The sequence below is a fragment of the Motacilla alba genome, chromosome 1 (genome assembly GCF_015832195.1).
Source record: "Motacilla alba alba isolate MOTALB_02 chromosome 1, Motacilla_alba_V1.0_pri, whole genome shotgun sequence".
NCBI classification, from domain to species: domain Eukaryota; kingdom Metazoa; phylum Chordata; class Aves; order Passeriformes; family Motacillidae; genus Motacilla; species Motacilla alba.
Window position 1 is genome coordinate 94,725,965 of NC_052016.1, and position 255,899 is coordinate 94,981,863.

The following is a 255,899-nucleotide window of genomic DNA, read 5'->3' on the forward strand; positions in this document are numbered from 1 at the left end:
GCATTGACATATGCAGGAACACATGTGAAAAAGGCTTTGCCACCACACCTTAGCGTTACAGGCAGTGTGTTTTATTGAGAGCCATGAAAAATAAAAGTAGAAAAAAGTGAGGCTTAAAGCAGAGATCTTACACTTAGCACAAAAGAAGCAGGTTTGTAATGTTCGTAGTTTCTAGGGGAGCTCACTGCCCCTAAGAGGAGGTATGCCATTATGGGAAATTCTCTGCCAAGTGAGGAGCAAAGCTGGACATCACAGCCTTCACACAGGAACTTCAGATGAATCTGGGACCCAAACTACTGAGTGCTTTGGAGACAACAGGCTTGGGCTGGAGGAAAACATTAAGAGGGTACTAGTCCTAGTGTGTGCGGGTGAGAAGAAATATTGCAGCCTACTGCACTTGCTGGAATTTCCTGAGAGCTCATGACTTCTCACTCATGTGTGTGACATCACTTTGGTCTAGACAAGAGCTGGCAAAAGCTTGTATAATGGGGAACAGGTCACCATCCGAGGCTGACTCCCACGACCACTAAATGACATTGTTTTTCCAGAGGGTTATCACAAATAACATTTTCTGTTAGAACACATGACAAAAACTCTATTACCTTTTTTGCTCTGCTTTGAAAGAAATCCCCTTTTACAATTCCTGGTCAAATTTGGCTAAAAGATTCTGGAATGGGACTTTTGTGATCAGAATTTTCTGCTGTGAATTGAAAATAAAAGTATCTTCTTCATCAAGGGGGTTTAAAGTTGACACAATCCAAAGTAAAAACATCCACATACTCTAAAATGACCAAGAATATTTGTACAATGTAAAGTTTGATGACAAAAAACCCTTCAGAAAAGTCATATTACCAGACAACAGTAATTCAGAATTGATCACAGATTTTTTTTTCTTTTATTCTAGATGTCAGCATCTCTCATAAATAAACAAATATGTAACTTGCCAGATGAATGATAGAAATCCTTCATGTTCTGAAAATAGATAGTAACTAAATAAAGATTTATTTTTTTTTTAGAAAAGTACAATATTTGACTGACCCTGTGAAATTTACCCCTCTGCTTCAGCCCTCACCTGCACCATCACACTTCAGGTCACTGGCCTCTTGGGTGTGCTATCACATGTGCTTATTGTGATCAGTGCTCTCAGTGAAATGATCTAATTTAGTCCTCAAATGGTGCAAGCAATTGAGCTGGCGCAGAGGAGAAGGCACTAACCTCTAAGGAAGGAATGAGTACAAGCCCTGTGCACTATATAACACGCTGGCCCAGTGCACAAGTGAGACAAGCATTTAGTGGAATTCCCCTTCCTCCTCTGTTAATGAATTAGTGACAGGGACTCTCCCAGCTGCTGGCCCCTGGTGATCAACACACCTCATCTGCTGAAAGGTGCTGGCCTGAGGGTTTGGCCCAGTATGACTAATGCTGTTCCAAGGGATTTAGCAGCTAGCACGATCAAGGCCCTCTTCCCAGTAGATACTGTGCTTAAGAAGTTACGGTGGCTGAACGCAACAGGCAGGGACTAAACTCCAGCTCCTCCATCCCAACAGGCTGAGAATGATCCTGGATGGTGCTCCTTTGTGAGGATGTCTGCCTACATACTTACTCATCCATCTTGTCCATACCACATGATTTGTAAAGACAAAATTATTACCCACTGTCCCTCTGCAAACTGTCTTGGATCACTCTGGAGGGAACACAAAGGCCTCCAGGAACTGCAGAATTGCAGAATCACAGAATAGTTTGAGATGGAAGAGAACTTTAAAGGTCTTCTACTCTAATCCCCTGCAATGAGGCATCTTCAACTAGATCAGGGGCATCTTCAACTAGATCTTCAACTAGACTTTGGTTGCCCAAAGCCTCATCCAACTTTACCTTGAATATTTAAAATCATAGGGCTTCTGCTTCCTCTCTGAACAACCTGTTCCAATGTTTCAGCACCTTAATTGTAAAAATTTTTTTCCTTAAATCTAGTCTAATATACCCTACTTTAGTTTAAAGTCTTGACCTCTTGTCCTATGCAACACGCCCAAAAGGTTTGTCCCCATCTTTCTTGTAGGCCCTCTTTAAGTACTGAAAGGCTGGAATAAGGTCTCACTGAAGCTTTCTCTTCTCCAGGCAACCCAAACTCCCTCATAATTTCTTCATAGGAGAGGTGCTCCAGCCATCTGATCATCTTGGCAGCCCTCCTTTGGACCTATTCCAACAGGTCCATGTCCTCCCTGTGCTGGGACTCCAGAGCTGATGCAGCACTGCAGGGGGGTCTCACCAGAGCGGAGCAGAGGGGCAGGATCCCCTCCCTGGCCCTGCTGCCCACGCTGCTCTGGATGCAGCCCAGGACACAGCTGGCTTTCTGGGCTGTGAGTGGGCATTGCTGAGTCATGTCCAGCCTCTCATCCAGCAGCACACACAGTCCTGCACTGCAGGGTTGCTCTCAAGCCCTTCTCCCCCCAGGCTGTATTGATCCCAGGGATTGCCAAGACCCAGGTGTAGGACTCTCTCAGAGCAAGGGGCTGAGGGCCCTTGCTAGCACTTTGTCCCTCTAACCTTGGTGTGTCATCTCAGGCAAGCCTGGCATTATCCCACTCTCCCTTCAGGTCTGGTTTAAAGCTCTGTCAACAAGCCCCACTAACCTGTGAGCAAAGCCCCCCCCCCCCTTAATAAGGGGGGAAAAAAATCCCCCCCCCCCCCCCCCCCCCCATTATGGGGGAAAAGAATTAAAAAATTAAGGTTTAAATTTGGCCACTCTTCAACATCAGACTGAATTTGACCCACAGCCACTGAATGCCATTGAAAGGAAAGCTGCAAAATAAACAGTTCTGGGGCTGGAAGAAAATTTCTGGGCAATGTTTCTGAATCCTTTTGCTGTAGTACTGTCATCTTTGTTAGCTAATACTTCTTTTAGCAATGAAACCGCTTTGATTTGGGCAGAACTCAGAACTTCTCTGCTTTCTTAGAAAAACAAAATTATGCTGATTTGTATCTTTTCCTTGTGCAGGCTGCATTTGTTTGCACACAAGATGTGAATAATGAAGGAGTCTACAAAATTCAGCTGGTGAAATTCTATCGGAGTTTGCAAGAAACAAAACAAACACAAAAACAGCCCATCAAGTAAAAATGGCTGATAGATGCAAAAGGCAACACAGATGGAGGTAATGGAGTTTCAAAAGAGGAATTAGAGAAGATCTGAATGGGAGCTCGTAAATCTGCAGCAATTCAGCTTTGCCAAGAATTGCAGTGGGAAATCCTCATTATGGAAGATATTTCCATTCTGTACTCACGGATGAGAGCTTTGCTAGGGCAACCACAGGGAAAGCAGGAGACCCAGCCATCAGCATTCCTGAGCCCTGCCAGCCTGCACTGCTGACTCACAAGGCAGCCTTGAGTGAGTCACTCATTGCCAGATGCTTCCACCTGACCTTGTCAAGGTGCTGCAAACAAGGAAGCAAAACAGACTCACCTTTGGCAACTCTGGCAAACAAGTTTGATCATGTTGTATTCCAGCTTCCCCCACATCACCAGTAAGCAGTGTGGCCAAGGAAGAAGGTTTAGGCCAGGCCAAGCCATTTTTGGGACTGGGAGCCATTTCCCTAGCTTGGCAGACACAAAAAGGAGTTGTTTGTAACAGAGGAAGACTTGATTGTTGCAAAGGAAACATGACAACTGGTAGAATGTTCTTTCTACACAGAAAGTGGAGAACCTGGCATAGGCAGCAGAGGAGCCAGTGGCTCAGCAGATCCTGTGGGAAAGATCAGTGAACAAGGAGATGCAGAGTCCCAGGGAGGTAGCCACATAAACATCTGAAACAGCCTCCTACCATGCAAGCTCAGCTGAAGGGCTCAGATAGACCCTGGTCTTAAATCTTCCACCAAATGGGAAAAACATCACTGCTTCTAACAGTGGTCTAGTGAATCCTGGAGGGCTACAAAATCGGGATTTTTCTGTTTTATTCCACCAGTTTCTCACCAGAGGGCATGCCACTAGTCTGGGAAGGACAGTCCTTGGTGTGACAATCTGTCTCAAGGCAATTGCTATGACATGCTCTTTCTCTTCTGTGGAATCAGATGTGGGCAGCCTGATCTATGTTAGAAAAATGTCATCAAAAGTTTCTGAAATAATTCCCTTGGGACTGAGATTTCCTGAGGGTTTTTCCTCTGTAGTGCCTCTCTGTAATATCTCTTGTACCACCACCTTCGACCACGAACACTGGGCTGGACTAACATGACTTGCAAAGCCTAAAAAAAGAGCTGAGACCTGAGTGGTGCATGGTCAGACCTGTAAGCTCAGGGGAAAAGGAGCTATAATCACCCTTATCCTTGCCTAAGCTTCATCTCCTCTTGCCTCCCAGCACTGGCTCTGGATCAAACTTCCCTGTTTCATGACAGGAGACAATGCCATTAATCACATTGCTGCATCCAGTATTTATACATAGAAAAATCAAGCTGTTCCAGGTTATTGAAAATCCCTCCTGAGTGCCAGCAGAGGGTTAGTTTTAGGCTGCAGCTGCCCAGACACCATTACTGGTAAGGACCCTTACCAGTTATACATGTTATAGGGGGAGATTCTTGAGGTGGGGGTGGGGAGACATGAGAGGCTGCCCTGCAGAGCTGTAATCTGGGCTTTAGAGTTATCCCACATCTCCTACAGAGTCATATAAAAGTGCCATTAAAGTCAGTGCAGGAGCTCTCACTGCAGTAGGCAGCTTAGACACCAACACAGGCGACAAGCTGTGTCCTGAGTGCTCCTCTCCACTTTGCCCATTTCGCCCCAGGCTCTGTGAGGACTGTGAAATGCAGGAGGATTTGGGATGGGTCTCAGCTCTGTTGGGCTGATGAATGTCAAGTGATGTGAGTTATATGGTTCCTGTTTTCTGTTACTGTGACCGTTCAGTGACACCTGAAAGCTTCAGGAAATGATTCATAAAAACGCATTCGCAGCAGGTTGGGTGCACTAAGAGAGCTGCAGGAAGAGGTGTCAAGAAACCATCACAGGTATGGGTAAACCCAGCCGTGTACCACCAACAACACAGAAAGCTGTCCTGAGCTGTTGGCACTGACCCAACAAACCAGGCTGTGTCGTAGTAGGTGCACCAGGCTTAGATCCTCCCCAGCACTCCGGCACTCACCCAAGTAAGGGATGGACCTCCCCCTGTGTGAGGTCTCACCCTGACACCACAAATTACTCCACAGGGAGCAAGCCTTTATTCAGAGAGGCAGAACCTCCGAGCAATAAGTGCCTCTCTTGTTTCTGCCCTGTGACTTTGTTAGAAAACCAGGCTAGGGAAATACTCTTACCAATTTTAATCCCTGGATAGCACAGTGAAGCCTCATGTCCTTTGTGCTGCTTCCAGATACAGCATTAGCTTTGCTAAATATATTAAGTAATAGAATTTTTGTACTCTTTTGGTAGAAACAGAGAAAAATAATACTTATGCTGGACCTGACCTGTTTGAACTAGTGAAACACTGAAAACTCCAAGTTGTCTTTGAATAGAAACATTTCAGAGTATTACCTAAATATTTTGGAACAATATTCAAACTATGTTTTCTTTGTGAGATATTTTATATGATGTTTGCAAAATATTTGATGTCTGCAAGCTATTGGATTTGACTCTCAGCTCATGTTGAGAAGTAAGCAACACACTTTTTGGCTGCAGGACTAAAGCTTTCCTCCTGACAACTGGTGACTTGCACACCATTGTCTTTCTTTGCATTTCTTCAGGTAATTTATGCTAAATTAATTAAGCATTTGCAGAATAGCTTCTAATCACCAATAGAAAAACCATTATGCTATCACAGAAGTTGCAATTAATGAAATTATGTGGTTTTACTTGCAGTGCACCTAAATGCTTTATTTGCTCCGTGAAAAGAGCTATAAGCTCTTTTTCTGAAATTCCCTCTTTCTGAAATAAGCTGTTTTTCAAATTTTCTCTTTCTGAAACTATTAATGGGCATATTTTCTGTAGCAGCCACGGCTGCCTATATTACATGACCAGCTGTCTTGGTAAATTCCTTTGAGCAAATCATCATTTAGTACTGCAGGTCCAAATTCTTCTGCAGCCAGTGGGTGTAGCAAGTACCTATCTGAGATCTGCAGTTTTCCTGTTGAATCAAATTGCCCAGATCCTCGGAAGACCAAATGGGACAAGGGAAAAAATGGGAGCCATGAATTGTGGTACTACTAATGGGCTGGGGTGCTGGAAGGATATAGACACGTGTGCTTTTTGGACACATTACCACTTTCCAGTGATGAGAAAATCTGGGGAAAGTGGTAACATTTGAGAGGCTGGGAAAGAGATGTAGCAACTGGAGTGGGAGAGCATGACTGTACCCACTGTCAGAGTTTCAGTGCACCAAAGCCAGGGTGCCTCACCCCATAATGACACAGCTAAATGGAAAGATTTTGTTTCTTTTGTGTCTCCACCCAGTTAGATAAAGATATGGCTAATGAAAGCCAGGTCACACCTGTCTACTGGCACCTTTTCCTCTCTCATTACGCGTGTTACCTCCACAGATAGATTTATCTCGGCGTAGAGATAAAGGGGGTTCTTTTTGTTTGTTTTCTGTTTTCTCTTTAATTTTAGAGGAAGTGTTTCATACCTGAAAGGAACAGATTACAGTTGCTTTTGCTTTCTCTAAACTTAACTTCGGTGGAAAAATGGGAGCTGCTGAATCCGTTGTGTTTGATCCACTAGAGAATAAACATGTAAATAAAAAGTTGGGGCTGCACAGATTATAGTCTCCTGACAATAGCTGATTAAAAGCCATGAAGTAAAACCAAGGATATCTTAAGCGATTTCATTAAATGAAAAGTATTTATGTTTCTGGCTTTAATATTTTGACATATCTTTTTATCTTTTTGCATACTATGATTTAAAGGAATTTTAATTCACCTCAAAATACTTGTTAATTCAATAAACACTTTACTGCCTAGTATAGCTGGTTCTAGACCTGCATCTTTTATCAATACCTTCTCTGAGGAAATCCTATTTATTTCAAACAGACAACCCAAATCAGGATAACAGAGTTTAACCTACAATGAATTAGGAATGCAGACATGGCTCAGCTGAGAAAGCACAGGTTTCACTTAATCGTGGAATTATCTGTCCTGAAGCAAAAACCCTCCTTGAATGTACTGTTCAGACGAGAGAATATTTTTTCAACTTCAACCCTACAGCAGAATAACAAAAGTCCTGGTGTTGAAACTACAGGTGCTTCACGCAACACTGAGTAAGTTACTCCAGAGTGAGTTTGGCTGGGGAGAAGTGACAGTCTTTTATTCATTGCACAAGCACCTCAGTCAGTCTGTCTGCTCAGGTTTCTGGAAACCTCTGTGGTCTGATTCACTATTTCCTTACTGTTTGTTTTGGGACTGGGAGTAACTATGCAAACATGACGTTGATGCAATGTTGTAGGGAGTATCTAGGCTAATCCCTGCATTCAACTTCTCAACATGTTTGTTGAGAGCGAGGGGTTGGATTCCTTGCTGTCTTCTCTCCTGTGCTAAGCCTATGGAGGAATAGGCACCACAGTTTTTACACTTATTTTCTAACTCAATCACCATATGCAAGCCAGTGAAAGAGAGAACTAGTGTACAGTGAAATGTTCTAAGAGTTGGCATAAGGACATAGCTAGCACAAAAAACATATTTTCACACAAAACCTTTTTGCAAATTTGCAGCTTCTAAGAAATCAGCGTTGTCTTCAAAGTCATCTGAGGTAATCAGGCTAACATCTTGGTCTTGGTTTTGGTACTGACGGCTTGATGTTTTCAGGAAAGAATTAGAATTTGCTTCCCTCCAGATTTGTTCAACAATGTCCAAAGATGTAGCATTTCTAGCAGGCCCTGTCTGGTGACTCAGAGTTTAGCTGGAGGGCCGGTATAGGGGCCAGAAACACACTTCTAGAGACCTGTGCCACTTTTTAACATGCATTTCAGGCAGCATCCATCTCAACAGCACCTGTGAGAAACATCTGACCTGTTTTAGAAGTCTGCCTTCTGAAGAAAGGTAGGAAAGCTGCTTCCATAGGTCAGCTGTGAAGGGATCCATTCAGTGCCCTCAGATGTGGAAGCCCGCAGCCACTTTGGCCAGCAGACATCCTACCCTTTGCTGCTGAGGAAGAAGCAGGATTCAAGACAACAAGTATGTTATTTACAGTAGCAGAAAATGTGAAGGAAGAAAAAAACTGCAAAGCTTTCAGACCTGCTTTCCAGTTCCTGATTTTCCAGGGAGTGTTGTGTTGGTTTTGGAGACATTTATGAGGAAGGATTTAAAGTTTCCTTTAAGGACTGCAGAGTTTCTAAAGGTGGGGTGGATGGTGTTTGCAAGTCTTTTTAGGAAAGAAAAGCTTGACTTGTATCTCTCTGCAGACAGTCCCACTTTCAGTTGCGAAGCAGTGGCATGGAGACCAGAAAGGTTTCCTGTTTAATCTCCCAGCCAAAACTACAAATACATGAAATACATGTTCTTCTAGTACTCTAGGAAAACACAGCTAAAAGATTGCACTTCCTGGCACTGGCTGTGGAACATCAAATTATAGATGGCTGTGCTTTGATACTGTAAAATGTACATGGCCTGCAGACAGGCAGGACAGAAGTCCATGGGACTCGGGATGCATCCGAGGGCGCTGAGAGAGACAGCTATGGCTTCCTGCCATCTTTGGAAGGCTGTGGTCATTGGGGAAGGCCTCCAAGGAGGCCTTGCAAATGTCACATCTGAAGTGTGAGAAAGGATCCAAGGAACTGCAGGCTGGTTGGCCTAACCCTTATGAACATATCCCCTGGAAGCTGTGAGTGGACACATGAGGAACAGACAGATAACTTGGAATAGCCAGCACGGGCTTAGCAAGGACAAATCATGCCTGCCCACCCTGCCTGCCTTCTGTGCTGCAATGCTCAGGGGAAAGCAATGCTCAGTAAAAAGATCTTAAGCAGTACTGGCCCCAGCACTGACCTCTGAGGGAGGCCACTAGCAACCAGCTGCCCGTGGAACTTTGTACCTCTGACACAAGTCTTCAAGCTCAGCAATGCAGCCAGCTTTCCACCCACCACGCACTCTGCTCGTTTGGTTCAGCAGTTTGGCTCTAGGGATACTATGAGAAGCTACAATGAAGGTCAAGATCAAATCAAGAGGCAGCTGGCAGAGGTTGCAACAAAAGCAATCCCAATCAGATAAAAAGAAAAACAAACCTCATTGGGGGCAGAGGGGATGGATTCAGGAACCCCTGTCTTTAGAGATGCTGATAACACAGCTATCCAAGGCCCTGAGCAACATGCTCTGAGAGAGCCACGTTCCAGTGAAGGGGTGGCCCAGATGGATGGCACCCAGACAGGTCCTTTCCAAACTGAATTATTCTACAATCTACACTGTGTTATAGTATGTGTTTTTACGTAGGTGTGCAGAAGACTTCCAACACCATCTCTCGCCTTGTGTGGGAGGCTATTTTGTACCTTAATTCAAAACAGTTGTGTCTGGCTTTCTCCAAGAGAAGAGACAACCTTCTGGAAGCTCATGTTTTTGTTTCCACTTCTGTTAGGGAGATGTCAGAATTGTGAACGTTACCGCTGTGTGCAAGACTAATTACTGCCTGTTTGAGAAAAGGAATATGGGGCTGTATTGCCTGCTTACAAGGTCAGGTGTGGAAGCTGTCTGGGCAATGGGAGGAGGTCTGTGCTCTCCTGCAGAGGAAGAGCTGAAGAACAAAGCTGTCAGCCTACTGCTTATCATCCCTAATATACATCTCTGTTTTGTGTGTGAATTGGTATTTGCTCCATGCCTGACCCTGCTCTAAAATTAAAGATAATAATATTTCAATATGTTCTTGCCATGCAGAGATGGCTAAAGAGAATTAACAGCAAGGGTGGACCCATGGGGAACAGCTGTGAGGAGCACTATGTACTTTCCCTGTCCTTCAGACAGGAATCAAAATAACCTTTAAGGGCTCAGCCAACAAATATTTTTGTGACATCATCAGTGTTTAATCTAAACAACTAATGTTGATATTACCTCCAATATCATGATAGAGATAATGCCTGTGAATGGATAGGAAGGCTCCACATTGTGGGGCCACATCCGTGTACATTTTATCTCATCTCTGATGACATAAGCACTCCAATCTGTGCTCATTCTGGATCTCAGAGGTATATCTAGTAGGGTGCTTCTGACCCATTTTACAGCAAACTCACCTGCACTGAGATTCCCTCTGTGGTCAGAGGAGAGTTATAGGTATTTTCAGGGAGTAATTTCTCTCTTTTGATAGTGGATCTTCAGAATAGATTATACAACTTCCTGTTTCTTTCCAGCTACTGGAAAGGAAGTTTGGATGACAAGCTCAAATGCAGGTATCTTCATTGTGAGCATCAAAAGTGCAGATTCATCTCACCCTGATTTTAGGGTGTTAGAGCAATTGCCCTGACTGGCCTCCCACAGAACCCCCAGACATGTACCCTGTACCCCCTGTGGCAGGGGCTGTGTGTGAGCTCAGGCCCTGGTGCCCAGCCCTTGCCCCAGCTATGCTGTAGTTGTACCTGTGCCCTCTGCCCCACCCTCTGCTGATCCAGACTCACTCCCGAGACTCCCCACGTTGACTTCACACCCGACTCCTTGCCTGCTGCTACCCTCTGAAGGGCTTGATCCAATCACCTCAGCTCTAATGCCATTTGGTGTTGGTTATCTCGCTTAGTGGGGAGCTGATGGATGCTCCAGGAGTCTCCCACAGGTCTGGCACCAGCCCCCAGGGATTTCACTACAACCCAGAGGAGTCTGAAAAGGTGTCAGACATCAATGGGCAGGGAGCTGGACTGCACCTCAGGTGTCTAAAGCCCAAGTGTCTGCCTGAAAGCAAGGTGTCTAAGCTCTTGGTGCAGGCAGGAGTTATATATAGTTAGTGGAGTCTGGAGGAGAACAATTTGGCTGAAAAAATGTTGGGACCAACCTGAGGAAGAAAGTATCTTGCTAGGCTCAACCAACTTTATGAGCTTGCTCTTCCTTGTCTACCACTGAAGTTGAAGCTGTATCTCACATTCAGGCACTATAATTTAGGCAAGCTAAATCTCACCCATGGTGACTGAAAGGAGAAGAAATAAATACATTTATGAGAAAAATATTAAAATGATCACTCTTTGTGTTAAAAATTATGATTTTCATCTGAAAGGTATAGAAAGGCAAAAGCTTTGTGGGTATTTAAAGTTGAGTCACTGTGTCTGTACATGCAATCATATACTCCAAGAGTATTACATACACTCTCACAAAACACATCCTTTGTTTACAGTCATATGGATTTACAAACACTCTCTGGAAGAACAGGGACAAACTCATTGTATACAATATATTTTTTGCCTCTGTAAACTGTTAATGTGGAATTATAAGTAATAATTTGGGATAGTTCCCATATGGTTTTCTGCATTCTTTGATTCTATTTCTGTAAGTAAATGAAAATATTGGTAGTGTAAAATAATGATCTCTTTTTGCCCAGTCTCCTCTGCTCAGTTCTACAGAATTGTTATATCCTCCTCTGTTGCCATAGAAATGATTGATATGCCCAACCATCACATTCTTGCCATACCCTTTCCTCTACATATCATGTATTTTGCCCTTTAAACCAGACTCTTGGTTGGGTTTTTGATATTTTGGGTTATGTTCTGCAGAGAAAATAACAATGAAACACACAAAGGAAAGAAAAGAAAAAAGAAAACTTTGGCTTTGAGAAGACTGAAACTAATTCAAAAGTTACCTGTATTAATACTGTGAATATCCACGATTTTACTGTAAACCTTTGACATTTGTTGTTCTTATTAACTCCCAGCTCTGGCAAGCAATGACTTTGTGAGAGTCTTAGCATCTTCTCATGCAAAACAAATATTTGCAGTGTTTAAAGCTTCCTAGCTATGAAACGTTAAACACAAAAGAAATTTAAAGATATGCCTTTTGGGGGGCCCGCTGATTTTAGGGGGAATGAATTATGAATTTTGCAGATTTGGGTTTCCCTCTCAAGAAAGCAGAAGAAAAAAAGAACTAGTCAAGCATGATGAGATGATGCAAAGACTAGCAGTCAGAATGATTAATTTAATTTTGCTTCACATGTTTCAGAACTTACTAATGTAAGCTGCCTACTTCCAGACTCAGATGTCCATTCCACAGCACTTTAGGAAATACCCTGGGGCTGCCTGGGCTTCCTTTTCACTGACTTCCACTTCCCCCCCGGCAGTGCCTGCAGGGATATGGCACCAGACACGCTCCCCCTTCCCTAAGAAAGGTTTTTAGGGAAAGGTCCCCCCGCCCCAGTCCTCTGCTCAGAGGCCCACGAAGGCCCCTACACATTCCCCCGAACATCCTCCGGGCAGGAGAGAGAGCTTCCCGTCCACGCAAGGCACTGGCAGCAGAGCGCGTTCAGCCCGGAGCAGGGGAAGCCAAGGCAGGGCAGGGTTTCGGAGCGGGGGCTGCCCGGCTCTGCGCCCCTGCTGAGCTGCTCGGCATTCGCTCGGCGCCCCAAAGGATGGCGCGGCCAGCACCACAGAGGGCTTTCGGGGCAGCTGCGGCACAGCGTGCTCGAATCGCCCTCTCAATCTCCTGCCTGTTTTGGGGACTTCACATCCCGAAGCTGCCTGTAATACCGATTTCTGCGAAGTGCCACTAGGCGGCCCGAGACTGAACCTCGGCAGGGAACAGCTTTCAGTGGGATGCGTGTGTGTGGGGGGCAGGAATTTGGGAATTATCCTTGGGCGGGGCGCACCACCCTCATCGCTTCTGGGATTTTTAGATCTTGGTTGCAGATGCTGGAGGAGGGAAAGGGGCATCCCAGCAAACCCTCTGAAATGGGAACGAGCTCACTCTAATTTCTCACGTGAAATGAAATACAAAGTTTTTCTCTTGAGAATTGGGACCGGTGATAGCCTGGAGCCTATTTACTACTCCCCAGAATACCAGCCCCGCCGCCGCCCCAAATAAAAATGCCTATTGTTCTTCTCTTAAACTTTTTCAAAGACAATTGTTACCATCATCAGGGGCTTATTTTGACACAGGTTAGCTTTGAGAACTCACCATGGGTGAGACATACTGGAGGAGAAAAGGGCTTTTGGATGCCCAGAAGATGACAAGGGTGATCCACAGGCATCCGTTTTATGCCTGTCATCCTCCTAACCTCTTTCTCAGAGGGGCCCTGAAGTAGTTGATTACTCCCCATTTCTCACTTCCCTCCCTACCAAACCTCTGTGTTTTCAGCCCATTCTTGCTCACTCCCATTCCAGGGTGCTCCATGTCCCTCTGCCTCACTGATACCCATCTGGGCATCAGACCTGCGGTTTGGCAGACACCCCCTGTGGCGGTGGAGAGACATCTCCCACCTGCCTCCCACCCGGAGCTGCCCCGGACCCCTGGGGCGATGTGAGAGGATGCTGCGGGCAAGAGCCGGGAGGAGCAGGGAAGGTGAGATGCACGGCTCAGCGCTGCCTGGAAAACCTCGCCCTGCTCCCTGGGGAGGCCAGGGCTGAGTTTGTCAGGGTGTCAACACCTCAAAGGCAAGGAGGAGGAGGAGGAGGGGGAAAGAGGAGGTAGAGACGTCGTTGAGCAAGAAGGTGCAAGTGGGTGCCATCAGCCGGTTGTTTGAACTATAAACAACTGCAGAGATGCTGGGAGCTGTGGCTATGCTAAACAGTTGGCCCATCCACCTCCTGTGTGGATTCTCCCATTTCACCTTCTCTCATGCACAGTCAACAGGGCTTTGGCCAGCAGGTCTTTCCCTGACATTTTGGATTTGACTGGAAAGCAACGCTATCCTATGACATGCAGGCAGGCGAGCACAGCAATGCTGGCAAGTCAAGCATGTGGTCTCACAGACCCTGACAGCAAGTCAAATATATCCCCCCACACCCTTATAGGCTGTAAAAATTCCTCTTTTAGAGCCAGAGACAGCAAAGGTGAGCAACCCCGGCTCTTTGGGGGTACAGAGTGGGGAAGTTTCATCTGGCTTCCACACAGCAGCTACCAGAGCTCCTGCCAACCATTGACAAATTAGAGGCTTGTTTTAAAGTGTAAAAATACACTTATTCTCAACTTTGCTTTTATTGAGAGAAAAGGGATAAAAACCTATTTCATAAGCCCCACCTAAAGCCTCTTCCCTAGTGTTGGCGTTGGCGTTAGCTCTGGCTCCCTCCCTCCCCACAAACATTACCTACCTTCCCCCCAGAGGGCTCCTCTTGTCTTCCTCGTTTTTAGGGTGGAGACTAATAAGCTCCCCAACCCTGGTAAGTCAGTATTAATTAACCTGCACATCCCTGCAGGCTTCCAACACCTGCTAACAGAGAATGCAGCCAGGCTCTCACGGTGTTTTTTGGTGGTTTTTTTTGTTTTGTTTTTTTTTTTTTTGTTTCACACATCAAGCTTTAGCACTTGGAATAAGGGAAGGTTATAAGCTCTCACTTTGCCTGGGTGGTTTACAGTGAGGTAAAAACAAAGGGGGAAAAAATAATATTTTATAGGGTCTGTTTTCTTCCCTTTTTTCTCGCCTTTTTTTTTTTTTCTTTTAATTTAGACCCGCAACCTCTTTTGCATGGGAGGGGCATCTGCAAGGAAGCAGCTCTGCTGCATGCCATTACCACCTTTCTGGGGCTGGGGGAGGCACTTTTAGCTGAGTTCTGCCTTTCTGCTAATGGGCACCCCTCTCTGCTGGCTGGTGGCTGCCATCTGTGGCAAATGTTGTAGAGCATGTAGTCAATCACTGTGGGATGCAGTTATGTGGTGCAACAGCTCTCTAGGGACTGATTTAGGGCCACTACAGTAAGGCCAGTTGGAGCTAATTGGATCCCCCCCCCCGCCCCAGCCTGGGTCTCCAGATGTGACAGGGCAGCATAGCTTTATTAACCTAACCGTGTTCATCCATGCTCCCTGCTACAGACGAAGAGATTTCTCTTTTTTTGCCTTGGTGTTGAATCACAGCATAGTGGGGGTTGTTTCCTGCCAGTTCCTGAACAAGAGCCAAGTGGCATTCCTTGCCTGCTGGAATTTTACAGCATGCGCTGAGCAGGGGTGCCACCCTGCTGAATGCCGGCAATTTTTATTTCAGTGAGCACTTGTTATCTCCACTTATACACGAGTCATTTTTCAGTGGACTAGGAAAACCAGAAAAAAAATAATCCCTGGCAACATTCTTCCGTGATCCATTCAGGTGGCAAAGGCTTTTACAAACGTCCCCTCACAGCTAAGAGGACACGCTGGTAAATAGTCTGTGTGCAGAAGAAAGGAGATGGTGTTTTGCTGGGTCAAGAGTGTGCAGGCCTCTGCCAGAGAACTGCCACCACCCAGCTCTTCCCTGCCCAGGCTCCACCTTGGTGCCCGCTTTGGTGCTCTCTGGGTCCTCCCCACAGCCACATCACCATTCCAACCACATGGAAACACAGAGCTGTGTCCTGTTAGTGTTTTGCCCCAAGACCAGCTGGGCCGTGAGGGAGGAGAAATGAGCCCACCTGGTTAGGAAGATGTTTGATCACTGTAAAGCAGCAGCCCCAGTTCATCTGACAGCACCACTCACCAGCCACGTGTTCTTTATCACAGTGCCTTTCTGGAAGAGATGAGAAACAAAGGGCCAAGGAGAGCTTAGATGACCTGCTGGAGGTCATAATATAACAAACCCAGCTTTTCTCATAAGTTTTGCTTGTGAGTGTTGTACCAAACTATCAAAAAAATTACTTGTATGCTATATTTGTTTGGATAAACCTGTGCTTTAGATAATGGAAGCTTGGCCCCATATGCACTGTGACCCACTTCCAGGGCAAAGGAATGTGTTTCAGAGAACAGAAATAATGTTCTGCTATGGCTGTTGATCCTTTACATTCTGCAATTGTTCCCTGAGGATCTCCACAAGAGTAAGAGTTTCATTTTTATCTGTCTTGCAGATCTTTAAGAGAGGCTGAAGGTTCCTAGTACTATGCACAATGCAATACAACTCCAGAGCCAGAGTGGAGAACATCCTTCAGATCAGCATGGTAAGTCTCCATTCTTCACAATCCAGGCAAGGGTAGTGGTGGCACCTCCCAATTCAAGTAGCTCCAACAGAATCCTTAAAAGAATGTTTAAAAGGACACTCCATTCACCTTCAATCATGGCAAAGATTTTAGGAAATGTGGTTCTGGAGCAAGAAAGACCACATGCAATTTCATCTGCATAAATGTCAGAGGCTTCATTCTCTTGGAGATCCTGGATATATCTGTTCGTGTCTGACCACTCCTTTCTCCTCACTTCACACTTAACCTCCCTTTTTTTTTTTTTTTTTTTTTTCCAGGGCAAAAATCCTTTTGTATGGAGAGCAGATGCTGCTTCCCTACCAACCCATCACACACAGTGATGGATCTTTTCCATCCTAAATGATTCCATGCTATCATATAGCTCTTCTTTCACTAGCAATGGAAGGCTACTACTGGAATAGTGGTTCTCCCCACAAACTTCCTACCTGCCCTCCCAGACAGTTTCCCTGTGAAGCATCATCCCTAGCATCCTGCACTTGGCTTGCCTGAAGGCTGATGCTCTTTAACTGGAAGACAGGCTTCTGGCATTCCCGGGCAGTGAATTACAGTCATGTTGGCAGCTGCCCTCTGCCCCTGTCTATTGCAATACCTCAAGATGATGCCAGCAGGCCCTGGGCTGCATTAGGAGGAGGGTCACCAGCAGGTCGAGAGAGGTGATTATTCCCATTCAGTTCAGCACTGGTAGACAGACATGGGAGAGGTTCTGGGTCCAGTTCTCAGCTCCCCAGTACAACACAGACAGGAACTTGCTGCAGCAAGTAGTGAAGGGCCGTGAAGATGATGAAAGGACGAGATGCTGAGAGAGTTGGGATTATTCAGCCTGGAAAAGAGAAGGCTCAGGGAGATCTGACCCTTGTGTATGAATACTCAGTGGGGTGACTAAAGAAGATGAAGTCAGACTCTAAGTGGTGTCCAGTTAAAGGACAAAAGGCACTTGGCAGAAATACAAGAAACACCATTTCAACATTAACTGCCCCTCACCCTCCTCTACTTCTCTAGTAAAAGTGTGAGCACTCAGACAGGCTGTGGAGTCTCCATCCTTGGAAATAGTCAAAATCTGACTGTATCCACTCCTGAGCAACCTGCACTAGCTGACTCTGCTCTGACCAGGTGTCAGACTAGACAATTCTCTGAGGCAACTTCCTCCCAGCCTTAACTGTTCTGTGATCCTATTTGCTGATTCTCATGTCTTGCACTCAATCCCACTATCCTTATCCTTAACCATCTTGATGAAGTGTTGTTTGGCACTCCTGGGTGAAGGAACAAATTAGCTCTTCTGCAGCAGATACTCAGAGACATCAGACCAGCAGTCAAACGCACAGCTGATATGGGGAGTAGATGAGAAAAAAGGTCTTTCCACAAGGTATTAACTCCAGACAAGGGAATTCATCCCATCTTACTCTGGATATTTGCAGTGTAACCATTCATGTCTGAATAGTGTATCTAGACTCCCTTTGGAATCAACACAGAGAAACAGGCATTTCTAGAGAGTGACTCATGTGACCTATTTCACATGAGATGAATCATGGCCAAGAGCTGCCCTTCTTTCTTTGCTGACTACTATGAGGAGAGTGAGGAGTGAAGAGGTCAAGTTTGGACTTCTATACTGTAGATATCTTACAACATTTAGGATGATTCTCACCTCTTATACTTGTGCAGAAGTCTGTTATTGCCTAGAGTCAATTTTTACATACCATAAAATGCAGTCAAATTTGATGAATGTCTCTTTGCCTACAAAGAGGACCAAACAAACAGGCAAACCCCAGAGCACTGCAGATTAAAAGTTCATGCAAGTGATCTAGGGGATGGAATCCTGGATTCCTGGATGGAACCGTATCATTTTAGTCCAAGACTGAGTATTTTAGGGGTACAGGTCAAGGGCACTTTGAGTAATGGGCCTTCAACTAGTATATTGGACCAAAGTCAAGGGCCCTAAACCCAACCCTACAGATTCCTTGTGTGGTTGGGCTCCTTAGAGTCCAGGGGAGTCTAGAGAACTGTTTACTTGATCAGTCCATGCTACTGTTTCTGGGATGGACAGAAGAAGGCTGTGGACTTACCAAGATGGCTTGGTAATATCTTAGATAATTCTTTGCAATTTTTGCAGATTTCTTTGCATACAACCATCAACAGGACCTTACCAGGGCAGATCTTTACCTCATCACACTGTTGATTGAATTTTCTTAGTCATAAACTATCCTTGGCCTGCAATGACAAGCAGCAAGGAGGTAATGTGTGTCCTTGGCAGTGACAGGCCCTAGGCTGGGTCAAAGGCTTGAAGGGCATGGTAAGAAGACACAACCTGTCTCGTTTTTTCTTTTGGAATATGATGAGGCAACACAGCATTAAACTATTTTTCCTTTTTGCATTGTCTGGGGCACATCTGGACAGCATCTAGACAGAAGACTGATCAGACTTGGCAGAGGTGGTTTGGCTGTGAAACATGATGCCTCCACGCACTATAGGAGGCCAGATTGCATTAACACGCTGTGGTGGTGCTAAGGGTGCTGGGGTGCAGTGTGGCCATGGGTGCCTCAGATAGCCAGTCTAGGAGCTTGACCCTAATGTAGCACCAAGGGCTCTGGAAAAAGGCAGTGTAGCTCCAGATTTCATCAGGCAAGTGATCCTTGGGCAAGATGCTTAGCCCCAGGATTTTTCAAGGGAAGTCACAACTTCTAGATAGCTGGGTCATTTTGGAATATTAACATTGTAGAAAAAGAAACTGCCAAGAAAAATAACATGCAAAGTGTGAATGAAAATAGTTCATCTCAAATTAGGTACTTCAAATCCCAAATTAATTCCTGGTATAAAAGAACTTGTGACCTCAAATTTCTCAGAACTTTGATAAACACAATAATGTGGGGGTTTTTTTCTGAAGTGCTTGGAGATGTCAGACTACTATATAAGATTTAAGTGTTATTAAGTGTAGATATTAGCTACTGTCCTGTAAAATGCAGTATGCAAACATGCTGGAAACTGCTGTAGGATGCAGGGAAAAGGTTGATATTTAAATATAATTTTACACCTTGACAGTGTAAAATTTCATCATCAAAAAAATCATAAAGTGTTCCTGTCTTATTTTGGTGGTGAGAGGAAAGTGGCTAACTATGACAAAACGCTTAAAATACCTGGTGCTAAGGTTAGTGACCCTTGCTAAAACTCATTAACTTCCCTCATTTGGTATTGCCTTTTCACTAGTATGAAAATACTTTTTTTTTTTTTCCAGCTGAGCCCAGTGAACAGCAAGACAGGACCTTTTTTTTCTCTGCTGCACAAGTGTCCCATCTTGGTGGAGATGCATGATCTCCACCTCTTCTTGCAGGGATGTGAGTCCATGTAGGTCAAGAACAGTCCAGCTCCAGAGATTTTTACCCCCAGTCTTGTCAAAATTTGTGTGCAAGAGAAATCTATTTTGGTGAGCTTACATTCATCCTCAGTGAGATGACCTTCAGATCCCAACATCAGTGTACAGACAGCTTTTCTTTCCTGGAGGAAATCAAGGACTTGATCAGGCAGGAAGCTGCAGGCAGGGTTTGAGTACATCTGGCAGTGTTCTGGGGAACTCTGAAAAGCCTCTTGCCAAGTACTTAGGATCTGATCTGGGGGAACGCCCTTATTCAGAAGTGCACATTTGCATGCCACCCTACCAGCTTTAGTACTTGAGCTGTCTTCTGAACTGGGACTTCCTCCTGTGGTGTATGCCTTCATCTCATCACTTCTCCTATGTATTTACACCTAGTTCAAATAACGGCTCCAGGAAGGGCTTGTGAGAGGAGGGAACAACAATGATCAAAGCAGCAGAAAAGTTTTCAAAGTACTGTTGGGAAATCGTGTGCTGTTTTTCTTTTCTTGGTATAAATTTTCCTGCTTTTTCCATTTCATGGCTAATTGAGCCAAATCCCCTATTCACCACTGCCTAACAACATCCTTGTTTCTGATGATGACTGTGTATAGTAAAAACAGCAGTCTTAAATGGGAAAAGTTGGTTATCAGAGCTTCCAGGCAGTTTCAGAAGAGCTACCCTAACCCACAGCAGTTAAATATCTGTTCCCCTGACTTCACTTTGCTACATAAATGGGTAAATAGTTTCCAAAGCATGCACGACTGCATTGAAAATCTTAAAAAAATTGGCATTGCATGAAAAAGCCTTGCCTGGCTACAAGGAATTCATCACACCAGCCTGAGATGTCTCCAATACAGGCTTCAGCCTCCAAACTAACCATGAATGCTAAGATACCACTCCTCTGTGACACTTCACTGGCCCACATGTTTTATCTGGAGATAACAGCTGTCCACAGACCTTCTATATTCAATGTTTCTGTTATGACCAGAAGACCCTTAAATGTCCACATTTCAAAAGTTATGATGTTGATTAGGAGGTCTTCACTAACAGTTACACTAAGGAACTTTACCAAACTGCTGTGTCACAGCAGCCCTGATATTTGGCTTACTTAAAACCAGATCACAGAAGATAAATGTATCACAAAGAAGAGCCCCCTGTTAAATTAGCAAAATCTAGAAATAGACAGAAAATGCCTCTGAAAGTCAAACTGTAGCTAAAATACTTTGCCTTCTATCAAAACCCAGCAATGGCTCATAACATTCAACATTTTACTGTATTTTGATGACAACATTTTGTTTAAGAAACAACACCTGGAGGATTATCTTGTGTTAATCAGCAGCCCCTTCCATTTCAGCCATTGATTAAGACCAGAAGGTGCCTTTTTAAAAAATTATATCCTCTAAGGTGATATCAGCCTAGAGGCTTTGTCCCTTCCCTTGGTCCTTTCTTTCCTATTTCTATTGACCTGTCAGCAGCAGCCTCATGAGATCTTGGCTTTGTTGTTGGAGGTAACCTGGGAAGTTGCCAATGCCATTTCACCATTTCACTCGTGCCTCTTTGCTGTCACGGCCTTCTTGGTGGTGTCACTGCCAGGCATCAGGACTGATTCATTCTTTCTGGGGAGTGTTATTTCTCAGATGATGTAGGCTTACCCAAGGCAAATCCTTGTTCTGGCAATAGCAGTTGCCCATGGAGAGGTGTGAAGCCAGGTACAGGGCACCAGGGAAGGGAGTAGAGGGAACATTTTAAGTTAGCTTCACTGACAAAGCCAGAGTTTCCTGAAATTATGGCCTCTGTGGACCTCATGCTGTATAAAATGAAAGGGAAACTTAAACCAATTAAACCTGCGTATTAATTGTGGAAATTCTTACGTGGTTCTAAATTTCCTTTAACAGCACTGGGGTTTTAATTTTTCATTTGAAAGGATAGTTAATTCTCACCTAAGCTTTTTTCCCCCTTTCTTCTGCAATTTTGTGCTAATTCACTCTTCATTTTAAAGTTACTTTCCAAACACAACTCTACTCATTGTAAAATATAACACAAAATGAAAATCCCTTCAATGTTTAAATAAAAGTGACTTGGAAACTGAAGAAGAAAGCTTTCAAAGGACAGACTTCAGTAGCTTTAATGTTTGTTTAAAATACATGGTCTACACTTTAATTTCAACTTCTATAATTTACCTCACTAAGTCACAATTCTCAAAGGTGTATGAATTCACAGGGAGCTTGCACAATGCATGAAGTTCAACATGGGGATACATTTTCAGAATTAAAGATGGCTCTACTCAGACCAGGGGCACTGCAGGAATTTATGCTGTCACAGATTTTTTGTAGAAGCCCACTGTTTGTGGAAGGGCATTAGCTTCACTCTGGGGACACGATGACTTCTGTACCAGCTCATGCCATGTTAAAGGCTGGTTATTACCAGACATATAAACTTTTTTGGATCAGCTTGCTCTGCATCAGATGCAGACGCACAACATCATCTTTCCACTCAGCTCAAGTATAGAGAAATATTTCTGTGCTAGCTTTATGCCTTTTTTATCAAGTTTAAGCTGACTTCAGTATCTTCTCCGTTAGATGTTCTGTGACAAAATGACACCCTCAGAATTTTTTGAACACATTTGAATTGACAGAATAAGTTCATAAAGGTTCAGTGATTTGTATCACGTCATCATGGCATTTCTGACTCATTACATGGCACATCAAGACTATGTTCAGGGTGATGCCAAAACAAGGCCCAAGTTCTTGAAAAGTGATCCCCACTGATCTGCTCACGAGCCTGGCAGGCTTGCAGACTCAACCTGAACTCTGTTTATATAAGCTGAAGGGCTCTGAAAGAACAACATAACTACCTCCACACTCACTGCCTTTCTGCTTTCACCACACTGTGGACGCAATAGGGCTGGATAAAACAAAACAAAATCTGAAAACAGGTGTTATTCCTAATAATTATCTGTTTGATCACATGGCTCTTGTAAGGATGATGCAGTGACAGGAGCTAAAGAGCAGGAAGAAAAGCATAGGATACATGTCCATGTGCTTTTTGGGGAAGGCCTGGGAGATCCTTGCACAAGCACTGCCTGTAAATGCCTGCATAGCCACTGCCACCGTCATGTTGGCAAAGCAGCTTTCCTTATTCCAGGGTGCAAATGTGGCATAAGCAGGTTGTCTCTCTCCTGAAGACAGATCCCAGAAACTCTGGGTGAGCATCCCCAGGTGCCCTTTTGTGAGATAAAGCACATAAAGACAAATGTGAGGAGAGACAATATTCCCTGAGGAGTTCTGACTCAGATGTGAAGGAAAAGAGTTTGCTCACAGCCACTACAGATATGGCTCAGGGCCTGTATAAGAGGTGAAATAAGTGTCACACTTGGGTCATGGGAAGATAGCTACAAGCCAGCTTAGCTACAAGCAGAGATAGCCTGTGACAGCCAGTCACACTCAGTAATTGCGTGCTTTGTGTGACAGATAGCAGACCTAGAAACAGCGAGCTTGTTAAAACCCTAGAGCATGGGCAGTGTACAAAAATATACATGGGATCTTCTCAATTAGCCCAAGCATGCAACAGTATTTTTTATGCCAGGTTTTTGCATCGTTGCCTGGTTTAAGTCTATCTGCAGGACTGACAACTGTCTGATATGAAGTACAAGATTCTGGACTGTACCGTGAGTTCAGTCTGGGTAGATCAGTTAGAGATGTGGAGTCAGCGAAAGACTGTGGCAACATGAAATCACCCTTTCTTCTGAGCAGAAGCATTCTCCTTGCAGAGGCTATGGCTCCATGGATGCAAATCCTGTGTGGGCATGCTCAGAGTCAGATTCAAAATGCCCCAGCTAGGTGATGCAAATTTCTAAACTTCACTCTGCTGATTTAGATTTGTTCACAGGTTTCTCTGGAAGTATGACTGGCACACTTCATACCATTTCAGCCATCAGCTTCTCATATCCTATGACTCTAGATGGACCAGGTACCATCTTTCTTCATCAAAACCAGCATAAACAAATGACATAAAAATTGTATGATGTTACTTTCATAAGAAAACTTTCATATGTTCATTTGTAATCTGGATTAAGTTAGAACTTCTGGGTGCTCCAGTACTGCACAAGTGTGATATTAATTATTATAGGACTAAGGTTAACTTTTCCCCTTAGGCTATACTGCGGTGCCATTTGAGGTAACTCTTTGCAAAATTACTTTCAAGACATGGTTTCGTGGTACCTATGATCTCTGTGCAATAACATGAGAAATTCCCACTCTCACATAACTACCTACCACTCATTTAAAGCAGGGTGTTAATGGGAGGTAAAGCCAAACTTGCAAAAAAATAAAGATGGTGTATTCTTTTTTGCTAAGATCAGCCTAGCTACCAAACCACAATACAGGAAAACCATACCAGCACAGCTGAAAAAACAGCACAGATGTGGAGCCTGGCAGGGGATGGAGAAAGGTGGGCACCTCCAAAATGCTGCCAGGGCTGACTGTACTGTGCCTTCCCGCATGGTACCAGGCAGCTGTGGAAAGGGCTCTGACTCACTTTTGCCACTCTTCCTGCACTAGCGGGACTGCTATATTTAGACAGCCCCTGTGTTTCAGGAGTCCTTTCAACCCAGCCCCCAAAATGCTAACAGAGGAGGCCAGCCAGGCTGTGGGCAGTGGGCAGTGATGGCCTCAAAGAGTACAGCTGGTGGAAAGCTGCTCCTTTTTGGCCCTGTGCAACTTCTGTCACCTACATCATCTACGTGTGCGTCCCCAAGCTTGGGTCCAGCTACGTGCCTGAGCCTTGGCTGCATGCTGGAATGAGGGAAACCCATCAGAGTGGGAGGCAGTGCAGTATCCTGAGGAGCGAGAAGCAGCAGGATGTCACCAGCAGCAGTGTGTGTGCAACTGGGCAACCAGAGCTGCAGGACCATGTCCATCCCATACGACATTGTTAAGATGCAGCAGGAGAAAACCTGGGCGTGCTGGCAGCGATCACGCAGAGCAGCTCTCACATGGAGGTGTGAGATAGGGGTGGTGGAAACAGCAGAGGAGGAGAGGAGCCTAAGCTGGAGAGGGGCTGATTGTGTGGCATCCTTTTGTAACTGATCTGCTCCCAGTATGTGTTGTAATAACTAGCATGAGGAGAACAGTCTTCCAGCCTCCTTCTGCTTCATTGGCAGCAGGAGAGCTGGACTATGCAAAGCTTCACTCAGCCCCACTCACTAGCCTGTCCCGTTACTTATCACCCTAGCTTGAGCCTTCCTCAGGGATTTTTTCAGTGAAGGAGAGAACCATTTCCCCAGAGTATGATGGGACACATGTCTAACACTTCACACTATAAAGGAGGTCAAAATCACTCCCATTTTCCACATAGAGAACGGGAGTAGAAGCAGGAAATGAGATGCCCCAAGGCTATGGGATGAATCAGTAGTAGAACAAAATGAAAATTCAGAACTTCCTGTCTCTTTACTCATCTCCTTGAATACTGTTGATGATTAAGCTCATAAAAAGTTAGTGCAGTTGATGACCTCTGCATCTCTGGTCAGTGATTAGGGCCCCGGCATATTAAAAGTGGAAAATTATAGAACAAAGACAATTTCAAAGAACTTAAAAAAAATAGAAGGCAAGGAATTTCTTTTGTGGCTACAACATAAATGTTGGGTTCCCATCATTCCCACAGTGTCTCTTCCAGTAAGGAAGGAAGTTTCTCTAGTTTTACCCCTATGGGTCCACTGAGAGTTGAAATTGGCTTAAACCACAGCCACAACCAAGAGGCAGTGCTATGGTTACACTTCCTGCCCTCCACTTAGTTTCTGACCCCTCTGTTTCCCTTTTGTTAACACAACAGCTCAAGGAGACACGTGATGAACCAGCCCAGGGAACTGATCAATAGTAACATTAGAAGTTATTTTCCTTTTGTGGGCTAGCTTTGCTATGAGTCCTGGCTCACTACACAGCTGTAGGAATGCTCATACCCACACAAGAGATGAGGTGCCATTCAATAGGAAAAAATGACCAGAGGAAGGAAGGGAGGCTCAGCACCCCTTTCTCAGGGATGCTGAAACTGCTCGGGGAGCTACAACTCCTGTGTTCCCTTCACTGTTATGAGCACTTTGAGCAGGAATGGGTGCAACTGTGTCTGAATGGGATGGAAAGCAGCAGACAGACCCCAGCCTTTTCCTGCTTTTCTCCCCAGTGGATGGAGTGGACTCAAATTTCTTGATGCTTCTACTGGAGTTTGTCATTAGAAACACTGTGTGTGCTCTGTGGGGTGATGATCCACAGGGGTGAAAATGCCTTTCCTTGCACTTAGTTGTCATTGTGATTTTTGATGGCTGTCTCACTCCGTCTCACTTCAGGATTGCTGGTTTCACTATGAGGAAGAGTTAAAACAGACTGCTCATATTCTTCCCAGTGGTTTTAGGTTTGGTCTTTCAACCTTTGGAGTTTCAAAGTGGGTAAGAACATGAGCTGGTGAAGAGCATGATGAACATGTGAACAGAGTGGTTTTGGCTGCAGCTGAAGAGGCTTCTTCCTCAAAAAAGCAAGCCTTTCATCCCTCCACTTGAGTAGCAAGGAACAGGAAGGTGAGGCGTCGTGTGCTTCGATCTGGGAACTAGCAGGAAGCTCTCATGTGGCATTTACTGCTTTATGGAAATTATTTTTTCCCTAAAGTTAAAAGATGCCTTACTTTTCAACAATTCACAATCTTGTTGCTAGCACTTTAGCAGTCTTTAGTATAATACTAAAACACACCAAAGAACAGAATTCACTGTAATAAAACAAAAACTTAAAGCAGAGAGGGGACACTGTGGTGGAGCCACATCAGAGATCTGCTGAAATGCTGTGTGCTGGTGAAATTATGAATGGTGAAAATGTGTATATGGGCTCAGATCCTGATCTCTAAAATCCTGGGCGGTACTTTTCAGAGGCACAAGGAAGTTGTTACATCCTGGGCTTGGAAAACTTACAGTTCAGAGCTTGGGCTTGAAAATCTTTCAGCATTCAGAAATACACAGCAACAGTCTCTGAGGTAGTATTAACATTACAGAAGGGGATTCTGGAGTTATAATGGACATGTGCCACAGGAATGTCATATTTATACTCAACAGTAAAGCAAGGATCAGGAGCGGATTAGAAACGAGGACATCACTATGATGCTGCATGGGGAAGCCAGCATGAACATGAGATGGAAATCCGTTTACCCATCTTAAAAAGGAAGGCATTAGAAGCAGAAATGGTAAATATGGAGGGTAATGAAGGGTAAATATGGAATGAGTTCCATTCATGGTATCACTAAAAAGACCAAAATTTGCTAGCTGGCAAAAACCAAGGCAAAAACACACTGGAAGTCTAAAAAATGAACATAATGAAGAAAATGAATAGGAAACGATTGGTGTCTCTTCCAGAACAAGAACCAGCAGGGGTTTTTTTGTTCAGTCTAGCAAAAGGTAGTCTCCACACAACATGCTAGCTCAGCTTTGGAACTCCCTGCCAGAGGACACTGTAAGAGAAACAAGCATGTATGAATCCACAAAGTAAATAGCCAATCTAATGGAAGGAAAACATAATAAAAAATATGAAATGCAGTGACACCAAATGCTGCTAAAGAACTCACTGAGCTGTAGAGAGTTGGTAAGATAAGCCAGCGAAGTATTAATGGATTGTTAAAGTATCCCATTGATCTTCTCTCAACATTACTACTGGCTACATCTGGAGGTGGACACTGGGACAGACGGGCAATGGATTTGACCTACCTAGGCTTCCCTTACACATAAAAAGGCTGAGTTAAATAAGCCATGTAATGCAAAACAGGCCAATGATAATAAATCTTTGTGGAAATCTACTTTTCAAAACCTACTGCACCTCTAGACTTGACCTTATTCCTGTGCATGCACTCGGGCAGACACAGCATCGAATCAATTTGAAATTATTTGCCTTTTCCAGACTATAGGTTCCTGTACAGAGAACAAAGTTTCCTGGTCTAGGCTGGAGTTTCCTTTCTTTGTATCTACACCTAAAGTGAAAATGAAGTATGCCATTAAACTGTTATGGTAATTTATCCTTACACTTTCTGCTCAACAGGTTTGCTTTGTTTCAAAAGTATGTTTCTGTGATACTTATAGCTATGTATATGTAATTTTGTGGTTAAATTAGAAGAGAGAGGAAAACCCAGGTTCCCACAGGAAACATAACTCGACCTCTTGCAAGCAGGTAACACTTTTGCCATATCAGTGTGATAAAGAACTTCAATGAGAAACAAATCCTGCCAAGGTTTACACCTGTGTGCAACTGCCTGATGTATCTTGCTCAAGTGAGGCTAATGAGATTTTTCCACGATTCAAATTCTGCTAGAGGATTCTTCTGGGCGAGAAGGGGGTCTGAGACAGCTCTGTCAGTAAACGATGTGTCAAAATAAAAGAGATGGGTCTGGTTCTGTGGGCCAGGATTTGGGTCTCTTTCTGAAGAAATCTCTTCATGAGACACTAATGTTTTTCCTGCGGGCCTGGGGTGTCGGGGCAGGGGGGAACGGTGACATTTGGTTGGTCATCTCACCGGGGATGGGAAGAGAAGATTATCCCCACCGCACGGTGAATACGAGCCGTGACAGACCGCCACTGTCCGCGCTGCCCCGCAGAGGCCGCGTGCTCGCCCTGGGCGCGGGCAGCGGCGGCGCGGGCGGGTCACGCAGCGGCGGTGCGGCGGCCGAGCGGCCCTGCCACGGACACGCGCGGGGCTCCCGCCGGCGGGGCCCAGCGCCGGGGGCGGCGGGAAAGGGCCGCCCTGGGTCGCCCCCGCCCCGTGGGGCTATTGTTGGGCGGCGGGGCGGGCAGGCGGCGCGGCCGGTTCTCTCCCCGCCCGCGCTCGCTGGCTCCCTCCCTCTCTCTCTTCTTTCTCTCTCCCCGCGAGTTTACCCAGCAGTGCTCTGGTGCGGGCGCGTTTCCGCCGGTTTTTCCTGTTGGAGAAGGGAAGGGGGAGCTGTTCTCTCTCTCTCTCTCTCTCTCCGCTCGCAGTATATTTTTTCTCCTCCTCCTTCTCCTCCTCCTCCTCCTCCTCCTCCTCCTCCCCGGCTATCTTTGTCTGGCTCGCAGCACCCCGCTCCAGCCCCGCGCCCCTGCCCCGCCGCCGCCGGGACGCGCAGCCCGTGCCCGCCGGTGCCCGGCGCCGTTTGATGCGAGGGCAGCGCCGCGGGAAGGGCTCGGAGGCGGCGGGGGCTCCGCCGCGGCGCTGGGCGTGAGCCGCCCCCCCATGCGAGAGCGGGGCCGCGGCTGCCACTGCCGGCTCCCGGCGTGAGCGCCGCCGGCCGGGCCGTGCCGTGCCGTGCCGTGCCATGCCCGGGTGCGGGGCGCATCGTGAGGCTGCCAGAGGCTGCCGGCACCGGCGCCGCTCCTGCCGCCGCCGCGGCGACATGGTGTGAGCCCGCTGCCGCCGGGGACGCGCGGGCACCCACCGACTCACCCGCTCACCCACCGACCGGCCGGCCGGGATCCTCGGGGGGATCCAGCCCCGCACTGCAGAGCGGGGAGACGGACGGACGGACAGACCGCAGCACCCCTTCTTCTTCTTCCTTCCCTTCCTTCACCTCCCTTTCCCTCCTCCTCTTCCCACCATCCATCTATCTATCCATCATCCCCCCCCGCCAACCCCTCCCAATGCTGAAGAGTTTCAACCCGGCGGGGCTGGAGTGAAGAAGGGAAGGAAGGGCGGAAGGGAGGAGAGGAGCGGAGCTCCGCGCAATTCACAGCTGCTCCAGGGAGGGGGGAGCGGCCTCGCTATTATTTAACAGAGAAGAAAAAATATTTAAAGGAAAAAAAAAAAAAAAGAAGAGACGGGAAAATGGCGAACGATTCTCCTGCAAAAAGTCTGGTGGATATCGACCTTTCCTCCCTGCGGGTGAGTGCCGGTGCCGGGGGCCGGGGCGGGGGCCCCCGGGGCCGGCGCGCCCCTGGCCGGGGCTGCGCGGCCGGTGGGGTGGGAGCGGCCGGGCCCGGGCCCGGTGCCGGGGCGCAGGGGGCCGCGGCCGCATGGGGGGAGCCCTCCCGCGGGGGCGGGCGGGGGGACCGCGGCCCTGGGCTGCTTTTCCTTTGTTTGCATGTATTGGCATGTGCGTGGAAAAACAGGGCGCAACAGCTGCACGCCGCCAGCAGCCGGGTTCGCTGGCTGGGCTCTGCCAGCAGCCATCGCCTGAACAAAAATGTAACCCCGCTTCTCTTCTCCCCTTTCCTCCCCCGCCCCTTCTGCCCCTTCCTCCCCCTAGGACCCCGCTGGGATTTTTGAACTGGTGGAAGTGGTTGGCAATGGCACGTACGGGCAAGTCTACAAGGTTTGTGTCAGAATTTCTTCTCTTATTGTTGCCGATTTTCCAGAGGGTACCCGGTGCCTGCGCCGGGCTGAGCACACGGCTAAGGCGAGCCACCCGCATTGGCAACCGGAACAGTGAGGGGTGGTAGAAGTGTTGCCCTTGTCATTGTTGCTGGCCTTGTCAAGTTTGTCAGCCTCTTGGCTTCTGCTTTTTCAGATGGGTACAAATTACTTTCCCAAGTACCCATCCTGTAATGATGAAATACGCCTTTATTGTCCTTATTCTTCTCTGTGCTCCTTCCAGAGAAATGACCAAACCAAGTGCATGCTGTCAGAGCCTGGCTCGGTTATACAAACACGTCCACAGGCTTATTCAGCTTTGCTGCTGGAAATCCTTATCGAAGTTGCTGCTGCTGTGGTGACTTTAGACAAAGACATTGGCCTTAATTAAAATTGTCACCCGGTTTCCTTGTGAGTGTTGAAGCTGTGGAGTTGGGGGCGAGTGCATCTGATGGGCTGTGCAGAGATGAGGGGTGCAGAGTGACAATAACAAGTGACTGAAGCAGAGAAACTTATTTTGTGGAAATCAGAATTCCCAGAATAACCCGTTTGACAAGTGTATGACTTTAAAAAATAGAAATCAGAGAGTGCCCATGTGGGTGTGAAACTAGCCTACTTTTTCCTTTTTTTCTTTTTTTACCCTTTAGTGTGCAGTCAGTGGAACAAACAAATCTTGAGCTTGCATGACTTTGCAGTGAGTGCTAGCTACCAGAATGACTAATTATTTGCACAGACTTAATACTTGGCTAAAGATTGAAGGATCTAGCCTTAAACTATAGAAATGCGAGATGCCTTTGGAGAGAGAAGGAGAGAGATGAAGCTGCTTAGCTGCTTGTTTGGGTTTTTGGGCGCTTTTTTGTTGTTTTGTTTTTGCTTATAAACAAGGGAGTGTAATTGGTCTGAGTTTCCCTGATGGCAAGATACTGCTGCTTGCAGCTCCAGTAACTAAATAAAGCGCTTTGCTGCCTCTTCTGCAAATGAAACACATGTCAGTTTGTTTTGAGGGCGTGAACCTCAGCCTTTCTGATGGAGAATTAGTCTGCCTGCACAGTGTATTAGTTGCTTTTTAAGGCTTGAGCTGGAATAGCCAGGCTGCTGCTGTTGGTATAAAGCTAGAAAAAGGCATGTGGCTCAAAGGGCCACAGGAGAGGGGGAAGATGAGTAAAAAGCTGTACTTTGACATAACCTCAACCATTTAATTTTTTTCTGCCATTTCAAAGGACGCAGTTTTTTTCTGTAATCATTTGCTCCCAGAGGTTGCATCATCTGAACCCTTATTTAAAAAAAATTAATAGGGTGTGAATGTGGGACTTGAAACTCTCCTGTTAATTATTGCAATTTAGTGCATTGTTTCTCAGTGTACTTGTTAATGCTTTTGAGTTAATGAGCAAAGTTCTCCTTTGTTTAACAGTCTTGACAACAAAAATGTTAATTTCATTTTCTTTAAATAAGGTAGAGCTCTCCCAGCATAGTTAGCATTAGACGTGAAACCGGGCACATGCATTTATTGTCTTGGAAGAGTTGAACGAAGATATGATGTCTAAGGGCGTCGGTGTCACCGTGATAACGGGGAGCAACAGGCAGTCTCTTTTCTTACTGTAGAGCCTGCTAGACAGTAATGAATTGACAGGTGTTTAAGTTCGGGTTGGCACTGCTTCTTCTTAGGTATTTGCCCACATTTGTGTACATACACTGAGAATGTGGACACCTAACAGGGCTGTATGTAAACAAATAATACCAAACCAAAAAACTTCCTTGCTGCGATAAACATCTTTCTTTTTAAACTAATGAAGTTATGTTACAAAAAAAAAAAAAAAGCGGTTGTTGCAAAAGTTCTTGCAAAAAACCCCCAACTTCTCTTGGCCACTTCTTTTGCTAGGAGAAATGCTCCAGGGACACCCAAAGATGAGTGTATGTGTATGTTTTGAGGCCTTTCGTAGGAACTGCATAACCGAGGGAAAAATGTGTTTACGCCGTGTTTGCTTGTTGCCTTCCGCTCTCCTTCTACCCAGCAACCACTTCTTGAAATCCCTCTTCCTGGCTGGTTTTATTTCCCTTGTAAGCGGTCTGCCATCCCTAGGGGCTGGGGGGGTGGCGCGTCGCTTGCTTTTGAGGAGCCGAGCTGCGAGATGTAGTTTGATGTACTTCCACATTCGTGTACAGGCATCAGCGATGATGTCACCCGGGAGCGGGATTGGCTGGCTACCTGCCACTGCGGGGAGGACACGGAGGCAGCGGAGAGGGCATGACGTTATCTCTTTGTCTAGCTCATACACCCGCCGATGATGCCGAAGGTCGCTTGCCTGGCCGGGGAGTCAGCTTTCCAGCAGCACTGGGAAGGGGACGGCGCCAACCTGTTGAAAAGCAGAAAATAGCTCTGTTTTCCTCCTCTTTGCCTTAGCTGAGCTGGCTGGAAATAGCTCATCTATCTGGCTGGCGATATTTCTGTAGCTAGTTCTACCTTAGCTATATGTAGGTGTGTAGATGTTTATACATGTATGAAATGTGAGGGCAGCCCTTGGATGTTTGGCACCTAAATGCAAGTGGAGTTACTCCCGCATTTTATGCATTAAATGGGTTGGCTTAGGTGGAATGTTACTGTGGGCCTGGGACCTCTGTGGTGACATGGTAAAAATACTAATTTTCTGTTGCTGTGCTTGAAAAGGGGTAATGGCTTTAAACTGAGAGTAGGTTTAGATTAGGTATTGGGAAGAAATCCTTTACTGTGAGGGTGGTGAGGCACAGGAACGAATTGCCCAGAGAACTTGTGGATGCCCCATCCCTGCAAGTGTTCCCGGCTGGGTTGGACGGGGCTTAAAGTGTTTGTGCCTATGACAAAGGGGTTGGAGCTAGATGATCTTTGAGATCACTTCCAACCCAAACAGTTCTGTGATTCTGAAATCTATAATAGAGTTTTTATTATATTCATCTTCATAACCTTGCTTACACCTCTCCTGTGTGAAGAAGCCTTGTGTGTCAAGAGCAGCTTGTTATGCAGCGGTGAATTAATGGAGGGGCAAAAAAAAAAAAAAAAAAAAAAAAAGAGATTCTCCAGCCCTGGGTATGTAAAAGAAAGGAAGGGGTGTTTTGGGGAAGCCTTTGCCCAGCACAGGGGAAGGGGCAGCGGGGGTTGGCTCATTCGTCTTGGGGCCAAGCAGAGCTCTACTGCTGCTCGGAAATCCTGGGGAACGAGAGTTGTTTTCCCTTTCGTAGTTGGTTCCAAACCCGAGAACGATGGCGTGGAAGTTTCACCACGTAGAGAGAAAGCAAAGGGTTAAACGCTGCCAAGTACGGCCGGCAGCGTTCCCTCCGAGCCGGGGCGGGAAGGACGAGCCGCAGAAACCCCTGGGTCTCTCGTTCTCACACTTTTAAGGAGTCCCAGGCCAGTGCTGGAGTTGGGAGGGGGAAATTTCCCTTGGGTAGGTCGGTATCAGCTGGCGGGAGCCGAGCGGCGTGTGCGGGCCGGCCCGGGCCGCGCCTGTGCCCGCGGCGGGCGGGGAGCCCCGGGCCGCCCCCGGCCGCTGGCAGCGCCGCTGGGCCCCGGCGGGCAGGGCGGGGCGCCGGGCCCGGCTCGGCCCGTGCTGCTGCGGCCGGGCCGCTGCGCGCCGCGCCTGCCGCTGGCACGGCGCACGGATGTGCTGCCCCTCTGCTTCCCTCTTGAGTCAGCCCGGACCCGCTGCCGGGGAACTGGGACTGGAAGCCAGCTCACCGAGTGATCGGCTGCCTTAAGGGCTTTTTTTGATCTTTTGCAAGTAGCGGGAGAAGCATTTTTAGCGTTGCTGCGGTTAGATTTTAGCTTTTCAGGAGTAACCTTAATATGAAGTTTGGCTTGCACCAAATGAGAACGCTCCTAAAATTTGTCTCAAGCTAAGGTCTGAACTGGGTGTTTGCTCCCATTCTGGTTTTTGATATTTTGGGTTTTTTTTTTTATGCAAAAATTACCTGTGACCCAAAGGCAATTAGTTAATACTTTTGAAATTTTAAAATCTCTATCATCTGATCATTCATAGAGGCATAAAGCATTGTAATTTTGCTATTGACACTGAACTTTGTTAACTTGCTTAGTCACTTTCTCTTTTGCTGTGTATGTGTCTGTTTTTAAAGACATCTAACACTTTAACCATTGTGAGTGTGCTGTTACATCTCACAGACCTCGTAATTCTCTTGTGGCACCAATGACATGGGTGGAAGGATGTATTTGTGGGAGTTCTGAGGCATAACAGGAGTGCACCAGAAAGATGAGAATTAGGGGATGATACTCCTAATTGCCCTCAACGCAGGCTGGAGTGACTTTTTCAAAGTCTTGTAATAGTTAATTCATAGTAAAGGCTTCTTTTGTTGATCTATGTTGCAGCCTTCCAAAACTGCATGTAAATGATGTGTATTGTCTAACTGCTGGCTTGTGAAAGGAAGTGATGTAAGACGTGATCGTTTAAATGCTGATTTGAAAGTAAATTAAAACTTTGCAAAATGTTTTCTCATGCTAAGGATACCCTATTTTTGTCTTAATGGACTTTCTCTCTTACAAGGTGACTGTGTTGGGGGGATAGGAAGATAGGACAGTTCTTGGTATTCTCTAGTAACTCAGTTAAGGGTGTTTTTTCCGCTCTCTCTCCCCTTTGTTTCTCTCACTGCTAAAGGGACGACATTGTGGGTTCAAATGATTTTGTTAAACGTGAATACAATCCCAGTCTTATCACTCTAAAGACAAACTGTACTGGGGATCACTGAGGTCACTGTCTTTCAGGAAAAGTCACTGGCTGGTTGAGACCAGCTCTCTTAAGTATGAATTGCACTTCTTCCCTTACTCCTCTTCTGATTTTTTTGTGGATTGTGTTGCAAAGTGAGACCTTGCTGTTTTAGAAATCGTGAAGGAGCAGGCAGCAGCTGGAATGTTGGCATTTTTGGGTCCTTCAGCTAGATGTTTACTCTCCTGTCCTCCCCTAAACTGGCTGAACTTTTGACCAGTTCTCCATCACCCAAATCCTTCTTAATTAAATACACAAAAGCTAGGCAGGTGGCCAGAGGGGATTACTGATATTTATTTTTTATTAAAAAAAAAAAAAAGAAAAAGAGAAAAGAAAAGAAAGCAATGTGCCAGTTGTGGGTAACCACATGTCCCTCTTGTTCTTCCTCCCCCAGCCCCATCTGTCTGTTTGCAAAATGTAGGGGGTTTGCAAACTCTGGGGCAGGGACTCCTAATTCTGAACTAATTAGAAGAGGACCCAGCACTATGGGACTTGGATGTGTGCCGTGCTTCGAGGTGATGGATGTAACAAGATCCAGCCCAGAGTTTTGTGCTGACTCGTAGAAATTTTTTTCAGCTTTCTATCAGAAGATATTTCAACTGGTGTGGATAAAATTTCAGTTGAAATCATCTGGTACTTGCTTTTTGCATGTGTGGGCTCTCTCTCCCTTGGCAGTGGTGGGGGTCGTTGGGCTTGTATGGGTGGATGGTTTTCCCTACCAAGGTCTCTTCTTCTTGCACCAGGCATGAGGAAGGTGAACGTTATCTGTAAGGCCTGGAGTAGGGGTTTTTAGTCATTTTTAGTAGGGGTTTTTAGTCATTTTGGGATAGGAAAGAAAGGAGGAAACCAGGAATGTACAGCTTCCATTCCTTACTTAATTTTTATTCTCTCCTATCAGTGTCATGTAGTTTGGTGACATGTTGTCAACTTCCAAGCACCAGAGCCTTGGCTTGATAGTGTACAGAAATCCTTCTTTTGGTCTCTGTGATGATGGGCGGTATGCACCTCCCACCCAAAGGAATGATGTAGAGGAGCATCCCCAAAGGCAATGCAGCATTATAAGAGGTGCTCACCCTTTGCATTTCCTTGCCTTCAGCATATACATTTTTTAGTATAAATTTTTTGGACGAGAATGCTAGCTAACTTTTCTCATGTGGTCTAGCATGTGTTTGTATATACACATTATGTTCTAATCATCTTTTCAAGTGGTACTTGCTGTTGCAAGAGCGATTTTAGCCCGGCACGTTGTATGCCTACCCTCCTGAGATCTGTTTTCTGTGAAGGAAAGTGGTATTTTTGTTTTTTCCATTTTACATTTCTGACTGTATACTCTGGCTCCACCAGGCTTTGGATGATGCTTTGGATGACGTTGATATTTAAGCTCAATAGCTTTGACTTGCACAATGTGAGCTTGACTGTAGTCAAAGTTACAGTAAGATCCTTATCTGCATCGTTATTTTAGGTCTCAGCCCACAGAAAGTGGTGGAAAGAATTCAGCTTGCTTGAACGAGAGGTGGATTTGGGAGAGGATCTCATAGCTTTGCACAAGAGTTCTCTTATCAAATACTTTATGTTTGCAACATTATGGGTCACTTATTATTTCTCAGGTTAGCACAGGCTCAAGAAAAGATACTGTTGGCTCTAAAATCAGACAGCTATGGGAAGGAGGAGGAAAAAGCCCACCACGCTCTTGGGAACCTCGAGGCAGCTTTGATTGTAGAGGGCTTGAGGATTTTGACATTGCATCTCAATATTATTTCTAAAGTGCATTTTCTGCTTTGGATGCGTTGTGAAACACTTTCACAGAGGCACAAAAAATATGACACTAGTTACAAGCTGTGGTGTACTACTGAATGAACAATATGCTTCTGTGAAGCTCATGATACCTCCATCTAGGCCTCATTCCTGGTCCCCCGTCATATCCTGAGCAAGGCTTGATGTATCTCCTCTAAGGTGGCCATGGGGCCCTGTAGTCCTAACTCGTGTGGTAACTATTTCAGTGTTAGAAAAAGGACAAAACAGCTTTTTGAAGGAGGAGCAAATACTGACTAGAGACTTGATAGTATTGCTGGCAAAGCACTCCCCTGCTCTCCCAGGCTTTGCTGTCCTGTAGCAGAGTGAAATCTGCTGTTCTGAGTGTAGTTATTAATTATAATTTGACCTCAGTGGTGGTTTTAATTTGCTGATGATTGGGAAATCTGTGAAAAGCACCACTAAAGAAGGATGAAATCACAGAGACTGGGGAGTGGAGATGCTCCCCCTTTCAGAGAATTTGCATTTTTTAGGCACATAATCAGACAGAGGTATGGATGGAGTAAGCTTCTCTCCACTTTACTTAGAAATAGCTGCACCTAAGTCCTGTCTCTAGTGCCCTGTGCAGCTCAACTGGGCATTAAGGTTGTTGACAGTCTTCCAAAGGTTCTTCTATGGCCTCCTGTTTGATCTCGCATCATAGTTACAAGTGATGGGTGAAATCTATGGGAAGTTTATTGTTAGGAAGAGATAGGAGGACAGTTCAGAGAGAAGCAGTCTACTGAAGGTGAATTTACAGAGGAATTTAGTAAGATGAAGGAGAAAATGGCTTAAATGTAGAGAGTGAATTAGCAGACTGTTCATAGTTGTGGGCAAGAAAAAGGGTGGAGTCAGGAAAGTGCTTAATATAAGAAAAAGTATGGGACACTTTAGCTGTTAGCAGAAACGTATTAGCACATATAATTTATATTAAAAATATATTTTATGAAAGAGATTAGCTTTTAGCCGTGACAGCTCACAAGTCAGCCAGGCTTTGGGCTTATGCGCACCAAGGGAATGTTCCTTGACACTGTTTTTTGTGCTGATTTCAGCATGGCCCAGGCTGAGGAGACCTCCTTTAGCCCACCTAGCTGTGTTGTGACCATGTGCCAGAATAACGGATTTCTTTTGGGGGAGATTGTTTCACACTCCTGGCAGAATGCTTCTTTCCCACCGGAGCCGCACCTCTGCAGGTTGCTCTGGCACTGTGGCTGTCATTATCGCTGTACAAATAGGACACTGCAAGTGCTAACAGGTCTTGATTGGCCTGTCTAGCAGTAAAACAGCTAACGTGGTAAAACTCCTAACATGGATGCAGTTATACTGGTATTGTAGGGCTTATCTGGTAATGTCTCTGTCACCTCCCTTTGGAGCTGTCCCGTGGCGCATTGATAACAGTTGCTCTCCATGCAGGGATTGCAGTGACTCACGGCTTTGTACCTGTGGCTGAAGGAGCCACATGAACTATAGCCACTCTCTTCCTGGAGCAAGGTAGCACTACCCCTGGAGAAGGTCTGCTGTGGGCTGCGGTCAGGATGTGGCTGCTGGGGCTGTTGGTGGTGTGCCACGGACGTTTGTCTGCTTCCTCCCCTGCCCCCGTGTGCCTTGAGCACCTCAGTAGCTCCCTGGCTCTGGGGCTGCTGGCGAGGTCCACTTGCTTGGTGCTCTTCTCACCACCCTGGTTGAGAAAGTCCTAAAAGATCCCTCTGGGCACCGTGGGTTTGCACCTTTGGAGGTGGGGTCCTGCTCCACTCTGTACCTGGTTTTCCTTCTCGTACCACTCTGCACATGGAAATGCAGGTCCCTACATCCATTTGTGGCATCCCTCTGCTTCTTCTTTGACTACTTACTCTGTGATGTCTTATCCCCCAAAGTGGCTTTTCCTTTCAGTTTGTCTATACATGGGGTTCCCCTTAGTTCACTGGATATTTTAGAGCTCTGAAAGTCGTACTGATTTTATGTGTAAATATTTGGGTAACCATCTTCTGATATTGTACCAGTCCATGGTATGGACTTGTTTGCTGTAGTTCCTGCACTTGGAAACTTCACCAGAGGACAGAGGTGAAATGGGAAAGTGTTACTTAGGTAGGTAAAAGAATGTCAGCAGCTCAAAATAATTGGTTGAATCAAATCTGTTTTATTAACTTCCTGTGGGCTACCAAGGCAATAGTTTTTCTTGCTGGTTTATCTCGTAGCTGATGCACCTTGGAACTGGCACTGTTAAAAATTACCTGAAGTTTTAAAAATATGACAATTTCAGTTAAGCTCTGGCAGTTTTTAAGAGCTTCTTCCCAGGACTGAGAGAGAGTAGCTGTAGGAAATGACAGTGGGCAAGAGTTCATGATTCTAATTTAAACTCTAAGCTCAAAACAAAATCAACTTGTCTCAAAACTTGCTCCCTAAACTTTGAGCTATCTAATGGTATTGGGTTGTTTTGTTTTCAGACGCAGAAGAGCTTAAGGTCTATGGGTCTTAATGTGTTATCGTAAAGTATTCTATGCCCTGCTTGGGTTTATGAGTTTTAGAGTCAGGGACCCCCAATATTATTTTGCTTCATTATTTTTCTTTATTTTTGTGATTCCCAAAGAAAAATCAGTAGAAAACCTAAAAGGAAATGCAGCTATACCCGTCTTACAAGGCTGTTTTCAAGAGGGAGCACATGTAACTGAGTTATAAACCCTTACAGATTGGGGTGCAGAAAGAAAGTCAGCATGCTGGTGAACCCTAGCTGTAATCCACTGTACCATGAGCTACTGCAATAATCAAAATAATTCTTGGGGGAACTGGTGCAGCAGAAATAATGGTGAGGTATTTGCTGACTGGAAGTCCTAATTAAGTTCGTTTTGTGCTTCCCAAAAAACTGATAGTTCTGTGTATCTCCAGTTATGTTATTGTGGCCTGATGGGTGAAAAATTCATTTTTGTAGTGAGAGCTGCTTTTGCACACGGATGCTCAGTAATTTACAGCTTGTTTCTGTGCAGTGGGCCTGGATGGTACTTCTGAAGATGCTTGAGTAGGTGGGCTGCTTACTGTCCTTTTGCTGTCTCATCTGAGCTGTGTGCTCTTGGACTCAGTGGAGAGAAGTAGAACACGGAATGGCCTCTGGAGATAACTACCATAGGATGATATAAATTGCTCTTTACCTGAGTCTTTGTCTGTTAGTTAAAATGGGAACTTTTGATGAGTGTCTCAGTTTTATGTTGTCTGAATATCTAAGATTGGACAGGCTGACCCCACTCTGTACTATGCATGTAGCAACTCTTGAGGTCCCTGTTCTTTGTGGGATATATAGTAAGAGCGAGGATGCCTTTGTAAGTGAATGTATGAAAGTGAGTGACGTGTAAAATCCCACTTGCCCATCATGGCAGGGAAACATCCATGTTCTCAAAAAGCTCATAAGTGACCTGTTTTTGCATGTACCAAGAGGTGAATGTGCTTGCTCCTAGTTAGGATTCTCTGCACTCTTATATGAAGTCTGATAACTTATATGAGACAGTTTTTCTCAATCAGATCCGTCAGAAGTTTTGCAGAAATAAATCTATCAATGTGAAAAGCAGTCAGTGCCTTGTGTCTCCTTTCTGTGCTTCAGCAGTAAGCACTGGGGTCGTTCCTGTTCAGGTACATTATTCATCCACAGAGAACACATTTAACCTAGGTTACTGTTTGTCAGGTGAGAATTATAGAGGTACTGTAGCTTTTTGATGGTCTTGATAAAGATTGCTATTAAGTGCCTGATATTCAAGCTGTTTTTTTCAAATGTGTGCTTCTCTGTAAGGTATCCTTTCCCGTCAAACCTGTTTGGTTTTTTGTTTATTTCTTTTTCCCACCTGTGTTATTGTAATTGCTTCTTCCTGTCTGTAAGCTCAGCTAGTAGACTCTGGTCTGGTTGTGAATCTTGTGTTTAAATCGCAACCTGTTGTAAATCCAAGTATCTTTTCTCTGATTAACACTTGGGTTTTTTTGAGACAATACCCTGGATATTCCTTCAGCAGCTACAGCAGACATTCCTGAAGTTCTTGAAGTTTCAGATTCTGCGCTGTTTGTTAAACTGAACTTTCATTTGCATGGCAATCTCCTGTATAAACACAGAGGGAAGTGGAACTCTCAATGTGCTTCTCTGATACTCAAGTTATCCACTGTGCTTTACTACAGGGTGAGGAGGTAGGAGGGAAGTATGGTGGGGAACTGATGTAGTTTATTCCCAGACACCTGGGAAATACGTGACAGAGGTACAGTCTAAACCTCTGATCACAGATAATTTATGTGTTTTAATCAAGAGAGATCCCTTATTTTGCCTTAGTACTGGCTGGGGTCAGTTTTTGTGCTTACCCATGCCAAAGAGAGGGAAGACTTTGCATGCTGACCCTGTGGTATCTTAAAAACTGCCCTGAGAAAGGGTCTAAATCCTGGGGTGACTGGGTCTCACAGAGTGAGTCTCATGGTACCCCTGCTTGTTTTACTTGTATTTTTGGTGGAGTTATGTGCTGCCATGCAGTTGGTGAGGTTTCTGCTTAATTGTCTTTTGCAGAAGGGCCTGAACTGAATTGCTCACATTTAACTGTATTGCTGTCTGTAACGGAGGTGAGAAAGGTATTAGGTTATTTTACCATGACTAAACAGCAGCTTTAAGGCCTTTAAAATTGGTATATTGACATTTATGAGCAGATATCACATTACAGTGATAGCTTCAGGGGCCTTCTGCTGTATATGAGAGCTCTTGGTTGCTTTAGAAAGCAAATAAATAAAATCTTAAAGGTACCCTAACACAGCTAAGCATGTTAAATCGAAAATGCAAGGTGATGCTATATCCTTAGATTATCCTGTAACTGCTGCTATTTCAGCAGATGAAGTTAATGATGTACTGTTGCGGGAGAAGGAACTGAAGGTGCATCATTGAGAACCACGGGGGAGTCTGGGATGTCCAGAGAGCTTGTCCTGGGGTCTCTTTGGAGTAGTCCCTGTGCTGCAGAGTTGGGATTTGGCAGAGCTGGCATGACTCCAGGCTCCCTTAACTTGTCGCCTTCGCCTGTGTTTCTGGTGTGGTCTTGTGGGGGAAGAAAGAATGTCAGCCTATTAATAGTGACAGCACAGGCTTTCTCATCTTCATGTCTTAAAAATCACTGGAATGCTTTGAATAACAAATAAGTGAAAAATCTTATTTTCTTTTTTGTTTTTCATTTTTGTTTTTAATCCGGGTGTTGTGAAAGGTGTGCTTTGCTCTTCTTTCCTCCATGTGGAACACAATGAAATTCGCTGACCTGACTTGTCCTTGGGGACTGTGGAGAACACTCTGTACAGCTCCCCCTGTGCGTTTTCACCAAGAGTTAACTTCTGGGGTGATGACAAGTGAATATGGAGAAAATGTTTCAAGTCATGTGAAAGAAATGTTACTTGCTGAATAACTGGAGTGTTAAAAGAAGGAATGGGAAAAGCTTTTCTTAGCCTTTTTGCAATCTTATATGGCAAGGAATGAAAATCTTTAATATTGACCTAATTTTATTTGTATTTAAGATCAAAGAGCCTTTGTGAATGAGTTGCTTGTCTTGTCTGTCAGTGGCTTTATGGTCTTCTGAATGGCTTGAGGCACTAAATCAGTTCTGAGTAATGTTACCTTTCCTTAGGTTTCCTCTGAGGTAATGGAGGAGTGCTCTAGTTTCTTCTTCAGGAATAAAGATAGATTCATTTTTGAGAAGTCTTCCTTTGGGCTAATTGCTGAGTTTGGAGGTGCCCCCTCATGGACCAAGTGTTGTGGCAGCGCTTGTGCTGGGCTTTGGGAAAGGATGAGAGAAATGGGCAGTGAAACCACTGCTGTTGACACTGCTACTTTGTTCACAGCTCAGGTCCTTGGCTTTGGAGTGTCCTCATCGGCTGCTGCTCTGCACCTCTGAGCTCTTTGCTAGCAGAGCGTGTAGTCAGTGCGTGCTGGTGTTGTAAGAAAGCATGTTTTGTATACATATGCTATGGTTGTACTGGGCTGTGTGGGAAAGGGGAAGGTTTTATTTTGTGCTCCCCATCAGAAGGATTTCCTGTTGCAGAAAGGAGAAGGGAAGATTAGGCAGACAGATGGAACACCTTGGGTGGTACCTAGTTGCTTTATTCCTGCAGGGAGAGGGATCCTGCTGGCTTATATGATTCAGAGCTGTGCTGAAAGCACTGGGTCTTTGAGATACCTGGGATTGCTGGAGAATCTTTTGGCCCAGTAGCACCATAATGTGGATTTTAATCTTTCTCTATAACTCAAGAGAAGATGGGGAAAAGAAATATGAATAGCATTTCAAATCTATAAAGATGGCATCAAAGTAGTTTGTAGATCCTTGTGAATTTGGACACAAAGCCATTAGACTTGAGTATTAAAGTGTTTTGTTACTGCTAAAATCTGTTCACCCTGTAGGACTCCCATGCTTAGGAAAAGAGAAGATTCTTCTTAAGGGAAGAATCCCAAATCCTCTTCTTTCTTCTTTAAGAATTCTTTTTGTGGGTGCCATTGTCTCAGCTGTTGGCTGTTGTGAAATGGCACATGTGGATGAAAACCCACTGAAGAGGGTATGGGTGGTACAGTACCTCTGGGCTGGTGGTTGTGTCTGCTGAGCCTTGACTGCTTGTGGGTCTTTGTCAGTGGTGGTGGATGCTGCTGACTTGGCAGTGCCTCTTCTCACCTCCTCTGCTCGGAGATGGTGCTCATTTGTGGGAGTGAGAGGTGCCCAATAAACAGGGAATATCACAAAGCCACTTGTGTTGTTGAAATTTACCAAAACCTGTCTTTTTGTTAAGGCTAGCTGAAAAGTTCGGGTTGTGTTTTTCTTGCAAGAGCTCTTGGCTTAAAGCTCCATTAATTGTGTGTCAGTTACTGTATGTGTTATGATAATAATCAAGAGTGCAAAAGACTAGATTTATTTCAGTAAACATTTCACCTAGTAAAATTTTAATAGGTTTGTCTTCAAAGGCCATTCCTTTTTCTGCTGTGCAGATTGTGCACCCAGCAGCAGTACAGAGTGTTTTCCTGAGAGATGTGTTTATAACCTGACCTTGAGATGCTGCTCTTTTCCAAGACGTGGACAGGGTTGTTCCAAAGATGCTCAGTCCTGAGTGTCTTTGCAAGGCAGAGATTGAGTTTGCCTCTGCTGTGCTGGATTTTGTGGGTTTCTTTTAATAGTGACTATGGACAGCTTTGAAAGATGATAAAAACAACATGCTGAAATGACTAGGGACTGAATCACAGCCGTCAGCAAAACCACCGCGTTCCGGGAACGGTTCTGCGTGACGGCAGAAAGTCTTGTGAGCACCCGAGCCAAACTTCTCTTCAACAGATAGGAGATTTCATGGTTTGAATGTTTTGAGGGAAATGTTCTGAACATCTTTGCTGTCTTAGGATTGCACACCTTAACAGATTATGACACCACCTGTATGCTCATGATTTAAGGGGTGTAAATGTCATTTGAGAGATAACAAAGTGTGGTGGAATAAGAGCATGATAGAAGCAATCCTTGGGCAGAGTTGAGGGGTATATTGGTTTAGCTTAGATTACTTTTGTAAATCTAGAAGTACTTTGACTCTCCAGGAACAGACCCTGTCTGCTGAAGTCAGAGGAACTGAACCGAGTGTCAGCCTGGCTCCGGAGCTTGTGGTTAAGCTGTGTGGGCAAAGGCTGGCACATTATTGGTTTGTGACAATGTTGACTTGTCAGACTTGTGAGAAAGAAGTATTCTTTCTAGAAATCACACTTTTCAGAAGTGCCTGAGGCCCTTAACTTCTTTTACTTATTCTTTAATCTTTTATTGTATAATAAATTTTGTAATTTTGCCCTTTCTCTTAGTGATGGCAGGTTTCTCTCCCTTTGTGTGGTTTGTTTTGTCCTTACTGTCTTCCTTCATACTCATCTGATGTGGGTGAATTCCTCCTGCTAGTCTCCCTTCCTCTAAACTCTATACTCATCATCTTTTGCATTTCTTCCTCTAGGCTTGTCTGAGGCTTTATATTTTTGTCTAAAAGTAACTAACAAATAGAAAGGATATGGTTAAATCCACATGACCTCTGGTATATTGGCTGTAGTTCTGTCAAGATGAATGAAGTATATTTGTTTTTACATTGTTGTTCCAGATGCATTCTGTACCTTCTTTAATTTTTTGTGGTCTATTTTTACCCTGGGTTTCTGAAGGAATGAAGCTTTGTCCACTTCATTCTGTCCTCAGCACTTTTTCAACCTCAGGGTGGACTTCAGCTGTGTTTTGATTTGGGTTATGGGTCTGAAATCCTTACAAGTTTCATGAAAAAATAGATGACTAGGTAGATGGGAGTGAGAGAGCCTGTTTGCCCTTCTCCTCCCCCCTCTTCTCTGTTAAACCCCCTCATTATTGCTCACTGGGAAGGTGTGTGCCCAAGCTTCGGGTTGCCCCTGCTTGCAGATCTGTCTTCTGCTCCAGTGGGGTATGTTCCATCCCTCATCAGTCAGAGGAGCTCTGAGGTGAGGGGGGATGCTTCCTGCTCTCTCTCAGGGCTTCTGGCTCCACTGGGATTGAAGATGTGAGATCTGGATACGCTCACTAAAGTGCATTGAAAGTCTTTGTCTAGACAAGGCATGCTGCCCTTGACACATGCTGAGTTGGTGTGGTTTAAAGCCTCGGGTACTTAGCCTGTGCTAACCTCGGGAGGTAAATCCAGGGCTAGACAAGCCCCCTAAGGAGGTGGTGGACAAGGTGGGGATTTCTTTGCATTTGCTGTGACTTCAGCTGGTGCCTGAATGCAAAACTAGTAGTAAACAGTCATAAACAATGGATGCTTTTTCTCTTGTCAGCTCCTGTCTGAATAGGGGCTTTTTCATGACACATGCTTGTTTGCTCATGTTTCTCTTTTAAGGAAAGCAGTTAAACTAGGCAATAACCACCAGTAATTCAGTGCTCTGTTAAGCATGTAATAAACCAAGCCCCAGATCTCTCAGTCTGGAGCCATTTGAGACTGCCACCCTTTGTTTCTCTCTTGGTGGGGAGGAGTGAAGAAATGGGGCACGACTGGCTTCTGGTGTGGGAAGGACAAAAGGGCGCCGAGCAGGGGAGAGGTGCCATGGTGCAGTGCTCCCAGGACAGGCGCCACGGTCCTGCCCCAGGAGTGCAGGGTCAAACCCCAGCCTCTGCTCTCTGCCTGCGGTGGCAAAACATTGTGAAGTCTGCTTCGAATTTGTTCAAAGAGGAGTTGCAGCTCCTTGTGATTGGTGCCAATTCGATGGGTCTCAGCTCATCCTTCTGATGCAGGAACCTTTCCTTGACTACAAGGCTTGCTATCAAAGTCTGACCTTTGTTTAATCCAAGAGCAGCCCACCTGTGGGCTAGCCAGTAGCTGATTCTATTCTGCTCTGCTTGCAGTCATTGCTAAAATACAGCCTTCTACTAAGTTATCAAGTGGACTTCATTAGAATTTTTTTAAAAATAAAACTAGTCCATGTAGGTGTTGGTACAGAGTAGAAACAAAGCAAAGGCTTTAACCAATGTGTGGATACATATTTAGGACATGTGTATTACAGAGTTCTGGGAACCTCTTGCTGTAAAAACCGAAATTGAAGTGCCATCTTATCTCTGAACTGCCCCTTTAAGCCTAAAACACAGCCTCTGAAAATCAGTTTGCTCTTTAACAAAGAGACTGGCTTCATACTCTTTCTCTCCATGATTCTGCAAAAAGCATTTCCAGAGGGTACCTTTCTTATACTTATGCAGAACAAATTTTAGGAAAGCATTTCACTTTCTTCTCTCTTCAGATTTTATGAAAATGAACTCCATCATGACTTTTCAAAGTGTGGGTTTAAGCAGAAACTCTCAAGGCATTTCAGTGCTCGTTCTGTTGCAGCTGTTAGTTTAAGAAATCTCTTTTTAAACTGGAGGTGGCTGTTAATTTTATTCAGGAGAGGAAAATGCAGTGTTGAGCTGGATAAACCATAGTTTAGCTGATACTTATTTTGAGATTGGGTGTGGCAGGTAAAAAGACATTCTATCAGAAACACAAAAGAAGAAAGACTGGTTTCAATTTTGTTACAACGAATTTTTAACAACCTTTTCTAAAATTTTCTCCTGCAAGGCAAATTACCAGCACTGCCATCCAGAGAGCGCCATTACCCCCTGACATACTGATTTGACTTCTTTGTTGCAGCACTTCTGCATTTTCAAAATGTATTGCACTGTTCACTGTAGGACATTTGATATACATGAACTTTTTTATTTTCTTGGTCCTCTAGGTGTAAGGAGGTGCCTAGTGGCTCTGTAAATGCTGAACGGCAGTGTAAAAGACAATAGGTGTTAGGCAACTGTTAAAGAGGAAGTTGGGGAACCGAGGGAGGAAAGTAGGGTTGTCTCTGTGGGTCTGCCTTCATTAGCTTGGCTTGAAGCTTCCACGTGGACCGTCACCACATCCTGTCTCTGGCTCTGTGGGTTAGCCCGTGTGATTGTCCCCTTGGGACTGTGTGGGCATCATGGCCTTAAGAAATGGTCCATTTAATTTGTCTAGATGATAATAGCATTTGATGGGGGAAGCTTTAAATGTGGCTTACTGCCTTTGGAGCCTGGAGCTCAGTCACAGTTTTCCTTGCTGGTTGTGCTTCTCTTCCCCAGATGTGCTTGGGTGATCCACTCCATGCACAGGAGCGATGCTCTCCCCTTGCCCCAGGAACTGCTTTTCCTGTCCTTCCTGGGTGTGGAGTGGATGGGAGAGCAGGGACGCACAGCAAGCTTATTATACTCAGTTTCCCAGCCTGCCAGGTTTACCAGGTGAAGTGAAATTAGTTATCTATTCAGAGTTTTTTCACCTCATGGATGAATTGAGAAGTGTGTCAGGGTGTCTATGGCCTTGTGCCATACAGCGAGCAGTGGAGGATGAAGAAACTGCTGTAGGTCTTGTCTCCAGCCTTCCACATGCTGATTGTTCCTGTATCCCCAGTTCAGTCTTTCAGGTGCTGGACAGTAATGCAGTGGTCTCTCTGGTAGCAGCAGGCAACAAATTATAAAGATCAAAACTCTGTCACTTGGATATCTGCAGTTTTGAATGTACTTACATAGCCCCTTTTCCCCAGGAAAACCATAATTGCATCTATTTTTTAAGATTCCCTCCTCTCTGCCCCCGCCGGTCCCCCCTTGATCTCTAAGGAGGTGACAATTGTGGAAGGATTGAGCCAAGTCTGTTTTTTTCAGGTATTAGGAGGTACTTAGAGCAGTTTCTGCTGAGACTGCCATCTGGACAAAGATTCATTTACTGAGGAGCTGCAGTGGTTCCAGGGGAGGACTGTTCACATGGGGTGTGTGTGTTACCAGCAGGCTGAAAAGGCAGTAAGGGAAGATACAGGCTGCTCTATGGTTACTTTAGGACACTGTGTTTCTTGAAGTTTTTACTGGGTGAAAAAAAGCAAATAGTCATTGCAGATGGGCTTGGTGCTGACCAAGTGATGTACTGGGTAGGCAAAGGACTCTAATCACTGTTAATTGCTCCTGTATGGCAAATTCACTAATAATATTGGTGGTCAGGTACTTGGGAGTCACTTTTTCCTTTCAGTGATCTGGTCCTGTACCTGTCCCATACAGGAATTGCTGACAACAGCTTAGGTTCTTGGGAAGAGTTTAAAATGCAATGTATTTCCAACTTGACCCCTTGAAGTGTCTGGCTCTTGCCCTCGGACATGGATCTTGTTAGTCCTGCTCTGCTGAGTTTAACTGGCTGTGTTTCATGCTCTCTGTGCTGGAATTGATTGAAGATTAGAGCTGTGTGGACACGCCGCACATGTCCCACTCTGGGGGCATTGGACTGGTGGGGCTTCACATTTGGGCACCAGAAGGATTAAAGGGCATGCTTTGGAAAGATACGACTTCAGCATTATGATAAGAGGCATTGAACACACAGGAGGGAGAGGGGGTTAATGCCCCTTTTACCCTGGGTCTGTTTAAAGAAAGGCAGTAATTTAACTAAAATATACATCCACAGTTCGTTTCTGTTTAAATTGAAATTACTGAGTAAAGAAATGAATCCTGGGAACAGATTAAGCTGTATGCTGGGAAAGGAGCACATTTCTCTCAAGCTCAGTTGACAGCAATATGCTTCAGGGTTTTCTGTATTAAATATTTGATACATCTCTAGTAGACTTGAATTCTGTGTGGTTTTAATTACTTTTGATTTTTTAAGTCTGCAGGATTCTGACATCTTTTTTTTTTTTCATCGTGATCCTTCTTCATCATGAAATGAGCTCTTGGTTATAATCTTTCATAGCCACATCCTGGTAATGGGCAGAGCGATCCCTGTGGAGCTGGCCATAAGGCTACATTTTCAACTCTGGGAGGTTCAGAAAGCTCTGGTCTTGAAATTTGTTGCTTCAGAAATATTTGGTTAAATTTGTTGTATTATCATAAGGTTGATTTTATTGCTATTTCCTATACTTTATTAAAAATCTATTATTAAAAGTGCAAACATATGTATTTCCTTGTAATGAACCCTTTCTTTTTCTGCTGTTGGCAGCAATTTGCTATAGGATTGTTAGCAGCCAGTGCTTCCAGGCATGGTGGGATGGGGAGTAAGGAGTGGTGTTCCTCTTTTTTTTTTTTTAATATTTGATTTTATCAGAAAATATTTAGGATTTTCTCGTTTGTTTTGTTTGGTCTTGTTTGCTTGAGAGAGGAGAGCTGGAGAGAGGTCCGTTCTCCCTGTGCATTCTAGAGCAGGATCTTCCTCTCATGTTGAGTTATATTTAGGGCATATTTACCCATCTGTGTGCTTTAAGTATGTAGGTGCCACTGGCCTCTGTGCCTGTTTGCTTTCTTCCCCCCACTCCCAGCTGGACACAGCCCAGACTTTTCACCTGCCCCCTGCATTGCATTCCCAGCCTTTGGATAAACTTGTCTTGTCAGGGAGCCATGGGCACAGATTTCTGCTAGGTGCACCTTCATTGTGTCCCTGTGTTAATTTATATCAGCCAGTGCAGTGGTGTTCTCAAAACACTGAATGGGGAGGAGGGAGGTCAAGGGGAAAAGAACTCAACCAACCAAGCCTTGAGCAGTTGCTTGTAGCTGTTTCAGGCAGTCTATTCTTGCTGCTGCTTTATCACTCATGTGCTTGGGGCCTGCAGACTCTGGACGGCAGAGGATAGGAAAAAAAAATATAAATCCACTCCAGAGAGAACTTGATTTGCTTATTCACAGTACAGATATCTTTCCTAGCAAGAGCACAGATTTTTTTTAAGGGAAAAGTGCTGATTCCGTGTGAGCAATTGTGATATTTCGTTGTGAGTAATGATGAATACATTCCTTTGCAAAGCAGGACTGTTAAAAATTCTTTCACCCAGCTAGGGGTGCAGGTGGTGTTTGGTAGTCTTTCCCCATTTCTCCTTATTTTGACCACGTCTGCAGCTATTTGTCTTTTGAGAGACCCTTTCTGGAGATGTTTTCTGTGACTTAACTTTCCCCCCTCCCCAGTGGTATTTTCTTGGTTTCTCAGTTTGCATTTTCCATCCTTCAGAATATTTAATACTTGAGACATTAATCTTTCTTCAGTCTGTTTTCCGTAAGGTTATAGGTATGTAAGAAATGCTGGAGACAGCTAAAACAAAAGACCTTCCCAGACAAGAAATGTAATACAAGCCACCTGAGTAGCTTGGTCTTGTCTAGCTGCCCGCTAGCAACCCTCCTTTTTTTTTTCCCCTCAGTCTCAGGGCCTCCATAAAGTCTCTCCCCATCAGATTTGCCAAGTGCTTGGTTGCCTGTTAATCACTGTAATAAAAAGCATGTTTGAGATCAGGTGAATGTCTTGGGATTCTTGTCAAGACTCTGTCTCCTCAGTCTCTGCATCTTTTTCCAGCAATGAGCATGGATGGAGTGACTCAGACCCCCAAAATGCAGCTGAGCCTGCAGTTTGCCTGTGGGTAGAGGCTTGGCCATTTCCCTCTTACCCCCTGCTTTGCACAGAGACAGGCATCAGGCAGATCCTCATGTTTCAGGACACATCAGGGGGAGGTTGTGTTGTGTATGGCTGGGTAGAGGATGTTTGGTGTGTGCACAGCACTAGTGAAATTTCTGCTGAAGGGCTGCAGCTCACCCTGCTCACATCTGAGACCAGATGTGTTTTAAGGGGGTTCTGCTACTATGGACAGCCATGGAAAGCTGCTCTCAGCATGGATGTGGGTCATAGGGTCACGGTCACATAGCTGATGAGGGTTGGTGTGTCAGGGCTCGTGCTAGCCATGGATGACCCTCTGGCTTGACTGCAGGTTTGAAAGCTTGAGCTCAGGTGGGAGAGCCTGTTGGTTCTGTCTTCGTCCATCACCTGCCTCGGCCGATGCTCATCAGCACCTTGGTGTTGCCCAATGCCGGTTCAACTCCTTGTCAATTCATCTCTGTTATACAAGTCATTTGCTGACAAAACAAAGATCTGGGTCACTGCTCTTAAAATAGATTCAGCATTAGGCAAATTGCTCAAGCAAGCTCTCCTTTCCTCTGAGAAGACAATGTCAGCTCAACCTCATAAGGATACCCCTAAGAAGCACAGCATCCTGCCACAGAGGCCCTGGCAATTTAGCACACTTGCCTAATACACTTTCAAAATACAATGCCCAGCTGTTAGCTCAACATTTGACTTGTGCCTTAGGGAGTAAGGTTTTTTTCTTTACATTAATGCAGATACGTGTATCAATATGAATTGTTTTGGGTTTTTTGGTTTGGTTTGGTTTTGTGGGTTGTGGTTTTGGTTTTTTTTTTTTTTTTTTTTTTTTTTGGTGGTGGTCCTTGCAAATAATTTCTTTCTTTGTGCTTTTGTGCCTGGAAGTGTGATCGGCATGTTTACCTTTCATCTGTAACAGCCATCATAAATGATAACTGTATAAGGTGATTGTTGCCTTTGCTTATAGGCAGAGTCTGGTGGTGCCACTTTCATCTTGATAACAGTCATCCTGTAACTGCTTTGAGCATGCTGTGCCAAGTTCACGTGTGGGTGCACAACCGGTCAAGGTTGAATTACTCATGAAATAAATTTTAAGGTCACAGCCAGGCTTCTGTGGACTGTGATCCTGAGTTTATAGCACAATTTGCTGTACCACGTGCCTTGCTCCCAGAGTTCTCTGGGCTTCCTGGGCCTGGGCTACAAAACGTGCTGCCTGGCAGTCTCTTCTGCTTGTGCAGGGGATTTCTTCCATTTTGAAGAGGACTGCTGTTCCTGGGAGTGGGACTGGAAAACACTGATCAGAAAAGGGGAACTGGAAAGCAGGGTATTAGTTTGTCTCGCTCATCAGAGTTCACCTCTCTGTGTCTGTTGACGTTAATGTGGGCATGGAAAGCGTAGTAGCCATTGGTTTGAGGAACTGTGAAGTCTAGGTTGGAATTGCCTAACTGAAGAGCTGTGGTGTGAGTGCTCACCAAATACAGGGAATGTTAACAATTCTGTAGTTTCTTAGCAAGAGCATTTGGCAAGTAGGGAGTTGGGATGCAAGCTCTTCTTTGGGATGTGATCTCTTATCTTCTTCCCCTTAGTCCAGCTGCTGTAATGTAGGAAAGTCTTGATAGATTTGATCCTGCTGTCTTTCTGAAGTTTTAATACTCGTGTGAATAAAGTCTGATTGGTTTGGGAAGGAGGGTATGGCTTTGTGTGATACATCATCATGTGGAGTATCTCCTGAAAAGTTCAGTGTCTGCGCATCTAACAAGGCTGAAGTGCTGTTCAGGTGAAGAGAGGATGGTGGGTTGGTTGTTACTGACAGTTCTTCCATTTGGAAGAGGAGAGATGGGGATGCTATTAGCTACTTCAGCCCCCTCCCAACACTGTACTTTCAGGAAAAGCAGAGTGCTTCAGTACTTCTGAGGGGTAGCAGGGGAGGGCAGGCTGCCATGAGGAGTGGCTGTTGGTAGGTACCAGTTTTACCCCCAGTGACGGACTGAGGAACAGAGGGAGTCAAATACTTCTGTAGAAACTGTCCTTGATGGGAGCAGAGAGCTCCCTCCCTTATCAGGCCTGTGGGCCCCAGTGGTTTGTAAATCCAAACTGTCTTTGTTGTGTCAGCTAAGAAAAAACCATTTCTTCTCACAGACTGGGGGAAAAATCAAGGATCACTGTGGCAACTCTTAATTAGGTTTATCAACTTTCCCCTGTGTTGAAATGTTACATTGTTTCTTTTTTCCTTAATGAGAAAGTTGAACTACTGGTCAGTGATTTTAAACAGCCTTCTCCAAAGGATCAGAAATGAACTGCTTATTTTGCAGTGTTGCATTGAGGTTAATCCTGACCTGGAGCCTAGCATTTGCCTTTTCATTTTGGATTCTTCCCACTCCCAAATCACAGATCTAATCAACTTAAACAGAAATGAAAGATGACAAAGTGGGAGAAGGCTTTGTAACTGTTTTCCTGGAGAGGCTGGTGCTTGTCCTGGTGGAGGCTTTTTCTGTGATGCTTTGGTAGCAGAAAATACTTGTTTGCCCCAAATCATTAAGTCAGGAAGATGGACTGAAGGAGGGTCAAAAATTGTTTCAGGTGGTTGTCACTCTTTTTATTTCATCTGTTCTGAAGTTTTGCTGTACTGACCCCAGCACTAAAGCTGAGTGACATTCAGCTGGTGTTATATCTTCATTTGGGAGCTGAGATCTGGACTCGATTTTTTGCTTAAATGTTTTATTCAGAAAGGTGATGACTGGGACAGAGAACTGTTTGCGGGCACATGGGTGTGCTTATGAGATCAGGCCCAGAATCATTCATGTGATAGTACTGAAGTACTGTGATGCACAGAGTGGAATTTTTCAGCAGAGTGATGCTGTGCTGCTGTACACGTCAGATTCTTGCTGTATCTTTAAAAAAATAGTTATCTATCTCTCTATCTTTGTTCAGCAATTCTTTTTTACAAAATTACAGAAATGACCCCAGGAATGGTTGTGTTGCTTTTTATTTTCTTTTTTTTCCTAGGGGTGGCAAATTCACATGGGCTAGAAAAATAGCAAGAAGCAAATAGAATCTTGCTGGAATGGTCTTGGGGCTTGTGTTCTGCTTTTAGGTAATATTTTCTTTGCTGAAAATATTGAGCTGAATCTTAACCAGTGTTTCAGTGTTGAAATCACATGAGGTGCTAATTTTGGCTCAAGAGGTAAGACAACAAAAAGAAGATGAAGAGAAGCATGGACTTAATGCAGAGATGTTGAATAAGTGTGTTAAAGCCACATGCAGAATATTCCTATTCAGGCATTTCATGCAGCTTCTAAGAGCTCTCACTACCATGTTGTTGCTTGATCTCCTCTGTGTCATTACCATGAATTTTTCAGTGTATGAGAGAACTGTATGTGTACTGCACACCAGAATAATATAAATCATGCATGTTAACATACAAAAGGGATAACACTAACTGCTCTGTCAGGCTGATAGTGTCTTTATAATCAGGTCTTCTAAATCAATGTCCTCCCCTCAAAGTATGGAGCTATGACAGCTGTCCCTTGGACATTCGTCTCTGTGTGTTCATTTTTAGTTCCTGTATCAATCACTAGCTTTATGCAAGGCTTGATCAGGTTGATAAAAGACAAAAAAGGATCCATCTAACACAGCTTACAGTGAAAGTGGCACAGTAAGTTCCTCCTGCATGAACATCAGTCCCCTGATATATCAAGGAGACCTGATTATACAACAGGACTAATCAGCTCTGGATGCTGCCATGAATTATGGGTTGGCTTAAGTGCTGTGATACACAGTTCTGCCTTAAATTATGTCAGAATCAAAACAGAAAACCAGAGCAGAAAGCCTAAATGTCGACAAGGCTTATCTTCTTTAGGTCTCTATCAGGGTTAAGGAAGAGGTTTCTTAATGTAATTATAAGCTGTCTCTTCTATCCAGGCTAGCAAAAATAAACCAGGTTATACTGGAGCTTCACTACATAATGTTACGCAACCATGCTTATTTAAACTTAGCTATTTTTGTAATATGCATTGTCCCTTCATGGGAGTCATGGATAAAGTGCATTGACCCCCTGAAACAGCTTAATATAGAGGTACAAGATTTATGGAAGTTACAGTGAACCCAGTATATTTGAACTTAGGGCAGGAAAAAGGTGGAAAATAATGAATGTGTTAAAAAGAAAAAAGTCTACCTGGTGTAACTATATGCTTTTTCATTCTATGGAGAGCAAATGAGTTGTTCCTCCCCCCCCCTTTCTTTCTTTGTCTGTTTTCCATTTTTATTTTGCTCTTTACAGTGGTGTAATTTTGGCACCTTATGCACACAGCCTCCTCAGTTTTTTCATTTCAGACACCTCCAATTAATGTCTAAGGCTTACCTATTTACTCAGACTTAGTTGCATCTGTGGTTGAGAGATGAATAGGTGTTTGCAGATGATTCATCTGACCTGTCTTAGACCCTGATGAAAAGGCAACTAGCTGAAACTGGAAGTTAGGTGCCCTGGATTGGGACAGATGTGTTCCTTCTCTCCACCTCCATGATATCCCCAGCTCAGGTCACTTTGTGAAGAGGATGGGGAGGGTGGCATTGGTCTATTCCTGGTAATTTCCAAACAAGGTCCACAGCTGTTAGGTGAGTTTTGGGGGTAAGTGTGCTTGGGAGGTGGTGATTCTGACCAAGGGGCTTTCAGAAATACAGAATGATGCTGGCTGTGGAGAACTCAGCTGTTTCTTAGATATGCAAATCCACTCCCTCTGATTTGGCTGGGAGAACTGGGTGTCTGTGTCTCCTCATGATGAGATTGTTTGTTTGTTTATCTGTATGGGATTTTCAACATTATAAATTCTAAGTATAATTATAATAATAGATGGTATGGTTATTTTACAAACATGTGCCCTCTGCTGTGATCAGTCACTGGATTCAGGAGCCTCTGTGCCCATCTACAGCTTTGTACCCTCTTGCCATGTCTGTATTCTGGTTGTTCCAGGTTTCCCATCCTCAAGAGCAGCAGCAGTTTCCAAGCATTAAGGAAAAAATAATAAAAGAATTTTTGGGGTTGTCCTGTCCAGAGGCAGGAATTGGACTCAGTGGTTCTTGTGGATCATTTCCAACTCAGAATATTCTGTTTCTGTGATTCTAACATGATTTGGGAAGGAGGAAATTACTGATGGATTGGTAAGAAGCAGCACTCTGTTGCCTTGTTTTTGTGCAGGCTGGGAGTAGTGAGGGACACAGCCCCTGTGACGTGCAAGGTGTGTCTGTGGAGGAAAGCTGGCACCTACCTTGCAAATAATTACAGTCTAAGCAAGCTTGGAAAAGGGGTGGAGCGCAGGGAGAAATTCAATCTGTGAGGGATTTGTTGTACAATGGAGTTGGCTTCTCTTGGTTCTCATTCAGTTTTTCTTCTAGGGTTTCTCACTTGGAGGGTTCAAGTGGCGGAGTGAGGGGATACTGTTAGTCACATGCTTCTCTTTGGAGGAGACTCTCAAAATTGGATTCCCTAAATTAAAACCTGGCTGTTTCTCCAGCATTTCTTTCAGCAGACATGTCAGCTGGGAGAGCTCAGCCCTTCCCCACCACCATCTCTTTGGCCAGGCTGGTACAGCCCTGGCAGCAGCTGAATTTCAGTCCCTGTCCAGCTGCACAAAGTGGCTCCAGGTGGCAGAGCAGTGGGGAGGGAGGAAGAGGAGGAGGGATGCTGGGTTTGGCTGTGCTGTCAAAACAAGAGCTTGTGGTTGAAGGCTGTCAGTTTGTGTAAGCTGGTTTTAGTGCTTTTTAATACTGGATCAGAAGCGTTCTCATCAGATCTGAATCTTTGCTGTGCAAACTCAGCGGGTTCAAATCTGTTAGCATTTATTTATTTATTTTGTTTAAACAGGTTAACTTCCCGCTGGTGGGGCTTTGTGCTGGTTTGGGTGTCCTCCTCCTGCAGCCAGTGGAAAGCTGGCAGGGTGTCCAAGCTTTGGCTAGTGCAAGAGTCATGTGGCTGGCTGGCTGCTGGCTTCTTGCCGGCATTTTGGGGTGGGGCTGCAGCCTTGCTTGCCCCACGGGTGCCTGCTGGCTGGCGCTGGCAGCTGGTGGGAGAGGTCCGGACAGTCCCCAGCTGGCACCGGCACGCTGGCAAAGCCGTGGCAGCGTGGCGCTTCGTGCTCGGCTCGCCTGGCCCAGGGACAGCCACCATGGCGTGTACCCAGCCAAAAGAGGGTTCCACCCGCCTCTGTGGGTGTGCTGGGGGCACAGCGTGCCGGGCTGGACGCCCTGGCAAGGTGCTCCGTCTGCAGATGAGGTCCCCAGCGCCCTTGCTGGTGTCAGCTGGAAACTGTTAGCTTGGGAGTCAGAGCAAAAACATAAAACACGTTGAAAATGTTGGGCTGGAGATCCCTCAAGTCTCACCTGTGCTGTGAAGATAACCATCCAGGCTTCTTTCCCCAGAGTGCAGCACAGCCTGAGTAAATGGTTCTTAACAGTGCTGAGGAGGAGCACCCCACAGCTTGTCTCCATCGAAGGGGGCCACAGGGCTTGCAGATGCTTTCAGCTTTGTCTCAGTTTCACCTGTACGCTGCTGTTTCTGAGTGAGCAGCACATGGGGCCTGTTGAAATGAGGCGAAATGCTAGTTGCTAGCTTCTCCTGCCCCAAAGTGAGGTAAGAAAACCTGTGCGCCTTCTCTTCCCTCCTCCTCCCAGTCCCTATGGGATGGAGGATGTACTGGCCAGCGCAATACCCAGTCCATTCTTTTTTGTTTATTTTTGTTTCTTGATGAGAGATTAAATCAAGATGCAGACACAACATCAGAAAATAGAGTGATGGAACATTTAGTTTCACCCAGAAGTTGCAGTAAGGGTGTGCAACTTGCTAAGTTTTTCCCTGAAATTGTATTTTGGCTGTGCAGCCCTTACATTTGTTTGAACCAAGGGTGCTCCCTCCTGATGTTTACTGCTTTTTCCTTTTGCAAGTCAAACATCCCTCAGGTGTGCAGCTGAGCCAGATTGGGTGGGTGGGACTGAAGGCAAGAGGAGGACAAGCATATGCAGGAAGAGACATATTCTGGATTCTTGCTGTGGAGATGAGTAATCACTGGTGGTTAAGGCAAAACAGGCAAGTTACAGATAGAGTTTTGTCTATTCCTTACATCTCTTTTTCCCACTGGAGAGCCATTTCATGATTAAGGTCTAAACATCTGAGCCCCAGGCTTGCAGAAAAAGATAAGACTATGTTTTTTGTTGGTATTGGACAAAACTTAAGAATTACATTACTATTTTTCTCTTTTTACTGTGAACTTTGAAAAAGATGATCTATAGCTACATGCCAAATACCAGATAATCTGTGGAAGGGATTGTTACACAGGAGGTGCTTGTGTACAGTCTGGGTATGAGGAAATAAACAAATCCTAGTTTGTCTTTTTAGGACTAAGTTTCACTATATAGTACATTAGGGAAGACAAGACAGAGCTGGAACCTACTGACATAGTTGCCCAGCTTGGCAGTTGTAAAGGTTTTGTGTATGAGGCCATGAACAATGGCTTGGAATGCGATGCTATTGATTTTTTTTCCCTGCAGTGTTTCATAAATGCTGTGCAGTTTAACTCAGCTTTTAACCTTGTATGCAGTTTGGAGTGAGAGGATTCTCACCCGGTGTCAGATGGCTCACTCAGTGCAAAAAAAGCCAGCCACCCTAGAGCTCAAATCCCAGCAGTACGTGGAAACATGCCCGTTCTGCTGTCCGATTCCCAGCAAAAGTGCCTGGGTGGTGGCAGCCCTCAGGGGTGGTCCCTGGGAGGTCTTGCACAGCTCACGGAAAGAAGCATGAGAGCTATAGGCTCCATACTGCCCGGAGCCTGGAGCCTCAGGCTTCAGTCTTAGATGCCTTTGATTCCTGCCTGGATTGCTGTAGCATCTGTTTGGGCCTAACAGGGCTGTGCAGTGCAATGCAACTCTGCTTGCTGAGTTTTATACTGCACGTGGTACTGGGCACTTGCTGTAGGGTGCTCTCAAAAGAAATCGTACAGCTAACTGGGACTTGTTTTTAACCAGTTACCATTTCACTGAATATTGCATTGCATATTCATTAAAAAACCCCTAAAACATAAAACACCAGTGGGGGAGCTTTATATTTTCTCCATGTTTTTATAACATTCCCATTTTTCTGTGTGTGCAGGTGTCTCATTTACATTCCTAGAAACACAGCCTTCATGTTTCCTTTAAAGTCAAGGTTTCTGATCTGTTGTACTTAGTTAGCTTAAGGCATCCTTGGCATAGCTCAGGAACACCTTTGAGAGGGGATTGTTTCACAATGCAGTACCTGCAGGTGGTGATGTCATGGCAACACGAGCAAAAGAAAAACTTTTAGAAGCCTTGCAGTGTGAGTTGGGTTCCTCCTGTGCTGTGTCATCCAAGGATGTTTCTTGTGAGTTGAGTTTCTGTCACAGCACTTTTGCCTCTCGTACAGCCAACACTTTGTACAGGTTATTGTGGAGTTTCAGCTCCAGATTGCACAGATCTGGATTTAGGTAGCGTTACGCTTGCCTCTCTGACTTATTTATTGCTGTTTTGCATGGTGGATCAGTAAATACTGCTGAAAGACATACTTGATGTAGCAGTATTAGGAGAAAAGCCAAAGCCGATCTTGTCTGTAGGTGGAGTGACTGACTACCCCTCATAAATAAGATGATTAACGCACATGCACACACCAGAAAAAACCCCAACCAACCAACTAACCAAAAAAAAAAAAAAAGCCTTGAAATGTTCACTTTTTCCTTTAGACACCACTCTTGACTTGCTCGGGGCGATGACCCTGTGTCGTGAGTCTCAGGCGGGTGATTCAGAGGGAGTGCTGCTGACAAAACATCTGCTTGGAGTTTCTGGTTATGAGAGGAAGATCCCATTTCTGCTTCTCTGTGCCTTGCCTGCTTAGCCATGTGGCAGCTGGAGACATTGTGTGTGTCGGTATTAGTAAATGCTCTGAAAATGAATTATATGCTGGACAAATACTGGAAATGTCAACATAGTTTTTATTTCCTGGAGTAGCCCTCTTCAAACATAGGTGAAACAGAAAAGGGACTGGAGGCTCTCACAGAGTTTGTACAGGGAAGGCTTTGCTGGTAGGATTAGCTGAAGGTGAAAAGGTCTGACCCGTGGCTGGTTGAAATAAATGTGTTGGCTAAAGTTAATGGCTGGAGGTTTCCTTTGCTGTTTTTGTTTATAAGTTCCCCCAGTGCAGCATTGGAAGTGTTTACGTTTTTTTTGAAGAAAAGTTTTGGGTTGCTGAATCCTCAACAAATCTTAACTAGAGGTATCTCAGGATAGTAAGAATCAAAGCGCTGTGTGTGCGTGGGAAGTTGAGACTTCCCACACATCCCATGGGATGTGTGTGCTCTGCCACTGGACCCCACATAAAACTCAAAAAACCCTCACAATGTGCAATTTTGTGTTGTTGTGTTTTACACCTTTAAGTTTATACCTCTGCTTAAACTCAAGTTGTCAGTGAAAGTGTATAATTGCAAGTTTTGCTAAAAGATTTTGATACTGAATGCAGCTTTTAATATTGAAGACTTTTGGAAACCAAATTCTGTTATTTTATGATGGAATAATTTTAAACAAGGGCAAATGCTAGGTATCTCTGTGTCATTTTTTTTGGTGGAGGGGGTACTGTTTAAAAAAAAAATTCACACTGTGTTGATTGCAGCTGTCAGGATCCTGGTATGTCGCTCCTGTGCTTCCAGACAGTGTAGCCATGATGTAGCCATTGCACTTGAATTCTTTTCATTCTGACAGCACTTGCAGTTTAGCTGCTGGGATCTGTTGGAGTGCAGAAATCCCCACAGTGGGAAGGCATGCTCATGGGCTCTCTGCTGAGAAATCATTCGATTGACACCCCCCTCCCCCCATGGAAAAGTACAAGCATGTGCATGTACTTTTGAAAGCTATTTATTTGCCTTGCAGAGGGTCAATTGTAAAAACTGTTTCTGAAAATATGCTCCTTGAAAGCCTCCTAAAGAATGGTGGGCTCAAGCCAGAAATGAAAGGTCTTGTTTTACAGCCCCGCTGTCATGAAAGAAATCTAAGTGTAGAAAAAAAATACAGCTTAAATACCTCAGATATTTATTTTGTCCTTGCCTTAGACATGCCTTCTCTCCCTCCCTGGGCTGGGAGGTCAGGGCATGTGTGTGTGTGGCTGTGCTTTCAGGGGGAACCCTGCTGCACAGGCACTTGTGGGTCTGCTCTAGCCCCCTTACTGTTTTAACAACTAATCTTTCACCCATTTAGAATTCAAAACACTAATAAATACACCCTTCTCTCCCCAAATTCTCAGGAATTTCTGCAGTCTCCTGATTGACTGTGTATCACCAAGCTTGCACAAATAAGTCCTTCAGTGTTATTCGGCCAAATGAAACCTTGAAGGGTTGTTTGACCTTGGTTTGTGCAGTGACTGTACCTTACCCACTTGTCCTGAAGACAGAAAAGAATGTTGACATTCACAATGTAAAAATAAATGTTTGAAGATAGATTTTGGTCTGTCACCATGAAGAAAAATCCCTCTCTTGTTTGTGCGTTAAGGGTCTGCATTGTAACCTTCACAGTATTATGCTGTATAATCCAAAATCCCTTCATAGGAGGCATTTTTAATTGGAAGTTTAAACCAGAAAACAAACCAGAAGTGAAACCCCTGCACTCCTATGATTGCTTGTATTCCTTTCTTCTTCTTTAATTCAGTATGGATTTTTTTTTCTTTTATGTTTTTGCATATTCTCACAGCAAATGGTATGTTTGCTACCCCACTAGGAAGCTCTAACTGCTGCCTAGCCCTTACTTTCATAGGAGGCCTTAATTTGAAAGAAAATTTGAGCATTTTTATGGGCTGCCAAGAAAAATTGGAAGAACTTGTTTCACATTAGAGCTCCCACCTTCATTCTTAGCTGTGGAAATAAATGAAAAACTTGTTTTGATGGCCTGACATATTTGCCTGAATGCCTTCCTTGTCACTGATGGATGGAGGGTCAGGCTTGTAGTTCTGGGTAGCAATGGGCCAGGGAACACTGCCTTCCAGAACGGGACATCTAATGACAGGACAGGAGTGAAGGCCTAAATACCTACCTTTAATTCCATGTGTGTGCATCTGCTCCAGGAAACTTTGAGATGGAAAAAGTGTAAGATTCAAGGATACCTGGTTGGTAGCTTTGTTTGGACATGATGCTATGTGTGGATCCTCTCCTTTCATTCTCTCTATTGTTGAAAAAGTGTAAGCCCTTACTTTAGGCTATTCCCTTTCCATTAGGACCTTCTAAGAAAGTAAGCAGTGACATGTTGAATTTGGAGTGGACCAGATTTGTTTGCCTGAGGCCAAACAGGAAACTGTGCAGTGGGCTCTAGGCAAGTTATCTCTTGCAAAGAAAATGATTCTTCAAAGGGTGGTGGTGCTCATTTCCCAAAGTGGAGCTTGCATGAGATGAGGATGTCCATACCACTGAGGCAGGGTGGTGTCTGGTGTCCTGAGAGAGATGTGCCTGTGGGAATGGGCTCTTCACCTACTACTGCAAAATTTCTCCTGGAGTTTTCCTATGAAGACTGATGGAAACCAGAAGCATTTGGCATTGGGTCAAAATGCTGTGATTGTTATTCTCCTACTTGCTGTGCTTTTATGTTTTTAAAGCCAAGGTGAGACTGGTAGCAGTCTCTAGTATGTGTTCACTTGATTTCGAGATACTTCCAATGGTAGTGTGCCTGCTAGGACTGTTTCAGACCATCAGGATATTGTCGACATTAATTTCTGCGCTGAGAGTTCACTGACAGTCTGTGATGCATGCAAGGACTAGATCTGGTTTTGATCTGATTAGCTTGTTTATAGCTTGGGGTAGAAGAGCTGGAAGCTGAATGTCACTTTGCCATCCTTTGTTTTCCCTGACTGTTGCTTTTTCTTGGAGTTTTTCTCCTCCTTGGGTAGTCTTTCCCACCCAATTTAAAAGGGACTGCTGTTTTTGTGCAGTATTTGTAGAAAATCTAATGTTGACAGGCAGTAATATATTTAAAGAACTTTCCTTGAAACCTTTTTGTCATGGTTGGACTGTCTGGCAGGCTGATTGTATTGTGCAGAGCAAGGGCATGGAGTCAGGTTTCATGTTTTGGTTAATTTGCAGGTCATTTAGAGCTCAGGGTACTGCAGGGAGAAGCCGGCAGGTCTGTGTGAAAAACATGGGATTTATCACTTACCTCTGTCTGGGGTGGTTTTTTTTTTTTTTTCTCTTTAATCTTGTTCAGAGGAATTATTTTTCCTGCCTTTCCAGTTCATGCCCTAAAAATCACTGAACTTTCAATGAAGAGGTAAACTTGAAGTCAACCTGTTGGCTTCCTTGTTTATGTTGATTTGGTTTGAAGGAGGTTTTTAAAGCTTAAGAAGGGAAGTCTGACTAACCCTTGGTGGCAGTGCTTGAGCTCTTCACTGGTGCCCTTTGCTAGGTGGTGTTCCTCCTTGAAGGTGGTGTCCTGATGGGACTGAGGCTTTGGCAGTGATCCTTAAGATGATGAAAACTCTGTATAGGGCTACATCTGTCCTATAGTTTTTATAGTCTCTGCTCTAGCTCTGTTCTACCAGTAGTAAATGAGAAATGTGATTCTTGATGGCGTGGGAGGTCAAAGATGGCACCAGCTACTTTTTGTTAAGAATACAGATCACCCAGCTCTTGAGGCATGTACACCTTCAGTCACGCCTTGTGTTTTTGCTTATTATTCTTCTCACTATGGAGGGGAAAGTAAGGTACAAAAGGTAAAAACCATGTAAAATTAGAGTTGTGAGCCAGGAGAGGTTCTCTGTCCCTTCCTGTGCAATATTAACCTTGTAATTGTCTTAGGAATAAACAAGCGCTGGGAGTCTGAAGTCTGGTCACTTTAGACAAATCTGTGTGGTTGGAAACAGTGACAGACGAGAGGACAGAGCTGGGGCTTGCTAAGCTGCTTTGCTTTCCTAGACACCTGGATAATCTGTCAATGCTGTGGGGTGCCTGGCTGTCCCCCAGTGGGACTGCAAACAGGATGCAATGAGTTTGAACCCAAAAGCAGGAAGGGACTGAGGGAGGAGAAGTCTCTGCTTGATGCAGGCAGCTTCTGAGACAGTGACATCAGTATGTCAAGGGCCTGCTCAGAGCCATGTTTGTACCTTACACTAGAGGCAGCTAATAAGGAAAGGCTGACAAGTTTGATATGCATCACCCAATGTAGGGAAAAACCCCTCTTTAACTAACAGAGAAAGAAGCAACTGGTGCTGAACTGTGTCCATGGTGTAGACCTTTTCTCAGGCACCATCAGCTTAGCCTGCTGGCACTGGGAGATTACATCTTGCTTCCACACTGATGGGGTGCAACCTGTTTCCCTACTGCTCTCAGGGGTTTTCTGTATTGGTGTGACAGGCAGAACCTGGGAGAAGTTGAAGACCCCTTGTTGGCTGGGGTGGTTTGACCTTGGCTGGATGCTAGGTGCCCACCAAAGCCATTTTATTATTCCCCTCCCCAACTGGATAGGGCAGAGAAAATATAACAAAAGGCTAGTGGGTCAAGATAAGGACAGGAAGAGATCACTCACCAGTTACAATCACAGGCAAAACAGACTCAGCTTAGGGAAATTAATTGAATTTATTACCAATCAAATCAGAGTAGGATAATGAGTAGTAAAACAAATTCTAAAAACACCTTCCTGCCACCACTCTCTCCTTTCCAGGCTTAACTTTATTAATTCTTTTCTACCTCCTCAGTGTGGCAGTGCAGGGAGATGGACAGTGGGGGCTGTGGTCAGTTCATCATTGGCTGATTCTGCCACTGCTTCCTCCTCAGGGTGAAGAGGCAGTCCTCCACAAACTCCTCCAATGTGAGTTCTTCCTATGGGTTGCAGTTCTTCATGAACTGCTTCAGCATGAATCCTTTCCATGGGTCCCAGTCCTTCAGGAACAAGCTGCGTCCACCACGGGGTTGCAGGTTCTGGCCTCAAACGCACTCCACCATGGGCTCCTCGCTCCACAGGTCCTCCATGCCAGGAGCCTACTGCAGTGTGGGCTTCTCCACAGGGTCACAGCCTCTTCTGGGCATCCATCTGCTCCAGTGTGAGGTCTGCAGGGGCTGCAGGTGGATGTCTGCACCACCATGGACCTCCAAGGACTGCAGGGGCACAGCTGCCTCCCTGTGGTCTTCACCACAGTCTGTAGGGGAATCTTTCCCAGCACCTGGGGCACTTTCTCCCTTTCATTCGCTGACCTGTTAGTGTCTGTGGAGTTGTTTCTCTCACACATTCTTTCTCTTTGATTCTCTGGCCGCAACTACTTCCATACAATATTTTTTTCCCTTTAAATGTGTTATCCTGGAGTCATTACTAACATGTCTGCTGGGCTGAGCCTTGGTCAGCAGCCGGTCTGTTTTGGAGCTGACTGGTGTTGGCTCTATCAGACAGGGGAAGCTTCTGGCAGCTTCTCAGAGAAGAAACCCCTATAACTCCCTGGCTATCAGTACCTTGCCACCCAAACCCAATAGTTCGGCCTTTGAGTTCTTACTGGTGCCATTTGTGCTGAGGGCTTTCATCTGCATGGATTCTGGGTCTTGGATTAGGCCTGGGAAAAACAAATCAGCCTGTGAATCATTTCAGGCACTTTTGTGTGTGCTTCTAATTTGCTTTACTGGACGAACAAGCACTTGACTTTTTTTTTGGTGGTTTTTTTTTCCTTTGTTTCCCCTACTTTAGAACTGTGATGGCCTGAGTTTTCCAGAACTAGCCCACTGAGAGGACAAACATAAAAAAGAAAAGATATGTTTAGGCAAATGAAGGCTTCAGCAGCTTAGTGCTTGTCTACATGGGGAAGTTAGTGCGCAGTAAGCTAGGGTGTGAATTTACAGCACGCTAGCTGCTCTGCACTAACTCCCCCTGTGGATGCTGAGTGTGCACTAAGAGCGCCTGTTGGGCAGGTTAATTTAGTCTGCTGAAAGAAAGTGTGCTGAAAATTCACACTGCCACTTCCTTTGCCCTGACTTTCCCATGTAGACAAGCCCTTAGTAAGGCTAGAGTAAGAAGTCCTTGTTCAGAGGTCTGGCTTAAATTCTTTCTGCTTTGTTATTTCTTCATTGTTCTTTCCTCTCTCTCTTCTCTCCCAATTCTCCTTCTGTTTTTTCTCCCTTGTCTCTCCTCTTCATTTTCTCTCCTCCTTTTCTCTCTTCAGTGAAGATTAAATGTAACTGGAGCTTTGTCATCCTGGTGAAGACTCTCTGTACACATAAATTTGGGGACAATGAGGGGATGACTTCTGAGGGAGGCCTGAAGGTGTATCATGTGCAAGTGTAAAAGTCTTTTACACCTGCACATGAAGGGGGCATGTCCTCCGAAGCATAAGGTGTGCTTGACTCAGCTTAAACAGTATAACCAAAAGTTAGAAGAGCACAGTCATTTGGAGAAAAGTTCTTCCCTTTGCTTAGCAGATGAGAAGCTATTTATACTTGAAACTATGTTTTTTATACACAGCATTAGGTTTGTTTAATTTGCAACAATTAGGGGTCCTGTAAAAAGCCCCTCTTCTAACAAGTACAGACAGTAATTCTCTTACTGATTCCTGAGGTATCGGGGCAGATTAGTGTTGTGGAAATTATAGAAACAAATTAAATTTTAATAGGTTATACTCACTGATGGTTATTACTCTCAGCACATTTCACTGCCTGTTATCTCCGTTTGTTTCCTCTTGGGAGGTAGGAAATGTGAGAAGGAAAATTGTATTTTCTGGTACAGAATGCAGAGCCGTCAATCTTTTTCTTTTTTGAGATGGTTTAGCACATGAAATTTCGGCTATCTCATACTGATATTTTTTATCTAGATTTCCGAGAAATAGGTTGCTTTGGTGACTTAAATAATGGAAGGAAAATTTGCGTTTCTCCTTCTTAATTGGGAGGGTGAGAAGGTGTGGTTACATACATGTGTGAAAACAAACTCTTCTGCAGCTCATCTCGCTGTGCTAAAATAAGCCCAGTCAAATGGGTGAAATGGGTCAGGTACAATGTTGCACCACACTGGCTTTTCACTTATCCTGGTTTGTGGTGGAGTTTCTCAGAGAGCTTTTCCAACATGCCTGCCCCAGCCCTGATGAGGAGGGAGATACAGGCTCTTCCCTCCTCCCTCTCTCCAGTATGCGTGTGCTCACGCACTGTTGGGGTGTGTGTGGTTATGCTGGATGCAGTCCATTTCACCAGTGTTTCCAAATGCAAAGGAGGGCGAGTGATTTGGAGGTAAAAGAGAAGTTCTAGGGCAGTCTTTGATATAGAGATCTTGTTTTAAGGATTTGCCCTAAATGAAGTATAGAAAACAGGCTGTGTTCAGAGCTTCCTTTGGTTTTATAGATCCTCCCCATCTATGCTGTCTTAATGGTCCACACTTGTAATGACTTAGGGGTACTGCCACAGAGGTTGGAAGCAGTTTTATCATCCTCCTCTTTTCAACAGAATGTGTATTTTTGTTACGTAGTTTGTTTATAAAGTACAGAGATTAGGGTGGTGGCTTCTGCTTGATGTCCTGGCTCATGTGGCAGTGAGTTTGTGAAGTGGACTTGGGCCTACTGTAGAAGAGGTCTTGAGCAGTAAACACGGATATGCCACTGTGTTGGGATGTTTTGACTTAATTCTTCCTTACAACTGTTTTTTGTGTGCTGCAGTGTATCAGCTGGTACTTTGTCAGCCTGTAAACATATATTTATTTTATAGAGAGTTTATAAAACACAGGAATAAGTTCCTGTAGTGTTTGAGAAGAATAAATAAACCCCCAATGTATATCTGCAAAGGAGCAGGAGTTGTCCTTTGTATTATAATTGTAACATATTGTTGATGGATGTCTTTTATATAAACAAGCCTGAAAAAAAAAAGTGATGTGATTGGTGCTCTTGCTGCAATTTCCCTTCCAAATTAAACTGATCTATGCCCTTTTTTTCTTGCCTGGTGTAACCTCGCATAAATTGCGAACAAATTTTTTTTTTCTTTTTTAAAATATGTCTGGTCATTTCCTTTCTTTTCTGGCATCCGTGGTGGGAATATGTCTCTGTTTAGCTGCTCCTCCTCTCCTTTCCATTTTTGGGAGACCCTTCTCCTATAAATGCTCCCAGTGCCAGCTTCCCTGGGCCGCTGCTCTGGACCATGCCAAGCAGCAAACAAAGCTGAACTTCAGCAGTCTCTTGGCTTTCCCGGCGCCTGCCTGCTTCTGAATAGCAGCTGGGGGGACTGATGAGGCACTGTTCACCTCCTGCTTCGCTGTGCTTAGGCGGGCGAGGCTGGCTGCTGGGACTGTGCCCTTGCAGGCTTATGAAGACACTACTCACCTTCTCTGCTCAAGTTTGGGTTTGAGTGACTCCCTTCATAGCTAGCGGGGCACAGAGGTGGGATTGTGCCGCGCCTGAAAGCTTGGGCTCTGCTGAGGCTGGGGAGCTTGCACTGGAGTCCTTGCTGTGTTTTGTGGGTGAGAAGAGTCATTCAGAGCGTTACTTTTGCTGTTCGGGCATCAGACTCCTGAACACAATTAAGCAGGGCAAGAGAGAGAAGGGAGAAGGGACTCTGTACTTCCCCAGTTTTCCTCCCTGGAGCGGGGAGATGCTGTGCTGCAGCAGGAGCCATGGCAAAGTCTCACTGTGTGTGGGGCAGCTAGAGCTGCACACCGGCTGGCAGCCTGGGAGGGACTTGAAGGTGACAGAGATAAGACTTGGATCCTAGTAACCCGACTAATAAAAGACTTATTCCAGCCTTAATAAGCTCCTTGGACAGATGGATTCTGTTGGACAGATGGATTTAATCTGGGAAAATGATTACACGGCTTTCGTACTCATTAGTATTTTTGGCCTTGGTATTTATGCGTTAATATTCTTGTGGTAGGTTGGTGAATATATGTCTGTGTAAACCTGCACTGCTCCTGCTCGTAGCAGTGGGGCAAGATGCCTTTGTGCTTCCCTTCCCAGCCAGGTATGTGCTGTACACGTGTGCCTCTGTATATTTTATAGACATACGTCTATATGTGTACATACAGGTATGTAGATATGTATAAAGACATACGTCCATGTGTCTGTAACATACATGTAGACTATGTGTTCCCATGATTCTTGCATGACTGAGTTGAAGACTTCCATTTTGATAGGGCTGGGCGGCCCTGAAGGTGCAGCTCAAAGTGATTTTCTAAGCTGAAATATTCTTTTCCCAGCTTGTGCGCAGCCACGTTTTTGAAGGAGTCTTGGCAGATCTTCAAGATAACGAGGGAGGTCAAAGTTGAGACTTTGGGTTGTCCTCATGTCCCAAATAACATATTAGACAGCAGGGTGACCAGAGAATAATTAAACAGATTCGCAGTCATCATATAGCAGAGGAGAGCTCTTGCAGTGGAGTGGGCACATACTTAGGTGGTGGTTTGGGAATAGTTAATGCTAGAGCAGAGGATGCTAATAAGCACTTCTCCCCTCAAGGTTCATTCAAAGCAAGAAGCTACAGAAACATAGAGTGAGAAAGAACATGCCAAACATTTTGTGATTGGACTTTATATTTTCATTGCCTTAAGTGAGAGGTACTTAATTTTAAGCACTTAATTTTCCCATTATGGATGGGTGTCATTTGCAGCTCTGGACTGGCTGGGGATTTTTGAAATAGCTGGAGCATGATGAAGTTTAAATGAAGTCAGAAACCGAAACTTACAGTGGAAACTTTCTTAATATTTAATTTACTACCTCCAGAGCTAGTGGAAAAGGGCTGGGGGCAGAGGGAAAGGGAAGAATGATATTCATGAATTGTTCTGTGAATATGTGAGTGGGTGTTTTAACGGAACAAAAAAACCCTAAAGTTAATTTCATAAGATTTATGTACTTACTTTGCTGTAAACTGCAGGAGTGTTTGCCACATATTTTTCTTCCTTGGCACTTCATTTTCCTATTGGTGCTTTACCAATGCTACCTGTCATGGAGGATTAGCTTGGTAGTTTCACAGGCTTTGGAGCAATGGCCATTTGCAGTAGTGGCTGGTGAGTTTTGTCACTTGCCTTGGAAGTCTGGGCTACCTTGCTGGCACTGTGAGTGTGCAGGGTCAAGTGACTCCCACCCTGTCACCTCCCTGATGCTGGGTTACCCTGTATAGGCAGCTCCCCATTCCTGGGACTGCCCACAAGGAATCCTCTTTGAAATACCTTTTACTCTGTAGGCACCTGCACTTTGGGTTTTCATAGGGGGTGTACTAAGGTGAAAGTATTAGTGTTCAAAATGTTTCAGTGTTTTCTCAGATACAGCGTGTGCATTATCTTCTCCCACAGGTAGACATGAATAGGTTAGTTGTTTTCTGCTTCTGTAGGGGTCTGGGAACCCTAGCTAGGGGCGACAGATGTCCTTCCTTGTGCTCCCTGTAAGCCACAAGGTGCACAGACAGGGCCCTGGTAGGTGTGTGACCCAGCAGAACCAGGTGCTCTGGAACTGAAGTGCACGGTGCAGGTTGTGCTGTTGTTGTGAGGTTTCTCTGCCCCTCTAAGTGCCATACTAATGTGGATTAGTATTGAAATATTTGGGTGGAAAGTGTTCATATTTATGTTGTGATATTGTGTTTTTTTTTCATGTGTGTGGGTCTGTGATGACTTATTCAGTCCTTATATGTCTAGAGTTCCTTGATTCCAGAAAGAAAGAACCTGAGTAAAAGATTCCAAAAACAATGTGCTTGTTCCAGGGAGCTCAGTGCTGTTATGGTGAGGTGCTCGAGACCTGGTGGCTGTGAAAGGGGGGTGAGGTTGTCAAGCAAAGAGCAATTAAAGAGTTCTTCAGGGAACAGATGATCCCAGCTGTGTAATTAAAAATAGTGGTCTTCTGCTGTCATTGCTGTTTGGGTTTGCAGTTAGAAGCAGAGCCAAGAAGGGCAGCAGGCACCTGCCCCTCCCACAGTGTGGCTGCAGGATGCAAAGGCCTGTCTGCTCAGTCACTCTTCCCCCTGGTACCTGCTTTCCCTCTGCTTTTCAAGCACACCCACAGGAAGCCCCACCCCAGTCAAGGGAGTGAAGCCTGTGCATGCTCTGGGGTGCTTGTTACTGTGCAGCCTGCTTCAAAGCACCAGGCATCCCTGTACACAGAAAAGCATCTCGCTGTTTTCAACTAGATGTGCTTCCTGGGCTTCTTGAAAAAAGTGCTAACACAAGTCTTTAGTTACAAACAAAAAACAACAGAAGAACAACTGCTCTGAAGCAGCATCATTTATACTGGCTGGCAGTGAGTCGTAGAAATTGATTTTCCCCCAAGTTACAAAGTTTACTGTTCTTTTTTGCCTTTCTCTTTTCCAGTTAGGTGTATCTGCACTATTTATTGTATGATAAAACACCTCATAGATGAATTCCTTTATTTAGGGGAATATCCTCTCAGCTTCTCTCCTTTATGTTTCTTAGTGATGGCTTTGCTCTGCTTTCTGACTGGTGCCATGAATCATGTGCATGTTAATAGATCTCTGTCGAGGTCTGCTTGCTCACAGGAATTCAGAAGGGGAGCAAATGATGGGGTGTCTTGTAGATGTAGAATTGCTGTAGCCATATTACAGGTTGAAAAACAAAGAAAACCCAAACCTGCTAGCATGAGGTAATTTTTCTGTGAGGAATGGTGATTGAAAAAACAGTAGAAAAGCAAGTCTGGCATAAATATGACCCTCCAATTCTTTCAAGTCCTGTCCAGGCATTGGATTTTTGACCAACCTTTTCTTTGCTTGCTTGTTATGGTTCTTCAAGGATATTTGCATGCTTTGCCTGCAGCAAACCAGAATTTGCTTTTATGGTGAGATTTGAGTGACTCAAGGGAATTTCTGCTGTAGTTTTATTTAAATTCAAAACACTCTTTGATTAATCACATGAAGAGGGGTCATGTGGTCAGTATCCTCTGTTTTGCTTGGAAAATTATTATGCTTCCCATATTCAGCTTGCAAAGAGTAGTTGCTGGTGTGTTCAGTTGCTAGTACTCAGCTGTGATGGATGATTCAGGGTTCTAGGATAAAGACCTTTGGACTCCTAACTAAATTCCTGTGCTCAGCTTTTTGGCAAAGCACTAACTGAGCTAGCATTTGTGATTGCCTTTTCAATTCATTTATGGTACACAAGGAAGCTGAACTATGGGGGTACAGCCAGGCACCTCCTTGAGTGCTTGCAGGTGAGCCGTGGGGGTGGGTGGTGTGCTGCTGGAAGTGTGTCCTTGGTGGCAGCCAGAAAGAGAGGAAGGAGTGCCTGCCCCAGAGTTTTAGTATCACACAGCTGTGGACAGAGGTAGCTGGAGCTCTTATGCCTCTCTAATTTAGAGCAGGCAAAAAGCTTGTAGGTGGATTTCAGTAGGTGAATTTGGCTGCAGAGGCAGGGTTTGGTGGCGGACACCTGGAATGAGGAGGACTTTCAGCAAGCACTGTCTCACCAGCCAGAGCTCTTCTGCCTTGGGTCTGTGAGTAAGTGTATTTTGGTAACATTGATGGAAATGAGAAGTCATCTTCCACCCTACAAAAATAGGCAAAACCTAACCTAGTATGTTGGATTTCTTTGCTCAAAAGTTGGGAATCAGTAGGTGTGCAGTTATTCTTGCAGCAGTTCTCTTTTTGTAGTGTAGCCTAAAACATGGGCAGGTGGAGTGTGGTGGCACTTTCTTGTAATGTCAGTTTGTAGGAAAACTGAATGGAAGCTTGTGTGGATAAAAGAATAGTCCCAGCTGGTACAAAATTTGGATCTGAGAATTTGATAACTTCAGCACAAAGAAAAAGGTTTCTACTGTAGGCTTAAGTAGAGAATGGTGAGAGCTTTTCATTTTTCAGTGATTGAACAGTACTGTTTTTTGACAGCATAGCTGTCACACACTTTTTTTTTTGTCTTTTAGAAATAATGATTCCTTAGGCTAATCTTGCTCTGAAGGGTCATTAGGCATTTGCTGTTCAACTCTGCTCTGGACCATGCTGGCCAAATCCCAAATAATCCCCAACATTTAGTGAGATGAGAATTCCAGCTCTGGCGTTGGGCAGAGTGTTAAGAGGTCATGTGTCCATGGATATTGTATGGAGTGGGAAACTGTTCTTTTGGAGATGCCTGTTCTTAACATGGGTAGGCTTTGTCCCCTGAACCCTGTTCACTGTTCTTGGGATGGCTGTATGTTATCGCTCTCCTTGGAGATTATTTACTGTGCTTGAAGCTGTGCTGATTGCCACCAGGTTGAGGCTGTCAGTCTTATTTGGGTTGCCTTTGTAGCCTAAAAGTAAATATTTTTATTGTAGCCTGTATTCTTGGGAATTGCATACACAAGTTAGCCACTCCTTGGAAACACCTTACTGTGGAAAGCACTACTGAGAAAATGCTATAATCTTTGTTAAAGTGGGAATTTTTGTCTTTTATTCCTTTTCACTTACATTTCTCCTCCTGATGCTTGTTCACCTTGATTGCTTGGGAGCCTGCCTTTTTCTGGTGTATGTAGGAGGCTGTTGTATGAAGAGTTATCTTTAGTTTTGGATGGATGTTCTAGGGCATGGATACTGAAGAAAATACAGACGTGCTCTCAGATTTACATTCACAAATAATTCAATTGATTAGGGGCCTAAAGGGGCAAATTATTTACATTTATTAATTACATTTTTGTAACCCTAGATTTGAAGACTTCCCTGTTTTAATTATGTGCATGGGAGAAGCCTGTATCTAGTTTATTCTGTGTACTGACGAACTAGAAACAGTTGGGTTTGGATTAATTAGAGCTAACAGTAATAATTTGTTTTACCCATAGCTCTCAGACTTTGTCTTGAAGAGCAGATTCGTCACTGTGATTGAAGGTGACATGAGGACTGAGTCATATGCTCAGCCCCATCCAACACTTGCATATGATAAGTTTTAATTAATTTTAAATTTGGACTAAAACCCCATCTCATGATGATCTTTATTTTTATGCTAAGAGCATGCTTTGTGTTTTTATAGTAAGACTGCATTTTGAGTGATTGCTGCATGGCATTTTAAGATAGCTTTTAATGGGGAAATTTTTTTCTATAGAAGCTTTGCGTTGTGTTTTTATTAAAAAATTACTATCTTTTACTTGGAGACATTAAGGAATATTAAACTGAGAGATAATTTACTTTGTCTTTTTATGCAATATTCTTGTGCCCTATCGTGATTTTGAACAATGTTACCTTTGGGTACGCCATGAAGGTGATGACAAGTTGATGAAGTATGACAACAAAGTGAGGCTTAATTTTAGTATATTTTGTGCTTGGAAAGTTCACGAAGTTCTTTTACAGTCTGATTTAAGTGCATCTGTTAGTTGCTTAGCCCATGATTGAAGTGGAAGGACAAATTTCTGAGCAGGCAGAACGTGTAATCATGAAAACTGAATAACAGCTTGTGATTATGGAATTGAAACTAATGGTAAGAATTTTTATAGTGGCATGTAGTTTATATAACTAACCAAATTAAAATTTAACCATATGTGAATATCTTTCCTCTTACGGAATACGTTTACTGAAAAAAAAAAAAGAAAAACAAACCCCAAAGGAATTCAGCAATTACAGGGAGTGCATTGCATTTGATCTCTTACCAGTCTTTTGCTAATAGTATTTTAAAGTATGAATTTAATTTTAATGCATACATAATTCTCTCCTATTTCTACTTGTTTGATTTGGACTGCGAGAACAGAGCAACAGCTAATATCTGTGTTTATCAATATCTGCTTCCACATCACCACCTCCTCGGGGGAGTTCAGAGCAGTGTTTCAAAAGCACTTTTCTAAGCTCAGAGTTGAGCTCTTCTCCCAGAAGCTGGCAGGATGGCTGGTTCTGAGGGGCATGGAGGGCTGTTTCAATTTACCTGCTGCTTCTTCATAAGGAAGAAAATGTCTGAAAAGAGGAGAGGAGTAGGGCTAAGAAAATTTGCTTTTTCCATAGAGCTGTGCAACTCCTCTTAGCCAGCTTGATATTAATTCCTGATAAAGAGAAAACAGGAACTTGCTCCTTTGCTTTGTTGCTTTATGTCAGCATTACACCTTCTCAACTGCACTTAGGGCTGAGTCCTACTTTTTGAGAAGCTGGTGAGCTGCCACTCTTGATGTGAAAGCTTGTTTCCATGAACTTAAGCTTTTCCTACACAAAAATCTAAGTGCACTTGGGAAAGCCTAAGGGCTTCCATGTGGAATCCGGCTGCAGATCTGTACTGCCTAGGCTGCTGTCTTTAGTACTTGTCAGTGACTGGGAAAAGGATTAAAAATAGATATACAGACAAAAAGAGAGACTTCCCATCTTACCAACCCTTGGCAGCTGATGCTGGGAGTTTGCTCTGGGTGGTTTTTTTTTTTTTTTTTTTTGGTTGGTTTTTTTTTTTTTTTTTTTTTTTTTTTTTTTTGACTGAGGTTGCATTCAGTTCATCCATACTTAATAATCCTTAAGATTTAAGATTTAAACCATGTTTCCACCTTTGGCTTCAGTGGCATCCAGTGGGAAGGAGTCTGGCTGTGTGAAAAAGTTCTGGTTGAACTTGCTGCTCAGTGAACAGTGGTAGGAGCTCCATGGTGTGACTCTTCAGGGCGGAGGAGCGCTCAAGAGCCGTCTGCAGCTGGCACAGCCTCATCTTTCCTGCCATTCTTCTCCCCTCATTTCAAGATAGCAAAGTTGCACCTCAGCAGCTTGATGACCTGTGGGTTGTGTTGCAAGGATTCGCAGCCCACTTCCATCTGCCGGACGTAATTAATGATCCGTGTGTGTCCGTCTATTACAGTACCAGGCTAGTGTAAACAGTCATTTTTCCTTTGGAAACACGGCTTCTCGAGAGCATGCTATCACCAAACTGGTATTTGTTTTAATCTACAAGTTGGAAAACTATGTTTTTCTGATTTATTAGGCTGTCATGAGGGCTCCCTAAGTCAGGCCTGAATCTTGCTGTCTCCTGCAATCCCAACTGGGACTCCCTTCCAAAGCTGCTATGAATCCCATTTTTGCTGAAACAGTTTCATATGTTCTGCTGTTAGAAAAAGAACACTTGAGATGAAAATTAGTTTGTTAACAGTAAATTTTGGTCTTAAGCCTAAGATTCTTTTTAGCCGTGAAAGAGCTCTTATTCCTGAATTTCTGCAGTTCCTTTCACACTTCTCAACAAAGTACAGGATGAGTTTTGTGAAGAATCAAAGCGAGTTTTAGGTGTTGCTTGCTATGTGGTGTTTGTTTGGTATAGTTTCTCAACTGTAGGGTTGTCTGATGTAATTTTTTAATTTAGCTCTCCAGCCTGTATTCTAAGTTTATGGATTTCCTTGGTGCTTCAAACTGTTTTTACCCTTTGTGGAAGGAGGGAAGAAAAAAGAAAAAAAGGCACATATAAATGTCTCATGGTATATTCTCACGTATGCTTGGTATATTCATGTGAACTCAGGTGTTCATCAGATCAGTAGGGAACAGAGTTTTTTCTAGAATTGGTGTCCACCAAGAAGTAGCAAATTTGAATAGCCCAGGAAGATGGGAACAAAAGGATGTGACTCCTTCTGCATATGTCTGTCAGAAGACCAATGAAACTGTGAAGGAAGACTGAATTTTTGTGTATGTTGTTTTTGGCACTGGTTGGTGTGCAAAAGACTTCAATTTTTATTAGGAAGAATGCTTTTGGCTATTTGGTTCTATGTTCTGAACATTTTCAGCAGCTTCCGAAACCAACATTTTGCAGAAATAAGGTTTGGGTTATTACTTCTTTGCTCTTTGTTAGTAAAGAGTGAGAATTATGATTTTCTCTAATAAATATTTCCAGGATATAGTAATCTGCAATGAAATATGGCATGCACTGGAGTTTTCCCAAGATATGGAATACATTTTTTGTATTTTTCAGAGAGTGCGTAATCTTATTTTTTTCCCAGGATGGAGTTGATTAAAAAAAGGTGTTTTTTTTTTTTCCACACCAGCAGTTGGTGACATAGTTTGCCGAGCATGCAGTATATAAACAGATGAAAGCTATTTTTGATGTGTCATTGTCTCAGCAAGATGGGAATTGGCAGCACCGATGAAATGACAAGTACTTGGCGCTGTCGACTTTACCACATGGCTGTCAGTCTAGCGATTAAAAAGAACTGGCAGGCGAGGATTGCTGTGGTTTTCAGCAGAGGAGCTGGTTTTCTGCTGCAGAGCCTGATTCCGCACATTTTGACTCATTTTGAGGTGCTGAAATCAGGTGACTTGGCTCAAGTGAAGTAGGGGTTGGTGGAACATCCTGCAGGATTGAGTGATCAGGAGCGGGTCTGGTGCTCTGCAGGCCCCCGTGTTGTGGCACAGGGCTTGCTAGCACACGGGCACAGAGGGATGCAGGACACACGGACGGACACGGACACACGCGCACTCAGGTCGCCGCCTTCCGAGCCAGAGGGATTCGAGCCTTGAACTGATCCTTAGGCACAAATCCTGAGTCTCTGAAGCCTGGGCTGGAGTTGCATTTGCTTTTTACAGCATTGCTTCTAGTTCACGTTGGAAATGAGGATAAGTTGTTTCATACTGCTTTCTCTGGAATGGGGGTCTAAAATAACTGTCCTCTTTAAGGTACTGTGCAGGAGTGATTTCGTCTTTTAAATTAGAAAGTTAGATGAACACCATTAATGAAGAGCTTGATCTGTTGATGGATACAAGGAGGGCAGAAAACATGCCTAAATTTAGGAATTTTCTCTCCCTGTGGGTAGGGGATGTGTATGCCCCAGCAATGCCACTTTCTGTGGTGAAGGGGTAACATTGTTGCATAAAAAGGTTTTCTTTATTTATTTTCGTGGCACGCTTTAAAGGCTAATTGGAAGGGTACTCTTGGGCCGTGCTGAAGTGCTTAAAGGGCTCCTTGTGGCTGGGTGAGCAAAGGGCCTTTGTTCCTTGTGCAGGCTCACGTGACGGCAGCGAGGGGATAAATAGCGACAAGACATGTGCACAGCAAAGCCTGACTTATCTCTGCAGCCCCCCCCCCCCCCCATGTCCACCCTCCCACCCCACTGCAGGCCCTCGGATTATCATTTAAAAAAAAAAATTATTAAATATGATCCTGTTTTTTCTCCTGTAGTTAAACTGGGAGGGAGTGCAGAGGGCAGTCTCCATCCCGGTTAAGAGGAACTTGCCAACGAGTTTCTAATGCTGTAGAAAGGGCAGTTCTCCAGGCGTCTTTAGGATTTTAATGAGTGTAGCTGATGGCTCGCTTAGGGCTTTTCTTTCCTTTTATGACAGATTGCTGATACCAGTCCAGGAAACCTAAGTGCAAAAGTAATTTGTGGCTGCATCATTGTTCTCCTTGTCGTCCATCTCCCCGGGTCCAGACGTGCTCGCGGTGGCAGTGGCCATGCGTGGGGACAGTGGGGGCTGGCTGTTTTGTCCTGGCAAGGTGCTGCACATGGTCCTGGTCACAGCCCCTGTGCTTTGTCTGTGGGCATCTTCCTCTGCCAGCAGATATGTAGGTGATGGGTGCTGGTGCCCGGGCTTGATGAGCACGCTCCTACCAACCCTTCCAATGAACCATCTGTCTTTAGTGGCCTTTCCTGGTGGGAGTTGGGCAGTTTTGGGGTTTTAAAAAAATTTTTTTTCCTTCCTCCCTCTCAGTCAAGAAATTTTTCAATATTGTGCCTGGTGGTTTCATGTTACAAATCCTCTCAGCTGGCTTCTCATTTTTTTGGCCATTTTCCTGACCACCTTGTACTGGCTGTAGGGAAAGGGGGGTTCAAGCTACCCTCGGGATTTGAGGCTTGACTGCTGCCCCTGTATTTTTACCTTTTCCTACTACTTCTGTTTTTCAGGCTCAGTTTTAAGTATCAGTTGCCAAATGTTTGAAACGAGACGGCTAGGCCTATTCAACCCTGAACTCACTTCAACATTTTACACTTATCAGAAGTGTGTTAAGGGATTTAAAGTTGCATGGCCATTTCAGAAATGCAGCAGGTATTATTTACCTGAACTACATCATTTATCTTTATGGAGAGAACTGGACCATTGCACATTTTTTACCTACATTTATCTGATGAAAGGAAGAGGGCATGAAATACAAATCCTCAGTTGTTTAGTTCTCGTCTTCTTTTTTTCTCCCCCTTTGTTTTGTGAGGGCATCAAGAAACAAATGTGGGGATGGCTGTCTCAGAGTTACCTGAAGCTTTTGAACTCTTGGAGGCCAGGAACAATACAAATATGAAGGGAGGGTGAATTCTTGCCATCACTGGTCTCAGGCTGGTGATCCGCAGAGCTTACAGCAGCTTCAAAAAGCTGTGAAAATACTTCTTTAGGCTATGCACGGGCTTTTGGGTTTTGGTTTTTGTTTAAAATTATTTATTTAGGAGTTTAGGACACAACGTTTCTTTGTTTTAAGGGAGAAGTGAGTAGCCATCAGTGATTAGCCTCCTGTAGTGCACACTCAACCAGATACTATGTAAAGCTCCTAGGTACTGTTTTTTTATTCAAACACACGATCCAGCTCAGGCCTACAAGTTTTCCACACCGTTGAAATGTAGCACTATTTCAGGTACAAGAGACTGACGGCTCTGCTCCCCCATGGAGTATTGGTGTTGTTTTGCTCAGCACTTCCATTTTCTCTGAGTGGCTGGGCTTCAGGGAGGTCCAGATTTTGCAGCACTGCAGATTCTCACAACAGGTTAGGCCTGCTACGAGTTCTGAAGATAACAGGCTCTTTTCACAGCTTTCAATACTAAAATTTAGTCAGAGCTTCTTCCAACTTAGGCTTTCAGTGCTCTTGGTTCTTATGAGAAGGTTTATGTTTGGGCGGAAAAAAACCAGGCTATTGACCCTGTATATTTTAGAAGAGAAGAGAAAATTATCTGTTCATTAGCATTGGCATTGCCAGTTGTTACAAGTGCAATATTACATGTTATTGTCCCTTGGTGACCTGTAGCTGTGACTCTAAGTGGTGCTGTATGGTTCGTGGGAGGCTTGAAGTAGTTCCTGGGGATCATTTCTTCCCCTCGCCCTCCATCCAGTGCCCTTGTGGAGCTGTTGGCATTTTACCTGTGTCCAGAGTAGCCCTGGAGAGGGGACTGTTTGGGGCTGCACCCTGATGGAGAGGAGTAACCTGTGGCTTCTCTTCCTCTGGGTGCCCCAAGCCAGCATTAGGGAAGCCTTAGCTTTCATTATGGGTAAATTGCATTAAACATGCTTGTTTGATTGCTGCCCTTGTGTTGTTAGAGTGCATTTATGGCAGATAAAATACCTGGGTTGGAGGGGTGTTTAGGACACAGGCTGAAGGAATGGTTTTTATTTTGTGTATGTGGCTTAGACAAGAAGTCTTTGAATCTCTCCTGTAGTTTCTTAATTTATTCCCAGGGAGTGTGGGGCCTGCAGCTCAAACTCTTAGACGTGACAAGTGTCATTACTCACGTGCCTTCAGTTTTTGAGAAGGCTTAAAGAAACTTGCCTTTTTGGAAGGCAAATCACTGACTGCTTCTTTTTCCGTTTTTTTTTTTTTTTTTTTTTAATTACCTTTGAAGTAAGATTGAGTGTTACCATTTAATCTTTATAATGCTGCTGATGAAAAAATGCCATTGCTAGTGTGATACCGTTTCAGAAGCAGTGAGGTTTTGGGGACTGCCTGACTAAAGGCAGCAGGTGGTTTTTTTTGGTTTCCCACCCTTCCTGCTGTGCTCTTGCTGGGGAACATGACTTGTTCCCTCCTGCCACAGAGAAGGCTCTTTGATCAAGGCCCTTGGGGATGAAGCTGGTGGAGATTTTGGGGATGCCCTGCAGGGCAGTAGAAGCCCAGGAAGGTGGTTAGCTCAAAAGAGGTACTCACAGTTTGTGTCTGGTTACCAACCTGATAGTCCCTAGGCTCTTGCCTCCTGTGATGCGCTGGCATTGCTGCTGGCAAGGTTGCTGATGGTCCTGTCATATCAACACATTGCTCTCCCAGTTACTGCTCTGGAAAATACCAGTCTTTCTCTCCTGACTTGAGAAAATGTCAGGTCTTTTTACTAATCAGTTTTTTCCTTCTTTTCCTCACTATTCTTCCTGTGAGAAGTCCCTGTGCTAGCCTTAAGAAGTGGATCAGTGCTTGAATTTTCATCCCTGTAAACACAGTACTCCCATGTGCTGACTTATAGATCCCATTGAAACGTCTTATGCTGCTGTTTGGTTTTTGAAGTATTTCAGATAGGCTCTCATTGTCTGTGGCTTCATGCTTGTTTATTTACTTACTTATCTGGGTGCTCTTTGGTCGGCTGGAGGGCTTCAGTCCTTTTTGGCTGCACTTTGGTAGATCTTTTAAGTGTGGTTAGCAAGCATGCTTAAGCATGGTTTAAAATTCTTATGGCTGAGCAAAATTACAACACGCTTCTGCCAGCATTGTGGTGGGAGCCAAATGGTGTCAGAACAGTCTGAAAAAACTCGCTTTGAAACGATGGAGAGTTGCAGCAGTCAGGGACACTTGGCCAGGCTGACCTGTGTTACAGCCTGAGCTGGCCACAGCCACATCTGAGTGCTGCCCTGCTCCAGCCTGCTGGCCTTCTGTGCCATGGATAGCTGCCCTGCCTCCCTTTAGGGACAAGGAGGCTGTGGAGATGAGACAGGACTTGCTACAGGTTGATGGAGAAGAGACAGGAGGAAGGAGCAGAGGCAAGAGTGAAGATGGATTCACTGGCATTGGGTGTTAGGGACAATGATCTGTATTCATCTGTGTCATCCTGGGGTGTCAGTAGGCACTTTCCATAATTGTTTTTGTAATAGTAGACTAACTGTTCTGACAGAAAAAAAATGCCAACAGGTTTAAGAATAAAAGTCTGGCTATTGTAAAGGAAAATGTATTCTTAGCACAAATGGGTAATTATCTCCCAGAGCTTGGTCTTATCTATTCTCTATTCTCAAAGGATCTGATGATACCATCTCGGTGGCATTTCCTCAGGAAAGTTTATAGCTCAGATCCCCTACATCACCCTGGCCCTGCCCGAGCCACTGGGAAGTGGTGGTGTGAGGAGGGGGAAGGGAAAACCATATGGACGTGTTTTCTGAGGGAGACAGGAAGCAAAACAGGATTCGTTGCCCCATTTACCTCCACTTTTCTCCATTGAGTGCCCCATTGAGAGCACGTTGGGCATGACAGGGTGTCAGCAGAGGTTTGCACACGCGTCCCCTTGGCGCCTTTGCCTGGGCCATTGTGTTCATGTCTGCAGTGTGCTAATCTCCTGCATGTGATCGCTCTCCTTTCCGTGTCTGGCCTAAGTTACTTAACAACCAGCAGATTAACCTTAGGAAGATTTCCTCTGGTTTGAGGGGGAAGCCTGTTCTTTTCTTACCGAATGTGGGATTCGAACCTTATGTAAGGGACCAAAGGTGTTGACTGCAGTCCCTGGATAGAAGATGCATGGCAATGACTTGTCTTACTGGGACTTCTTTGTAGTGTAGATCATTTGAAGGGGGTTTGGAGGTTTGGACTTCTGTTCTCCTCCCAGCCAAGATTGGTGAGCTGGAAAGTGTATTAAGGAAATTACGTATGCCATCTTTTCTTGCCCTGGAATAGATAATGTGTGTATACATGTTTGTGTATATGTATGTGTGTGTGTACATGTATGCATGTACAGATAAACAATCCATTCATGGAAAAGAATCTCAGGAGATCATCCAGTCCCGTGGCCCAAGACTGGAGAGCTTTGGTCTGTTAGGCTGTTCCTGATCACTAATTTGTGTAGCCTCTGGTCTCATGGTACTGCATCCTCAGGCAGTCTCTTTCTGCAGGTAACCATCATGGATAAGGAGGACACTGTAGTATGTAGCAGCATGCTCCCTGATTTCCAGCTGATAAATGAAAATCATCAGGAGTTTGTGTCTTATCCTCAAGAGGCATGCAGGTTTTAGTAGGAATACTGCAGCCGTCACCACATCTGCTCCTCCTTGTCAGGAATCCTTGACCCTGTCTAATTTTTGCTGGCTGCAGGTGCTCAGCCTCCTAGCTCAGCAGCACTGGTTTTGACTCTGAACTGTGGATGTTCATTTTCCTTTTCTTCCCGCTCTCCTCGACAAAGAAGCAATGGAGTTTTCTGCCAGTCTGGCTCTCTGGCAGTGGCAACTGCTGCTGTGCCTGAGGCCAGGGGCTGGAGGTGCAGGGAGGGGAGCTGTCAGAGGCCTGCTCCTGGTGGCAGTAGCTCACCCTTAGATAGGTTTTTAGCTGAATCTCCAAGTCACACCCACAGACATCTACTGAGGTCTGGTCTGAGTGAGGCTGAACTGCTGGTGCCCTGGGGATGGGGCAAAATGTGGTTCTAAGCTGTGACTCGCAGCACTACGGTCTGCTCAGGATAGATGGGCTTAATTTGACGGCGAGGGACTCAGGACATACATGGGCTTCCTGTCCTGCTGCTTCAACAACCTGCTTTCTGCTTATGTTCTCAGATGATTTCTTACCCTTGGCTTTTGCCCATATTTTCCCTGTGTCATCTTGCACATAGCAGCTTCCCTGCTTTGCCTCCTTACCTCCAGACAAGGACAGGAGCTAACTTCTTGCAGTTTGGCTGAAGCTGAAAACAAAACAACCTTCTCTTAAACACCCACTTGGTTTTGGTGGGCAAGGTGCTAAATCTCCGTGAAGGAACATTTGCACCACTCTTGCTTTCCTCTTTTGGGATCAATACTTCTTTTTCCAATATGTTAATTAGTGAACGTGATCAAGTCACCCATGAACACAAGTGATTCTGTACTTTAAGAAAAGTAACTTCTGGCAAACTAGACCTTTTCATTTCCTCTGGCATCAAAAAAAAGGTGACTTACTCTACCCATAAACACCACCAACCTTTCTGTTTCCCTGGCTTTAGCTGAAAGAACGTCCTGAATGGTCCTGCATTCATCTGGCTGCTGTCAGAGAGCCTGCTTTCGTGGAGGCATGTTTTGAAAAGGCTTAAGTTACAGTTATGTTGTCCTCAAAAAACCAGAATTTGTTTTCATAGCTGAGGACAGAATAAATGGATTTCTTTAAATGACAGTATTTTTAGCAAAATTGTGGGGAGTAGAGTAGTAATAAAATTGTCTACAGCTGAGATAACATTTTATTTACTTATCTGTTTTTTTTCCCTGTTAGAGAGCTAGCACAAGGCATTGTCATCGCATGAGCGCAGCAGAAAGGTCCAGTGCTAATTTCTGTTCTTCAAGAAAGGGACAAGAGCTGGAGAAACTCCACTCTGCTGTTGAGCTCGTGGTCTTTATTAGCAGTCTGTGATCTAATCTGCTTGTTCTTCTTCTTAACATGGTTTTCTTCCTCTTCACTATGTTCCAAGTCAGCTGAATGCACCGTCCGTCCATCCATCTGTCCATCCCATACTTTTGGTAATAGCAGCTAAATACATGGGACCAGGGTCTGTCTTAGCCTTTCCAAATTACTTCTCAGTTCCTTGGCACTTCACTGAATACCTGCCTGAAAAGGGGAAAAGTAGGTATTTTTCTCTTTCTGACAGAGTTCATCACAGTTCCAGTCACACAGCAGAATGGTAGTTAATTGTGGAGCCATGCTGAAAGTGATGTCCTTGGCAGCAGTTAAGTTTTTCTTGTTGGAATTTTGGCATGGAAGTGGCTTTTAGCAACCCAGTACTCATGAACCTACTTCCTTAATTTATAAATACTAACTTAGAAGAATTAAATGTCTTCTGATTTTAGTCTTTAAGCCAATGAAAGTGAAGTAAATCATGGTTATGGATGAACTGCTATGTAAACTTGCTGCTGTAAAATAGTCTGCCAAGTAGAATACTATAACAAAGTAAATCCTGTAAGCCTAAAGCTTAATTATTGATTTGATTTAGGCATATATACAAATGCTAAGAAAATACTATAACTTTGGGTTCTAGTGTAAGTTGTAATTCAAGTTGTAAAACAGTTTCCATTATGAGCCTCAGATTGGAGACCTTTTTTTTTTTTATTTTGTTTATTTTTTCTTTCCTGTTTTGGCTGACACTTTGCATCTGGCTTGTTCTCTCTAGAGGTTGCTTTGTGTGTTTGTGCTCTGCGGTTTTGTTCTGGCCTTGAAAATCTGGAGGGTAATAGGAATTAGTTCCCTCCATCTGACTGAATTCTATCCTTTCTTTTATAGTGGGTTATAGCAAACATTCTAAACTAGAGGAGAAATTGGCATTAGGGAGAACTTGATAGCTCTTGGGATATGGAAATATTTTGGTATTGATAAAGCAGTCCTTTGGTGGTAGAGAGCCCTGAGGAACTGTCTCCATCAGAACTTCACAATATCTTCTTAGAACAAGGACTGTAAATAGTATCACAAACACTATAGGTGAGAGCTGTGGCAATTCTAACAAAATCATGTTTATGGGGAAACACAGTGTGTTTGATGAACATTGTCAAAATTTGATCATGGAATACCTCCTCTGAGCCCTGCAACAGGAGGAGCGAGCTTCAAGAAGTGATGTTTTTTTTTTGTGTTTGGTGTATTTTTGGGGGTGTATGTGGGTTGAAATAGATTTTAATACTTTTCTTGTCTACATGGTTTCCTTTTGAATGCCACAACTGTATTTTGATCACTTTAGAGAACGTTTCACTAATCCTAAAACATCCTAAGGTTTTTCCTTCCAGGCTATCAAGTGGCTGGGAACTTGCAGGACCTGAGTGTTGGACATAAGGCAGCCAGAGGAAAGAGCTGAATTTGCAGCAGTGTTTGTTCAGGCCAGGCATTTTCCAGCCGGGCATTTCTGTCCTAACTGGGACAGGATTAAACTCTTGGAGTCTCTGCTGTCTGGGGTAGCTGGAGTGCACGTGCTTTCCTGAGCGAGGGCACCGGGCCGTGAGCGCTTTGGCCTGAGCGGTTTGCCTGTGTGGGTGGCTGGACGGTGCCTAACACAGTGCTGATTTGGGCATGATTTGAGGCCCCTGAGTGGTACTGCAGTGTAAATAAGAAATAAATTGATGCTGAGCTGCACTCTCACGCTAAGCCTGTGTAAATCCATTCAGTCCCAGCAGCCTGTTGTTCCAGCTTTAATTACTGTTCAGTGCGAGCTTCCCCCAGTACCCAGACCACATTGGTAGCTGGTGGACAAGCTGCAGCCTTATCTTTTCCTTTGCAGAGTTAGCTTTCTGGTTCCCTTGTGCTCTAATTGAAGAATTCATGTTGAGTTCCCATTGGCTGCACATCAATTTGTGCCTCTCTGAGCTCTGGGGATGCCCCGAACTCCTCTAATCTGCCTGGAGTGCAATTCCATAGGGAAGGGCTGCTTTGGCTTCCTGTGCTTCATGCTGGGTCGGATCCTCAGGACGTGGCTGGTGGGGAAGTTATGTGAGCTGCAGGCTTCCTGCTCACCCCGTGTGAGGCTTGTCTGCCTCACACTGTCCCTGTGTGGTTTCTTCAACTGTTTCCCGTTGGGAGCTGGTGACATCATTTATATTTTCAGTGATGCAGAAAAACTGCCTGGCAAATCCAGCCTTGTTCATTTGTTCCTATGGACATCTTGTACCTTGAAAAATAACCTGCAGAACATCTGCGTGCAGGGGTGTGTTTACTCATGCTATAGATATCCGCTATGAAGTTTCTCCCATCTGTGCTTCTGCCTAGATGGATTAATTTAATTTATAGCTTGCTGCAGCTGCAGAAGTGGGAGTCTGTCTGTTCTACCCGCAGACCCAGGGCAGGCTCTTGCTCAACCTCTGCTCCTTTTTCTAGCATTTTTCTGAGGTTTAGGATCCTCTTTGATCCTTGGCTTGCCTAGGAAGGAGTGAACTGTGTAAACCTGAAAGTAATTGGTTGTTCTACTCTATAAAAAAGGTTCTCTGTCTTTTTTTTTTTCCTGCAGTAGCCTAATTTTTGCCATGATTTTCCCCCTTGCTTTGCTTTAACTGTTGGTGTTTGGACATAGTAATATAAAATGGGTAACACTGGGGGTATAAAATAGTTCTTTATAAATACTGCACATGTAACTTCCACATCCTCCACAACTTCTTGCTGTAAGCTTGGTCTTCTTTTAAAATGCAGGAAACCTGATAGCTTAAGATAAATGGGATAAAGCAGATTGTTGGTATCAAACCCAGCACTGGAAAGAGACAGAGAAGGGGCTCAGGGAGGAATTGCACTTCACATTTGCATGTGATGTGAGGTCAGATATGGCATTTGTGCTGAGTGGTGCTTTGGTGACCTCTTGTCATTCTGTTGAATGACTAATCAAATAGATAGTTAAATGCCTTCCAGTCCAAATTGTTAGTCCTCCTTTCTCAACAAAGGGAAGAATAACACAATTTTAGCCCACTGTGGTGTTCCCTACTGTGCTATAGTGTGGCCCTCACAGAGGGCTTTATGTGAAACTCAGCATAGGGAGAAGATAATTAGACTGTTGCTCTTTTTTCTTACTGTTCTGTTAAATTCATGATGCACTTTCCTCTAACCAATGCTCATTATAAGTAATCTTATAAACTGCTCTGCTAACATACCTTAGTAATATTCTAATGATTCAGAGACACAAAAGCACTAGGCAGAGGGTGATCTTAGGACCTGATTAATGATGTCTGCTGCTCCTAGGGGGAGGAGGGTGACAAGTCCTTCCTGCTGGATGCGTGGTGCAGTTTCTTTAAATAGCTGTAACTCGCAGCTGAGTGAGGAAGGAGGATGAGGCTGTGTGCCCACTAGAGTGTCAAGGGAGGAATGGGCTACACCTAAGTTCTTGGTGGTCCTCACCACAGTGTTGAATGAATCATTACCTGGGGAGGTGAGGATCTTTTGCTTCAGTGCAGTTCCTCAGGGGTCCCCGCCTGCTCTGCAAAAATTGTCATTTGAGAGTAGGATGTAAACCTGCAGCAAATGCTAGGTGGGTTTTAGGGTACAGAAGAGGGTCCCTGTGGGTGGAAGGTGCTGCACAACCCCAGGCTGCTCCTTGTTTCTGGAAGCTTCTTTCTTGGATTTGCAGAATTTTAAAATAATTTGGCATAGAGTGAGCCATCAGTTGCGAAGTGTGGGAGGAGTTGGCCTGCATTAAAGGCAGTCTTTTCTCACCACCCTGAAATACAGAACCTTCAGAGGATCTAGTGACTTTTAATTTTAGAAACAAGAACACCTTAGATCTGAAAGTACACCAGCAGCTGCAGCTCCGAGCCAGGCAAGGTGTAGAAGTGACAGTGCTGAAACAGTGGAGTTTTGCCTTGAAGGACAAAATGTCTCTGCAGAGAGGGAATCCAGAAATTGCTTTCAGGCTTATGGATAAAGATCTGAATTTCCTCAACATCAGCAAATCATGGATTTACAGCCTCTTGAAGACATCCACATGATGCTGTTAATATTTGTTAAACAGACCTTCCGTTACTAAAAAAGCTAAATTTTTTGTACTCTGTCTTAACCTGCTCATTCCCTTTTGCTGTGCTGAAGGAAGTGCAAAAATTAAGAATAATCCTTCCCGTAACCCGTTTCTTCCTTTCCATATTTAACGTGGAAAACATTAATACTCAGAAGCTCAAAGTCAGAGTGCATATACTCTTTGAAAAACCTTACCACCTTTTCAGGAATAGGAGGTTTTTGTGTGTGGGTTGTTTTTACGGTTTTTTTTGTTTTGTTTTATTTTGTTTTGTTTGGGTTTTTTTTTGGTGGATTTTTATTTTTAAATATATGGCATCAAGAGTGAGAAATTAAAAGGTGGCAAGATCTCATCTCATGCGAAGTTGTAGTAATCAGTAGTGCCTTTTTGAATAGGCACTCCTCTTCCTTTTCATCCTGTCTGCCAAACTGCAGCGTTGTTTGCAGCATGCCCTTTTATAAAGGCTGGGAAGCCACGCCTGCCATTAAGCTGCTCGTGGGTCCTTTGTTCCAGCCATGTTGAGGCACTTCCACAAAGTCAGAGGGATTGAGCCCACTTTCAGGGGCCACCGCAGCCCAGTTGCCTTCAAAACCAAGGTGCACCCAGCTGGGACACTGCCTTTGAGCTGTTGGACCGGGGATATTGCTGGTGATGCCATCGTACCTCAGGGGCACTGGGATGGGACCCATGTCCTACTCTCTTCCCCTCTCCCTCTCCCCTCTGCTTCTGTCCAGCAAGGAGAGGTATCCTGTCCTGCCTGGCCCCCAGCATCTGCTCCAAAAGAACACAGACCTCTAACAGGACTTACATTCTTTTCTGCTTGCCCTGGGACGTCCTACAAGGCATCAATCACCCGTATTTAGGCTACAGAAATTGAACTGCAGGATGCTGGCAGTCTGGTCTCAGCCTCATGCTGGAGGAAGAGGAAATCTGACTCAGCTTCCTTGATTTTCCCTCAGCACCCATGATTTTGTCTCTTTGCTTCTCTGGTGTCATCTGCTGTCCTCTGGATCTGGCATGGCATTGAATGTACCTGATGCTTCTGATAGATGTGTCCGATGTTGTTTCCTCGTCTCAAAAGGCCACTCAGTACAGAGAAATTGCAAATACTCTTGTAAGGCCTTAGTCCTGGTAATATTCAGCTGTTCTTTAACATGTGATCTATCTGGAACATCGAAACACTTTTAAACTAAACATTAATGAATCATGTCTGACAACATAACTATGGAGTTAGTTTTTTTATGGATTAAAGGAAAACAACTGAAACAAAACAGAAATTTGAGTTGCATTTTCAAAATTGCAGAGGAAATCTATAGCTGAAGTGGAAATGTGTCATCTCCTTCCAGACCTCTATTCTTGACATGCATTGTCCTATCTCCCACTGTCTTGTGGTGACAGATACCCCAGATTTGTATGTGTCATTTGTTCATGTGTCTCTTTCAATGTGCCTCAAATTGCTCAACACAGTAATCCCTTTCTGAATTTATGTTTTGAAGTTTCTGCTAGTTTTCATGGCAAAGCTGGAAAACTAGAAATGGTGGGGGTAGGGTGGAAGGATCAAGGTCTAGAGTTTATCCTGGGAACTCACTCTAATGGATTCTGGCAAAGTGCACATCTCCCTATTATCTTACAACCCCAGGCCCATTGTTCATGGGAGGACCTTTCTGGTGCTTCTGTGTTCTCTTGCCATGTTAGAGCTACCTGCTGGGTTTAACAGAAAAAAGAGATGGTTGGCATGTTTTTCTCTTTCAATGCAAAGGCAAGGTTCAAATGTGTGCTCTTTATCTGCTGGATGCTTCACATCTGAGGTAGTGAAAGGTGGTACAAGAAAATGATTTTTTAAGGTAGCAGATTTGGCAGGATAATGCTTGAAAAGAGTAGAAAGAAACATTCGCAAACTGAGAATTAGAGGAGTGGTCACAAGGGTAGAAATGCAGATGCTGTTTGGGTTAGACTGTCACTGCATGCATGAACTGGATGAAAAATGGTAGCAATGCTAAGATCTAAATGTGTTTAGAAGTTTCTCCTCAAGTAATTTTACATGTGCAGAGGTCCTCTGGTACAGCTGTTGGTTTCAGAAGTAATTTGGCAGAGAGCTTATGGTCTGCTAGAGGGCTTTGCGAAAACATTTAATGGATATTTGTTACTTAAGTTTTAAAATTTTTGTTACTAGTACTTTTTCATAGGCCTTAACCATCTCAGTTTTGTAGACTTGAGGAGCAAGTTTTGGATATTGCAGCAGACAAACAACACAGAAATCATTTTTCTTCCCATCTTTGAACATCAGGCCCTATTTTTTGCTCCACTGAATTTGAGGTACCTTTATTTTCATGAAGACCTTCCATCACAGCCAAAGTGGTGGGAAGGACAAGTAGAGTCCAGTCCTGAAAGTGTCTGTGTCTAGCTGTGATGAAGAGAATCTTCATTAACTCTGATTAATGGCACCATTAAATGGATAAGCCTTCTTAAAATCTAGCTTTGAGGAACAAAATTATCTTAACCTTATATTGGCAGTAAGTCACCAACACTCTGGAGGCACTGGTTTTTTTCCCTATTAGGAATGAAATTTAGCACTCCCCTGTGCAAGAGGCACATACACAGTTTGTGATGGTAGATGGGATTACTAAATGCTGGCCTTTCCTCATCCTTACAGTCTCTTGGGTGCACACTTTTTCCCCGGACTTTTCTGATGTAAGGGCCTGCTGTCGTGTACGTCCTAGTAGTGATTAGGCAAGGACCTTTTGTGAGGATTAATGGTGCTGGAAGCAGTCCTCTTTTTCTTCCTCCCTCCTTGCTTTTTCTTTGACTGTTCCTTCTAGCTTTATGGAGGGGATGCCACTTCCTTTGTCATGGTATATCCATGAGAAAGATTTTTATCCAAGTTTGGATGTTCAAAGAGAGTAGAAATGTTAGAAAAGAAGCTCCATTGGCTTGGAGAGTTTTGCCACCCTCCCCTCCCTTGGATGATTTTTAGGTTGCTCCGAGTGAGTGTCACATGGGATCCAGTATCAGGTAATCTTGATTGAAGAAAGGAAGGCTTTGCTCATCATTCTCGAGGTGATTTTAGCTGGGGGAAATGAAATCCTAACAATACTTTATTTATTAGGTGTTCTCTTCTTGAGAGTCTGTTCTCTGAGATGAAGGGAGTTGTCACGGCTGGGAGTACTGAAGATCTGATGTGGAGGAAGAGATGAAAGATAAGGCTGTACTTGCACCTACATGCCATAAATTCAGCTCCCTTTGCCATTGACCCATCCAGCAGTAAAAACACAGTCTCTTTTTGTTTACAGTTGTTACCTCCTATCTCCCAGAGTTCTGCCAAAGCTGTAGCTGGCGTGGCTCCCTAGGGTAGCTGTACCAAGCCAGACTTGCAGACCTCCATCTTGGTTCCTCCCTGGGGCTCATTTGTCCTCTCTGCTGTTTTTGACCCACTCTTTCTCTCAGGTCTCTTCAGTAGGGCAGCCTGGAGAAATGTAGCCCAAAGGCCTTCTTTTTAAGTGAATTTCCTTGAAGGAGTCAGACTTCATTTAAGCATATCATGTATCTCTCTAGTTTATTTGCTTGGAAGGTATTGGCACAGGCTTGCTTATGATTTCTATCCTGAGACAGGTAAAATTTGTCATTAGTAGGGGTGTACTTTTTGCTAAGCATGTGACACGTTCACAGGAATCATATAAGTAAAACAAATGACTTTCTGCCTGGAATGAACATGAAAATGAAGACTGGAAAGCTGAGTGATGTACTTCAAATACCAACTAATTGGTTTTTCTGTTAATTTTCAATTGCTCGTACTGTAGCTAAGGATAGTTCTGGAAGCCTTTAATGCAGCAGTCAACTAGACTTCGCTTTTCTCACTCACCACTTCTTGTTGAATTTCACCCACTGATTCCAGTGCTAGCTATAAATGCAAGTGGCAAACCGTATAATTGGGTGGATTAAACCTCCCTTAGCTACAGACTTATTGACAAAGTGGAGAAGTGTTTGGTTTCCTCCATTTTTTTCCTTTTGCTCTGGAATAGTGTCTCCTGAAATTCTCAAAAGAATGAGCAGACTAAATGGAAGCCAAGCATTATAATTTTTAAGTTTGTATAGAAGATAGTTTGTAAGCTACTGAAGTGATAGTAAAAAATGAAAATAAAAAGCAGAGTAATCAAAATCCATTAAAGTAAAACCAAGCACTTGCTGTTCTTTTTTTAAATTGAGTGCTGATGTTTGCCAGTAACTTGTATCTGCTTACTTCCTTTGTCCAATAATTAGGTTTCACACTGAGAAACCCTTGCTCTGTGCTTCTTGCAGATATTTGGATGTTACAGCTCCTCAGTTTTAATTCTTTGCATCTCTGATGATTCTATTTCTGATCTCTTAGCTTTGCCTCTTTCTTGGTTGCACTTAGTTTGTGGCAAAAGTCAGAAAAGGAAGTTCTTCTACCTTTCTGCTGATGGAAGGTACAAGCTCCTTCTCTTCTTTCTGCCAGATGGGCATCTTAAATGCTTCCAGCTTTGAATTCTCATATTTATTTGAACTCAAGCCCAGCATAACATCCAGTTAAGCTTTGGGGATTTCTTGATGTTTCAGATGGAAATTCATTGGCAGCTTTGAGCTTTGTTTTGTTTATTTTCTTTCCAGGCATCTCAGTCTGGGATGTGCTGTAGCTAGATGATGAGAAAGTGCATAAGATCCCCGAGTTTTTTACTTGCCTTTTTTTTCTTTTTTCACTAAAACAGCCTCTTAGGCTCTGATCTAGGTAGAATAAGACTTTTGGGACAGACCTGTGTACCTATGGGGACCTGACTGTCCTTCTTCAGCTTGTATCTACTGGGTGCCCCACAGGTGCCCTTGGGAGGGTAAGAAAGCCCCTGGCTTTCCTTTGAAAAGAGCTGGTTGTGGGAGCCTCTCTCCCTGCCACGGACAAAGTCAGGCAGAGGTGAGTGATGATGGAAAATGTGTTTTGGCATGTACATGTATGACTCTTTGTGTGTTTTTCACCTTCAGTGATAGTGGAGCAGCATTCCAGCCAGAGTTTAACAACTTTGCCAGAGATGGGTCTCCCAGGGCTGTGCTGTGAAATTCTCCTTTCATTTGTGCCCTGTAGTTCCTGAATATCGGTAGATTCCCTGTGTGGTGAAGCAACCTCACGTACTGGGCTGGTGGGTGGGGTGGGATTCTGACTTTTACTGGGGCCTTCTCACTCAGAGTAGGTGATGTGGGTGGTGAAGTGATCATTTATGCTCAGGTTTAGAGCATGGTACCATAGTCAGCCCTTGGCTTGTCTGTGTGTGTGATGGGGCTGCCCCACGCTTGCATAGATACGCATCTGTCCGTGTGTGAGCTCATAACTGACAGCACTTTCTGGCTAAATTTTGTCTTGCATGTGCTTTGCCTGGTGATCCATGGTTCAGTGAAATTGCCTTAAGTGTTAACTGTTGCTTGTGCTTGTGTTTTGCAAAACAAGTGCTTGGACTTGTTCTGAATTCTACTTTGACAGCAGTTGCAATAGCTGTGCACTGGATAATTGAGCAATCTCTTCCAGCATTCCATCTTCATGTTTTCAGCGCAGCCACATGATTATTATAAACTGTAATGCTTTTTCAGTAATTAGACAAGTGGCTGTAAATTTTTAAAGCGAACTTTAAAAGCATTGGAACTTTTGTAAATCCGGTTTTATTACAAATCTAAAAATGGTTACTTTGTCTTAGCTGTCCTCGTAGTGTTTGTATTTGGGACAGGCACATCTGGGGTGTGTAGACCCCTCCCCAGCATCTTGGAAATCCAGTCCTCCTGGTGATACAACATTCAGACTGGTGGAAAGGACTTTGTTTTCATTCCCTGATGGGGAGAAGGAAGTAGAAGTAGTAGAGCAGCATCACAGCTGATTTAATTTTGTTTTCAGTGCATGACACTTAATTGGAAGATTGCTTAATTCTAGGAACTGCTGTTCTGCACCACCATACCACATAATGTAATTAGGTCATGGCTGCAGTGTTTGGTCGGAGTACCTGATTAACACAACTGTTTTCCAGATTCAAGTGGTGATTTGTTTAAATGATGGGTAGCTTTTCAGGCAGCATTGCTCAAACTTTGTAGGTAGGTTTCCATATGTCCTAGCAAAGTGATTGAGCAGAAACCTTTAAACAAGAGGAAGGCTTCTACTCTTTAAAAAAGTTATTTATTTCCAGTCCCCCCTCTTCAATCCTTTTTGTAAGGTTGGAAGTGGTGGAATGAAAGGTAAAAGATTAGGTTTGGCTACAGCTTTGGCATTATGTATATCTGTGTTTTAAGGATTAACATTTTTTAAGGTTTAAATTCTGAGTGGGATTAAGCAGTATTTTCACTTGTGACTTCTAACCAAAAACTTGCTGGAAGTTTCCAGGCTGTTCCCGTAGTCTCTGAGCTGCAGTAGCTGAGATGACTGGTTATTTTGCAAAGAGCCACGCAGCAGGAGGCAGTGTGCTGGCTCCAGCTGTGCTGCAGTCCAGATGTGTCTGAGTGCATCCTTCACAATCAGCTGCATCTGCTCTTGGAGATACCAGTGTATCAGCAGAGACATGGGATCTTTCATGACTGCCTCTTTGGAAACCACCCAGCTGGGGATGGAAACTTGGAGTGTGTAGGGTGCTCCTGAGTCGGGGCTGAATGATTGCTGGAGAATTTTTTTTTTGTTTGCAGGGGGCTGGGACTTTCCATCTGAACTGTTTATAGGTTCCCATTTCTGTATTTAGGGGAGATGAGGTGATAGGCCCAGAGATGATCAGCCTGCTGTAGTCATCAGCAGGGCTGGTCCACTGTCTGCTTCCTTTATGTTGTGCCCAGGCTCTCAGTGAGAAGTGTCTCTGCTCCCTCTTCTGTTTATGTGAGCATGGCTGCCAAGATGTTTGCAGGGCCAGGGGGACAACTTTGTTGCCCATGTGGGTGGAGTGTTCTTCCTTTCTCTTTGCCACCTGAGAAGTGGTGCAATATTCCCTGGGGTTACCACATCTTATGTGGGGTTGGTGGTCAGAGACAGGGACAACACGCTCTGAGATCCATGAGACAACAGTGAGTTTTATTGTTTGAATCCAGTTTATACAGGGGGTTTGAAACACCTGGTTTAAACTGCTGATTGGTCTGCTTGTAGCACTACCCAGCTCTTTGACCAGTGAGATGTCTGCAGCTTAGCATGGAACGTGATTGGGTGAAGTCTCTGTTTATGTTTGAATTCAACCTATCCCTGCCTCATCTCAGGACTTGTTTTGAGAGTCTGATATGACCAAATTTATTTGGCAACTACAGGCTAGCTGCAACGGTGACAGTGCAATATTACAGAGGTTTCATGGACAGTGATGCTGGGCTAAACTGCCTGGCTATAACTGGCTACAAAAATATGAGTCATGCTCCTCAGCTGAATTTTGATTCTTGCTCCTCTTTTGCAGTCTGGGGCAAGAGTAAGTTGTCTTATTTGTTCCAGTTTACCAAAATCTTTCTGGCCTTTCTGACTAGCAATTTTTATATTACATGTAATGGCAGTTGTGGTCCAGAGCAGTGACTTGGGGTTTGCAGGAACGCCTGATGTTGGATCATGAGCTGAATAATAGTTTTGTGTGTGTTGTGCTGTCATGAGAAAAGAGATTTTTATTTTTCCCAAAGTGCAATTGTTACTAGAAATACTAAAAAAGTCTTCAGTGTATATCCTACCTACAGCTACAGAAGGTGAGTGTGTGTTGGGGACTAAAACCATAGAATCATAGAATGGTTTTGGTTGAAAAAGACTTTTAAGATTAAGTCCAACCATTAACCAAGCACTGCCAAGTCCACCACTAAATTAGGTCCCCAAGTGCCACATCTGCATTTCTTTTGAATACCTCCACAGATGGTGACTCCACCACTTCCCTGGGCATCCTGTTCCAATGCCTAACCACTCTTTCTGCGAAGAAATTATTCCTAATATGCAATCTAAACCTCCCTTGGCACAATTCGACTCCATTTTCTTTGGTTCTGTCACTTGTTTGCTTAGGAGAAGGGACTGACCCCCACCTTGCTACAGCCTCTTTTCAGGTGGTTGTAGGGAGCAATAAGGTCTCCCCTGAGCCTTTTTCCCCAGGCCAAACACCACCAGCTCCCCCAGCTGGTCCTCATGGGACCTGTGTTCCAGACCAGCTCTGTTCTCTGGGCACACTCCAGCGCCTCAAAGTCCTTCTTGTAGTGAGGGGCCCAGAACAGAATGCAGGATTTGAGTGTGAACCACTCTATTGCTGATATGGGCCAGGGTGCTGTTGGCTTTCTTGGCACATTCCTGTGTTTCCTGCCCCTTCTTCCAAAGATCATAAACTCCTTTCTTCTCTAAGTTCCACCCAAAGGGCTTTGTTCAGCCAGGCTGGCCTTTTTCCCTGCCAGCTTGTCTTGCATCACATGGGGATGGCTGCTCCTGTGCTTTTAAGATTTCCTTCTTCTAGAATGTCCAATATTTCTGGACCCCTTTGCGCATCAGGGCTACTCTTGCAAGAGACTTTGTCACCCAGTTTCTCAGACAGGCCAAAGTGGCAGTTCTGCTGCCCTCCCCCTTACTTGTTCAAGAACTGAAAACTTGTTACCATTTTGTGATTGCTTTGCTCAAGAGTCCTCCAACCATCACGTCACCCACCAGTCCTTCTCTGTTCACAAACAGTGGTCCTACCAGGGCAGCTTCCCTAGCTGTCCATTTTTGACCAGCTGCACCAGGAAGTTACAATCTTCCGCACTCTCCAAGACCCACCCGGGCTATTTCTTCTCTGCTGTGTTCTATTTCCAGCAGATGTCTGGTAAATTAAAGTTCCCCATGAGAATAAGGGCCAGTGATAACAAGACGACTTCCAGCTGCTTGTAGAATATTTCATCTGCCTCTTCATCCTGGTTGGGTGGTCTATAACAGACTCCTACCAGGACATCTGTCTAGGCCTTCCCTCTGATTCCTATCCATAAACACTCCACCCTGTCATCACCGTCATTAAACTCTAGGCAGTCAAAACACTCCCTAACACAAAGGGCTACCCCACCACCTCTCTTTCCTTCTTCTGGACAGTTTATAGGCATCCATTGCAGCTCTCCAATTGTATGAGTTATCCCACCATATTTCTGTGATGGCAACTATATAATAGTTTTCCTGCTGTGTGACAACTTCCATTTCCTGCTGTTTGTTGCCCGTGCTGTGTGCATTGATGTAGATGTGCTTCAGCTGGTCAGTTGATTCTGCCACCTTTTCATGGGAAAAAGCCCTGATTTTTGTGTGACCATTCTCATCTACTTCTGTGGTTTCCAAAACACCAGTAACCCGTTCCATCTTTGCTGTCATATGAACCTCCATCTGCAGCCTTCACTAGGACAGCAGACTGAAGGACCTTGGTAGCGCACTGTCCCATAAACATTGGCATGGTTCTCCCAGGCTTATCTCTAGTGGCTCTGGTTTTATCCCTTTCCACTTTCAAACCTAGTTCAAAGCTCTTTCAATGAGCCCTGTTAACTGCTGTCCAGAGATCCTGTTCTCCCTTTGAGAAAGGTGTACCCTGTCTGTTGCCAGCAGGCCTGCTGTCGTGTAGACTAACTGATGACCAAAACCCCCAAAATTCTGCTAGGGACACCAGGCTCCGAGCCAGGTATTGATCTGCTGACTCTTCCTGTAGAAAGAAACCTAACAAAGCCTTTTGCACCGAAATAACTTTTGCTTAATCTGTGTTTTATTTGTACCCTGAGTTCACAGCAAGGCAGGTAAAGACCAGCTGCAGTGGCAGCAGTACTGCAGCCTTGCTTTGCAAGTTCTCCCAAGGAATGTCTTTCCCTTTTTGTTTGCCACAGCTTGGTCTGCGGAAGCCTGGAGTGTGTTATTTAAGAGTGGTGAATGTGTTTTGACTAGTTTTTGTGAGGCACTTGGTGTATTCTTGAGTACTTGGTAAAAAATCATTATTGGAGAGCACACAGCCTCCATTTCCTTAATGCCGTTCTTTCCCGTGGATTAACCTGTGAGCTGAATGTGTTGCATAATGGCTTTTCTGTCGTCTGGCCCTTTCACATAATAAGCATGTTGGCCACAGGCTTTGGGAATGCAGCTTTCATACTACCAAGGTACCAGCAGAGAGGAAATGGCATTTATTTTGGTCCTTCTTTTGCTAAATAAATAAACAAATAAATGTCTCTGTAATTGCTGAGACTGGGGAGGTGTTGTTACTGACTCTGGTATAGAAAGGGTTCTTAGTACAGGCTTGAATTTCTGAGTCAAACTCCTGCTGACAAAGCAGAAATAGTTTGAGGTCTGAAAATACTGCCTGAGTATTTGAAAATAGTTGTGTGGACACAAAGCTGTTTACAGATCACTCGCTGGCCACCAGCCAGTTTCTCAAGGACAAGGTGGTTTGGATTTTTTTTCCCTTTAGAATCACAGATGTACTTGGCAGGTTATCAGAAGATAAAAATGCTGGAAATAGTCTCCTGGTGCGAGTCCTCATTTAATTAAACCATAAAAGTTTAGGCCAAATGTTGCTTGCAAGCAACTTGCTAAAATATTTCTGAATTTGTTCTTATGTATGGGGTCACAGTATAAGGCATGGTCCGGTCCCCATTCTTTTCAAGAATGCTTCTTACTGTAGTCCTCCTGCAGCATACCTTGTGCTCTACAAGGTGTATTTTGGTTTCAGGAGTTTATGCTTGGCAATTCTGTCTTCCTAGTCCATAGTGGCTTGGAGATGTAATTAAAACTGGCCCTGATGGTGTTTGTAATGGCTAAAGGAAAGAGAATCGAAAAATAGACTATCCTGACTTGGAAGGGACCCACAAGTCTTGATGGAGTGTCTCCCCTCAGTAGGAAAAGCAAAAAGGTCAAAACCATGAATTCCAGCACTTTTGGTTGTGTAGGGTAGCACTGGAGAAATATTAGCAGTTAGAATTTATTAAAAAAAAATATATATACTCACACATATAAATAAATGCACATTTAAGAGTTCATTAACTTTCCTTCTTTAATGCTAATGTTCTGGATTTTTTTTAAGGCTGCCAATGTGAAATCTCTCATTTCAACCATGTTGAGATAACATTCATTACATAGCCTGATTTCCTTGCTCTGCTCAGCTGTATTGTTCTACTGGGATGGTGTACATGGAAATAGTTCCCCATCCCCTTGCCCCTCATTAATATTAAGCTAGCAGCTCCTCCCCATGTAGTGTGTTTGTGTGTTAGCATCTTGTGATGCAGCCAGACAAAAGGTGGCACCCTTGATGGGGACAGCTGTCTGAGGCAGTGTGTGTTGGGCTCCTCTGTGCAGCAGCATGCCCAAAAACATAGTAAAATGTGAAATAAAAATCAGCAAATGCAATAGCTCCCCCCTTTCCCTTCCCACTATGTCTTTTGCATTTACAATGAGGTTTTGTGCCTTCCAAAATGATTGCCCCATCCATTTAGCATTCTTGAAATGAAAGAAAAATTTGATTTCCATTTATTACCCCTCCTTGCTGCTCTCCAGGAGGCTGCTGGACATTTCAGCATGGTGCCTCAGGCAGCAGGACCTGAAGCAGCATAGCTGGACACTTGCTGTCTGTGACTGCTGGATGCTGCCCAGGGAGGGACACTGACCTCTCGCTCTTTGGCAATGCCTGCCACCCATTTCTTGCAGCAGGTCTCTTTTGACAGTAGATGGAATGCAGCAAGGCTGGTAGGGTGTGTGTGGGCTTATTTTTCCTTCTGTCATGGTGTACGACCTCTGACAATGCCTCGCCAGAATGCAGGCTGCTTACAACAGCGGCGGTGCTTGGAGGGGCAGGGACTAATCAGGGTTTGATTATTATTTTTTCTTTCTCCGAAGAAAAGTACATATTCTGTGACACTTCTGTGTACTCAGTGCCTAAATATTTAAAATTGTCAAGGACATCTCATCCTCTCTTTCTGAAGGGATGTGCCCAGCAAAGAGATGGTTTCTCTGCAAGTTCTCGTGAGTGTGCACAAAGTGAAATGGGTGCAGACTTGCCTGGGTATGCAGAGAGCCTTGGTCAAAAGGTGTAACTTGCTCATTTCAGTTGAAAAGCTCTGCTCATCCAGGGCGATGATTAGATGTCAATATGAATTCATTTAAAAAGCAGTCAAACAAAGAGAAGCAGCCCCAGGCTTTCTTCATCCAGGCTTAATTTGATGTCACTCTGCAGAAGGGATTGAGAAACTCTGCCCTTTATCTGCCATCTCTCTCAGCTGCAGAAGCACCTGTGTTGTTTTAAAGCCCCTGTCCACCCATGTGGGGACCTTGGTAGGTCACTTTGGGCCCTGCTTGGTCTGAGGTAGGAACCTTGTGGTGGTGCTGGACGTCTCTGAAGTGACACTGGGTGGTTCTGATGCCATGTGGCAGGCGCAGAGCTTGCTCTGGTCACTTGTGGTGGTTCCCTTCAACCTGAGTAACATAGTCCCTGTTGCAGGGACTTGCTATGGCCATGCCACCAAACTGGGCCTGCCTCTCCTCCAGGCAGTGGCCAAGATTCCATGGAAAGTGTTTTGTGGTGAAAGTGCCTGTCAAGGTGTAAGATGAGAGATCAGTAGCAGTCTGCACTAACAGACCATGTAATTGTGTATCTACAAGTACATGTTTTATAATCTTGATCTAAATTATTTTCTTGATGTTCTCCATCTGGCTCATTTTTAATTATAGTTGCCAGAAAGAAATTGTTCTGCGTAAAAGAGACATTGCAGGGCATCCAGAGAGACAAATCTGTATTAGGAGGAGTGGGTTTAGTAACTGGTAAAACCATTAAGGTAGGGTGAAGAACTGGTTTGAATGAGGGCCAGCTGCTTTTAGCTGATGTTTCCAAAGGAAGCCAAATGTGCTCTAAGCCAACTGTGTCCACGTGGGAGGTATGCCTCTATTCTGATTTAATTATTTTCTTTTGTTATAGTTAGTTGGGGATTTTTTTGTGTTTTTCAGTAGTGTGCTAACTAAATCATCTAGGAAGGTTTAAAACCAGAAAAGAAATGCAAGGATTTATAAAGTCCTTCTCTTTTTGGACAGCTGAGGGTGCAGATTCTATTCTAAGAGAAAATGAGTGATGGTGGTTTCAGTAGTGGTCACTAAATCTGGACGCAGCATGGTGGTGACTGGAAGAATGGCACGATGACTTCAAGGATGGCTCTTGAAGAGAGTATCTTCCAGGCTGGGGTCTAAAGCCAGTTAGCTCAAGTGTCGCTTTAGGAGAAGCATCTGGTGTGGTGCAGGAAGCTGTGGTGGTCACCTACAGAGCAGCAGAGCTTGATGCAGCACACAGCTGATGAGTGGGGTGTCTGGCAGAGAGGCAGCACTCAGAGCAGCATATCTTCCAAAAAGCGTTTGAAGATTTTGTGGCCTTGTGTGAAAAAGCATGGTGGCCTTGCTGCCAGTGTTGCCAGCAGGCCCCTGTTGGTCAGCCTTTCCTGCTCTCATTTGAGGAATGAAAAACAGGGAAGTCTGTAGCCTTCACTTGGTAAGGGAATGTTCTGTGCCATTTGAGCCAGGAAATGTGCAGTCTTGAAGGGATCCCAGCTGGCTGAACGGACTGCAGTTGACATGACTGCATTAACAAAGGACCATCCATAGTCTTAAACTGCACAGCTGCATTCTTGTTACATCCCCACCTTTCCCCTGTAACATCCCCTTCTCTTGCTATCTTTTTTAATCTATTGCCAGGTAAAGGGTTTCAGTGGCTGTGAACTGAAACCAGCATGAACGTCAGGCCTCAGGCAAATCTTTCAAAGCTCCTTGGGGAATTGGTGTTGTTTTCCAGGTGAATTGTCAAGAGAACTGCCTGCCTTTGCAGTTCTCTTTCTGTCTTCTCCCATCAGACCAAAACATCTCCTGCTGATGGGTGTGACGAGGGAGGTGGGCTGCTGGGCGGTGTGCTGGGAGTCAGCAGAGATGCCTTCTGACTGAGCTCTGCAACTGACCTGTTGTTATCCTGGGAAAGTTAGATTGTGGCTTTCTGCCATGCTTTTCCCACCATCCTTTCTCCCCCCTCCCCTTTCTTTTCTTCCTATTTAGGCAATGAGCTGTTTGGGAGAAGGAAATGCCTCTGATAATGTATATCCAGCATCTTTCACAGTGGGAAATCTACCACAAAACTAGGAATCAAAGAAAAAATCAGTGAATAGAACTCTCTTTTTTTCTTCCTAGTGGGAAACATCTTTTCACTCTGTACCCAGAAGAACAAAACCGATAATAACTGTGTATCTTTCTGTGCATTATTTCACAGAATGCAGTACTATGCATGAGTAAATTGTCATTATTATTTCTTCAATAGGCAGCTAGTGAGCCTGTGGATATCAAAAGCAGGATAGAGAGTATGTTATTTTCTGTTTTGCTTTCCAGGCATTTGATGTCAAGATTTAGACAGAAGGAAAACACAAGAGCTCTGTCCTGTCTTTGACTTAAACAGTGACAGTCTCTAACAGCTCTGGTGGGTTTGGGTTTAGAAATCATCTAACAGGATGACTTCTTCTCATGTATTTCTGCAGTGATTTTCCTTGTTTTTGCACTCATGTTTTTTGCTCATTTTTATTCTAAAAGTACTTTTCGTGCCAGATTAACATCATCCTTTTTATTTACAAATTCATCTCCATTGCTGGAGCATATGATTATTAGAATGCTGTATCAGTAGGAACAGCATAATTTTGGCTACAAATGCAATTAGGTAGACTTTTTGCTTAAGAACACTTCATTATTTATTTATTATTTAAGTTTTTGGTTTTGACCTGGGAGGTTTTTTTCACTTTGTGTCATTCTGTCTTTTTGCCTGTCAAAAATATGTTCTGTTTCCTCCACAAGCACCGCTCCCAGTGCTTTTCACAGGGTAGACCTGATCTTTTCAGGAGGTGGAAAGAAATGCTATGTAGAATCCAAGTTTTCACAATGCAAAGTTGATCAGTCTACAACTTTCTATGTTGCCGAGTGACAGAAAGAGCTGATGGTAAACATGCCTTGGAATAATAAGTTATCATTTATTGCACTGGGGCGTGCAACCCAATACCAGAGTATTGCTTCATGGCCTGTTGCCTCAGGCTGGTAGGAGTTAAGAGTCAACTGAATGAGAAGTGAAATGGAAAGTTGTGTTTGCCATCGGGGCATTGCACAGCACTCGCTGCTAAGAGGTGGTGCTGTGGTATTTTCACTTGATGGCATGTCTAAATCTGCTGCTTCTGTGTGCAGTGTGGCAACTGAAATTGGATTAGTAGCTAGTTTGTTTTTTTCAAATCAACTCCTCTTCTTTCTACAACTGTCAGCATAGAATACTGGGAGCTGGGAGAAGTTTACCAAAGACTTAATTGTGTACAGTGCACAGATAATCCAAACTTGCAAGTAATGAGTCACAAATGGTGCATTCCTTCCTTAATGTGTGATGCTGCCCCATATGCTACTTCCATGCCATTTAGCTGGGGAGCAAGCCTCCAGGAACAGTCTCCCAGAGGCATCTTAATACACAGGTCTGAAACTGTGTTAGTAGGGGACTACATTACTGTGACATAAATATCTTGGGTAGTTGGGGGGAGGGTGGGCAAAACAGGTAAATTAGCTGATGAAATTTCTTTTGCACTTAATTTGCATAGTTCTTTGATAGCATTAAGGCACAAGAGAAAAAGAGCACCATGAAAAACAGCATGTAATACCACTTGCCTTTGAACCTTTCTAAACTAAAAATTTTACAGTAATAATGTGTGCAAAGGAAGAAAGAGGCAAGAAGTAGGTGTATTAACTGACTTGGAGGGTGTGGGAAGACTTGAAATTTATAATTTTCTGCAGATTTTGGCAGTCTACCACGGATTCCCCTTGCCCCTCTGCTTTTCAACATGCATAAAGCCCACTGAGATGAGAAATAAACACCATATTGCTATCAGCCATGACTAGGAATGTGCTTAAGTAGTGGATTCAGTTTAAGATCCAGTTCAATGCTGCAGTACTGCTGTGTTGATGAGAAGAACTACAGCTCTGTGTATATGAACTTGCAGTCATCTGCATAAGAAGAAAGAGGACAAGATTTGAGTTTGGCAGTCTCAGTAATTCCACTGACTTGCTCATCCCAGCAGGCCATTTAAAAATGCAGTGGTACAAGTAGCACTCTTAAAAATATTCTTAGGCTGCTTCCTTGGGAGGATAAACCAAATGCTTTAATATGAATAGAACCATGAAATGAGGGAGAGAAAAGTGGGGAGAATGTGTAAGAAACAAGAAGTAGTTAAGAAATTTTGATGAATAAAATCTTAATGTGGTCCAAATGAAGGGAATGTGTTGGCAGGCTCATTACCATGGGGACAAGCTGACAATGCTGATGTTTTCCTGTGGTTCCCATACTGAAACCCAGTAAGAGGCAAACTCTCACTCCCAGGATGATGTAGCCTTTTCTACCTGTTGCTGTGCCACTGTTTGAAGATACCTCTGCAGCTTCCTCAGTCTGTTGGCTCTGGAGACAGTCACCTTATGCTTAGCAAGATCCTTCTAGGTTGCTTTTGTCTTCATTGCACATTTTATATCCACACAACATTCTGGCTGTGGGACAGTATCTTGTGATCCTCAGCCTCTGATATTTGGTGCCTAGCAATATTTTAAGAAACTGCTGTTTTCAGTTAGCATGAGGTGCATTTTGCAATATTGCAGAGCTTTTCAGATATCTAGATGGTAATTGCCAACAATTTGCCTGGAGAAACAAAGCTGCAAGAAGCTCTGCCTTGCCGTGGCAATGAGGACGCCTGGATGCCCTGAGGGGCCATGTGTCCACACTGCACTAAAGCAGAGGCCTCATTCTGCATGAAAAATGTTATCCCAGTGGAGAGGTGTTGCTGAGATGTGGTGTCTGGATGGAGCCTTGATGATTACTGCATTTGTAAAGTGCCCTGTGAGCAGAATTTGAATAAATTTTAATCCCAGGAGATTGAGTTCAGAGGGTTTCTCCCATCTATGATTTCTGCAGTTCTTTCTTCACATCCAACCACATTGCAATTTTATTATTACTCTCTTTAACACTGACAAATTTTTCCAAAGCAAAAGCTGGCCGTGAAAATCTGACGATTGGTTTCCAAAATGGGAATGCTTAGCCATTTCATGTTGCAAGCAAAATTATAGCAGCATGCTAATAGTTTGACAGGTCTGTTCTTGAGCAGAGCTGTTAAGCAAATAAACAAACAAATACTCTGCTCATGCTTATATGCTGTGCTTGTGGTGTTTGTTTTTTCCCGCCCTCTGAAAATATTTTTAATGAAAAGAATGTGGCTTCCAATGTCTTTTTTACCTCTCTCATATAAATTAATGTCATGCAGGCCATCCCTCCTCCTCCCCATATGTTGCAGATTTTTAGAGTATGAGCGCTCCATACATTACGAAAAGGGTATTTGGAGTAATTTTAAACAATATTCTGAAGTGACCAGGGTTTAAATTTGGTCTGGGATACTGAGCAGACCACACTTCCCACACTCTGCAGTTTCCTTGCTTTTGGTCCCTTAGGAGGGTTATGTAGAAGCTTTTCCCCTCCCAGAAGAAGCAGAGTGAAACATGAGCAGTGGCTCTGTTCTGCTGTAGCTGGCCCCAGTTTTTCATAGGGACACTCATGGAGGCACCAGCAGGATCCTGTAAAGCTGCAGGGGAAATGTGGTAGGGCTGGTGCACATTAGTCATCCTGAGTGGGCCAGTCTCACAGGGAGGAACACTGACTTCAGAAAAGCTGTGAAGTCAAGCACTGGGAAATTTTAGGTGTCTCTCTGCAAATAGCAAGCCCACCAGTAGTTAGTAGATTTAAAAAGACAAAGAGAGTAAAAATTCCATGAAATGGCATCCTGACCTGCTACTTTGCTCTTCTGCATGCCGCATTTTTGCTTGAGTATATTCTGCCACCATTTTAGCACCTCCACTTTGCTGCAGAGTGAATGGGGAACTGTATTTCACTATTTTTTTAGAAAAAGTTTCTCTCCTCAGACCTCCTTAGTGTTGTGAGGGTTTTTTTCTTCAGAGATGTCTTTGTTTCTCTGTTATCTTTAGCATATTCTTTTTGTACCTAAAACTGTACTTCCCATGTCCTTGGGCTTTCAAATTCCTTCAACAAAGCTGTGGAAAATGGGGGCAGAGCTGAGAGTAGGCATTTTTCCACCTCAGTGTAAGCCATTTTCCCCTCCTTCCTTGTGGGATGGTAAGTCTTGAGGAGAAGACCACAGGCTTTTGTCATTAGGCAGACGTCCAGGGTGGGAAATTGGAGTTGGAAATCTCCTGGGCTTGCTGAAAGACTTTGGTTCAAGAAGTAGTAAGGTCAAGGTGAGGTCAGTGTTGGCTACTGCACACGTTACGACCCCTAACTTTGTTTCAAAATCAAAACCAGCTTGAGACCAAGCTGTAAAAAGAAATGCCTGTGGTAAAGCCAGTTTACAGAGCAAGCAAAGCCTGAGCACAGTAATGTATTTATAGAAAGCACGTGGATTGGTTAGTAAGGGGGAGAGTGAAGCACAAGAAGAGTTGTGGAAGAAAGCTGAGGCAGTGAATTCTGCAGCATTTCATCCTTTTGAATGCACCAGCAATTCCTGGCCATTACCTCTGTGGAGGGCATCATAAGGTGTGAAAGGGTCAGGATTTCTCTTAAAAAGACTAGTGGTTTGGGATGCTTCAGTTCTGGGGTGCCAGGCTCAAAAGACCCTGTAAAGAGGTTAATGTTAGTCCAGGCAAAAAACCACACTATTCATGTCCATCATATAGGTTTCTGCCTAGGAAACTCAGAAATTGTTAAGGAGAGAAATACTGTGACTTCAGTTAAATGTTCCATTGTGTTAATATCTTTATTTGTGATAAAAGTGAAGACATTTAGTGGGCATATCTGTTGCTAGAGAGCTTGACTGATGCAGATAAGAACCTTTGGAGATGGTGCCTGGGAAAGTGCTTGGGAGCCTGGGCTGTTTGATGGGTTTAGGATAGACTGCTGGGTGTTACACTGCTGAGTGTTAAGTGGAGAGCTAGAAAATACCAATATTGGGACCATTCCTAAGTGCTTGCTTAGAAAAAAGTACACAACAGCTATTTGATGTCTCTACCTCATGTAAACATACACTGGAGAGAAAAAGGCTTTTGTTAGAAGTCAGCTGAGGCGAGTTACAGCCCACCAGGGCTGGAGGGGCCTGCCATGCCGCTTGCCTCCCAGCTCTGTGATCTGCATCCTGCTGGCTCCGGCTCTGTTTTCACTGCAGAACAAACCAGTTTAATTTCCTGGACTGCAATCCCCTGCCCCACCCCACAGTTTGCTTTTTCTGTGTTAACTTTCTGCCATTTTAGTGATCTCAATCAGCTTATCATATGATACAATGAGCGCCAGAAGGAGCTCAGTGCTCCTGGGAGAAATATGTGACAGGAGGCTGGAAGGAGGCAGAGGAAGGAAGGGTAGGAGCTCCCTGCTGCAGGAGCTGGGATCTATTAACTCAGCTCCAGCTGTACTGAGAAACTGTACCCTTACCGTGGTGTAGCTGAAGGGAGATGACATCTTGTTCTTGTCTAGCCATTGTGAGACAAGCAAAGAGAGCTCTTGCAGGTCTGATGCGTCCTTGGCAGAAACCCCACTTTTTTTACTTGGAAAGACCAAAGCAGTGAGAAATGTCCTAAGCCCTAATCATGTGCTAACCATGCTTACTAGGTAAAGCATGTAATATATCACCTAGGTACTAGGCATTGGTTCATACAAATAAAACGTGCAACACGTGGAATTTATTCTGGCATGTAATAAACTGTCATTACTGACGATGAGCTTTGCTAAAGTAAACAGAAGGAAAGCTGTGAATATAACCTGTTTGTACTCGATAATCATAATTTTAATGTGGAGAAAAAGAAATGGGTGCTAAAATTTGAAGAGGAATACTTGAAATTTGTTATTGTTTTTTAGCCATCTAGAGTATTTGTGGTGTTTCCTAGGAAGTACCAAAAGGGTCCAGCATTGCTGGGGAAAGCCCAGTGGCTGGAACTCTTGTCCAAGTGTTTTGCTCTGTGCAAGCTGAAGGGATGGGTGAGATGCTGGTGCTGACTGTTCTCTCTCTCCCTTACTCAGGGTCGCCATGTCAAAACGGGTCAGCTGGCAGCCATCAAAGTCATGGATGTTACTGAGGTGAGTAGAAGAACCTTCTGCTTTATTAGCAATGTGTGAAATTTAATAATGAGATGGTATAAGGCTTACATCATATTTCTGTTGCAAGGCATGGTCCTTGCATGTGAATGTTTGCTCTCTGCTTTCAGGACCTGACTTCTCCAGCCCATCTGCCTGAGATTTCTGTTGGCCTGTGAGCTGGGGCATTTGGCTTCCACAAATTGCATTGTCCAGTCCCAAGGCATATGGGTGCATGTAGCACTGTCTTTTCAGAAATTTCTTAGAAGAGGGGGAAAAAGTTCAGATTGCTTGCTTCCAACTTGTTTTCTCTGAAAAGTATCATCTTGCTTTTACCAAAAAAAAGAAGGTGAGGTGTCTGCTTGGTGTAGAGGACAGCGTTCTCCCTGGTACATCTGCAGCCTACAAAGGGTACATGTTTATTCAAAGGAATGAGTCCATTGTAGTTCCAAGAAGCCTAAAAGCAGAAACATCTGCAGGAATGATGAGCAGATTGCTAACAGAATTCAGCAATGTAAAGTAGTTATAGTAACTGACCCATGGGGATTTACTGTGGAGCTTTAGATGGGAAAGAGGGGAAATTAACCCAGTCAAAGAAATAAAAAAATATATGTCTCTATTTGAATCCTTGGGCGTCTTGCAGTTTATGCTGTTCAAAAAGCAATCAGTTTAAATTAAGTTTTCAAAACAGATGAAGAAAAGCATGGGTTTCTCCCTGTTACTCTATTTGTGGTATGTGGAGTTCCATTCACAAATTAACAGCTTTAAATTTAAAATCGAATGAGATACTCCCATGTGATATGTGCAAAGCTTGACTGATACCGCTCTTCTGGAGAGAGGTTGTGCCTTTTCAGACTGTCATATTCATCTGAGCTCCTCAGTCTTACACAGGGGGAATAATTACATTAATGTGTGTGCATTGTACAGAGCAGGGGGTCTTTGGCCAGGATGGTTATAGCAAACAAAGCTTCTGCAAGGATATTGCTGCAGAATATTTTATAGCTTAGTGTGGGTATGGGTGCAACAAGTAAAAATGGCCTTGGACACAAGGTCCTAGATATGTGGTGGGGTAAACAGGCAGGAGAGGAGGAAAACAAGAGACAGGGTTAAGTCAACTGATCGGGCTTCAGTCTTATCTCTGAATCTCTAGTGATCGATGGGCAGTGTGACTGTTGCTCTCTAACTTCAGCTGTTGTGTCTGCCAACAGCTAGATATTCCTTTTTTGTCAGATGGCTTGATAAAGATCAATTTTCAGCTGAAGTTCTTCAAAGGCTTCCTTCATGAGGAGGCAATGCTTTTTTTGCTGCAGTTAACAAGCAGAGAAAACAAAGAGGAATGAAGGTACATTGACACACAGTGAATGTTCTTTGCACAGCAAATGTTTTCATCTGTGCAGCAGTTTTACACAGGGCAGCTTGCTGGACTATGCATGACAATGGCTTCTTCCATAATACTAAGATCAGTTGCACATTCCCTCTGTTTTTAATAGCATGTATTAATCACAAACAGTTGTAATAGAGAGATTGCACAGAAAAAAGAAAGCAGTTGAAAAATGTTGTCTTTAGTATGTCTTTCAGTATGGCTAAGCTCATATTGCAGGAGTAAGTTTTGAAACTTACTGTAATTTTTGTCTGGTTTTGAAAAGCAAGTTGTATATTGGCACTGTCTTTTATCTCATAAATGCAGTGCTTTTTAAGGGGATGAAGGGTAGTCAGAGGGAGGAGTTTGGAGATGTTAGCTAGTCCCCTGTGGCTTAAAAGCATTGTCATTCCTACCAGTGGAGCTCATGTGTTTTTGCTTCAAAGAAAAGAGCTTACAGAGACTAAAAATGTGTAAATTCTTCCAAGTTGTACTAACTCAGCTCCACTTTTTAACACCAGGCATGGGTGATACTATTGCATGTACCATTTTCTCAGTGGCAGATGTGGCTGCAGGATGTTCTTGTCCAGCCCTGCTCGCTGGTTCCTCGCCCGTTTCCCAACACTTGTGCTGGCACAGCTGCCTTGGGGTCAGGTGGTGACCTGGATCAGTGAACAGGCTCTGGTTCTAGTTTTAAAATACTCTTACTCCTCTCCTTCCCCTGGTTATTTATAACCTGGATTGGTTCATTGATTGAGTTCAGCACATGATGCTGCAAACTCTGGTGTGGTTGCTATGAAGAAGGTGGCATAAGACATGAAAAGATCCACTGCTGGCCATCAGGGAGAAGGGGCAGTAGCTCAAATTGATATTTCTGCTGGAGATAGCCATATCCTCAAGCCATAGCCTTAGTTCCTTGAGGGTTTGTTTCATGAACACCTCCTTTGCTGGCGAACAATGCGGGTCCATCCTGATCCTAGCTCGCCACAACTTATGGGGACAGTGGGAGGAGAGAACATGGGGACAGTGAGGGCACTGACTTCCACCCTTAGCACTGTTCCAAAAGAAATGCTGAGGGAAGCACAGCCACAAATTCACCTTCTCTGCCTGCTTTAAGAGCTACAGTTAGATGAACTGTTAATGGTAATACCGTATCCGTGCCCATGGAGAAAAAGGCTTGAGTGGAGACTTTCACAAAACTGAAATTGTGGTTTTCTGATGAGTGGTTGCTTGAAGCTGTAGGTGATTTGTGCCTATGTGCGTGTTTTATTGGCAGTGTTATGCCTTTCTGCCTAAATTCAAGCGGTGCCATGGGGGATATCTGATTATTCTGACTAACCTGAACTGAGAACAGACACAAGACTTCCTTTCTTCTGGGATACCTCTGATCCAGCTCTTGTTTTGCCAAATGCTTAACAAATTAGAAAACCTAATGTATTGGCATGCTCTGTGGGCACACCCCAGATTTTCAGTTTTCAAGGCCATGATTCTGCAATTCACACATTGCTCAGGATCAGTGAAGTTATGTCAGTTCTGGGCTGTAAAGCTTTGATCATCCACACAGGAGGGATGTCAAAGTCAGAGCGAAGGCTTTCCTTAAAATGTTTTGGTTGGCGTGAAGAAAATGAGGTATTATAACCTCTGACTCGAGGCATTGGAAGAAATATTTCAACTCTGTAGTGCACATGGCACTGTGGAAATGCACTTCATCCTTCTCATCTTTTCTTGTGGTTTTCTCTTTAGATTTTAATTTTGAAAAGAATGGTGGTAAGGATGAGAGAAGAGGAGGTGGGCTGAAGCCTATCAGCTTGATCTTTGAATAAATTATGACTAGTTAGTTCTGCTGCCTGAAACATTGGGGGATGTCGGTGTGCATAAAACTCCCCTGCCTCTTGTACTTTGCTCCTTTCTAAACAAATAAGGAAGATACTTAGAAGACTGGATCTTTACTCATCTTCAGATCTATATCACTAAAGCAAGCACTAATGGACCTGTAAGATCTAAAGATCTATAGGTATCTCTACAGAATGGTGCACAGGTAGGTCTTCTTTTCACTTTCGAAGGGCAAAGCTGCAGTGCATGTAGGCTGAAAAAATTTCACTGGAGCATAGAACAAATAAAACCAAAAACCCCACCAGTTTTCATCAATGAAAGCTGTTCTTACTCCTTGTTTCAATGAGCCCAATGGCCGTAAAAGGGGAGCAGTGCAAGCTGTCGGCATATGGGTGCTTTAAAATTGTTTTACAAAATCTGCATATGTAGGATGAATCTCACGCTGCATGCTTGTTGTGAGGGAGGCATTATATGTAGTCTTTCATTAATCTTTCTATTGTAAGGTCTCGGCTCCTTTTGTGACATTGGTTTGGAGAAGGTGGTGTTCAGTCCATGTTGATCCCTTCCACTCACTGACCATACTGTTAGGTTTCAATGATCGTAAGACTGCCATGACTCCTAGGATTTAGCAGTCCCTGTTTACTTAGAAGAATCTGTTTTCTTGTGAAGCAAATAGCATTTAAAACCTTAGCAAAGCTTACTTGGCAAATCTGCCTTGTATCCAAGCTGTTACCTTGCATTAGGCCCTAAAGCTTGACTCTGCTTTAACTGCTTTGGAGCCTTTCCTTGCAGCTGCACGGTTGTTTCCAGGGTCGCTCCTGTGTTCCGCTTCCAGCGATGCTTTTCACTTTGAAAAGTTAAGTAACTGATTTTGAGGGAAAAACACGATTGCTTCTCTTCTGTTTGTTACAACCCCTGACGCTGCTGCTTCTTCCTCCTACCTCTTCCCACACACACTCTTGGCATCCCTTGGGAAAGTTTTCCGCATGCCTTTTTTAATAGCAGCATTTCTCAGCTCTTGTGCCCAGTGTTTCATGACTTGTCCAATCTAGTCTGTGTAAAATTATGCTAAGTAAACAACTGGATACTGTATCCTGCTGATTTATGAAAGAAGTTGGATTGCTTTTAGAGCTTGCCTGTCTTGCTCTTTCTGTGTCCTCTGCAGAAAAATTAACAACCTCAGACCAAAGCCTCCAGGCCTGCAGAGAAACATGGCACATCTCCATGTTCCATACCTAGACAGGAAAGGTTCCCTGAGTTACTCATTGCCATCTTCCTTACTCTGCTGACTGCTTATTTCTGTTGCAATAGCAAAATCTCTTTGATTGTTGTGAGTCTGTATCTTCCAGCCTATACGGCCATAAGATAAACTACATAAACTACAACCATGTGAATAATGTGTCCATTTTCCATAGGACATCTCAAAGCAGTCTGCAGAAAAAGTGCTGTTAAATAAAAATGTGGGTTAGCAGATTTTTAGCAGATAAAATGCAGATAAACTAGCAGATTAAATGCAGATAAACTAGCAGATTAAATGAGGGAAAAATGACATAATAAGCCAAACCAAAAGTTTGCACTATTATGTATGTTCTTGTTTTCCCCATGAAAACTCAGACAATCCATGGATTTTGATCTATTTGAAGGGGTAAAAATAAAAAAAAGTTGATGGCTCACTCTGGAAGATTGGGAAATACAGATCCTTGTGGCCCAGTGCAACAGAACTGGGTCAAGCCAGCCTGGAGAAGCTGAATAGGGACCATCCTTTTAGTATAGTGATATGAATGCAGTGCTTTACCTGGCTTTATCTGGCTTAGTGCAGCTGCCTGATAAAGTACTTATACCAGTCCGTGGCTGTACTTACTGAATGAAGTTAGCCAAAGCAAACCTAAAGTCAGCAGAGTTACCAAAAGTCTTTGGCCTTCCAGTGTTTCATAGGAGTCACTTCTTCTTAATGTGAATCGGGGAAAATTGGTAAGGGACCTAAAAATCCAGATTGTTCCATGGAGAGTACTGGCGCTCTGCTTGCTTGTCCCTGAAATGAAAGATTGCTTGCTACTGGTCTGTGCAACATTTGCAGTCTTTGGTTAAACAGTTACCTGGCAAAATAAAGAATTATCCTGTGGAAAACAAAAAAAAAAAAGGAAAGCTATTTACAATCTTGACAGCCCTGCTGTCCAGTTCTCCTGAAGCTGATTAACCTCTGATCTCTTCTAGGGATTAGGTTAAGAAAAAAAAATTGCTGGGAATTATATATTACAGTTGAGAGGAAGACAGAGCTGGACAGAGTGGTCCCTTGAGCTGTAACATCTGGTTTTGGAGGAGGTCAAAAAGAGCTACAATAGTCTTGCAGCCAGTAGGGCAGCCTTTGTTGAACTGCAGAGCATTTGTATATTTGACTATTTCCTTCTTTAACTGAGATCCCTCACCTACCTCTGCTTCATTCCCTTGCCCAGCAGCTTGGCACAGTTCTTCCCCCTGCTTTACCTTGGACGTGATGCCAGGAGGTTCAGCCCTGGGTGCTGATGTCTGTGTGGGATTGGGCTCTGCTGCAGCTCCATGCTGCTTTTTTTCTGCAAGACTCCTCTTTGGGTCAGGCAGAGGTGGTCCTGTCCATCTTCAGGGCGAGGGCAGGGCATAGAGCCTTGCAGGGGTGCCAGACATGTCACAGCATCCCTGCCCTTGGGTGGCTGGGAAATTTCTTGGATTGCCAGCTCATAGTTCTAACAGAGTAGAATGACATTTAACTCTAAAAAGCCTTTTGTCCTTACAAGGAGCAGGGACTTTATCTCCCAGCAAGGCAGACACATCTAACACCTGGTTTAAGTCAGAGCTTCAATTTCTGGACTCAGCCCTAGAAATTTCCTGGAGCAGTGCTGGCACCAGTTTGGATAAAGGGCAAACTTCTACTCTCTTCATCTGATTATTCAGAGGTTAGTCAGGCTGGAGAAGCTTATTTGGAAAGGGGAGGATGTCTGGTTTGATGCAGTTGCAAGGAGATTGAATAGGGAGCTTCACAGGCAGTTTGAGATCAGGGGAAAAAAGCTGTGACTCTTACCAAGCAGCTTGGGAAATTATTCTGCTGGAGTGAGCTGATGTTGAGCACTAAGGGTCTGCATTACTGTGTCCTTGTGAAGAGCAAGTTTGCCCTGATACTGTGTGAGGGAAAAATTGGCAAAGGAGGGAGGAAAAAATGGATGTAAAACATTCATACATGCTTGTTTCTCTATGCTTATTTCAATATATGTTTTCTCCTTATGCAAGATTTCCACCTGAGAGGAAGACAGTTGGCATGCACAGCCCATCTTAGCTGTCCTTATGGGCATACCTCTCTGTATTTTAACAAGCTTGTTTTGGAAACCTGACTGTTTCAAGGCTGCAAGAAACAGTTATGTTCCTTTTGTCTGAAGATCCTCAAGGGTGCCATTGCAGCACCTCTCAACAGCGATGGAGCTTTGGCTGTAAAGGCTTCATTGTGCTCATTTAGTAGGATTCCTGTTGCATGGCTTTTGCAGTTGAGGCTGGGCAGTGGCTTCATGCTCAGAGTTGATTGTGGAACCCAGTGTGAATAAAGTGTAAAGAAAGCAGTGTTGCCTCTGCCTTCTCCTCATCTGTATGCTTATGTCTGATGTCCAGGCTTCTTGTCCTGTCTAGCAGAAAGTGTTTTACCAGTGCTCTGTAAATTGAAATGTAGTTTAGATGACGCAACCTGAAGTTATGGTTACATAAAGCAAACTTTGCTGTAGTTCAGAACGTAAAAGAATCTCCTTTGTTGTATGGAGATGGCTTTAGAATTTTGCCTACCTGGCTTTAAGAGAACCAGATAACACTCTGCTATAGCACAGCAGAGGATGCTCAGGATATGCTCCTCAGCTGTGCCACCGAGATCTGTTACTGCTCATCAGTATGTGAGAGCACATGTTTAATATTAGAGCATAATGGAAATGGCTGCAGCTGACTTCTATAGGCAGAAGGGCAGGATTGCATATTAAGAAGATTTCTCTGCAAGTCTCGAGCTCTTTGGACAAGTCTGGACTTGTTAAAAAAATTCTTTCGTTCGGTCTGATGGTGCAGCTCTAGTGACACACTGAGAAAGAAAGAGTAAGTTATCTAGGTGAACTCCTTGAAGTCTGTTACCATCCTTGGGCACTGTTACCTGTCCAGGTGGGCAATATTCGTGCATTTAAGCTCTAATACTGTGCCTGTTTTTCTTCAGTCATTAGGCTTGATACCTGCAATCATCCAAAGTCCTGCTGTTAGCATGACAGAGAGGTCGCTAGTGACACGTGATTTCATATGTATACAATTGACTGCTAGCATCAGTCTGTGTCCTGGACTCTGAGCCTTCACCACTGTCAGTATTAATGTGGGTAGCATGCAGATGCTTTCACAGTTGAGATATTTTACCTACAGGTCATACCTGCTCTAACATGAATTTGAGCAATAATAACCTGTGCAAATTCTAGTCATGGAGCATTTCTTCTGAGCTGAGAGGAGTGTTCATGCAGGTGGCTTCAGTGCAGGTGATTTGCTGCTGCCTTCCCCAGTGCTGAGCTCTGATAGTCTCAGCTGTCTAACGAGGTTTGAGTTCTGATGGGAAACAAATGTTTCATGTGCAGATAATAGCAAAAAGTACGGGGCTGCATTTTTTATCATTTCTATCAGACACAGCACAGCTCAATTTACCCCCAGTGAGTCAGACATACTGTCTGCTCAAGGATAACAAGGCAACCCTGTCAATACAGTGTTACAGCGTGTGTGCTCTTGCCAGTTTGGGCAGAGTGAAACCAATAAGGATTGTGACAGAGCATTGTGCTTTCATTTTAGCAGGTTTCTAGGCTGAACTCGGGTCTGCTGAGTATTCTTCCTGTCTGCATAGGCAACCAAAAGATCCCAGGTCCAGTATAAGCTGTTATCTTTCAGAGATACACTTTAAAATCTGGCTTGGGCATTAGGATCAAAGTCAGGGGAATTAATTCTCTGTTTATATTAAAGGGGATATATCTGCTTGAAATGTAATCTCTCTTGACTTGTGTTTAATTGTATTTTTATAAACTGCACCTGCCTGTGGGCTCCTCCTGTTTTTGCTGCAGCATTCCATATTTTTATCTTGACTTCCTAAGGAAATGAGGCTTCTTGGTGATACTGAGCGCGTCCTGCCTTCTTTTCCACCAAATACCATTTGGATCTGCTGGTCGACTTCAGCCAAGTTTAATGAGGAGGAGAAATTCCGGAGATACAAAGTCCTGACAAGTTATATGAAAACTGGCAGGCTGCATGGAGAAGGGAGGGGCTGAAATTTATAGCCTCTGCTTTGAAAATGGTAGGCAGACCTTAGCAACCTTCCATTATCAGTCAGCTGGCCACTGTTTTGCAGTAAATCATGAGGAGAAAGTAGATCACTTCATTTTTATTTAAGGAAAAAGTTCTGTGCAGTGTAACACATGAAAACTGCTTTCAAGCATTTTTAAATCTCCTCTGGTTCTTTCTTTAGTTTATGAGTCCACAAATCTAGTACTGTACATTTGAGATTATCCTGTGTGATCTCTCCCCTCCTTTCTTAACATGCCTATGTGTATATATAAAGATAAAATAGCAGTGTTATTCTCCAACATTTAATGAGTCAAAAATGTTTTTCTAAGTCCCTCGACAGTGGTTCTTTTGCAAGGCACAGTTTGAATGATTTTGTATGGAATTGTTGGCTAAAATAGAGTCTTAAAGCCCAACTCCTGAATCTAGAGATAATGATAGCAAGTGCTAATGCTGGAGGACGTGGGAATTCATTGTACTCTAAGCTGGTTTGTAACCACAATAAACACTGCCCTAGTGCCTAAAGTGTTCTGCTTCCCCTGTGCCCAATCTCTTAAATATGCAGTGGAAAGCACACAGCTGAGCTGGTGTTGAAAGAGCCTTGAAGATGCTGTGCAAACTAGTTCAGTTGATCAGTGTAGGAGAAGATTCTGTTTGTCTCTGGAGCCCGTAAGTGTCTCAGATCCTTTCCAACAAGGCTCCTGTGTACATCCCTCTAGATAGGAAGTAGTCTCTCTGTCAGAAAACAGTAGATAAAGTGCAGAGAACACTTCAGACAGAAGTGCAAAGGTGTTGTCATTAAATTGCAAAGATTGGTGCTTCATAATAAGCACACGGTTTAATCTTGTTCTCTCTTATTAAGACCCTGCTTCAAGCATGCTTAGAGCAATGGGAGTCTGGCCACAGAGGCATTTTTAAATTTTTGTTGTGATGTTTACATGTTGATTTTTTTTAATGTCAGGCTTTATTTCTTGAACACTTCATCAGTGTTTTGTTCTGAAAGACGAATCTGTGAGAAATGAACAAGCTAACTATCAGGAGTGCTACTGTTCCTGTGTGGACAGCAAGCTCGTTGGTGTTGTGTTTTGCCTCCATCCAGGTAAAATGGTAGTTTTGTACTTAGCACATCACTGGTGCAAAAGATGGAGGTGGGAGTTCCAATAGGCTGCTCTCTTTTGCACCTCATTCTGTAAGATGATGGGTGCCTCCACAAGTGTCCCTCTCTCTGCCTAGTGGAGGGGCCAGTTCCAGAAGTGAGCTCAGCTTTTGTGTGTTGGTTGGTGTATGAGGTGCTTCTGCAGTGTTTCTCTTCAGCAGGAATATTTTCCACTGTAGCACCTTATTCCTGAACTGAGTTTTAGTGTTTGATTCTGGATTTGGTAAGAACTAAGTGGAAATCCTAGTGTAAATGCAGCAGCCCACAGACCTTTGGATAGCTCTTACTGTCCTGGCTAAGCACCATGGCTCTGCCTGCAAGAGTAAGAAAGGAGAGAATCCATGATCCCTGAAAATAATTTTCTTGTGTGGAATATTTTACTGAATGGAAATGTAATTAGGCAGAGAGAGCAGAGGCAGCAGGGAGAGAGAGCATCCTGGTGGCTGTTTGGCTTCCCCTTTGCTAACCTGTCCTGGCTGGGGCTGCAGGACAGGCAGCCCTGAGCCTCTGCTGTGGAAACACTGATGCAAAGGCAGCATTATTACTGGAGGTTTTAGTTGTCTCTTGCATATTTTATCTTGGCTCTCTTTTCACTAGCATTTATTGTAGTTGCCTCCCTTTGAGCCTGTGGGACAAAATGATTTTTATAAATGAGTTTGTTGATTTTCATTCTGAATTTGTCTTTCTGCTTCTCTCACTACACTCCTTTGCAGCAGTTTTTAAAATGTGCAGCTTTGCATTGATTATAAAATGATAGAGTCACACTGGTTTATAGGACAGAGGGGGCTGCATGGTCAAACAAGTCTGCACTCAAGTTTGAATCCCTGAGGGAGATATCTGTTCCTTTGTCAGAATTGCTGCTGCTCCCCAGTTCTGATTAAAAAGTTTCAGAAATGTACCTAGCCCAGTCTTGATTTCCAACACAAATTTTGAGTTGGTACTGATCATGTAAAAGTGGATGGATCAGCATGTAAATGCAAACTCATCCTCTGTGCCTGCAAATGTAAACAAAGTATGTGTAAACTCAGGAAAGGATTTCTCCCACTGGCAGGAAAAAAATAGGAGGTGTAGTTGCATTTTCTATTTGTAAATGTTCAGATGGCATCCTGTTGTGTTAACAGTGCTTACTCCTGACATAGGTGTCTGTGGTCTCCCCATTTCTAGGTACTTCTCCCTAGAGGTTTTACAAGGTTTTACAATACAACAAAAACAACTGGGTGTCTGCATGCTATTGCAGGGGCAGCCCTGCCTCTCTTCACTTCCCTTCCAGGTTTCCCTTACACCACAATCTATCAGGTCACATCCTGTGCTCCACTGGCAAGGAAATAGATATATTTAAAAAATATGTATATGGATGAGCTTTCTACTGTTTTTCCCTCGCTAAAGCTGGCCAGGGGGTGGGTGAGAGGGGTCAAGCAGGACAGGGAGTGGAAGTGGCAGCTTCTGGGAGCTGGCCTGCAAGCAGCATCTCCTCAGGGTTACAGTTGTGAGGCTGGATGATGAACCTGGAGCCATCCCTTTGCAGTGCAAATCTGGGAGGAAAGCGGCTGCAATGCCTTTCCAACATCTTGGCTGCGTCTTTCTCAGCCACCTACAGTAACTGCTGAGGGACTGTTTGTAGTGCTTCAACCTGCAGATTTAGGAATAAAGAATGGAGTGTAAAGGTCTTCTGCAGGGATTCCCCTACCCTCTGATTCTTTCCACTTTGTAACAGGCTATTTTTAGTCTGCTTGCCTTAGAAATGACTTCACTTTCTGCTTTGGATGATTTCCATAAGATTCATTGTGATTCTGAGTTCCAGTGTTCAGGATAATAGCAAAGCAAAGAATTGCTGTGTGGCAAGCTCAGTTCCAATGGTGGAGCCAGAAAACCTGTGCTGAGGATGTGTGATGCCAGCTGCCTCTGACCTGGTGACCTGTGGGAGGCTGGCTTAGCTGAATTGCATTGTGGATCATGCCCCATGTTTGCAGGCGAAGAGCCTCATTAACCCTGAGTTTAACCGTGCTTTGGTTAGTGAATGGCAAAGGAAAACAACCCTTTAGTGGACTAATCCAGGTAGCCAAAGTAGATCTACCTCTGAAAGACATCTGTTTGCTTTAAATCAAGTCCAGAGTCAAAAGCCCAGCCTGCTCTTGCTGTGTGTGCTTGGATGGTATCATTGCTAATTTGCTGAATGTCACTCATTCTTCCTCCACACAGTAGTTAGATATGAATGAAATCAGCATGATTAAAATTTTCTTTGTCAATAAAGTGCTTAAGCTATATAAGGTCTTAGAGCAGGCCTTGCTGTGGGAAACAGTGCTCATCTTAACCCTGTTGCATATGATGCATCTAATAATTTGCCAGTCTGACATATAAAAAATATCATAGAATCAAAGAATCACCAAGGTTGGAAGAGACCTACAAGATCATCCAGTCCAACTGCTCACCTGGCACTATCACTGTAACCCCTAAACCACTAATCCACATCACCCAGCACCAGATCCACACACCTCCAGGGACAGTGACATTTTCTTTTCAATATCTAATCTGAATCGCCCCTGTGTCAGCTTAAGGCCATTTTCTCTGGTCCTCTCGCTGAAGGCACAGCAGAAGGGATCGGCCCCACCTCACTACATCTCCTTTCAGGCAGTTGTAGAGAGCGATGAGGTTCCCTTGAGCCTCCTTATCCCACTCCTTCAGCTGTGTCTCGTAGGACATGATTTCTAGACCCTTCACAAGCCTTGTTACCCTTCTCTGGACACGCTTCAGCACCTCAATGTCCTTTTTATATATTTTATATAACTAGTTCTGTAATAAGTGAATTTCATACGGCTGGTTGATAAAGCAGGAGAATGCAGTTCAGTAGGTTTGGGCAGCATGTTGCTGTTTCGTAGGAAAGGCCTGCATGCTAAGAATCCCTGAGGCAGTGCTGGATCCAGAGGGGGAGGAAGACTGACTGGCAGTTAATAGGAAATTTTCTTACATAAAAATGAAGATGTTTCTTCTACTGGTTTTTTCTGCACCTTGATAATGCATGGGATGAATATATATATTTGTGGGAATTCATATATTCAGGAGCTGTATATTCAGTGGAGAGCGGAAATTGAGCCTAAGGCTACTGGTCAGTATAGATCAAAAAGTTGGAATTCGGTGTTTGAGATTGGGGGAAAAAAGACATTTAGTATCAAGCCTATATTCTTACAAATTTTCCACTTTTTTGTTTTTTGGTGAGTCTTGATTAAGAACCACTCTGCATAGATTGGTTCCTGTTTGGATTAGAGGTCTAATCCATGATTGTTTACAAAAATACCCATATTCATCAGCCTTTGGAGGACAAATGGCTACTCAGGGCATGGATAAACAGTCACAAACACTCTGCTTAGTGCTGTTCCATGAGCTGTTCTGTGCTCCTCTGGTGTGGCAGATGAGCAGGGGTATGTTGTGCAGGTGTTTTTCTGCATTTTCCTCCTGATTGCACTCAAAGCCAATAGATGTGTGACTGCTCTGCTTTTGGTCATCACTAGAGGGCTTCAGAGGGAGAAACCTCCTTGCCTCCTGCATGATGTCAGGAGCCAAATGTTTCTTCTGAAACCTGATACAAAGCGCTGTAACAGAGATGTTCTAGTTATGCTAGTAGGAACCTATTGATGTTCAGCAGTTTTTTTGCATCTTTCATTCAGGGAACTTCTTCCATAATTTTTTTTTCCCTTTTTAAGCTTCTCTTTTAGTTATCTTTACGAGATGAATGGTCAAACAGGTGTGAGGCGAGTAGGGCTGTTGGGCAGCTGGCACCGCTTAAAGGGTTTTGCAGAGCCCTGCACTTCCTTGAAGGGAAGCGACTGCGATGTGCAGGTTGTTGGTGGGCATGGGCATGTGCCCACTCTCCAGGCCAGCACCGTGGAGAGGAGGCCAAAACTGGGTCGTGAGTGTTGGATGGATGTGCACTCTGTGGTTCCTCAGGAAGAGCGTCTGCTCACGAACGAGAGGCGTGAGGGAATAAGGGATGTATTGTGTGAAAGAGACAACCTTTAGCTGGGTGTCTTGCTTTGAAGAGGCTTGCCAGCAAGTTGGAGAGCTGCCCTCAGCCAAGCCCGCTTTCAGTCAGGAAGTTTTATAGGTCAGGAAAACCAGCAATGTCCTTTTCTTTCCATAGTGCTCTGCCTTTATATGCAGCAGCACACATGCACTGCCCTCATCCTTCGTGCTTTGGATCAGTGGCTCAGCGTTAGCCCAGGAAGAGTTGTGAGTGCCTCCAATTTCTGTGTGGTGTGGGAACACTGAAGCACATAATGGCTGCGATTCAAAGACAAATGCTAGCTCTTTGCTACTGATCACTTTGGCAGAAAGCCCCAGATGCTCAGAGACTACAGATGGAGCTGTTTTGGGGAGAGTTTTTTAAAAGAAAATAAAAAGGGACCAAAACCTTAGAATTTTCTATTATTATTATTATCAGTGGTGGTAGTGCTAATATTATGTTTTTGTCTTTATTATAGCCTCCCTATTCTTCCTTTCCTTATTCTGCACCCCTTGAACCTCACTTTTCAATTCATGCCATCCCAAGCACAGCTAAAAGCTTTTGGTAGGTGTGCATCATTTTTTAGTAAACCAGCAACGACAACCTTAACCAATTTAACCATCAGTTTTTGTGAGACTTTTCTTTTTGAGTGGGTTTTGGGATTTCTACGTGTGCCTTTTGAAGGGACTAGGCTGCAGGAAATTGCAGGAGAGGAGCCTTCAGCCAGGACGGGCTTTGTTCAGATACCTTAGTCTGGCAGAAGCTGACCTCTGCAACACATGGTCTTTCACTTAGCTGCCTGTCTCCAGCTATTGGAGAGGTCTGATTTGCTGTGTGTGGGATTTCTGCTGCTTCCATGCTGCTTGGTAATGTTTCCAAACCAGCCAGCGGATCCTTCCCTTGGTCGTGGAACTGGAGCTGGCAGGGTTGCTGCAGCTGTCCCTTTGTGCATGACTTCATTGTCACACAGCTCTGCTCTGAGCAAATCCAGTGCCTTCAACCTTATCCTTCTGAATTTTGAAGCTCTCCAAACAATCTAGGTTTCGTCTTTTGGATGCAAATGCCTTCCCTGTCTCCCCCACGCATTTTGGTTGGGCTAATTGCTCTTAGTCTGGTTTCAAATCAAGTGTGATTAAGGGAAGATTTCTTCAGACTGCCACTTAATCATGTTACCAGACTAGCATAGTAAAAAGTTCTAATATCTATTGGGGTGAATACCCTGAGCACAAAATTACAGGCCCTTTCCTGCTCATGAGTCATCTTCCCCTGAGACTCTGTAGTGAGCTATCACTCAGAGCTATCACATTGCTTTTATTTTAACAGAAAAATCCCTGAGAAGGCAACCAGTTATTTATCTGAACAAGAGAGACCATGTTTCTTGATTTTTGCCAGATTTCTTTTTTTAAACTCCAAACTTTTGTATGTATCATGAAGGAAGGCACTGCTTTGGGTGTAGTTCTCATGCAGAGCTGGATGTGCAGGCTGGGGCCATGCTTGGCACAGGGGATGTGGCAGCTGCTGCAGGCTGGGGAAACCAAACCAAAACTTTTTCTGAGGGAGATCAGATTATATTATGTATTGGGGGATTTCAGTAAAACATGTTGTGCCTGCTTTTATTTTACAGTCAGGTTGCCGAGTTTCACTTTTTACAGGCACTTGTGCTACAGGAGTGGGTCGTGCCTGTCTGAACTGCCTGCTTGAGAAAAGAGCCTCCAGAGCAGCTCACAGCAGGCTCATAACACACACATGCACACACACAGCCTTTCTATGTCACTTTCTTCTCTGAACTTGTGTGTTAATACATGTTCAGAGAGGATAACCATGTTCAGAGAATAACCAAAGCAAGCCCCTGACCGCAAGCCTGGGAAGCAGTGTTGATATTGCTGCCTGGGGAGGGTTGCAGCAGCCTGGATGGAGTGGTGGATGTGCTTCCACCTCTTCCTGGACTATTGCAGGGCTTTTTCTTTCTGGGTGAGAAGGCCTGACCTCTCCAGTTTGTCTTGCTGGCTTTGTGGTTGATGTAGGGCCTGCCACAGGACAGTTTTGGACTGAGTAAACCTCATTTTCTTCTCATCAGCATCCGAGTGTTGGTGCCTGGCCCCCTTGTTCCTGTTTGGACTGCTCGCTGCCTGCTGTGCGTGCACACCTGCAGTTTTGAGCAGCTGTCTGACCATTCAGTATTTTGGTCCCTGCAGGTCCCCTCTGCTAGTTGTGGTGCAGTTGTGACAGACAAGGCAAGGTTGGCAGGTTAGGGTCTGGCAGGAGCCCCTGCTTTTCACCATGAGGGCAGCAGGGCAAAGAGCAACCGAGCCTCACTGGAATCTGGTGTTGAGATTGGGAAGTGGACTTCTGTCCCCTGGTCTCAGCATTTCAGCTCAAGAGTGAGAGACTTGTCTTGGATCTGAGCTGTTTGTTTTTAAACTGGAAAGTGAGATGCCATAGCAGCTCTGATTTTTGAAGTGAAATACCTTTTAATAAATGCTTGCCTGTTCACAGCCCAGCAGCAAAAACAAACGTGTACTGTAGCATTAGGACTGTTTTATATTTTTTCCAGTCCTATTTTCTTGGCTGTTAATCAAGGTCTCTTTGTCACCTTCCCAGCTAAGGGTAAATGCAGCTGGGGTATAATATTTGCAAGCATTTTTTGCTTTTATTTATCCTGATGGAGGCAGAAAGGCTTTTCTTCTCAGAGAAGTAAATAATTAGCTGGCCATCCACAGCTTCCTTGCTCAGAGAGCAGGAGTAAGGGAGAGAGGGGACTGTGACACCCCATTTAGTAGATGGACATGAGCATCTTGTGGCTCTGTTCATTGTTAATTCACTCCTGCAGCACTGCTCAGCTGTGAGGTTTCCAGGCGCGCTTGGCAGCACCGACAACAAAAACATCTGGTCCAAGAATATAGCTCCCTTCTGCTGGCAGCTGCATGGAAATGATTTTGTACATCGTAGCATAGCGCCAAATGCACTTAACTTGTACACTGAAGTGCACAGCCTTTATAGAGCTTTGGCAGTGCAGGGCAATTTTAAATGCTGTGCATAAGTCAGCGTTAATCTACCAAAGAAAATCAAAACCTCAGCAACCAATTTTATAAAGAACTTGCTTATCACACATGCCCAGACGTGGCTGTACCTTTGTACCTGTCTAACAGCTGTTCCTGTCTGAACACAAAGGAAAAAGCCTTTTGGTTGCAGCCCTGGTTGTCATCCGTCCTCTGGGAACGTTTGGCACAGACATGAAGGGAAATTTGCCCCTCTCAGACATCCCCGAATTCCACTCATCAGCAGCTGCATTTGTTACTGAGAGAGGTTGTCTGTCTCCTCTCTTGTTTTAGAAAGGACCTGGCAATTGCTGAAGAAAAAATGTTAGCTGTGAATCAAATAGTTTGTGTGTCTGCTGGTAAATTGTAATTTGAGTGATTGGATCTGATAATTACAGACATCATCATCTTGTCAGTCAGTTGTAAATCATTTGGTAATGGATTTCCCATTTTTAAAAGAGCTGCTTTTTTGAGCAGTAGTATATTTCAGAGGTAAAATATAATATCCATATTCCTTCTTGCTTTGAAAACCCCTAGGGTTATAAACTTGGATCTCAGTCATACATGAACAAGCAAGTTGGAGAGGTCTGCTTCAAGAAAGCTGCTCTCAGCATACATATTTCTAATTATTTATCTTCTGTATATTCCTGCCGAGTAGCTGAGCATGGTGTTGTTTTTTCACCCTTAAAGCTGCTGTTACATTGTAGGTTTTGGGAGTGAAGAAGAGCAGGGAGGAACAGAAATCCCAGGCCTAGTGTGGTATCCCATCATGGGCCTGGGTTTACCCGTTGCAGAAGGAGTTCCTTCCCAAGAAGTAGCAGGTGGTTTAAGGGCTTGGACAGGTTTCAGTAGGTCTGTGCAGGTCTGATGGTGTCACAGCTACTGACCTGATATTAGTTTTTTGCTCTGTCACCTATATGAGGAGCAGTTCTCACCAAAACACAGAGGGAAGAGAAGGTGGAGATGGTGACAAAGTAGGAGCGAGCCTCCTCCTCCCAGCTTTTGAAGCAGTCCGTGCTTGCAGTGTTGGTGTAAGAAACCCAAGGCATTTTCTAGAGTATTGTGAAAATTGATTTTGGCAAACCTGTGGGACTTGGTCCAGTCTCCTCCCATGGTCTATGCAGTGGTTTATTCAGCCTGTTTCTCAAACACACGATGGTGGGCTGATGTCACAGCTGTTTTTGTGATCCCTTCTGTCCCTCATCAGGTGAGAGGAATGGGCCTTTGAACCTCTTGGGTCCTCTCTGCTGGCACCTGGCATTTTGGATTTGCAGTCCTTTCTCTGCGTAACGCAGGGGGGAGGCTGTGGATTACTGACAGAGGCTGAGCAGTGACTCATATTGGACCAGAGGAGCTAAAGTGTTTAACCTTCAGGCAAAGATTACCTGAAATTAAAACTTGTAAGGACTTGTGCTCTCACACTGTCATTCAGTCGTGTTTGTAAGACACATGTACAGATCGGATGATTTCTTTTATTCCTGGGCAATTTACATATTTTGGCTGCTGCACAAAAGAAACCTTGTGTTGAATAAGTCAGATCATGATCTCACACCAATCCTTGCTTACAAGAAGATTTTTGGAAGCTGTAGCATAGTGCAGAATTTTGAGTTTTCCTTTTGTGGGTGTGAAACAGAGCATAGGTTACTGGCTGCGCTAAAAATGGGCATTAGACAAAGGTGCACCGCTTTAGAAAAGAAGCATTAAATCTGTTTCTTCATAGTAGCAGGCTCAGTGAAGTGTATGTCACTTTATAGAAGTGGATTGATGGCCTGCAAAGAAAATGCAGTAATTTCTGGTTTGGGCCTTTTTTTAGTACTTATTTTCTGACAAAATACGGGGCTTTGTTAGTGTTGCAGACCATTTAAAATATTTGGAAGGGAAAATTGCTGCATTTGCAGCATTTTAATGAGGACAGTTCCCTTAATTAAAGCATTCGAAAACTTAGAGAATGTGGACAACTGAGGGATTAGCAATGTTGCAAAGTTCTTCTTCCACCTACTAGTTGATTTGGGGTCAGAAGACCAAGACCGTCATAAAACTTGTAGTTTTCCAGCAGTTGCTCACTTGTCTTAACCATTGATGCTATCAGTGACCAAAGCCTGGATTCATTCTGTCTGATTTTAGGCACACAGTGGTTGTACTGAAGCCTGGAGTGTAAGTGGCCTGGGGATCTGCAATTTAACGTGGGGCAAAGGTGCCTGTGAGGGACAGGTCTGTCTGCCTGAGGTGATATTTGTCCTGTAGAGGGGTAAAGATCACTGGTGGGACTGTGTCACCTGGAATATGAGGTACTTAATTCATGGCTACCAGCTGCCTGCTGGCAATTGTGGTGGTACTTGTTTCTGCTGCTCTGTATTTTGGGTTTGTTTTTGGCGGGTTGTTTTGTTTTGTGGTTTTTGTTTGTTTTGGTTTGGGATTTTGTTTGTTTGTTTTTATTTTAAATTTTATTTCTTAATGTATGATTGATTTTGCCAGTCTGCCCCCTCTGCTTTGCCAATCTGTCTGTTTGTTTTTGGCCTAAATAATATAATGTACTGAGCAGTGCCAGGCCCTTCAGGAAAGAAATGGTGGCATGTGATAGAGTTGCTGAATTTCTCTTGAAAACTACGTCTCCAACCCCATCTCATTTTGATAAAAGATCCTATGTGAAACAGCCCTGAAGAAAGCCCAAGTGGGATTACTTTTCTGTCCTGTCATTTGTTCTGTTCCTGTTTGGGTGTGCATGGTTATATCTTTTGTGTTTGTTATCCCAAACTGCTGGGATATTTTGTCTTGTAGCATTTGGTTTTCCTTCAATGCATGAAACAAAAGAGGGGTTGTACATAAATTCCTCTTCCCTATTCATCAACAAGACTTGTTGGTCAGTGTGGGTGTGAGGCTGTACATTGAACAAATCTGTCCTTTAAGAAAATTAGTGTCTTTGTGTAATTCTAGGTTTTCACTACATATGTACTAGAAGAACATTAGTGTTATGCCAGAACTGCTATTTTTAATGTATTTTACTTTCTCAGCTTACATTTCTGCTAATACGATGTCTGTGTGGCCTTTGGTGCATAGGAAATCTGCTTTCAGTCATTTCAGCCTTTTTTTTTCCTCTCTTCTCTCAGATGTTCCCCTTCTGTCTCCCTCTAAGTTTAAAGCTTAGTCTCAAGCCAGAACTTCAGTTTCTTGTTCAATCTCTCCAGCTGCATGAAACCTGCAGGACCCGGGAGCCTTTTACGTCTCCCAGGTCCAAACTGCAGCCTGGCAGCGTCTGGACTGCGCATGTGGGGAGGGACTCGTGTGTTGATCCCTTTGGGAAGGAGATCTGCCCTCCAGGTGGGAGTGGTGGAGCTTCAGACTGTCCAGGGCAGAGCAGGGACCAGGCAGTGGGCAAATGCCTTCCTTGGCTCTGTCACCTCCTGAGATGTTGCTTTTCTTGGCATCAAATGCATCAAGTACAACATTTTGGCATTGTGCATTAACCTGCTTTTTCTCCAGCATCTACATCTCCTCTAATTATCTGAGCATGGAGCTTTGCATAAAGGAGATTTCTTTCTTTCACACACAGGCTTAATTTTAATATCTTCTAGGAAGGACTTGTTCCGATCACAAGAAATCTGAGACTGGATGCAGAAATTGTATAGCAACAGGCATTTTTAGTGTAAATAAGTGATGAAAGTAGGGGACTAGTAGGGGTCTTCTCTCTTTTGTGAGACCTCTGAAGATGTCAATATAAGGCTAGCTTGTTATGTAACTTGTAAGTAATTTAGGCTAGATGAGGATGGACAGTTGAATTGTACAGCTGGAACAAACATGCAATCTGAGTAGGAAACTTTTTAAAGTAATCATTACTAGGATCAAGGAATTAGCCTTGGAAATAGTTGAAGCGATTTGCCCATAGGAGATTTCTCTCTTGGTTGTCTTTGGAAAAGCCTATGGCATCCCAGGATTTTACTGAGGGAGGTGTCAGCAGTGGTGTGGTTTCTGTGCCTTCAGAGCAGCTCATTCAGTGACCAGTGCAGGCACCGGAGGCACATCAGGCAAGAAAGAAAATATTGTTGTCAAAGTGACTGGCAGAGGAGGTGGTTTAGGGGGGAGACAACAGACAAGTATTGTCTTCACGTGGTTTTTGGCTCCTTCCTGCCTGCACGTGATTCCGTCTCCTGCGCCTGCACAATGCTGCTACACAGGCTCCTTGGGGAGTGCTGGGACCCTGCTAAGGAGCTAGTGCTTCCTCATGCCTCTTTGTCCAGCTAATTTAACTGTTCCTTTATGGCTGCAGCCTCAGTGATGGCACTGTCGTGAACAACTTGGCTCATTTGCTTTCTTGTTTCAAGCAGTGCCTTTAGCATGCAGTAGAGAGGGTGCTGCGCCAAGGCGAGACAAAGCAGCTTCTGTTTTGTGTGTTTGGTGGAAGTGCTTCTCACCTGCTTGATGAAATGTTGCCACTGAAGGTAACTGAATGTGGTCATAAGGACAGCACTGTTCTGCCAGCCAGTCCTCGCAAAAGTGAGGTTTTTTTGACCCTTGAAAAAGCTTCCCAGTCGTCTCCTGCAATTACCGTGCCTGAGCAGCGTTGCTGCGTTGCTGTTCCCGGCAGCGTGGCTCTGTGCCGGCAGCAGCAGCAGCTCCCAGGCTGGTGGGCAGCTCCCAGTGACAGGATGCCTGGTTTCCAGAAAGCTCACAAATGGTAAAGCCCATGAAGGCGTTTCTCTGCCTGGATGGTCATGTGGACAAGGGGCAGAGGCTGAGGCACCCTCCCAGCAGTGGTGGGGGATGCTCAGTGCCTGTGCTGCTGCTTGCTGGATGGCTAGTGCTCCGTCAGTGTCACTGAGTGTGTGGCGTGATGGATGCCTTTCTGAAGAGAGCACAGTCTAAAGGCCTTGGAAAAGTCTGTGTTTGGGAAGGACCTGAAGGACAGTGCAGAGAAATTAACCTGCTGATGCCAAGGTGGGAAGAATATGGGGGTAAGGTGTCCATGAAAAAGAGACCTTGCATGTGAAGTGAAACAGGCCCAGAGAATGCTGGGAGTGAGAAGGTGTAACACAGGAGAGAGACAGATGGGAAATAAACTTACATGAGGTCTTTAGCTTGAGGGTGACAAAGCTCAAAGGTTTGTAAAAAGCTCTCAAGGATGGGGTGGAATAAGAAATTTAAGATATAGGAGGGATTGTATAAGGACTTGTTAAATATTTATTGCACCTCCTGATTAAAGTCTTTTATTTAAAACAGTTTAGACTTTCCCTCCCAAGAAGCCTGTGTTTGATATTTTTTCTTACCAACTATTTTATGTCGTATTCCCAATTCCAACACTTCGTTGTGGTGTTGGAGAGGATCACATTTTTCCACGTTGCACTCTCTGCACTGCAAGCTGCTCTGCTTTATACAAACTTCCTACCTTGGCAGTCACTGGCAGGGACTTACCCACTCAGAGTATCGTTTCTCTTGTGGTCTGGTTCCTCCTGAAATTACAACCTCCTTCCCGGCTTGGAGGCAGCGCCACAGCTCCCACTTCAAGTACTGTGCTGTGTGCAATACTGCCCCAACTTTCCTCGCCAAAACATCTCCCTGGTGTGTGAGAACTTTATTAACGAGTGTATATATTATGGATTCCTGCAGCAGAAAAGGTCACCTATTGTGCTAGGCTCTATTCAGACTTTCTCTGTCCTGGACAGATTCTGCTCCAAATGGATGCTGGCCACGTCTGGAGTGCAAAGAAGAGGGAGGTTGTGACACTTAAGCAGAGTGGTGGTTTGCAAAAGTTGGTGTTGTGATTTGATTTGTCCAGGAAGATTTTTGTTTGTGGTTTTGGTGTCTTTTAGGACTTTTTTTTTTTTTTTTTTTTTTTTAATGTGAGTGGAAGGCAGAAGTGAAACGTGAGAGGAAGCAGAAAGGAAAATAAACTGGGTTACTTTTGGACTTCTCCTGTTTTTCTTCAATTAGTGTGTCAGGGGCAGATGGTAAAAGAAAGGGAAAGTTGTTATCATTTTTATGCCTGTGAAGGCAGACTAGTTTCCTCTCCACTGCTCTGGGAGTCCATGGGTTAGCAGTGCCTTTTCACTCCCCGTGCTGGGCTGAGGCTGCTGCCTGCTGCTCTACACAGATCCCAACGCTGCTGTGATCTCAAGATTCCAAAATTTCAGAAGCTGCCACTGGAGCTTGTGATCCTCAGGAACTCTGCTTGCTCTGAAACTCCAGGCAGAGTATTGCCAGCTGCTATTCTCCAGGCAGGGCAACTCCATGGATATAGGCAGGCAAAGCTTTGTGAGCAGTACTGGGAAAGCAAAGGAGAGGAGATTTGAAGGCTTCCCTCACTCCATCCTGTTTTGCTGGCGTTTGATTTTACGCTGTTTGTAGTGATATTAATTCTAAAAAACCCTTGGTTGTAGCTTGAAATGACTGGATGTCATTTGTGAGAAGAGAGACGAGATTTGTCACTGTCTCATTTCTTAAATCAGAAAGCAAAGTTACTGAAAGGACCAGTTTGTATTCTGCGTCACACTGATTTAGAGCAGCATATAAATCATCTGGTAAGATAAGTAAACTTGCTCTCTCCTTTATCACAGAACATTGTCTTGCTTTAACCTTGCTGGACTGTGTTTTCTCATTCACATTTCCCCTCATCATAGTACTAAGGTAAAGAAAACCTATGGAAATAGTCCTGAGTTTCTCCTCCTTGAGCTGGCAGAATAAATCTCCAGCCAAGAGCAGTAGTCAGACATATCTTCCAGGTGAGGGAGTTTGAATGAAAAGTCACCACTTACAGGCCTTGAGACGTGTCTTGGCTCTACCTTTGGGAGGTTTGGGGTTTTTTTTTAATTTTAAAATTCAGCTCCTGAAATAATTTCATTGTGCTGTAGAGCTTGGGAAATGCTGTTGTTTCCCCCTTACTCCTCCGGGTGTGTTTCTCAGAGACAATTTCTCATAGGGGTCTCATACCAGTTTTAGTGCTGGAACAGGTCAAGACTGTTGTGCTTGGTCTCCTGAGGCATCTAAACAATGATGGGACAGGGACAGACTTGAAGTGACTTTTCCTTTGGTTATGTCCTCCCTGATTCTGACACTTCTAGAGCTTAGTTCTCTTCTTTTCCATCCCTCAAAAATGTCCAGCAGTGTTTCTGAATTCTTTGTCTTCTAAAAATTTCTGTAAATACGCAGTGTTTTCTTTCCCTAACATTGCAGGGGGTGGAATGCTACCTTTGGAAAGCAGCTGATAATCTTCCTTACATGGATCTGCACTAGCAGCATTTTTTGACTGTGAGTTTCTCCAGTGGCAACCACGGTCAAATAATTAAATCTTCAGCTACTTAAATCATCACAGTTTTGTAAATGCTGAAGTAATAAAAACAACAAGTCACTGATTTGCCATCTGCATGCACAAAAACCCATACTGATATTTAGTGTGCAGTGATGAATGGAAGAACAAGGGATGTTGAGCTTTGTGGGGGAGCAGTAAGCAAGCTGATTAGGTGCGGTTGGGTGGTAGGCTGAGAGGTAACACACCTGAGTTTATTTTCAGTGTGCTGATTCAAATGGTTAGAAATTATCTGAATGTACATAGGTGGATTTCTGTGTGGGAGTCATATGCAGGTTTTAATCTTATAGACAAGATTATTTTGGTAAAAGAGTGTTGCAGTTAGAAACCTCTAGGGATGCTGGCACGTCCATTTATTCTCTGAAGGGAAACACATGAAAAGGGGGAGGAAAGCTGCTCCAAGCTTGATTTAACCATGTGAGTCTTGCAAAAGTATAGCTTACTGCAAAAATTACTGGTAATCAGACGTGCTGTCACAAACAGACAGGGAATGTATAAGTATAAAACACTTCCACCAGCTCCATCAGAGGGAAGACAAAGAGAGTTTCAATGGGAGTTTGTATTCACAGATAATGGCTTAAAGTGGTAATTGATGCCAGCTGCATAAAATCACTAGGAAGGGCTCACCAGCTGCCTCTCTCCTTCAAGAAAAAAGGATGTACTTTTGTATTACTTCATGGGAATGACAGTCTCTTGCCTCAATCAGTTTTAATTTTCTGCTTTTGTGATACCCTTGCCTCTGCAAATGGAGGGACTGTCAGTGGCGGTGGTGCAGTGCGTGTGTTGTCTGGAGGAGGTGACAGACCTTCCATCTCTGAGCCTGGCTCACATGTCCAAATCCCAGGATGGTTGCCAAAACACCTTGGTCTCCTAAGGAGGATCCCTGCTGCGGGCTGCAGCGTACCCTCCCTGAGGCACGTGTGTCCATAAGGGGATCTGTGCGGATAGGGCCTTATCCGGTGAGATTTTTGGGTGGCGTTTATCTCGCCCTGATGCGAGACATCTGCAGGATTGGTGTCTGGATCTTGGTTAATGACCTCACCCTCCTTTTGTAGTTAGTGGGGAGAAGTAAACACCAGTAGGGTGCACATTGTTTGGCCTCTTTCAGATGTCCACATTGGGATGAAATGACCTGTACCCTGGAAAAAATAATGCTCCTGAATCTGGAACAGAACAATTTTGGTCTGGCCAACTTTTTGTTTTTAATTTCCTTTTTTTTATATCTTCTACCAATTGCTGTACCACACCGGTGCTTCAGCCTTTTCTGTGCTGATTAATCCTCATAATAGTTCCTGTCGCCACCGAGTCTTCAGGACTCATTGCCAGGGGGGTATTGATCCACACTAACTAAGTGGGTTCTTCCAAAGCTGGGCAAAAATTACTGAATCCATTTATTATTGTAAAATGCATTTTGTACTGGATTGAACTGTTGGTGAGGAGCTATCTGTGTTGTGGACAAAGGCAGCTGAAATATGAATGTAGGACCATTGTTAGCTGTAGTTCAGGGAGATACTTGGGGAGATATTGCTGCAGGGAGATTCTGCTGCAGGCCTTTGAGCAGGTGCTGTGACACAGACTCAGTGGAGAGCTGAAAGAGCAGAAACTGTCTACAGTCTGCTGGCTCTGTGTGTGCTTTTTTTTTGTTTGTTCTTCAGGATTTTTAATTTTTGGGGGGAGGGGGGCTGGGATTTTTATTATTTCATTTTTCAGAAATAGGTCCTGTTTAAGTATTGTCATTTTGGCTGCTGTTACAATAAATAAACACAAACAACCTTTAGGACATCCTGCCCATTGTATTGTAAAAGCTATTGTGTTCATGTGCTGAGGGTAGGAAGTAATTTTTATCTAAAAAGCCAGTTCAAAATAGCAGAATAATCCAATTATACATATTAACCTATCAGCAAGTAAGTCCCAAAGCATCAAGTTTAACAATACTCCTGTTTAATTTTTTTTGCCTAAATGCACAGTTCAGTGTAATATAAGCCTGTCTTTCTCCTCTCTCTTTTTTTTCTTTTTGCATATAGTCTGAATAAATAAAAAAAAACATTCAACAGCAAGGACAACAGAAGCAGCTGAGGAAGCACCAAGTTAGCTTTTGGCTCAAAAAGCTTTTCTGACAACGCTCTCTCCCAGGGCTGCTGTTCACTAGGAACTTTCATTTACAAGATTTTCTCACTATTTTGTTCAGTCTTCCAGAAATACACAGTATTTTACTTCAAAGGCACATCGTGAGAAGATACAAGGATAGTTTATCGCTGGTGCATTTTGGGAATTTTGCCATAATAATTTACGAGTAAGCGTTGCACCCTGCTACTGGAGTGTTTGAAATGGTTGTTAGCTTTGTAGCAGAGTGGCGTCTTTTGTTCAAGGCGTGTGTGCCGGTGTGTATGAAGAGTTAACATGGAGCTGGTATTAACATTTGCGTATGTCATGAATAGGATATTTGATTGCTAGCGTGGTACAAATTGCGAGGAAGTTTAAGGCTTAAAATTTTATCTTATAATCAGCTTTGACATCACAGAATAATTAGAGTATGTGCTACCGTTTCCATCAGCCAGCAACCCTAGGGAGAAGTTTTGGCTTCTTCCTGGAATCAATTTAAGGTAGATGTTTTTCTGCTTGGATATAAAGTTGTGGAGCAAAAAGGGATAGCCACCTGCCTTTTAAGTTGTTGCCTTGATAGGTGTTTTAAGAAGACTCCTGCTGTCTAGGTATGGGAAGAGAGAGTTGGGGGTGGGTTGGTGTCTGCTCCTTCTTTTGTATCTGCTGTCTGCCTGCTCACACACCACCTCAAAGCGTGTGGATTCTTCCATGCAACGTGTCCTGCTGTCACTTCAAAAGCAGGTTGTGGGTGTTTTAAGGAGAGGTTTCATTATGTTACCCATTTCAGCTCTTTGGAGGGATGACCTCCCTTCACCTGAGCTGCTCTTTGCTTGGCACCTTGCTGGAGTGGGGGGAGCCAGGGGAAATCCTTCCTCTGCCTTTGTGTCTCAGCATCCTGTTTACTGCCTGGGCTCCTGGCCCATTCTTCCTGATGCACTTGCTCTTCCTCCACAGAGGCAGATGGAGGAGGAAAAGGAAGCTTGTGCACGAGGCAAATGCCTTTTGCTTGCAATAAGGGGAATTCCTGATCTCCACCTCTGTTTTCCTGTGCCAGTCCAATGATGGCACCAAGATGGGAACCTGCTTCGGCAGCTGGTTTCACAAAGCCACTGTCTGGCATTTTAATAGAACTGGTTGAAATGAACAAAATTAAAGGAGAAGAAAAGAGGAAGATAGAAATAATACTCCTCTGTCATAAATTCCCAGCCTGCTAGCAATGGATTTGCTTAAGGTGTTACAAGCATTGGGTTTTTGAAACAGATTATGTCATGTTCCATCACTGGTTCAAATCCATTGCTTCTTTTATTTGTTTCTTTGCGCTACTGAAAACTTGGGAATGACTTGTTTTAGACCATCTCAATAGACAGGATTTTGATGGCATGAACATCAGAGGGGTTTACTGAACATGATAATGGTGTAAATTGAAGTTCATTTTGTGAAAGTGAGGAATAAATCAATAATGCATGTGGTATTTTAAACATATGGGGGTTTTTTTGTTTTCTTTTTCCAAAGGATGAAGAAGAAGAAATCAAACTGGAGATTAATATGCTAAAGAAATATTCTCATCATAGAAATATTGCAACTTATTATGGTGCTTTCATTAAGAAAAGTCCTCCAGGACATGATGACCAACTGTGGGTAAGCAGATGTTTTTCAAACATGTTCCTAAATGTTTCCCTATTGGATATAGATTGATGATGAGAAAAATGCCACTTTATGGAAAGACAAGCTAAAGGAGTTTGGTGCTTGCCTGATCTGCTAGATAAGTGAATCACAGAGGTTAATCACACATCCTTAGGGGGATGTCTGAACCAAGATTTGCTATAAGAAGTGGATTTGTTCTTTAAGTAACTTTTTTCCCGTTTCCCAGATGGGTAGTAATATGTTTCATAGGAACAAAACAGCTGAGCAGTAAGAATATGTGACTGTAAAAAGAAAGCTGCATTTGAGATTGTACCCATTACATTTTTCATCCCACCTCATCTACACCCTCTAGAGGACTGAAGTTTGGGGTTGAAATGGCGGGGTGCTCATTCTTCCACAAATACATGGAAGTTAAAGGATAAGAAGTGTTGCAGTGATGTGATAAGTTTGATTCCTTCAGCATTGGATGTGCTCTTACTGCTAATGCATTTTGCATAGCTGAACAAATCCAGATTCCCAGCATTAAATTACAGTGATTAAATCAGTCCTTGAAAATGTGGTAACTAATGTGAGACATATTCCATATATGCCGACACACATTGAAGACATTTGGTTGAATCCATTTTCCAGGCAGAGATGTAAAATACATTCTGTACTTCACAAGAGCTTCCCAAATCAATGCTGCAACCTGATTATTTTGCTTTGCTATACAGCTGAGATCTATGTTTAATGTTGGTTGTACACTGATATTTGTTTTGCAGCTTGTTATGGAGTTTTGTGGAGCTGGCTCTATCACAGACCTTGTGAAGAACACAAAAGGGAATACCCTGAAAGAAGACTGGATAGCATATATCTCCAGAGAGATTCTCCGGGTAAGGAAAACAGCCTGCCCCACACAGAAACAGTCTTACAGAGATGCAGCCTAGCTTGAGGTTCTGCAAGAAGCTGTTTCTGATCAATCCCATTAGCCATGTCATCACTTGGAGAGTGCGTAGGAGCAGATAGATGTCTGCTTCACATCATTTAACTTGGTGTGAGTTGTACTGTATTGTAGCAGAGGCCTTGCAGAAAATTGCAATTTCTAGTAATGAGAAGCCAATAGAGGAGCCAGTGACCTTGCCTACTGCAGGAGCTGTGAAACAGTGTCCCTAAGACCTGGGGCTGAAACAGTGTTTGGCACGGTAGGATACAGAATGGGCTTTTCTAAATATGCTTGCAGCTGCCTTTTTCTTTCCTAATCAAGTCCATGGAGAAAGAGCTATTGGCTCAGGCCAGCAGTCAGGACTTCTGTGCCTGTGCTATGCTGTGCTCTCATCTGGTGTTGTCCCTGCAGTCTGTCTAGAGCGAGCAGCTCTGGCCCGTGTGGCTGTGACCTGTGCGCTGCTTGCAGGCGGCGCTACAGAAGTTTTTCAGGAAGAGGTCTGCAGCTTACCAGTTGTTCTAAAATTGCAACTTAAGCTAATTACTCTTAATATTTAATTTCCAGTTGGTACAGTTTAAGTGCTTTTTGAATTGGCATTTGTTTTGCTTCACTAAGTAAATCTGGGATGGTTGTCCTCGTGCTTCTTTGTAAAACAAATTGCCTCCTACCCATACCACTACACAGAATGTTTGTTCAATTGCTTAATCATAAATGAAGTTCTGAAGGGCTTTATGTTAAAGGAAATGAGCGCTGGCTCTTGCATAAGTCAGTGCTGCTGTTGTCTGTGTTACACATTTGCTCTGCCTTGGCAATTTTTAAGATGAGGACGGAGGGAGACACGTACTTCTGGTCTCTTGCTCTAATTTCAAATGCTAGAGGACAGTCCAGCTGCTGGTGTTTGACTGGCACATTTTAAGTTGTTTACAAAGGAGAAGTTGTATTTCAAAACAAATGGTTAGCATGCTTTAATATGAGAAAAGCTAATTTCTGCAGGACCATCTTACTCTTGATTTGAGAGGCATGTGAGCTCAGAGGTATTCTATGCTATGTTGCATTCATCCTAGATCCTCCTTAGATAAAGCAGTCAAACACTTGCTGAGAAGAGGAAAAATATTTGCCTCAGAAAAGAGGGAAAACTATTTTCTCATTCCAATGAGAGATTTGCAAAAGGAGTGTTAATTACTGGCCATCAGGAGCTGGAATATCTGGAAAAAAGGAATGCTAACTCACATTGCAATGAGAAGTTTCAAACCCTGATTCAACACAGAATTTGTCAGAGGTGGAGGAGAGAGGTGGTATAACACAAAGTTAAAAGGAGCTAAAGTGCCAAAGATGGGTGTAGGTGGACACACAGGTGAAGGTTGACCCAGTGAATCCTTGTGTGGTTGGGAAGGCCGAGGGACTGCAGGAAGGTGGAGACGTGCCCCTCTGTCTCCTCCCAGGCCTCTTTAACTCCAAATGTGTTTTTTCAGTAGGGTAAAATGGTACTCTGGAGAGAACAGATGATTATCTCTCTGGCTGGGTCGGAGTAGCAGAAGGCTTTAAAAAATATCCTGTGTGAAGCTGTGGAAAAGCCTTCGTTCCTGTGAAAAATAAGACCACACTAAGCATTAGCAGTCAGTGAAGGGTCTCAGGGACATCAGCTGTTTACTTTATTTGTTTGTGACATGTGGAAGGGAAGCTGTAGATAGTGGGGTTTTTTTGTCACACTCATTAACTGTTTTAAAAAAAAGCAAACCAGCCCAATGGTTATGTAGGAAAACTGGTAAATGATCAGTTAATGAAGAACATGTGTTAAGAAATGCTTCTCTACAGCAACCACTACTCTCTTAACCTCTTGCAGCTGTAAAGGTTCTATTCCTTTATTTTTCACAAAACATTAAAAGACTAAGAGGGCAACACGAACAGGCAAGATGATCCCACTGGAGACTACAATTTTCCAAGCAGAAAACTGAGGAGAACCCAAAATACAGGCAGTTGCTAAGAGGGTTGCCTGTTGTTCTCCCAATTACATTAGAGAGTAAAATGCAACATATGTCTTTCTCAGCCCTCCCTCCACATGGCTAATGCTTTGGGGCATGTATCCAGGTGCTGTCTCAACAAAAAGCACCGTATGCCAGGAGGTTTTGTTTCCTTTGGAAAGTATAATGCTTATGCTTTTTTTTCTTTTTTTCCCCCTTTGCATTTTTTTTCCTGAGGTACAATTATCTGGCTTCATGTTTATGGAGGCTGGAGAAGAGAACTGCAGTTTTGCAGTAGAGCATGTCTTTGTCATCTGTCCTCCCTTGCCCTCAAACATGACTGCCAGTCTGTCACCCCCCCACCTCCTTCTTGGGGTGCATATATACATGTGGATGCTGCCACCTTTCTCCTTCCACCTCCCTTCCCAGCTGAGTTCTGTGTGACCCTGTGCACATCAGAAGTCAGTGGCATACACCGACACTGATGTCATTTAGAACGTAATTACTTTGAGACTTTGTGAGAGCTGAACTTTCTTCACAGGACAGCTGGGAGGTGTTTGCACAGTGCAGATGTTGGGTTGTCTGTAGGTACTGTGTGTGCCTGATCTGGGCCTGTGTCTGTGCTCCGTCCCCAAAAGCTGTGTGGGTGGTGTGCTGCAGGTCCCATTGCACCCAGTTGCAAGACGTCGAGGCACAATGCTGTGACCTTTGGGGCTGCTGGGTATGGGTAGCCTGTTGCTGAGTCAAGAGCCTAACTCTGAACATCCTCTCCTTCCTCTCTTCTCCTTATTGCAGGGGTTGGCACATCTTCATGCCCATCATGTGATTCACAGGGATATCAAAGGGCAAAATGTGTTGTTAACAGAGAATGCAGAAGTGAAACTTGGTAAGTAGGTGCACATGTCCACTTCCTCATTTGTTCAGCCTTTGGTTTTATGATGTTCCCAAATTAATTTCATCCTTTAAGAGCCCTGCAACACGTTTTAATAGTACTCTGTCAGTGGTTCCATGTGGATTGACAGCCTGCATGTATTTCCTCCTGCTTGGAGAGGATGGAGCACAGGTTGTTGTTGAATTTGGTTAGGAGATGTTGGTTTTCGTGCCAGAATCAGTGCAGGGATCATTTTGTTTCCCCTACTGAGCTGTGTGTAACTTGAGTCTGTTCTGATTCACTTTATTCTGGACTCGGGAAGTGACAGGAGTCTCTCTTGTATTTAGCTTTAATTAAAATAGCACCTGCTGTTCAGGTTCTGGACACAAAAATATGATCTGGACAGCACTCTCAAGGGAGCTGTGGCATTGAATTCAAAACACAGTTCCAGCTCTGGCATGCCTGCTGAAAATCGTGCTCATCCCTGGCCTCTTCTCTCCTGCCAAGTGGACATGCTCTTTTTTTATTTCCTCTCTAATTTGTGTCTTTCAGTTAGTGCACATGTCAACCTTCTGTGTTTGTATCACGCTACACTCGCCACCTTTTTTTCGTTAAATATAGAGCCATGCTGAAGCCCTCCCACCCAGCCCACATCCCTTCTGGTTTGCATTACACCTTCCTGCAGCATGAGGCATGGGAAGTTGTCCCGGCTGCTGGAGGAGGAAGCGCTTGGGAGAGCTTTCCTTCATTTGGTCCAAAATGGAGTAGAGTAGCTTCCAAACCATTGCTTCCACCGAGCTTGTCTACACCAGTTCCTCAGTGTCGCTCAGATGGTGGGTGCAGTGAAGCTGACACAGTCCTCTTAGGGCAGATGCAGTTACTGGTGTAGAAGTACATGTACCACTGTGGTCATGAGCAGGGCAAAACAAAAGGCAGAAAACACCTTTGTAATGTAATTGCTTTGTAATGAAATGGGCATCTTTTTTGCAGCCTGTGTGCATGTGTGCCCAAAGTTAGCACTTCCTGAATAATTCTCATATTTTAGTCTCATTGATGTTTCTGCTCTCTGCATTAAATCAGAGAGCAGCTCGCTGAACAACAGGTTATTTTTGCTGTCCAATTTTAGAACAGAAAAAGTGATGAGCTGAAAAGGATGTGTTGATGCATGTCATTTTCCCATAGCATGAGAGATACCTTTGGGAAGTGGCTGTTTTTTGTATAGGCAGAGGTGCTTGGCTTCACCATGTGGGAAGGGTCTAAACAGCCCTTTCTCAGCCTCCCAGGCAGCTCTCCCAGCTGTGCTCTCCCTCCTGTCCAGGCAGATCAGGGGTACAGGAGAGGTGATTGTGTGCTGCTGTGCCCCTTGACACTTGTGCCCAAGCACGTTGTGTGTGAACCATGAGGGCTCACTTGCCTCAGGATTAATCATCTTATTTCTCTTCAGCATGGTCCTCCCATGGGAGGCATCTACAGGGCTTTATTTTCAAATCACTTTGCAAAAGTAATCATTGCGTTATTTCCCCCCTCTTATTTCATTTTTACTCTTTTCCCACCCACAGTGGATTTTGGTGTGAGTGCTCAGCTGGACAGGACAGTTGGCAGGAGAAACACTTTCATTGGGACTCCATACTGGATGGCTCCAGAAGTTATTGCCTGTGATGAGAATCCAGATGCTACGTATGATTACAGAGTAAGAGTCCCCTTCAAAGAAAAAACCCGAAACATACACTTGCAATATAAATGTCTGTGGACTATAGCAGTTTTTGAGACTTCTTATGTTTTGTAGGAGTAATTGTTTTGTGCAGTTACATTCTTATTACCAAAGTACAAGGCAAGGATACTGTCAAATTATGACCTTTAACACTTTCTGCTGCTTGTATTATTGTAGTTTTGAGATAAATACAGGACTTCAGGGTGCTGTAGGTGCTTAAAGAAGGCAAAAAAGAGTTTACCTGGAAGTGCTGGTGTTCTCAATTTGCATAATGGTTGTACTTGAAATTGTTACACTATGTTCCAGTTATTGTGGTAACCCAGAACAATAAATTTTAGAGGTTGCCTTAAATAGAACCACCGTCTGGAGAGCCACTGAAGTACAGAAGGAACTCTTAAAACTACTTCTGATTTCAGGATTCATATACATGATTTTTTTGATAGAAATTTATCCATCACAACATTTCTTAACAAAGATCATTCTTTACATAGCTTGCTGCAAACCAAGGATTTAATGACGGCAAAACCATAATTGGCTTGATGGTATTTGCACTACCCTTAAGAATATTAGGTATATGTATTTAAAGTTAAATATATCTAGTGAAAGCATATTGTAATCTTGAAAGTTCCTCTCAGCTGACTTTAATGAGAGCACAAGGAAAGAAAAAATGTAAAAATACGGTTTTTAAGAACCCTTTACTTAGACCAATGTATTGTTCCATCTTTAACCAAGGATATCAGAAAGCCAGAGATTAAGGCCTTACAATGAATTATAGAGCTGATTATCAATGATACCACTTTGCTGAGACTGATAGTGTTATCTATCAGTATATTTGTGTATGTCTAAATCTTTGTAAAACACCCGGATTATTTGAATTGGTGTTTTTGTACATTTTGACTAAGATTAATCAGATTGATCCTATTTCTCTTGATTTAATTGCTTTTTACATTCAGCATCTTATTGTACTAAAGCTAATGTTTTGTATCTTTCCAGATAGAGTTGTTATTATTAGTAAGGAAGGTTCACTATTAAATGATTTAATTAAGCAGAAAAACTCCCTGCAATATTTGTTAATGCAGTAGTGATGTGAAAAAGAACTCCTCTCTCTGAAAACACCTGTTTATTGCTCCTGGTGGAGCCTGTGGGGTGGTTGTTCACAAAAAGCTATTGTTTGAAAGGTTCTCTAAGATCATGATGATGTGCACTTTAGCTTAGATGTCTGCGTTTGACTAAGAGAAAAATGCCTTGCTGGGTCTGAAAATACGATCTTTAGAAATGCTTCCCTGCTTGTAGTGCATAAAGAGCTTATTTGCTCATTAAAGTAATTTTAAAAAAATCACAATTATGACCATAAATGAAGACTGCTTTGCTCAAGAACAGCTCTCTTTCACAGCAGTCTCCCCCGATATTTTGCCCATTAGGCTGTGTCACTCTCTGAAGTTGGTTACTTGCCAGGACTTCTCCATCTCTTCCCTGTGTTTGATCTTCCTGGCTCTTGTTTGGTCTCTCCTGAGTCAGAGGTGCTGGCCAGAGGTGGTATCTTGAAAGGCTGCCACGGAAGGACTCTTTTTTCTGTAGTGTTTTAAGCAAAGCTGAGGTGTTAGGGGAGGAATGTTGGCTTTGGCTGTACGTAATGCCTGTGGTAAAGACAGAGGTGTAAATTTTGGGAGCCTGTGGTAAAGACAGAGGTGTAAATTTTGGGAACCTCTGCCTTTTCAGTGGTGTTAGTGACTAATTCACCTCTCCTTTCAGTGGGCCTGTATTTTCCTTTTGTTCTTGCTTGTTTGTTTACATACCTGAAGAACCCTTTCTTGCAGTTTTCGACAAGTCTGGCCATTTTAAATTTGAGCCGAGCTTTTGCTTTTACAACTGCGTCTCTGCACACCCTGGGAATGCCCTTGTTCAGTTCTTTGTTGACAAGGGAATATTGAAAAATCTGTTGTTTCATAGGCTTAGATTTCTGGCAAATGTATTTCCCATTGTCATAACGTGAATGTATTTTTATGTGCTGTTGGAAAGGGTTGTTTGCTCACTCAATAAGAATACGTGCGTTTCTGCATATACATGCATATTATGTGAAAAGTAGGATTTTACGATACAGTTACAAGATGAAAGAGGCTTATATTATTTAAATAGCCATGGTATTTGGTTTCAGCTTCACCTTCAGGGCCTATCTAAATAGTGCTTACTGTGTGAAGGGGTAAATCCACCTACTAACATATGGTGTCTCTGTTTTTCTGCAGAGTGACCTTTGGTCATGCGGCATTACGGCCATAGAGATGGCAGAAGGAGCTCCCCGTAAGTGATCCCTGTGCTTCTCCAGTGGGCTCGTTTTAAGGCTGAAACGTATACTTGGGTGATGCCAGTTGTAATCTAAGCCTACTTTTGGGGTTTCTGAAAATATCCCCATGTTATTTCTGTTCTCTTTGGTTTTGCCTGCTCTATAAATATAAAATCCCATAAATAGCAATGCTTTTGATAAAGATAGGGTTGTGTTTAAACACCACAGTGCAGACTGCAGTAATTTAATTTCTATAGCAGGAATATTTGGAAGCTAATCGAGTGTCTGACTTCCTTCCTATTGGTAGTATATTGTGTTTTGGAGTTGTGTCCCACTTTGTCTATGGACTGGCCTGGAATACTGAAACCTCAGCTGGGGAGAGGGTCAGTGGGGCCTTGAGGAAACAGATCTTAATGAAAAAAGCATTTGTAGCAGCTATTTCTGTGTTGGCTTTCTGTCGGTCTGGATAATGCTAACATTGCTTCTCCTTTTGTTTCCACTCATCAGTGGGTGGTGTTAATCTTCCTTGGCAGTGACATGGCTTAAACTGTAAATCCTTCCTCAGGACAAAGCACTGAATTTAGGTATTCTCAAGCAGGGATCATTATCAGTTAGTCTGGATTTGAGAGGAAAACCTGGAAACCAAAAATGCCCAACTTTTTAATAGGCTCTTTTCCTTTCACGTAGTTCTTTCAGAATATAAAGGCAAACAGCCAATGTATTAGGAGGACAGAAACCTTTGAAAAGAAAAGAAGTTAGGCATGGTGTTTTGACTTTTAATGATAATTTTTATGAAAGTCCTTCTTGATCTTGCAAATATACCCTCACCCTCAGCTGGAGCTCTGTATTTAAAAATAAGAACCTAAGGTACCTAAGAACAAGTTAATTTTTTTTGCACATAAAAATCTACCACCACAACACAGCCCAGCTTGAAATGTCTTTGAAAAATAATCTTGTCAAAATAAAATATTGATATTTCCCAGCTAAAAATGGTCATTTCGTTGTAGCTGCTGCCTGATTTTCTTGTTGGTCTTATTGACTTTATTGCAAGATTTAAAAGTCAAATCACAAAGGTCATGTGTTGATTCATGTTTTAGGAGGCCGATAGTTTGGGGTTGTTTTCTTTTTCCTTCCTAATTGCACATTTGCATGAATGTCCAAGTGAGAGCTGCTCCCAGGACTCTTCAGCCAGCGCTGTATTAAGTGAATTACCTCCTTTTTGCCATACTGTTTTGTTCAGCGCATTGCGTTGCCTGTATGGCTTTGTAAGCCTAGAATTGGACAATTTATATTGTCCAATAATATAATATTTTGTTCAATATATAATGTTTTGTTAATTTCTAAACCAAGCAGAGCTTGGCCCTTCTTTGTGTAAAAGCACAAGAGTAGCATTTAAGAAGTTAGCAAAGATCCTCTGTAAGTGCTGAACAGCTCTTGTCCTCTGGTAGGTGGACTCTACCTCCTACTCCAGTGGCAGCTGAGGAGTCCATCTCTATGGACTCTTCGGTGGTCTGCAGGGATCATAGCATCCAAGGGGCTTCTTTGCCAAGACTGATTCCCCTTATTTTTCAGCCAGAATTCTCTTCCCATCACTCTGTTTCTCCTGAATTTCTGTTGTGTGGTAAATGGCACCTTATCCTACAGTGATCACTCAGGCTGAGACCGAGGGTGTTAAAGATCAAACCTAGGAAGATGGTTAGAACATTGCTCCTAGAGACCTTTCTTGGGCTGCCTCTCTCCCTGCTCCCTTGTTTTCCTGTGTTGGCTCTGCCATATTGCTTTGCCACGGAAAGCTGCTCCAATGTCCGGTGGTCTGTATCACTCAAAAGGATTGCCTGCAGAACTGAAATGCAAACCCATAACTTTTGTCCAAAGGAGTCCCTGTTTGTTTCAGTGGACATTTAGTGGGACCCTCCCATGCTTCAAAACTGTTATGCTTTGAAGTAAAAAAAATATCCAGGTCTGGAGAATAAAAATGAAGCACCCTCAGTAATGGGAGAGAAGGGCAGGTAGAGCAAAGATTGTAACTCTCATTGAAACAGTAACTCTCATTGTTCCCTTCCACCATCATCATCTCCCAGTATTTTATTGACTGGAAGGTGAGTCAGATGACTTGGGGCTGGAGGAGGGCCATGCTCAGATGTTCCCATCTTGGTTGATTCCGGAGGTTGATCTGTGCTTTGACCTCTTTCTCTTTTTGGGCTGCCATTGGCACATTGAGCTATGGAATTGTTGTCATTTTGGGCTAATTCCATTTAGCTGTGTTGCTGTCTGCGTCTGCTGCATGGATGTTTGGGATGGTGGGAGTGGTTGTGGAAGCTGAAGTCATGGCATTGACAGAGAGCAGCTAAACCAGTGTCTCTATGTCTCTGTTTGGTTTTGTTTTCTTCCCTTCAGCACTTTGTGACATGCACCCCATGAGGGCACTCTTTCTGATACCCAGGAACCCTCCCCCGCGGTTAAAATCCAAGAAATGGTATGTATTAATTATGCATGAAATTTTCTCATATCACATACAGTTTTGTTACCCCTTCTACAAAATTGTCGAGCAATTTAAGTTAGCAAAATCTCTGTTATCTTTTGTGCCTCTGAATCGAAGGATGAAATAAAATGCATGCATTATTTAGTTCTCTTTGTCCCAGAGAAATTCCATCTCAAATTGTGTGAAAATAAATACCAAAGTTTTTGGTTTTCCTTTTTTGGTAGAGCAGCATCTGTATTAAGGGGACAAATGGATGCATGTTTTGGAATATAAACTCCTGTAGCACTCTTAATATGCAGTGTGTTTTCTCAGATGTATCATAACACAGAAACAGAACAGTGCTATGGTGTTCTAGTTGCTAAATAGAAAGGAGCTATTAAAACTAATGAAGGCTTTTACTATAATTATTGTAAGCGGTTGGAATTGAGTGCCTGCTTCTTGCCAGCTGAGAAGAATCCATTAGTATCAGAGGATTTCCTCCCAGTTACTGGTTACAACTGGCACATACGAAACAAAAATACTCCTTAGAAAGAGGTTTCTTATTGATGGAATGTGATCATGGGATGCTGTGATCCTGTCAAAATAGTGAAGTGATTGGACTGTGTATTCAATATCAACATAGTATAAACATGGCTTGCTTGCTGGGCTTGGTCTTTACCTGGATTGACTTATTTGTGCACTTATATACTGTCAAGGCATCGCTCTCTCTTACTTGCCTTCTGCATATATTAAGGGAATAGAGATGCATACGTGCCATTTGCATTAGCCATTCATTGACCTTTTTATGTGAAATAATAACATTCAAGGTGTGAGGAATAAAAATATCTGAACATCCAAGGTATGTTGGATTGAGCCTTTTTTTTATGGTAGGGAAGTGAACTAATGGATGGAAATAATTGTTTTTCCTCTTAAGCATGTAATGAGGATGTTTGCTCTCCAAGCACTGGAGCAGGTTGAGAGCATGTACCAGTTAAAAAGCAGCTCTGGTCCAAGGCAGTGTTGCTGTCACTCAGCTGTTTTGATGGAGTGCTCAGTTGCAGTTATAAGAAGATAGGCTAAATGATGACAAAGTTGTAGAACCTTCACAGAATGGTTGGGTCGGGATCTTAAAGATCGTCTAATTCCAAACCCTGCCACGGACAGGGATGCCATCAACCAGTTCAGGTAGCTCAGAAACCGATCCAACCTGGCATTGCATGCTTCCAGGGATGGGGCATCCACAACTTCACCGGGCAACTTGTTCCAGTGCCTCATTGCAGTTTTGAGTATTTCCACTATTGGATTTTGGCAGGTGGCTTGTTTGGTGACTTTTTTGTGGAGAGATCCTCTTTCAAGAGTTCAAATGAAGTGCCAGTTTTGGAAGGTGGTGCTGCAGCTTAGCTAACTCCCATACCCTGTCAGTTTATGCTGTATGCAGGGAGGGTTTAGTTTAGTTCATGCCTTAAATTGTGTCAGAGACCCAAAGTGCCTGTGTTGAACAGACAACAGTGACCAGCACCCACCTCTACTTCTTTAAAATTTTTTTTGTGTGTGACTCTTAAGGTAAAAAATAAAATAATCTTAAATTCTGGCAGATCTAACTCTGTGAGCCTAGGTGCATGCAAAAGCAGTGTGGTGCTGCTTATGTCAGGAGAATGGCAGACACAGTTCTCCTGACTTTGGGTATGGCTGTCTGTAGCACGGGTAGGTGGAGGTACACCAGAGCTGCCCTGCCTCTGCTCCAAGCAGGCTGGATTCTATCCAGCTCTGATCCAGAAGCAGCTAGGCTGGGTTTACATTATTTACCTCACTCATAGATCCTGACTTTCAGAGCAGTTATCCCTCTGAAAGAGGACACATTACAGTGCCTGAGTGCTCCAAGAATGTTCATGTCACCCTGTGTCCCTCCAGCCCTGTGTCCCTCCAGCCCTGTGTCACTCCAGCCCAGTGCTCAGCTGGAACACACTCAGATCTGTTTAGGAGGTACACTTGCAGGCAGCACTTGTGCTGTTCTCTAGGACATGATGCTCTTGGTGGAAATGAATTTGAGGAAGGATAGGAAAAATGTTTCAGTTGAGTTTTACCTCTCATCTCTGTGGTTTTTTTTCCTTCCTGCTTTCTCAGGTCGAAAAAGTTTTTCAGCTTTATAGAAGGTTGTCTAGTGAAGAATTACATGCAGCGACCTTCTACAGAACAGCTGTTGAAACATCCCTTTATACGTGACCAGCCAAATGAAAGGCAAGTCCGAATCCAGCTTAAGGACCATATAGACAGGACCAGGAAGAAGAGAGGAGAGAAAGGTATGCAGCTTGTAAAAATCAAGTCTTTGCCACTTGTCAAAAATTCATATTTTTGTCCTGCTTTGCATTCTAAATACCCACCCCAAGAGAAACTCCTGCAGCCCAAATCCTTAAAAAGTTATTTTTTAATTCATAGTTTGACTATCAGAAGGCTCTGTTTTATTCTGTCCTTTACAGAGAAAGTATAAATTTAAAGTGCTGTATTTTCTGATAGATTAAATTTGCTCACTTGCTGGCCGCTGGCTCTTCCATGCAAGCATTAAACAGTATTTAGGAGGATTTTGGCATATATGTCTTTCCCTTCTTTCGTCTGTGGTAGATTAATTTCCTGGAATGATGCCATAAATCAGACTCACAGGAAATCACCCATCACAAGAGCTGTGAAGCAAATGTTTTGGGCAGCCTTTTCTCCTTATTCAGGTGGTGCTGAAGTTCTCCAGGTGTCTTGTCTTACATGTGAAACCTGCTGTTGTTCAGAGAGTTTGCTGGAAGTCTTCTCCAAAGCACTGTGCCACTGGGAAGATGAGCTGATGTATATATAGAATGAGTTATAGGGTCTGTGATAGATCTTCTCACTGTAGGGGACAGGAGCTGGTTTATTAAGGTGCTACTGCAACTCCCCACTGCCCTAAAATTAAACTACTATCCAGGCCTTTGTTTCTTTCCTGTTAGATGAGACGGAGTATGAATATAGTGGAAGTGAGGAAGAAGAGGAAGAAGTGCCTGAACAAGAAGGAGAGCCAAGGTAATAATTGCTTTTGGGATGGCTTTGGGCAGTCCGTGCCGAATAAGTCTAAAGGTCTGTGATTATAAATCAGCATGCTAAATTTCTGTCTCTTATTAAGTGAATGCACAAACCACTCAAAGGGTTTGAATACCTATGCTGTGACTGTTAAAGGTTTGAAAGCTCCCCTTCCTATGACTTAGAGCAAACAAGCTCTGGCTGGAGATTTATGGCAAATATGATTGATCAGGCTCTCCACAGTGTTAGCATTCGTCCTTACTGTGCTTGGCCTCATTTCACACCCTCTACTGAGAGCGTGTATTTGACATACATCCAGTGTCTTTGCTCCAAAAGAAACGAGATTAAACTTTAACATCATGATATATTTTATTAATGTTCCTCTGCTTTGGCAAAGGTATTTAATGGCCCAGCAGGCTTTATCATACAGAAGGCTTTAACTTCCTTTTGTTGCAGTTCCATTGTCAATGTGCCTGGAGAATCAACCCTCCGACGTGATTTCCTGAGACTGCAGCAGGAAAACAAGGAACGGTCCGAGGCCCTTCGGAGACAGCAGCTGCTGCAGGAGCAGCAGCTCCGTGAGCAGGAGGAGTACAAGAGGCAGCTGCTGGCAGAGAGGCAGAAACGCATTGAGCAGCAGAAGGAGCAGAGGAGGCGGCTAGAAGAGGTAGAAACAGGAGACTGGAGTTTAGGGGAGCAGAAGCCTCTCTCCCCCTCGTTTCCCATTCCTGCACCCATTTAAAAATAATTCCTTGTAGCCCCCAGAATACATCAGGAAGGAAAACATCATGTGAAAATCCACCTGTAAACGTAGAGCACTTAAATCCAAGCTTGGCTACTTGAATATTAGACATCTTCCAAAGCATTTGAATATCCAGCAGCTCCTGTGAAGACAACAGGAGCCAGAGCTGGATTGTTTTGAAGGCGTTTTTTGTGGAAGAAGCTGTTTCTTGGTCTCTGTCTAGGCTTAGGTAGACAGAAGAGGAGAGATAAATTATTCCCAGGTGGATTTTTCTCTCAAGTACTGTTTTGGGGGCCATAACATTTTTCAGATTTCCCTTTAAAGCTTTCTCAAACATCTGTGTTTGGCACTCATTCATGGTAGATAGAAGCCTGTTTTTAATGTATTATTCTCTCATGCACAGTAGCTTAGTGACTAAGAGCCACCTAGATCATAAAATAATAGAATGATTTGGATTGGAAGGGGCCTTTAAAGGTAGATCTAGAAATATGTTTTGTAAATCAGTGTTAAAATTACAATTCTGCAGGAATTACAAGTATGTAAATCATACATTTGTGATACAGTAAGTATGCAATTTCTATACAGTACTGGAAGAAGAAAGTGAATGTATGTGGACAATATTGTTCTGTCATACTTTTCACCTCCTAAGATCTCGTGTGCATATATATATATATATATGTAGATGGAATAGGCAGCATGAGCTTCAGAAGTAGGAGGATTTCAAAACAGCTCTTCAGGCCAGAGCTGGGTATGACACAGAGTTGAAGTGAAACCAACGCTCTGGCTCTTCAGGAAGTGCAGGGTCAAATTCCAGTTGTCCTTAAATGACCTCTTGCTTGAGTCTGTTTCAACCTTTCACTTAGCAGTGATGGAAAAACTACACCCAGTCTGGTTTTCCAAATCCTGGTAACGTTTAATGAGGGTGCAACCAGGACCAAATGTTGGTTTGCATCCCGTGACCTGTTTGCATAACAAAGTTCCAAATACCTTTCCAGGTCACATTATGCTCCTTATCCCTCTTTTCCAAAGTGCAAATGAGTTTAGTGCTGCTGTAAGGAGGGATTGGTAGCTAAGATTCAGCCACACATGAATCCATAAGGAGGGATGAGAGGAAGGCATATAAACCCCATTTCTCTTCTGTTTCTTCCCCACCCTTCAGAGAATGCCAAGATAAACATCGTAGCACTTCCAACTGTTTTTAGACTGTTTGTGGGGGGAGTAAGTAATAAAAAAATAATACTAGAAAAATACAAAAATAAAAGATCGATATTATCAAAGGTGGGCAAAAGTTGAGCTACTGGTTAGCTGCTCAAATTTTTCTTAGTATGGGAGTCAATGATGTCTTTTAAATGCCCCTTTAATCTCTAAGGTTCTGCAGGCAGTATTTTTTTTGTTGAGGAAGAGGATTACAATTAAATTATCTAGGTCATTTAACTTTAGTAATCAGTGCAACTCTTAAAATCTGGATTTTCTTTTTAAAATAAAGGAGCTGCTGCTGCTAGTAGTGGAAACAAAGCAATGCACCATTTTCTCTGTGTGGGTTGAACTTTTTGGGGATGTTGCAGTTCTAACAGAATGAGCAAGTAGAAAGAAAAGGCAGTTACCTGAAAGTTATGTTTAATCAGTCCTGCTTTTTAAAATCTAAAATAAAACTGACAGCTTCCACAACCACAAGACAGCATGTAATGTAGATTGTCTTACTGAATAAGGTTGCATGGTAAAACATGTAAAATTTGTAAGATCAAAGCTTTTTACCTTGTATGGGTCTGTAACCTCTGCCTGGTTCCTTGGAGGCATAAATAGGAATGAGTTACAAAATAGGTTAGTTTAAAAAGTTTCCTTTTGCAGGTGATGGTGTAGGCATATTGTTCATCAATTGCATTAAAAAAAAGACTCACATTTAGCTTTCAAAAAAACCCCACTTAGTTAATTGGATCTTGTGTTGGAAAAATGTATGATCCCAAGTGGTTTTTAACAAAACAGCAGCCAAAACAAGCTCTTTCAGATGGGGGAGGGGTAGTAGACACAAATTTAGATAAACATCAGTGTTGTGACACAATTGAAGGCCAAAATATTGAAATGTTGTCACTTTGTCCTTAACTCACCCACCCTGTTTTGATGAAGCCAGTAAACAATGAGGAGCTTGATAATGGGAGTCAAGATTAGTGTCAGGCATTGAAGCTCAGGGCGTTCATAAATGCGTTGATATTTTTACCAGACTTGCTGTCTTGTAATTTTTGCTTGTGTAAAGTCTGTATGCATATACCTATTTAATATTCTTTGGTAGAATTTTATGCATTAGATAATCTTCCTGAACAAGTTGCATATACTTCCCCCCCCCCCCCCCCCCACTTCCTAAATTAAAATTGAGGGCTTGTTCTTACAATGCTGGCACAGAGCCTAGACAGTTTTGACCGAGACTGTAACAGGAACGGTGTTTAGGACATCTGCCAAAAACTCTAACTCTCAGCAGTATTAGAGAAAAGATTACTTTTTAAAAGGCATATAGGTGACTTCTAAAAGTTGTTGTTGGAGGAACCTTGTAATTTGTGTCTTACTGAGGAGGTGAAAATGACATGTGGTCAAACTACAGAAAATTACGTGAGAATTTTGCGACTGGGATTTTGTCCCACCCCCAGCCCTTGTTTAAAAGAGATATAAAGACTGTCAACTATGTAGGTGTTTAGATAGTTTAAACAAGAAATCTGACCTGTTCCTGGCTGTTTTAATGGGATTCTGTGATTCTATTCAGCAACAGGGAGACAACTGCTGGGTATGAGAGAAGGCATTTGAATTTGTACTTTGCAAAACTGAGTCTGGCTCAGGAAGCTAAGGATTGGCTGTGGTGGAATCCCATTCTCTGTGGACCTTCACAGTTCAGGATAGCTTCATTGAATGGTGTCTCTGTCCCTGGCTATGAGAACCTAAGATGGATGTTTTTGAAGTGGTAGGTTATAGCTACACTGGCAACTAGTACAGTCCTGTGGAAGCAGATCATGGAGCACAATAATTAAAGTGCTGTGGACCTGAGGACTTCATGTGTTTAAAGACAGGAGGAATTCCTTTGGACTGGCTGAGGTCTAGACTCTGTGCCTGCTTGTGGTTGGAGTGCATCAGCCTTTTTAATTTCATCCAAAAGGTGTGGTTGGCACTCCGAGACATCTTCAGAATACGAAACAAAACTGGATAAGTGGAGATGTTTGGATGATTCACTTCAAAAGAGCACTCCTGATCTGAACCAAGATGCTAATGTAGGTGTACCTGCGGGCAATTTTTGCCAGGGCTTTATTTCTTTTACAGAAGGGGAGCTTATTCTTATCTACTTAATTTGAATTGCTTGCATCTTGGATTGGTAGTGAGTAAGAAGTTCTACTTCTGGTTTATCTCTAGTGTGGACAAAGCAAAAATCTCTTTATTAATCTTGCAGATTCTCTTTCTAAGCTGATACCAGGTTACCTAATTCTTTGTGAAAGAAATAATTAATATAGGTATCATCAACCAACTTCTGAATATGAGACACAGTAATAATATTTTAGGAATTTAAAATTAAAGGATCTGTATCTATCTTGAGCATTTCACTGTAGGAACGATGGCCTGAATTCGTTGGTATAGCGAACTGCATGTGTAGTTGCATTGCCCCCTCCTGGTAAATCATGCTCTACTGTGTGGACTTCCAGTTTGGAGATGTCAGGTTCCATTATGAGATCATTATTATTGCGCCCTAAAACCAGATAAGGAGCCAGGGCATTGACACTGTATTTTCTTTGTGGGTTTTTAAAATGTTGTTTGCATAGTACATGCCCATTTTGTGACATGCAGTAATTGGAGGCAGTATGGCCTCTGTCAAAATTCCTTTTTGGCATTTCTTTGAAGAGTTCTTGCCTTATTTTCTGGCAAACAGTTTGCTCCTTGGAAATAAGCTTTCCATCTGACGTGTGCAAGTAAGTTGGTAATACCATACCAATTTTAGAAGATCAGGATGTGCATCCGTAAGTTCGGGAATCTAGATCTATACCTGCTGTTTCTTGGACAACAGTGTTTTCTGTCAGGCCTTTTTTGTAGTGCATGACCAAAAATTACAGTATTTGACAATCACACAGACTAAATTTAGAAGGCAAATTTTTATATGTTGAAATATGACATTGGTTTTAACTAATGGTTTTCCCTGTCCCACTCCTGTCCTGTGGGCAGGCCTGAGGCACACAGTGATCAGATTTTAGTGTCCTTATGGAAGAGTTGCTAGAGCCAGTCAGGAAGGCAGCCTTGTGCCAACAGATGGATGCAAGAAAGTCAGCTATAGGGCTGGCTCTGAAGCCAGGTTGGGTCAACTCAACTTGCTACAAACCTCCTTTGGCATTGCTTTGACAAGATGTGCACTAGGACCCAAGAGATGGTTGTCACTGAAGGTTTCCTCTCCCTGGGTGTGTTAAAAGTAAATTCCACTTCATTAGTGACCACTGGTTTGATGCTGAGGTTTCAAAGACCATGTGCAAAGGAAGTGAAACTTTTCTTTTGCATCCAGGGCTGGGAATAAGGGGATCGTGCAGTGTGTTTGTGCAGGCTCCTGCAGTGCTAGGTACCAGCCTTTCCACTCACCTGGCAGGAGGCTGAGACAGTGTCTGATGGGAAGGTGGAAGTGATGCTGAGAATCCTGATCTCCCTGCCTACTTCGGCACATAGACAAAAGCACAATTTTGAGATTTGTCTTAAATCCATTTTTCCCCCCTATTCCTTTGCTGGATAATAAATATCTGCTGATGTGCTGAGTTAGATATCTGGATCAAAGTTTCATTAAAAATCTTATCTTTTGACAATTGATTTTGTTTATTTTGTGCTGCCATGGGAAACTGGCTCTCTTAATCAGTTTGTAACTCTTTTTTTCCTCATATTAAGTTCAGTTATTTATAATTATTGATGAATACTTCTGAATTAATTCAAGAAGTGATGAATTTGCCCATTCTTCCTTGTAGTGAGAATGATGCCATCCTGAGATCTGCAGTATATCCACTTAACAATGTCAACACAATATTGTTTGAGTTGATAAATGTGCATATTATATTAACCAGTCAGCAGTGTGCTGTCTCTTGCATCCTCAAGGCAGCAGAATTATTGTACTTCACGTCTTAGTTTTCTTAAACAAAAGCCTGTCAGACTTGATTAGCCAAGAAGGACCTGAATATATTGACTTAAATGTAGAAATTGCTTGACACTGAGGCATATATTCAGAAATTAAAGTGCCTACTTAATCCTTTTACAGTGCTTAAAAAATGAAGGAGGGGAAGCAGTGAAACCTATGAAATGCACCGCGTGCCGTAGCTGCCTTGCAGCGCTTTTGCTATTTTTATATCTACATTCATTGAAGAGAGCTAGCTTAAGCACAAGTGAAAAGGCTGGTAAATGGATTTAGTTAGAAGAGATGCAAGAGCAAGGAAGCTGTGTTTCTGAGAAGATACAGAAAGAAAGTGTGGTGGATAAAAGAGTTTGTCTTGTGGCACAGGAAGGTGGTAGTGAACCCAGGATGATGCTATGGGCCAGGAAAGAGGGCATGATAGTTACAGTGTGGGTGTGTTTCAACAGTGGTCTCCAGGACAGTCACATTTTCCCTCAAACTGTAGTTAATAAAAGAGAATTGGAAAGCAGCCTGTATTATTTAAGTGCTACTAATTGATGGAATCACAAAATGGTTTGTGTAGGAAGGACCTTTAAAAACCATCCTGCTCCATCTTCCCTGCCATGGGCAGGAGACATCTTTCAGTGCTCAAAGCCCCATCCAGCCTAGCCTTGAACACTGCCAGGGATGGGACAGCCGCAATTTCTTTTGGCAGAAAAGCTCAGAAAACCCAAGAAACATCATTTTTCCCCACTAGTATTTCTTCTCCACTGTCATGTCAGAATAGATTCCAGAAGATGGAAAGACTGTTGATATTTCAGTTCCTTCATAGTAATGCAGGAAAATGTTCCAAGCAGAGAAAGCTCATCCCACGAAGTAACACAGCAAGTGCAGATCGGCCTTTGCTTTTTCAGTTGAGCACAACTATGAAACTCACACCAGTAACTGGATTTGTGAACCCAAAGTAAAGCTTAGTGTGAGTGCTCTTTCTTGCTGGACTACTTGAAGTAGTATGTACCTTAAGATAGGCAAATCTGTGGCAGCTTTGCTTCAACAGAAATTTGGGATAGTGTTAACCTTAACATAAATGTGATAAGGAATAACCAATGTAGGTTTTCATTTTTGTTCTTGGGATTAAATTTGTGCATGCTATTTTTTGCTTTAAATTTCTTCCATATTTTTTTAGTATGTTATAGAAACCTATAAAGACAGTAAGTGTAGTGATATTCCCAGTTGATGGTTGAACAGGAGACAGCTGGGTCTTTTGACACTTAGGCAGTTGTGGGAGGCTGCCTGGGATTTCGAGGTAGGTGGAGTAACTGGATGCTTATGCTGAAGTGCAGGAAGAATTGGTCACGACTACATGGGCATATAAAATGTCTTCTCTGAAGTCATATATGGTGCTCCATAGACATAAATGAGTCAGTTCATGCTTTCTAGAGCTGTTTTCCAGTTTTTTTCAGACTTGAGCAGACCTAATCAGCACCCGTTTGTGTTTGGGTCATGTGTGGAAGCTTATCTGTGTAAGTGTAAATCTTACTTAGCTGCTTTTCTTCTTTTACATATAGGTGCATGTGATGTTTTGGGAGGAGCTGAGGTGCTGTTGGCCAGCCTTCCTTCTCTCTTAGGCAAAGTTTTGGGCAGTGCAAAGCCCAAATTAAGCTTGATTGTGGGGCCAACACTACAAAATTCTTAGCAGACCAACTGTTTTAAGAGACAAAGTACTTACAGAAAGTTCAGATAGTTGGCATTTGAGTTGGCTGATTTAGTAGGGCTGATCATCCCTTTTGGCAAGAAGTAGATTGATGATGTCAAGAAAGTTGTCATCTCTGAGTTAAACAGTTGCTTGAGGATTGGGGTTTGTGTTAGCCTTTCTTGAAGAGGGGAGTGAGTTTCCACACCTCGATTGTCATCAGGAATATAGTACATGACTTTGTGTGTGCATGAAGAAACCAGAGAGTCTAAGTGAGGCTTCTTCTAGGGATAGATGTGTGCAGGGTATGAGTTTAGTTTCCTGGGGGAGCACTTGCATAAACTGTTTTGTCACTCAGTTGCAGAGCTTGCTAGTCCTGGTAAATCCCGCTCTTCACCATAGAAAACAACCCCACCTCTTTCTTTGATAACAACAAAAGTAAAACTTTGTGGTTTCTTTTCCCTTTTTGTAGCAACAAAGAAGAGAAAGGGAAGCTCGAAGGCAACAAGAGCGTGAGCAAAGGCGGAGAGAACAGGAGGAAAAAAGACGTCTGGAAGAAATGGAGAGGAGGCGTAAGGAGGAGGAAGAGAGAAGAAGAGCAGAGGAGGAAAAGAGGAGGGTAGAAAGGGAGCAGGTGAGTCCATGATACAGATATATGTGCAATAGGTTTGTTTCTTCTAAGTTCTAATTTAATTTTTAAAAAAGTAGTAAGCCTAAATCAGCTTTGAGGCAACGTAACACTAACTCTTTCATCTTTGTTGTTTTTGACAGCAAGTGCACTAACATAGGATTGTAGGGCTTTATGGAAAATTCTGGCAGCCTCAATATTCTCTCAAAAAAAGGAGTCTTGTTGCAGTACTCATTCTAAATTCAGCTCATGCCCCTGGGCTGGACTAAAATCACCAGAATTGGCAAAATCATGACTGGGGCTGAAAACTGTTTCTGGGCTTGTCTTGCTGGATCAGTGGTTCTTGCAGGACATGCCCCTGTTCAGAAGGCCTCCCAAGAGAAGGGCAGCTCTGTTGCGTGTCAGCTTCTGGCACACAGAATTGGTCATTGGCATGAACTTTGAATACTCTGAATTTGAGATGGAATCTTTGAGCTGCAGAGGATTTTCTACCCTAAAACTTCAATATGCAATTTCCCTCTCTTACTCTGTTTAAAATCAGTAATGTATGCCCATTCAGGCAACAAGTATATCTTAAGTTATGCCAGCGTGCCCTTAATACATTGAAAGTACAACTGAGAAACTTGTTAAACTGTGAAATTCAGCTGCTATATTTATGCATGAAATCTGCATGTTTTAAAATCCTTTAATAACTTCAATCAGGGTGATAATCAGAGCAATACTTACTGTGCATGTACTGCAAAATACTGATTGCAAATAAAGGGCCAAAACTTCTGTCCTAGAGGCTGATTGATTGTAAATTTCCCATTGACTTCAAGAATGCTGGGTTTGGCCTGACATACCTTAATTTTTTCTTACATAAATTCACTGTATTGAGATCACTGATGATTGTGTTACTGGGAAATTTTACTGTGTTTGTGTATGTTTCAAAGATTCTTGAGTCAAAAGGAGAGAAGACTAACCAATGGGAATAAATATATGGAAAATCTCTAATTGCAGCATAGCAATTTGCTTTTGGGCAGACACCGGGTATTCCCCCAGCTGCTTTTTAAACTGTTGAAATGCTAATTACGCACAGTGCCAGTAATGACAAATGGTTAATTGGTGTGGCCAAGCTGAACCACTCTGAATTTCTATTCTTTTTTTTAGAAGGAAAGACACGTTCCCTCTTAGAATTTTTGTTAACTCAAACTGTGGCTCAGCCAGTGTGCGTAACAACAGTATGGTGTATCTCATCAGTCTGTCACAAGACTTTCTATAACTCCCATCACTGTATCACTGATCCATTAATTTCTTTATGCATACACTGTAAATGTGTGCGTGTGCTTGTGTGTGTGCGCATGCACATGTTACATACTTCCATTAATTGCATGATAGGATGTTACCAGCTTGGGTTTGGTGCTTCAGAGTTTGAGTTCTTCTAGGGGGTAGGTGAAGCGAGGGTAAATGTCTTGACCTGTTGAGGCTGCAGGTGAAGAGGTGGCTAGATGGCAAGAGCGAGCGAGTTTGGTCTAATTTCTGTTTCCTGGTGGATGTTTGTTTGTGTCATAACCATCGCATAATTCAGCAAGGCTGGCAGTGTTTGCTCAGGAGAGGCTTCTGGTGAGGGCGGCAGGGGAGACTCGGCAGGGCAGGTCCCAACTGCACTTGGCAGAGCCTGTTTGGGGGAGCTTGCTCCAGCTCTGCCTACACTATGCCTGGCTCTAGCTGTTGCTAACAGTTCATCGCACCAGTGCAACACACTAATGTTTAATACAACTTGCATGTGACTTTGTATTGGCTGTGTTGAGTCAGACTTGCTGTGTTTTAACTTACCAAAACCTTCAAGTGCATTTTGCTGCTTCTTGAAACCACTTCCAAAATACATAAATGAGCATTGGCCTGTGCCGGCAACATTTGCAGGAGTGCAAATTTCAGAACAGAAGGGGCCAAAATCTAATGCTCAGGAGGCAGGGCTTCCGAAGTTGTTCTGCAGGCACTAATCCATCCTGAAGTGAGTTTCTCATTAAAGCTGAACTGGGGAAGTAGCGTGTGGTGTTCCACCCAGGGGGTTCTGATGCATTCCTTTTGAATAAATTTATTGCTGGGTAATTTCTATGTGACAGGAGTATATCAGGCGACAGCTAGAAGAGGAGCAGCGGCACTTGGAAATTCTACAGCAGCAGCTGCTCCAGGAGCAGGCCATGTTACTGGTAAAGCACTGTATCTGTTTTGTTCAGTAGCTATAGGATCCATTTATCCGGCCAGTCCTAGGCTTCCCTCAGTCGGGCACAGCTGCACTGACAGTATGACAACAAAGGAGCTTGATTAAAAGGCCATTTATGCTAGTGTTGTGGGCTGACAGGCACATATGAGAAGTGCTGTATGGTCACACTGCTTTCTGGGCAATAAGAGGAGGCTTTATGTTAAAGTGGAACAGTTCTGGTGTGGTGGTCGAGTTTCTGAACAGACCTTGGCATTCAGTGAAGAACTAGAGTGCTTGTGTTGCAGATCAAAAGCACACATGATATGTAAATCCACCCCAGGATACAATGGCCTAGTGTTGGTCTAAATCATTGTTTTATGAACTTAACACTGGATTTAGTATAAACAACTCTTTTTTTCCCTTTAATAAAAATCAGTTTTGTCATAACTCTCCAATCATGTCAAGCTTAGCAGTACACTCATGACTTTCCCAACATAAGACACAAGTCATATGGGTCTAACTTAGCTCTTGGTTACACATTAACAATGAAATAAACAAACAAACAAAACAGCAACCAGAAAGGTGCATTTTTAATGGGATTGGTAGGGACACGTCCACCATACAGTCAGTGTCATGTCTTGAATTCCTCACCCGTTCTCTCAAAGGAATACAGATGGCGTGAGATGGAGGAGCACCGACAGGCCGAGCGACTCCAGCGGCAGTTGCAGCAGGAGCAAGCCTACCTCCTGTCGCTGCAGCACGATCACAGGCGGCAGCAGCAGCAGCAACAGCAGCAGCAGCAACAGCAGCAGCAGCAGCAGCAAGAAAGAAATAAACAGAGCTATCATACCCCTGAGCCAAAATCCCACTATGAGCCTGCTGAAAGAGCACGTGAGGTAAGTCCTGCTAGTGAACAGGAGTCTGCTAACTGCTTCTCTGCTTGCCGGCATCAGCATGACTGCAATTCTGCTACAGCATGTAGCCTACGGTTGGAGGCCAAAGCACCACTCAGAAGGAGCAGGATATTTTAAACTGTTGGTTACTGGTTTTCAAGCCCTACGGCAACTTCTGAGTACTTATGCTGCAATCACTGGAATTCAGACTTTTTGAGATGTAAAAGTTGGAAAGAAGGTCTGGAAGGCTGCAGACTAAGGGGACCTGGTTTTGGAAGTGTCGTGTCAGGAAGTTGTATCTTTGCTTAATCAGACATGTTTTCTTAGGAAAACTGTTGGTCCAGTGGTCTGTGTCTCTGGCAAGTACTGGTGATTTGAAATTGAGAGGCAGTTGGAAAGCACAAGCCTGTAATGGATGTTAACACTCAGCACATGTGTACACATTTGGTGTTTTAACTTACACTTTTCAAAATTTCCTTCTCAGGAACACAAACCTGAATTTCATTAGTTTCATTTTTGAAATGTTAAGTAGTATTTTCTGAGATCATGTCCCACTCTTTTGAAACTCTGTGGTGCTGCCTGCTTGGACTTCAGACACTTAAAAGTTGATCTGAAGTGCTGTTTCTTTCACTGAGTCTTCACTGGTCCGTGAGCAGCATTGGTAAGCAAGTGAACGCCTCTTTGATGTATATTTGGCTTTCTTTTAGTGATCTTATTCTTGTGTTTCCCTTGAGCACCATACTGCCCACAAACCACCAGACTGGGCAATGTTAGTCAAAGCTCTTAATGGCATTCATCAGCTGCATGTGGGAACTAGGTAAATACATTTTGGAACAAGAACAGAAAATATATTTAGGCCTGCTAAACATGATAAAATAGTTATCGGTTCAGCTTCATCCAGCAGTGCCTCTTAGTCTTTGAAGTACTATTGTTTGGGCTTGGCGGACACAAACTCATTTTATTCTAAATGCTTTGTCCAAGTTCTTAATAAACCATGTTTGTCCTATCTCATCCATTCTGCTTGATGGTTGAAGTATCTGATGTGTTGTCTTTCTTACTTGGAAGAAGTTCAGACTTATCTGGTATGTGATGGTGCAGACATGGAACCAGCCCTCTTGTCCTTGTTGCATGTTCTTGGTCCACCTCAGTGAAAGCATGGCCAGTCTAGCACTTCTGTCCAGCCTGAATGCTGGCTGGGATTTGGAGGGATGCAGAACTGTATCTGCTTCATTTTCCTTTCAGGGCTGAAAAGGAGAGAAACTTGAAAAGATTCAAGTGTTCCATCCTTTAGGAGAACCACTGACTCAGTTGATTTTCCTGTTGTACTCTTTCTTTTGTGATTGCTCTAGCCCAAAAGAGTAAAGACAGAAAAATTTGTTTGTAGTAAGATCTTCCCAGATATCGTTGTTAATAGTTTTTTTTTAAAGTGTGATAGAAGTATAGCCATAAGGTCTTGATACCTGGCAGTGGGAATGCCACCATTTAATCCTAACAGCAGGCATTAACTCTTGCCATCATTCTTTACATAAAACAGTGAATTGGAATGAGTGTTCTGTGCCTCATGCTTTCAGCCATACTGCTCTCTAGAAAAAGTGTCCACCTACAGAGATGCTGACATTGGGATGGTAAGGTGAAGTGGACTGACCTTCCTGACAGGCTAAGTTGAATGGTGATCAGTTTTTTCCCTCATTGCAGCAGCAGTGAGGATATAAGGAAAAGAAATTCTAAGATTGGCTTTGGCAAACAGCAGGGAGCTTAAAACTTAATATCACTTTCAGGTCCAGACAGTCAGATGACTGGAATAGGACCTGTTTCTGTCCAGGAATGCACTCTATCTCCTTGCCACCTCTTGTCTGGTTTTGAGGACATGTCGCTCCTGCAGTTTATGTGCTTTGAGCTTTGTGGAATAAACTTCCTATCATCTACAGCTAGAGATGTGAAAACCTGTTGCTTCAGACAGAAAGACTTGAGGCTTTTCCTTATTCTATTCATAACAAGGAGTCTGGCCTGTTTTTTAGACTTTAAAGAATGCCTCTATGAAGTTGTACACAGTGCTGAAAATGATTGCATGGTGAAGATGCTTGCCTCCATTATTGTACTCTTCCCAAGACATGGTGTGTTTTGTGAAGACCTTAACAGAAGCTTGTCTGCTTGTCCCTATAGGCAACCTGGTACTATCCTCAAATTTTGGAATGCAGAGGCAGGTTGGGTTTGTAGAGGAGCCCACCTGAGGCAAAGAGTCTGGAAACATGTCTGTCTTCTGGAAGCCAGTCTCTTCAGACCAACACTCCTAGGGAGCATTGGGAAATCATCCCAATACTGGTTTCATGCTCTGGGCACAAGGGTTAAGGCAAATTAAATCATCCCAAGCTTCCAGTTTGATCTTTGGTGCTTTGATAAAATACTGGGAGTTTAGCTTTCCTCAGAGGCAGCCTACCTGGCACATGCTGCCTTGGTTCCAGCAGCAGACTTTCTTAGGAAATGAGAGGCTAATTCCTTTCTGCCTGTAGCCTCCCTCTATCTCTTGTCCTTCATACCTCTCACTTTGTTGTCAGTATTGTGGCCTTGAAAGAGGTGACGTTTCTGCATGGGGACTTTGCTTGATGGTCTTCTGAGGACTGAGCACATTCTGATTGAGTCTTCCCCTCAGCAAGATCTTGAGGTTAACATAAGATCAATTCTACACCTTCCTGAGAACAGGAAACAAACTGATGGGACTGTCCTCTACAGCCTTTGAGTTTGTGCTGAGAGTATTTGATAAGAGAGATGATGATAAGTTCTACACTTTTGTGCCTAAAGCTGAAGAGACTCCAGTGTTACCTGGTAGAGAAACATACTCCTGTCTCTTCTTCTGTTGCTGAAGAGAGAAGCACAGGAAAGCAGATAATCCAAAACCATTGTTTGCATAAGGTGGGCAGCTAAAGTAAGGGATAGCGGTGGGAAATACTTTTATATTGTGAAGTTGTTTCTGTTTAGATATATCCTTTTTATTATCTGTGAGGAAAGTACTGATGGAAAATAAGCCTAGGCAGAAAGAAGGCCCATAATGTCTTTCATCATATTATCTCACATCTTGCTGCCTCCTGTATCTCCTCTCTTCCTAGTATGGATTATCCATATTGGCATACGTGGAGCTTTGGTGTAGTTCACTCACTGAACTTACAGTGCTGGCAAAAGTGGTAGAGAAAAAATCCTGCCAAACCCCAAATGCATTTGCTTTCTTTGTGGTAAAGAAAAGGTGGTACTCCCCTTTGTATTTCTGCTGTAATTGGTTTTACTGACTCAAGGCTTAACCTCTATTTATTTTGGCTTAGGTGGAGGAGAGATTTAGAAAAACTAATCAGGGCTCCCCTGAAGCACAGTCTAAACAGATGGGCAAAGTGTTGGAGCCACCAGTGCCTTCAAGATCAGAGTCCTTTTCCAATGGAAACTCAGAACCTGCTCAGCCTGCCCTGCAGAGGCCAATGGAGCCCCAGGTAAGTGCCCAGGAAAATCTTGGTGAGCCTGCAGGGAATGCAGAAGTCCTAACATGTTTCCTTCAGATTTGCAGATCTTTGCACTTAAAAAGCCTTTTGTAAAGGATAGTACTGTTACACAAAACAGCTCATTCTGTAGATTTACTCTTTGTCTATTTTTGCTTATTTTATTGATAAACTGATGGATTTGTGGGTTTGGTGTGGTTTTTTTTGGTTTGGCTTTTTTTCATATTAGAGCTAGACTAGAACTGTTGTATCCCATTATTATCTGTGCAGCAGTGACACAGTGGGTTAAATGCTGGTGGCAGTTGCAGAGCATTTTGCAATTCAGAATTTGCTCTGTGCAAGGTTTTTACTGCTAAAAAGGATGCTCAGGAAAAAAAGTGCACTTGCTTGGTTTTTAAAATTCTTGCAGAAAAAAGCTAACTAAACAAGTGGGTTTTAACAGTGTGAGCACTGTTTCAAAGAGTTTGCAAAACATGTCTAAGAAAAGCAAGTTTGTTGTCAGTAGGCCTGCAGTTGCTAAATAAAGCTCTGTACCACTCCTGGAAAATCAAGAAGAGGTTGAAACCACTGAGCTGCATGGTAGTCATTGTTCTGCTGTTTTCTAACCAAGAGCCTCCAGATCTTGATACCTGATCTCATAGGACTTATGGCATGAATTGAAAAATTAACCTTTGTCTAAAAGTTAGACATAGCCCATGAATTCTGAGCAGTTTAGGTATGCTAAATTAAACGGTCGAGTTCTGCATTTAGTTCCTCTGTTTCCATGCAGAATTTTCATAAAGTCTGTTGATGACAGTGCAAGCTAAAACCATCCCTGATTGTGACTAGGTATTGCCACTCTTTTGGACAGCAGAAGAATTTGAACAGACGGAAGAGTGGGAGAAATCAGGACAGAACATGATCTCTTGCTCATTATTTCCTGGCTTTTATTCAAACCTCTATGACTATTTCAAAATATTGGACTTACATCTTCATGCGCAGTGCCAGTTACTTTTAAAGTCTGTGTCTTTCACTCATATTAAGGATAATCAGGCTCTTCAACAGCTGTGTGTATTAAAATTGAGGAAATAATAATAACATAAAACCAAATACAGCCAGCCTACTGAAACTGGGATTGAAAGCAAAGTTTTGCTTAATCATTAGGTGTGAAAACAGTGTGTTCCTCAGTTATGACTTTTCTTCCTCCTTAGTTTCAGAAATGAACTCTTAAACACAGGCTTATGCACAAAGAGGAAGTAGGCTGGAGGGAATATGGATTTCACTGGAAATCCTAATGGAGTTTTAACTTCTTAGTCACTGTTATGCCTTCTTAGTATGTGTAATTGAATATGTGTGCATGTCTGTGTGTGTGTGTACTTTGTGTGTAAATATGTATATATGTACAGTATACGGTACATATATGGTGTAAGTATAATATGCATTGTACATATGTATACTATATACAATATATATTATGGTTTTTTATATATATTGCAATAATTGTAAAGGAATAAAGGCTTTGTGTTATGGTCTTTCTCCAAAAGTTTCAAGCTGTATCCAGTCCCTGAATTTGTTAGGAAATGTAAATGTCTGTTGGTTTACCCAATTTACAGCATTCTTTAATTTTGTACATTGTTCCAATTGGATGTCCACTTCAAATTTCCCAGCCCACCATGAGACCTGGCCAAAGCCCACTGAAGACCAGGGAACAGAAGGTGACTTCTGTCTTGAGTGGCCTTTGAACTGAGGCTCATGGTGCAGATACTGGATCCCCTTTCCCTCTGGGCACCAGCGTACGTGTGTGTGGAGAGCGCATCACACAAAAATTGCATATGTGCTGTATTTTCAGTCTGTGACGTTCTTTGGGCGCTTGCCTTGCTTTTAAGTGCATCGATTCCACCCCACGCTTACCTAATGCCATAACCAATTTGTCTCTGCCTGCCCCACCTGCCTTTATTCTGTGTTAATTGGAAAGCCGGTTATACTGAGCGCATTGAATGTTTTATGTTTTGTTTTCTTGTAAGGTACAGTGGTCCCATCTGGCATCTCTCAAGAACAATGTTTCCCCTGTCTCGCGATCCCATTCCTTCAGTGACCCTTCTCCCAAATTTGCTCATCACCATCTTCGTTCCCAGGACCCATATCCACCTTCACGCAGTGAAGTGCTTAATCAGAGTTCTGACTCTAAGTCGGAGGTACCCGACCCCACCCAAAAGGCTTGGGCTAGATCAGACAGTGACGAGGTGCCTCCAAGGGTAAGGAGTAGAAAGACAGATGTGTGCTATTTCTTTATTATTAATTACAGTTTTCTTAAGGATGTGATGCCCTGGGCACTGGGAAGACCGTGCCCGTGTGCCAGCACTGGTAACAGTTTTTTGGAAGGCAGATCATAATGTAGGTATTCAGTCAATGGGTTAATGATAATCAACCTGAAGTACAATATTGACGCTTCATATAAAATTGGTAATTATTTATAGAATGCAGCTATTTCAGAGAAACAATTTATTATGCAAAGTTAACAAATAATTACCATATTCAGGAAAGAATTCAAAATATCCCTGGGGTTATTGCTCAGAGTTAATATTCCTCTTCATCGGTTTGTAACCCAAACTATGAATCATACACTTATTTAAAATTGAGATGGATCTGAACAAAAAGGAAACATTCAATATATTTCCTCCTCCTCTCCCCCTTCCATCCCCCCTCCCATCCACTGGGATTGGCTTCTTCTGAGTATATTCTTGCTCCCCCCCACCAGTCTTTGCCTTCTGCTGATCCATTCCCAGGCATTTGTTTGGTTCCCTTGAGCTTATTCTCCTAATTCTCATGCTGTTTCAGCAAATTGCTTTGTGCCTCCCCTGCTTCAGTCAAAATGCCATATTCTTTTCAAATGTCTCAGTAGTGGGGAGGGTAGCGGGGTGTGTACGTGTTCGTGTGATAACCATTAAACGCTATTTAATGTTAAGACTAAACATTGAGTTCTATTCAAATTCTGAACAGCATCACAGCTGAGGCTTTTGGCTTTGTGGGTGTTTGTTTTACTGCTTTTGGTCATTGATGCTAGCTTGTACTTAGAACATGTTGTTAAGAGCTTAAGAATATATTCTGTGGCAGGACAAGTTTTATCTTCCTGTCCTGTCTGTCCTCTTCATGGGTTTAACACAACCTTTTTTCTCCCAAGGTACCTGTGAGAACAACGTCCCGATCACCAGTCCTGTCCCGCCGTGATTCCCCGCTGCAGGGCAGTGGGCAGCAAAATAACCAAGCAGGTCAAAGGAATTCCACGAGGTTTGTAAGCCTGCGTGTCCTTGCTTTTCTTGAATTGGAAGGAAAAGGTATATGGGAAGCCAGGCATTTCCAGACAGCTTTTGGCGATGACTGTAGGATGTGAAAGGAGGATGGGGTTGGATCTCTGTTCAGTATTGATTAATTTCTCTTGATGTGGCACATGTGTCAACAAATGCTGACAAAATTTCTTCTTTCCTCTTTTCATTTGAGTTGCCTACCCTGTAATTTTTGCAATAATTTCAAATATCCTTCCAACTTTGGAACAAATGTGGCTGTTTATGAATATCTTGCCTTTTGGTGCAACAGGTCAGCTTGGGTATACTGTGGGGATTAGCAGCAGGAGGGCTTGTAACATCTTAAGTGAAGAGAGCTCAGAAATTTTCTGCTCCTTAGCCAGAACCAGATTTTAAGAGGGGGAAAAAGCCTCCCTGGGCTGTGACACTGAGCACCCAAGGTCAGGAAGGGGGAGGAGGAGAGAGCTGACTCCTGAGCTTAATGGAGCAACATGGATAGGGGTGAGGCTATTATGATGTTCTTTTTGGTTTGTTGTAGCAGGCACAGGCCCTGCAAACCTGCCTTGGCGTTCAGAAACAGAATGCTGAGTCAGGATGACTGGACAAAAGGAGCTCCTCTCTCCCGCTCTCGGATCCTTGCTTATCTCTCTGTAAAGCTATAGGTCACTTTCCTTTAACCCTTACCATTGGACAATTCTCAATCCTCCCTAACCCTATATAAACCCCTGTTTCTGCCCGGCTCGTTGGAGCTGCTGTCCCTGAGACCCTTCGAGACACCCCGTGGAAGAGCTATGAAGAAGACCAATAAAGACATCGTCTGGGAACCTCACACAGCGCTCTCCTCTCTTTCCTGGTCTTCCGAATGCCTGCTGCGTGCCCCAGCCAAGCCTAGCAAGCCCAAGAGCTGAAATCACTCATGAGCTGATAATCACTGAGCTGTATATCACTAAAGGCTTGCTAAGGCATAGGCTGGTGGCACTGCCAGAGCTTGGGCTGATTAGCCCCCCTCAGAGCTATGCTATCCGGCTTTGATGCAGCTCCTGGGTACACCCCGTATCCCAGCCAGCGGCATTAGTTTGTGTTTAGTGCCTAGGACACTTCTGACCCAATTTTAGACCTGCTGCATGCAGGCTAAGAGAATTGTCCACTTCAGGTTATATACATAAGAATGGCAGGTGGATAATTCCAAATAAAAGGAGTAACTTATACCTACCTAAACTTTTTTTCAACCATCATAAATACAGTAATAGTTATTTCAAAGGGAGCTACTGCCTGGGTTGTGAAGCATTACTGATGCCCTGATCTCAGCATTAAAGTGTTCTTTCAGTCGAATTATTAGCAAAACACTGAGAGAGGGTGATGTTTCAGTTTTGACTTGGGAATCTGGGACTGAAGTGTGCGTGACAAAGAATTTCTTTCCTCCCTTCATACAGCAATATAGAGCCTCGTCTGCTGTGGGAAAGGGTGGAGAAGCTTGTCCCAAGGCCCGGCAGTGGCAGTTCTTCTGGCTCAAGCAACTCTGGCTCACAACCTGGCTCCCACCCTGGCTCTCAGAGCGGGTCTGGAGAGCGGTTCAGGATGAGATGTAAGTCTTTCTCCTACCCTCTGTAACATTGTGTTTCTAATTTTATTAAGATTGGAAGCACTCAGTAATTAAGATGATAACCCTCACAGGGAACAATCTTTGAGCATGCAGTGTCAGAGATGGGTTGGCTTCCTGTACCCTCTTGGCCATACGTCCTTGCTTGGGAAAGGCAGCAGGCACAGAAATCATTGTCAAACTGTTTGTTTCATTGTTCTTGAATTCCCATCCAGGCACTGCTGCACTTTCCTATGTGCTAACTGCCCAGTCTCCATGCCTTCACAGCTCCCTCCCTTCCTCATGTGTGCAAGGACACATTTTGATACTTGTTGCCTGTCACCTTGGTGGTTGTTGACAGGTTGCAGACTGCCATGGATAGGTCTCAGCTGGGCTAGATTGGATGATGATGGAGGTTTTCCAGCTTGTGGCCACACTTGGCTCTTTGATTTACAATTGTTGTGACCGTTTACTTTGGCTTCAGACATAGGTCAGTTGCACCTATACAAACCACAGCTTGCAGTGTTTTTTGTGTAGTCCTTCAGGGACAATGTAGTAGTGAACCAGTGAAACTTAGGTCTTGTGGTCAGACACCCCTAATATTCATCTCACATCTCTTCCTCAGTCCAGAGTGAAGTAAGAAAACATATTTTAGCTCCCTGCCTAATCTGCTTTGTTCTGTGTTCCTTTTGGGGTCTTGGCACCTGCAGCATCATCCAAATCAGAGGGTTCGCCATCACAGCGCCATGAAAGTGCACCTAAAAAGCCTGAAGAGAAAAAGGAAGTCTTCAGACCTATCAAGCCTGCTGTGAGTTGCATCCACCTCCCCTGTCCTCCTTCTATTCCAGGTAGATTGACAGAAAGTACACTGAGAGCTTTGTTCAGTGCCATCAAGGGTGAACATCAGCAGGAGTTGAGTTTGTAACTGTGGGTCTAGCAGCATGCTCTGGGCTCTGCAATTGCCTGTGTACATCAGTACTGCAAACTTTGTTTTGCACTGCTTCTGGGATTGATTTCTGCTCTCCAGTCTTCTTCCTTCCTAATCCATGCCTTTCTCTCTTTCAATCTTGTGCTTCCTTCCTGGGGCTGGACCAATGATCGTGCATCTGACCTGAATGTGCCAATGCTGGGCTGAATGGTGCAGGGAGAAGTGGTAAGACCTTACATTTTTCCTACTTTCTGTGAAAGATTTCTGACATTTTCTACATCTGGCTGCTATTACAATTTATTACAGCTCTGTGTCCAGTTGTATCTTGGGGAACTCAATGGGTTTTCACAGTCTTTCCTTGAAGCTTTCTTCAGTAGCCATATCTCCTATAATACTGCAGTCAGTCATAAATCAAGATTCATAAATCAAGGGTTTCAAGTATTGCATATTTTTCTATGATACGGCAAGACCCCCTTTGGTTGACTCTTCTGGTGTTTGAATTTATGAGAAAGTGAGTTTTGGTAACTGTTAGGAATGATAAGGAAAAGGAAAAGGAAACAGTACTACCGGGGCAATGGAAACATGGAAGTGAACAAACTCGGGCACTAATCGTGTGGGTTTGTCTTGCAAGCTCTTCTTCTCTCTTACTTCCAACATCAGTTTCAACATTTTTTTCTTCCCTCTCCCAACAGGATTTAACTGCATTGGCGAAGGAGTTGCGAGCAGTAGAGGATGTGCGACCCCCGCATAAAGTGACGGATTACTCATCCTCAAGTGAGGAGTCAGGGACAACAGACGAGGAAGATGATGATATGGAGCAAGAAGGAGCAGATGAATCTACTTCTGGACCAGATGATGTCCGAGCAGTGTTAGTCCCTCTAACAGTGTTTTGCATCTGTTTTGCCTCATAGGGGATTGAAGGAAGAGGATGTTAGCTTAGCATTTTGGCTTGTATGTTAGTTCTTTCAGCTCGCTACAATCCATGAGGAAGACATAGCAGCCTCATATGTTCATATATTCAAACACTAAGGATAGTCTTCTCGATGTCCTTTCCCTCTTCTCCCTTCATTTGCTACAAAACAAGAAACTGTTTAACAATATCTTGCTTTTTTTTGATAGAGAGGCTTTTCTAGGCAGCTTATGTAAATACTTCACTGAGGCCACAATACAAATTAATTCTGAGTATGCTTTGATGCAGGGCAGTGACAGCCAGGGCACTAGTGATGTTATCTCACTCCAGTTATTTCTTGTCTGACAAATAGGTCAACGTTGAACTTGAGCAATGGTGAAACAGAGTCAGTAAAAACCATGATTGTCCATGATGATGTGGAGAGTGAACCTGCCTTGACTCCTTCTAAGGAGGGCACCTTAATTGTTCGACAGGTATTGCTTTTCCTTCCCTGTGCAGTGCTGCTCCCTTTCTGTGCTCATTAACCCACTCGCTCATTCACCCATGCTGTTTCTACATTATATTTGTTGTTCGTATTATCAAGACGCAGCTGTAGAGAATTTCAGATGAGCAAGATGTTTGATGCATGCAAAGAGGAGAGTAGCCCTTCACCCCTTGCTTCTGTTTTGCATGCTTTCCAGTGACACTCATGGCAGCACCATGCAGAATATCTCCAAGTCTGTGGTAGAAAAGGGTAGAAAAGCTGCAGGTGTGTGGAGCAAGCACCTGGAGCAAAAACTTAGTTTAGTTTTAGCACAGAACCAAATATGTGTCTCAGGAGTGAGGCTGGGAGGGAGCTGGGGTGGGAGCACTCAAGGTTTTTTGAAATTGTTTTGAACCTGTAGTTTAGGGCATACAGACCACCCAGATAACATACACACACATATACATGCAAATTCACACAACAGTTGGTGTGGGGGAGAAGCAAAATAGGTGGTGAGGCAGAGAATGTGGACAGAGTAGAGTGTTGTGTTGTTGCCTTTGATTCTGAAAATACTGCATTCTTGTGCCTCTGAAACATAATGGTTCCCTGTTTTTAAATGAGCTTGTGTGTTAATGAGCGTGCTAGCTTATAGGAGTTTCCTCAGTAATCGCATTTCTGAGTTTCACAACTGAATGCCAATTTCTTAATTGAGTCCTCTTGTTTGAAAATTAAGACTTCATGGTTATTGTTTTAAATAGTTAGCTGAAGGGATTCTCCAGAAAGTCCAAACTGCTATCTGTATAGGGTCTAAGTCAGTTTTAAACAAAACAATAGGGAAAAAAATCCTCACCCCACCCCCAAAAATGTGCTTGTCCCTGTTGTGGTGTTGGACTTAGCAGCACAGTTGCTGTTCTCTTAATTGGTGGAACTGGCTGTGCAAGTCAACCACATGAACCAAGCATTTCCCTGCTGGTGGGAATTTCATGAATTCTAGTAGCTCTCCCCACTTTCCCTTTCCATGCAGGCATCAAAGCACGAATTATAAGCTTATTTTAAAAATTTAAAAAAAAAAGTGAAAAGGTAGGAAGTGAGGGAGAGAAGGAGAGAGGTTGTTAGGGATATAGACTTTTAAGCAGCACTTGAGCAAGACAAGTGTGCCTGTTTTTTCTACAGAGTACAGTTGACAAAAAGCGTGCCAGCCATCATGAGAGCAATGGCTTTGCTGGTCGCATTCACCTCTTGCCAGATCTCTTACAGCAAAGCCATTCCTCCTCCACTTCCTCCACCTCCTCCTCCCCATCCTCCAGCCAGCCGACACCCACCATGTCCCCACAGACACCCCAGGACAAGCTAACTACTAATGAGGTATGTCTTACACCACAGCTGGCTGCTTTCATAGGGTTATAGCAGCATTGCCTAGTAGCTAGTTTGCAAAGGAACTCCAGCCAATCTCCCCTGCTTTTTTTTTTCTGTCACCTTTGTTCCCACCTCCCAAATAACACATTTCAGTTCTGTGTAAGAAGCCCTTAACTCTAGAGCAGTCCCATGCCAAACTTGCCAGTTTACTATTTTTGCTTCCTTTTAGTGAGTCATTAATTGCATGGCGTTCATTTTAAACTAAACTTGACTACTGCATTTTCAAGCCGATACTCTTTTTAATTCTGTTTTATTCCGAGAGCAGGCTAATTGCAAGCAATGTGCCTCTTCAGAATTAGCAGTTAATTTTGGCTTTGTCAGTAAATGCTGGACAGTTTCTCCACACACACGAGGAGCTGCTTGTTGAAACTCACCCAATGGGAGAGGAAGCGGCCGTGGAGGGATTTTACTTGCTAAAGCTTGCCATGTGGGCTGGGTGAACAAATCAGGTGTTGCCTGGGAGGGTTGTAAAAGCCTGAGGTATTGTTATTTTGGAATAATGAATGGGCAAAAATATTTGGGTTTTTTTCCAAGTATGCGTGTACTCTGAGAAGCAGCTGTGTAAAGATGACCGTTATCCACCAGCTGATTATGTCCAGGTGGAGAAGGCTTTGCCAAGTTCCCTCTTGCTGTCCTGGGCTGATCCCAGGACGGTGCCTTCCTTTACGGAGTGCAGGTGGGAAAGCCTGCTCCCTCACTGTGTTAACCCCTCGCAGCAGAGGAGTTAACACATGTGCGAATGAACAAAGGGCCATTCGCCCCTTCCCAGCCCCAGCGGTGAGCAGGGAGCCTTGTCTGGTGTCTCCACTCCTGGCTGGGTGGCCAGCCTGGCTTACAAGGAGAGCCTCTGAAGCAGGGGGTGGTACAGGGCGAGCGAAACTTGGTGAAAAGAACCTGCTGCTTCTCAGGGTAGAGTCCTGCCATGGAGGTGTGCAAGTGTGATGAGGAGAGGTTGCAGTGAGCTGGGTAGGTTATGGCAATGCACATGTTTACCACATAATCAAAAATGCTTCTTAACCACATAGCAGGTGGGTGGGAGGGAGAGTTTCCTCCTGGAAATTCATTTAGCTTTATGCATCATTTCCAGCTGTGCTTCATTGTTCTTTGATCTTTCTAAAAGTGCACTCTTGTAGGTTATAGAGATCAGTTGATTCATCCAGAGATACGCTTGCTCATTACTTTGGTCTAAGCAATACGTAAGCAGGGTTCAGTTAACTCAGCTTGGGAAGTGGGGGCTGTGGCAGTGCCTGGTGATGAAGGAGCCTTTTGGTGTTGGGCTGTCCAGGGGGCAGGGATAAACTCCAAAGACCCATTGCTGGTTTTTTCTATAGAGATTTAGGAAGATCAGTGGTTGAAGGTTAGTTGATGCTAAAGAAGTGTCTTGTAACAACGTTTGCATAAAACTGAGCAAAAACCCAGTACTGCTTGGTATAACTTGCCACATGCACACTCTTTATGTATATATATATACACACTTTTTGGTTTTCCACTTGTCCCATTCTGCTTCAGTATGATATGTTGTCACTATAATACTAAACTGGCAAGGGTTTTTAAGTTGTTCCATTTCCACTTTTAACAATTCATTGTTTCACTTGTCTTCTTTCTTTCTTTGTTTTTTCATGTTTAGACCTCATAACTCAACAAGCACCAGTGATTTTATCCACTACATACTCATAGTGTCATGTCACTGTTTGCTACACCTTCCACACTAATGAGCCCCTTTGTTCGATACAGGTTTAATATGTTGCTTTGTCAAATAAAGGTGGAAGAATCTGCTGCAGCTTTCTGGCAAGAGGCTCAGGTTAAACAAAATAGGGAGAATGAACATTAGCGAACATTGAAACATAGTCCATCATAGAAGTGAATGCTTGATCCCAGATGGTTCTGATTTTGTTGCACAAGCCAAGAGATCAAACTTCCTAATTTAATTAACTACCTAAATTCAGGAGATGCTTCATACATTCAAAAATTGTAGGTAGTGGGCAGCTTGTAGATAAAATAGTTTACATACATTTAAGCAGATTTTCAAAAGGAGAGACATTCCCTTGCTTTGTGCCTGATTGTAGTGGTCTGTACTAAAAAGCTTTGCTAGCAGCTGAGGTTCAGGGATGACAATTCAGCTAATTGCATTTTGCTGTAACATGTGCAGTGTGCATATGTATCTAGCTCAGGTGTGGTGCCTGCAGTGCATTGTGTATCTATAAAGGAAGTATAAAAGCTTGGGGAGGCTCTGTAGCATAATTCCATAGTGACTTTAAAATGTTGGTGTTTGTTATCCATGCTTTTTATTGTCATTAATATTAATAAAGTTGAAATTTACATTGCAGACTCAGTCCGCTAGTAACACACTCCAGAAACACAAATCTTCCTCCTCCTTTACACCTTTTATAGACCCCAGATTACTACAGATTTCTCCATCTAGTGGGACAACTGTGACTTCTGTGGGTAAGTAAAGTAGCTGAAGACGACAATTAAAAAAGGGTTCAGTGACTTCAGTGGCTCTTTAAAGTACTTAAGAACGTTACCATCATGCTTTTTATTTGTTTTGCAATGGATTGCATAATTTATTTTCTTTTTCCATTTACATTTCTTACAAAAATTAGGACTCTCTGTGTTCTCAGTTACTGATTTGATTTGTATGATGTAAAAAATATATGTCCAGACTCCAGCACTTGAAGGGTATTACATGCACGTTACTTTTTTTTTTTCTTTCAGTAGGATTTTCTAGTGAAGCAATGAGATCAGAGGCAATAAGGCAAGACCCTACACGGAAAGGATCAGTTGTCAATGTGAACCCCACAAATACACGGCCACAGAGTGACACTCCAGAGATTCGCAAATACAAGAAGAGATTCAATTCCGAGATACTGTGTGCGGCCTTATGGGGTAATGCAACTGTGTTTTTACCTTGCCATTCCTGAAATGTAGATGTGCCAGTAGGAGCTTTCAGCCTTTGATAATGTATCTCCAAAACTGTAGCTGTTTCTCTGCATTTATTCAGTGCTTGTTTACATATTTTTTGTTGCAAGACCTGATTATTATTGTGTTTTTTACAGTATGTTGCTTCTGATTTGTTATAATTTCCCACTGGTACATATATGCTTCTGATGGCACATTTTAGACTGAGAATCACAGAATCATTAAGGTTGGAAAAGACCTCTGGGATCATCAAGTCCAGCCTTTGACTTAACACCACTGGATCAGCTAGACCATGGCACTATGCGCCACATCCAGTCATATCTTGAACTCTTGCAGGGATGATGGCTCTTATCACCTCCGTGGGCAGCCTGTTCCAATGCTTAACCATACTTTCAGTGAAAAAGTTCTTCCTGGTCTCCAACCTGAGCTTGTCCTGTCATAGCTTGAGGCTGTGTCCTCTTTTCCTGTCACAGGTTGTCTGGGAGAGGGTTCATGAAGTTCATCAAGATGTCCTTTTCAGCCCTTTCTAAACCCTGCTAGTGCATCTCTTGCAGCTTTTGGGAGCTTGTAGTAATCCTTGCAGTGTACAACTGGTGCACACGGGGTATCCTTTAAAAAAATTATCATCTTCTTGAGGCTCTTGCTAATGTATTGTTGCAGGGCTTGATTAAGGTGTGTTGTGTAAGATGACTTGTCGCCTCAGTCATCAGTTTATGTAGGAAGTAAGACAGAAAAGAAAAGGATAGAGGAATATTTCCCATTCTGAGATTTAGCTTTGTTAAGAGTGATTACTGCAGAGAGAAGCTGGGTATGAGATGTCAGCTGACCAAGTCTGTCTGGTCTTCTTGTCACTAGGGATAATTTGTGTTGGTGTCAGACAGTCAGGATCCCACACTTCATCAGGCTTTGAGCAGTGCCTGTTGCCTGCTACAGTGTAGAATCTCTGCTGCAACCCCTAGTGAAGGGCTTTTCTGTGTTGTTTTGTTTCCTGGCCAGAATCTGTGAATTAGTTTTTTCATCATCTAAATGTTTATGGTTGATGCTTGTGTATGTTACATACATACTTATCTAGTATCCCTAAACTTGGCACATTATAAATGCACATGCAGGTCATTTAAAAAACTTAGGAAGAAGATAATTGGCCATTGCCCTAAGGTATATGATTATTGTAAAGGTAACACAGTCCACTCTCTTTTTTATTTTTTTATAGCTCTTTCCAAGACTTTAGTTCTGTTTTGGGGTTATATCCAGCATTTCCTGTTTCTCAGAACAGCACTTTTGTCCCAGTCTTCTTTCCTGCAAAGCTGTGTTAATGAAATAGCTCTCCCAACACTCTGTCTTCCTATCTGCTGGTTTTTTTTTATTTCCAGAATTTACTGGTAAGAATTTTTGCCTCAACACTATTTCTGCTTGAATTCCTGTGTAACATTCTCTGATAAAGTTAAGGCTTGTGCAGATGTAAACTCTCAAACTGCTTTAGAGGCCAAAGGCAGAAAGAAATCATAGGGTGTCAGTAAAGATGACTCATAATTTCTCTGATCTGCCTTGTTTTGCCAGTAGCAATTTGTGTTAATGATTTTGTATTTCTTTGATCTGTATATCTGTCTGTTAGGCTGGTTTAAAGAATAGGTGTAAAATCCTAGAGGTGTTTTACAGCTGTAACACAGCCCTTCATTGAACATTCAGGGCCAAACCAGTGGTGGTACAAGTTGGTACACATGCTTACTTGATAATGTTTACCTTCCTTCAGCCTTAAGAAAATGAAACCATTTCATGGTGATGCTTTCTATCCAAAAAGAGAAGGCCTTGCTTTGCTTTGCTTTGCTTTGCCTTTACCACTGGTAATGCCAGTAGTATCTGGCAAGCTGCTAATTGCATTAGGTCTCTGATGCTGTTTCTTCTAGCTCTGAGTGGTGAAAGTCAATGTTAATTACATGGATGCAGTAACACAGATTCTTACACCCAGCCTCCACAGACAGCCTGTACTTTTTCAGGAGGTGTTTCCATGTGTTTGAAAAAACCAGAACTGCTTAATTGTAGGGTGGCAGTAGAAGAGCTCTGCTGTCTGTGAGTGAGGAGGGTGTCTGCACTGTAAAATACAAGCTCTGCTTGCCACCAGTGTAGTACCTCATTAGTTTCATCTAAAGTGCACATAGCTGAGGGTAGGGGTTGGGGACAGATGTGTGTGAGAGCTCAAAGCAGGAACAGCTGCACCAGAAAGGCAGTGGCAGGAGAGGTGAGGGTAGAGGCTGGAGCAATGGAGCCCTGATGTACAAGGAGGGGAAGGGACCCTGAGGGAGCAGTTTGCATGTGGCTTGCTTTGGATTGGACCCACCCTGGAAAAGGTGCAGAAATGTACGTTAAAGCTTACAGCTTAGTCAGTGGGTACTGGTGCTGCAGGAAGGAGACCAGCTGCTGGGCACTTCCTTGGCTGGTTTGGTGCTGCTTCAGCCTGTGCTAAGCATTGACTTGTGTGCGGCTCACTCTCCCTGCTTCCTTCTGCCACTTCCCAATCTGAGGATTGTCCCGGTAAGAGGGATAGGCTGTGTGAAATGCTCTTGGGTGACATGGCCATTGCCCGTGGGGGCTGTGGGGTGGGATCCAGTGAGTGCAAACCATGTGGGAGATGCAGAGGTGAGAGGTGGGCGGCGCAGGGAAGAAGGAAGTGTCAGCAGCTGAAGGAGAGCCTGGAGAGTGACAGGTCTCCCAGGAGAAGTATTACAACAGCAAATCTAAGCAAAGATGCCTTGGGACTGCTGGGACCTCTGAAGTTTTCTTACTGAAAAGGGTAGAGAGAGGATAATGCACGTTGATTTCTGAGCTCACTATGGGCTACATCTGTTTTTCTCATCCACCCAGAGGCTTTTAAGAGTGTTCCAGCACCAGCAGCTCAGCCCCTTCCCCATTGTTACTGCTTCACCCTAACACCCTCTCCCCTTTCAGAGACACCTTGTGGCCCCTGGATCAGGCTTAATGTGCACTCTTTTTTGCAAGCCTCTCCCATGCCTGGTATCCAGGGGGGTGTTTAGGTGAGCAATAATGCCCTTTTTCAGTACTCTGAGAAGGCACATCGCTGCTGGAGGTGCAGACTGCTCTGAGACACACACATACACACCTGGGCCCTGGGCCCACCTGCTCTTCATCAGAAGAGGTTCATTATGGGATCAGCCCAGATGGCCCATTGGCACCTGTATAGTTGTATGTGGGGGTTAATTGTCTGACTAGGGATTAAGACCATTAAGCAGTGTAACTCTGATCATGAGTTTTACTTTTCTTACTTCATTATTTTATTGTGCTAAAGCGTGGCAAGTTTTCTATTGAGATTGCAACATGGAAGTCTGATAAAGTGAGTCATACATTTGATGTGATTTCCATTTCCTATACTGTACTTGAACTCTCTCGGCAAAATTTGTGAACTTCTGGACTTAAACACTATTGCAAATAAATAGTTATGAAATTTAAGACTGATAATATATTAATAGATACTTAAAACTTAGTCCCATATATATCTATTCTATTAAAAAAAATGTAATTGATTCTAAATAGTAAGGTTTTATGAACTCTTGGAGTGTTCCAGTGGACCTTTGGAACTTTGTGTAAAGAAACTGGCCTACTGACTTTTCTCATCTATATTTGCTTGATCTTTAGGAAAAGCCTGTGGAAACACAAGATTACTGTAGTTCCTCTAGTTTTAACATTCAGATGGAAAAGATTGTTGTGATGCTGGGAACAAACCTGGTGCTTTCCCTTTTGTGGAAGGGCCGCAACACAACCTGTTTCTCCCAGTGAGAACTGTTTTTATTGCCATGTCCTTGTCAACAGCATCCTGCTACCACCCCACTAACAACAGCTAACACATCTTTGGAATGCATAGGCTTGCATACCACTTTGTGCCTCAATGCTCCTTCCAACATTAGCCTGCCTTTGTTTTTTGGGAGCTGGTGCTCTAGAAAGCTCTCCATGGTCTGCCAGTCTCTTACTCTCTTGAACACTGTTTGGTGTCAGTAGTCACTGTGGGCAGGTAGTGTAGAGAGCCTCTGTATACATCAGGAGATCTTTTAGGCTACAGGCAATGGAGACCCCATCAGCAGTGGTTGGACCTGCTTGAAACAAGACAGTTGCTGTATCACTCATCAGTTCCTCAGAATATGTGAGAAAAAGTGCTTACTAACTTGGATCTCTGGTTTTGTTTTTTCTAGGAGTGAACTTGTTGGTGGGCACTGAAAGTGGTCTGATGCTGCTAGATAGAAGTGGGCAGGGGAAGGTTTATCCACTCATCAATCGAAGACGATTCCAGCAAATGGATGTACTTGAAGGGCTGAATGTCTTGGTGACAATTTCTGGTAAAGTTAACTGTTGAACATTATATTTTTCCTCCATGTGGTATGGTACGGCAGAAAGATTTTCTTGGCAGCCAGTGCTTTGAGGGGGAAGTCCTCACTGAAGTCAGTGGGTTTTCCATCATTTCATCTCTGAGTCTATGGTTTATTTCTGCAAGTGAATCGTTTTCCACAGAACACCCATGCCTGCTTGCTCTCTGTCCTTCCTTCTGTGGGGTGACCTTTAAAAATGCTGCATGAGTTTGTGGGAAATGTCTGACTCTGTTTCCTTGTTCAGTATTTGAGAGCTGGAAGTTAATGTTTTGTGAAGTTTGGGAAAATAGCATTTTTTCCCTCTGTCATGATTGCTTTCTACCTGGCCTCTTTCTGACTAAAACACTACGTGCTCCTTGGGTTTAAGGACGTTTTTCTTGTGTGTTAAAATCTGTAGAGTGGGGAAAGCTCTTGCAAAATAGTGAGCGTGAGGAATACAGTGGGTACATGGTGAGTGAGAAGGCAGATTGGTGCCTGGTCTCTCACTGGGTGCAACTTGGGAATGGCAAAGCAATGGGAGATGAAGGGTTGTGGTGATGCTTGTGTTTGTTTTGTGTGTGCTGATGAAAAATGTGTTTTGTGAAGCTTGAGGTTCCAGACTCTTTGGCTCCAGAAAGTTATGGCATAAGTTTAACCTGCTGTTGAACAATTTGATGTGGTGCATTGTTGGTCTTTCTTCATAGGTATTGTTCAGCCATTTACCTTTTGTTCTCTTTGGTTTGGGAAATCAGCCTTTGCTATGCTGTGTGTGTGTGACAGGGAGAGGATGTTACATGACGTTTCTCATAGGATTCGCTGTTGTTGTTCAGACCCACCTAAATTTTTTCAAGACTCTGGAACATCTCTAAATGTGCTGGAGGAGCTCTCTGGCTCTCCCAACACTTGTTGAAAAGGACACACATTAGACAATTTAGTGGAATTTAGTGCATTATTTAGTGGAATTTAGTGCATTAGCGATGTTGTGTTACCACAGATCCGAAGAACCATGCCCATGCTGCTGTCATCAACACGGGATTTGTTTCTGTCTGGAACAACTGAATTTTATTGGTTTGTCACTTGCTACATGCTCAGATACAGCTATGCTGTGAAATCTATAAAAAGAAAAAGATGAATCAAGCAGCGTTTAAAAATACACAACCTGCTGTGTGTCCTTTTGATGTCTAATGCACTATGTTAAAATGTAAGCTGTTTGAAAGGCACTATTTGATAGAGTTTATTCTATAGCAGACCTTGTAAACAAAAATATTGTATAATCCAACTTGTGTAAAATCTGTTGGTTTGAAACATACCCTACACAAATCACGAGTGTCTGTGATTCAGTCTTGTGTATAATTGTTTTAAGTTTATTTATTTTTGCATCAGTCACAATTGGAGTACCCCCGACACATCCGTTTTCTTTGTTTCCTTCAAAACTATTGCTTCCTCTGTGGAGACACGCTACATTAACCCTTAGCTGATCTTTGGTTGTTTCATGCCTTTGTGTCTGTGCCATCTCCTGTGTTTTATGGGCGGTTACTGGCGTATAAGGCAGAAGAGGCATCCTTGCCCAGTGAAAGGCAGGGCTGGGGGAGCATATTCAGTGAAACCATAATGCTGTTATGCCCAAACTTCCCCTTATATCCTGCTTTTGTCTTCTGTGCTGCACATCTCAGTTCTTTACCCTCATTCTGGACTTCCCTAAGTATTTTTCTTTTTATTTGTGATGCATTGCTTCACCTCTCCAGGCAAAATTGGAATGCTGGAGTGAGGGTATGTTTCTGCAAATGGTGTGTTTTGGGAGATTAGTGATGGAACTGTCTCTGAGCTTTGTCCCAGCACTGCTACAGCTTCGCTGGAAGCATTGTTCAGCTCACTGTGGTGCACTCAGCCTTATGTTCCCCTGAGTTTTTTGGGAAGTGATGTGCTGATGGTGGTAGAGTTTGAAAGGTGTCAGCATGTTGTGTGAGGAAGTTGCAGTGTGTTAGGATTTTGAGAGGATTGTCACCTCAACTTGCTTTTAATAGACACACTCTTGAGTCTGAAAACATGAAATCAGTTCTTGGCCCAATTAATATTTGAAATACAGAACTTTCTGACAACAAAGCTTTTGATACTGAGATACTGAGCCTGCTAGAAACGATACAAGAAAGCCTCACAGATAAAGCAGGAGTAGTTGATTGGTGCTTCAGTTCATGCTGTTGAGAGGCAAAAAACATAGTTTCATCTGCTCAGGTGATACAGTGCAGAGTCATAAAAATACTGGAGGAGAGAACGTGCATGCAGACGTGCATGCAGAACACGCTCCAGTTGTGGCTCCCTGAGGGTTTTGCCAGCCCAACTGATGGTGGCACCAGGAAGGTAGGAAGAGATGACAGAGTGGAAGAACTGGTTGGAATCTGCCTGCTTAATAATTAAAAACCACAGTGACAATAAAAACAAAAAACTCAATATAGGAAAAAGGACTTTGCATTTGAAACTATGTCTGTGGGAGAATCCAAGCTGGGTGTTCTCACAGGATTCGCTGTCTGATTAGTTCATTTGATGGCTGGAGCAGAGTTTTCTTTCTTATTTTATGATCATAAAGATTAGATCCCTGCAAAAAAAAAAAACAAAAACAGAATTTTGAGGGCTGTTTAAACTGACTGGTAGAGCTTTACAAGGAGAAGTATCTCATCTCTCCCAGTCCAAATGTGAACATTAAGAGCAGCATAACTTGTTGAAATAAATGCATAGCTGTGTTTATATAACTAACCGGTTCTGCTCTTTTCATGTCAGGCCGCAGAAAGGCAGAGGAATTTCCTGTCTTGTGACTTTTCCTTGTGGTCTAGACACCAGAACACAATGGGAACACACTTGAGATATTTCTCAGTTGTTTTGAAAAATATTTCTGGTTGGAGAGAAATACCCTGGTGCATATCATGTGAATCAAAAGGGAAAAAGTAGCCGCATGCTGGGAAATTCCCATGTGTACTGTTTGTTCTGAGTCCTAAAGTTTGACTAAGCTACTGGGGAACCTACACCCATGGAAATATCTGAGGCAGAATTTGTCTCCTTTTGGGTAGGCACTCAGCATGGTTTTGAAAGCATTTGGTACATTGTAGAGACCCTGAGCCCTCTGAGCTCTTTCTTGCCCAGAACTGCAGTGGCTTCTGATCTGAACTATGTTTCCTATTTTTCATTGTTTTTGAAATAGCCCTTGTGGCTATCATTTGCAGTGTTTTCATGGAAGGACCTTTTCTTGGTTACATGTGGGACTTCTGGAATTACTGTTTCCTGCACTAGTCCTCCAGATCTTGAGAAAGCTACAGGAGTGGTAGGGCTTTACCCCTTTATGAACCATGGCTTTCTAAATGTTACATTAGGAAGTAAATCAGGGTACTCATTTATTGCCAAATCTATAGTCCCATCTGTAATGAAGATAAACGAAAGATAGTGCAGTGTTACTTCACATTTCATTGCATGGCATCAGAACAGAAGGGCTTTTAAAATTGAGGAGCAGATCCAGTATTTACAATTACCTCTCCAATTCTACTTAAAGCTTAGTGAACAGATTTTTTACTTAGAAATTGCCTCCTCTTTTCCTCCTGTCCTTTCCCATCCAAGTAATCATGAAAAGATCTTTTAGACCATGTGTCTTTTTAATGCAATGGCTTGTGGTGTTGGAGTCCATGGAGAAGCTTATTTGCAAGCTGTGCTTCCCCACATTGCTGCCCCAGCCCTTGCAGATGCCTTTCCTGATAAGCCTAGCTCTGTTAAGGGATCCCTTACTATCAGGGTAGGGGGTCTGTGCCAGCTCCAGGCTCCCAGTGTGGAGCTGGCTGTGCGTAGCAGGCTGGTCTCAGTGCTCAGGCCTCTTGTCCTGCTGCAGCCAGGATCCCCTGAGCAGCCACCTGTGAACTAATCTGTCAGTAGGTATCCTGTGAAAATTTAAATGACCAATTAAAGACGTTTAGTTGAACTCTATAGCTGGATCCGGCTGGCAGGCTGCCAGGTGTGGCATCTTGATAGGTAGTGGCTTTTGACAGCACAGACCAGTATGGTGTTGCTTGGCCAGCCCAGCAGTGACTGCAGTACTGGTCACCTGTCTTCCTCTCACCTCCAATGGCTAAGAAACACTGGAAAGACACATGGCTCCTCGTTGTGGCTGGTGCAGCACTAGCATGGAGCTACCCTGCTGACAAGTAGAGTCCCTGAGGGCATCTCCTGTTGCCCTTCCTTTAAAAGAGACCTCATGGAGCCTTGTGAAATGGCTGCTGGTCAAAGAAGGGATGATTTCTCTTCCTGTACTGCAGCTTAATCTGTGGAACCGTAACGGTTCCAAGCAGCAAAGCAGCTGGAAAAAGGAGGATGCAAGCTTTGAGTATGTGCATTTAGGGCCATCTTCTCACTAGCTCAACAAATGCTTTATAGGCCATTAATTGTTAAAGAATCAGTGGTAAAGTTTATCATGAACCTCGCTTTACATTCTAAGAGGCCTTCTTGTATTGAGAGTTAAAAGTCTGAGCTGTATTTCCATGATGTGGCAGATGCGGTGTCAGTTGAAGATAGGGCAGCCTGGGCAGGTAGCTTCTTTCACCTGTGGAGAAGAAACACCTCTCTCAGTTTCTGTGTGCAGCCTGGTAAATATTACACCCTTGCAGCTCAAGGGAAGGGCTGCTGACAAAGCAGTCATCAGCTTTTAGCAAGCAGATGAAGTTGCAGGTCTCACATTCCATCTTGCTGCTCTCCTACAGTTTTGTGTCTAAAGAAGCCATTCTGACTCAGTTTTATATATATATATATATATATATATGTTTAATCTCAGTGCACAGCTTTTGGTGCTTTTGTTGTGGGAGCTCCCTGTTCTAGTGGAAGTTGTCTTGGTCCTAAGAACCAGCTAGCTGAAGAGTTGTTCTCTTGGGTTTGTCATGTATGTTTGTGTGGTAGTACCATGTGTATCTGTCACTGATTAACGGGAAAGCGCATGTCTGGGTGGAGTCTGGAGTGAAGCTGTTGTGGATGAAAAACTGAGGGAGATTTCTGTGGTTGCAGCATTTTCTCCTTCATTGTTGGTTTGTTTTGCAGAGCTTTCCGTTTGCCTGGGTAGGGCTTTTTGCAAGTATCCTCCTGTGGAGATAAACCTCTTTTTTTTTTCATTTTGTGCACAGGTAAGAAGAACAAGTTGCGAGTTTACTATTTGTCGTGGTTAAGAAATAAAATCCTTCACAATGATCCTGAGGTAGAAAAGAAACAGGGCTGGACAACGGTGGGCGACTTGGAAGGCTGTGTGCACTATAAAGTTGGTGAGTAGCAAATGCAGTAATCAAATAGTTGGGATGAAGGATGGCTGAGAAAGGGAGCTGCAGTGCATGTAGCTACTGGGTTTATGGTTTGATTGGTTCTACTTCTAGCTGTCTTATCTGTTTCTCAGGGTGAACTTGCTGGCAAAGCACCAAAATGGCAAGTTACAGGGTTAAATCGAAGATGAGAGGGGGTTTTGTGGTGGGATGGTGGTTTGGGAACTGGAGAGTGTGCAAATCCCATCTGTCTCCTTCCTGTAATGGATGCAGCTTCCAGAAGAAACGTTAGCAGCAGTGAGGGCTGGTAACATTTCACCACCTCTTTAGGTAATAGAGGGATTCCCGTGCCCAGCAAGTTTTCTTTACTAACAAGTTTCCCATATCTTTTATAAATTTATGTGCTGGAATAGATTGAAAAAGTCTCTCTTTAATGAAGATTTTAGAGACAGGGAGAAAAAAAAAAAAAAAAGGGAGGAGAAAGAAAGCCCAGGTAGCAGATGAGGTTTGGGGAAGAATCTGGGAACAGAAGCATTTCTGTAACTTCAGAGTGATTCACTGATTCCTCTTAGCTCATGAAATTCCCTAATGCCGTCTCAGATCTGCTGTAGTACAGTTACAGAATCAAATGTGTTTTCACCAGGCAAGTGCCCTTTGAGTGGTTTTTTAAGTAATTTAAATTGATTTGGGTATAGAAACTTCCACCGAAGCTGGTGAAAGGATATGTAGCATTCACAGCCAGTGGAGTATATTCAGTGAGCCTGCTGCCCTGCAGGTGGGAATATGAACCAAGAGCTCTTTCTGCTGCTTCAGTTTCACGATGCATCCTAATGGGCACTGGATGTTGCCTCTGATTTGATTTTCTCCCGGGAGCCAGCTCAGTTCCTTTCCAGCTGTGTCAGTCAGTGTGGAGCAGCAGCAATCAAACTGTTCCCAGTCTCCTCCTGCCATGCGTGTGCTCTTGGAAAAACCTGCTAATGGGGCGTAATCAATAACAATGGCAGTAAGTGACTGCTGAACCAGGAGCTTGACCCCGAGAACAATTAATAATGCACTTCTCTGGTATCATACCCCAGGGTGTCAGCAGCATAATGAAGTGGCCTGTTAACAATACATCAGCAGCTATTGAAAGGAGGCTTTCCAGCAGGGAAGCGTCTGAAACAAAGAGCATTCTCTTCCTGATGAAGAGGGGTTTGTTAGCCTGGGCTGCAGCCTGGCATTGAACTTCCCTCTGAACCACAGAAATACAGTAGATTTTTTCAGGTACTGTGAGGCCTCTTTTTTCAGCTGCGCTTCAGTTCCCAAGAAGGAGAGCTCTGCCAGTAGCTGGGCTTGCAGTCTGGACGCTGTCACCGAGGCAGCTGGCACTTATCACTTCCTTGTCTCTTTGATGCCACAGGGGTCTCCCATGTCAGGGTGAAGTGGTATTTATGGATCTCAGTTGCTTCAGGCAACTTTTGGCTCCTCTAAATGAGAAATTGCTCTTTTGAAACTTACGATTTGGGTGAATTCCCAGATAGCACCCAGAGCAAATAATAAGAATTATCAAATGTCCCCTTTCATAGATGAGGTGGTTTTGTTCGACACCCCCCTCTTCCCCGTGAAAAAATTTCAGGAAGTCTTGTAATCTAGACAAGACTGAACAAAAGCTCTGTTTTTAGTCAGTACAGCTGTGGAGGTTGAGAGACTTTTTTTTGTCTGTTGAAGAAGTGTCAAGTCCCTTAACACTTAGAGTTCAGTCTTGCTTTCCTGCAGAGTTCAAAGAGCAAGCAGTAGCATGGATCACTAGTATAATGACATGTTATTTCTGATAAATTATGTGATTTTTTTTTTCTCAAATGAGTTATCTCAGAATTTAGGGACAAAGGAAAGTGCTCCACTATTAAGCTTGTCTTTTGCTCTTGAAATCGAGTTACGTTGTAATTTTCATTTCATCCTCTTTTCCTCTGGGTTATTTTTCCATCAGCTCAAAGTAGCACTGTTGTGACTGGAACTGCCAGTAATGGACTCTTCCACAGTCACTGCCTTCTTTTATTGGAATGTCCCTGAAAACAGCTCTTCTTGTCTTGATGACTAAGCACTGTCCAATATGGAAAAACATAAGTGGAAATAAGTAGTGACTAGGTAATTCTAAAGATGGCAACATGGTCAGTTGCTAGTAAGAGTAATGACGTCTGTAGCACAAATGTATCAAAGAGCTTAACTACACAGAAGTAGCAATCCTAAAATGCAATGCTACTAAACTCTCAAAATTACGTTATTTCTTCATACTTACATAACTTGTGTGCTTTCTTGATAGAACTGGAATGACCTTGGCATTATGCTTAATTCTTTTTTGTTTTCTTTAATTTCAGTAAAATATGAAAGAATCAAGTTCTTGGTAATTGCATTGAAGAGTTCTGTGGAAGTCTATGCATGGGCACCAAAGCCATACCATAAATTTATGGCCTTTAAGGTAACAGTATATTTCAGCCATAGGTAGGATTTTCTCATAACCACTTGCAGTTACCCCTTTTACAAAAATATTCTGACATTGTATCATGGCCATATTCCAAGTTCTTTGAAAAAATTGCCACAAACTTTGTGTTATATTTTAATTTAGGTGTTTTGTTTATTTATTTTTTTTTTAAATCTACGAGTCAATATATTTAAAGGTCTAAATTGTAACTGTGTAACTGAGCATAAACTAATAATGACACAACATCACAAGTTTTTGTTTGCTCTCTCTATTAATAACACATGGGACAGAGAGAAGTGGACTGAGTCTAAGCTGCTTTGTCTGAGCAGAGCATGAAGTGATATTGAGCAATGCTATGGGACTGTTTTTGAATATTGCTAGAATGAAATTAGCTGGCTTGGTATAATTGCCAGGCTGGTTTACAGACAGTTTCTGTGGATTGTGCAGATCAAAGTACTACAGGAGTGCCAAATTGCCCTGAACTTTGGGGAGAACAATTCTTAATAAAAAAGCAAAGGGACCAAGTAAACTCTACAGAAAATAGCTTAGGTGATTGAAATGCAGCAGTTTGCAGAGTAATCTGTCCATGAGAGACGTGTCAGCCTAATGGGTCTGGTGTCTAGGGACCAGAGGGATGTGGAGGAATAAATCCACAAGGTGTACATGTGAGCATGTTTTTATAAACCCCATTGTTGTTCTAAGCAGTAAAGTAAATCTCACTGATGGTTGTCTCACAGTCATTTGGAGAATTGGTACATAAGCCATTGCTGGTGGATCTAACCGTAGAAGAGGGTCAGAGACTAAAAGTGATCTATGGCTCCTGCGCTGGCTTCCATGCCGTGGATGTGGATTCAGGATCGGTCTATGATATTTACCTACCAACACATGTAAGAGCTGCTGTTATGTCTGGGTTTTTCTCTTTCTTTCTGGTGGGTCACCCCCCCACCTCCAACCCCTTCCTTTCCCCAAATGACCAATGTGTCAGGCTGTCCCTGTGGTGGATCACTGCCAGATGTTTGCAGTGGTATATTGGGTGCAGGGCTCTGAGCAGATATGGCCACATGTGCAATGGAGTTTGTCTCACAGTCAGTCCTCACCTCATAGTCAGTATGTCTCTGTGGTTTGGAGTTGCTCACAGATCTGATGAGGACCAGCGTGACTCTTTCAGGGGTGGCAGCTAAATGCCCGAGTACCCTGCAAACGTCCAGCAGCACAAATGGCACAACAGCCCAAGCATGGGTTTTGAAAGGGTTGGCAAAGACCAGTTGACCTTAGCTACCAAGGTTTCCTGTTGTTCATTGTACACAGAAGTGTCAGATGGGCCACCCCAAGCACTGTTCAATGCAGTGCAGAGATCTGAGGTCTGCATCTGCTCTGCTTGTCCCAGGCTCCCTTTCTGCATATGGAAAGAAATGGGGACCCCTACAGAGAAATTAATCTTTCCTCATTTAGATGTCTGCCTTAAGATGAGAGGATTTCTGTTCCAAGGGTTTACAGGTCTTGGTCACTGTGGTGTCTAGCTTGAGGGAGCAGATACAGCACTATAAAGTGAATTTGGGACTCGATGGTCTTTAGGGTCCCTTCCATCCCAAGCCATTCTATGAATCTGTGAATCCCTGATGTGTCAGCCAAAACCAAAAATCCCCTGTCCCTTTCTTCTAGCACAGGCTCTGCAGCATTAAAACGCTTCCCCTTCTGTCCCTGTAGATCCAGAGCAGTATCCAACCTCACGCAATCATCATCCTCCCAAACACGGATGGGATGGAGCTGCTGGTCTGCTACGAGGATGAAGGAGTTTATGTCAACACATATGGAAGGATAACCAAGGATGTGGTTCTGCAGTGGGGAGAAATGCCAACTTCAGTTGGTAAGTGTCTCTGGTGAGCCAGGTGCTCTTAGGGAGTGTGAGTCTGTGTGCTCATGGGCAGAAGGAGGGAACATCGAGTGTGCTGCTTCTGCATCTGAAGTCAGTGCTATATTATTTCTAGAAAACAGCTGTGCTAAGTGAGGAGTAATCATACGGCTCTGCTTTGTGGTGAAGTTTTTGTGAATAAACCCAAACAATCATGTTGAGGAGTTCATGGTTGAGCAATTCACCATGACCTCTGTAGAAATTCTCTGTACCTCTGTAGCAATTCACCATGAGCTGCTGCAGAATTTTTTTGCTAGGCAGCCACAAAGTTGTGGAAACCTTTCAATATTAAGGCATATAAAGTGGCAGATGAGTAAAATATTATGGGTAAGTCTATGTAGATAACAAAAGGTGTACCTCATTTGATGTCTTTAATTCACCTTCAGATTCCTCATCTCTCCAGCTCAAAATAAGGTTGAGAGTGAGAACAGTGAGTGTAGTACACAAGTACACCCAGAACTGCTCCTGCTTGTGCTGCTGTAGTTCAGTGCAGAGCAAAGCAAGGGCTGTAGGCACACTCTCCTTTTGTTGGGCAAGCACATTGCATTTTATGGGCTGTGGGATGGCTGCACATATTGGGAGATGATGGCTGATAGCTGTTTGAGCAACAGGAGCAACAATGCAGGAGGAAATTGAAAGAAGTTAGATGCACAGCATGTTCCCTCCTGTGCTGATTAACTCTTGACTAGATCTAAAAGCAAGCAAAATATATCAGCTGGCAAATTCCAGAGCCTTTGGAGATTCGAATGCTTGTGAAGTATAAATGCTTGTGAAGTATAAATGTGAAGTATAAGAGGCCACCAACACCATCTGAACATCCCATCTGGCAATTTTTAGTAACCATTGGGCCCAGTTAGCACTAGTGGAGCATTTAAAAAGGAATAATTTTCCATTGGGATGGTATATACACTGTTGGTGTACAAATTTGATTTAATTTCACTGAAAACTAATATGAATATGTTATATAAAAGGAAAGTACTGTAATATTAAATATTTTTAATTTTGCTGGCTAGGAAGTACTTTTTATTCTTATTCTATGCATGCAAATCAGAGGCAATAGCTTAGTCTTCATTAAGTTCTCTTATGTTATTTTTGACAGCATTCCTGAAACTGTCCGTCAAATTGCTTTGTAAATATACCTTTTTATAATGTTGGCGACATTACTTCTTATTTCATTTGCTTACTGCTATCAAAAATAGATTTTTTTGCTCATGCTACTACTAATCTGTGTTACCTGTGACACTCGAAGGAAAAATGTTTGATTTCTTGTTTTATTTGTACACAAATGGATGCAGTATGTAAAATAATAATAATATTTCTACTTTGAGAGCTTAATGTGAACCTCTTGTGAGATACACAGAATTATTTTCAGTTGGCTTTCTCAAGGAGATCAGTTTTTCAATTATTACTCCTATTAAGAGAGGCTAGGTAATTTTTTTCTAGTTTTAACTTTCCCTCTTGTTCTTTGTTTTTGCTGATAAACTCCATCAAGGAGGGAAAATAACACATAAGACATAAAGCTGGTGCTTGGGACACACTGTAGTGGATGGGCTTAGTCTATTTAAACCTTGGCTTCTGCCTTCTCCTAGTCAACACCTAATTAATATGTCTCTTTGTCCCAGACTTGGAAGAAAAGGCCTGTGTAAAAACTCAATGTTCCTTCCCTTTAATTAAAGGTTATAAAGTTTCCTTTGTTATGAATGCTCGAGGAAGAAGTATTTAACATAGAAAACACGCAAATGAAATCAAAATTTTAAAAAGGTAGTTTTCAGGCTTCTTGAATGTTCTGAGGACAGAAATAGCCCTCTGAACATGTGTGTAGCTACAACAACACACATGCAGGTAATTTTTAACTAGAGTGTGTCAGGATATTCCACGCTTTTCCCATTTCTCCTGTTGTCCTCTGCCTGTCCTAATATGCGGTTTTCTTTCCAAAGCATACATCCGATCTAACCAGATCATGGGCTGGGGAGAAAAAGCTATCGAAATACGGTCGGTGGAAACTGGACACTTGGATGGTGTGTTCATGCACAAAAGGGCACAAAGACTCAAATTCTTATGTGAACGCAACGACAAGGTACATTCCCTCCCACCAAGTTTTTTGCCAGGATGATAAACGTGTACTTCAGTTGGGTACTTAGGTTGGGTTGACCCTGACCAGCAGCCAAACACCCAGCCAGCCTCAAGCTTTCTCCCCTTACCCATGGAAGGGAAAGGAAATAGTCAGAAGGCAAAAAGACTCGTGGATCGAGATATGGACAGTTTATTAAGACAGCTTTTACATGCAAGCCAGACAAAATAAAGAGTTAATACATAGTCTCCCATGGGCAGGTGGATGTGCAGATGTTTTCCACACACAGTGCTTGCTTGAGAAGGCAGATGTCGTCACCACAGTGTCCCTCCTTTCCCTGAACTTTTGTTGGTGTACACGATGCTGTATGTTACAGGACATCCATTTGGTCAGTTTGGGTCAGCTGTCCCAGCATTGTCCCCTTCCAGCCTTTGCCCATCCTAGCCCACTGGCCTTTTAGGGGTGAGGGAGCTGGAGAGAAAGCCTTGATACTGTGCCAGTGTTGTGCAGCAGCAGCCAAAACACAGATGTGTTAACAACTCTGTTTAACACGGGTGCAGAGCCCTGCGCCTTACAGGCCACCATGAGGAGCATCAGCTCCATCCCCAGCAGCCCAGACCAGCACTGGAATTGCTCTGCAAATACTGGGAGAGTGAGGGCACATTAGAACCGCTGCTGTCCTACCTGTTGAATTTGCCAATCTCCTCTCTTTGCAGGTTTTCTTTGCCTCCGTGCGGTCAGGTGGAAGCAGTCAAGTTTATTTCATGACCCTTGGCAGGACTTCACTTCTGAGCTGGTAGAAGCAGTGGGATTTGGAGAGGAATTGCTGACATCCAGAGTCTGAGATCTTCATAACTTGGAATTATTTTCAACTGGAGTACAGACCTGCACGAGTGCAGCGCTCTGTGTAAATGTGTGTGCAGGCATCACTGGTGTTAGGTTTCTTTATGTTTTTCAACTGAGGCTGCAACGCAGCTGGTGCTGTAAAGATATTGCCATCAGGTGCTACAATGTCTTTGAGATTTGGGATCACGCTAGAAAGCTACAGGTCTTCTTTTCCCTTCAGCTCCAGTATTCCTAGGATTTGAAGGACTCTGTTTGTTAGTGTTAAAACAGAGGAGGGGGGGAAAAAAGGAAGAAAAACAAACCAGGCTTACCATGACCATGATGTTTGTTGAGTGGACAGGAGGCAGGCAAGAGAAGGTGAGAAGTGGTGTAGAGAGTCAGACTGGCTGAAACAGAGGGCAGATCTAGTCTAGTAATGTTAACAATGTATTTAATTGACATTTCTTTTTTGTAATGTGACAATATGTGGACAAAGAGGAAGGTGCAGGTTTTAAGAAGTTAATATTTATAAAATGTGAAAGACACAGTGACTAGGATAACTTCTTTTTGGGGACAGGGAGGGTGGGAAGGGGCTTGGGGTGGAATTCTTAGGGTTTTTTTGTTTCTGCAGTTTTATTTTGGCCTGGCCAATAACTTTAGTCATTTTCTGTGTACCAGGTGTTGCCTGAAACATGTGCAGGTGATTAAAAAAAAAAAGGAAAAAAAAATTCATTTTCTATAATGATTCTGTGTTAGGCCAGAACTTGGTTATGTCACAGTATTAGCACTGCCTCAGTTAAAGGTTTAATTTTTGTTTAAACCTAGAAGTGCAACAACAGTTTTACCACAGTCTGCACTCGCAGAACTAAAAAAAAAAAAGAAAAAAAAAAGAAAAAAAAAGAGAAATAAAATCCAAACTACATATGTTTATTTTTTTGTGCCTACCTCATTGTTTTTAATGCATAAAATAAAAGAGGTGGTTTAGTTTATACGTTTTTAGAAGAAAACCATTAATGTCTAATTTAATCTTAATACCAAAACTACCAGATTGAAAGGTTTCTGACTGTTATTGCATAGCAAGTTTCAGCAGGAGGAACAAGTAGTCCGTTGGGGCAATAGTTGTAGTGGTATGGCAGTGAGACACTGATTAATGTAATCTGCTTACAAAATTTGGTAAAGCAAGCATTTTTTAAACCAGTTTCATCCTTAACAGAAGTATAAATTTAGCCTAAACCAGAGGTTTGACTCTTCTAACACATGGGCTTAGTAACAGGCAGGTAAAAGTAACTAGGCTAGTTCTATAAATTGTTAAATGTTGTAGGAAACATTTTGGGGCGGTGATGTTTTTCTTTTTTTAAGAATGCAATGCACTAAAACTCTTTTAAGAATGTAGTTAATACTGCTTATTCATAAAAACAGCGTATACCTGTGTTTAGATGTAAGATCCCAGCTCTGGCTTTTTTCCTTTCCTTTTTTTTTTTTTTAAGTCAGTTTTATTTTATGAATAAGTTCTGACATTTTTAATAAATGTCTTGAGAGTAATAATTTGTTTAGTGGCTACATGTTCATTACTTGAGAACTCTTGAGTGTATAATAATCTGTTGGTGTTGTAATAATGCACAGTGTCACAATTCAGCCATTTTCCTTTTTGTTTTCTTTTTTTTTTTTCCCCTTAATTCCTTTGGTGGGGTACTTTGCTGACAGCTGCCTTAAGCTGTTCATTCAGTGAACAGGCTCTCAGTGTTTCATGGGCTTTGTCTTCTGCTGTGGTTAACTTTCCTTCATGGCATGACAGGTAGGGCTTTTTAAACACGTGTTCTTCAATTCAGTCAAGCTGATGGCTCGAGCGACTGGTCACACAATCAATTAAGAGCCAAGAGCACCAAGTGTGCAAAGCTCAGACTCAACAGACCCTTCTTTTGGTGTCAAATCTGACTGCTGTAAATCCTTCAACCCCGATCAGCGCTGCTGCTGAAGACTCTCCTTCGAGCATCGTAGATGGTTGAAAAGCGAGCGGTAAACGCGTACCTCCAGCGCATGCGTGTGCACACAGCAACCCCCACTCCCCCACCCCCCAAAAAGAATCAAAACTCAAGAAAGCCTTACATTTGCTGGCGGAGGAATACCTAGAACTATTTTTTTTTAATTGTATGACTTTTGGATAGTGTTGAAGGTGAAGGATGTGTTCTTTTCAGGCCCGGTGTGGTCAGCCAGAAGAACGATCAACCTTTTGTACTATAATGAACTAAAGGGGACTCGGAAATACAACGTGATGGTAGACATGGGTGTGATCACAGAGCTGCCCTGTAGTGTAGTTTGCCGAAGCTGATTCGATCGAATGTCAGTCTGCGTGATTTAAATCTTCCAGTGCTATGTGGTCAAAATTAATCTAGTCCTTGAAAGCTGATGCTGTTCACCTAGAGGAAGATGCTCCAGTGCTATAGGGATGCCCAGGTCATGGATATGTGCTGTTGAAGTTTTGAGGCTCCGGGGGAGGGTGGAAATCTTCCTTCCCTCAGAGGGTCTGCCCATCTGGCAGCTTCTGCCTCCACAGAAGTGCCAACGTGGCAAGGTAAAAACAGTATTACAAAACCACTTCGTATACCAACATCGAACTCTTCAAACAGTGCTTTTGTAAGCAAAGAAGAAAAGAAAAGCTCCTAGGTTTAGTTTTAAGCTTTAATAAGTAATAATTTTCTGTATCTTTAAGTCAAAGTAACCCTAACTTGTATGACTGCAGTGTTTTTATTTTTTATCTTATGCACATGTTATGTTGGAGAAAATGTTTACAAAAATGGTTTTGTTACACTAATGTGCATCACATATTTATGGTTTATTTGAAAGTGATTTTTGTGGGTTTTTTAGTTTTTCATAGTAGTAGTAGTACACTTTTTGTGATTTATAACCCCAAACTCTGCTGATTATAAAGATGCTAAACAATAATACAAAATGACAAACTGCGTTAAAATGACTAATCGTAGAGCTGCAAAGCAGACTGGTGACAAGTAAAACACTCAGCCTTTTTTTTGCAGTGCTATCTAACTTGTCTTCTGTGTATTATGGAAATTACTGTTTTTTCCCCGTTTTTCCTTAAATAAAGTCAAATTGACACCTATTGTATGTGAAAAGTACTTTGAATATCTGCTGGCTGCAGAAATCAAGCTGCATGTTGCCTAGTTGCATGTTACCATAAGAACAAAAGACTTATTGTCAAATCTCATAATTTTAGAGACTTTGACAATAAATATGGGCTTTTGAGGGCTTTTTTTTTGTTGTTCTTTTTTTTTTTTTTTTTTTTCCTATTTTCTTAAAGCCCAATCTCCTGGTGCAGCAACTACTCTTTTGAGAATTGCAATTATTGCTTTTACAGAGAAAGGAGAGTGAAAATCTTAGAAATGTGAGTGTGGGCCCGGAAAGAAGTTGCACAAGGAGAGCTTGGGTGCATTGTGAACGTGCCCTCCTGCCACGCTGCCTTCAGGCATGCGGTTTTTGTAAGCTGGCATTGCTTTATTATCAAGAGTGCAATGAACAGCAGTCCCGAGCTGGACTCTTGCAGGGCATAAAAGCGTGGCTTCAAAAAAGCCAGGCTTCTCCTAAGCCACAATTACTGAAGAGGTTTGATGCAAAGTTGCTTGTTTTGCCCCCAGGGTTTCCCTTGGGCCTTGCCTGTGTTTTTCCACCAGAGGCTGTGTCTGTTTTCTGAAGTGGAGATAAGCGGTAGACATTTCCTTCCGACTAGGCTGGTCTCTGTGAGAGGAGGAGGAGGAAGTCTGTGGTCCCAGACTTCTGCCTTTCCTTTCATCTTCAGAAGGCATGGGATATGGTGTAAGCTGAAAAATGTTTCAGGGTTTCATTTGCTTCCTCTAGACAAAGGTATCTGAAATCTGTAAGCCTCACAGCTTTTCCACTTCTGCAAGGATAGATACTGAGCTTAAAAAACTCAGGACCAGCCAACTGCTGGTCAGGTTCCTGCTGCAGGTTCCTCCCCTCCAGTTGCTGCTTCAGAGCTGCTGGTTTTCCTCAATCATCCATGACTGAACATGCCCAGGTGCAGTAGGGTGAGCACTGTTAGCTGGTTGTGAAGACAGATGTGAGCTGATGCTTGTTCCAGTGTGCAGTAAGAGGCTGAAAGCAGCAGCCCCTGATGTGAGTTTTGGAGCAGGTGCTGGCAGAGGCAATAGAGAGCAGGGAAAACCATTGTGCTTCTCTGACGAGAAGTACAATTATGGTGACTTACAGTAAGAAGGAAATTAAAAAAGATAAGAGCATTGAAATCCATGTAGCAGATCTCATTCCTCTATGGAACTTAAATAGTTAGCAGCGGTGAGAGAGACACAAGTTTTTACTTTGTAGGGAGGGAGGGATGTCCATGGGGCAAAAGAGAACAAACAGTGCAGCAAAGGATGCGCATGTGAATCTTTAAAATTAACAACTGAATTAATCAAACCAGAGAAAGAAATCATCAAATGTCAACATGGAAACAATTTTTTTACAAAGCTTTTAAAAAGCAGATTAAATATTAGTAAAGTGCAGAACATTTACCTAGGAGATTGAAGCAACAAAAATCTAAATTAGAAAAGATAACAAGAGCCAGCCCTTTTCAGCGGGTTGCTCTGCTAAAAGTCTTGTTCTAGAGCAATAGGATTGCATAGAACTGCATATGAAGGTGGGAAAGTCCTGTTTTGTGGGCTGCTGCCTTTCGTGCAGAGACCTTGTTAATTCTTCCACTGGTATTCATGTTGTGGTCTGGGATGAGGACTGTAATACTGCTGAAAAGACTCTGAAGTTGCAGAAACTTTAAATGCAGGAAAAGAGCTGATAGCAGAGAGGGGACTTTGCACTGTGCCTTCAACACAGGACTCTGTGGTCTCGAAATGCTCCATGGCAACGAATACAGTAGTAGTAATGGGACTGCATTGCCACCTTAGAGTCTTGTGATGTCCAGCATCTCAGCCCAAAGCTGTTTCACTCTTCTAAAATCACTAAAGACATGCTAGCGCTGAATCGTGCCAGTTTGCCTAAGCAGAATTCAATGAGCAGTTGTCACAGCCCGCCTGAGTCTCTTGCTGCTGGCTGTTACTTTGCCAGGGAATCTCAACCAGTCCAGAGGGAAACAATGCTGGGAACTTAACTGTGAGAAGACTTCTTTTGCCCATGAGGAACATTCTTTATGGCCGGGATTCCAGCTGCACCATGAAGGGTGTTCCTTGCCTGCTGGGCTATATCGGGGTATGTAAAGAGATGTGGGTTCAAAGAGCTGTGTGTGCTCAGCAGCTGTAATAATGTTCAATTGTAGCTGTATGTCTTCCACAATTCACTGCGGAGCTCCAGCACCCAGTTTTTGGCCTGTTTCCGACCCATTAAAAACAGGAAAGGTGGTAACAACTGTCTTCTTTTGACTTTTTTTTTTTTAGGTTTTTTTTTTTTTTTTTTTTTTTTTTTTTTAACACACTGCTGTATTGGTGCTGCTTGGGGAGGTGTGAAAGTGCAGGAACAGTCCAAAACTTGCACAGCCACTATAGCCACTTGGACTGCTGTGAAGATTACTGGTTAGGGGAATTAAAGATGAACATCAGGTAATAATGGTAGTCACTTAATTTTTCACTCCATGATTGTGTGGCTCCATGCAGCATATGCTCCTAAAGGGTAAAAACTCTGCCCCAGAAATACTGATTATCTTCTTATCTCACTGATTAATCCCAGTCTCGATCTAAACAATAATAAACTTGGGAGAGAAGGAGGGAGGAAGGTGTTTTATTGTTTAAGAAAATAAATCCCTGACTCAATCAAAATATGCCCTTTCCAGCTGAGGAAATGACAGGGTACTTTCTTTGTTAAATTCTAGTAGGAAATTCACTTTAATGTTTCATTCTCAGGCTATTTTGATTCTGTGGCATAAAAATGTGGCATGGGAAAATCAGATTAATTTGTTCCAATTGCTGCCTGTGACTCAGATTTTTACTTGCCCTCTGCGTGAAATTTATATTGCACAATCTTGTGTTTTTCATTCAGCTTAATTTGTTCATTAAAAGGGATTGCCATACTTCCAATTTATTTTAATATTTGCATCTCTCAAGCAATCTTGCCCAGGCCATGTTACCCATGGAAAAAAATGCATTTCTGTGGAGTGAAGGGATTGTAAATGCTGCTGCATTGGCTCTTGTCACAGGGAGGTTACAGACAATTTCTGGTAGAATCCTGTCAGTGTAGTTAGCAAGCCTCTAGTCTTACAAACAGGCAAAGCTGAAAGACAGAGTAAATGATGTGTTTGGCAGCTTTTAGTGAGTCTGAGGAATAGTTAGAAAACAGGTTTTTAGTTTAAGATTCTTCAAGGCAACCATTAAACCACCTTGGCCCCTTTGGGCATGGGCATCTCCCTGGTGTTTGGTGAAGGAAATAGAGTGTGGCCCACATTTCTGGGCCAGATGCTGACTAACCTTTTGGCAATTAAGACAGGAAGGCATTTAGCAAGGTGCGATTTGTGAGAGAGCAAAGAGCATATTTTCTGCTTTATTGCAATGATTTTACCACATTTTCTACCACCACTAAAGGATACACGTGCGAGTAGCTTGGCACAGAGCACGCTTACTTGCAACAAGGAAAAATCCCCTGGCTTTTGGCAATCCTGTGTCTCCTACTGGTGGTGCCACCAGGCAGAAATGAACCTGGGTCCTCCTGGATGAGCCTTGTCAAGAGCTTTCTCAGCTTTATCTTCAAACATTACATAGACACAACCTAACATCTCTTCTCTCAGGCACTCAGTTGTGTCCTAGTGTCCACTTAATGCCAAAGTATAATCCCAAACCTGAAGGCAGACTTCCTGCCATGATGATCCCACCATGGTGCAGCCTACATAGAGCACTTGGCAAAGCCAGACTGGTGAGCACATATAAAAGCCCTGTCCTAAGAACAGTTTCTCTAGGCTTCATTAACTGCTAGACCTACCACAAAACCTTCTGGAAAATTCACATGGAAATTTTTTTGGCGTTTTGGTAATGAAATTAGCTGCAAGATAAGAAGAGAGCACATACTGGCATAGAATGTTAAAATGCAAAATATGTAATTATAGACTCACAGTTGTAATGACTCTAATGGATATCAGAGACAAGTGTAAAAGGAGAATAAATTATTTCAGGGCATAAAGAATCAGTTATGGGTAATTAAGCTGCAATTATCATTACTGTGCTGCTATGATAGGTTTTTTTAAACTAATTTTTCTAAAATGGAGAAATGCAAGTTAAGCATGAATTCATCTATTATTTGCCATTCAGATAAAAGCATTTTTCTAGTGCTTTTCAAAATGTGCCAGTGGGACAGATCTCAGTTTTACATTAGCGAGAACAGCAGGGATTTTTATGAAGTGATTTGTGGCATCATTTAAACTCATGTTCAGTGAGGTGCATAAACTCGTGCCCGCTGCCAATCATGGAAGCCAGCAATCAGGTTCCAACACAATTCTTGACATGTTTAAGATCAAGGGATGTGGTAAGTCTAAAATCCAGGGCTCCAATTCAGAGCAAAGACATCACAGCTTAGAGTGGCCAGCAATGTTCTTGGTTCAGTCTGCAGTGCTGAGATGGCTGAACCTGGAAATCAGCTCCTAAGAAGCTGCAGTTTATGAAGTTGAGACCAATGCTCATTGATGTCACCTTGCTTTAAAAGGGCCCTAGTAAAACATGTCAGGTGAGTGTGTGCTCTGTGAGCAGGTGTGGTGAGGGAAGGATCAGTAGTTCTGCTCATGAGATCAGAGACCTGAGATGGCAGCTGTGTTACAAACAATGAGCCAGGAAGGCAGTGAGACACCTCTTGGTCTTTAGGCACTGCAGACTTTGCAGCTGGGGAGGAGCTCCTTACTGGTACCTATGTACAAATTCACGTGTTAGAAGTGACACCCCGAAGTGTGGATAGAGGACAACTTTGCCTGTATTGCATGGTAACTTACACAAAGGAGCAAAGAAATGAATTCCAGATTTGTTCCTAGCATCATCTCTCTGTGGATGTCCCAAGGTAGGAATATTTGCTGAAGAATTACTTTTGAGTTCCTAAAGCCTTCATGTCCTTTGGTATTCTGGCTGGCTTCCAGCTGCTGCAGCAGAAATGTTGGGACTCCCAGGGAGGTGGGGTTGTCTCAGATAGTGTGGACTTCTGGAAGAGAACTGCACACTTGGGTTTAGGTACCCACATCCTATCAGGGTTTTTTTTGTGTGATTGCCGTGACACTAAAAAACATATGCAGCAGTTGACCAGCCCTGCACTGAGGAGTTCCTCAGTGCAGGGCTGGTCAACTGCTGCATATGTTTTTAAAAAGGGGATTTCTTAAAAATACTGAAAATTTCAAATATACCAGGGTCTAATATTAACTTAATCCAGGTACCTCTTTCTACTGCTCAGCATTTGAGGACTAATCTTGAAGAGCCATATTCACTCTACAACAGATGGTCCTCATAAGAGTATTCAAAAACTTCCTTTATCAACATAATTACCTGGAAGTTTTATGTATGCCTTGATAGCATCTGAAGTCCTTACCGTCTTAGAAATTACATCAATTTAGTATGATTCAAAAATACTAATGAACTTCTCTACACGCCTATTGAGGTAGAGTTAGAAGCATGTTTTTTAATTTTCCTGACTTGAAATAAAGAACAAAGGGTTAGATTTATTTTTTGCTTTATGGAAGAGAATTTTAAAAGCATTTTCAGAAAATTCAAAGGAAGGCATTGCAGTATTTGACCAAAAATAATTTCTTAATTTCTAATAATTGTAATATTTTGCTTTCTGTAATAACCACTAGGATATCATTATGCTAACTGTAATTTAAATTCTTAAAGTATTTTCATGCTGCTGAATTCATTATCCCTATGCAATACGTTTTGAATGGGCAACTTCTCTCACAGCCCAACTCACAAAGTTTGTCTCCAAGGGAAATGTGTTGTATCAGGTTACATTTACATTTTTTGAGGGGTAGGGTATATGTATAAAACCCTACGTGCTGGATGAAAGTGCTTTTAAAATTTTATGCCATTGATTAAATATTGCAGGGTGTATCAAACAAAATATTGTGTCTTGGTCAAGCTGACCTCCTCTTGCCTTCTAGACCAGAGTATCTATTTCACAAGTCTAGCATTTTTTTTCCCCAGAGAAGTATCAGTTAAATGGCAAATTAATTTTCCCATTTAAAAGGAAGAGGCTAGGATGGAAAAGGCACAGCCTGTTGTGATTTTTATATATGAAGCACTGAAATGAAGTCCTATCCAGCTGGCCAAAGTTTTCAGTCCTGAGCTGCCCCATCTGCTCCTGGGGAGAAGTCCCTCGTTTCAGGCCATGGCACCCACAGATCTCAGCTGCAGACTTGTAGACAAACAAATGCCAGTCACCCATATTTTGGGTGCCTCAGAGAGTTGATTTTTGTTACAGTAACTTGGGGCAGAAGGGGGAAAGCATCAACAACACAAGCCCTTCCTCAGGTGCACTAAACACAAGTGGTGAGAAGTCCTTGGGGTTCAGCTGTCTGTATCTCCAGCTCACTGAGGGACTAGGGAGCTTGTGGCAGATAATTAAATTAGAGAGGAGATGTAAGCTGGTTATTTTGTAGGAGAAAAAACAAGTAGAACAAAAAGATGTTTAGGCTGAAAATGAGGAAAAAGGGTTGTAGTGCTATGCTGTAAAATCAGTACCTACAATGGGTCCCTGGTCTCTGGATATGTTTTTCATGCTTGTCTTTGGAAGAGCATTTATTCACTGCTTTTAAACATGTGTCTTCTTCCTAAAGGCACATGCCTTGATCTTTATTTTCTGAAGACAGTACAAAGGAGATCTTCCCACAAATTCCATTTGAGGGCTTTTAAATAGCAGTTAATTGCATCACTGATGGGGTGGGAGATGGCCATAACCCCTCATGCCACAGGATGTGGGCAAAAGGAGCAGGTCCTTTGTCTTCCTGTGGCACACGCACACGTGTCTAGGAATGAAACAGGGCTTTATTCAGTTGTCATTGATCACACTGTCACAGAGAATGTCTCACAATTTGCGCTCTTAAGTGAAATCAGTCCAATGTTTTGTTCCCCTGGGATCAGTTTGCAGCTCAGATTCACTGCAGCAGTGCACAAAATGAAGCTGTTATCCTCTTTTTGTCCCACTTCTGTAAACAGAACCAACCCTGTCAGCTTCAGTTTTGTTTCTAGTCATGAAGACCATGGTGTTCCCATTCCTGTAACTGAGATGGCTTAAAGGGCTCTTACATCTTCTTCCTATTCCTTTGTGATAACAGCTCTGGGGAAAGAAAACGTGATTTCCTAGTATCTGCGAGATGCTTGCATGATGAGGCCAAATATACAAGAACTCTCTGGAGACCTCTGGCAGAAGGAGTAGATATGCCAGTGACTGCACGCCAGCAGAGCTGGGGTTGGATGCTGCCCACAGCTGTGCCCCACAGCTGGAGCTCCCAGGGTCTGGGTAGACTGGTGAGGCTCTGCACCTGGTGCTGCACCTTAGGGCTTGCCAAGCTGGGGGAAACTCTTATCAGCAGATCCCACGGCTGGGGGAGACCTCTTGTGTAGGATCTTCTCACACCTGGCTGCATCTGCAGCAGGAGATGCAGCTTTCTTCCCTTTCCCAACAATGCCTTGAGGCCCTGCAGGACTCATTAACTTCTCAGAAGTTTGAGAGGCTTGCAATTTTGCAGCTGCTGTAAATTTAGTCTTATTTGAAGAAGTGTTAATGTTTCTGTTCTGTTCTGCTTTTATTAGCTCCTTTTTTCCCCTGCTATCTGTTCTTCCTTCTTTCCTTCCTTCCTTAACTGGCTATCACACTTCTTTTGCCAAAAAGCAGTGTTTGTTTTGCAAAATAATGGTTTGAAGCAACACACTGGAGGTTCTTTTAGTGGATGCAGCTATTGCTACTTCTAGCAAAGACACAGGTGTGTCATACTGGGACTGTATTTCTGCACTGCAGTGTGTAACTGTGCACATATCCTGGTGCAAACTGTCCCAAAGCGGGCAGACACTCCAGCTTTCAATCAAACAGCTTCAGGCTGCAAGCAAAGGAGTGCTTTCATGAAAGGGTGAAGCTACAAAATGTTTCCCTCTTGTCTGTGGAAGTTTTAATACTCTGTAGATTTGATAACAGCCTGCAAGATCTGCAGTGAGATTGGAGGGAATCTGCAAGAGACTGGGGACCAGAAAATAGAAGTATTGTGTTTGATTTTATGTGGATTGTTGAGTTTTACATTGTGGTCACTCTTCCAAATCCAGTTCCAAGACATACCCTGGATGCTGAATGTTTACATGCAGCACTGTCTTAGCAATTGCCTTGCGAATTGCAGAAAATGTAAGTGCTGCAGAAACAGGAGGACTTCTCCTAGCAAACTGCAGCTGGGACCTCTTCCCAGCATCAGAAGTATAGATGTGATGATTAGAGACATGGTTTAATGGTGGACTTGGCAGAGTTAGGTTTATTGTAGGACTCAATGACCTTAAGGGTCTTTGTCTACCTAAATGATTCCGTGATTCTCAGAGGTTTGAGCAGGCAAAATCTAAATCTTGTTTCTAAATTTGCCATCTTTTTGTAAAACATGCAAATGCTATACTTTCACATTCACAACTGAACTTGATTTCAAGTTGACTGTGGTAACTTTGAGGCTTGACTAATGAATTTTGTAATAGCCACCTTCACTACTTTGGGAACTGCTGTCTGTGCTGACATTTCTCACACACCAAATGCAGAGGCCTAGAAATTCCTTTTGGATTTGAAATATGGTGCAATTAAGCAAGCTCATTTTCTAAATTCTAATCTCACCCTGGGAAATATTCTTGTGAATATATGGACATCAAATTCTTGTGAGGATGTGGCCATCAGAAAAGTGCATGCAGTTTCTTTCCTGTAAGATCTGTGTTGAGTTCATATCTCTCAGTGTCTGCTGGCACACAGGATACCTTCTTGTGGGAGTTTTGGGCAATGGCAGTAGATTGGGAGATGCTCAAAAATCTGAAGCTTGCAGAGGCAGTGGCCGTAAATATATTTTGGAAGCTGTCATGGTCAGAGATAACAAACTAAAGTGTGTCCTTTTTGGGTGAGTAACATTGATGCTATGCATGTACGTGCTTCTAATTGTGATGCCAAAAATCTGGTTCTTGCAATATCTTGACAACTCTGTATGGGACAAACATTTCACTTTTTCTTTCTTTTTTTTTTTTTAACTTGAATGGATGAGCATGTGAAGATAACCTGCTTCAATCCATAATCTAAAGTGGTTCACATCTCAGGTGAAGAAGGCTTCATTGCTATTTTACAGTAAGAGTCTGTGAATCTCACCTTGGAAAGTTTTAATGATGACTGTGTCCATTCTCAGATTCATTAGATTTTAACATATAAACCTACTATAAAAAGGCCTCCAGGAAACTCAAAATTGCACCCATCTACAGTTAAAAAGCAGTTTGATTAGTTCTAGCACTTGGAACTTCTGCTGTGGTTTTCCTAAAGTAGGAAGACTTTTCCTGGAATGACCTTCTGTGTCACTGCTATACTGCTACTTCAATGATTATTTCAGGCAAACTCCTAGTAATGGACAGAAAGTAATAATCATTTTGCAGTAGAAATATGGCACATCTTTAATGTACAGTCTTAGTTGATTGGTGGAATCATCTCCTTTCTACATGTTTTTAAGATGTATTGTGGCAGGAAGTTTTGAGAGAGAAAGCTGGTAACCATGAAAATTCATTTGTGGCACCTTGACATTTTTCTCTTCATGCTTGTCTGAGACTGGTGGAACAACACTGCCTGCAGAAGCTGGTAGGGAACAGCCTCTAAAAGAGACATTGGGTAAGACTGGAGACATCCTCTCAACTTCTCCTTTAGATTCTTCTTTCTGCCCCTTCAAAAAAAAAATGCCAAAACCCAAACACCAAAACTTCCAAAGGTTTTGTCTAAGTGCTATCATTTAGATGTATTAGGAACACATTTCAATATCTTCATCTGTTAAGAGATTAAAATTCTCACTTCACTACACTTAAAAGTTTCAGCCTACTTCATCAGAGTATGATTTGAGTGGCAGATCCATCCATCTTGGAAAGGCATTGTGTCTAATTTTGCTCAAGAGAGCAGGCAATCTCGTAATGTTTTGACTTAATGTGCTGCTCGCAGCCTACTACAGCACCCAAACACTGGCAAGCCCTTTGTGCATTCAGCAGAATGCATCAGTAGCTGGATTTCTTCAAGGTTTGAAATGATTTGTATTTCATTTTGTTGTCATTTACCGAAGGGGCCCCTTTGAGGTACAATGATCTTATGTTTTGTTCTCTGCTAAGTCTCTGATCTCCAGATCTAGGAACTGGCAGTCTGCTATTTCTTAAGTACTGTAGAACTGTGAGTGTAAAATTTCACAAGTTAATCTTGAAATAGTGCAAGTGTAAATGTCAGTAGCTTTTCACATAGATACATTGTGCTTTTTATATTGCTTTACTTATTACAGTTTTATATTGCTTTTTATTGCAATATATTTTATTTATATAAGAGAAATTATATTAAGCTTACTTATGATCTTTAGAAGGTACTACAGGGAAATCAAAATGCTGTGTAAATAGACCCTGCTTAGATACCTAGACTCTTCCTCATTGAGAGAATATGTCTGAATTCTTCGATAACTGGACTTGGGCAAACAGGTCTGGCCATACTTGTCTGAGTTCCTCCCACTGCCACCTTTGGCTTGTGCAGTGCTGGAATACATTGCACTGGCACAGGGGCAGGTTTTTTCAGTGCCCGGATCTGAGGCTGTTTAGGCCAAATGTCTCAGTTTGGATCTTCTCAAGCTAACCTTGTTGCATAAAGTTGTATGAGTAAATCGATGCATGGATGGATTTGTTTTCCCCCTCAAGTCTGTGATGGTGTGTTGGGACTTAAACTGATGGGCTGAAACTTATTTGTTTTACCACTGTTGGAAACTAATTTTAAGAACTGATGCATTTGAGGCATATATAAAGAAAGTACGCATCCTTGAAGTGAACAACATGTGATATGTGAAAGAAGAGGAGGGAACAAACAGCTAAAAAAGGTAAAGTTAGCAGTGTAAGTGTCATTGGGCACAGACAGATGGATACCAGCTGTCTTTTTGGTAGATACTAAGATGTGCTGTATGAACTGAGAAACAAGAATGTGCTTTAACTGAATACGGCTAACCCTTTAGAATAAAAAAGATGAAAACTAGAATTTTAAAAAAATCAATAGGGCCATATTCTATGTAAAGTATGTTTTTCTTTAATATTTAAATGGGAATCTCAAGCTGTTTCAGTCTCTAGTGCTGCTGAAAAACCTCTGGATTCTTGATAAAATGAATATTTATTAAGTATCACAGATGGAAAAGAGAGCTGTTGTTTTTGGAGCCTGGAAAAAAATTAGTTTGGAAGCATGCCACACTGTGGAAAAAAATTCCTCATCATATCTCCTCATTAGGAGAAAATTATGCAGGTAATGTTAGTTGTAAGAGATGTCCTGCAAATGTCAGTCATAATTAGTAATTTGAGCTGGGATTCCCAAACTCCTATATCCTAGGGACTGCAGAAAAAATTGAAAATATACATCAGCAGGCCACATTAAACTTTATGACATGAGTGATTATAGTGGCCATTTGGCTTGGTTTCTTCCAGGAAGGATTTCCAGGAGTGAATTCTAAATGTTCTTGAGTGTTCTCCTCTTACCTCATTCCACAGCATTGCTGACTTGCTCTAGTTGAAAACTGGATCATTTCAGCCAGGGTGAGCTTTTAGTTGTCAAACAATCAACACCATATCAAAATCAATTTTGTAAAGAGGAAGCAAGTTGAAGCCTCTTGATGTGTGGCAATCCTTCCGGAACAGGGCAGGTGACGCGCAATCTTGGACAACCCCCAGGGACAGCAGATCAATGAATACTTGCAAGGAGATGTTGCCTAAGTAACCACAGTCATGGGGTCATATTTCACAAGCGTGTTTTCCTATTACTTGAGTAGTACTGGGATGCTCTTGGTACAGTGAACTCTGGGCACCTCATGGCTACCTCTCTCACCTAGAAAACCGAAGGCCTACAACTTCATAAGCCAGAGTGCAAAGCATGAGGTTTGGCATGGGCTGAATCGGGGGTGCAAGGGCTGAACTGTTTTCAAACGTGATGTTGCCATCTACACTTTCAGCTCCACGCTTGTGCTGGAGCAGCGTAAGGTTGTGAGGAGTGCATGTACAGTACGTTCTGTTCTGCAATCGGTGTCCAGAGATTCTGTTTCACTATCTCCCACGTGAGCACAGATTGCCGATAAGTGCTGTGTGTTCTCGTCAGCCATCAAGTGTCGCTCCCACAAGTTTTCAGGAAACTCATGCAAGTTCTACACAGTGCCCTACAAAGCACAGGATGTCCTAGGCCCACTGGTATTATTCCTGCAACTCCAGTGTTCCTGCAAATGGGTCCTGTTGGATGCCCTGTGACAGATTATAGGGTCTGAAGAAGACCTGGAATTGCTTTCCACTATTTTGTTTATTAGGGAGCTTTTTCCCATACATATATGTGTTGCTTTTTCTCCTGATGTCCAAAAGGTCCAGGACACCTTTTGTTCTTGTCTTACAAAGCCTTTTGATAGCATGAGAGTTAGCTATTTCTTGGGTTAGCTGCAGTGTGTACATAGGTGTCTCTATGCATGCATTTTCAGGGCAGAACAGTAGAGATCCTTGTGATCCTTGCTGAACACTGCTGAGAAACATCTCCATATCACAGGAGCTGCTGGCTGCAATGTGGGCGGCCTTCATGGATGAACCAGGTTCATGGCTGAGAGGTTTCTCTACAGTGGTGCAAAGATAGAGAGAGAATGATGCAGTAAAACTCCTCATGGGAACAACAGCCCCTCCTTCATTTGTACCACTCTGTGCCTTGTCTGTCTCCTGCATCCTGGCCTATTTCCTCATGACCTACCTTTTATAGTGGCTGTATCAGTAGGTAATTTACCTCTGTACAAAATCCCCACTGAAATATGTGATCTGGTTATAGCAGCCTGGGCATGACTGACAAGGCCATGAGGAGAACACAGGTCTGCAGAGAGGTGAGGGCTGTGGATTAGAGCAGTTTAAGAGATGGACAAGAACACGTATCAGAGGCACATCAGAAGTTGGGTAGGGGTGTAGATGAATTTGCATCCACTTGCTGCAGGTGAACTTGTTCATATCTAGAAAGGTTTGTTTCTGAAAGGGGCTTGATAATGCACATAAATACTACAGGGTTTGCAAACTCTGCATTTTCTTTTTGAATATGGAACAGCTGAACCCAAAGCCACATGACCTTACCCTCGGCAGATCCTAAATGAGGCATGAGGTGTGTTGAAAGCCTCTCCAATTCATTATTCCTCCTAAGCACCAGCTTCCGATGAAAAGCCCTCTTACATAAACATCCAATTTGGCACATTAACAGAATCCTCTCCTCAAGGTGGTATTTCTTCATCTTCTCAGAAAGTACAGCCAAAAGGCAGAGCTCTGCCAGGCACTTCTCTTCATTACAGCATTACAAGGTTTTGAAAGGGTCAATTAAATAGAGTGTTGAAACTGATGGCTGCATACATTGCTAAGAAAACACTGAGAATCTCCCTTTGGCAGATTGCAGTGCCAGAAAGTTTCAGACCTTTCCTCTGTTCCACAAAGCCTTCAGAAATAAGAGTGATTTCATGAGGATATATTAGAAAAATCATACTCTTCTTTCATAGTAGTTATTTGAATAAATGAAGAACTAAATTTACCCTAAGGCAAAGAGACAAGTGGGTTTAGCAAGGTCTGGAGGGTGCCATCCTAGTTCTGATGGTTCTGTGAATGCTGAGCTGCAGGGGCCCTGCCAGATACTGTCAGACCCTAATATCATCAGCAAACTCATTAATGGATTTTGATCTAAAATGATTCAGCACTGCTGCTACTGAAATTTTTAATGATGCCCTACCATATAAAGTAAATACTTAGTATGGCCCTTGGGTTTTCCCTACACATGTAAACATCACTGAAATACTATTAGCTGTGTTAGTAATAAGTAAACTTTTTCTGGCTGGAGTTTTGTTGTAAAACAGCTTTGAGTTATCACAAACACTAATCAGTCTACATGGAGGAGTTTTGGCCAGATTACTGTGGCGTCCCTACAGAGCACAACCAGCATCCTGTAGCTGTTCCACTTTGCATGGGGCAATGGAAAAACAGATTGCAGAGCAGGAACAAAAATACTGCAGGGCTTTCTTGTCTGCACTTCTTCTGGGGACTTTTACAATTTGAATACAACTCTTTCCTCTCAGCACGTGGCAGCCTCTAAATTTCGCTATATATGGATGCATATATGTCTCTAATATATTTTTTCTTTCAATTTGTCTCAATCTATGTATGGAGAGAATTGCCAAGAAGTATGTGCCTTCTTACTGATCTGTTATCTCCAGTATTTCACTTGGATATTTCAAAATTCAGCAAAAGGTCCTGTGGCTTCTGCATGGGATGCGTAATTTCAAGCCTCTCATCTCTTCTCAGGCCAGTATCATAAACACATCATGAAACAGGCAGCAGCTCTGAACCACTGGGTGCCGTGTCCTTGCTGTGCAGAGCTGCCATTAGCAACTTCAAGGCAGCCAGCAATGGTTAGGGTTCCAACACTGCTGCCACATCATTATGATATGAAATGGTTAAATTTAGTTCCCTTTTTTTTTTTTTTTTTTTTTTTTTGGTCTTTTGTTCCCATAGATATGGTATCAAGCCAAGAACTACATCCATTATTCATATACTCTGCTGAAACCCTTCTCCCTGGGAAGTCTATTCACAAAACTTGTGCATTAATCAAAACAGTAACTTGTAAAGGTCCTGGGATCGTTCAGCTTTCTGCGGAGACAAGGGGAATGGCTCAGCACTTACGAACTGGCCTTAAAGTAAGTGCAGGGCTCTACAGGTCTCCAGTGAAATAAATGCCTCTGAGGTAACAGGTCTTAGAAGCTACAGCCAGAAGGACCAGCAGAGATCTGAATTTTATTCAGAAAGAAGGTCTCAATCCAGGATGTTTTCAAGGGAAACTCACCCACCAGTTTCTTGCAAACTTTAATGCAAGTTACCCAAATTTTCCTGCAAATGCTAAAGCCTTCCAATCAACTAAGTCTGAATGAAAACTCTTCCAGCTTGCAATTAAGGAAAATTTGCATAGCAAAGCACTACTTTTGTTTAAATATCTTCTTTTTCTTTTCAAAATGTAATTGATAGAAATTATTTAAACAAACAACATTCAATATTGTTTTGTGTAAAATCCTCACAAAGTCTTTAAAAACAGTTGCTGAAATGATGAGCTCCCTTTCAACCTGGTACAGAACATTATGTGCTGGAGAAGGGCATGAGTAAGTGCATTTGAGGGCTGAAATCCTCCCAAGATCAGTTTTGTCACCCCATGTGTATTTGTACTCTTGTTACGTGGTTAGCTGTTGTAACAGAACACTCCAAGCTTGGCTGATGGTAATTGTTTTTATTAAAACAAATGTGTTCATTAACCTAAATAATGATACAAAATCTGACTTTCTTCAGTGCTTCATGGTGTGTGTCCACCAAATGAACAGATAAAAGATAAAAAGATAGACTGGGCCTACCTGCTCTTTATTGTAAGCATGTATAGTCTTGCAGCATCACTTGGTTGCTTTTGTATTTCTTTTTTGGAACAATGGTGTGTTGGGATTGGCTCTGTTTCTTCTGAACTGATCTGATTTCTCCTAATGCCTGCTGTCACATACACTGGTTCTTCCCCTGCCTCTTCATTTAGAAGCAGCATATATTGCATCTAATTATTTGCTATTCATTTATTTGTAAACCTCTCTTCTATTATTTCACAGATCCAGAGCAGGTCTTGCTCAATTTTTTCTTAAGCAACTCTTGATACCAGTCAGAATTGCTGGTCATTGTGACACCTCACACAGGACAAGCACAAAGAGAGAATGCCAAGTATGACTGCAAATTTGTTGTCTCTGTTTCTATACCATATGCACTTTCATGTGTTGCCTCCCTCTCCAGCCCCCTCCAAATCCTGTGATAATGAATTACACATTAATGTAGTGGAGTAGAGAACAAATACCGTGGGTAATTGGATCTGCTACGTGTATTTTATATGACTGCTTCTTAAAAGAAGTGTGTGAAATATACTTGTGTGTCAGAAGGAATATTTACTGCCAGCATTACATAAATGACTTCATCTTCTTGCTGATACAAATACTTGATTCAAGAACATGTAATAAAAAAGTAATGTTTAATATTACCCTCCTGGTACACCTACAATAATGTATGATCCCTACCAGGTCAAATTTCCTTTATCACAGACCATATGTTTGTCACTGTTTTTCATAGCTATGAAGTTACTTTTTACCTACTAAATTTAAGTTCAATCAACAAAAATGCAATTATGAACAAAAACCTTTGTCATCTGTTTTTCTCTTTGCCTCTGAAATCCCTGTTTGCTGGGTTGGCTGCTTAAGCCAAGCACCATAACTGGTTTAGAAATTTTCTTTTGTCCATGTCGTTCTGGCTCATGTAACTCTATATGATTTCATGATCCTCAACTGGACACAGTTCCTCCTCTGTCTGCTGTTGCTGTGGGCTTTTTGTAATGACTGCTGTGTTTTTAAATCCCTCAACACTTCTCACATGAAAGACCACAGAGCACATTATGGTTTTTTTCTGTATAAAAAAGACTGGTCATAATTGCAAGCAAACACTATGATTTTGGAACTGGTGGAAAAGAAAAAGCTAGTCAGCAGTCTTAGGTTTGTTTTTTTCCTAGCATGTCCCTAGTGCCTCTACTGACTCACTGCCTATGGTCTGAGAAGATACCAAAGCTATGGGAAATGTTCTCCTTGGCATTGCTGGCTCCCAGCTAGCCCTACCTCCCAGCCCTGGAGTGGCAAGTGACTGTGGGTGCTGCAGCCTTGCCTGAAGCCCTGCTTTAAGGCATGGTAGGTGCTGTGTGCTGCAGGCTTGCTCCCTCCAAGAATGGCTGGGAGGATGGCTGGTAGCATGGGAAAGAAGCAGGAACCTCAAAGTAGCAAGTTGGGGGTTGGTCTTTTCTCCCAGGTAACAAGTGACAGCATGAGAGGAAATTGCCTCAAGTTGTAGCAGGGAAGGTTTAGATTAGATATTATGAAAAATCTCTTCACCGAAAGGATGGACAGGCTTTGGAATATGCTGCCCAGGAAAGTGGTGAAATCGCCATCCCTGGAAGGGTTTAAAAGACATGTGGATGTGGCTCTTGGGGATGTGGTTTAGTGATGGTGGTGCTGTGTTAATGGTTGAACTTTATAATCTTAGAGGTTTTTTCCAAACTGAATGGTTCTGTGGATGGCCCAGATGAGAAAGATATAGGGGCAGCAATGTTGAGTCCCTGCTATGGTCCTCTTGGCATGCCTTTCCCATTCCCAGTGTCCCTGGAGCCCTAGGCTCTTTTACTCTCTGATCCCTAACCTGAGCCATATCCCTGATCAACATTCAGTCTATCTCTATGCACTGTTTTATCCATAAGAGATGGAAGAGTAGTAAGAGATATTTTTTTACTTTTATTGTAATTCGAGAGATACACCAGTATGCATTGATGTTTAGGCTGTCACTATTTAGTAGTTTAGATTATCCTGCTCAGTTCAGTTTATAGGGAGAGCAAGATCACTTTACTGCTTTCAACAAACTCAGCTTTGCAACAGTACTCCATCACTGCTTTTCCACATAGCATCATATATCAAGTAGGCTGTGCTCAGGGATGGTTTTCCACTTTAAATAAAATCCAGCAAACCCCACTTTTTCAGAAATAAGTTCTTTATTTCACCAATCTATGGCTGTGTGCCTGTGGCCAGATACTCTGCGCCTCTCTAGATGTTACTTTGTCCCTTGTACCCTGTTGATTTCTACACTGAGGGTCTCCTCCTCCCTGACCCTTCCAGCTCTTAAAAGTATAATTATTTTTCAAGTGTGCCTGCTTTCTATTGCAGTGAAAGGGTCTTTGGAAATGCCAGGAACCTGTAGTGGTGAGACAATCAGTAACCTAGCCGTGGCTGCTCTGGCCAAACTAGCACTCCCTCATGACAAAGTGGATCCCTTGGTGCATCGCCTTCTGTTTCTCCCACTTTGTCATATACAGCTGGGGTATGTCAGCACTTATTCCTCTGGCTAAGCATGCAAATTCCTGTATTCTTGGAGTCTGTTGTGCATTGTGCTAATTGCTCTGTTTAGTTTTTCTCTTTCTGTCCCAGTTATTTGGTGATTCTCAGAGTTGAAGAGTTCCATTTCTTTCCTTTCCTATTCTCTGCTCCTCAAGACCTCATCTTGGAACTGTGCACAAGGGTATTATAAATTATTAAAACCAGGTTTGCTCATTTCAATAAGCCCAAGAACATGTGCTGGTGCAATAGTTGTGGTTTACTTCGCATCTGCTTGCCAGTCAGCTTTCAACATTCAGTATTTCTTAATACCTTGTCACCTTATTCTTATGTGAACCAGAGAAATTTACTTCAGTTTTTAATTGCTTGAAGTTTGCTTGGCCAAACTGGATAACAGAATAAATAACAAAGTCCAAGGGATTGCAGTTCTTGGATGTCAAACATTATCAGCCACAGAGCCACTATAACAGGGTAAGTTCCTCCAGGAGAAGCAGCAAAATCTGGGAGCTGCTACAAGAAGCTGGCACATTAACTGCCCCTTGTAGTAGTGGTGTAATCCCCATTCCATGATGCCTGAATTTCCATTTCCCCTTCCATTGACTAGGGATAATGGACAGACACACCTTGCTAGTGGAGGCCTTTTGAAAGTTTCTGTTGCAAGTAACTTCCAGAAGACTAGATATTTCTTGATATTTTGATTATTTTATTGGCATGTCCAAGGACAGCAAAATCCACCCAACTGTGGCAAGGAACTGCATGTAGCCCTGGTGTGGGAAATATCTATCTAGTGAGATGAGCAATGAGTGAGACGTATGGGGAATAGTCTGGTCTTCAAGTTAGGAATTTCACAGCAACGCTCCAGCATCTCGAGCTGTATCAATGAATCATCAGCAGAGCGAAACCACAGAATGACACCAGCTTCCCTAAGAGAATTTCTCTCTTTATATATAGCTGCTAGACTTGCACATTTCTGTTTATAAATACTCAGTGATAGCTAACCGCAAAACAACGTGGCCTTCTCAGCAGACATCTACTAAAAAAAAAGTATAACATTCTTGCTCTATCTTTCCTTTCTTCCTGAGTTATTCTAAACCAACCTTTTGCACCTTCAGATAAACAACTGAAACTTGAGGAACAACTGAAACTTGAGCAGTCCTCACAGTGCTGCATGTGATCAAGATATTTTCTGGATAAAAAGACAGCCAGGGCAGAACCCTTCTGAAGAAAGCTGTTGAAAATTGTTGATCCTTCTTAGATGTATCTGAGGATATTAGGCTATCTGGGAACTGCAGTCCCTCACTTGATTACCCTCTTCTTAAAGGCCAAAATTGCCACAATTCATAATGCTTTTCTTACTCCTCCCCATGAGCCTGGAAACCATAATTTGCTTCTAGCTGTTATTTCTTTACACCCCATTGCAAGAGAGCCTTAAGGCAGGCTGCCACACTAAAATGGATGTTATGAAAGGGGAATCGGCACATTTGTGATTCACCAGGGATCTGGGAAATCACAGAAGATTTATGTTGTCCATGAACAGTTTGATAAACTACAAAATGTGAAGATTGCAAATACTTAGCTGCTGACTATGCTGCAGTGCACCTTTTGTTACCCATGAATTTTTTTACTTGAGGTAGTGTGTGAAATAGTCATGTGAAGACATGAGTGTATGTAAGCTACTATTCGTCAGAAAAGGGGAAATTAGTCATAAATTCAGCAGTCATTTCCCCTTTTTTTGGGAAATCCAAACACATATTTTCTCTCTGTCTGTGCCTCTGTTTCTCTTATCCTCACTCTACGGAAGGAAAGAAAGTTGGGTCTAAAACGTTATTTGGTTTTGACACAAATCTGATTGGGCAATGAGAGACAAATTTCCGCTGTGTGTTGAGCTCAACCCTATATAAGGTCCTCACCAGGAATTTTCAGTCTGATAGCTTCTTTTTGTGAGATGCTTATGGCTGAAAGACTACAGAAACACAGGTAAGTGAATCTGACTGAAATTTGGGAATGAAAACCTTCCCTAAACCCTCAAATGGCTTATGGAGATTGTTACTAAACCAAAGGAACGAGAAAACTGAACAGAATAACCAAGTATTTTTGTCGGGCAAAGGATCTGAAGAGAGAGAAACTCACCTACTACAGGGTATCAATGTGAACTGTGGGGCTTGTTAATGCCTCCAGCACCTGGTTCAGGTGTAGCTGAGAGAGGCTAGAGCTCCATACCAATTCCCTGGAAACCCAGGCAGAGCTAAGAGTAGAGGAGATGACCCACGGTTACAAAAGAGTATTATTGAGCAAGAGGTTGGTTTTGTGGTGTTGTACAGATGACAATAATTTGGTAATAGTTTATTGTAGTCAAACCATCAGATGTCAGGTAAGTATAGCTACTAGAACAGGAAGAAATTTTGATTAAAACAGTAATGGAAGTATGAGCATGAAGGGATACAAAAAGATGCCCAAAGGTGTATACCTATGAATATGGCTTTGTTGTATTGGTAGAAATATTTATTTTGGTTTTGATTTGAAATGGTTGTACAGTCATTTAAAATTCATCATCGTTTTAAGGCAATGTTAAGTGCATGCAATTTCCATTTCTGTATATAAAATGGAAATAGTATAATGTATCAAGTGGATATGTGTACTGAATTTCTCATAAATTCCTTACAGAGAGCATAAAATAGTGCCTATATCCAGTATGTTTTATACATTTTTGCCCATGGCACACCAAGGTAAAGCATAATCAATCAACTGAGTAGCAGGAGCTGAGGCCTCATGGCAGAGCAGAAGCATTCAGTGATGTACACAGACACTGCCATGCCCATGTCAAGTCCATACAGATGACATTTGATGAATGACTGGCAGAGGAGAATTTTGTTTTCCCTTAGTAGCCACCCTGTCTGATTTTCAGGACAGGTTGTTCAGGGTTTTCCTTATCTTTTTTTTTAGAACAGATGGTAATAGTGTCCATGCTGAAAACTTGTGCACCACCAGCAAAAGGGTATACATGCCATAGGAGTCAATGTTTTTAGTCCCAACAGAAACATTTGTTGGAGACAAGAAAGCTTGGCTCTGCTTGTAGCAGGAAGTTTTCCTGCAGCCTGATTCACACTAGCTGGCCTACTTTGCTCCTGTGTTCACCCAAACTACTACACTACAGCTCACTCAAAGCAGCTGACCTGTGCCTCATGCAAATTAAGCAGAACTAAATGTTTCCACCCGTAGCTGTTGCTCTGAAAAGCTGTGGGGACAGCAGCATCTTGTGGTATGCTGTTTTCATCTTCTGGAGTGAAAGGGAAGGGCCAAAAGTGATATATGTGCCAAACCAGATGTTCTGGTTCCACAGTTCAGCCCCTATAAACTAGGGATGGAGACACCTTTCTGCTCACTGAGGATGGACCAAAGCTGCCCAGGTCTGGAGTGAGAAAAATAGCAATTAATTCTTTAGATAATGTTGAGTATTTTGATTATATAATCTGTCTTGTAATAAACTTCCTTATAGATTTCAAAATATTTTCCTTCCACCCTCTTCTTCTGATTTCCTGTGGAAAAAAATGCATGGGCTCTTCTTTATCCTGGTGACATGCACAGTAGGTGCCTCCGCTTTCAGACTCCAGCAAGTCAAAAACACAGGTAAGTGTATATTTGTCTTTTTTCCTTCTGTTTCTCTCACCATTCTTTTAAATGTTCCTCTCGGACAGTAATGCAAAAATATCTCTGATTTGTATAGAAAACTGCCCAGATCACACCGTGTTTTTCAAACACTACTATGAACTGCATGGAGAACCTGTGGTTCTGAAATGCCCTTCCCCCAGATACAAACATTTGGATTTCTCTGCCTTGACCCCTAATATCACATGGTATAAAAATGGTTCAAACACCATGATATCAGGAAGAGATGAAGATTCAAGAATCTGGGCGAAAGGAAATGCACTCTGGCTTTTACCAGTGATGTTAGAAGACTCAGGAGTATATATCTGCACAAGAAGGTAGGTATTTAAAAGAAAATCTAGTTCACTAACAAATGACTATGTCTAAATGCATTACCTTAATTGCAAACCCCAAACTTTTAGTCAGAGCATTTCTGGAAAAGATAATTTCCTTACTTATCTTATTAGTGAGAAAAAAATGTGGGAAGTAAGGACCCTTAGAGTGCATTGTGTGTCTCCTATAGTTTACTGAAATCTGGAAAAATGATGACACAGCGTTGCCATTTTGGCTACAATCTCATAGGAGAATATTGTATAGAGAGTTTTTCCTAGTTACCTCTGAGCCAGTCAGTGCTATGACAAGTGGGACATGCTGCAGGCAGCGGGTTGTTGCACCTCAGATGGCCTTATGAAGCATATATAAGGACTTGTGTCTCTGCAGTGGCTTTTCTCTTCCCACTTCCATATCCCTGGTCTTCACTTTTCTTCTGAGTCACGTTTTTAACCAGAATTTGATTGACTTGGTATCGCTGAAAGAATTTTCATGTGACCCAGTGTGTATTTACTAGGCTAGTACCAGACTTGTGGTGTTGCAGTGAGTTGAGACTTTAGCCATGGCTCTTTTCAGCCCTATTGGTCATTTTTTTTCTGAGTGTTTTCAATCTGACAGCGCACTTTACCATGTCAAAAGAGGTGCCAGGGTCTGGATTTGTTGTGGACTAAGGAAGGCAAAAAATCCCATCACCCTTAGAGCCTGAACTTTTGAAGATGTTCCAGGTCCCTGTCCCCTGCCATTTCCTGCTGCCAGCCTCTCAGTATACCTCTGGCACTTGGCTCTGGGGTTTATACTGGAGAACATATCTCTGCATCCCTGGAACTGGTCAGCATGGGACAGCAGGGTCTCCTTGCTTGCACAGCACACCTTGTGAGGGATGCGAGTCAGCAGCAGAAGATGTACAAGCTGAGAAATCATGCTCAGCATGTTGGGTTGGCCTTTCCCATGTCTCAGCACCAATTTCAATTGTGGAGCAAAAGAGAAGACACTGACAGTTAAGCCCAAACAGCAAAAATTTGCAAATACTGTTCCAGAGCAGAGTAGCTGCCTGAGATGTTCAAGAGTGCTTTTAAATCCCCTTTTTGGACTATTCTGCCTCACTTTGTCAATATATAACACTATAGCAGTGTTACTGAGAGATCTAGTAAAATGTGAAATTTGTTTGAAAAAGACATGCAAGAGCCAAGTAGGTAACTTCATTGCTAACATTATTATAGGATTAATAAAGCACAAGCAAACAACATTTCCTTTACAAATTATCCCGCAGGGAAGCCAGCAGACCTTTTTATCAACTCTGTAAAATGAAGGTAGCAGCAAATTATCACAGATCTCTGCTTCTGTGTTCTCTGGAGCAAATATTTTGGATTTGGGCATCTGGCCTGTATATGACAGATGGCCACAGTGCCCTGGCCATAGTGTCAGTCTGTCTGCTTGCAGTCCACAGCTGCTCTCCTGGAGGTGGCAGCCTGGCCCCCTGGCTTCGCTGGCCTCTTCATGCACTGCCCTGAGTAAAGGCATCTCTGAAGTAGGCTTCCAGAGGTTGTAAAGGGTGGAATTTAACCATCTGTCTCTCCCAGCATGGTCTTCCTTGGGACTGGAAGTGATTGTCACTTGGAGCCAGAAAGAAAAATTGAATATTGCGAACCTTTCAAAGCCAGAATGCCTTATTTGCTACAGAAAATTATATGTACTTGCAGAAATGTCTATGGTTGTGCAATAGTAATTGCAGATGGATTGTAATACATACTTTAAGCTTTTTATTTTATAATGATTATTTTATAATCATTAGGGTTTTCACAGTCAAAACCTCTTCCAAGGAAATGGGGGAGTGTTCATGACACACCTGCTACTGTTCAAGTTAATATGTTCCCCCCCCCCCCCCCAGTTAAAATCGTGCTGCAGCCTAAAGGTGCACAGGAAACTTGTACTAAAAAGAAAAGCAAAGACTGAAGGTCTGAGGCAGACATGTGTCAGCAATGAGTTTTGATTGTGCCAAAAGAACAGTACCAGTGATTTTCCAGCATACAGCCTGCTGTGATCTCAGTCTTGGCCTCTGTTAAGGAGGGAAGTGGAGCCAGTAGGAAACCAAGGGCATCATTTGAGTTCTCCTGGGGGCTCACCTCTCCCTGCTTTGTCACCAGGAACGCCTCCTACTGCGCCGAGGTCTCCATCCACCTCACAGTTGTGGAGAAAACAGCTGCTTGGGAGATTGCCTATCCTCAGGTCCTCTTCACTTTCACCGCTGGAAAGATTGTTTGTCCTGACCTGTGGGATTTTACACCCAACAGGACAAGTCTGGAGCTCAAGTGGTACAAGGTAAAACATTTACTTCCTCTTTGTGCATAGCCTCATCCCAGCTTGGCACATAAATATCCACTTTACGCTTCTCCTGAACATCATGTTGTTTAAGTCACTATCATAGTGTAATATACTGGGAATTTTGGGGCAGATGTATACATTTTAAGAAAAGTTTTTGGGGGCATACTCAGCACAGGGTGAAGTGTTTCACATGTTTCATGCTCTCACAGACAGTGCAACTGTTTATAAGGCTAGATTATTTACCCAACTCCAGGGTTTGCCACAGGATATCAGGCCCTTCTCTTTGGCACTGTGCTTCTTTTCATGGCCCCTCTAGTCAATCCCATAAAGTAGGAACTCCCAGGGGTACTGCCTCCGTGTTCAGGTGGGGTAGCTTTCATCAATCAACTGGAATACACCATTTGGAAATACTGGATGAATTACATAGTGCTTGGATTTTTCTCTTGCCTAACTGCCCAGTTTGCTGCTTTTCAAACAGGTGAGCCTGGTTTTGCCTCTAAGATCAACTACAACATCCTTGGCTGTTCAATTTCACACTGGAGAGCAGGGGATTCTTCTTCCACTTCCATAATACCTCAGTTTAGCTTTTATTGACATTCCCACTATGATCACACGCTCTGCCTTGCGCAGCTGTAGCCTTACCATAGGATGCAATATACAGGCTGGCTTGCAGTGCCTAGGTTATGATCTGTACTATACCAGCAAAATGTTGCTGCTCAGGACTCCCTTCAGAAGTGGGAACATAACCCACTTTGTAGCAGGCACATGCCCTGCGAACCTGCCTTGGCGTTCAGAAACAGAATGCTGAGTCAGGATGACTGGACAAAAGGAGCCCCTCTCTCCCGCTCTCGGACCCTTGCTTATCTCTCTGTAAAGCTATAGGTCACTTTCCTTTAACTCTTACCATTGGACAATTCTCAATCCTCCCTAACCCTATATAAACCCCTGTTTCTGCCCGGCTTGTCGGAGCTGCTGTCCCTGAGACCCTTCGAGACACCCCGTGGAAGAGCTACGAAGAAGACCAATAAAGACATCGTCTTGGAACCTCACACAGCGCTCTCCTCTCTTTCCTGGTCTTCCGAATGCCTGCTGCGTGCCCCAGCCAAGCCTAGCAAGCCCAAAGAGCTGAAATCACTCATGAGCTGATAATCACTGAGCTGAAATCACTAAAGGCTTGCTAAGGCATAGGCTAGGGGCACTGCCAGAGCTTGGGCTGATTAGCCCCCCTCAGAGCTATGCTATCCGGCTTTGATGCAGCTCCTGGGTACACCCCGTATCCCAGCCAGCGGCATTACCACTTCATCCAAGCGAAAGGCTGCCCCCCTCAATATGGTTCTTGTTACAAATATAAGAATGAGCTACCCTGCCTTTATGAGGGAGGAACGTAATTTCTCCTAGCAGGTTTCCAGACCATGTGTGAACAGAGCCTTAGGGATACAGAGCAGGAATTTCTAATAGTTTATAGGGTAAGTAACAGTTATGTGAAGTCCTGCATGATTACAAGTACTTGTCTTCAAAGAACACCTTAGAATGTTACTCTTCTGTGGTCATGTATGGAAAGTATGGATACATACACATGGATATGTATGGATAACATTGTGAAAACCTCCATGGGTACTAAAATCTTGTGTGATTACTCTTAAGATGACTCAGGGAAGAGCTTATTATATGTTTTCCATCTTATAATGTGCACTATGGAAGAGCTATGCACACACATTATTAAATTAGATAGATTAAAATAGCAATTCTTCACACTTCACACATACAGTGACACAAGGCATTTTAGAGATGGATACACATTAAAAGAACTTGTGCTTTGGTGGGAGAGCAGAACTACTCAGACTTCCCAGCGATAAGTGAACTTCTCATAACAGAGAGACAATTTGTCTGAGAGTTACACAGGGTGTAGCTATCTGAGTCATAACACCAGTTACTGTCCTTTCTCCAGGATGCTCAGCCTCTGGAAGAAGACAATGAAAGATTCATCATTCTGAACGGTTCAGCATCTCTGATCATGACATCTGTGCTACCAACAGACGCGGGGTATTACACCTGCAAGATGCCATTTCCATTTGAAGGTGTGGCATATGAAATCACCAGGACAATTCAACTGGAGACTGTTGGTAAATATAGTATCAGATAATCAGAGGGATGGAGCACCCTTCCTACAAAGAAAGGCTGAGAGAATTGGGCTTATTCAGAGAAGGCTTTGGTGTGACTGAATTGTGGCCTACCAGTACATGAAGGAGACTTATAAGAAAAATGGAGAGGGGCTTCTTACAAGAGCATGCAGTGACAGGACAAGGGCAAATGGCTCCAAACTGAAAGAGGGCAGGTCGAGATTAGCTATTAGGAGGAAGTTTTTACTGTGAGGGTAGTGAGGCACCGGCACAGGTCACCCAGAGAAGTTGTGGATGCCCCACACCCCAACCCTGGAAGTGTTCAAGGCCAGGTTGGATGGGAATTTGAGCAACCTGGTCTTGTGGAAAGTGTCCATGCCCATGGCAGGAGGGTTGGAACCAGTGGTCCTAGAAAACTTTTAGGAAAGGTTTTAGGGACATTTAAGATTCCTTCCAACCTAGAAGATGTTCTATGATTCAATGATAGACATATTAAAATATTACAGCACATAAGAAAACCTCTCCTTTGCTAATGAAATTCTTCAGAGGAGCTCATGCTCAGCCTTTCAGCCGGAAGGGGCTTCCCCCAGCACCCCTGGCAGGGCGGGGGTCTCTTCTGCAAGTACCCGCGTTTGTTAAACGGAATAATTGACGTCCTGGGGACAGGAGGGGGCGTGTCACTGCCGAGGCCTTCAGGGGAGCTCGGAGATCAGCCATTCGGCGGCGGCCCAGGGCGGGCACAGGCCGCTGTGCCACAGAGGGGGCGGCAGGGCCTGGGCGCTGCTGCGCGGAGCGGCCGGCAGGGGGCGCCCGCGCCGCACATGCCTCGCGCCGTCCCTGAGGCCGCGGATCCTGCCCGTCCCCACGGCCGCGGGGCTCCGGCTTGGAGCGGCGACATCGCTGCTTGCCAGCGGCCTCAGCAATCAAATCCGTTCCTGGGAGACGACAGGTGTTGGGTGAAGTGGTGTGTTTCTGGTTCTGGGGCCATGCCTGCATTTTCTCTTGTCTTAGCACTGACTCTGTTCCTTTTTTCTGCCAAGAACAAGAGAAGAGAATTACGCCGATAATTGTGTATCCAGCACAAAAGACAACATCAGCTGCTCTTGGTAAGGCCCAACATCATATTTGGACAGGTTTAGTCAGAGAAAAAACTAGAGCAGGTTCTCTTATGGTGTAATTTGTTGGGATAAATGGTTGTAGGTTTTTGATCTCAATTACATTAGTTGAGGGTCGATGCTGGAGTATTCTTTGCTTTTTAACATCTACAACCAATGCTGTCTTCTGGCTATATAGATAAACTTCCATGTAATATAGATACTCATCAGTCTGAAATCTCCTTATCCCTGAGTTACAGTAGTTACAGCGATTAAAAAGTTTCAGAAATTTTGCAAAATCACTTCATCCCTGGAAGTCCAACCTTCGAATATCCTCACCCAGCATCTGTGAGTGAAGCTGTGCTGCTGGTTAATGCAGCTGCTCCAGAGGGGTAAATCACGCAGTGCCCTTTGGGCTGCACTATGTCAGAAAGGGCAAGGCTGCAGGGACACAGCCTTTCCTCTGGGGAATGTATTTGGTGCAAGAATTGTTAAGTATTGCAATAGGGAAATTATTTGGTTAGCAGCAGGAAAGACTGCCACACTGAAGGGGCTTGCTGCCAAGGAGTAGAGGATCAAAAGCAATCTGGAGATTAACTTGAGTTTTGAGAGTAGTGGTTCTTGACGTGTGTGGGATCTCCCACTGGAGTTGTTGGTTTTCACCAAAAGAAAGAGTAGTTCTTCATACATGACTAAATTGTTTTTCAATTTTTTTTTTTTTTGACAGGCTCCAAGATGACTCTCCCTTGCAAAGTGTTTGTTGGGCTGAGCAGCCATTTCCAAACTGATGTGGAATGGCTGGCAAATGACAGCAGCGTTGACGTGGTTTATAAACAAAGCAGAGTTACAGAGGGGGAACGACAGTAAGTCTGGCTGAAAGTGCTTTCTTGTGCTTATTGTTCTAACCTACAGTGCTACAGGGGCTTGGTGCAGCTGAATGCCAGGTAATGAAATGTGAAATGGACAGATCTGAAGTGAAGGTGAGAGCTGAGAAAAAAATGGGCACGCAAGCAAATAAACCACCAAGCCCAGCCCAGTCAGCAAAATGAATGCTTTATCTCTGTTTTTTTTTTTTTTTTGTGACATGGTATTTTGCAAATGAGCCAACTTTGAGACAAACTTGAAGCACATTTTCATGAGCAACTGAGCTGTTGTACAGGCTGACTGCAGTGGAAAGCAAGGAGACTTGATCCTTCCCAGTGCTTCTCTTACCTCTCTCCTTACCCCATGCCAGCAAAGTGGCAATGTTCTCTCCTTGACATTCATGAGGTTCTAGAATACAGTAAGACAACAGAAAGTTATCTAGTGGTTTGATGGTTTTTGTTTTGTTTTCTAAATGACACTGTTTTCCCCCTAAGCTTGTTCTTTTCCACATTAGCGAGTTGAGCTAACTCACACAGACACCCGCTGAGTGCTAGAACAGATGCTAGGGTGGCATTGAAGGGAATACTGGTGGGTGGGAGAAACAGGATGTTCCACATCCTCTTGCCCTGATTCATTGTGTCTCCCAGTCTTCAGGAGCCATCTTTCGGCTGCCTCATAGCTACATACCTCAAGGCTTTTCCCACCAGGAAAAAGAAGGATACCTGTTTTCTGTACCTGTGATGTGTTACCTGAGTAACTCACTACATCCAGGCATAACCCCTCTAGTGGTTTTGTAAATGTGAGCTGAACTTTCTGACTGAAATCTCTTCACTGAGGATCAAGTCAGCTTGTTTAGTGTCTTGTTCCATGAAGCTCACAGTGTTCAAAACAGATGATTACACTTGCCTGGTGGCTCTGCCTGTACTAGTGGACAGAGCCCAGAAGATTCCTTGGCTCCGGGATTGCCTCTGCTGTTACTTGCTGAACTGGTCACACACCAGCTAGCACCTTCCCAAAGGGTTTCTGGCTATTGATTAGGGTTTAGCATGGGCTAGGGGCCATTTCCAACAGAGTTTGGGCATGTGGGACACATGTGTATTTTGAGGGACAAGAATGTTTAGCTGTTATGCATGTGAGATGGTTTTGGCAATTTGTGGCCACCAGTGCCAGATAACAGCCAGAAGTAACGTTGCAGCCAGAGGTAACATAGGAACTCATCTGTATGCCCAAGCCTTTAGGTGTTTTCCCATTCCACCCAGCATGACTGGGGAAATTAATTTATAATCTTGTTTATATGGATAAGTGAAAATGCATTGAACCTTTGACCAGGAACCATAAAAATGTGCTGCAGCTGTAGTCTCTGCAGGCTTTAGAATAGAGCAGCACTTCAGCACTTTCTTACTTGGACTTTAAAAATTATTTTTGTTATGCCTATCACTATCGTTATTGTTATTTATTATCACGCAATTGCACAAGGACAGTGACAGTGACAGATGAGGTTCCTGCAGGACCCACAGTATGAGAGACACCCCTGTTCTGCTGGAAGCCCTCATTATGGCAGCATGACAAAACAGCTCAAATGCCACTGGGGAAACAAATTCCCTGCAGAAATCTCTGGCAAAGTGCTCCTGGGAGGAGCGCCCGGGGAATTCCATTGCTTCTGTGCAATGCAGGCTCATAATGGACAACTGCTCTGGTAATGGCTAAAAGGTATCAAGGGACAATGTTTGACTCCAGCTAAAAAACCACTTTCAAATAGTGTGACTCCTAAAATAACCATGTTGAAATTAGCTGGAAACTTCTTAGACAGTTTCTTGTATTGAGCCATTGGCTTTCAGCACATGATAGACAGGAATGGTAGTTCAGCTTTCTCAGAGAACATTTGCAGGGTTATGTTCTCCATATGTCCTCTGCTGAGAGTAAGAATTAACCTTAGGTGGTCAGAGAGAAGAAATTAGGTCCTTGCACAATGCTAATGTATCGAAGATACACAGAATTCCACTTGCCTTTTTCCCCTCTTTTTTCTTTATTTTTGCAAGACAAATCCAGGTATTTTTTCCCTCTAGACTCCAAAAGCTGCAAGATAGGTACTGCTCACTGGGACTCAAGTAGCACAACTGGGCTGAAGACAACAGGCATCCTTGAATGCTGAGGGGCTGGTTCAGAAGTGAAGCAATATCCAATGCATTTTCTTGCAATGTGCTGTTAGAATGAACATATCAAATAGAGAAAAACCATTTTATTAAAATAATTAACATTAAATATTTCTTATTCTTCCAGAGAAATTGTAGAAAATGGTGAAAACTTCATTGAAGTACCACTGATTTTTGATTCTGTTGAAGAAGAGGACTTTTACACAGACTTTACCTGTCTGGCCCAGAACAGATATGGATACCAAGAACTGCCAACAAGGGTCAAGCAGGAAGGTAGTTATTTTTACTGCTTATTTTTGATAATTTTTATTATTATTCGAATGCTAAATTGGCATCTGATCTGTTTATACTATAAGAGCTAGTGTTGGGATAAGTTATTGCCTGGGGAAAATCTGTTTGCCTCTTTCACCTGTAGTCTTTGATACAGCCTGTTCACAAAATGTAACTTCTGTAGGTCATTTACTGACATTTTATGCAGGGATAAAGATCTGCCTGTGCTGGTATATCTCTTTATTGGATAAGACTCCAATTTAGATACGCTTTGTGAAATAAGTGTCCCAGTGAGACTACTGGCAAACTCTCTTTGCAGCAGAGCCAAATCTCCTCCAGTTCCTCAACAAGTAGGGGAAAAAAAAGACAATAACAAAATAAATGATTAGAGTGTTACTTTTCCTCATGCACAGACTGCTGCCAAAATAACAAGAAGTGTAAATTATGATGGGTGTAGTTACTTTGGCTCCTAGTGATGGGAAGAGAAGACCTAAACTCAGCGCAATTAATGTTGCAGTGTGATAAACCATTGGCCAAGAGCCAGCTGTATAAACAATGTGAAGCAATGCTAATTGTTTCTTTGCATGACGTTGGTGAATCACCAAAGCTTGCTCACCCTGTCTTAGAAAGGCACATGAACACTTTCAGACTTCATTATCAGTTATGACTCACTCCAGCACCCTATGATGAGGGATTTGTACTCATTTTGCTGGGTCATGTGCTGCCCTTGTCTTCCATGAGCTACACCGGAATAGCTATAGAGGAGGCAATAGACATTGGAGCAATCCAGAATGGTCTGGACAGACACTGGCGTTGGAAGTTAGCTGGATTTGGGAAGAAGTTCTGAGTATTGGGTTGATTGTTACTAATTTATAAGCTGCTCTGTAGGAAAAAATTATTCAGACAACTTGAGGGTGGACTAATTAAGTGTTCATCCTCCACAAGGTGCTTGGATTTCCTGCTTGGAATGTCTCTGCTTTAATAAAACAAACCAAGATAGAAAGCACGCAGCTGCTCTGATCAGGGGCTCAGAAAATTTGGTGTATGCAAAAGATTGGACTTTAAACTCTCTGGAGTTTTCCAATCCTTCCTCCTATCTTCATGAACACATTTCCCAGAGTGCTCAATCAGTAGATCTCTTCCTTTCAAAGGTGATAAGCTCTGCTGGAAGGTTAACTTGCAGGCATCCTCTTTATTGTCATTTCTCCTCTTCCAACCTGAGCTTAGAGAACTATGTTCCTGGGAGTTTGTTGTTTTCTTCTGGTTTTCTAATATTTAAATTGTTTACTTTTCCAGCTGTTGGTCTGTCCTGGTACATTGCAATGATTCCTGTTGCGCTGGCCTGTTTGATCGTGGGAGGGATATGCATGCACAAGTGCTGGAAGAGTAGAGCTGATAAAGGATATACAATACCAAAGGTTTAAAATCCACTTGGGTTCTCCAACTGCCAACAGAACAAAAAATCACCCTGGCTATCTTTCACATCAGACACAGCGAGCATTTCAGACCTGATGTACTGCATTCCCAACAGACCAATAATAACAGCTCCTTCCCACTTTTCCCAGTCTTCTACGATCTGATGAAATTAAGAATATGAGTTTGCATTTTTATGCTGCTTAGATGCAGGAAATCTGGTTCTATTATTTTGTAACTAGGGTGCAATCTGTAGAATACTGGAACACAAAATTATGCTCTGGATTTGGGAAGGGTAGGGAAAGGGAGGTGTTCTCACCCTTTGTAATTCCAACAGATGTACTGTTTTGTTGGTTTTGGTTTTTTTTTTGTTGGTTTTTTTTTTTTTTTAAGGAAAAGAAACCCTTGAAATCTAAAAAGGGAAGCTAGGGAAGCTTGCTACAGAAGAACTATTTGACACTAGAGGGAAAAAGCGATTTTTCTATGTAACCAGACTAAATTTATTTTACTTGAGTCTAAAAAGAGCCATTTGTTTTCCCTTTTCAGAGCCAAATCCAGTTGTCATGGCAACTGTATATCTGTGAACTTCTCCACAGAAAAACTAAATTTGTTCACCATTTGGATTACACTTTGCTTAAATAGACTGTCTCAGAATATCCCTCCCCCAGAGATAACTCCATCTGTATAAAAGATAACTGTACACAGAAGAATTCAGTTCTCTTTTATCTACCAATATGTTGTAGCTAGAGATTCATCAGCAGCTGTAACGTGTTGTCATCTTTGCCAAGGAAAGAATTGGGGGGATGTTTAAGTGTTTTGAGAGTGATTTGGCCAATAAAATGTTTTATTCCTGGAAGTGACTGGACAGATAGCCAGTAATAATGAACACTCTCACACTTTTGTTCCTCCAGCCCTTTTGTGATCAGTCTGGTGTAGCTGCCGATTGTATCCTTTAAATTGCAGTATGCAAACTGGTTACACAAGATGCAAAACACTGCCTGTTAGGTTAACCTAGCTGGATTCTAGTCTTGACATAAATCTTAAGGGAGCAATAAATAATCAGTGACTGTACAGTGACAGTGTTGTACTTTGGGGGTCAGAATGAGTAAAATTATTTGGTTTCTTCCTCTTCAAAGAGATACCGCTCATGACAGCTGAGAAATCATTACATGATATATAATGTGTATTATCTTCATCTGTATAGGAGGGAAGAGAACCTGCATTAAGGCCTAGATTAGTACAGATCCATAACAAACACCTCTTCCTCTACCAATACTAAAATAATACCAACACCTCTCACAGGCACCAAAGATAAAGCTTTTTCTTCATGCAAATCATCCCAGAGGATTTTCAAGCTCTGTAGGAAAAAAAAAATCAGGAAAAACTTTGGCTCCAAAAGATCAAATTGTAACACACTAGAGAAGTGAATGGCTCACATCCATCTGGGAGAGACCATGACCTTATTCCTTTCCACCATCACTTCTGGTTGGCTCTGAGTTTGGCCCAATAAATATCTGGAAGGATTTTGAAGAGTAGGATGTGGCTTGAGTTAAGAAATCTTCACTCTATTAGCAAGAACATTCATATGCAATGAGATTCAAACCAAAGCCTCCCTTTAAATACTCTAAATGCTTGTTGTGAAGATACAGGCACAGAGTTAGAGTTCTGACTCAGTTTAGGTCAAGGGCATCCAGAGAACACCACAGGACTCACTGTTTCCAAGTGTAGAATATTAAAGATGATAAGGACCACAAGTATTTTATGGGCACATGGGAAAAAGGTGGATGCAAGTGTGGAGAAGAGTCAGTCCCCTTGGATATCTGTTCTTTGAAGGGAGAAAGCAATAGATGAACAGACCAATATTGGAGGGAACATTAAAAATGTTTTAGGAGCATCAGGAATGCTCATTATTTTCAAACAATTGCTAATCTGTACCTAGAGAACAAATTAGGTTTGTCATTAAGTGTAGTGTTTAAACATGTGATTTGCTCTTCCTTTCCATCTGTATCCTCCAAGAGTAGCGTGATCACGCACGTGGCTGTAGGTCCAGGGTTGGATTTCACTAAGTACTGGAAAAAACCCAGAACTTTTGGTATTCAGAGTACTGATGCCATAAGAAAGTTAAATACCTCAGATCCTTCTTCAAAAGGAGGAGAAAAAAAATATGAATATAAGATAAAAATTAGGTATTTAGAGAATTGCTGTTACATACTCAGTGACATCTTGAATACTAAAGGAAAGTAAAGAAACAAAGGCTTGTCTTTTATGAAGTGATATTTGCTTCTCTGACTGCTATATAATATTCTGAAGGCTTTCCTCATAAGTAGATGTCTTCAGGTGAACTACAGAGTGTAAATATTTTACAGATAGATTTGAACAAGTGATCTACATAATGTAAATGCTTTACACTGACTTGCATCATTATACTCAAGGGCAACATGGTTTATCTGGGTTTTGAAAATGTTATATGGAAAACTGGCAAACAAATAAACCAAAATTCTGGTATGTGAGTTGAGTGGGAAGAGAGATGTGAAATATGTTTATTTGAGGATGGCAGCTCTTTTCCAAACCTGAGAAGAAGTACAGTATTAGGGAACATCAAGGATTCGGGGCTCTGCACAACAATGTTTCTCTTCAGAAAAATTATGGATGTAATGAGGACAAGGTCACCTTGTTCCTGGGACTGTGTGGGTTTATAGCATTTTCCAGAGAGCGAGTCTATCTGCAACAACTTCAGAGGCACACACAAATTGAGTAAACAACTATTTTCTAGTTTTCAGTGTATGTGATCTTGGTGTCATTTATCCATCTAAATAAGCAGCATAACTGATGTTTGACCAGAGTAGCACCCGAACCGAACCTAAATATAATGTGAAAAGCACCAAATAATTTCATCTGCTGGTTACCAAACAAAACCATTAAATAAATGTGGGAGCAGGTGAAAACAAGGGCTGACCTTGAGTTGACTTCACTGATCAAGACAAGAAAGTTAAATTTTAAATTCTAGTAGCTGGGGAGGGAAGGCATGCATACAGGAGGATGAGGACCTCCTTGTTGAAATATTATTGCCAGGAATAGTGGTTTAGGTATGAACAGCTAATTAAAGTGTTTATGATTTTTCTGCCTCAAGTCTGTAAAGCAACAGGTTCAGCAGGGCAAAAAAAAAAAAAGTAAAAAATAGTTCCTACATTTTGGAGCTGAGAACTCCATAACCTTGCAGCTGCTAAATATAGCCTAGGGTGGGGTACCTCATCCAGCCTTCACAAAGCCTAAAGGAATACAGCTAATCCAAGATAGCCACTGATGTTTTCTCTCCACTCAGTGGAGAAAGACTTCTCTATTGTGCCTAAAATAAGTGCAGTGAGTTGCATCTCAGAGGTGTCTGTCCTTTTCCACCAGTTTAAGACGAAGTGAGATGAATCCATTCAGCATGGATTCATGGATAAAGGAATGACTGGTTGTGGATCACTGAATTTCGGATTATCAGAGAGGTTACAAAAAGAATCAGTCTAAAGCCCAGAGACACCTTGTCATGTAGTCAAAGCTGCTGGGCCTTCTTGGGAAATTACTTTACTGCTGGCAGCTCTGTATAGAGCAAGCACAGGCTTGCACTAAATGAAAATACTGTAAGAGGTTGAGAGGCAGGCCCAAAGGTATATATTGTGGAATCCAGCATAAGAGGGAGGCTGAAAATATCTAGCTGGTGCCTTGGAAAAACATTTGTGGCTCACAGATTGTGTAGTCATGAAGTGCCACAGCTATTGTGAAAGAAAAGAAAGCTATCCTGTGGGCATGGCTGAAGTACAGAGAGCCCTGCTGGGACCAGGAGGAAGTCTGCTGAATGACTGCAGGTGAGCTGGGGCCTGTCACCCTTTCCAGAGCACTCAGCCAGCTCAGCTCCCATGGCAGACAGTGTCTGCCTGCTCCTTCCTGGCTCTGCTGGGCTACCGCAGAAAACTGGAAAAAAGTTATGCAGGAAAGGAAATATCATAAACTAACTTGCTTCCAGTGGAAAAACTCATGTAATTGATAAGAAAACCACTTATATGCATATATGTATATATATATTCTGCTTTAGTGTCTTCATTGCACTGGAAACTACAGTCTCTATCAGTTTATACATTGCCTAGTATACACAATGTAAAGAGCTTAATAAAGCAACTGAAATATAACTCCAGTCAGTTTTCAAGAAGAGCATATTATCTTCCTGAAATTCTTCAGCCAGGCACTAATAACAACAACAACAACAACTATAATAATAATAATAATAATGAGGAAACTTCTGAAAACTCATGCAGAACCAAGCTCACTTGTTAGAGCTTGGGAAATTCATCCATTTCTGAATCTTTGACTGCAAAGTGTAGTTTGGCTCTTATAGTTGTGTGTCCCTTCTACCCATTTTAAGTTTTTGCCCCAGTCTAAATTGTCCCAGAACCTGACAATGACTTCAGGTGTAAACAGGAACTCCTTTGTAACGTGTTGAAAAGGTCAGTATCTCAGTATCAGTATCCTGATAAGAAATGAAGGTACTCTCTCACTGTTTTTGCTAGTTTGTCATCTTTTGAGTTCTGCCCCAGGAACTTCACTTGTATGTACATAAATTTCATAGAAATGCACATCTTGATTCCTTTGTGGATAATGGAGCATTGCCAGTGTTTCTGTCTCATGAGGCTTAAATGGTGCTATTCATTTAGAGCTGTAGAGGTCCTGTTCTGCCTTGGTTATAAAGGTTTTATTTATCCATCTGCTAAGCTGTGGGATAAATGAATCATTATATTTGCTTGCTTTGGCTCCCAAATGTCCTTCGTCATAAGTGCTAAGGAGGCTAGGCTATGACTGGAAGTAGTTGATACTGTTTGTTTACTCGCAAAAAAGACTCTCAAGTGACTTGTGGCTTTCAAGTTGGAGACACTGCTGAACAAAGTAATTAAAGGGTGTGATTACATGTACCCTCAGTATGTCACTACCACTGTTTTTCCTTTGACTGGGCCTTACCATGCCTGATCTTTCAACTGGTTTGAGAAAACTCTAGAGGAGAGTGTGGGCAAGACACAGAGGTCTCTTTGGTCTCACAGTTGTTACTCTGCTGGCCTGTGAATGCTGGAGACTTGGTCCTCCTTCTTATCATTAAATTGTAGAATCATTTAGGTTGGAAGGGACCTCAGAGATCATTTAGTTCCAACCCCCCTGCCATGGGCAGGGACACTTTCCACTAGAAGGTTACTCAAAGCCCCATCCAACCTGGCTTTGAGTACTTTCAGGGATGGGGCACCCACAGCTTCTCTGGGCAACCTGTTACAGTGCTTCACAACCCTCACAGCAAAAAATTTCTTCCTACTACCTTGTCGGAACCCAGGACATTCCTCTGGGTGCCCTGGATGGCCCGAGCCACTGGCAGGGGACTCTGAGACCCTGGCATGCAGCCAAGGACACGTGGGGTTTTGATCTTAGCCCATGGAGCAAATTACCAACTCTGTATGAAGAATTACAAGCCACACAAGGTTAGGTAGCACAGTAGAGATAATCACAAGGTGAAGGGAAAAGTTTTTGAGTGCTATAGAGGGGGGTTTTGACCTCTGTACAGTGGGGTTTGGATTTTGTACATGGGGGTCTGAGGCTCCAAGATGGAGGAATCAGGGCATGCCTTGTCTTTCTTCCCTCTTCTTCCTAGCCTCCATGATTTGGGTGATGTTGGCACTTTTAGATTGGTTTAGAATAGAAGCTGACTGTCTAACATAGGTGACAGCTATTGGAACAGAATTGTAAATACAGAACATGTAGTTTTTAGTATAAAAGATAGCACCAGCCTCAGGGGTGGAGAGTGTGCCTCTGGCTGACCTGCTGAGCACACCGCAGCAGTTCAGGAAGAAAATCTTTTAGATAACTTACAATAAACTACCTTGAGACCAGACAACTGAAGACTACTGAGTCTTTCTTTGAAGGCATGGGTTGGAGCAGAGACTTTTCCACCTTTCAGTCTCACCCTGACCTGGGGGAGACTCCGACACTACCTAATCTAACCCTACACTCTTTCTGTTTAAAGCCATTCTCCCTTGTCCTATCACTACATGGTCTTGTAAACACTCCCTCTCCAGCTTTCTTACAGATCCCCTTCTTGTGAGTAGACAAGACCTATCAGCTCAGGGAAGAACGAAGTGCCCTGCCTTTGATCACAGTTGATAAGTAGTTTTTCAGATGAATCTAAGCCAGTAAAATGCAGGAAGAAGCATGGTAGAGAAAGAACTGAGATTCATTTCTCCACCTACGAGTGGCAGAACTCTGTGACTGATTGCTTTGTAATAGGGAAGAACAGATAAGATGATGATGATGATGATAATTACTACCACCATATTGAGTGGTGCCATTTAGGAAATATGGATTGCATAGGAGAACATTAACATGGGTGGAAGAGTGTGGGGGAATGGAGAACTTGTGAGAATAAGCAATATGAGCTTATCTTCTGCCTGGAAGGGTAGTGACAGGCCATGATAACTGCCCGTAAGTTCATCTAAAGGGAGAGTAAAAAGTAAGGGCATGTAATTATTTCTGCTAATGAAGGAGACTGTCATAATAACACTGGAAATGCATAACCAAAATTTAGATGTCTCTAGTGAGGTCCTGAAAGAGGATCTCAGCAGGAGTAATGAAGCAATGAGGTCCTGAAAGAGTATCTCAGCAGGGGTAATGGTAGGAAAAGAAATCACTTCAAACCTAGAGGTGGGTACAGCTATGAATAGGATTTGATGTGTGTGACAGCAGGGGGTCTTCCTGCAAGACTGAATCATGTCCTCTGGCTTTGTGTTCTTTACCTCCATTGGAAAAGGCTGGCCTGCTGAAGATAAAAAATGCCATCTAAGAGTTTAATTACTGTGCTATTATTACTGCCTCAGTAAAATCTGCCTTGCTCATATTTACAGACCTTACTAGCTTGTAAGGGCTGGAAGATCAAAAGAATTAAACACTAAACACAATTGCTGGATATGTCTTTGTACACATGTCCAAAAGTCCTAGTCTTTTAAAATCTTCCAGGAGATGTCAGTTGCCCCTGGAAAATAGCCCTTAATGAGACTTGGCTTTAATGGTGGAGTGATCCAGTCTCTAAACAAAACCATGATGTAAGAGATAATTTAGCTCTTCATATACCCCAAGTGCCTCTGTTATGCACAGAGGAGGAGAAGAAAGTCCTGAAATGCTACTATGTTGTTTTCCACTCATTCTCTTAAATGTCTTTTTCTGTTTGTTTATTTTATTTTACTGTTTAATGGCTGCTTCTGTGGCATTCACTTTTGGCCATGCACTGGGAACCAAGATGGAGCAATGCCACCCCAGAGAGGGTCCTGGGACCTTCCTGGCTCAAGCCAGCAGATCTCACAGACTGCAAGCAAGCAGTGGGAGTGATGTCTCTGCTGTGAATGTCAGGTCACTGGAGGCAGGGAGACAAGAGTGCAGTAATGATATATGGCAATGGCATCCGACTTTCATCCCTGGAAGAGTGCTTCAGAACACAGAAACCAGCTGTCAAACCATGACTGCTGGAGGCTTGTCGAAAGTATTGTATAGTTTATGGGATTACATGTCAGGATTTTTGCCTGTTCCTGCACAGTAGTTTTTTAAAACCTTCATTATAAAAGCAGAATACCCAAATGCAATCCCCTAATCTCTCTTAAATCAGTAACTCAAGTCTTTCATTGTCTACCCAGTATGGGACACAGCAATTGTGCAGAGGCAGTCTGAGACTGTATATGCCAGTCACCAACTTTACCATTTAGATTTAGTGCTTGTGATATTTAGCATTTGCCTTCATTCTGTTTCTTTTTGATTAAGAAAACTAATTAAATCCTCCTTTTACAATGACTTTTAAAAGTGGATCATGATTTAAATCTTATTATTCTTGAAAACAAATTATTATGATGCAATACTTTGAGGAGGTCTGAGCATGACACAGCTTGTTTGCACAAGCAGAAGTTAATTTTCAGAGAATGTGCTTGTTCCTAGATTTCTCTGGATTCATTTTCAGCATTTCCTTTTTTTCCATCTCTCTCTTTCATTTATTATGTTTGTGGCATATATTCGAACAAAGTAGGTGCAAGAGGGCCAACTGTACAATGAGCCCCCTCAGGATGGTGGGGTGGGAAGGAGAGGAAAGAGAGGACTCGGTGCAGCTCAACTGCGAGCAGCAGTCCTTCTGTTTCCTCCCTTCTTCAGGGCACGCTGCCCGCCCTCCAGACTCTGTCTCAGTTAAACCAGTGGCACATCTCTACCTCTGTGGCACTGTACTCAATTTCAGGCTATTTTCTTTGGCCAACAAAGTCCCAGGTGATGTCCAGCCGAGTGCTTCAGGCCTGATTGTTCTTCTTCCTGTGTGAGTGTTTAGGGGCAGCTGCTTCAAGTTTAGTTCCTGGCATGTTTTCCTTGGAGCTAGACCAGTTCAGATTAGCTCATGAGATGGGAGCCTTTGGCTCCTTGCTAAATACATAACTTAAAACTGGACATATAAATTTTTTTGATACCAACAGAAATATGTCACCCGCCCATGGATGCTTGTGGTGTTATGCTGTCATTCAGCCTTTCCATGTGAACTGAGTAAAGTTCTAATATAAAAGCTCAGAGTTCAAAAAGTATTTGTATGTTACAATAAAATAATGTAAGCCAAGGCATTTGTAATAGATTAATTTTAAAGGCAGATGTTGATAAAAATGTATTTTCAATCTCCTACATTTCTCATGTCATTAAAACACTGTAAGACTGATGACTAAGGATTCAAGTAAGACAGTTAAATTTAGATCATGAAAATAAATGCCAGACTCCTAATGACACACAGTAGGTTGGTAAGTGGAGACTAACATGGCTGCAGCATTTTTCACTTGGTCTGAGCTTGTGCTTTTAGGACAACTAGTTAACATGTGTATATTTTGTTTGAAGAAAGGGGCAATTTTGTAGTTAGCACAATTAATTTTTGTTGCATGTGATTTGTTTGCTCACCTGTTGACCTCTTGCATTCAAAAGTCGTTGACTTTGCCTACATTTTTATTCATGGACATAGCAAAATTAGACTAAACCCAACAGAAGAGCTTGGCATGACATGGATATTTTAGCTTGGCATGCCATTAGCCTGAGGGACATATGCATCACTCTGAAGTATTATATACTTTTGCAACTTATCATTAAGTAGCTTAACACATTCTTGAACATAAAATTATAATGAACTTGAGCTATTTGTTGCTCTCTCACAAGCCCCAGAGAGCATTTCAGAACACCACAAAAGCTTGGGTCTCCTGTATCCACTTCCTGGAACTTGTGGCTCTCCACAGTTTAAAGGCAGGGTCTCAAATGCTGTTTTTCAAAGCTATGTTTGCTCTATGGGCTCTGTGCTCCTATACCTCCGAGTGAATACACACACAAGCAGGATGGAAGGAAAGAAACAAGGTGTCCAACAGTTCTCCTAATTTTGATGAAACCTAGATGAAATTTATGGGGTTTTTTTTTGTGTTTTGATTTTTTTTTTTGTCAACAGGATTACTCTGATTAGTACTAGTGCAGAAGAAGAAAGAAAAACCCCTTAAGAACTCTTTCTTAAGGTATTCTAAACTATTGCTTATCTGCAATGTCTTTGAGTTTATCAGGGACTTTAGCAACCATAAATAACTCCGTAATGCATGCAGCTAATCTTTTTTGACCAGTAAATTCAAAGATTCTTTGCTGTAACATTTGTAATAAATAATTTAATGATCCAGCTGGTTGTCAAAGGATGGACTAATCACCCAAGTATGGTTTAAGTGACTTGTCATTCCACAGGAGCTTTGTGCCAGAGCTAAGGATGAAATCTTATTCTCAAAGAAAATGTTCCCATCCTTAAAAAAAATCCTCTTTTACTCCAAACCCTGCTTCATCCCTCAGTAGTTTCCAGCTTTTACAGTGAATAAGAAAGGAATCCTCCCATGAACAACCTCCTGTATGGTATACAGGCCTGATAATTTTCCCTGGTTTGGGGCATCCCGTGCTCTCCAAGGTGGAAAAAAATGTAAAATATCTTGTATGTCAAAGGAATGGAGGACATGAGTTAGAGAAATAGTACTGTAGTGTATGACATGTTTGTTGTGAGTGGACACAGAAAAATACTGCTATTCAAAACTAGGGATTATTATGTTATTTCTACTGTTTGTCTCTTGAGTGACTACTTCTTCCACCAATTCTGACCCTTCAACCACTTGCCTTGGTCCACTTCTGACTGCATGGAGTCTCAGCCTCCATCCTGATATTCTTTGCATCTCTCCTTCCTGTCTTTGGGCACACTGTCTTTTGCAATTTGACCATGAGAACACAGAATGTGAAATTGTGTCATATGTTCTTACTCAGTAACTCAGTACTTCTTTCCTGGCTCCAGTTGTGAAGGAAAGCTTTTCCACAAACGTCTGCCAGCTGATGACTGCTTAAACTGGAAATTAGCTCCTTGGTTCCCATAGAGAAGTAATTTTCCTTTCATGTCTGGAAACAAACCTAGACTGTTTCTGGAAAGACATACGCTAATGCTGAAGGCCATTGGGGTCTTGAGCTGTTTCTTTTTCAGATACTATTAAGCACTTTGCATCTTGCATCCTTCCACACAGCACATACAGCATGTCTCTGTACATCCAAAGTGAAGAGATTGTGTTCTGCTTTGAAATATGTTTTCTTATGCACCTCTCAAGACAGAGATCCTCTGCTCTTCATTCTGGCTTGAAACAGGCCAACCAGACCTACGGACTGAAGCACCATCATTTTCTTTAAATGTGAACATTGTCTCCCTGATCTTGCAGCATGTCTAAATTCTGCACATCTTGCACTTTGGTCTATAGATCCAAGACAATGACAATAACTCCACCTCCTAAATTCTAGTATTTCTAACCCTCTAGGTCTAATTCAATATGGCCTGAAAATTACCTAAGTATCTACAGTTGGATGCTGATACGTGCACAGAAGCACCTGTTACTGAAAGATGTGCTGTTAAATCTGTGCCAACTGTCTGCTCACTTCTAGAGGCACATCTGGCACTGAGGTCAGCCTGAAAATCTGGGCTTTGACACAGCCATAGGTCCCCTGGGAAAGGGAAAGACCAGATCTAAGGTGTCATTTTAGAGTGAGAAAGCTGAAGTTCTGTCCCAGAAAAGTTGTGGCTGTGTGCCAGGCTGCTCCTGGCTGAAACAGCCAGGAGAAAGGACAGGGTGTGAGTGTCTGCTCCAGTGACTGGCACGGTTTGCTGCTTTTGATGAATGGCAATTGTAGGAGATAGGTTCATCCCAGCAAGCAGGGAGTACAGCTCCCCAGCCTTGCCTGTCTCCATTTCCCCTGTCCCATTTTTGTCTATTTCCTGGAATGCACTGAGGCAGGGAGGCTCTGCCTCTCTGGAAGTGGGAGGATTTGGGAAGGATGAAGAAGGGTTAGCCTTTCTTATGTCTCCTTCCACAGTCCTTCACATGAAGAAATGAACTAGTTGCACCTAGTTCTGTCTGCTAGCATTTTGTGTTTTATGAATTCAGAGACCTATTTATTTATAGCCATGGCTGTTGATCCACTTGTACAATTCCTTTTGTATTTGAAACTCTTTAGAGAGTGCCTTATGCAAATCTGTTGGTCCTTGCTTACTGTAAGAACTTCCTTTGCACTGAGACTGATGCTTTTGGCAGTTCTGACTGCAGCTGCTGGCTCTTCCATATTCCTTTTTATTCCATAGCAAAGCCTCAGATTTCCTTCCAAATGGGTAGTAGGTTAATTGCATTCTTCAAAGATGTCAAAGATTTTTCTGGTCTCATGCAACTTATGGTACAGATTTACTTATGTTATTCCTGATACTAATAACACCATTAGAGAAAATTAAAGAAATGTGATAAATATGTTGTGTTAGCTAATTTCCTACTCACATGTTGTGTCAGAGAGATAAATATGTTCCACATGAGAAAAGTCTTTTGACATAAGCATTAAAAAAGTCTGCAGTAGTTAAAATCCCCTTTAAAACAAAGATTTGATGTTCCATTACTTCAAATAAAATATATTTTAATTTTTATATTTTCTCTGAATTTATTATTTATATATATATATATATATATATATATATATATATATATATATATATATATGCATGCTATAAATCCACAACAAATATTCTGAAGTTTTGTGTAATCCTTTATGTTCTTTTTCACAATATAGTGTGACATATTTTATTGCAATCTGGCCAGTTAATATCATAGCTACATTATATTAGCATGCTGATTTATAAGGGTGTGAGAGAGGCACATGAGAGGTTTTTGGCTGCACAGTTTCATTGTATATGATTCTTCTGAAGTCCAGAGAAAGATGGTAGACTACTTTGATGCTTTCAGGTAAAAAAATAAAAAAATGGTATATAATCAGTGTTCAAGACAGAGTTAAGGATTTGCCAGAACTGGAGACCTGAACTATTCAAATATCTGTTGGGAAAGAAAGAGAGGATGACACGGGTGATTCAGCAAGTTCTGGGAATGTGTTAGTGGCAACTTCTTATTGCTGAGGCAGAGGAAGTTAATAGATAAGTGACAGTAATTGTATCTCTTTGAAATTAAATTCCGGCAGAAGTCACATATACAGGCGACTACAAAACAATAGTGTTACAAATGAAGGAAGGAAGTGCTGAATCGAATTAAAGCAGAGATGTAGGAGAATATCTTTAGAAGGCATTTCAAAGAGTATCTATGGAACAAGAACACAAGTAGGAGACAAAAAGCTGATTAAAAACAAGGTGCATTTGCCAAGAGCAAAACATGCCTTTTCAGTTCTGTTTCCTCTTTTGCAGGATAACAGCTTAAAGAGGGGGTGGTAATTTATTATCTCAGATTTAGTAAGGGTTTTGAGGAATGCCATAAGTAAGCTTGGAAAACATGATGGAGATGATGGGAATGTAAAGGCTGATGCTTAGATAGCAAATTCTGCTCATGGGGGAGTCAACAATGGATTTCTGTGAAATGAGGGATATTTCAAGGCAATGTTGCAAATTTAATTACTGTAAATGGCTTGACTTTACCACATCCAGTAATTTAGGTTAACAATGTACATGATGGACTAAGGAATACATTATTGAATTTATGCTTCAAATTGTATTGGAAAAGGGTGGAAGCACTGGAGACAAACCACAAAGGTCAAAGTGGGTTTGGTATGTTGGAGTGATGGTATGTGACTATAAATCCAAGAAAGAAAATACCAGGAAAAAATTAGTGTTGATGAGGGAACTGATTAGGCAATAGCAGCTCTGCCAGGCATATGGAAAACAAAATCACCCAGAAATGGAGTTGGCAAATAATGCAAAGCAGTTTCAACAAAGACAATTTGCATTGCATATAGTAACAGGGTTCTTGTTCATATAATGAGGGGTACTTATTCAACTGTATCCTTATTTGGAAGACCTTATCTGGCACTGAAAATACATTGAGTTTCAAAATCACATTTTGAGAAAGATGCACATAAATTGGAGACAATCCAGAATAGATATCCAGGAAGAAGATATTTGGAAAATATTATTTACTTGGAACAAATTCAAACAACTGAGTTTGTTTGTATAAGAAAAGACTAAGGGAATATTGTTTAAATGATAGCAGACTTTCAAAATGGCAAGAAGGTAGCAAAGAGTCATTTTCCATGTTGACTGGATTAAGACAAGGAGTAATCTCTTCAGTTTTGCATGGGAAAATAAATATTTATATTCTGTATTAGGGAAACTCTACAGCAAGGTTTTCTAGTTTAAGGGCAGAAGTAGACTTTGATGGGGGGGATTATGCACTGTTTTGGCTGAGATGGAGTTAATTTTCTTCATAGTAGCTAGTATGGGGCTGTGCTTTGGATTTGTGAGCACAACAGTGTTGTGAATACAGGGATGTTTTAGCTATTGCTTACGCAGCATCAAGGCCTTTTCTGCCCCTCATCACACCCCAAGAGAGGGGAGACTGGAGATACATAAGGAGGGGATGCGGCCAGGACAGCTGATCCCTGCTGACCAGAGAGATATCCCATACCATATGGCCATATGGCATCATATTCAACATATAAAAGCTGGTGAAAGAAGAAGGAAGTGATGGACATATTTAGGATGATGGCATTTGTCTTCCCAAGCCACCATTACCTGTGAAGTAGCCTGGATTTCCTGTAGATTGCTGGACAGTCTCTGCCAGTGGAAGTGGGGAATGAATTTCTTGTTCTGCTTTGCTAGCATGCTTTACCTGTTTAACTGTCTTTATCTCAGCCCACAGGTTTTCTCACTTTGACTCTTCCAATCTTCTTCTGCATCCCAATGGGGCTGGGGATGTAAGTGGCTGTGAGCAGCTGAGTGGGGCTGAGTAGCCAGGTGGTATTTCAACCATGACAAGGGCACTAAGAATTCTCTATGAGTACGTTAAATATCCATCTGAATATTAGAGATCTACCATGACAAAAGCATAGATTAGATGCCCTTGTGACATCCTTCCAAGCTACATCCCAGCTTTTACCTTCAGGGTCCTGTGCAAGGGTTTATGGAATCACTCCCCCTTCTTGCAAACAGAAATGTACACATGCATCAGTTTAACGTGTCAGGTCAGGCTTCTCTTTGTAGTTCAAACAGCTTTATCAGAGTTTTATGGACTACTTCAGAGTCAACCTTTTCTTTGTGTGCACTGAAGCAGAGAAAATTTTGTTGTGTTTTTCCCCCCAGTAATCCATCAGACCTTTTCCTGGAGGCTGGAAACATTCCTTAATCAGAAAAATTTAAGTGAGCAAAAACCAGATGCAATCTGCAAGTGAGAGCTGAATCCCTTCCAGTCGACCAAATTTTCCCTTTGTTTCTCTTGAGGAAGAGATGTAGTTTAACCTCTTGACAGAAATACCAGGTCTGCTTTTCATTCTCTGAGGCTGAGCTTCATCGTTGAATGTTTGAGCTCAGTATGCCATAAAATCTGAGAGGTTTTCTCTGGAAGCTTCAAGTGACATTTATGAATAGCAGGATGCAAAATTCACCTTAACACCTCTTCCTCATGCTGCCTTTTTAAGTCTGTGGACACAAATACACATTTTGCATAAACATACATTTCAATTTTAGCTCAGATCAAATAACAATACAGCTCTATAACAAACTTTGTGATTTTGCATTTCCAAAAGAACCTAAGGACCTTTATTCAGCATTTTCTTTCTTTCTTTCTAAGCTTCTGAACTACATTATTTGTTTTAACCAGGGAAACTACAGTTTGTTTTAACCAGGGAGACTACAGTTTCTTTACTTCACTGTTTGATTTCTGGGTGATTTACAAGCAGCTATTTTGGCTGCAGGAATTTGGACGTCAGCATCTGGTTAACAAACAGGTCGGGTTATTCACATTGACACCCATATTGATCATGCAGCCTGTGAAAGTTGCTCAAGGCTTTTCTATTGAATTAGGGTTCTGATTGTCCTCTGGTAGTTTTGTAACCAGTCTCAAATAAGCACATTTGCATTTTCAGTAGCAGGTACTGTAAACATTTATTTGCTGTGGAAGAAATTAAAAAGGAAATAAAAATGTCTTCCAAAAAGTAGATCTGATAGTCCAGAAATACAAGGTCATAGCCACTGTGCAGCTTTCTAATGGTTATTCACCATAAAAATATAATTGCTAGTCAGATTGTTGCTGAATAAAATTAATTGTAAAGCAAATTCCTTTAACAAAATTATTCCCTTCACTTTTATTTTTTTTCCCTCATTTGGTTGGTTTATGGGATTTTTACATGCCAAAGTTGAAGATCAGGTGGAAACAACTCAAGTTATATTCCAGGGGTAAAATCAATTATAATATGATAAGGAAGAAGATCTTCTCTTCGCCTTTCCTCCACGCTTCCAAGAGGGTCAAGTGATGGAGGTTGGCCTGTGATTTTACAGCTGCAGATGGTACAAACCATAAGCTCCTGCCTGCATGTGGCAATTGGCCCATTGGACTGGGAGGCTGCAAGAAGCTTCTGCAAGGCTGCAAGGAGATGGACCCTCCACAAAGAGCAAAACCCACTCCCATTCCACACACATTTTACCTGCACATCCTTGCTGAACATACCATAACTGTGCCAGCTGAGAGTACGTGGATTGGCACCCAGCCAAAGTTGGCAACCATCCATGTTGTGTTACTCTGGGCTGAAATTCCTGTAAGGATTAGTCAAAAGCTGGGTGAAATTTGCAGTTATTGGCAACTGTGTTGTGATGCTGTCCTCACCAGCAGCCATGGCAAAAACAAGGTCTGAGAGCACAGAGCACCTTTTAACTCAGCAATGCAGATGGCAGTGAAGTGTGCTGGGGAAGATCCTAGAGTTTTCATCAAGTTTTCTCTGCAAAAAATAGAACTGTGACATAAGATATCACTCAGAGAGATTGTTCAGTAATAATTTGGCTAAAAACTAAGTGTTAGGCCTGAGATTAATTGGCTCTTTCTTCATTTTGTACAGCTTGCCTGTATTCCTAATTACACACAGCTGTCCTTTCAGTTCATACCTAGTCTGCCAGTTGCTGGTGACCACAATGTGCTTATCAGTCAAGCACATATCCCTTCTCAGCATAGCTCAGAAGGCTCTTGAGATGTTGCTTTGAAGAAGCTGCATGATTTTCGAAGGTGCTGAGACAGGGACATACCACCCTGACAGCTTTGGTAGTACTATCTAATTAAGTACCTGTCAGAGCAAACTGTGCTAGATGTGGTCAGGCAGGCAGAACAAAACCAGCCCTGTCCAAAAGCAAAACAGAATTTAGTGTCCATATGCTTACTTCTATGATTTAGGTTTAGATAGTACTGGAAGGAGCAAGGAGTTGTACCCAGTGACCCTTATGGTTTCCTGCCAACTCGAGACAGTCTGTGATTCTGAAAGTTTAGATCCAAAGCTGTGATTCTGGAAAGAGGCAATGCCTGGAGAAAAGGCCGATAGGTTGGCAGTAGTGTGATCAGAGTACAGGTAGTCATATTTGTTTGATTAACCCTTAGCATTTTTTTTTCCTTAGTACTGTCCTAGCTTCATTGCTGCTCCTCTTCAGATTAAGGGCTCAGTGGGTGTATGAGCTCAGTGGATAACTTGAACACAGAAGTGAAAGGGCCTTATAAGAGTTAGGTCAGGAAAAACATTCAGTGTAAGGAGTGAGAACTGCAGCTTCCTGAAAATTAGTGGAAACATTTTCAGCAGAAACTGTGCACGCATTTCCAGCTGAGACTGAGATTCCCAAAGGCAGTTGTGGATCGTTATTGTGGGCTGCAGTTTGCACAAAATACAATACATCAGTAATTGCAGTCAAGCAGTCTAGTCTGGCAGTTACTCATTATTTCTGCTATATTAATATCCCAAGCAGAATCAGGGCTGTCTTCTGTACTTCACAAAATATGAAGCAAAAGAGAAACTGATTTGCCTTTCTATAGATATGCATATATCTGTGTCTCTTCAAACTTATTTAAAACTCTATATTGTTTTTCTAGTTTTCCATCAACATGACCCTGTAAGTAACCAGTCCTCTCCAATAAGTTTAGTCAGAAGTAGATCAGGTCTGTAAGCAGAAGAAGCTGCATGAAAGACATGTATGCTTCACTGGAATACATAGCACTTTCCTGTGCAAAGAGAAGATGTGCAATGAGACTGGCTTTCAAAAGTGAAGTAAAAAAGCAAGTAACACTTTGAGGGATGGGCGGGGGGAGATTTTCCTTAAAAGCATTTGGTTGTGACATGTGACAGCTCTTCCTTTAAATGACTGTTTAAGAGAGATAAGGGAGCCTTGCAGATGCCTTTTCCAGTTAATCCATTTGCCCGAAACTCTTGCACAAAGGGCTCAGAACAAACAGGACTCATGCTGAAAACAGTGTGCTGATGCAGTTCTTGCATAGTAGGGTTTAAAGGTTTGTTTCAATAATTAGCACACACAGTTGGCTACCAGAGAGCACAGCTTGCTGCCAGTCATTGGCATGACACAGGAGTAGATGCTGCAATGAACCTGAATGGAGCATGTGGTTTAAAGGGATGAGTGATGCTTGAGGCATACAGTGGGGTACAATCCTCTTCTCACTCAGATTAAGGGCAGGGCTTCCACAAACGTCAAAGTTCCTGTCCTGCATGCACAGTGAGAATTGCCCCGCTGGCACATGTTGAGTATGAGTGAGATATGTGACAATATGATTACAGAAAAGCAAGATTTCACTTGACTTGTACTCCTATAAACGAGGGCTTGGAAGCTTCCCACTTTTCCTTACCAATCCTTGAAATATTTAACTGTTAAGTTCCTACAACATGAAGATTGAAGTTCAGCAAGAGAATAAAAGCTTTTTTCCTTGAGGAGAGGTGATTACAGGTAGGCTTTAGGTGATTACAGGCGCTCCAGGTAGGCTTTACTTGCCATAACATGGGCTTATGTACTGTCCATGTTGTGACTCATTTAAGGTCCCAGTAATCCCAATAATTGTAATCCCAATAATCCCAATAATCCCAATAATTGTGTTGTTGTGACTCATTTAAGGTCCCAGTAATCCCAATAATAATGGAAGAAGTAGTTTTCTCTTTTGTATGTCACTGTCAAATGAAATAAATGATAAAAAAACAGAGGGGGATTTTCGGTTTTAACATGCTCTGCAAAAGACAGAAGCAGCTGGTCTCAGTGCTTAAGCAGTTAGGATACTTTTTGGCTATGTGTGTAATGCAATGAGTAAATTGGCATAGTTGGGCTCAAATTAAAGTTGTTCTGACTGCAAGTACTTTAAAAATAAAAAATAAACAGGAATTTACTTAATCAGACAACCTCATAAACAAGATAGAAAGTTTTCCTTTGCTGAGAACAGAGTTTTCTTGATTAAAACTTAGTTACCAGAAAATACTGATTTATTAAAACCTAAACTTATCTTAAAAATTAATTCACTTTGGCCAAAGTAATTTCTGTGAAGAATCTTTTTTTCTGGGACATGAGAGAGCCAGGCTGAATTCTTTATCCAAATGTGAGTGAAGCATGAGATGGAATCTTTCTCACCATTGCAATTTTAGCTTTTCTTCAGGAACTAGGATTTTATTTAGGTTTCTGGTGAAAAACTTAGAAAGAATTGTTTGTCAAACCAATGTGCTAAGAAAAGAAATATCCATTGTTTTGATCTCTTCACCAAAAGAGATCAAAGAGATTTGTTTCCTCATAAATCCTTTAGATTTTGGTTGTGAGATTCCACAGGCTTTTTGAACTAATTTACGTAATGCTCTGGTAGTTACACTTCCCATTCATATCCAATTTCAAGATACTGTTGGAGTGTGTGGCTTGCCACAGATCTTTTTGGATTTCCTCTCAATCTGTACTGATAAGACAAGAAGAAAGAACAATATTTTCACAACACACTTGGCCTCCTCATTCATGGACTGCAATATTTTGATCATCACTGGCACAGTGGCACTGTGGGAAACTGGAGCTTTTGCAACATCAAACCCAGCTTGTTTATATGAGTCAGCTGCAGGACGAATGCAATTCACATGAGAAAGCATCAATCCTTCTCCTTCTCCTTCTCCTTCTCCTTCTCCTTCTCCTTCTCCTTCTCCTTCTCCTTCTCCATCTACAAGGGAGAGAAGGGAGGAATATCTGCTTTCTCACTCACTGTTAGGTGTATTTTAGTCTGCAATTTTATTTGAGTGCTATTAAGTAAAAAATGATGGTATTTCATATTGCCTTATGCAGATTCAGGTCTCTGATGCTGCTGGCCTACAAGGAGAGATCTCAGAGGGATCCCACTGACCTCTGTGCAGGGACTTGAAGTTTGTTTTTCTCAAAAAGGCAAGGTGACAGACTTTGCATGTACTTCAGAATTACTTAGGCTGCTCAAATACATTAAAACATACTGTAAGGGCTGTGAAAGGGTCTTATCTTCTCACAGAACTGTGATAAAATGAGAGGTTTAAATTTAGTGTAGAAAAATAGAAATCTGATGGAAAACCAGTATTAGCTGTACGTGGAAAGACAGTAATCACTGTCCAATCAGCTGGCTCTTCATTAGCTATGTTCTCACATGGATATCACTGTCACTAGTTCTCTGAAAGCAACAGCTCAGTGATGAGCAGCAGTCTGTCAGATGGGCTCTCTGGTGTTGTTAGGAAAGGAATGGAGAATGGCACTAAAAGGATCCAGACTCAGTGTAGGTTTAGGTACATGGAACAAGTGGCTGCACCAAAGCAAGCACAGCAGTGCCTTGGGAAGAGCACAGAATCCTAGTCCTCCAACCACTAACAAAATACAGCACAGAGGAGAATGTCACAGATGATTGGTGGTGTGGGATGGCTTTGCCAGACGGCTCTTCAGCTTGGAAACGCAAAGAAGATCCTCTGAGTAAGGAATGGTGATGGAGAAAGTGAGCAAGAGGTGTTCATGCTTTCTCACATAATCAGAGCGAGGGCTGCCCAGCTGTTACGGAGGGGCGGATGAAGAAAAAGCAGCAGTGTTCCTTTTTAATCATAGTGTGTGGCTAATGTTGAATGATTAATGTGCAAGTCATTTCCATGGGATGTGAGGGCAAGAAAGATAAGAAGTTTAAATAGAGACTAGATAGAGCTATGAAGGGAAAGTTAATTTTAAACTACTAAATAGGGACACAACCTTTTGCTGATGGGATGCCTGAAATTTTATTACTGGAAAATAGGAGAGTATAACAAACACAGACAAAACCCTCATTAGCCTGGTTCAACTGCTGTTTTTACAAGTACCTGCAGCTGGCCATAGTGTGAGACAAGAGATTGTCTCAAGGGTTATATGGCCTCTAAATTTGGCCTTATAGGTCTGTTCTTCTGCCACACTGCCTTTAACAAGTGGCATGCTTTTATTTTGCAAACCCACAACTTACTATGTAAGCAAATGTAGGGAATGTATTTTCTTTTCCAGTGGCTTCTGGAAAAAAAATAATTAATATAAACTGATACAGCATCAGCATGAGATCAGATAATGCCCTATTTTTACACATAAACGAAAAGTGGGAAGGCAGTGCAGTGGAGGTGAATATGAAAAGGTTTCAAATGGACATGAATTATTAATGACATAAGTCTGTGCTTAAACCAGGCTCTAACTGAGTTATTTAGTGGAAAAATAAGAGAATGGGTTTTAGACAATGCAATGTGCAGCTTCCTGGTCATCAAAACATAATGTTCTGACACCTTCTGGGGCTCCTTAGGGACGCCGCTTACTTGGTTTCCTGTTTGGACTCCCTAAAGGATACAAGTAATAAATGATGAATCATAATCCAGACAGTGCTTTCTCTTCTTTTTTGCCTCCTCCCAAAACACAGCAATAATTTTTAGGAGCCACAAAAGTGGGACATCATGCTGCCCATGTGTTTCAAGTTTGTGCACAGGATATTTTAATGAAAGGACTTTTGTCATTAATTCATCCATGAATTTATTTTAAAGGATCTGCCACAGATCATTGTTATTTGCTAGAAGTTATGCCTTTCATACAAGAAAGAAACAATGAAGCAAAGATGTGGATCCTACTCTGCTTGTGACAAACCAATCATTGCATTAGGTAACGTTAGTCAGATACTTGACATTTTTGTGAGTGTTTTTAAGCTGACAGGATGTCCTCTGGATCTTGGCTAGGAGCTAAATTACAGTGGGGGTTTTTAATGGGGTTTTTGCACATCCAGCCAGTGAAAATCAAATTACATGACTCAACCCATCTTTCTAAGATGGTGGAAGACAGTAGATTTCTCTTCCACACTACAAATTTAGGATGAGATCTGCAAGGTGTAAATATAGATACACAGCTGAATTTATATTCTCCAGTGATTTTTCAACACTGAAGGCATTATAACAGGAATATACAGCTAGTTGGGTTAAATTAATTTTGTTATCTGTGAATGGGGAAAGGCAGATTAACAATAGTTCACCATACTGAGGTATGAAAAACTGATAAATACAAGAACAGTGAGAATTATACCAGATATACCCATGATATCTTCTGGAGTAAAACTATCTCCTCCAAGTAATGACAGCTGCTGACCACGTCCTTTGCTTAGATCGTTGCTCCAAACACATGGAAGCTGTTTATGGGGTTTTTGTACATCTGGCCAGTGAAAACCAAATGGCATGACTCAACTCATCTTTCTAAAATTAGAAGCAGCACCCTAGCAAGTAAAGGATGCAGAAGATTTACAGTTTTTCAGAAATGCTGGATAGGCCCATGCAAGGGTGTTGCACAAACCATGTAATTGGAAAAATCTAACATTAACTGCATCATTTTAAATCCCAATTTGTGCACCACATAGTCCAGGCCTGCAGATCTGCATGGCTCACACATAGGTCACCTCCTGTTAGCTCAGATTTACTCTCTGTTTTCCTTTTATTATATACTCCTTACTATGTTTAAGTTGTCAATATAGCATAGCCTTGAAGCTGTGTTATTAAAATGCACAGAACAATCCCCTGATATTGCCAACATGAGCTCAATCTCACAAACAATTAAAACTTTTTATCCTGGTCCACAGTCTCCATCAAGTTATTCAGTCCAAGGGTGAATGTGTGAACTACTTCATACAGTACAGTAATCATAGTTTGGCCAACTACTTGAATTCTTAATTAACTAACATTTTCAGCCTCTAGACTCAAAGGAGGCTTGTGCAGTGTCATCCCTTTTAATGTAGAGTTTATAAATATGTAGAGTTTCTACATATTTATACTGTGAATTTGAATAAAGGAAGAGTATCACTTCAGCCCTCAAAGTGAGGTTTATTTTGCATAGAAAACAAGGGATGAGGAGTCCTTACCATGTACTGAGGTGCCTTCCCAAAGAGGTTGTTGGCATGGCTGAGGCCTGTAGCTGGAGCTAGTTCTAGGGTACTGAGACCTCAGCATTAGAGGCAAGTCAAGCTATGGGTGTCTTCATAAAACCGATGCGAAATAACGGGAAGCAGGGGGAAGACAAACATGGTTAGAATATAGGTTTAACATAATATTCAGAAATTGTGTTTTTTCCCAAAAGAATCAGCGCACATTGCTCAGAAAACTTCAAATGCTTAGGGCTATAATCTGCTCTCAGTTGCCATGTTGCACAAAATAATTTCTGTTTCAACAAAACTTTTTTTTCTGTGGCTTATGTGGTGTCATTTCTGTAATATGATTACCTTATAGAATGATGTATTACAAAAGCTATTTGCAGGAGGAAAAGCATCCCATCCCCTTGGGAAGAGACAGCACAGAATGATGGTAGTGTCTGAGCCACCTCATGGGGTTACTCTTTCCATTTCCCTTTTCGGTTTGAAGGGACATAAGATCTCTTTATCTCTTGAAACTCAAAATGTTCTGTAAAACCTCCCACTTGTGTTGCTTTTTTGCTTTTTTGACCTACTTGGTTAACCAAAATTCAGCATCCTGTGGGTTGTCTCTATCTCGAGGAGAGGTTGATGATGGACTCAGATATCTTTGATGCACTTCTTGTTTTGCAAATAAAGTCTTATTTCCTCACCACAGAGCACTTTGTGTAGGAAACTGTTTTTACTCACAGCTCCAAATCCTTTTTCTGTGAGTTTTATTTGATAGTTTATGAGATTTATTCCTGAATTATTCTTAATTAATTGTGGCTGTGGATTCTTGTTTTAGTTTAATTATGTGCTGCATATCTGCTATATAACTTCTTAACAAGCTTCAGTTTGACGGTCGCTGTGTTTCAACAGTTTGCAGAAAAGCAGAGCTACAAACTGGTCACTACTGGTCATTATTTTGACCCAGGTGGCTCACAGAAAATTGTTTCAAAACAGGAAAGCATCTTTTGCAAGGCTGTGGAGTGAGACTGCTATACAATGCTGTGGAACAACAGGAACAAAAGCACAAGTAATCATCTAGCAGTATTTTGTTTAGCCAAAGTCAGAAAAGTAGAATGCCTGCAGCACGGAAACTGTTGCTGGAGTCACCAGCAATTGGCTGCAAAACAAAGAAAAGGCAGAACAAACCATCTTGCTTTACCCAGTACGATTTGGCATCCCAAGAGCTATAGATGTTTCCTGCAAATTATGGAGAGGGTATCAATTGCAGGAACTGATGGCTTCAGGCAGCAGTGTTGACCTGACTTACTATTTTCTGTTTTTATAGAGCTGACACTGGCAGGGAGATAGAGAAGGGATATTACTGTATCTGTTTGTCTGAGAAAATCTGTACAGTGTCCTGAAGACATAAATTCCTCCTAAGGTTGATGACTGACCTTTCCACACAGGCATTGTCGCTACCTTGCTACCTGCAGAGCTTTTGTGATTCCTTCTGGATAGTCTGAGCTCCACTAATTCTATGCCTTGTCGCTTATGTGACAGTTTCTACATAGTGTGTGGCATATTACCATAGAATTGAAAGTCGTCATTGTCCTGCAAAGCTCTGCAAAGGGCTCTGCTAAAGCTCTCTGCTCCAACTGTCTCGTGTGGTGAAGGACACAGAACTGTGGGACAGCAGAAAGTAGTCTTCCCATACATTAGTAAAATACAACAGCTACAAAAAGGGTCAAGGTTGAGTTCCAGAGTGCTCTTTTCAGTGGGGTTTCCAGGTGGAGAGGTGGCAGGGATCAGAGACATTCTGACCTCCAAGACATTCAGCAGGCATGGATTTGAGAGCATGGGGTGTTAACAGAACATGGGATGGTCCTGATGGAACTGGAGTCAGAATGGATGAGAGCTCTTATGGACTCCTTAAGGACCAAGCTCTCCTCACCATATGGACTGGGAATGTATTTTTCTGTGTGGTTCATACACTGCAGAACCAGGACTGTGATAGAGGATGGAAGAGCTCCAAGGATGAATAATCAGAGAACTTTAGTCACATGCTGTCCAGCAGGAAGTATCCAGTCTGCATCCTGCACAAAGTCTGGGGAAGAGAAAGACTAAACCCATGAGTTTTTAGCTAGAAGAATATAAAAACATGTTCAAAGGTCATACAAAAGGGCAAAAAAACCCCTGAATATAGCATTTAAGCAGTTGTCCTTCACCCTTTTCTTCTTTTCTGTGAGCAAAACCCACATGTACAGACTCTAGAGAATCAATGGCAAGCCAGAGTGGCAAGGGCTTCTTTTTGCTGAAAGATGTTTTCAGTAGGAAAACTGTAAATGTTTGGATAAAATCAGAACAGATCGGATAAAGCACTAAGTGCACTTAAGATAGGAAAGCAGAGAAATTATATGGAATGTTGCAATATAAAAAGTTAAGTGCCCCATGGAATGCTCTGCTAATTTTCAATGGTGTTTCAATGGAGTTTTGTGAGTTCTTCAGTTCACGTGGATTCACAGAAGATACAAGCCCTGCAAATCTTGAAGTGACTGCACGCTTTGTACTTCCACTCTTTGAGATTACTCTTTGAGATAACTGAGTGTCAGAATGCTACCTGCTTGTCCATGCTCTCTCCCTCTCTCCCCTGTGTAATCAAAGGGAGTCTAGTCATCACGTTGAGTTATTTTTAACATTTAGCAAGAAAACTCCTAAATAAGTTGAAACCTGGTGTCACAGGAAATGGAATAAATGGGTGCTGTGGTTTAACCCCAGTCAGCAACTGAGTGCCAAGCAGCCAATCGCTCGCTCCTCCCCTCCGCCCTCAGTGGGATATGGAGGAGAATTGGAAAAAAACCCAACTTGTGGTTTGATATAACAGTTTGATAATTATAAAAAATGATGATGATGATGATGAAGAAGATAGCAGTTCTGAAAAGGAGAGATATACTACTACTACTACTACTACTACTACTACTACTACTACTACTATAATAATAATACTAATATAAATCTAATCCTTGTAATGATAATGATAAAAACAATAGTACTGGAAAGGGGAGAGGAATAGACCCCAAGATGCACAAGTGATGCACAATACAATTGTTCATTGCTTGCTGACCAATGTCCAGCCCATTCCTAAGCAGCTGTCATCCCCTCCAAGCAAACTCCCCCCAGTTTATGTACTGGAAATGATGTTCTGTGGAAGGGAAATTCCTTTTGGCCAGTTTGGGGCAGCTGTCCTGGCCATAGGCTCCCCCAACTTTTGGTGCACTTTCTTGCTGGTGGACACACTGAAAAGTTCTTGACTTGAGGTAAGCTCAGCTTACCTCAAGACCTGAGACATCAGGGACTTATCAATGCTGTTCTCACACAGAATCAAACCACAGCACTGCACCAGCTAGTAAGAAGAAGATTAACTCTATCCCAATCAAAACCAGGACAATGGAGCAAATATCAATGGAGCAAATATATTTTTTTAAAAGTGCTTAAAATTTAACCAAGGGTTTATGGGTTGAGATAAGGACTGGGAGAGATCACTCATCAAATACCATCACAGGTAAAACAGGTTCAACTTAGAGATATGAAGTGAATATATTACTAAAAAAATCAGAGCAGGATAATGAGAAAAGAAATAAGCCCTTAAAAACACCTTTCCCCCTGCTCCCTCCTTCCAGCTCTACCTCCTACCCCAGCAGCACAAGGAGACAGGGAATGGGTGTTATGGTCAGGTAATCACCTGAGGCTTCTCCTGCTGATCAGGGAGAGGAGTCGTTCTGCTGCAGCACCGTGGAGTCCCCTCCACAGGAGACAGTTCTCCATTAACTTCTGGGTGGGGCGCCATTTCATGAGCAGCAGTTCTCTGCAAGCTGCTTCAATGTGAGTCCATCCCATGGGCAACAGTCCTCCCAAAACTGCTGCAGCGTAGTCACTCTTCCATAGGGTGCAGTCCTCCAAGGATAGGCTTCTTCAGCCTAGGAGCAAAGACCCCCTCTCTCCACTGGGACTCCCACAGGATCAGTCTCCTTCAGGCATCCACCCGCTCCACATGGGCACCTTCCCCAGAGGCTGCAGGTGGATATCTGCACCCCCTGTGGATCCCCATGGGCTGCAGGGGTACAGCTGCTTCACGATGGTCTCACCACAGCCTGCAGAGGAATCTTGGCTCTGGAGGTGCCTGGAGCACCTCCTGCCCTTCCTTATCCACTGACCTTGGTGTCTGCAAGGTTGTTCTCCTCACATGTTCTCACTCCCTTCTTCTCTAGTCCCAATTAAAACTGCATCATAATGTTGATTTTGATTTTTTCTTAAATATGTTATCACAGAGGCATTACCACCATTTCTAACTGGCTCAGCCTTGGCCAGCAGCATATCCATCTTTGCTAGGGACTGGCTCTTCTGGACATGGTGGAAGCTCTCAGCAGCTTCTCACAGAAGCCACCTCTGTTCTGTTCTCCCTGCCCCCTCCCCTCTCCAACCAGGCCATATAAACCCAACACATTCCACCTCTAGCCAGTCTAGGTATGGTCAGTTCTATCAGGTTTGGGCTATTATGGCAGAGATTTTTGCTCAGCATGGTAAGGTGTGTATACATACGAGGAGGTGCAAATATTCTCCCCAGTTAGAGGCAGAATTTCTCAGAGCTAGCCTCACAGGGCTGAATCAGGTTATAGAGAGGAGTGAGCTGATGCACACTGGGAAGAAGTACTGGCCTTGGAGTGCCACTCACTTGGAAGCTTGGGGACACCTCCAGGGCCCCTGCATTAGGGCAGAGATGCACAGTGTGAGAAGACAAGGAGCACTGTGTCACTTTTCCGATTCTGAAGCTGTAAAATAACTAAAAAATTACCTGAAAAGGGTGTAAATATTGTGAGAAATGGGGGAAATATTTAGGCACACTGGCAGTTTTTTTGGCAGCTAGAGAATTGCTCTCAAGTTGAAAGCTATTGTTCTAATCTAAAAATATGCAGAACTTGACAACGGAGGAAGGTGGTTTGGCAGCATCTTCTCCTCTTCCCAGCCACACACAGAAGAAGATAAAACAGGAATCTTTAGCACATCCCTTCATTGTTACATATTTTTCCAATTGCCTGGAAATGAGGGAGAGAAATGTGAAGAGGTAAAACCAACACTATCTCCAGGAATGTCAAAACAACTTTAGCTGTTCATAATTTGATAAACCCATACAATGAAAATGACAGTTTCCAACTTCTAATGGATTTATAAGTATTTCTAAGTTATGCATGGGTTTATAACCTGTAAGGTATGAAAGAGAGAGAAAAAGGATTAGGTGGGGAAGGAAAAGGTTGTATAAGGGTTGGGATGATGGCAATCATTTCAGGCACAGGTTTCAAGGTTTAGCCAAAACTAGTTGAATACTGGAAATGTCACAACATTATTTAAGTAGTGCCTATTATGGCCTGGACAAAATCCCTCCCTGTTGAACAGCTGCATTTTATATTATTCAAAAATGATCTCATTTATTTGCCAAAAAAATTGTCTAACGTGATTTTATGTAATTCTGGAAAGAAATTCTAGATTAAAATGAGTGTAGAGTTTCTGGTTTAATTATGGAACTTTGACCTTATGCTCACTGGTAGACAAAGGAAGAACTTTTGAATCCTTTTGAGCAGACCTTGGCTGTCCTCCTGAGTTCAAACTAAATGATGCCATACTTCACCACATTTTCTTGTAGAATTAAGGTAAGAAGCCATTTGCATTTGCAGACAGCTCAACTGTTTATTCAGTACTGACCTGCTCAAAATGAACAATGAATCTGATCTGTAAGACTTCACAAAGCATTTAACCTAGTGAAAACTGTTTATTATTTTTAATAAAGATATTGTGAAGTGAGCACTTATACAAAAATACTAGCTTCCTTAGCACTGTGTGTAAGAAAAATGCCCCAACAAGCTGTCTTCAACAGAAAGAACAACCAAGCATCAAAGAATCACAGCTCTGTTGTTAAAATAGGTAAACTTCTGATTATATTTAAGACAGTGATTTATAAAGGCATATATCCTGGTTACTAAATCAGGAAAATTTCCATCACTAATTGGGTCAGCTAACCACAAAGGCACATGCCTCACTTCCTCTTCAAGCATGTCCTTTGGTGGCTTCTCAGAAAGTTGCAGCTTTACAGCAATTCTTTGAAACACTTCAGAAACATCATCAGTGTTCCTTTTGCTCTTCCACTTTCCCTCTTTTCTGTTTTTTTCTCTACTTTACCCCCCTTTTATTTTTATAATTGTAAAATAAAATTCTACTTTTTCATCTTTAATATGTTCAGCTATTTTTAATGAAATTTTTAATGGTTTGGGTTTTTTTTTTTTCTTATAATGATACCTTTTTCTG

The 255,899-nt window shown here is 42.9% G+C and overlaps 2 protein-coding genes across 14 annotated transcripts; both read left to right on the forward strand.

The window, feature by feature from the left end:
* Positions 1-28,395: 28,395 nt before the first annotated feature.
* On the forward strand, positions 28,396-194,589 carry MAP4K4 (mitogen-activated protein kinase kinase kinase kinase 4). 13 transcript variants are annotated; one of them, XM_038146468.1, is made up of 33 exons: positions 28,397-29,230; positions 29,595-29,660; positions 107,314-107,370; positions 134,971-135,096; positions 135,864-135,974; positions 138,781-138,871; positions 140,416-140,546; positions 142,811-142,865; positions 145,246-145,324; positions 147,434-147,609; positions 148,282-148,354; positions 148,808-149,018; positions 156,369-156,530; positions 158,630-158,716; positions 159,375-159,605; positions 162,917-163,078; positions 165,088-165,318; positions 166,245-166,351; positions 167,799-167,950; positions 168,655-168,752; positions 169,089-169,097; positions 169,565-169,740; positions 170,135-170,255; positions 171,419-171,610; positions 173,989-174,106; positions 174,380-174,547; positions 178,780-178,923; positions 184,080-184,214; positions 186,563-186,663; positions 187,404-187,553; positions 188,374-188,533; positions 190,516-190,655; positions 191,366-194,589. In XM_038146468.1, the coding sequence occupies exons 1-33, from the start codon at positions 29,174-29,176 to the stop codon at positions 191,447-191,449; spliced, it is 4,161 nt and encodes a 1,386-aa protein (XP_038002396.1). In that variant the 5' UTR covers positions 28,397-29,173; the 3' UTR covers positions 191,450-194,589. The 13 variants fall into 13 exon arrangements, with proteins under 13 accessions (XP_038002413.1, XP_038002396.1, XP_038002403.1 ...); XM_038146475.1 differs by having other exon boundaries at positions 165,094-165,318; positions 174,377-174,547; XM_038146459.1 differs by having other exon boundaries at positions 28,398-29,230; positions 174,377-174,547.
* Positions 194,590-214,382: 19,793 nt separating this feature from the next.
* On the forward strand, positions 214,383-231,308 carry IL1R2 (interleukin 1 receptor type 2). The gene is made up of 9 exons (XM_038139480.1): positions 214,383-214,593; positions 216,113-216,243; positions 216,341-216,599; positions 218,736-218,910; positions 220,862-221,036; positions 222,074-222,139; positions 222,855-222,990; positions 225,272-225,417; positions 226,711-231,308. The coding sequence occupies exons 1-9, from the start codon at positions 214,562-214,564 to the stop codon at positions 226,836-226,838; spliced, it is 1,248 nt and encodes a 415-aa protein (XP_037995408.1). The 5' UTR covers positions 214,383-214,561; the 3' UTR covers positions 226,839-231,308.
* Positions 231,309-255,899: the final 24,591 nt, after the last annotated feature.

Excerpts from the sequence above, each read along its gene's own strand:
- IL1R2 (XM_038139480.1), top strand. The coding sequence starts at position 214,562 with ATGCTTATGGCTGAAAGACTACAGAAACACAG. Across the intron at positions 222,140-222,854 it reads GACAACATCAGCTGCTCTTG|GCTCCAAGATGACTCTCCCT; the intron begins GTAAGGCCCAAC and ends TTTTTTTGACAG. Across the intron at positions 222,991-225,271 it reads GTTACAGAGGGGGAACGACA|AGAAATTGTAGAAAATGGTG; the intron begins GTAAGTCTGGCT and ends TTATTCTTCCAG.
- MAP4K4 (XM_038146459.1), top strand. The coding sequence starts at position 29,174 with ATGGCGAACGATTCTCCTGCAAAAAGTCTGGTGGATATCGACCTTTCC. Across the intron at positions 147,610-148,281 it reads GAAGAAGAGAGGAGAGAAAG|ATGAGACGGAGTATGAATAT; the intron begins GTATGCAGCTTG and ends CTTTCCTGTTAG. Across the intron at positions 186,664-187,403 it reads ATAAATTTATGGCCTTTAAG|TCATTTGGAGAATTGGTACA; the intron begins GTAACAGTATAT and ends GTTGTCTCACAG.